This window comes from Hippoglossus stenolepis, chromosome 4, assembly GCF_022539355.2.
Source record: "Hippoglossus stenolepis isolate QCI-W04-F060 chromosome 4, HSTE1.2, whole genome shotgun sequence".
NCBI lineage: Eukaryota > Metazoa > Chordata > Actinopteri > Pleuronectiformes > Pleuronectidae > Hippoglossus > Hippoglossus stenolepis.
This window is the reverse complement of record NC_061486.1, coordinates 20,118,802-20,407,159: the sequence shown is the minus strand read 5'-3', so window position 1 is coordinate 20,407,159 and position 288,358 is coordinate 20,118,802. Positions and strand designations below refer to the sequence as shown.

The 288,358-nt window shown below is 40.6% G+C and overlaps 7 protein-coding genes and 1 long non-coding RNA gene across 17 annotated transcripts; 7 read left to right on the top strand and 1 right to left on the bottom strand.

Moving 5' to 3' along the window:
- Nucleotides 1-16,057: 16,057 nt before the first annotated feature.
- Nucleotides 16,058-40,186, top strand: LOC118106260 (ATP-binding cassette sub-family G member 4). Its single transcript, XM_035154665.2, has 15 exons — nt 16,058-16,185; nt 24,863-25,133; nt 29,279-29,396; nt 29,652-29,784; nt 29,979-30,029; nt 31,116-31,261; nt 32,341-32,464; nt 32,638-32,752; nt 32,846-32,988; nt 34,304-34,402; nt 34,572-34,740; nt 36,288-36,388; nt 37,394-37,552; nt 37,635-37,753; nt 38,941-40,186. Exons 2-15 carry the CDS (start codon nt 24,872-24,874, stop codon nt 39,164-39,166), a joined length of 1,965 nt encoding a protein of 654 aa, XP_035010556.1. The 5' UTR covers nt 16,058-16,185; nt 24,863-24,871; the 3' UTR covers nt 39,167-40,186.
- Nucleotides 40,187-42,938: 2,752 nt separating this feature from the next.
- Nucleotides 42,939-59,048, top strand: akap1b (A kinase (PRKA) anchor protein 1b). Of its 4 annotated transcripts, none has more exons than XM_035153825.2 (11): nt 42,939-43,226; nt 47,719-49,355; nt 52,977-53,101; nt 53,527-53,653; nt 53,814-53,941; nt 54,954-55,131; nt 55,732-55,882; nt 57,088-57,155; nt 57,346-57,419; nt 57,497-57,562; nt 58,608-59,048. In XM_035153825.2, exons 2-11 carry the CDS (start codon nt 47,744-47,746, stop codon nt 58,668-58,670), a joined length of 2,592 nt encoding a protein of 863 aa, XP_035009716.1. In that variant the 5' UTR covers nt 42,939-43,226; nt 47,719-47,743; the 3' UTR covers nt 58,671-59,048. The 4 variants fall into 4 exon arrangements, with proteins under 4 accessions (XP_035009716.1, XP_035009719.1, XP_035009718.1 ...); XM_035153828.2 differs by lacking the exon at nt 42,939-43,226 and adding an exon at nt 43,367-43,491; XM_035153827.2 differs by lacking the exon at nt 42,939-43,226 and adding an exon at nt 44,536-44,654.
- An 8,487-nt stretch (nt 59,049-67,535) lies between these two features.
- On the bottom strand, nt 67,536-85,309 carry cuedc1b (CUE domain containing 1b). Of its 2 annotated transcripts, none has more exons than XM_035154228.2 (11): nt 85,159-85,309; nt 76,946-77,624; nt 76,394-76,521; nt 75,574-75,700; nt 73,953-74,214; nt 72,181-72,246; nt 71,926-72,006; nt 71,545-71,635; nt 70,866-70,924; nt 70,489-70,558; nt 67,536-69,408 (listed from the first exon to the last, which is right to left on the bottom strand). In XM_035154228.2, coding segments are annotated over exons 2-11 (1,197 nt in total). In that variant the 5' UTR covers nt 77,258-77,624; nt 85,159-85,309; the 3' UTR covers nt 67,536-69,407. The 2 variants fall into 2 exon arrangements, with proteins under 2 accessions (XP_035010119.2, XP_047195538.1); XM_047339582.1 differs by having other exon boundaries at nt 73,953-74,211.
- Nucleotides 85,310-87,745: 2,436 nt separating this feature from the next.
- On the top strand, nt 87,746-103,636 carry wsb1 (WD repeat and SOCS box containing 1). Of its 2 annotated transcripts, XM_035154225.1 has the most exons (10): nt 87,746-87,879; nt 89,389-89,557; nt 90,347-90,403; nt 92,436-92,719; nt 94,394-94,525; nt 95,371-95,471; nt 97,725-97,897; nt 98,371-98,484; nt 99,585-99,692; nt 101,393-103,636. In XM_035154225.1, the coding sequence occupies exons 1-10, from the start codon at nt 87,840-87,842 to the stop codon at nt 101,553-101,555; spliced, it is 1,341 nt and encodes a 446-aa protein (XP_035010116.1). In that variant the 5' UTR covers nt 87,746-87,839; the 3' UTR covers nt 101,556-103,636. The 2 variants fall into 2 exon arrangements, with proteins under 2 accessions (XP_035010116.1, XP_035010117.1); XM_035154226.1 differs by lacking the exon at nt 90,347-90,403.
- Nucleotides 103,637-110,188: 6,552 nt separating this feature from the next.
- Nucleotides 110,189-146,931, top strand: LOC118106071 (kinase suppressor of Ras 1). 5 transcript variants are annotated; one of them, XM_035154229.2, is made up of 20 exons: nt 110,189-110,462; nt 117,158-117,298; nt 133,886-134,033; nt 135,152-135,470; nt 135,964-136,127; nt 136,213-136,279; nt 138,340-138,423; nt 138,515-138,576; nt 138,833-138,945; nt 139,096-139,270; nt 140,335-140,395; nt 140,992-141,046; nt 141,985-142,218; nt 142,297-142,493; nt 142,682-142,778; nt 143,620-143,753; nt 143,850-143,981; nt 144,167-144,302; nt 144,421-144,554; nt 145,220-146,931. In XM_035154229.2, exons 2-20 carry the CDS (start codon nt 117,176-117,178, stop codon nt 145,305-145,307), a joined length of 2,523 nt encoding a protein of 840 aa, XP_035010120.1. In that variant the 5' UTR covers nt 110,189-110,462; nt 117,158-117,175; the 3' UTR covers nt 145,308-146,931. The 5 variants fall into 5 exon arrangements, with proteins under 5 accessions (XP_035010120.1, XP_047195524.1, XP_035010123.1 ...); XM_047339568.1 differs by having other exon boundaries at nt 145,045-146,931; XM_035154232.2 differs by lacking the exon at nt 110,189-110,462 and adding an exon at nt 120,915-121,049 and having other exon boundaries at nt 117,160-117,298.
- On the top strand, nt 136,286-137,923 carry LOC118106072. The gene is made up of 2 exons (XR_004695177.2): nt 136,286-136,777; nt 136,899-137,923. It is a non-coding gene; the product is annotated as an uncharacterized LOC118106072 (long non-coding RNA).
- A 2,645-nt stretch (nt 146,932-149,576) lies between the features above and the next one.
- Nucleotides 149,577-157,678, top strand: LOC118106481 (galectin-9). The gene is made up of 8 exons (XM_035155067.2): nt 149,577-149,880; nt 151,504-151,592; nt 152,436-152,640; nt 154,111-154,230; nt 154,332-154,475; nt 154,713-154,795; nt 156,685-156,841; nt 157,023-157,678. Exons 1-8 carry the CDS (start codon nt 149,848-149,850, stop codon nt 157,164-157,166), a joined length of 975 nt encoding a protein of 324 aa, XP_035010958.1. The 5' UTR covers nt 149,577-149,847; the 3' UTR covers nt 157,167-157,678.
- A 1,307-nt stretch (nt 157,679-158,985) lies between these two features.
- myo18ab (myosin XVIIIAb) lies at nt 158,986-283,357 on the top strand. Its single transcript, XM_035155062.2, is given in 45 exon segments — nt 158,986-159,326; nt 161,044-162,173; nt 194,984-195,071; nt 196,334-196,440; nt 197,767-197,943; nt 198,741-198,951; nt 199,817-199,959; nt 200,185-200,285; nt 200,974-201,037; nt 201,400-201,544; nt 204,038-204,049; nt 206,592-206,762; nt 207,229-207,319; nt 209,090-209,282; nt 210,082-210,168; nt 216,016-216,157; nt 216,270-216,429; nt 217,948-218,082; nt 218,084-218,132; nt 218,493-218,700; nt 219,572-219,681; nt 227,465-227,530; nt 231,967-232,095; nt 240,745-240,888; nt 241,259-241,348; nt 241,612-241,731; nt 246,707-246,818; nt 247,351-247,478; nt 247,678-247,832; nt 248,205-248,328; nt 250,146-250,253; nt 250,436-250,528; nt 253,171-253,281; nt 254,503-254,607; nt 255,035-255,181; nt 256,720-256,833; nt 263,439-263,555; nt 265,403-265,486; nt 267,507-267,644; nt 271,027-271,212; nt 271,401-271,540; nt 273,217-273,261; nt 278,947-279,069; nt 280,582-282,096; nt 283,300-283,357. Coding segments are annotated over 43 exon segments (7,497 nt in total). The 5' UTR covers nt 158,986-159,326; nt 161,044-161,156; the 3' UTR covers nt 282,089-282,096; nt 283,300-283,357.
- Nucleotides 283,358-288,358: the final 5,001 nt, after the last annotated feature.

Below are 288,358 nucleotides of genomic sequence, written 5' to 3'. Positions count from 1 at the left end.
CACACACACACACACACACACACACACACAGTCTCTTCTCAATTAAATGACTAATCGTTTGGTCTAAGTAATGTAAAGAAACTGGTCCGAAATGACATCTTGAAGTTACTTGCTTTGCCAGATCAACAGTCCAAAACCCAAAGATATATTTTGTATCCTTTATTATGATGTAAATGCTTCATTTAAGAGAACGGAACAAGCAGGTGTTTGTCATTTTAACTTAAAACACTTAAAAGTAAAGCAACCAATAAATCCATTAACTAAACCTTGCAACTCTAGTGGGGATTATCAATTAGATTTTTGTTGTTATATAAACTGGCTGTGGCGCCTCTATTAGCAGCTAAATGCTAAATGGACATTATACTGTTTCTTATCACAGGCTTGCAAGCTGTTCTGTAGCCGTCTAAACATAAATCTACGTAAAGTGATCTCAGACTTGTAGACAACACTGTGCTATTTTTCTTATCAGCCTGGGTGAAGTTATTCGTCCGAGCCGTCGTGACCTACCTGCTCAGTTGCAAGTCGTCTAGCAGGAGGTTCTGGAGGCTTCTGAATTCCTCTGGCTGAACCAGGACCGCAGCTCTGAGCAGCAAAACCACATCAGCTCCACTTTTATAGTCTGGATCCTGCAGCAGACCGAGAATTGAGTGAATAGATTTCCAAGACAAAACCCACACTTCAATCGATCCGACCTTGAAAAAAAGAAATACATTGTCATCGATGATGCTCTTTGTAGGAGAGTGATTCACATGCAAACAGCCGACATCAATGGGTGCTCTATTAAGAGACACTCCTGTCATTACACGGAGAAGGTTATCAGACCATTTGGACTCAGCACTGCAGTCGATAACATGAGAAAGTATAACTGGAGTTATTTGATGTTGGTATTGAGGATTAAAGTAAGATATGGATATTCTCCTGACAACATTTTTTTTTTTTAGATCAGACTATTAGCTACATGCCCACAAGATAATATTGGGTTCCCTGCGCTTTATTGTTGAGAGGTTCCACTTTCTTTAAGGCCAATATGATAATTCAAATGTATTGAGGCCTATTGAGCTTTCTGAACAGGCACATGGTCGACAGTTTAAATGTATAGCTGCTTCCATGCTGAGAAAAGAAAAAAGGGGCCTGAGTTATCTCCAGAGATACTGTCAATGATAATAAGTGATCAATCACAAATTAGTATTAAAGCTCTAAAAGAAGAGCACTATTATGTAGCAATGATTCACCCCTCTTCAATAATTGCTTTGGATTTTTTTATAGGGAACCAAAATCCTCCTGTTTGTTTTCTGTGACCCCATAAATTAGATCTAAGGAGGCTCTGGAGTGTCCCAGCATGAGTTCTGAGCAAAGTTCACATATTTGCTCCCTTTGACTTATGGATCAGTGCATGTTAATAAATACATGTGAGCCACACTTTGTAGAGCTGTTGCCTAAATTTCATCATGCCAATGACCATAATGTAGACAGTTTAACTAAATAACAGACATACCTATAGTCACGGCTGGTAAAAGACCTGAGCCTTATGTCAATAGGCCCTACAGCCCTAATACATGGGAGCCCATGTCCTCTACGAAAAGTATCAGAAATGCATCCGAGGATCCTGGTTATTATTATTTTTTCCATTTATTTATTTTTACCTAAGTCATTGAAACACTAACAAAAACCTTACTCTAACCATTTTCTAACTTGTCTTGAGCTCTTTACTTACATCCACCTTTAATTTAAATATAGGGGTTGTTTTATTCCTCTAGGGGTCATAATAATTATATTAGAGCCAAAGGAGGAAGTCAGGTGTATATCAGAAAATAATTGGAGACTTTTTAAAGACTTGTTGAATCAACTTTACAGTGGCCCATTGAAAGATTTACTTGTGTGTTACTCTCGGGTTAAATCCGAGTAAAAGCAGGTGACACTTCACAGGGGAGAAAACGACAGGAGACCAGCTTCCGCTGCTAGGATCGCATTATCTCCTGTCAAGTGCGGAGATACATGTTGCCCACGCACCAACAGCGATCGTTTGCTCATGCACATGCAGCCAGATACTCTTGGAAGGATGAGTTTTGGAAACTAATTTGCTTTGTTATTTTTGCCTACAGTAAGAGACAGGGCTGGGCAATATGGCCAAAAAATTGTATCAAGATAAACATTTTTAATATCAGTCAATATTGATAATTATCACAATAAATGTTATTGCATTATTCATTTTAAAGACTCATTTTTGCTCCTCATTGAAGGTTGTAGTTTTAAACTCTTCTTTATAGCCAGAGAATGACAAACAGCAAAACATTTAACAAATGTGAGTTAGAGCATTAAAACCAATAATGCATTAAACCTCCTCACTTTGCTTACACAACAATATATCAATGTATATTGGACTAATGTTATATTGCTTATGATTACATTTTATTGCATCAACTATTGTTATTGTTTTATTGCCCATCACTCGAAACAAGCAAACAAAACGCCTGAGCAAATAACAGGAAATAGCAAAAACCTATCCACTGATATCAACAGATTATATTTTTGTTAGGTGAAGAGCTTTTAAATTCTGTGACTTTTACAATGTTTAAAATATAACACTCACCACTTCACATTCACCACTGTCCAGCTCCAGCTGCTGTGGGTCAACAAGGTTACCACATCCTGGCTTTTCTCAGTACATGTTATGGTTTCAGTCTCCTTATTTAACTTAATGAGCTCCTCAGGGAACAGCCAATGAGAAGAGACCAATTAGATGTTCGATGGCAGCACACAGGTTTTCTGCTCAGCCTGTGTCTTGTACTCTGAAGCAGGAGTTGCAGTTATCGACGTAGCTTTATGTTTAACTTCAAGTTTTCAGTCCTACGAAGCTGGTTTACTTTCCGGAGTAAATCACCATGGTTACTTGCTAAGCATTAACCTGCTCCAGATAACAGATCAATACCTGTCAACGACCAATCAGATGACTGGAAAACCCGAGTCATCGAGCTACAGGATCCTGACAGGGACAAAAGAGGTTGGTCTGTAGCAAAGTGAGAAATAATGTCAGCAGATATTTAATAGATGAGTGAAATCTTTCATAGAGAGCTTCTAATGAACAGCGGGACAGTTTATCACACTGATAAATACATCACATTGGCGGCTGTGGCTGAGGGGTAGAGCTCCAACCTGAAGGTCGGCAGTTCGATCCCCAGTCTTCCCCATCTGCATGCCGAAGTGTCCTTGGGTGCTGAAGATGCTGAACCCTGAATTGCCCCTCATAGAACAACAAAGTGCTGCTAATAGATGCACTGTATGAATGTGTGTGTGAATGGGTGAATGTAAAACTGTTCTGTAAAGAGCTTTGAGTGCTCATCAAGACTAGAAAAGCGCTATATAAATACAAAACCATTTACTGAGGTCATCACAGTTCAACTACTTCTCTTCTCTCTGCTTTGGCAACAGAAACAGTCTGACATCACTTCAAATAAAAAATGTATCTGCATCCAACATGTTCAGAATAGTTTGTATATGATCAGACAATAAACTGAAGTACTCAGTTACAGCCTTAATATAATTCCTCTGCTTATTTACAGGTTTTTTTTAGCCTGATACTTTAAAGAAATTAATATCTACTTATTCTTTTCATTTTTTTGTCATTATTTACATTTCACTCGTTGAATTTCACTTTTGGATGTTGTTATTACAAACTCTACAGGCAGGTATCAGCAGATTATCAGGACAGTTGATGTTAGGTTAAATGAAGCTGAATAATGAATTTTCCTTCACAGGTTATATGACCTGATCTGAGGAAGATTAATGGACACTATGTTGTGTATATCCTGTTTGCAGATAAAGCTAAGCCCAGTTTTGTTATAGTCGAAAGTGAAGTTAGGGTGTTGAGTGTAAAGAGACTAATTGAGGGCGTGAGAAGCAGATGTTTCAAAAATAAGAAATATAATTTTTTTTATATTCATTTGGTTGCCTTGCCACATTTGCCAATTATTTAAGCAGCGTGGAAATGGCAGTTACAGCTGTCTGCCTAGTTTTGTTGAACAATGACATTGATTCTTTTTTTATGTTTTGCATTATGTCTTTTTAAAACTACATAATCCCACAGGTGTACAGCAATACAGATTCATTCCAGTCGTTAAGTCTTTTTGCAGAAAACTTACAAATCTGGCAACTTTGAATTGATCTTGGAGCAACAACGTGTGAAGCTAAAACACATTTGCATTTACATTACATTTGCAAGGACATGCCCGCACTTGGCTGCTTATCTATTTATTTTGTGTGTGTGTGTGTGTGTGGGGGCAACTTGCATGCTACCAAAGTATAAAGTTGTGCTGCACATATGAAATGCCATTCACCTCCATTGCATTAAAAGAGAGACATTTCAAGAGTTGTTGTCAGTAGATAGACTTCTGAAACATAATGGACATCATACATTCCAAAGACTGAGAGCTGTCTCCTTGTCACTAATGTTGACAACAGTTCATTCTCTTTTAATTACAATCAATTACAACTCATGTAAGGATCCTTTATTCAGATGTTTTTGTCACTCAACAGTCAATACTAATCATACATGAACGTTGTTTACTTGTCCACCTATGAAATACACACATATACAGACAACTCCAACGCTGGCTCTGATCCTGTGTTGATGCACATTAGTTGCTGAATCTTCACCACTTTGTAAAGTTCAGAATGATTTTCTCGTTTTTCTTGGGAATGTAACACCCAATGCCTACAAACAAGATCCATTTGGTGTATTATTAATCTGATTCATAATGACATTGACTGATCAACTGATATTTTAATAGTGGACTTACCAACATCAGGTCTTATGATTGTGCCATTTGGAATAATGACCAATAACTCCCAGTATGTGTGGTCTTTTTTAATTCCAGCCACACCATTCACACTCTCCAGGAATGGGCCAAAGTTTGGATCCTGTGTGTAGGAAAACCTGCAGGACCAAACACAAGAACAAATTACATCCACTAAGAAAGTTTCCGTGAAATGAGCAAGTGCGTGGGTAACCACGGATGCATCTGATACTGACTCTGACCTTCAAATGTTACTAATTAGCTTTTATCAGGTTCAAATTATCTTCTCAATTCTCAACCAGCTAAGTAGGTTCTTGGAACACAGACAGTCGAGAACATCAAGCTTAGATTAAGATCAAACTGAGCATGTCCAGAAGTATTTCAATCATCAAGGGTAAGCTGACAGAATTAGCGATTATACATTGTCAGCAAGAGAATTCTAGCAGTCTCTGAGAAGCCAGTGAAGAGCTCAGGTTGGTGGAGCAAGGAGAGCAGCACAGGAAGGACCCCGAAAGTGGGCGGTAGAGCACTGAAAGAACCACAGTTGAACCTCTGGTGCAATCTGGGCTCCTACCACCTCTAATGTGTCCACCAACCCTATGTTAAACTCCAATTTCAAAGATGGAGAAACTAGAGACATTGATCAGATCATACATATGCTTGTTCTTCCCAGGTGCCTCAGAAGCCTGGTGCTCTATGGTAGAAAGTCCTTAAGTGACCCATAATGCAGTCTCTTTGAGGATTGAAAGTGCGACTAATAGAGGCCAGCTGATCTTGTGGTGGCCCAAGTTTTCCAAGAAATAGACTCCTGCTGAGGCAACGAGGCTTGCAAAGGCTGAGCTAAAACACAGATACATTTTGTGCTGGGTGCAGTAAGGTAGGAGCAGTACAGTACAGTACAGTACATCAGCATGGAACAAATCCATTTAGTCTCAGAAACGCAAGCCCTGAGGTAAGAAGAGGACAATGAAGAAGTGGAGAAAAAGAAGATCTCCTGCAAAGACCCAGCTGCCATCTCCCAAGACTCTCAGCCAGTGATACAGAGATTACCTCAAATGCCCTCTTTGCCTGACCTCAGCAACTCTATGAACGTGAAATAGTTCATTTTCATCTGCATGAACTGAACTGAACTAGTTCATTTTAAGTGTGAACTGGCACAACACTGAGTATAACTATATATAACTTTATAACTTTATAAGTTGTGCTATCAAATATGTTTTGCGGCTCCAGACGAATTGTATTCGGTGGAAGCTAAAACAGAAGCGGTTTGTCTGTAGTCTAACTTAGTTTGTAATGAATCTGGTTAAAAAAACTTTGCCACCACTTGACCAACCCATCTAATCTAGACAGTGTCTATATCTCAGGTTTAAGGGAGATCCAACATAACCGATCAGAATGAATGAAACAGTTTCAAGTTGTAGGCTCACTCTCAGATGACAGAGGTTGTTATGATCTTACTTAAAGTCTGTGTTGGAGTTCATGAGTCGATTCAGTGCACCCAGTAGAATCCCTCTGGGAGCCACAGAGGTGGTGTAGTCCAGCTGAGGGGCGCCTAGTAAAGAGTTTCTCACCTGCACGTCAATGGGAACTGAATCCTTATCTGAATGACAGATGAAAAACAACAGGAGAAACTGTTAAAAGGATTTCTTGATATTCAATCTTCATAACAATCATTTGAAATAACATGTTCGAATTTTACAGCATACATGCAGTCAGAGTCCCAGGATGCAGCAGCAGCAGCAACAGCAGTGCTGCAGAATGGAGAGCAGGCTTCACCATCATCAAGGCTGTTGTGTCGTGGACGGAGCTGACTGAAAGCTGTCACAAACAGTCACTGTGTTTTATTCCCTCATCACTGTTTACATACTGACGTGGGCTGAAGTGTTTTCCTGATAATGTTTTGTAATTTTTTCTCAAATGTCACCTTGAGGTGATGTTATGAAATAATGTTTGCACTGGTAAATTCTGGTAACTGTACAATGAACAATGACTTGTAAATAAATTTTGCTGTCAAGGTGAGTTTACTAACTTACTCACTACTCACCTCACTAGACTGGCATTCTCTAAAGGCGTACTTATAACACATAAATGAAGCAACAACATTTTAATCATTAAAAGTCAAATTAATTAAAATGTTTATTTTGGATATCACATTAAAATGCTGTGGATATTAAATATCAACAATAAAGCAAACATAATATAATACTATATAATAATAACTGAACTTAACTGAACTATATACATTGGACATACATAAAAGTGTTAAATCTCTAGGCTGGGTCCAAACTACTGAACACGTGTGAAGATGTTCCCTCATTTTCTCATGCATTGACAGCTTTACCATGCTGGTATAGCAGAAAGGTTCAATGTTGTTCAACATATTACAAAGGCCAAAAGCAGATTTCTATCACATTTCAGTGTGTCGGGTCATTATTGCCATAATCTAAATGTCATAATTTGACATCGTATCCATTAGTACTTTGTTTTTGCTTTTTTTTCCTGAAGCTTTCAGGGGAAATCATGACCCTGCTTCACACCACACAGCTACATTCATCTGTACCACTGCAGCGCCATTTTACCAAGAAGGCTGGAATGGCATTTTGAAAATAGCTAATTTGAGCATTTTGTTTTTCTTTGTGAATGTGACAGATTATAAATCATGTGAACGGCTGAATTTAATTGGTTGTAACTGAGCCTTCCAGTGTCAGACTGTGAAGCATTTACCTATATTAGCTTAGCTTAGCCTTACTGCCCATTCTTAATAAAGGCTTTGGGTTTGCATAGTTATTAAAATCACATGTTAACTTTTTTTTGTATGTTACTCTTATTTACCTATTTATACCGTGGCCGAGCTCAACGCACTGCAACAAAACACATGCAAATAGAAATAAACACATGCATGTATAAATGTATTTATTTTCATTTTAGTAATTTAAATGTTTTGGGGTTTTTTTGTGATAGAAACACAGATATACAGTGCCTTGCATAAGTATTCACCCCCCTTGGACTTTTCTACATTTTGTCATGGTATAACCACAGATTAAAATTTATTTCATTGTGATTTTATGTAATGGACCAACACAAAATAGTCCATCATTTGGAAGTGGGGGGGAAATATTACATGGATTTCAAAATGATTTACAAATACAAATCTGAAAAGTGTTGAGTGCATATGTATTCACCCCCTTTACTGTGAAACCCCTAACAAAGATCTGGTGCGACCAATTGCCTTCACAAGTCACATTTGCAAGTCACATAATTAGTAAATAGGGTCCAACTGTTTGCAATTTGATCTCAGTATAAATACACCTGTTCTGTGAAGGCCTCGGAGTTTATTAGAGATCATTACTGAACAAACAGCATTGTGAAGACCCTCAATGCAAAACGCTATGTGTGGCGGAAACCCAACACTGCCCATCACCCTGAGCACACCATCCCAACAGTGAAACATGGTGGTGGTAGCATAATGCTGTGGGGGTGCTTCTCTTCAGCAGGTACAGGGAAACTGGTCAGAATTGAGGGAAAGATAGATGGAGCCAAATACAGGGCAATCCTTGAAGAAAATCTGATGCAGTCTGCAAAAGACTTGAGACCGGGGCGGAGGTTCATCTTCCAGCAGGATAATGACCCTAAACATACAGCCAGAGCTACAATGGAATGGTTTAGATCAAAGCATGTTAATGTCTTAAAATGGCCCAGTCAAAGCTCAGACCTAAATCCAATTGAAAATCTATGGCAAGACTTGAAAATTGCTGTTCACAGACGGTCTCCATCCAATCTGACTGAGCTTCAGCTTTTTTGCCAAGAAGAATGGACAAACATTTCCATCTCTAGATGTGCAAAGCTGCTAGAGACATACCCCAAAAGACTTGCAGCTGTAATTGCAGCGAAAGGGGGTTCTACCAAGTATTGACTCAGGGGGGGGTGAATACTTATGCATCCAAGTGAGGAATGTGAAGCGGAGAGACGAATATATATGTTTAAAAAACAACAGAAAAAAACAAAAATACATAAATAATATTAATGATAATAATAGAATAAAAATGAAAAAAGATGAATAAGTAAATACACACATACACCCTATAATAAACCTGAATATACCCTATAATATAGCATAATATAATATATAATAATAGGTGTTATAATATATAGTATAATAAAATACATCATAATATTTAATATGCATCTCTTCAGCGATGAGGTGGGGCACCTGACCAGGCGAGCGGCGAGGTGACCCTCGCCATGCCGACACCAGAGCCCCGCGTCTCCCTACCTGGGCGAACAGGCAGAGCACATGGACACACATACCTTAAATTGAAAGGGATAATATTACTAAGCGAGAGAAAACAGAAACCATGTTTATGGGTATGTTCATGTTTATAGGTGTGTGTGTGAGTGTGTGTGCATGTCTATCTATAGTTGTGAGGGTGTGTTAATTTGCAGTGCGTTGAGTTCTCTCAGCCACCGTATATATATATTTCAATTTGAGTAATTTAAATGTATTTTTAATGTGGCAATACAAGTTTCCTCTGGTCTCTTGTCAGGTGGTGAGGGTGGCTCGCTAAGTGCTACAGTTGATGTGTTTGAAAATGTCCTTTGAGCCGCAGTTCTTCCTCAGGACAGACTGGACTCTACTGTGACTCGATATCAAAAACTTGGGCTTACAGTTTTTCTCGATTGCTTAAGCACGATTTTGAAAACAGGGCCCGGTTTTTCAAAACACTACACACAATTAGCAGAACACCTCAGATCCTTTGCCAAATGAAACACTCTTGTAAAAACTATACACTAATTTATAAAAAAACATATTTTGCTACCATATGAAACACACACGTTTCATATGACTTAATTCTGTTTGAACCAGTTACACACTGCTGTTGCTAACCTAAAACACTTTTAGCAATTCTACTTCTCAGTGATTAGAGTACTATAAGTGAAGTACACAGAGAAAGTGCAAATATACAATAAATTCACCAAACACTACACAAGACCAAGGCTGCAGACTGATGAAAATATAATTTATTTCTCTCCAAATACCCAAATCAGTCAACATGTCAACATGGAGAATCACAACAAAACATGTCCCAGTTTTCATGCTACTACACTAGTGTGCATAACACTGTAAGCTCAGCAAATATCAGACAAACAGAAAATTCTATATCCAGTACAGGTTACAGTGACAGATGCCACTGTATACCTGCTAAGATTTGGCTGAACTCTTAGTCCATCCTCCCTCAGCGTCAATCCGTGGTTCACGACATGGTCAACTAGTGTTGCACGAATTTCATTTGATAAATTTGGTCCTCTTCTTCTTTGAGCACGTTCTCCTCCTGCTTCATGTCTTCCTCTTCCTCTTCCTCTTCCTCTTCCTCTACCTCTACCTCGGCCTCTACCTCTTCCTCCTTCTCCTCCTCCGTGGATTCCCCCTTTCACCCTCACTCTTCTTCTTCTTCTGACTCCTTCCAGTTTGGTTGAAGACAGGTGAACTCACCTGCTGCATTTGTATAGTGCTTAAACCTGATTGGTGTGTCTACAATTAAGCAATCATGTATTTGCGCACCTGATGGCTGTGTTGAACCAATTGGCTCATAGGGGGTAATTTGACAGTCAGTGCTTTGGAATTGCAAGGAAGTGACATCATGAAATACTTCTGTGTCTAATGTATACAAGTGTGTTTAGTGTTTTGCAAATCACTGTGTGTATTGTTTTGCAAAAAGTGTGAAGCTGACATTGTGCTTATAGTGGTGCAAATCTGGGTCCATGTTTTGCTCCTTGAGTGTAAGGTTTTGATAATTGTGTAATACTTTTGATTTTAGTGTTTATGCAATCGAAAAAAACTAATAGATGAGTGGAATCTTTCATAGAGAGCTTCTAATGAACAGGGGGAGAGTTTATCACAGTGTATAAATACATCACAACTGGTATAGCTTCATTTTAATTCAACAAAGACTTGTTGATTACCGACATAATAGCTGAGAGTGTTGATGTTTGTCATATTACAGATCCCAATAGCATGAGGAGAAATAAAAACTAATATGAGAAATTATCCACACACAATATTTCCATTATAAATGAACATTTCAGTCAGACTGCCTCACTTCTCTCTGCTTTGGCAACAGAAACAGTTCAGAATAGTTTGTATATGATCAGACAATAAACTGAAATACTCAGTTACAACCTTAATATAGTTTTTTTAGCCTTATACTTTAAAGAAATTAATATCTACTTATTCTTCTCATTTTTTTGTTATTATTTACATTTCACTTGTTGAATGTCACTTTTGGATGTTGTTATTACAAGCTCTACAGGCAGGTATCAGCATTTCTTCTTATATGTTAATAAGAGCTTTATTCATGGTTCTGATGATGTCGCTTAAGGACTCTGCCTGATCTGCATGACCATGCTTGTAACTGGATAAGAAAACCCAGAGTTAACTGAGACAGTTAATAACCAGCTTTGTAGTACAGATTATCAGGACGGTTGATGTTAGGTTAAATGAAGCTCAATAATGAATTTTCCTTCACAGGTTATGACCTGATCTGAGGAAGATTAATGGACCCTATTTTGTGTATATCAGCTGTCTCCTTGTCACTAATGTTGACAACAGTTCATTCTCTTTTAATTACAATCAATTACAACTCATGTAAGGATCCTTTATTCAGATGTTTTTGTCACTCAACAGTCAATACTAATCATACATGAACGTTGTTTACTTGTCCACCTATGAAATACACACATATACAGACAACTCCAACGCTGGCTCTGATCCCGTGTTGATGCACATTAGTTGCTGAATCTTCACCAACTTGTAAAGTTCAGAAGGATTTTCTCATTTATGCTGGGAATGTAACACCCAATGCCTACAAACAAGATCCATTTGGTGTATTATTAATCTGATTCATAATGACATTGACTGATGAATTGATATTTTAATAGTTGACTTACCAACATCAGGTCTTATGATTGTGCCATTTGGAATAATGACCAATAACTCCCAGTATGTGTGGTCTTTTTTACTTCCAGCCACACCATTCACACTCTCCAGGAATGGGCCATAATTTGGATCCTGTGTGTAGGAAAACCTGCAGGACCAAACACAAGAACAAATTACATCCACTAAGAAAGTTTCCGTGAAATGAGCAAGTGCGTGGGTAACCACGGATGCATCTGATACTGACTCTGACCTTCAAATGTTACTAATTAGGTTTTATCAGGTTCAAATTATCTTCTCAATTCTCAACCAGCTAAGTAGGTTCTTGGAACACAGACAGTCGAGAACATCGAGCTTAGATTAAGATCAAACTGAGCATGTCCAGAAGTATTTCAATCATCAAGGGTAAGCTGACAGAATTAGCGATTATACATTGTCAGCAAGAGAATTCTAGCAGTCTCTGAGAAGCCAGTGAAGAGCTCAGGTTGGTGGAGCAAGGAGAGCAGCACAGGAAGGACCCCGAAAGTGGGCGGTAGAGCACTGAAAGAACCACAGTTGAACATCTGGTGCAATCTGGGCTCCTACCACCTCTAATGTGTCCACCAACCCTATGTTAAACTCCAATTTCAAAGATGGAGAAACTAGAGACATTGATCAGATCATACATATGCTTGTTCTTCCCAGGTGCCTCAGAAGCCTGGTGCTCTATGGTAAAAAGTCCTTAAGTGACCCATAATGCAGTCTCTTTGAGGATTGCAAGTGCGACTAACAGAGGCCAGCTGATCTTGTGGTGGCCCAAGTTTTCCAAGAAATAGACTCCTGCTGAGGCAACCAGGCTTGCAAAGGCTGAGCTAAAACACAGATACATTTTGTGCTGGGTGCAGTAAGGTAGGAGCAGTACAGTACAGTACAGTACAGTACAGTACAGTACATCAGCAACTCTATGAACGTGAAATAGTTCATTTTCATCTGCATGAACTGAACTTCGAACTAGTTCATTTTAAGTGTGAACTGGCACAACACTGAGTATAACTATATATAAAACTTTATAAGTTGTGCTATCAAATATGTTTTGCGGCTCCAGACGAATTGTATTTGGTGGAAGAGGGGGCAAAATGGCTCTTTTGATAGTAAAGGTTGCCGACCCCTGGGTTAAACTAATAGTGAGTTGTTATGGAGAAGCTAAAACAGAAGCTGTTTGTCTGTAGTCTAACTTAGTTTGTCATGAATCTGGTTAAAAAAACGTTGCCACCACTTGACCAACCCATCTAATCTAGACAGTGTCTATATCTCAGGCTTAAGGGAGATCCAACATAACCGATCATAATTCAAGTTGTAGGCTCACTCTCAGATGACAGAGGTTGTTATGATCTTACTTAAAGTTTGCGCTGGAGTTCATGAGTCGATTCAGTGCACCCAGTAGAATCCCTCTGGGAGCCACAGAAGTGTTGTAGTTCAGCTGAGAGGTGCCTAGTAAAGAGTTTGTCACCTGCACGCCAATGGGAACTGAATTATTATCTGAAAGACAGATGAAAAACAACAGGAGAAACTGTTAAAAGGATTTCTTGATATTCAATCTTCATAACAATCATTTGAAATAGCATGTTCGAATTTTACAGCATACATGCAGTCAGAGTCCCAGGATGCAGCAGCAGCAGCAACAGCAGTGCTGCAGAATGGAGAGCAGGCTTCACCATCATCAAGGCTGTTGTGTCGTGGACGGAGCTGACTGAAAGCTGTCACAAACAGTCACTGTGTTTTATTCCCTCATCACTGTTTACATACTGACGTGGGCTGAAGTGTTTTCCCGAAAATGTTTTGCAATGTTTTCTCAAATGTCACCTTGAGGTGATGTTATGAAATACTGGTCAATTCTGGTAACTGTACAATGAACAATGACTTGCAAATAAATTGTACTGTCAAGGTGAGTTTACTAACTTACTCACTACTCACCTCACTAGACTGGCATTCTCTAAAGGCGTACTTATGCACAGATGCATGAAATAATTTTGTGAATGAATTTGAACACATGGATATTAAATATCAACAAGAAAGCAAACATAATATAATACTATATAATAATAACTGAACTTGTAATAATATAGAATTAAAATAATGGTCAGACCACTGACCGCTAAGTTCCAAATTTGCAAACTGTACCACTAAAGACACTTCTTCAACACTGTGAAATGAAATGAAAGCATTTCTGCAAGTTCCACTGTGATCAAAATGATTTCATTTAGCTTCACTTCTTTTTGGTGCTCTGGTTCTGCTCTGGAGGTTATACATACATGCATATATACATTGGACATACATAAAAGTGTTACATTTCTAGGCTGGGTCCTAACTACTGAACACGTGTGAAGATGTTCCCTCATTTTCTCATGCATTGACAGTCTTACCATGCTGGTATAGCAGAAAGATTCAATGTTGTTCAACATATTAAAAAGGCCGAAAGCAGATTTCTACCTGCCTTCTAGTGTCAGACTGTGAAGCATTTACCAATCTTAGCTTAGCTTAGCCTTACTGCCCATTCTTAACAAAGGCTTTGGGTTTGCATAGTTTAAAATCACATGTTTACTTTTTTTTGTATGTTACTCTTATTTCTCAAGCTGTGGTCTGAAGTGAGAAATGTGAAGCGGAGAGACGAATATATATGTTACAAAAACAACGAAAACAAAAATAAATAAATAATAATAATGATAATAATAGAATAAAAATGAAAAAAAATGATTAAGTAAATACATACATACACCCTATAATAAACCTGAACATAAACATGTTTATGTTTATAGGTGTGTGTTTGAGTTCTCTCGGCCACCGTATATTTATTTCCATTTGCAACACAAGTTTCCTCTGGTCTCTTGTCAGGTGGTGAGAGTGGCTCGCTAAGTGCTACAGTTGATGTGTTTGAAAATGTCCTTTGAGCCGCAGTTCTTCCTCAGGACAGACTGGACTCTACTGTGACTCGGTATCAAAAACTTGGGATGAGATGGGCCAGGGTTCTCTCATTAGAATGCAAACTTTATTAGAAGCAGAGGAGTGATAGAAATAGAAACATAACAAGTGTTAACATTGGTGTTTCTTTGGAGACAGCTCATGGAGAGTGAAGGAATGAAGTTTGATGCTTTGAAGTGACTTGTCATAACAAGCTGATACACTGAATATGTGTCTTGAAGTTCTTTGCTTAGTAAACAGAACCTTTTTTAAAATCATCTTTACATCCCCATCCTATGACCCAGTCACTGTGTGTATGTGTGTGTGTGTGTGTGTGTGTGTGTGTGTGTGTGTGTGTGTGTGTGTGTGTGTGTGTGTGTGTGTGTGTGTGTGTGTGTGTGTGTGTTTGACACCAGGTGTGTACACTGGAAAATGTCTCCCCTGGAAAATGTCTCCCCTTGTCAAATGTCAGAGATGACAGACAAGGGGGGTCTATTGTATGTATTTGTATATTCTCAAGTCAGAACTTGTCAGCCTCACGTTTCCCGGTGCACTCAGACTCTGAGATATGCACTTCTTGTGGTGGCTTGTTGGTCAATTGTCCCATCCACAAAAACTCTGAGGAATTTAACAGTGTCTCCAACTTCCGCAGGATGTTTCCCAACAAGGTTTCCATATGAAACTTCCATTCAAGTTGTAAGACAGTTATATGGTGTATTTTATTGTAAATTTTGTATTACATTTGAATTATTAATTAAATGTTGAGCCATTTACCACCCATAGGACAAGATAACAAACAATGTCAGTGTGATGGTATGCTAACAAACAAAACATCAAACCAAACATAAAAATCCAGGTCAACTAGGTTTCACTGGAAATGTCAACTACACATAGTGTTTTTTTGCCATAGATAGAATTTACACAACTTGCACAAAAAAAAAACAATAAACAAATGAAGACCATGCAATATGGCTGAAAGATGTGGACTAGGGTTTAGACAGCTGTCTTGCCCATTCTTTTCCTTGTTTTATTTTTGTATGTATATTTGTCCATTACACTGAATCAACCAATACTTTGAATAAATACAATTTTACTGAAACTAGAAACTTATTTAGCAGCTGTTAGGACTCTATTGGGATAACGACTATCCATTTTGGCCTAGGTTTAAAATGTGGGAAAAAAGTCCCTCAGTGTGGAATTGTGGGTTACATAAACATAAGCCTACACCTGTCACCCATGATGAAGATTAGAAAAGCAGAAATCCACATTTCTACGAAACAGAGGAGTCATGTCTCCCGCCCATGTGACCCAGTCCTGACAGGAGGGTCCGCACAGTGGTTCAGTGTCCTTTCTCAATCCGTCCTGCAGCACTCCAGCCCACCCACCCCCCTCCTGCACTGATCCGCCCTCTAGGCTCTGTGCTGTGGGGCGTGCAGCGATGCTGTAGATGCTGCAGAAGACTGGAACGGAGGATAACATCAGTCACAGAGGAGGACATCAACACTTTACTGGACAGCAGCTCATGTAAGCTCTTAATGTTTTTCCTGAGAAGCGTTACTGTGATTTTCTTATATTTCCCTTTGAACAAGCTTGCAAAGTACCTACCTGCAACAAATAGTGAATTTTAATCCATTAAATCAAAGTAGAGTGCTTCAGTACAGCTAAAAAATTGATTAGAATACATTTAATGTTGTTTTTTATATTTAGCAAAGTCTTTCAAATGTAGCTAAAAATTAATGTTTTCATTAGGATATGGGGATATTTATTATTAACTTAAAAATTACATTTTAAATGACAACACAGGCATCAATCTCCTTAGTTTGTGAAGTTGTGTTATGATGCAGAGAAAGAAGCCTGATGATTTTCATGATTTTTGCGAATTGAAATGATTGAACCAGAGTCATTGTCCATCAAATCCCCTAATTGTAAAATTAAAGAAGTGGTATCATCATCTTTTGTTTCAAAGACAAATTAACTGGTTTATTTATTTGACCATTTGTTCTTTTGTGCCTCTTTATATTCAGCTGCTCAAAATTGATTTAAACTCTTCTAACTCTAACTATTAATTTGATTCACTGTGTTGTGGCATTAATTCATAGCTGAGCACATCAAAATATGAATGGCCCTTCAAGAGTAAAAAACTACCCCAGAACAACTGAACTATTTTTCAATAAGATAATATTTACTCTGTAATGGCATAGTGTTAGTGGTTGAGTCCTTCTCTTTATTTATCCATTTACTACTGATAAAATGTTTATCAGCAGAGAAACACAGGTAAGAATACATATGTTAACTAAGTAAACTATACATTTTCTGAAGAGATCTACATGTGCTCACCGTGGAGGTTTAGCAGTTGATGTTGAAGTTGGAATGGAGGTTGAAATACAAATTCTGAAGCAAAATGGAAGTGCTGACAGAAGCTTAGAAGTCTAAGCACTGAATGAAATGGAAATGTCGATATAAGTGTAAATATTGACTAAAGAGCTGAAATGACTTAAAGCTTCACAAAATGTTGGAACACTGAAAGGAGTCAAAATGCCAGTTTAAGTGATGCATTGAAATGAAAGTGTTTAAGTGCAAGTCCTGAAAGAAATTGTTGCAGTTAATGTACTATAAAGAGAATATTATATATTGCTTGTAGTTTACACAAATTTCACAACCAATCTCATAAGATTACAACTACCATTTAAGAGTAAAAGAAAAGAAAAGAAAACTTTTATTTCAGATCATCTATTATCATCTATTATTTATGATGATCACCAACATGATACTCGCAGTTTACGCTTCTCTTTATTGATCGCTGATGAGCTGTTGTTCTGCCGACACTGTGAACATGAGAGAATGCCACACACACAAAGTGTTGCAGTGGCTCATGGAGTCTGTGCATGTTGTAGCTCTGACAAGGTTTTTTTCTGTTCAGTGAATTGGTTCTCACCCATACTGAGTCATGGGAGACCAGTACTGTTGACCTACTGGCCTGATCTTAATAGCCTTATGCTCAGTCTTCTGGTGTTGTGTAAGAGCCGCCAGTCTGACTCTCAGGCTTGATGTCCACTTGCAGAACAGTCCAAGCATAAGGTGCCATTTTGTCAGCTGCTAGGTGAGAATCCAGCTGACGCAACACAGTAAAAATGTTGCAGTGCATACAGCAGTTAGACAAGACTCCAAGCAGTGTGTGATTCGTCTTTCAGCGTGTTTACAGGTACCCATTTCATCTACCTGCAGCCTATACAATCTTGTTCATGTACAGCTCAGTGGACTGGGTCTCATCATATTGTTCGTCTCTAGGTTTGGCTTGGAAAGCTAAATTGGACCATAAGAGTTTCTAATGACAGCAGCTGAACTAATTTATGTAATATATTATTGTTCCTAAAGCGGGTGTGTAGTCTGCAACCACAGGGAATTAAACAGTCCATTCTAAACCTGCCTGTTTGGAATGGACTATTCCATTCTAAACAGTGGTAAGGCTGGTGTGGCTTTCTTTCTGAAACTGTAAAAGTCAATCCACTGAACTTTAAAGCCCCCTCTGCTGCACCAAGAGCTGTTTGCCTGTTTATTCAAAGTTCAGTGACGTTTGACCCAGTTATCCTCCCATTTTACGGAAAATACCCAAACCTGTACTTACTAAACAAATTAAGGTTTTTGTTCCATGGAGGTGCTATTATTTTTCTTTTTGTCTTTTTGTTCACTAGTCACAAGTTTTCAATCATACACTTATGTCAATAATAATTAGTTGTGAACAAATTTTATTAAAAATTAAAGACATTTTTGAAGATATTAGTTTTCCCGGAAAGAAAAGGTGGGAGGGGACATCAGATGAATATGATATAAGACAACATTTATAATTCTTCTTCAGCTCAGTGACATGATTCACCAAAGAATAGTGACTTTGAGACATCCTGAAGACAGAAAAACTTTACTCAAAGCATGGAAGACTTTAATCTTTTTTTTTTCTCCCTTTATTCTCTTTTATCGTGAAATTTAATTCAAATAACAACAATAAAGAAAGATTATGACAGAATATTTGAAAAAAATAGTATATATATTTTACCTGATTGTGAGAAATAACTTTGTTCTTTCCTTGCACTTTCTAAGGCTATGATCTATGGACTCGAGTGGTTGACATGTCCCTTAAAGAGTCACCCAGCATGGATACAAAAAATTATCAATTAATGATCAGAAATTCAACCTTACATGAAGTAAATTTACTGAAATCAATCAAACAAGCACATAGAAATGATGACTGTTGGAGTCAAAGAAATCCTGTGGGCCCCGTGCCAGCAGCATATTATGACCCACAATCACATTGTATTCTTAAGCAACCTCCAGCAACCAGAGTAATTATGGCAGGCACTAAAGAGGAGGTCAGGTGATTTAATGGAAAGAGTGACAAAGTTCACATTTGGGGGAGGTGGAGCTTGTTGGATGGATGCACAAAACACAAGAGACCCCAGTTTGTTTTTCATTCCAAACCAGTAGTCACTGTCCCACAGTTCCACAGCCTTAACTACGCCTTAACTACGTGGTTATGGAGCTCAAGCATGGCTCTGGAAGTAAAGATCCCTTCATTTTATGAATAGAGATTTTAGTTATCAGCCATACTGTTGTAACCATTCATGGTAGACTTACCACAAACTACAAGATGATGAAACAATGTTAGATGCTCCTGTAGAAGCCACAGGTTTGTATGATGTCAACTTCCTTTAAAGAAAAACATGTTTTATTCTCAATGTCAAGGAGATGTACTACACAACCCAGAAACCTCAGGGGTAATAGAGACGTCACCAATTGGTGGATCTCGCTGTTGCCATGCTGGCTATGATCGGATCCTTACGTGTTTGTTGCTCAAAATCAAATGTTTTATGGTTATGATTCATCTAGTAGCCGTGAGACCTGCTTTCTGGCTCAAAGCAGTTTTTATAAAGATTTTCTGAAACGTCAATGGAGAAATTTTATGGGAAATTTTGTTGGAACCTGAGCCGTTTTAGAAGAGGCAGACGCTCTGTTATTGGAACCATGATGAACCTCAAGGAAGTACCTGTTCAAGACCAAACCTCAATTTTACCCTCAACTAAAATAGTCTGTGCTTAAACCTTACCATTTTATAGCACTCTCCACCACTATCTTCAAAATAACAAGGGAATATCTTTTGGATAAATGGTGTTCATTCCTCCAGTAAAGATCCAGATACTTGTATTATCAATGCCGAGGTGCATTGAAGCTGTGCTAGCAGCACAATTAGAAGCAGAACCAGCACCAAACGGTTGTGTTTTCATCCTATTCTCCATGAGGATGAGGAAAAATCGGTACCTGGCCACCAGACAGAGCAAACTTACCCTTTGTCCTCTCCTGTAACTTTCAACTGGTGGAACATGTTTAGTTAAGTTAGCTGATTATCAAACTGCTATTTGCCTTTTGATATGAAGCACAGTGGGATCAGTTTTATCGCAATCCATGCGTGTCAAGCACCAATCCAGATCCCATATCATGTGACCAACATATAAGCATGCAGAGCAAACTCTGTTTTTAAGGGAAAGAAGAAGAAAGAAACTTTTTCCTTGGGCTTCTTTCCTGGAACTGTTTGCACTTCTCCAAATCGAGAATATATGCACAGCAGAGCCATGGTGATTTCTCAGCATTCCCTGGATCTGATGTTGGCTCCCTAACTCTCTCAGGCGAGTCTATAGATGTTACGCTGGTGGGGAAGATATTGCCTTTTATTCTCGTTATGGTTTTCCATAACTCCCTAAGTTTGAATGGCAACTTTGAAAGAATGGCTCCTATGTTTACAGGCATTTTCAGTTCCTGCCTGCTCTGGAGCTAAACCACCAATTTTTCTGCTTTTTTTTCACTAGTCACACTATTTGGTTTACTAGTAGCTGGCACACCAGCCACGGTGTTTAAAGTTATGTCAGATGTCAGATGCCCAGTGTCTCCACAATAGAAAGTCTGTCCTTAGTTCACTACAAAAAAGCAACCAATGCAAAGGCTATACATAAATCCTGCCCGTTTGGCAATCAAAGCAGTGGATTAATGATCAATAATGTGTGCACACAAATTTAAATTGCCATTAAAAAATGTAGCGCTAATCGTAATATAACCATTGTACAACAAGTGATTACAACAAGTGTAATCCAGTGATACAATTCTCCAAAGCTGCATTTAACATAAGAAATGCGGCTCCTGTTACACCCATGTCTGAAGACATCCTCCAAACCGTAATCAAGAACTTCTGGCAGCTCCTTGATCTCTATCACAACTCATTACATCTCTTTCACATCCAAAACATCCAAAACACGTCAAGTAAAAAAAAAAAGATCCAACGCTACAGGGCAGTTGTATGAGATGTCTGACTGGAGTTGACACATTTGCCCACTTTGCTTTCACCATATATGTTGTGTGTTCCATTCCATAAAGAATCAGACCGCTCTTCGGTTTGCAAAGTTATCATCACCAAGTCATCTTGGTGAGTAAAGTCCATTTCCAAATAATTTACAAAAGAGCCACACATCCAACAGTTGCACAACCATCAAAGTAAGGCGGTCAAACAACCCTTAAATACCTGATGACAACAAGGGACTTTCTTCTTTGTGAAGAAACATCACATCATTGTCTCATAGCTGCTACATACACACTGAGACAATATTCCTAGTCTGTACCTCTCAAGCTTCGAGCTGTCCAGAGTGAACCTCTCGCCAAATGTCATCTGGGATTGGCTCCAGCTCCCCCTGTGATCTTCAAGGCACAAGTGTTATATTTGTAAGGATGAATGGATGGATCCCTCATGTGAGATACAGTAGACTAAGTGCTGCCTGCACTGGGTTTTGTTGCCAAGTTTTTGTCATTTCTCAAGTCTACTCTGACAGACACCTAATCTTCACTAATTACATTACATTACATATCATTTAGCTGATGCTTTTATCCAAAGCGACTTACAATAAGTGCATTCAACCATGTGGGTACGAACCCAGAACAGTAAGAATCATGTAAGTACAATTTGCTTCAAAAAAGCCAAACCCCAACCAAGTGCTACGTGTAAGTGCCATATACAAGTGCAACTAAATTTAATAATTAATTTTTTCATCAAATATGAACACCAGAGTTGACGATGGTTATTAGACATCATCTTCTTAACCAAGTTGTAGTCGGAAGAGATGTGTTTTTAGTCTGGGGCGGAAGATGTGTAGACTTTCTGCTGTCCTGATGTCAATGGGGAGCTCATTCCACCATTTAGGAGCCAGGACAGCAAGCAGTCGGGAGTTTGTTGAGTGGCTAGCTCGCAGTGAGGGAGCAGCAAGCTGATTGGCCGATGCAGAGCGCAGTGGACGGGCTGGGGTGTAAGGTTTAACCATGTCCTGGGTGTAGACTGGACCCGATCCGTTCGCAGTACGGTATGCAACTAGTGTCTTGAAGCGGTTACGGGCAGCCACCAAACCCGAGCTTCATTGTTTGATTCCACTGTTACAAGTTGTGCAGTAAGGCTTTGCATGAAATTTTGTCTATTCCTCCACGTTGTTGTTTCTTTTTTGTTGACAGATAATTACATGTTGACGCAGTTCTCAGACTTTTTTTCTGTACATGAATGTAGTGGTTGGCAGAGGCAAAGAAGTACAGGTAAATTATTCTATTTTACATCATAGAGAGATCTATGGTACACAAGATCTTCAGAGTAGACTTTTGTTCAATTCAGTTGAATCAGACAAGTGACATGATTTTTCTTATCGTTTTGATGTCACATTAAGCTGCATGTACCTGAGCACTTTATTTGAGTCTAATGGGTCTTTAATCAAGCTGTATTTGGGGCATCAAGTTTTAAAGTCAGATACAAGTATAACAGTGGTGCTGTAGATAATCTGAAGTGGTATGATCCCAGTTCACTGAGTTCTCTACCTCCTCCATGGACCTCCCTTCTCCTCCAGAACACAACAGTTGACTCGTGACATTTTGGCAGACATAGCATGTCTCTTCTTTTTCCTTCCTCCTTCTTAGGAGCACACTTAGACATCCTCAAAAGAGTTTCCTCTGGCTTCTCACTCAATGATAGCAGTGAAATGTGTCTGCATGGATGTGTAATCTGAAAGGCGAGTGACGGAGCAGGCATTTCCCATACAATAACTTGGCTTCGTCCTTGGTAGTGTACCTCAGTCTGCCTCAGGTTTTTTCCCAAACTGGAAACTCTAGCCCCCTCCTGCTCCAAGCAGATCAAGGGTAGAAAAGAAAGTTGATTTTAATCCCCAAGGAGATTATGAACCCCATGAGTGATTAAATGAGACTTCTGTCTCAAAAAGGACAAATTACTGTACCACCTCAGACTTGGGAACCATTTTTACAGTGGTCAGCGCAGAACAAAGTAGATTAAACGTATCTCCATTTCAGTGATCATTAATCACCCTGCGATCACAGGGAGGATTGCATATTTCTGCTGCTTAGAGTTCTGCCAGGACAATGGTCATGGATTTTGTCTGACGGTGGTCATACCTAAGCTATCTTTTCCCAGGAAACATATATAAATCTCCAATGAGGCTGGACTGAAAATGCACTATTACTAATGTTTTGTGACTTGTACATTTTCCAGTAATCTTTGACATTCAATCTTCAAACCGACTCACTGACTAAGTAAGTAGGTGGCTTTCCATCCACCTGTTTTAAGGAATTTGTCTTTTTTTACAAATAGTGGAAATGAGGAAAACTAGAAAAAAAAAAGCTAAAAGAAACCTGGATCCACAGCCTAATCAGATCTGATTAATGTTTCTTATTCCATACTCCACCAAGTTTCATGAAAATTGAGTCAGTGGTTTTTGCATAATCCTGTCAAACAGACAATGAAAACATAAACTCCTTGTCAGAGGTAAATATTCCCTATAAAGTGCAAATAGTCTGACTGAATTCCCCAAAAAATGCAATATCAATGTTCTTTATTGGTTTGACTTTCATATTTCACATCATATCCTGGCAACTAAAGTAGAAAACTTCAACTTAAATATGTCCATGTTTTAAGGCAGAATAGTCAATGCTGACATAAAGTTGGAGATAGGATGCAATCTGTGGTCTTTGCTGCTTAATGCTTTGCTGTATCTCTTCCTTAATACCTTTTACTGCAGTATACGAACATAACTGTACTTATTGTATAGGTTTCTACCTTTAAGCCACCACCTAGTGGGGATGGAAGAGACATTCACTCCACTGAAATTCAACTGATTCTATGGTTTGCATGCTAGTTCAGTTATTTATGACAGTACCTTGAAAAGCACTTCCACCCACTATCACATTCACTCATGATCTGCAGTCACTGTGTGAGCTGTCAACAATGTACTGAAAAGGGGGGGCACATACAACAATTTACATATATGAAATGTTCCTCTTTTGTTTTTGGTATTAAGTTAGTCTGCTGACTGACTCAGGTGCCCTGGGGGTAGTTGTTGAGGATTTTTTACCTCTACATGCCACTGTATATTATGTATATTACACATTATATCTGTACAGGAGAATAGTGTAATTTCACAGATACTCCCTTCTCCCTTGTCCCCAAGCAGTGCCCAAGGTCAAGTTATAGATAAAGACCCAACCAACAGAACATTGTAGTGTCTACGCTTATGGACTTTCATATCTAACTCAGATGCAGGCACCAACTTCAACTCTTTTGCATATATCACCAGTGGCAAGACGTAAGGACACAATGTGATTTAGGAATGCATACTTCAGGCTTAACTATCCAATAGGATGCGAACACCTACATGTAACATAGAGAGTGACAGCAATTCTAGCCATTCATGGAGGCTCTGCTGTTGGAATGGGTGACGCAAGTAGAGGGAGATATATGGGGATGCTGTGTGAGACATCTTCAGACTTGGGGGTGAAAATTGCTCATGTTACTCTGTCAGCGTTTGTATATTGTTCCACCTTCTGGTCTCCTTGATGCATCAAGTCTACATTAAAATCTTCTGCATAAGACTTTGGCTGCTGCCTGAGTTCTCCTTTCACCAGCTTTCAGAAAACTTCCATAACAGTAGGTTGTTGCAGTATGGACAGATAGTTTTTATTGAATGACTTAAAAAAATGCTAACAAGGCAAGAAATCCCCAGCTGCAGCTGTAAAATTATATATTCCAACAGATTATTTGACATGACTGACCTCCTTTCTTTCTTTGATTTTTCTCTTTGTACCTCCTCTACTTTTCTCTTACCCCACTATACACAAACAGAGTGCAGGTATGGACAATAAGGCATTGGAACCGGATTCTGTGAGTATCCCCATGGAGGAGGCCATTATTTGTAACAGAGACGGCCAACCTCCGGCCCAGCTTCAACCTCAGCAGCAGCAGGAGCCGTCCATGTTGACCCACCTGAAGAAGGTTGAAAACGATATCACTGAAGCCCAACGTTTCTCCCACCTACCCAAACGCTCAGCGGTGGACCTGGAGTTCAATGACCTCTCCTACACCATCCAAGAGGGACCATGCTGGAGGAGGAGAGGTATCACACATCTACTATCGTGTCTATTTCAATCAGTTTGTGAATGGGTAAGGGTAGTGAGCTGTACAGTATAACTACCGTAAAGGTACTTACAACTAGAGACCATCCTGAGATAGGGTCACATCAGTAATGCCTGTGTCAACATGTCACCTTGGTTCTGGTACGTTTTACAGTACGTACCTTAGTACACCAAGGCTCAGACAACACCGTTCTTCTTTTTTTATTTGTGAAATGGTGAAAACAGAAAGTGACATACAAGATAGATAAGATACGCAGATATATGTACATAATGAAAAGACATACAGGCATAACATGATGCAGTGTATGATAATGTAGTGATGAAATAATGTTTTTTGGAGTAGAGATGAAATAGGGTGTGTGTGTTTGTGTGCGTGTGTGTGTGTGTGTGTATGTGTGTGTGTGTGTGCCAGCGATGTCTGCATGAGTCCATGGTACAGGTCCATGTTTAGTTGGTTTGGACAAGCTGTGGTCTGAAGTGACGAATGCGGAGCTGACAGAGTCGAAAGGATTTGGTGTTTGTATTGTGGTAGTAATAAATATATGAGGGCATTTTATATATGTTACCAAAACAATGAAAAAATATTAATAAAATTAAATTTATAAATAAATACATACATACATACATACATACACCCTATAATATACCTAAATAAACCCTATCATATAGTATAATAAAATATATTATGTAATAAAAACCATCACAATAATTAATATGCATCTCTTCAACGGTGAGGGCGTGGCACCTGACCAGGCGACCAGCGAGGTGAGCGAGGCCCCCCCCCCTGCACAGTTTTGACGCTATCGCAGTAACAAAATCCACAGACAGACAGACATTCTGCTGTTTTTCAGACATGAACTGAAGAAGATGGGTCGGAGTTTCTGCAGAGTTTGCCTTTTAGACATGAACAACGCAGCAGGAGATTCTCTACTCAGACGCATTCAAAACAACAAAGAAATCTCATAATGTATAAATTCTGCTGCAGAGATCACATATTTTTGTTTACAGCCCATCGACACCGGTGTACGTGTTTTGTATTTTTCCTCCCTCTTCTCCCCTCATCCAGGGTTAATTATATATATATATTTTTTTTTTATTGTTTCATTTTGTGTATGTTGCTTGTTACAAACCTCATCAACACTCTCACTCACTCGCTCGCTCGCAGTGAATTCTCTGTAGGATCTCCTGCTCTGTTCGCACATCGGATCATTCAAACATTATCCAAAGTTTTTACTTGGGGGCTGGCTGGAGATACTCCAGAGAAAGTCCGGAGCCTCTCAGTCAGACAGTTTGTGTTCTCACATCTCCCTCTGGAGATTACCCGGAGATTATCCGGAGTTCAGTGCATGTGTGGAAGCAGCTATATAAACACTTACTACGCAAACCACCTCTGGGTTAGATTCTGCTATATTTGGTGTCTTCATAAATAATGCCAGCAGTAATAACACCTTCAAATGTGTGAATGAAATCTTGGAATAAAAATGAGCAAGACATCAAAATAACATTAGTTAATTTCATTTCTACCCTATTTTTATAACACCAAATAACAACATTCATTATCTAAAGGCACTATACATAGTTACATTAAGTGTTACTAAAAGAATGACACGAATGAGGTACACATTGCAGCCAAGGATCTTAAAAGGCACAGTTTGTTAATAGCGGTCAAGGAGGGATAGGTGGGTGACTTGGATGGATAAAATATAATACTTGTGCTTTGATATAACAAAACATCAAATAAATAAAAGTAAACAAGTTCATTATTATTCTCACTTATACTATTAATCCATCCACAAACCTAATGAGGAGGATAGTTTTCAGTTTTCTTTCAATATGAGGCAATACAAAACAACCTGTTAATATTTAAACAAATCCATGAAAGATTAACCAAACATTTATATTCAATCTCGTGTTATTGTTTGTTCTACACTCTAAGTGGAATGAAAAGGAACTGACAGACCCGGGTTTTTAAAACTTCCAGGGAGTGATTCATCAGGAGTGACAGTCCGCACGGAGTTGGGTGCAGTGGTTCAAAGTCAAACAGAATACAACAAAACAAGAGTAAACCCCTGGTCCTTATCACTAACATGATGATTAAATCATGTCAACTTAATACAAAATGTATTTGTTTTCGGCCAAAGCGCAAGAAGAGTGCTTATCAATTGGAAAATCATAAATAAGCTAATTAAAGAGAAAGCCGGTATTCAAGCCAAGAACCTTCTTGTGAGGCAACAGTGCTAACCACCGCACCACCATGCTTGTTTGAGCTAGTCAACATTGTTCAAGGTTCAAGCATTTTGATTACCAATTCAATATACATGTAGAAGTGGAGTGCTTTTCATAGTCAAGTTGAGACGGGTTGGAGATGCAGTGTGTGCAATCTGTTGAGATTCCTCACAGAGGACGTCCTGATGCTCCAGTACCTCCAGCTGGATGGTAGCAGGGTCAAGAGGCTGTGGCTGGCGTGGGTCAGGTCGTTCATAATCTGAGGCATTGCATGTGCACCATGCTTCATGGAAGGCGCTGCTGTGCTTTCTTGTGATGTCATGAGTGACGTCCAGGAGAGGTTGTCTCGCATCCCAGGAAACTTTGGGCTGCTCACTATGTTCACAACAGTGCTATTGTTGTTCAGCAGCTGTTAGCAAGCAGGTCAAGGGGTTGACAATTATTTCCTTCTTTTTGTTGTATGTTTTATACCATGCTGCTAGGACCACCTCTTCTCTATAGCCGGTTTCATAGTTGTTGCTGATGGGGCCCATCTCTGATTGTGTCTTTACAAAGCTTGATGGCACAGTGCAGTTGTGTGCCAGCAGTTTTTAAAGGTGACATTAACTGTTTTATCCTTTAAGAGACTATTGTTAAAATCTACCTATCTGTATGTCTGTCTGTATGTGGAACACATATCTTGTGAACCATATTTCAAATCAACCTCACACTTGGCACGTGTATTCTTGGTGGTCATTGTCAGTGCAGTGTCAAGTTTGGTGTGATTTTGGCCATGCCATATGTTATCAAAGGTAGGTAATCAAAATTGAGAATTGAGAATTCTCTTCAAAACAAAAGTACAACATTTGTTTTGTGGCTGCATTGCTTTACATCGAGTTAAATGAATACAATTAAAAAGCTTTTATTTTGTAAAGTTGTGAACGTGATTGTGCTGGTTGCTTAACAGACCCCTGTAATAGCCGACATGCAATGTAAGACATTTTTTTAAAGTAAATCAGTCAAACTTACATAAACCACACACATGAACAGTAATAAAGCATATTCAGATTTATTTCATGAGAAACATTGACTATAAAAATCTTCATTACAGACAAACTAGGTTGAACACAAAGTTTTGTAACTTCACTCTGCACGATAGACTGTTTATTAAAAGCTCTGCACACAACATCCAGCACACAAACAATAATTAGTGACAGTATAGTGTAGAACTGTTTGAGGAGCACTTATTCATTAACACAGAACAATAGAACAGTCCATTCCAAACAAGCAGTTACAGTGTGAGTAACAGTTTGCACTTTGAGAGATGCTACATCCACACTATGACGCATGTGATATGTGTGTTTGTTAACATGTGATCTTTACCTTTTAACACAGATGAATGTTATTAATGGCTAAATTATGAAATTATTTTATCTTGACAATTAAAAGAGTGTTGCAGGCCAGCAAAATGATGAAGATATTGATAATGCCACTGTAAAATCAAAATGTCAGATCTGTTGAGCATATGTGTTTATTTTGTTGGCATATGTGTAGTATAGCTATATAAATGTGTTTCTTAACGTTTTTGACAGATTTTGCCCAGTTGTAATAGAGATGTGTATCTCAGTCCCTCAATGCTGCATACCAAGTTTGGTCAAAGTTTAGAGTTTCTATTCATTTTACAGTTTGCATTAGGCTTACTTGGATCCCATGCTCTGACTTGACCTTGGTTCTCCCCTACCCCCACTCAACTTGCCAAGTTAAATCTAAATTGGATTAAAACTGCCTGAGTTATCACTGTTTATTTTATTGTAACTCTGATTACAAAGACCTGCCTACTGCCGCATAGCGCAGGTGTAATAATTTGCTATTTTCTGTCCTGTTGTTGTTAAATGTCAACCAGCGTCCTCTTTGTTTTTAGGGTTCAAAGCCCTACTGAAGTGCCTGTCTGGAAGGTTCTGCAGTAGGGAGCTGATCGGTATCATGGGGCCCTCAGGGGCCGGGAAGTCCACCTTAATGAACATTTTGGCTGGATATAGGTGAGAGAGCAAAAATTGCCCTATACAGCTATAGTAAAAGTAATCTTGTCCTTATCTGAGACAAAGCCATTACTGCTGCAAACAGCCAAAAGCAGGTTAACAATACAATGAGAAGAATTCTGTTATCATCAGGCATCCATGGAACAAACATCAGGTTTTAACACAATGAGCCCATGTAGTCCTGCCTTCAGTCCATTCAATGTAGCCAACTGATAAGTTCATTATTTGTGTGTATGTGTCCTTCCTGCTAACCAGGGAGACGGGGATGAAGGGTCAGATCATGGTAAATGGTAAACCCAGGGACCTGAGGAAATTCAGGAAAATGTCCTGCTACATCATGCAGGAGGACATGCTGCTGCCACATCTCACTGTACGGGAGGCCATGATGGTGAGCTGATACAGTACTGACAGGCCCATAGCAATAATATTATTCTTTCTGAACTCGTCATGAAACAGATGATCGTTAGTGTGTTGAGGTGCTGCAGGAATGGGTTGAGTCTTAAGGCTGAAACCTCCTGCTGGTGCTTTACTGAGAATACCTGTTGCTTTACACAATTGTGACTGTATTTGTCTTTATTGCAGGTTTCGGCCAACTTGAAGCTGAATGAAACTATAGATGTGAAAAAAGCACTGGTGAGCTAAATAAATGACATCTCCTTACTTCACAGACATGGACAAAAAATGGTTAACAATAATTCTTCCCTTTGAACAGTAAATCATGAGAAACAACAAGCGCATTGTGACACAATCACAGTTAATCACAGTTAATATGGAGGAATGCCCACTTTCTGTTGACAGTAAGGTCACACCTGCATTTGTCAAACATCTGTCACTGCTCTTTGAATATCACCGGCATTCAAAAAAAGATGTTTCGATCCAAAACAAATATTTAATTCAGCTGATGTGGTCAAAAACATTTGTCAGGCTCAACCTGGCAATGGCAGTTTGTGTACATTTTGATTTTTTTTATTAAATGACCACTAACCATTTGCCGACAAGGTAAAAATGTTCTAATAAGAATGAATGAGTTTCTCTGACACATGAGTAAATATCAATACAACAGGTCCAGACAGTGTTTCAGATTAATTACCTCCACTGTGGCAGCCACCATGATCTGATTTCTTCCACCACAATTGATCCAAAGTTTTTTTACACTTCTCATAATAATATAAAACATCACTCAGTATTGTTGAGCTGCAGCTTCATTGTAAGGCTGTGCTACATTTCGTCTGTCACAGTCGGACTTACCATCGGCAGCACCATGAGAAATCTCTCCTCTTGGTGGTACAGTGGGCCGTCAACACATCCATAAAGTTTTTTACCTTCCTCTGCAGTCAGGCAGAACTCAACATAACTTTGCGCTTTAGCTGTGTGGGTTCCCACAACAACCACTCTGGTACACATGAGAGTGAACTGTGTGTACGTTAAGTTGACAATCACAATGATCCATCCTCATAAAAAGGCCTGTACCTCAGTCCTCAGCATTGCACACAGCTTGTCTACTGGTGTTTATTCAGAAACAGCAACATGTCCACATGATGTAAGATTAGGTTGGTGACCATCTGTTAACTGTGATACCTGCAGAGGAGAATTTCTGCTCAGATGGTTGTTAGGTTTTTAACTGTTTAACTATGTATTTTAATAAATGTTAAAAGAGAAAGTTCATCCAACTGACAGATCGTGAAACCCCATTCTGTCCTTCCTACTCTTCCTGTTCAGGTGAATGAGATTCTGACTGCCTTAGGGCTCCTCGACTGTGCTCACACTCGCACCAGCTCGCTGTCAGGAGGTCAGTGTAAACGCCTGGCCATCGCCCTTGAGCTGGTCAACAATCCTCCAGTCATGTTCTTTGATGAGCCCACAAGGTGAGTCAGACACTAGTGTCCTACATAGGACTTACTTCATTTTATCTGTGGAAGATGTGTAACAAGTTGAATTGTATTGTTGAAAATGCCACATACAGTAGATTTGAAAGTGGCCACGTGTTGGCCATTAACAGGTTCATAATGTTAATTTGAGGTTTTTCTAGAATAGGTTTACAGTTTATCTGTATATAAAGATAAACAAATGACTGCTTCCCCAAAGTGAAGCCAAATTATCTCGATTGCCACCTGGTGGCTGACTGCAGAATAGGTCATAAATCCAGCTTCCTCCATGTTAACTAAAACGTCAAAGTGCACATCAAATCAATTATTCTCAAAGATGGTTTCTGTTATTTTTGGTCGTTCTTATCATACTGATCAAGTGCTCATTTTTCAGACAGGTTTTGATTAATTATTTGATGCTTTCAAAACAGAGTGAAACATTATGATGGACAGCTGAGACCATCCCCTGATCAGTACTGCTCAGCTTTCTTATCCAGGATATTTTGGCTTCATTTCTGGATAGTGGGAGGAAGTGGAGACATGTCATTTATCTTTAAATATAGTCTGTGGTTTCCATTCAGAACTGATGAGCTTATTCGATTTCTGGAGTCAAAGGTCGTCTCTGTGACCTTGTGAAAAATCCATCTTCAATGCATCATTTCTGGAACTTGAGGGAACCCCCTACAAATTTAGCACAGACATTTACATGAATTCAAGGATGAACTGATAACATTATGAAGGTCATAGGTCAAGGTCATTGGTGGCATTTTATATCCACAAGTTCAAAAATCTATTTGATTGTGACATTATAATTTTTTTCAAAAACAGTCTTCTGGTTTAGCGCCATTAGTTTAAAAGATAAAATTATTTTTTCAATGCAACTTGACAGTTTAGTTGGAAATTGTTTTCATTTGAAAAATTTTATTCTGTAATTCTACTAAATTCTGACTCACAGGTTGTGAACCCTTCGCTGAATTAAACATGAAAACAATTTCTAATGATAGCTTGGACTTACTTAAATTACTTCCCAGCTGCTCATTAAAGGTGTCACTTCTGTTTGTTTGTCTCTCTCTCTTCAGTGGCTTAGACAGTGCATCGTGCTATCAGGTGGTCTCACTAATGCGTTCTCTGGCGCTGGGAGGACGGACCATCATCTGCACCATCCACCAACCTAGTGCCAAACTGTTTGAGATGTTTGACAAGGTATGCCTCTGACAATAAAGGAGGAAATTAGGAAATGTTTTCAACATCCAGATGCTATTTATCATATGAGAAGCTGTGGTAATAATTTACACAGGCATTTTCTGTTTAAAGAAAGGTCCCAGTTTTTGAAAAGTTTTGTATTTGTTGCATTAAACAATCTTGTCCCTCCACAGCTTTACATTCTCAGTCAGGGACAGTGTATCTACAAAGGCTCAGTCCCTTACCTCATCCCCTATTTGAAGAGTCTGGGCCTTTACTGTCCCACCTACCACAATCCTGCAGACTTCAGTATGTTCACTCCACATTTATACATGTATTTGCTGAGGACGATTTCACATCATGCATTATGTTAATTTCTTTCTGCTTTTGTCTCTGCTTCAGTTATTGAAATTGCATCAGGAGAGTATGGAGACTTGAACCCTGTGTTGTTTGAGGCAGTCCAAGGTGGAATGTGTGCACTAGAGGAGAAGAAGAACCAGTGTGGTACCAATGGGACGTCAGTCTGTGCCACAAAGTACCCTATGGTGCGTAGTAGACAATGTGCTGTTAAACTGCAGTCAAGGCTGAATTATCACCTAAGAGAAAGAAGGTGCTATCCTGGAGCTACTGACCTACAGTGGCCCCACAGTTTCATTGTATGGTAATTATTTGGTGGTGATTCAATAAATTGCTAAATTGTTTGGTGATATACACCAACAAAGCACAATCTTATATAATGGGAATGGTAGATTGCTACAATAACAGCAGTTAACTACCTTGGCAGATGGTATGGCCTTCACTTCATAACCTTGAACTTCACTAACGGAGAACAAGGGGTTGGACACCAACAAATCATTAATTTCCAAATTTTTGTTGGTACAAACACACAGAGGTGGCGAGAAGGTTCCGGGTTAGGCCAGGATCTTTCTGTGTGCAGTTTGAATGTTTTCCCCGTGACTTTGTGGGTTTTCTTCGGGTATTCCAGCTTCCTCCCACATGCTGATTGGAATTAGGTTAATTGGAGACTCTAAATTAATTGTAGGTGTGAATGTGAGAGTGACTGGTTGTTTGTCTCTGTATGTTGGCCCTGCAACCGGCCCAGGGTGTACGGCGCCTCCTGCCCAATGTCAGCTGGGATTGGCTCCAGCCCCCCACGTCCCTCAGACTTTAAGCAGTATACATAAAGTATTGATGGATGGATTGTTAAACACACAGTGATTATTCCCCATCAGCTTGGCTGCAAGTTACAAGTTTTGTGTAACCATGTTCAATGTTCAAATAAAAAAAACAAGAAGAAGTACCTCATGTCCTGATCTTCATGAGTAGCCATGTCTGAGCTGGACAAAGACCAACGTCTTTCCTGTGAGCATACATTGATCCATCTGGACAGACAGAAGATTAGGTCTAGTGAGGTTAGCCTTAGTCTACCCCCGATACTACCGCAAAAGCCATGCCTCAGGATCCTCTCACGCCAATCCTCTGCTTGATCGTCCTCCAGGTTGGTGCTGTAGCCTTAACAGCAGTATCTGGCCTTGCAAAGCGTAGCAAACCTAGGCTCAGTACTTTGATGCACAAAACATGGTCTTTTGAACAGGCAAGAAATATGCTGCTACATCTGTACAATCTGCCATGATAACCAATCAGGTTTGTCGGTATCAAAGTATTTAGACCTATCCCCCACCCCAAACGAACTGACAAAAACTGCTGATTATAACCAAGGTATATGATTGTTACATCATCTGGGAGAGCATCGGGTAGGTGGATAATCCAGCCTTGATTGTAGTATGCTGTGGTGTACTGCATTTTCATGAAGTGTTGTATAATCACTGTTATAATATTACCTGTTTCTATTTTCCACAGAATGCTGGACACATAGAGAGCCATACTTTTTCCACAAGCACACTAACACAGTTCTGTATCCTCTTCAAGAGAACCCTCATAACAATATGTCGAGACCAGGTAGGTGACATCTTTAAAAACTATTGCACACATATGCATGTTTACTAGTTCAAAATGTGTAACTGTGTCAGATACAGTGATCTTACAATCAAGTGAAAACTACCAGGCAGTTTAACCCTCCGAGTCTGTGATTGTTATCTATTTTACTCTGCATTTGATCTGTTGCCAGGTTTTGACCCACCTCAGACTGATGTCCCACATCGCCATAGGTGTGTTAATAGGCTTGCTCTATCTGAACATTGGCAATGATGCCAGCAAGGTCTTTAACAACACTGGGTTCCTCTTCTTCTCCATGCTTTTCCTCATGTTTGGTGCGCTCATGCCAACCGTGTTAACCTGTGAGTATGATCTAGGGGTGGGAATTGACTCATATTTACAGTGGCAGGATGGTACCCCTGGTCAAATGTTATGTTACTGTGTAATAGTTGAGTCAGTAGAAAATTAACTGATTTCTAATAGGCATAAAATTTATAAAATATTATTTTCAGCATATTAAGCAAGAATGGTGTATTACATTCTTTTGTACAATGTCAGAGTAAAACAAGTACCAAACTAAAGTTTGGACACGTTGTAATGCTTTATGATTATTCTGACTCCTCATACCTTGCTCCTACAATCGGCCCCCATGTGCTCTTCCAAGCAGCTATTGAAACCCTGAAAATTAAAATAACTGATGCACAAAGCCAGTGAAGGCAAGAAGAAGATGACAAGGTGTTTCCAGATGGCTGTTTCCTCAAATCATAAAGTAATTAGGAAATGGCAGTTTAAAGTTATGATGGAGGTGAAGTTGAGATCTGGAAGAGCAAGAAGGACTGCTGATTGCTAGACAGGCAAATTAATAAACTGCCAGACCTTCAGGAAGATTTAGTAGATCTGCAGGGGTAGTGCACTGTTCTATCTGCACAAATATGACGTTTGTTGAAGAGTCGTCAAAGGAAAACCTCTTCTTTGTCATCAACACAAATTCATCATCAGAAAGTCTTGTGGACTGAGAAGGAAAATTTCATGAATTTAGGACTCCTCTCCAACTCTTCGGTCAGTCATAGGAACATTTCACTGGTAGAGGGAAGAATGGATTCAAGTAAATAACAGACAATTCTGGAAGTAAACATCACACCATCTGTGAAAGAATAAAAGTGAAGATGAAAAAAAGTATTGCTTCTTCAACAGGATAATGATACTAAAGACAACTCATAATCCACAACAGACAACCTCAAGAGGGAAAAGATGAAGGTTTTGCCATGCCCCACACGGCCCCTTAATCTAAACATCATCAAAAATCTGAGGATAAATGGATTGACTTTATTTATAAAGCGCTTTTCTAGTCTTATCAACCACTCAAAGTTCTTTACAGTACAAGTCACAGTCACCCATTCAGACAAACATTCATACAGCGCTTTTATATGCTCTGCTCAATTACTCACCATTCATACACTGCCACACAGCTGTCAAGGTTCAGTATCTTGACCAAGGACACTTAACGCAGTATAAAGGGAGCCAGGGATAAAACCACCAAGCTTCTGTGGATGGCCCACTCTACCTCCTGAGCCACAGTTGCCCTGCTTGACCTCAAAGGAGCAATACATGCATGTCAGCCCCAGAATCTTGAGCAGGGATGGATGTGAGAAAATTCCACAAATAAGAATTGAAAGAATCTTTACTGCTACAAAAAGCTGTTTGTCAAAAGCACTGACCATGCAAGGTGCCCAAACCTAAGTTTCAGGATGTTTTCTTCATTTGTTATTTTGAAACTCTTATGGATGAAAACAGAATAGAAATGTGAGATGTTTAACTTCAAGCCTTTTGGAAATTAGTTGACTTTCAAAATCTTAAATATTGTGTCATTAACAGATGAATGTAAATGTTTCAATACACCATTTGTCAGTTCCTCTGGAGATGTCTGTGTTCCTGAGGGAGCATCTTAACTACTGGTACAGCCTGAAAGCCTATTACCTTGCCAAGACCATGGCTGATATCCCATTTCAGGTGAGCTGGCAGTGTTGGTTTTGGAGGGTTGGGCTGGGTCATTCTGCCAAACCACACACAGCAAAATACCACTACGTAGTTCACCACTGCACTCTAGTGTTTGTTGAAGGTACTATCTGTTTTTTTGCAATGCACAGCTCGCATCTCTGCTAGATTTAATCTCTTACCACATTTACACCTGATGGTAAAATAAGTATTGGTGATCAAATTGTAATTGAATTGAGCTTGACCACATGAGAGTACAGGTGTACATACACCCAAGTTGAGGATAGAGTGTGATCAGATCAGCCAAACCAACCCTGGAGGTGGTCAGGGGCACATTTGACCACAATGAACACAGACGTAGATGCAATTGCACTATCAATCAAAATAAAACAACTCTGTGGTGAGTTGTTTGTGATTCAGCTGAGAATCAAACTCACTATGTGTTTTGTTGTGACACCAGCTTCACTTCAGTTTCCAGGGCCATCAAAATACCCCACTAACATCCGTTAACGTCTGGCTCTTTCTTCAGTAGGAGAGACAGTCAGCATTAATTCTAATGGCTCTGCAGTAGACACAGGCATCCATTATTTTTGCCACTTTTTCTGTGCTGTGACGTCTTTCAGGAACACTGTAATAACATCTGTCACCTGAAACCAGAAACGCCACAGTTTCACCTTATTTTTATACATTGCGGTCCACCTACAGCACAACACAGCTATGCTAACAATGCTAGCGGTCATACTAGCCGCAGTGCAGGCCTGCTGAGTGGGTTGCTGCACTGGTTTTTAAACACGCATTTAGCAACCGACGTTTGTCATTCTTTTTACCGGTCCACACAGCAGCTAGCATCTCACACTCAGGAAGACAAACGCTGCTACTGGCAATGTGACAGGAGTCCATCACCTTTCTTCAGTGGGTTCACCTGTGTTTAAAACCTGTGCTAGTTTTTGTGTACACATAAAGATATTGAGATGAACTATTCTTCCACTAAATAAAAGGTTAACCAAAGTGTTATTTTAGGTTATCTGCCCCATCATGTACTGCAGCATAGTGTACTGGATGACGGAACAGCCCCCTGAGGCCACCCGCTACCTACTCTTCCTAGCCCTGTCCACCTGTACGGCCCTGGTAGCCCAATCCCTCGGCCTGCTGGTTGGGGCCGCTTCCAGCTCACTACAGGTACTGCTGGTTTGCATTGTTACAAATGGGTTTTCTTGGCATGCAATACACATCTAAAACAGATAATGCTCTCTGCATCCAGGTAGCCACATTTGTTGGACCTGTCACAGCTATCCCAGTGCTGCTTTTCTCCGGATTCTTTGTGAACTTTGACACAATCCCCAAGTATCTGCAGTGGAGCTCCTATGTGTCTTATGTCAGGTGGGTAACTCTGTAACTCAGCAAAAAGTTTTGTATTTTCAATTCACAATCACAACTATTGCAAACGGTTTACATGTGCGGCTGAAGTGTGAAATAAAAGATCACCTAATAATTAATGACTAAATAACAATTTAATGTGTTTTGGTTTGTTAGCAGTGGGGCATTAAATGAGGAGATGCAGGTCACTAAGTCAATCTAGATCAAACTATATTTTTCAGTAATCCCTATTTATTACAACATGGCACTTTTTTCAGAAATGAAGTTGTTTCTTTTAGATCTGTGGATACAGCAACTTCAAAAGAAGTCAAATGGGTCAAGAAACATAGCAATAGATATGGAAACTGATTTTTAACAAATGTCTAGGTTGGCCCAGCATACTAAATTATTTATACAAACTGTCCATCGTGAACATCCCTCACAGTTTGTAGACCAAATGAGTCATTCAGCTTGAACCATAGTGCTGTATACTTACTGCAGTTTTGCACACACCTTTTCTGTGTATTTCAGGGATTATTTAAAATTTGACTCCCAATGAAGTAATCTAAATAGTGTGACTCAACTGTTGGCCTGTTCACATACTGTAACAAACCAAAATTTAATAACCTGAAACCTTTTCCAACCACTGCACACATATGTATAAAATAGATATTTGTGATCATGGTCCCTCAGAGGTTGATTTTTGAGTAGTTCTGCAACACTCCTATTAACACAGATTGCAGTCCATAAAAGCTTTGTCAAGAGATAGTTCATGAATTTTAATACATTTTTCCATGGCTATTCATGGTCCCTAGATGATCTGCTGTATCTGAATGTGACCTTTTTTTGAATCATCCGGCTAAGCAGTCCAATTCAGAGTCAGACAAGTTCATGGTATCAATATGATGAACACTCTGCATTTTAGACACATGTCAAATTTCTAACCTAATAACAAGATTGCCTTAAAATTTACTAACACACTCCCAAGAGAATTAACCCCACTGATTTTATTCACCTCATGGACTACTCTTCTTACTATGCTAAGGACAATCTTTATATTTTGAACCTAATTTTTGATAATCTTCTCTCACTAACCAAGTCAGCCCTTTGTCATGTGTTTACATTTTTTATGATATTTTGACTAAGAATCAAGAGACGATGCACATTTGCAATTATGAATTGGCCTCAATGGTTGTATCTCATACCCACAGGTATGGCTTTGAAGGAGTGATCCTGTCTATCTATGGGATGAACCGCTCAGAACTGGAGTGTCCCGGGAAGGTGTGTAAATTCCAACAGCCTGAGGAGGTTCTGCAGTTACTGGATGTGGAAGACGCAAAGCTCTACATAGATTTCATCGTCCTAGGCCTTTTCTTCGTCATCCTACGACTGGCCACCTACGTTGTCCTCCGCTACAAGATCAAGTCTGAGCGATAGGTTTTTAAAATCGAATGCCTCTCCCTGATGTCGTTGCAGACCTGATCTTTATCTATGCACAAAAAAACAACCTCTGTCATGTGGGAATTTCATTTAATTTTACACATTGCTGCAAACAGGACAGGAAATAAATTCTGACTGACCTGTTTTACCTCAGACATCAGAACTTCTGCACACACAGCCAGACCAGTCACGAGGAGGGCAGATATACTGCAGCCTCATACTGGACATTTCATATTCCTGTCAGAAAGAAATGTTTTCTCAACAAGGCAGATGTGCTAATACAGCGTTTACATTCCTACAAACAACCTGATGACACACTGGAGAACAGGTCGCATGTGTTGCGCCTGAAAGAGTGAAAATGAATTACAAGTTTCCAGCTTAATCATGGTGTCATTATAACTGCACACTGGATGAGAGCAGTATTTTTGAGTTAGTTTTTTTTCTTTTTCTCATCTTATGATTGAATATGGAGTCCTAAACCATTTATTTCCTGTGTATCAATGTAATCATTTGAGCTAGATTGTTTTTAACATGTTGATAGTTGTAAATTAAGCTCTGTTATGATTGCTTACCAATATTTGGCGTTTTTATACTGATCCTATAATACAATCTAAAATCTTACAAATCATAGTTGGAAGAAAATTGTTCAGCCTTAATGATTTTATACTGAGCTGTATTTTCTTAAGTATTATATGCATATGCAATATCAACGTTTTTAAGCAAAATAGCTGAATTACTCACTTTAATCGCTGTTCATTTGTTTCCTCACTACACCCAGTAATGTCACATGGACACAGCAGGCTCATGCTGTGATGTTTGGTGCTATCTGAAGTTTCATGTTTTATCCGAATTAAACTTTTTCAATGTGCTGTTTGAGGGTTAAGACTTGGTTTTAGAGTTAGGGTTAGAATGAGTTTTAGCTTAGGGTTCGGCATTTAGTTTGGATGGTTAAGGTCAGGGTAAGGGGCTAGGGAATTAATTATGTCAATAAGTTCCCTCACTAAGATAGAAGTACAAACGTGTAGACAATGTCACGTATGAAGAATGCAGCAGATTGTCGGGTTCAGATATGTTCACAACAACGGGGACATTTTTGAAACATACAGACGAGTAGTAGAGCATATACAGGAGGCAGGACATAATGTATAAAGTCTCTTGCGTCCCTGCAAGAATTTCAGCATTGGTCCTTATCGCCTAATGCTCTCGAATCTTGTTGTCTCTTGAAGTCGGTGTCTTCTATGGCTCCTCTTTTTCATCCAGAACTATTTGTATTATTCCAGTTTAGCATCACATGTTAGAAACACAACCACTTGCTCACTGTGATGTTTTTTTCAGAAATGTTCCTGTTGTATCCTCATGTGGGCTCAAAAAGATAGGCGTGTCAACCGAGACAGTCCAACAGTGTTCAGACCCTTCAACATCTCAGGGCAAATCTCCTCTCACCCAGGTGCCTTACCACTGCTACCTCAGTGGGATATGAATGAGGGCTTCCTCTGAGTTCCACGTCTTTCATGAAAGGGCATTATCCATTGGTCAGTCACTTGGGTTGATACCACGTAAACTAATGAACCACCTTACACTTGAACATGATGCCTATTATGGACAACTCATTGTGTAGCACAGAAGTCTGAAAACAAAGCATGATTTGGGTTCAAATATGGCCGACTGTTCCTCCCAAACACATCCCATCTGAAATCTGTCTATGACCGATCCAGAGACTCCAAGAAGGATGGATATTCTGAACATGTGTTTCTTTGAATAAGTCTGACATGAAAGCAAGTAACACTCTGACACTATCACTAATCTTTTTTTAGCCTCCACTCTCGGTCACTCCTCTCTCACCACCACGCACCAGCACGCACACTGGTTCTTGTTTGCAAATGTTCGCTGTTTTTCACTGTTACTAATAAACTTGTTTTCGCACTAGCTGGTATTGTTTGATTCTTTCTCTTATATTATAAGGGGTCAAAGAAGGAGTCTGTTCACGTACACAAGCAGAAATTGACCTTCAGGAAATACATGAAAAGCTGCTTCATTGATATTTCATTATGGGATTAATCCTGGAGTGGTGGGTATGTGACCACACTTTACACTTAAAGCTGCAGATCAAAGCATGTTTGCCATGTAGATAGGAGGTTTTGTTTTCATCTGGATGTGTTAGTTTGTCTGTTATGGGTAAACATTTTCAAGTTTCAATAGCGTCTTTGATCCTACATTACAATTTCTCAAAATGCTACAGAATCCCAACATTTGTGAGGGTCAGCCCTGTGAGGGACAGGGAGGTACAGTCATCACCTATGAACTGTGAAGGATCCATTTCCCTGCAAACCTGCACAGGATGAGTTTTTAAAACACTGTGTAGATGGGAAGACTATCTTGCTTGGCTAATAGTAATAGATCTTGACCAAGGCTTGCTGTAGGTTGTGTACTGGGAGCTTCTGTGTACGTTCAAAGCTGTGGTTGATGGATATGTTCTTTGGTAACTTTTGGAAGGAACTTTTTGGAGGAACTTTTCACACAACAAACTGAAAAACATCATCCAGTACTTTCCTCTTACCTCCTGTAAGTACCAGGGAACAAGATCTTATTTTTGTTCAACATGATCCAAACCTTTGAGCTGATGATAATCAGCTTGTTCATGTCGTCATCATGACACACCATGCTGTAAAGGACTCTGTAAAGCCATTTTCAGACATGACCTGCTCTGTATTTGCTTCAGTCCACATATCAGGGAGTACATTTGAATGTCTTACAGCCACCAGCCACTGACAATCTCCTCTGCTGCTAGTTCAACTTGTGGAATCTTGAGAAGATCCAAAATCATCTAATTCCCTGATAAAGAGGTGCATTGACCCATCAATATTATGTGAAGGTAATTGACAAATTGTTTTGGTAAATAAATAAATACATGGCTGTCTCTAATTGATTTCTATTTTTTCCAACTACATGGGAATGTGGACATTTAACTAGCAAACTACAACTGCAGAATATGATTTACTGCAATGTCATCAACATAACTCTGCAAACAATATCTAGTTCGTTGGGTGCGCTCTTTGGCTCAATTTCATGGGGTAATGGGTTCCTGGACGAGCATTTAGCCCAATTCCAATCATTGTTATCTGTCATTCCATATTGTGGGAAAGCATATAAACCAAATATAAGCCCACTGGGAAAGAGCCCGGTCTGCCAGATTCACCACTGACAATATTTGACATATTTGTGTCATACTTGTTTTAACTTATCATCAGATTAAAATCATAATACAAATCCTCTTTGATGTAAGATGTTCGCAAATACATTTTAAGTTTTGCATTATCTCTATCTGTGTGCACGTGTGTGTAAATAAATGAGAAACAGTAAGATATTGAGATCAGTTGTCTTTTACATTCATTTTCCTGTAGGCTTTAATTAGAGTTGACGTCACCCTTGTGATATGGCGCTTCATAAATATAATTGAACTGAATTTAATAAATAAAATAAAGAATTTTAATTATTTTGGTCTGGTTGCACAGTAAGTGGAAATCATCTCTTATAGACTGATCAGATATGAGAAGAACTTCAAACTGGATCTTTACTAATGTTTTCTTTGGTTATTTTTTTACGAGATGATGATTGAGAAATGACATTTATCTCCCTGCACATTTCACCTTGTGCTGTTACTGCACGTTTTATGTGGATCTGACGCCAGTTCGGGTTCAGATTTGCGCCATGATGACACGGGGAGCCAGGAGGGTGCTAATCATAGACTGTGCATAAAGGGGAGCTTATTCGGACATGACACCTTCATGCTGAGCTGCCATCAAAGTCATGCAAATGCGTGTCTGACATAGTAGCCTTCTACTCTACTGCATTCGCAGTTAACGCGAGACCACGGACGAGTAGAACGCCCAAGTATCGCGAGCTTTCACCAGCTGTTGGGTCTGTTTTTTTTTTTAAGAGTGATGCTAGTCGGTCAACACGTGGGGAGGAGAGACTGACTTTCCAAGAGGACACATTAGACAAAGACAAACTATCAGTAGAGCTCTCACCGTGGCGGCGCCGTGGAACCTAAAATACTGTAAGTAAACCCAAACACTGCGGAGAGGAGAGGGCGCGTTTAGCAGCTAAGGTGGAGGAGCGTGCTAGTCAGTAGCATCTGCATCATGTCCACACCGTGCGACTTAGTTCAAATCCTCGCACGGAGGTGTCACACACGCACATCGTGAGAAAACACCGGTTGACTGACACCGTCCCCGGGTCTCCGCGAGCTGTCTGCAGTGACCGGTGCCGCTGGAGGGGCGCAGTAGTCCCATGTCATTGAAACGACTAGCCTACACATCTCTGTAAGTTCACAGGCAGCGCACTCGTGCTAGCCTCTGTCCCGGTTGTGTAAGTGAAATCCCCCTGATTCCCTCTCTCCTGTCGTCGCTGTGCTCGGACTGACGACGGGGTCGTGTGGCCTGGATAGTGACAAACGCGTCTCGGCATAATGTCCCCGGCTCTCATTCAGCCCAGGCCGGCTAGCAGGCTAACCCAGGAGGTCTGAGGCCCAGGCAGAGCAGGAGCTTCTCCTCGGCTCAAAATGTCCTTTAACCCTTGCGCCAGTGTGACACTTGCCCTCGGTGGTGCGTTAGGGTGCGTGTAAAGCTGCGTTATGCAATGGCTGCGTGTAGTGGCCCAGCGCTGTGGCCAGTGTGGTGAATGGAAGTCCCGAGGTCGGGTCAAACACGAGGCTTTAACCGTGTTACCGGCCGACGCTCATGGTCACCGGGCCAAAACATAATGCAGTGTGGGGAATGTGCGTTTAGCCGCCCCCTCGTTTTAATGCGTGTTTATAGTGATCGGAGACGTGTTTTTAGGATTTATAACCAAAATGCTGGTTAGCCGGCTAACTTGAGTGATACCTGCTACCCTGCACTGCGGCCTCCCAACCAGCCATGCTTTATTCCCAGCAGTGGAACGCTAGCGTCAGGTCACAGCCTTCTAGCCCGAATCACACCAGACTCCCTGTGGATATCTGTCATTTAACACTTGACCCGGCTGGTGGCAGATTGTTGTGGGTTTTATCCCTCGTTCCAAGTTCCTCCTGAGGATATTTAGAGTTCCCCGATTTAATTCGGCTTCAATGTCAGGGGCACACGTTTCTATGAATTGTTTCTATGAAAAAGGTTAGTTTCTTTAGGACACAGGCAAGCTAAGGTGCAGAAAGACACGTCCAGGGTCTTGTTTTTTATTTCGTAGTCTTCCTGCACGGAGACGTCAGAGTGTAAGAAGTTAACGTGCAGCTACACGCTGTCGCACGGACCGGCTAGCTAGTGCCGTTAGCCGATGTTGTTATGGAGCGGACGCACACGGGAATGATAGTATTGCGCTACGCGGCGCTGCACGACGCCAGTGGGATTATGTATTACGTTCATTGTGTGTATTATGAGCACGTAGCTCGTGTGACATTAGCGAAGTCGCTGCCGGACGTCGGGTCGTCTAATGGACAACGAGGGCGGCGGAGGTGCGGTTTCTCGACGCCTTTTCTGCGGCAGTGATGTGCTTTCTCTGGTCTTATGGTTGTCCGTCGGCTAAACAGCAGGATTAGCATGTAGCTAACGTCAACGCGACTGTAGCGGTGCAGCCACTGTTGCCTTCTTGTGACCCGTCAATGTGAGCTGATTTAATATTATTATTATTATTCCACACAGGGGACGTGTTGAGGAACCACCCTGCATTTCAACCTGCAGGCAGTTTCCACATTAATGTTAATGTCGCCCTCAAGAATTGGGCTTGTGTTTGAAAACCACACTCCTCCATGAGCAAACAGTGACTGAAGAACAGCACAGTGGAGTTTCCCCATGTCGGCGGCGCAGTGTCCGGCCTTGTGTCAGATGTTACTAACCCGGGATTGACCTTTTTCTGATATCGTAAGCTCAAAGGTCATGTTGCGTGACTGGGAGCGAACCTGTGCTGAGTGAGCGCAGAACAATGGGTCTGATAAGAGCAAGTATGTCGATCACAAAGGATCAGCAGAAGTGTAGTGTGTAACAGTGTCATGTCGTTATTGGGTGATTCGGGTGGTAGTATGGACACTAGACTGTACCCACTGTGCAAGCTGCTTAGGTGGCTTGTGCTGGGCTTGTTGGAAGTTTCCAACATGTGAATGCAGCCTGACCACTCCCCTATCCAAGCCACCAAGGTCACAGAGCTGGATCTTGGCTGGAAGGTCAGGGAAAGCACCGGGGAATACCAGTCCGTCCTGTAAGGAGCGCTGTGGATTTGTTTGACTGCCCGTAACTTGTAATATAACCTTGTTCAAGGTGAATGTAGTGTGGGCCACCATTTCATAGGCACATGCACAGATCAGCCACAACATAACAAGGTTAGATGTGGCTGAATGTTGTGTCAGTGTTTATTTATCTGTTTGATTGTGTGTTTATATATTTACTTTACACACGCGCGCACACAGTGGCATTCAAAAAAGTTCATTATTTTATGCATGTTTCCCGTTCTAGTTTAGGTGCCCATATGGTGACATTTTAATTGTTGATCACTCACATTTTTGCAATTTTATTACTATAATAATTACATTTTTAGCTTTATCATGAAAATATATTTTACAAACTCTGGAGCACTCCCTGTTCAGGCCCAAATCATTTGTTGATGAGCAAACTCCTAAAAAATAATTTTGATTCCTTATGTAGTGTGCAAAAGTTGAAGGGTAAACGCTTGTCTACTCTACATAAAAGCTGCCTCAGTTTAGTAGTTGTACGTGCTAATATCAAAGCTTTTCATTTTATGCTTTGTGTATATATACCTATAAACTTACCTAAGATAAACCAACAAACCACAAAGGTGCCACATGCTGTAACCAACTGTGGTTAGAGGTTAGGATGTAAATGTCTTTTCATGAATTAGGAATTGTGTGTTCAGTTACATCGTGTACCTTCATGATATGTTGGAGGTTTGGAGTTAACCCAGTCTCAAGTGGCTGTTGCTTCCAGCTCTTCAGCTCACCAGTTCATTGGGGATTCTTGTCATATGATCCCTTAGAAACTGAACTGGCTGCTTATTCTTAGCCAGGAAGAACCAGGTGCATATCTTACACACTCTTTATTTCCTAGATGTGGGTATATTGTTGGAGCTCATGGACTGTCCGTCTTACTTTTCTGCTTGCTATGGAGACTGCAGTCCTTTTGATGAGTCTTGTTTAATTTATTTCCATCAGATTGAAAGAATTCTTAATATTGATCTACATAATTGCTGTTACACATCATGTCTATATTGTTAATGCTTTTTCTGTGGGATCGACCTGAAGCCGCGGAGCAACAGTTTTCTAAATTCACCTGTTGATGCGTTCAGGGATACTTTGACATTTAACAGCAGCATTTGTATTACAACAACTTACCAAATCCACTCAGACACTTTACAGATGCTTGTGCTATTTGTATTTCAAACAATGGATCTAATTGGCAAAGGGCCTCTTGCTGATTTTGACTTTTTGTATGTCTGCACAGCCTTAACTGTTAAACTTTGAACGCCCATGATTACAGGAGCTTTGACCAAAATAACAGAGAATAAATAATAACATGTGATTGACCTATTTCAGCCTGAAATACACGACTGATGATTTCTGTTTCACCTAATGATCACATGTCTTCCAGTGCTTGTATTCAATGTGCCTATTTTTCACCGGTTGAATTTACTTGCTAAGAGACAGACAGCTGCAAAACCCTATTTTATCAATGCTCATCTTAGTGCATTACTAAACAAAGTGTCCAACGACCAGTAGTCACTGACGGAATTTTGCCCAATCTTTACAATTCATATTTAATGTAGAGAATATGTAATATAAATGTTTTTCACAACATTATAGCATGTCATTAATGTAGTTATTTCATTTCCTTTACCTGACAGATGCACACAGCTTTCATTTCCTAGTTCCGGAACTACAACCCCCAAAAAAGGCTTTTTTTGTTACTTGATATTGAAAATATAGAAACAGGAACTCTGCCTTTCCTCTGCAGGGGGCTGGCAGTTGATTATGTGGACCAAGTGTCAGTGCCAGCAGCCATAGAGGTCAAAAGTCCAGCACCCTCTGTCTCGCTCTCGCTCTCGCTCTCTGTCTCGTTCTGTCTGTCTCATTCTGTCTGTGACCGAGAGAAAATTTGAAAGTTGTAGAACACGATCAGACATTATTTGGGCCAATTCTCAGTATTTAGGATTGGGATCGGACATCTCCACTCCTAGGTATCCTGTTGTTATAGAAGCCTACCTAAGACTCTCAATCCTGCTGTGAATGCCATAACCCCAAGGTTGGATCATAACATTGTCATGCCCTCAGCAGTTACACATAGATGTATCGTTTTCAAGAGGATCGCAGCAGATTTTATTGATATGAAACTGATTTTTAGTCTTTTGTTGATTGACTAGGGGATATATCTTATTGCCCAGTGTACATCCATTAAAAGACTAAATTAAAGGGTAAAATGAAGTTAAATCCTTAAATCGTGCCGTTTTGCCAGAACTGCTATGAATTGCATTCAGTCAACTAATACTAATCCGTCTGTCTTTGCTACTTTCAGGTGTAGCTGCTAGTGTCCTGAGGAAATGCCGCTGAGGTTTCGCTCTGTTGTACCCTACACGCTTCCTGGAGTACTCGCACTTATCGGCTGGTGGTGGTACATCTCGCGGAAGAAAGAGCGCCTCATCAGTCATGGCAGCCCAGAGGAGGCTCCGACTGACACAGGCCTTCGAACATCTCCAGCAGAGGGTAGCAATGGTTTGATTGAAAAAGGCACTGTATCCCCCACAAATGACACAGAATGCCCAACCCACAGACCTCCAAAGGTCACTGACAAGAAAAGCGATCCTGAGAACATTTCCTTAATCCATGTCCTGGACAGCAAAGCAGCACCTTTACCAGAACTAAGTTCTGAAGAAGCTGCATCTCTTCTTGGCAGAATAAGGGGCGAGGAAGTCCATAATGCCTGTGTCTTGACGCAACCAGCTTTTGGCAAAGGCGACAGCCTGCAGGTGTCTTGGAAAGACCATAAAGACCCAGAGAAAAGCTCATCACTTGGTTTGGTAACAGAGTTGGAGATACACCAGCTCAATGATCCAGCCTCTGCTCCCGAAGCCTCGGTAGAAGAGGTGGTCTTGCCTTGCCGGTCTAATGAAGTCACCAGCTGCCCCCCCACAACAGCCTACCTGTCTGACGCAGAGAGGCCTGAGCCAGAGGGAGAAGTTGCAAAGTATCACAGCACTATTAATGCCCAAGATGAGATCATTGTTTGTGCAGTCACCCCAGCCAAAGTGCAGAGAGCGATCCGATCAGAAGCTGACACTCTAGAGACGCCCCCATCGGCGCAGGATTTTCATCAACATATTCTAACGAGCACACCTGCAGACACGGATCCGACCTCCATAGCCTCGACCATTGCACAAGACTCCATCACCTCATCAGTGACCCTAGGGGACATCCAAATACACAGCAGCAGTGAAGAGGAGCAGGATCTGGAGCGTCTGGCAGCTGGACTCATATGTGGGGTCATTTCGGCAGCCACCCAGGAGGTCCTTGGGGTTAACAGGTGCCAGGTCACAGACAACAGCAAGCCCAGCAGCAGCAGCACACCACTGGCTAGCGGCAGACAACGCTCTCAACAGGAGCCAATCACAACTACACAGCAGCACCACCATCTACTGACAAGCTCCTCGCAGATCAGCTGTGAGTCTCGAGAGGCAACAGAGAAAGAACAGCCAGGAATGACTAATGGATGCTCCTCAGCTCCCGTATGGGAGACCGCTGAGATCAGGCAAAGGGTTCATCAGACAAACACTCAGACAGGCCACTGGCCAACACCATCGCAGGAAGAAGCACAGAGTGTGCCACTGCTAAACACGCAACTGAAAAGTGATGAAGTAGCCGTGCTGGCCGAGGACTCAGCCTGCAGCACATGCCACTCTGAGGATGGCATCAGCAGCGAGGACCTTCAGAACAGCATGTTCGATAACCAAATGGATGTAATCCAAATTACAGACTTGTCAGCAAGAGAAGCCACACAGCCTCGGTCGCTGGTTGAGACTGCCACAGACGCAACAGTTTTGGACGTAACTGAAGAAAACTCTGTGGATGCTGCATGTGAAATAAAGAGACTCAACGGAATGGGCCTGAGGAATGGAGCTCATGGGGCATGTGAGGTGGAGACGGACCAGTCGGGAGGTGAGACATCAATCTGTTTATTCTGGGCATTGGTGTAAGCAGTGTTGCTAAATCCTGATACTGTGACGGTCTGAGGCCAATAGTGATATTGTAGAGTTTCAAAATCTGATAGATGCATCAACTGAGAGTAACATTGTAGATATTTACACTTAACACTCAAACTGACTTTTGTTGCTGAGGATGGTACAAACTGTAAACAGGAAGCTAACCATTATTTCTCAGACTTTGTGTGTACTCTATTTTATTCACATCAGACGACAAATGAAAAAAAATGTTTTGGAATTACCAGGTAAATAGACTCAAGTATGCTGTTGAAGGAGTTTAGTGTGGTGCAGCTTCTGTGCAGGTGATTTGGACTGTTGCTGGCTGGAGTAGCAATTTATAAATATATGTATTGAAGGAATAACATCAGTCATTATGTTTAGCATTTATGTTAATTAAAATCTGTATCTGTAGATGAGAACCACCCTGGTGCATCAGTAACTACTAATCTAATAAAACATAACAAATACTGCAACATCCACATACACTCAAATCAGTCTGCTTTCAATAAAGAGGGTGAAATGGTAAGAGGTAACCTAGACTACAATTCCTGCTGTTTTCTGTTTTGAAGTTGTCTGGGATTTTCTTCCCAAACTTGATAAGTTCTCAGCCAATCACAGTGGAGACATTCACCACCTGTCTTTCAACAACTCTTCATCTATTTATTGGAGATTTTTTCAAAGCAGTTGCCCAAGTCGTAGGTTGATAACCCTACTTAGCCCTATGAGACTGTGATTTGAGAATATGAGCTATACAAATAAGATTTGATACTGATAAGAAAAAAAACAGAAACTGCACAATACTATACAGTATTGCAATCACAACATCTTTTTCCCTTTTTAATCATCTTGTCTGTGTGGGGATCCACCAGTGCACTGCTGATACATGACACACTCACAAGTAGATGTAAACATTGAATGATATAGAATTGAACAGAATAGATCAAATCTATTGTCAGTTATCCCCAAGCTATTTGAGTCAGTATCACACCAATAGACCACATCAGTGTTGGATCGGTGCATCCCTAACTCCCCTTGTGACAATGTCAGTGACATCCTCCAGGAACCATCATCAGTCTTCAACTGGCCCAGCCTTTTCGATCTCCCCAGCTCCCTTTCATAAAAAGGTCTGGTACCATCCACTAAGTGAACCCCCAATTCAAACTTGTTTTAATTACACTTCTAAATGTACTTTCTGAGCCAACGTCAAAGACTGCAGCACAGGTCTAATTCTTGACTGCATCGCCTTGCTGGTCCAGTGGCTTCAATCAATCCAACATCTAGGGCAGTCAGTTTTTCCAAAAATCAAGTTCGAACAGATTTCACATGACACACAATCTGTTGAATATAGTCAGACGAGGTTGAACACTTGACGTGGCTCCGCGTGTCTGTGTTGCCTCCTCAGCTGCTGCTAACAGGTGAGCCCACTGATGTTATAAGGCAGTTGCGTGGTACAAAGACACAGTCTCACCTTTGATAATAACTTTACCACTTACATTGTAGAACCCAAAATGCTTCCACATGCTGCTTCTCAGATGCTCTGGTGTCATGGTTGTCCGCTAAGGACGGCTTTGCTTGCTAGCCTCCACTTTCATAGCAAAACAACCTAACATTACTGACTTATTTTACTGATCGGTCAAGTGGGTATGCAATAGATCAAGCTGAATGTGAAAGCCCTCTGCTGGATCTGAAGACAAACTACTTCACGCGGTCTGATGCGCTTCGAGATTGTATATTATGAATTTGAATTGGCCATTACAGGTTGAATACAAACATTTCCCAACAAGTTGAATGAATGGCAGAATTAAAAGTGACAGCTCTAACATCTACACCATGACCCTTTCTCCACCATGGTATGGCAACTCCATAGGACCCGTCATGTCTGAGAACATAGTTCCCTATGGTATTCCCTTCCAGCCAGCTGGTATGACGTTACTGTGGAATTTGATCTGCCCAAGCTCAGAATACTCCTCAAACAGCTTGATGGTCTCCTCCTCCCTGAGGCCTTCAGGGAGCAGTTTGTCTCGGGTCAGACCTACACTCCCATTTTCCTGAAATGCCCACATGACCATAATCGTCCCCTTCTGCTTGGCAGGGATGACATTCAATACTTAATTAGTTCAGTAGTATCCAATACTTCATGTTATTGTGGTGGAACGCTTTTATTGTGAAGCAGTGATAATGATGTTTGTGTCTTTGTCTTTTCGTAGAAGGACATGAGTGAGCACTTTGACTGGAGATCTGAGAGGAAAAAACGGATTACCTATTAAATGCAACCAGGCTGCTTGTGATGTAAAATCCAACGTAAATACTCATCTTTCCACCAGCACACTAATGCCTCTCAAAAAATTAATTTAAATGCAGGGTTGAAGAATATTCATCTTCGAGCTATATACAGCCCATTACAAAAAGCCTCTCAGAAATACAAAGAAATGTCTCCTGATGGGGATTGTAGACAATATCGTGAAATAGAGTTACATGTGCTCCAAGGTCGTGCCTTTGGGCTTCATGTCTGTAAGGTCACAGTCAGGGTGAAAGAAACCTATTTAGCTGTTTTGTATCATTGCTGGAATCATGGTGACTCGAGAAAATAAAACAAGGTACAGACTTTCCAAAAGAAATGGAAAAAACATTTATTTTGTTGAAGTAAAAAAAAAACTAGCCAGTGGGCCTAGTTTGCAGCAAAGTGCTCGCTGTGATGAAAAAGACTGATTCAAGTGTCGTTCCAGCTTGAAACATGCAGCTAAACTGGATGAGTTACAAGTCACTTGAATAAAGTAAATACTCTTCAGCAGAGTTTGAGTGGACAGCAAGTCCGCACTGACAGAGACAATGTTGTGCAGGCAAGTTTTGCAGTGTACGAGCTTAAAGCTAAGAAGCTGAAACCTCATTCACCTTGTTTCCACTGAGTCAAATTGTGTGTGGTGGGCAAACACTGTATTTTCCTCCTGTGCAAAAACAAAGGTCTGCTATGACATCTGAATATGCTGGTGACTTTGCGAAAGCCCTTCAGGCATTTGGCGAGACGTTTTACTTTGAAAAGTAAACAAAAGGATCTGAATATGTTTGTTGAGCTGTTTAATGTTGATGTGCCTGAAAACCTACAACACAAAATCCCTGAGCTGAAAAGCAACGACAAGTTCAAAGCTCAGGACAACTCTTCTTAAGTTCTGTAAACAGTTTTTATGTCCCAAGGATTTCCCCATTCTGACATGTGCTCTGAAGTTTGCAAGTGTTTTAGACAACCCGCTGCTTTGACTCCATTCTACACAAAACTGACTGACACTTAAAAATCACTGATGTTAACTTAGAAAACCAGCCAGTTCCAGCCATCACATAAAAGAGGCTAGAATGATGTACTCTATGTATCCCGAAATGCATGAGGCCTATGGTCCTCCAAGGATGTTTCACTTGGCGCTTAGTAGGAAAACGGTTAGCCACTTTTGGTCGGAAGGCTGGGTGTCGGCAACAAATAGGGTAGGGTGTAATGTGCACCTGAACTATTGACATTGTTGTGAATTTGAATATCGCTGGTAAAGGTGCTGGTTACTGATTATTGTTTGTGTGTGTGTGTATCCAGGCTCTGATGTGAATAGTATGGACTCAATGGACAGTGGCTGCACTATGGGTACTGGGGAAAGCCAGAGCAACCACGCTGCCCCCTCGAGCTCTGAGCTCATCATCTGGGAGATCGAGGTGCCAAAGGTGAGTCAGGACAACTGACAGGATTAAAAAGAACATACCTCTTCATTGTGACATGATCTCTTTACACCAAACACACAAGCTCACTTCCTCTTTCCCAGCGTTTGTGCAACGGTTTAACCATATATGCTGACTCTTAATAAAATTGACTGGGAAGAAAAAGTTTTCCAATATTTTGAAATATAATAATCATATAATTGCAGACTGAGAATTCACTGAAAAGATCAGGCTATTTTTAAGAAATGTATTGTCTCAAGACTAAACTTACTAGATGCTAATAATTTAATTTTGGGGAATAAGTTTGTTTTCTATTAAGAAGAGTCTGTATTGTGGCTTGGCTCTTGGTGTTTGTTACGTTCTTGTTGTTTTGTATTAATGAATGGTCCTTTCGACGTGTCACATTTCACCTGCGTGTCTTCCTGCACCAGCAACTTGTCGGGCGGTTAATCGGCAAGCAGGGAAGATTCGTGAGTTTCATCAAGCAAAACTCTGGTGCAAAGATCTACATCTCCACCCTGCCTTACACCCAGGACTTCCAGATCTGTCACATAGAGGGTGAGTGAGGCCGACCACGTCTTCACTTCAACTCATGTCGTCTGATGTGAAGGGGTTGGGATGGCAGGAAACCAGATTGTCAGTGGGAGAAAAACAGCAGATCATGTCACAGAAACTTGTTTTGGACTGCACCTAAACTAACTGTGGTCTCTCTCTGCAGGTACGCAGCAGCAGGTGGACAAAGCCCTGTCATTGATTGGGAAGAAGTTCAAAGATCTGGATTTAACAAACCTATATGCCCCTCCAGTGCCCCAACTCGCATTGCCATCACTTCCTATGACCTCCTGGGTAAGGATGGGCTCTGTGCCTCCACTTGTATACAACTCCTGAAAATCCTTTAATTTTGTAATATTAATCCAAAGGGGAGGGGCAGGCTGGGTTGGAGTACAGACACATGTTTGCACCTTCTTGTTTCTGTAAAGAGAAGTTTCAATAGTTTTGTTTTAATGCAGAATGAACAGGGATGGGAAATGTCTACTAGCGGGAAGTGTTTGTCAAAAAATAAAAGTTTATCAATTTACTCATTTAGTCCTGGTTGTGTGGAAGTAACACGACAAAGACATTAAGCAGTTCAGTGGCCTCACCTTGAGTCACAGTTGGTGACCGGTGCCATTTTGGATTCATTTTTAGTTTGGTAAAATACACAGATTCGTTAAGCTGCACAGCCAACAAATCTTTCCCATTCCCTTTTGCCTCTCTCTCAGACATCATAGTGCAGTGACAAAATATGTTGTTAAAGTCCAGTCAACCCAGTAGAATATCTGTGGTTTATATACAGTACTGGTTGAAATAACCGTATTCATAATTTTAGTAACCAAACAAGCTACCTAGAAGTACAGAATGGAAAGATCTAGATTCAGAACCTGTACAAATCTTTCGGACCCCATCCTGTCACAGTAGAACGACAAAACACCACAAGTGTTTCCTCTGGTCACTGGTGAGAAAATATAATGCAGCAGAAAATCCAGTTAAAAGACACAAACATGCTGCACATACACGTAGGTTTGTTCTCATGTCAGACAGGACTTTACAACACTGGAACATGAATTCATCAATAGTTATTTTCTTCTACATCCCTGTCTTTGCAAAGTAAATATTAAAATTTGCATAATTCAAGCTATAACCTACAAGGTGTTTTATCTTGAATGTTTATTCATTGGCTGCTGCTTTGCATTTCAGGATAAGATTACAATTAATTTTATTCAAGTGTGGTTTTAGTCAAATGAAATGTACTTTAGATGGTAATTGTCCTAATTTACTGGTGCAGTAACAGTTGCTGACTTGTCATTTGTCCTCTCAGCTCCTGCTCCCCAGTGGAGTGACCGTTGAAGTGATAGTGGTGAACATCGTGTCAGCCGGCCACATCTTTGTCCAGCAGCACACACACCCCACCTACCACGCCCTGCGAAGCCTCGACCAGCAGATGTTCCTCTGCTACTCCCAGCCCGGCACCCCGGCCCTGCCCTCACCTGCTGAAGGTAACCATGGTCACATGGTGGGATCAGAGCACACTGATAATGTTTCTGCCCTTTCAGTCATTCTCTTCTCTTGTAAATCTTTGACACCATAAGCAGCTTGAACTGCATCTTCAAAAATCACAAAAATCCCCATGTTAAATTGGTGAGAATAAAAAGCCTTGGTTAAGGACCGTGGACTTTCTTTTCTCAGCAAATTAGAAAGAAGCAAAATTGTTTTTGAATCAAGTTGTATTTAAAGAGATGTCTCTCCTGGCAGATGTATGGACAGTGTGAATGTGATGTGAATAAGGTCAAAGTAGATTTTAAATTAATATATATTAGAAGTGTGAAGAAGGGTCACACACATTGTAACCAGTTGCGTGTCTCTTGTCGTCTTACATGAAACTCAAGGCAGTTTAAGTGTGCATAAGCTTTATTGGATAAAGCAAATCCTGCTTCAAGATTATCTATTACTTTTATAAATTTGACTTTGTAAATGTTTAGTTTGTATTATAGTCAGCACTTGAACACAAAAAGAGTTGCCATGACCACAGGGCATGACTCAGTGTGGTTTCACTGTGACCTACAGCATCAATAATCGTCTGTTTGTGTGTCTTCCAGTCGGTGTGATCTGTGCAGCTCCGGCGGTGGAAGGGGCCTGGTGGAGAGCTCAGGTCATCACCTTCTATAAAGAAACCAATGAGGTGGAGATTAGATATGTGGATTACGGAGGCTACGACCGAGTGAAGATCGACTCACTACGACAAATAAGGTGAGTGCCACTGTATTAAAACCATTTATAAAGATGGACGACATGACTGCTCCCCAAAAGTGAAGCCAAAACCTCTTGAATGAACCCTGGTGGCTGGCTGCAGTATAAGTCATAAACCCTGTGTCCTCCATGTTGGTGGATGGAACGTGCACAAAACTAAAGTTAAAATAAACGTTAAAAACTATATTTTTTTCAAAGATGGTCCCTGTCATTTTAGGTAGTTCTTATCACACTGCTGTATGTTGAAGTGTTTATTTTTTTGGGTTGGTTTTAATTACTTATTTAATGCTATAAAAAGTGGGGTGAAATGTCAGTGATTGACAGTTGAGACAGACCAGCTCCATCCCATGATCGCTACTACTTGGACTCCAAATGACGTCATTGGTGTGATATTGCACTGTTCATATCTGGGATATTTCGGCTTCATTTCTGGATGGTAGGAGGAAGTTGAGATGTGTTGTTACACTCAAAACTTTAAAATTGAAAAAGGTTTCTTACAAACATAATCCAAGGACTTCTCTGGACTTCACAATCCAGATTCAACGCCAGAACTGTAATGAAAACAAATGTAGGGCAAATAGTGGTGGAACGATATGCCAGTAACCTGTCATGCTCAGCGTGAATGTTAGTATAAAAGGTTCCCGTGGCGGCTACTAAGAGGGGGCAGTGGGTAAGTTCACAGTCCAGACTGTTTGGAGGCGGAGAGAGTCGAGCAGCATCATAGCCTGGTGGATAAAGCTGTTTCTCAGTGTGGTGCATCAGCATCTGGTATCTTCTCCCAGAGGGCAGGAGACTGAAGAGGCTATGACAGGGATGAGTGGGGTCACTGAGTGGGGTCGCTCACTCTGCTGGTAGTGTTGTGGGCTGGGCGTGTGATGGAAATATCCTAGAGGGAGGAAGGTAGGGAGCAGTGACCTGTGCAGCCTCATTTATCTGCCATGTAGGGTAAGATAGACTCTAGAGGGGGCTATTCTTTTTGTTCTGGAAGTCCTACACCAAAGAGGAGGTATAAGCTCTGTGTACGTGTGAAATAACAGAAATTAATTTGTAAACTATCATCTGTGTTTTAATATTACTCACTGACAATATAGAAGGTTTCAGACATTTCTTAAAGCTACACTTTTTTTTAAAACTTTTCCCAGTATTTTTTAGATTAAATATGCTTCTAACATGTGATTTTCCTTTTCCCTCTTCTTATTTTCCAGGTCTGATTTTGTAACACTACCATTTCAAGGTGCAGAAGTGCTGCTCGACAACATCGCCCCGATTCCAGGTACAACCTTGTTTGTGTTTAGACATTTTAGAACTTACAGAACCAACACCAGTTTGACAGTCGAAGTGTCAGTTCTTTCAGTGTTGTCTTAATTTAATTTGTCTCAATTCCAAGTCTGAACTAATCCGTGTGCAGATATAGTTAGGTTGGAACTGATGTGTTGTGACATATGTGAAATGTGTTTCATCAGGAGAGGATCGTTTTTCACCAGAGGCGACATCGGCGTTGGAGGAGATGACCAGAGGAGTGGCGCTGCTTGCACAGGTGAGACCACCTCCATCACTGAAGCACTGCACAGAGTCAGCACTCATCTCTAACCTTTCATTTGTCTTTCTGTGAAGGTATCGAACTATGACAACAACACAGGCCTCCCACTGGTCCACCTGTGGAACATGGTCGGAGAGGAGGTATGAATACTACTTAAAATAACTTCTTTGTTGCATGTCTCTCAGGGCTCCAAACTAAATTTTTCATTTATGTGCATCCAAAATTTTTCACTGTGCCTTTTGGCAAAAATACACATAATAAACCTCTGGCCTGGCTGTGTGCGTCTCGTGTTGTTATTAATACGTGTCTCCTAAACTCTAGAGCGAATCAAACAAACACAAAGTAAACTTCAGCACTGTTTAGATCCTGATAACTTGTGATTAGTGTTGGTGTTTATAGTTAAAGTGTAAAGTGAGCACAGGTCAGCAGTAGTGTGGAGAGAGGACATGGTACAAATCAACCGCCGCTTCTACTCTGATCATAAAACGGGGTGCTTATCGTTAGACGCCCCAGCGCGACCAGGGGAAAATTGTCGCACTTCACAAATCTTTGGTCGCACTCTGGAGCCCTGTCTCTATATCTTTTATCTTATATTTATCTGCTGTATTCCCTCCCTGTCCACACCATTAATCTCCATCACTACAGTAAAATTTACAGTAAGAAAACTATTTTCTCTTTAAATTCCTTTTACTTCTAAATTATTTTCTTTGGTGTTAAGCTGCAATCAGTTAAACTCAATATTTCCTGCTCAGTCATTTCTCATTTAAAAAACGTACTCAAAGTTCATAATATAAATTTCTGGACCCAATTATCTGGACATATTCTGGTGTTTGCCTTTTACATTGAGAGCGCAGTAGGAGATTGTCCTGGTCAGACGCATTCATAACAACAAGAACATTTCTGGATCCTTCATGCAAGCGGTGGAGCCAGGGTAGAGCACACAGGAGGCGGAACATGATCCTGTGTAAACTAGTGTTATTGTTAACAGCACATCAACACTGGCGCTTTACCCTCTAACATACAGCTCCTCTATAAAATTTCAGGAAAAAGTGCACGTGTCAAGCCAGCGTCTGTCTTCAATGTGAATTAAATTTTGAATATCATTCATGGCAGTTTAACAGCATTCAAAAGAGCAGCAATGTTGAGACGACTGAAAAGAATTAATGACTTTTTGTCTCTTTCCAGGTGATTTCAGTGAACCGTACCCTGGCAGAGAGAGGCCTGGGTTCTTGGGTGGATGGATTTTGAACTCCTAACATGCTCTGACCTCGACACCTCCACCTGCCCCCCCCTTTCTCTCGTGGTCAGCAGTCTGGGATCCTGACCCGTGCTCCCAGCACCACCACTGGATCTAAGAAGATTGTTCTTCCTGTCTTTCTTTCATCTTTTTTGTTTTTGTTTTTTTTGTTGTGGTTGTCCTCGTTACCCTCCCTCATTCCTTTTGAAAAGAAAATTAAAAGATTGTTTGCAGGCATAATCTACGAGACCCAAGCACTGCTTCAAAATGAGACAACCTCCCCCTCTTGTACTTGTACAAAAAGAACTTAAAGAAGGAAAGGAAGAGGTACTTGGGAATTTTTTTAAAGAAAATCTATATTATAATTAAATAAAGGTGCAGCAAATATTTTTTTTCCTCCCCATCCTACCTTCATTTTTGCTCTGGGCCTTTGCACTTTGACTGTGGATCATCATGCTGTGTGGAAGGACAGGCGCCTCCATCAGACTATGTAGAGTGAGTTTCACTGACACATCGGCTAGAGTCGCCTGTAGGGCTTAACTTTTCAAACTTGACTCAGCAGATGTTGTGGGAGAGAGTCGCCTGGATAGAATGTGGGGGGCAGAGAAACTGAGACTGTTGACCCTGGTGGAGCACAGAGCACCCAGCTGGTCTGTTCAGCCCTGTGGCCTCATGAGACATGGACTTCTCTGGGGTCTCCCTCCAGAGCTGCAGCACCTCCAGCTCGTATAGAAGAGCGAGCTGGCTGCCTCTGCTCTACGATTCTCCACCAACTTTCACTGCGTTACAGAAGAATCAGGAATTTCAAGCACCCAGACAAGCCGTTGAATAGCTTTTCACAGTGGAACTTGGAAAGTTGGGCAATAGTTCTCAAAGTCATTATTTCCAAGGTGCATTTTTCTAACGGCCTGTTAAAGGTGACCTACAGCTGATACACTGCTTTGTGTTGGGCCTGTTTTACATTTGTTCTCTTTTTAAACACTGACTTTACTGTAAACACTTAGAATATTGTAGTGGCTCTAAGTCCTTACATTGAGTGTCCCTAAAGTCCTGAGACCTGATGATATACACTCACTGAGCACTTTATTAGGAACACCTGCCTATTCACGCAGCGATTTGTGGCAGCAGAACAATACATAAAGTCATGGAGACACAGGTCAGAAGCTTCAGTTAAAGATTCAGTGTGTAGAATTTAGTGACATCTAGTGGTGAAGGTGCATTTTGCAGCTGAATATCCCTCACCTCATCCTCCCCTCCAAAACATGAAAGAGAACCTGTGGTAGTTTGGACGACTGTAAAAAAACATGGCGGCCTCCGTAGAGCGGACCTGCTCCTGATGTACATATAAAGTATTTAAATATAAATGGCCCATTCTGAAGTCAAGAAAATAAACATTTGTAAAATTTTGATGAACAAACACTTGTAAAAACATCACTAGGATTATTGTATATTCAATTTCTGCCAATAGATCCCTTTCACCTAAATCCTACACACTGAACCTTTTAATGTTCACAGAGTGAATTTAAAAAAAACAGATCTCTGGGATTGTTGGGGCCAGATCTGCTGGTTTCCTCAGATTCTCAGTTTCTTGTGTCCGAATGGAGCAAAACAATATCCAGTGAACAGCAGCTCTGTATTTTATAAGAGAGGTCAGAGGAGAATGGTCAGACTGATTGGAGCTAACAGATAATATAACTGCTGCAGTGACTCTGATGACCACTCTTAACTGGTGAGGAGAAAAGAGACTGCATCCAAGTGCAGCTGACAGATCTGCAGAGAGGAACTACCCAGTGTGAGGGCACGGTCACACACATGAATGTTTCAGTGGTGAACCTTCGCTTCCTGTTCACGTCCAATCTGTGTGAGCAAAGAGGTGATTTACTGAATTACTTCCTCTAGCGAGGCAGATTGCAGCATGGCTTCCTTTGGTCAACTTTGACCCGCGATATGTGTGACCGTGCCATCTGTGTGGTGTTCCCAGTGAAGTGCTCAGTGAATTTATATACAGTACATTAGTCCACAAGATATTTCTATGGAGATAAAAAACACAATCTGAATAATGTTGCACTCCCATTCAAAATTTAGCAGATGTTCAGCAAATTACTTCACGTCCCCAGGTTTAATCCTAATTCCAAAGAAATTGGACTGTCAGCTGGTTGCAGCATTAATACATTATATGAGTGATTAATGTGACGTAATGGCAGACTGCTGCTATTACTGTGACTTCAATGAGGGACCCATGAAAAAGGAAATGTCACTGCTGTAACCCTAACCCACTGTAGACCTGCTGCGTCATTTGGCACATTTTAAACTTATCAATGGTCTACACTGACAGTTTTCATCAGGCTGATGCCTGTGTTCACATGCAGAGCAGAGCCTTGTTCTTCACATGTGGACAACAGTTAACTTTATTTTTCAATTCTTCATAGCATCACGTCCTCACGCCCAAACCTGAGGAATGCTGAGCTGGTGTAATGAAGCGTTATCATTATTGATCCTGGCTAGAAAGTATCATAAAGCTGATCTTCAGCTGACTCTTAACTCTGGGTGTTCCACTCCCGCTGTCAGCGTGTTCATGTGGAAGTTCATCATCAGAGACATTGGCTTCTTGAGGTGAATGTTTTTAATTTGAACAAAATGCAACAGGAGAAAAAATTATTGAAATATTCAAATTACAGCTATGAATTTGTTTTTGCCTTTCAACATAAAGAGCAATCATCTCTTTTTCTCTCCCTCTGAAGATGGAACAACATTCTCGGATGTTACACATGAGAATTTAACAGTAATCTGTCTGACCTAAAGGATGCTCTTGTGATTTAATGGGAGCTAATTAAGAGCATGTGGATTTATTTGTCTAATAATAGACAGTGAGTAGGAAAGGCCTTGACTGCTGTCCAATTCAGGCAGAACAAGTAATTATAAATATCTGTGCAGCATGTGGTAACATGGTAATATATCCCAGTTAACTGTGAGCCAGATTTGTGATGCACAAAAATGTGAATAACAATTTGAGATGAAAAAATTAGGATCAAACCAAGTCTGCTGATTGAGAAACAGGATCATTTCAGTTGGTTGACATCTTGTTGGCGGGAATTTGACAAAACAGACTTGGGGGTTATTGTTCACAGATTAGTTACCAGGTTAAAGATCTAGGAAACTCAACATATGTTAAGATGAAGAACAAGTTAAAACATTAAGAGGGAGTTGATGAGGATCTTGACGTGCTGATGCTGCTCACTGAACCTCTGGATTAGTTTATCCACATGTGAAGAACAGTGTCCTGCTGCGCTGGGAGCATTTTACCACTGGTTTTAACTTCTATCTCTTCATCTGTCTTTTCACCATTGTAGACAATTTGTTTATTTTTGTCAGACATGTTTATTCAGTGTCATGAAGTCCGACCTTCCCTGTGTTTGCACATATATATTAACTATAGACTCAGCCAGAAGTGGCTGAGTGAAGAAGGGATTCGTTTCCACCTTATGACTCTAATTCTAAATAACGTTGAATCTACATATTTCATAGTTTTAATGAGGTTTTTCAGTGGAAACAAAGTCCATGTTATTCTAGCAATAAGGCAGCTTTATTTGGACTATTTGAAGGACAGAATGTGGGGTACGGGGGGGTTTAACTGTTTAAATATCTGACACTAATGTCTAGGAAGATAACCGCTGTCAACGGTAACACACTGTAGGTAAACAACACTTGTTCAGTTCAATAATTTATCTCAGGAATGGTTAATAGGGTGATGAAATCAACATGCACGAGGGCAGCTGATGGTGGATTGTGCTTGAAAACATTGGATGGTGACGTGCAGTAAGTGGGTCGTCAGTGTGCGTGACCTCCTGACGAAGGTCATCACACGTCGGTGCTTGGATCGGAGCAGTAGCCATATTGTCTGTCCCTGGCCTGTGTGCATCCTTCCTGTTTCACATGAACTCTGCTCCTCTCTCTCTCTCCTTTTTTTAAACAACTGTTTAAAGTAACCCCTCAGCCACCCCGCTGCTGCCCCCTGCTGCCCATAGACCCTGTAGACTAGTGTTAATTTCTTTGTAAATAAGATATTGGACTGTACTTTTCTATAACACTGGAGAGAACAAGCTATAAAGGGAACATTTTTTTCGTTTGGTCTGCTCTAGTTCATCCCCCCCCCCCCCCTCTCACTCACTGTTCTCACACCGTGGGACTGATTTGTAAGTGTTTGCACAGCTAGACAAGTCATCATTTGATTATTTAAATGGATGTTAAGCTGTCGTTGCCTAAAAGCATTTAACATGTACAGATCATTTTTTTGGCTAGGCTCATCTTTAAGTTTGATTTGCTGATTGTACAGATCTATTAGGGAGAAAAAAATAAAAGTTATTGAAAGTGTGTTTTGGCATTTTCTTTTTTCGTGTCATCATTGGTGATGTGTGATGAGAACATTTCTACAACAGATTGAAATGGATTTACAAAACAAGAGGATACATGTCAAGATATGGCTGATTTTTGTTACATATATTATACACAACATATACACATATACACATATACATAACGTGATGGAGCTGCAAAAAACCCTTGAAGGGGCTTGATCACGGTGCTCTCCAATAGAACTGCTAGTGGGTCATCTACCTGATAATTCCACAAACGTCTGTCTGTAGCTCCTATATCCCACACACCGTTCATTTCATCGGCTCCGCACTTGGTACTTGTATTTTTAAGAGCCCAAGGATATGCATTATTGAATTCGTTGCGATTTATAGACCCAATGCTTTCAATATTAATACAAATTTAACAAATGAAAACAAAAGATGACCAGAGTTCTGACAGTGTGTCAGTCTGTGGACCAAGTTGTATCTTATTTTACGTCCTTGGATAAACTACAGCAGTGATCCGCAACTGGGGGCCCATGGGCCATAACTGGTCGACCAGATCCAGAGACAGACAGTCACGGGTGTCGCAGGTGCTGATCTCCATGGCAACAGCATTCATAGAATCACTTCCCCTTTTGCTACGACATTTGTTGCTGCAGTTCTTCATATCGAGCTGAATAACAGCTTTTATTTTGAAAAGTTGTGAGCTTGGTTCTGAAGATTGTGTCGATTGCTTAACAGACATCAGAAATGGAAATGTAACATAACATATGAAAACAATTATAGGAGTTAAGTAAATAATTCAAACTTAAATATAGGTGTAATAAAAGTTTTATTTTATGAAAAACATTGACTACAAAAATCGCAATTGCAGATAAACCAGGTAGGATGAACAAAGTTTTCTAACTTCACTCTGCACACAAACAATCAGTCAGTACTGTTTGAGGAGGACTCACCAATGACAAGGAATAAATCTGAAAGTTTAGAAAGGACATTGCACTAGTTTAAACAAAAAACAAGAAATCTACACACCGACAGATACAAGCCTGTACTAAAAATAAGTAATAACAGTTGGGATGACTTGATTTGTAAGTATAGTTTACAAGGAGAACCCATAAGGAAAACATAGCAAAAAGGAGAACTGCCTTAAGAGTGTGTGTGAATTCATGACTTGTGACAAAAGGTTTTGCTTTATAGAAAAAATTTTAATGGTTAATATATTTACAAATATACAGTAATTCATAAAGAAAAGACACGAGGTACAGCACGAGTAAGAAATGACTAAGAAATCTTCGTGTAAGAAAACTTCTGTGTAAATCAAAATGTAAAAACACAACAATCACTAACAACCATAACGTGAGTGTGAGGAGAAACAAACCTGTGTGACGTTAAACCTGCAGCACAGCGTCTGCACAGTGATGTGTTTTCTGTTGATATGACACATTCTCACACTGTGATGAGGCTTCACAGTCATGACACACAGCACTGCACCTGCACAACACATGAGCAGCAGCACACAAGTCAGCCACCAATGACTGACTGAGCCAATCAGAATTCAGACTACAGAGAAAATCCACCCAAATGACTTCTACAGGCACTTCACCTCAAACTGTTATTAGTGTGAGGAGTGTGCCGGTGGCAAAATGTTAAGCATTTCATTATTTGTTATTCAACAGAAAGTTTTAGAGATATTAAATTAACTCTAAATCAAAACATTACATTGATTTCAGCTGAAAACTACATTTTCAAAAACTTTTAATATAATATAAAATATATTTTTCCCACATTGCTTTAACTGATGATGGCTAGTTTCTTTATTTTTATTTTTTATATGTATAACAGTCCCACCCACACAGTGGCGGTATGGAGTCTGACTCTTTCTAACTCAACCGGATGAACTGGTCAGTCAGAGGTTTCACTGGGATTCAGGTCTCATTTCATTTTTTGGCTGCGCACTGATTATCATGTCTTTAAAGTTAGTCTGTTAACTAGGATGACTCTTAGTAGAGCGCATACCTGCACCAACAGTGAAATTCAATCAAGCAGAACCAAATTCCACACACTCATAAATATCCTAAAAGATCCATGAATTATTCCCTGGGATAACTGTGAAAAAGTTCTACCTCATACTTTTAAAGAAGGGGAAAAAAAATACTGGATGTGCCCCCTGGTTCAGATCTGTGAGTTCTTCCCTGATCCAAACCACAGGCTACCACCAAGTGTGGTGGTAATGCATTCAGTTGTCTCTGTGTAAACTCAAACTTAAACAGACAGGGGGTGAAAACATAACTTCCTTGTTGGAGGTAATTAAACACAAACTGAAACTGTGATTGTAAATGACAAGCACCCACATCAGTGAACGTAAATTTCAAATGTATTTTATGATCACAGCTTTAGATTCAATTATTGATCAATATTCTTTATCTTTGTATTCAATTTTAGTCCTTTCTGACGCGTTGTGTTATGAAAAACTTTCATAAGGAGGGAATTCATGTTCCAAACACCAGCGTGTTTCAGTGTGAAGCACAACGTGGTTTGTGTTGGGTTGTTCTTAGCGGATTTTCCCTTTAGTGCTCTGTCACATGTGGACATCTTTGAAATCATGCTCTGTGTATTGGAAGACTAATCATTTAGTGAGTAACTTTTAAACAGAAATCCAAAATGGGATGTGACTGATGAGAAGAGGAAGCAACTTGAACTTATTTCTCAAACTCTTTTGCATCATCTTATGTAAAAAGTAATCCTGGTCTCCTTTGTGTTACACTCTGACTAAACAGTCTAAATGATGCTTTAAGTTTACATGAATAACCTGAATGGCAGATTTGTGCTTGTCAGGTGTGTCAAACTAATCAAAGTGGAGCAGAATAACTGGGGCGAGTGGGGGTGTCCTGAGAGGAGAACACATCAACAGCTTCCCCACAACAAATATATAGCCTCAAACAGCTCAGCTCACAGACGACTATCAGATCCTAAAAGAGCCTCAAACACTGTTCTTCTCCACAAAGTGTTACAGACCGTGGATATGTGAGTGTATGTGGTGATATTGTGTACATGTGGAGTCAAAAGTGACAGAGTGAGGGAGTGCGTGTGAAGCAAAAGCAACCCATCCCCTCAGCCTTCTTAAGGCATCGTGCTGTTGTCGGGTTGCCTCATTAAACCCATTTTAAATGGTTATTTTCATATTGAGATTAAAGCCAGTGTTTCGCCTCTGTATCCCAGCACTGTGGAGGCCTCTGCCCATGCAGCTGCGGAACAGAGGAAACCAGGCAGGACTTGCAGGATGATGGAGGGAGAGGAGTCTACTGGTGTTTGTTGGTGATGCAGCAGTTTGAAATGTGAAGTGTTGAGGCTACAGTAGCTTTATAGCTTCTGCTCAGATTCACCCAAATGCTGCAAAACTAATACTAATAATGTCAATGATCCCCAGACTTTAGACCGTTGTTGACTGCAATATCCAAGCATTGAAAATTACATTTTATAGTAATGTTATTTTCTCTGTTGAGCCTATGAAAATGAAATCGGAAGCCATTGGCAGTTTATAAAAACGACTGTAATTCTGCTGTATTTTTGATAAACATCTTGAATGAAAGCTGAAAGTCTAAACTTCATTCATGGCTACATTTCAAATCCATAAATGTGTCAGCGCAAAGAAACGACACATCCAGCACACACAGAGCAACACAAAGGTTCATTTGAGGTCGTGCTTATGACACTGACACCTGATAATCAGTAAGGATTTGTGGCTTCTTCTACCATCAGACTGCTGAAAGAGATGGGAAACCACTGCTGGGCTCCACAGCAGACCATCAGATCAGCCTCAGAGGCGACTGACAGGAGCAGCCAGTGGATTCGGCTCAAGTGGAATGGCCCATACTGGGCTCAGTGGGAAACCGAACCCCTGTCAGCGGTCTCCTGTTCTCTGGAACTTTGCAGATTTCAGGGACAATTGAACACAAGCTGAGGACGGATCACCCAATAACACAATGTGACACTACTGACCATGTGTCCCGTTGTCCACAGCCTAAGCCAGACCAAGACACACACCCTCCCCACATAACTCTGAGAACCCCCCACCTGTCAATCCTCAACCACCCTCGACAACAAGGTGAATTTAATAGCTCAACGCCTATTCGCACAAGGGAGAGTTTTTACCATCACATCCTGTGTTTTTGATTTTTGCTCAGTTTTGGTCTCCACCTCAGAAAGACATTGGACATTTTGGCTGAAAATGAGCCATTATGTTACCGAGCTAGTTGCTATTTGGTGCTCCACAGGAAGTGTTTTATCAGAGCGGCCTGTTGCTCCAAAGAAACAATAACTGCACTGCAGAGTAGGTGATTGGTCCAGTGGTTCCCACATTTTCACATCATCATGATCCGCGGTTCATATAAAAGTATTCATAAATGGAGCTTACAGTAAATGGTCTAAAACATGCATTTACACTGAAATGGTCCATTGACTGGTTCCTTACATAAAAACACTGCCCAACATTCAAACTTTGCTCATCACTGAATCAGCAAATAGTTTGTTAAATACTTTTAATCAAAGGGGAAAGAGAACGTTCACATAACTGAGAATAATAATCCAAAAGTGATGAGAAAAAAAAGTTTTATGTACAAAAGGGAGAAAGTTAATTCCTCTAATTTGTCTATATCTGAAATCCAAACAGTTTCCCAAGAAATCTTTGCAATGCAATTCTACTACACACATTTAAGCTTAGTGTTCCTCTCCCGGCATCCTCTGTTCACACAGGCTACATCAGTCTGGTACTACTTCTCTAAACCATGCTAGTTTCACATCTACACATACAAATGAAATGCACAGCAGAACGGTGAGGATGAAAACCTCAAAAGCAATTTTTTTTGTTTTCATTTTGCCCAACTTCAGTCTCCAACTTCAGTGTCATCCTCCCAAACACACATGTGACCATCCCAATTCTCTGACGTGACTTGCTGGGAGAGGACAGGGACGACCTGAGATACAGCAAAGAGCTCAGAATGATAACTTGGATTTCCTCAACTTCTTGCAAAAACTATTTAACGTAAGAGTTGTGGAAACTTGGTAGATTATCAGCAAAGTTCCTCTGGAGGTGGCATGAGAGAAAACATTAAGCAAACCAACAGGGCAGGACCCTGAAAATACAAGGGCTTATGGGTAGGAGGAGGTAGATGTTGACATCTGGTAGCCACTCGTCAGCATTTGCTCAGCATTGGATTTTTTTTTTTTTGCTATTATTTTCAAACTTTTTATGTGGATCGCTGTTTCTGCTAAGCTACAAGAGACAGGGGTCACCATGGGCCGTGTAGGGGTGATGGCACCCAAACCGACCAGCAGGGGTCACTGGTGCAGTGACTGAGAATCCTCACTGTTGTTCCTGTCCTGTAAACTCATCAGACACTGGCTTCTGGTAAACATTTCTAATTTGTCCCTTCTGCTTTTCTGCCATTAAACCAGACATGCTCAGTTTTACTGTCATTAAAGTTGTGTTGTTGTTGTGTAGGGATGTGACACCCACTCTGACGACATCGGCTGGGCTGACTCTGACATTTAGAATACCTCTCTCGGTACAAACGACACCAGCTTGTTTGCTGGTTTTAAAGTGTCATGCTGTTTGCCATTTGAAAGCGTGACACCCAGGGCTGCCACCCATGTTTAATGTTCTTACCACATATCTCATCACAGCTTTTACCTGTGCTGCTACAATAGACTGGTCTGCACTTTGACAAACAAACCAAACCAGTCTTTCTTTAAAAGGAGCACCGTCTTTTAACCGTGATCATGGCCATGGACGAGTGTTGACATCGGGTGAGCTACATCACGAGCGGCCACAATATTCTGACAGTAAAGAATTTCAGTTACATAACCCCTGACGTTGAGAAACAGCAAAATATCACAATCTGGATAAGAAAACATGGTAAAAAAGAGCTCTACATGGTTGAGTGTATATAAAGGGGAATGTTCACACTTTGGATTTGAAATGCCCAGCCTGAGGGACCCCGGTCACAGACATATATTCTGCTACTGAACACAACAGGAGAAGTAACAAAGGTTCACAAGGTGTGTGTTTCCTCTCAAGGAACTAAAGGAAGCCGTTAACAAATACTGGTGAGGACTAATGCTTTTTCCTTTACATTTAAACTATATATCAACAAAGTGTTATAATACAGATAAGATAAGACGTTTATAGACAGTCAGCCCAGTGCTGGGAACAGCCCATTTCTGCTCCCTGGGAAAAGGAAGGGAAGGGGGCTCAACTCATTGCTGAGCCTTGTATTGGCTGGTCTGGGTGGGGGTGGGGGTGGGCAGGTGGAGACTGGAAGAGCTGCCAGGCCACCACCCATGGGTCATGTTGCTTTCTCCATGGTAACCCTGACATGGTGCAGCACGGGAGGATCTGAAAGGCAGAGCAGAGTCGGGATGAATACAACTGGGACTGACAGACAACACAGGGATTGTGTGGTGACTTTTGTCTTTTTTAACAAAGCTACAAAAATGTGATTGTTCACAACAAAACCATGACACGGACACATACGCAATCCCAATTTTTTTTGTCCCTATTTGTTATGAAAGATATTACGTATGAAGTATCAATAAATAAACAAGTATTATAGTATATATGTAATATATTCTGTTTTTCTACATTTTTTTCTAGATTTATATCTCTTCATTTATTTAATTATATATTTATTTGTTTGTTCATTACATACAAACATACTTATGTCATTTATAACCCTTCATAAACTGATACCTGTGTGATGTTAATACCACAGATAAATTCTCCTGGTTCTCAGGAGTATTCACTTTCACTTTTCACTACACCCAAATAAATATAAAGTTGGTGCCTATGATAAAGGTATTAATGAATAGCCCATAAAAGATCATGGGCCCTACTGTATATTTCTTTTCTTTTTTTAAAAGGGATGTTGCATGCTGTTAGGTAAAGTTTAACTTTATCTGAACCAATATGAAAAGCCCATTAAGCATTAACTTTTTAGGCAATGACGCTTTCCTGTGTGTAAAGTTGTAGCACCTGCAGATCACCATGTGGACCAGCTCAACTACTCCAACTGAAAACTATTGATGATATTGATTAATATATATAAAACTCAATATATTATGAATAATATATGTATTGAACTTTTAACTCCTCTGTGTCTCTGTACTCTACGGCACATTTCCTTACGTTTTGGTACAGCTGCATTGTGATAGTCATTCTGTTATTCTATTACACTCACATGACAATCACATTAATTACTCTGATACTGAAGAAAAACAACCAAGTCTGATGATAAAAAATTACATCTGATCAACAGCTTTTTTAAATCATTTTCTAAACAGATTTGTGATGAAACCAAACTGTGAACTCTGTTGACTTTAGAACAGTTTGTATAATATCTGTGTGGTGTTGGGTGAGATGGTGAGTTGTATCAGTATATGAATATCTGTATTGAGGAACCCTCGAGGAGCATCTTACCATGATATTGGCTCATTACGTTGTTCAGTCTCTTCCTGAGTGTTTGCCTTCCTCGGCTGACCATCCTCCTCTGGACACAAACACAAACACTGAATTAGAAGATCACCTTCAACAAATGTTAATTTAGATTCGTTGAAGATATTCACAACAGCAGGTAAACATGAACATCGGGGGAAAACAGGTGGAAAATATGTCATCTTGAATACTTTGTAATGTTTTATGCTCCATTTGCTCTCTCTTGCTTTGAGTGCTTCTCATTTAACGTCAAGCAGTTGAACTTAAGTTAAAATCTTATGTATTAGAATTGAAGCGTAGCTAGCTGGTTAGGGATGTATAGAAGGAAAACGCGATGCAGGGGGTGTGACGTCGCTTCTTACCACAGGGGTTTCCCTCCACATTGTCCAGGAGATTGGCTGTAGAGTTGGCTGTGCCCAGTCTGACAGGAGCTTAGTTAAGAACACCAAGGTCTCAGCGATGTGGACAAACAGATAAGTTATAGAGGCTGATCCATGACTGGTGTTTGCTCTTTGTATATAATGGAATTTCACTTGTTAGCTGTCATTGAGGACAAGAATTTACAAAGTCAGATGTTACTGCTGAATGAATTGTTGTTATTAAAAAGGTCCAGTGTGTAAGATTTAGGTGAAAGGGATCCAGTGGCAGACATTTTATATAAAATAATCCTAGTGATGTTTCACAAGTGCTTAAATTGTAATTGAATAGTTTTCGTTACCCTAGAATGGCCCATTTGTATTTAAATACTTTATATTTAGATCAGGAGCGGGTCCTCTCTACGGAGGCCGCCATGTTTTCTACAGTAGCCCAAACTGGACAATCTAAACACCTTTTGAGGGTGGGGTGAAGGGCATTCAGCTGCAACATGACACTTCACCACTAGATGTCACTAAATTCTACACACTGAACCTTTAAAGCAGAATTAAATCATTTCCTTCTCTTTAAGGGGCATTTGATTGTTGTAAGTAAATACGATTCGACTTTATAATTAAAAATTTTAAATTCTCCAGATAATGAGAGCAAGTTTTGACCAAAGGATACGAATGGTGCTTCAGAAGCCTTCTTTTTGACTTTCTCCTCTTTGTCTTCTCTGAGAACGTCCTGGCAATTTCAAACAGCTTCTTTCTCGTTGCTGGAGGTGAAAAAGAATTTTAGGTAATTAACTGCACCAGACAATGACCATGACCATTTGGATGTTTGTATCTTATCTGTAACAGTAAGGATTATGGCCTTTGTCGACTGTTAATAAAATGAAAAATCATGTGTTCTCTGCTGCACCAAAAATTTACCAAGCTGTGATTCCAAAAACTGGTACATACCGAAATATACTTTGTTTACAGTTACACATCTACCTTAAAAGGTTAATGCAGCGCTTTGTGGAATACTACTAATAATAGTATTACTGTCAATCGTGAGACTTACATTTGCCCATGAGTTTGAGTTTGTCTCTGAAGAGAGCGTCATCTGAGATGGCCTCCATGGAAGCTGCAGAGTACTGTTCTCCTGCACGCACACATATATTTAGTATTTATAGTGTGATTCCAGCATCAACAAATAGCACAGTGAGACACACACACACACACACACACACACACACAGACCAGTGCTCAGTAGAAGTCAGAGAGCAGAAATATCGCAAATAGCTTTGGCAGAAGAAGCCTGATGAGTGATATCTACCTGTGGAACTCTCCATGCTAGATGAATGACTGGACTTTGATTTCTTTGATTCATACTTCAAGCGATCTAAAAACAGAGAGCAGATGTTGTTGATGTGAGGAAGACGTGACGAACAAGATGTGATGATTTCAGGTAGAATGATAGAAATTCCCAAAACGTCTAAACCACCACATCAATTCATCTTGACGAGTATCTGATGAGGAGGGGAAACAGTTTAAAGCTTTGTTGCACCAGAGCAGCCGCAACAAACCTTTTGACCAATCACCAATCTGGTATTAAAAAGCTGGTCTTAACAAGGCCTAAATTTCTGAAGTATTAATTGATTGTATTTGTGCTGCTTACAACATTTCACTGTAAACTGTCTTTCCTCAAAAATGGTGTTAAATCAGTTAGGAGCAAAATATTTGGTTCATCACCATGTGAAGAACAAGGCCCGTTGATAAAAGACACTAAAGATCTTTGGAAGACGAAAGATCCATACAAGACGACGGGCCTGTGGACAAATAAATGTCTTGAGCTTTAACTCAATTTTTCAAATCTGAGCTAGGAGACATTTATTTGCAGAGAATAAAGTCAGAGTTGAACTTTCATCTCATAATTGTCCTTTTTTTTATTGTACGTGAATAATGACATTTAGGAACTTAGAACTCAGAAGTTCGTCCTTTATTATAAAAAAAATACATAATTAAGGAACAACTGGAGCTTTAAGTTTAGTCTACTCAAACAATGGAAGCAAGTGCCTTGATCACACAACACGTTCACTCCCATTTCATCATATACACTGCGTACCCCTTCAGTGTAGGGCTGCAGCAGTAAATCTGATTCATGCTGTACCATGGTATAAAATCAATGGTTATCATACCATCTGATTTTTACTGGTATTGAACTGAATGGAAAATCTCACTGTACATATTCAACAGCATGTCAACACACACAGCAGAGATAATGACCTGTGACAGCATTCTCTGAATTCTTACCAACAGACCAATCAATTGATCGATTCATGGAGAAAATAATCAGCAGATTAATCGATAATGAAACTAATTATTAGCTGCAGTTGCGTACAAAACAGTAAAATCCAGCTTTATTAGATCGATGTTTGAGTAATAATCTACGAAGATATATCACATGGGACATTTATCTGCATTGAGTACTTTTACTCTCAATACCAAACTACATTTTCATGATAATAATACTTACATACTTTTACTTTTCTTGCAGCAGTCATTTTTGGTACGTTTACTTTAGTAGAAGGATGGCAGTACTTATCACTGGTGCTAATATGCAAATTAACACTCTGTAGTATTATAACATGTTATGTTAAATATCTGTTTATTATTATTAATTTTCTTAAATCTTTAGGGTTCAGTCTGAATGTTATGACTTGGGAGTGAGACTGCGTTGGATCTTAAGATGAGTGCAGACAAATGCAGAAATAACACAACAAACAGCAGCAGCAAGAAACCAAAACTATGAATACTGCTTAACATGAAGGAATTCAATTGTGAATGGCACATATTTGTTTTTATCGTCTGGATTTTTCAGTTTAAACTAGATTGGCACTCAGTGGAGTGCATACTTCCGCCAAGACCCAACAGTCACCTTATGAAACCACATTTAAATTCACTCGATCCAGGTTTTTTATTAGGATCTGCACCAAATTGGATTCACAACATCAAATGTGTATGTTTTTATATTCTCCGCATCATTTCCAGTGACACCCAAACAATACTATGAGCAGGATTCCTCTGTGGAATGAGTCACGGTCATACCTCTCTCCAAGGCGATGAGGAACTCGCGGTTGCGCTGCAGCTCTTTCATAAACTCCTCGTTCTGGAGGAAGAGGGCGATACGCTCGTCTTCCAGGTACTGCTTCAGTTTCTTGTCTTGCTCGGAGCCGCCCGTTGTCACTCCTGCACCTCCAGTGGTCCCTGCAGCTCCGGATCGAGAGCTAGACTGGGCTGTCCACTGGCTTATTGGAGAAACTGAGGAGGTTGACGATGAAGGCTGGGATGCACTGCTCTGAGAGCTCTGCTGGAATCAAGACAGCATAGGTCATTGGTAATAAAAATCTATTCATGTGCTTAGATGAGAGATCACTTGACGAGGTTGTTCAGTATAATCTCTGGCATCTTGAAATACAGCGGCCTGTGCTACTGCTGCTGTCAACACTATACTAACAATCTTCTACTGCCATTCACCAACAGCAGTTTACTTTAACTAACCCTGGTGATACTCATTTATAAACATGAGTGGCATACAAACTGGACTACTACTACTACTACTACTACTACTACTACTCTTAGTGCTCTATGGGGATTGCTCAACATTTTGGAATATACCAACTATTCCCTTTCTCTCTGAGAGTTAGATGAGATGATGAATATCCATCTAATTTGTGTGTGTTAAGTCAGGATCATAGAGTTCAGACTGGACACACAGGCAAACAGTTGCGATGGACAGTTGACGACTGAAAAACGTAGCCTGGTCGGATGAATGTGGATTTCTGCTGAGTCACAATCTGGAGTCAACAGCATAAATCCATGGAGCCAACCTGCCTTGGTGGTGTGATGCTGTGAGGAATGTTTTCTTGACTCACTTAATATCAATCAATCATCAGTTGAATGTCACAGTTTAGCTGGGGATTGTTGCTGACCATGTTCATCTCTTTATGGCTACAGTTTATCATCTTCTAATGGATACTTCCAGCAGGATAATGATTCTTGCCTCACAGTAAAAGTCTCAAACTGGTGACAGTGAGTTCAGTGAACTTCAGTGACCTCCTCAGTCAACAGAAGTGAATCCAATAGAACCTTTGTGATGTGGTAGAACGGGAGATTGTCAACATGAATGTGCAGCTGATCAATCTGCAGAAATGATGTGATGCATGTCAACATGAAGCAGAATCTCAGGAAAGCTTCAACCAATGACACAAAGAACTGAGGCTGTTGGATTGATCAGTGAATAATAGACATAACACTGAAACCATTGAGTCCTGCAGCAAAACAGAGATCTTAGCGAAACTTTTAGAAGACACTGCACCAGAGGAAATGAGGAGCAGTAATGAAGCAGGTCATATAGGCATAAACCATCAGGCAAACTGACAGCCAGGCTGCTCAACAGAACACGACTTTACCTATTCATAGAGGCCTGGGCCTGGAGGAGAACAGAAATATTACAGTCTGTTACTCATGTACACTCCAGTCAAGCTCAGTCATTTAATAGGTTTATTTCATATATGATTAAATAGGCCATGACTGTTTTAAATCTTTATGCAGCGCTCATCACTATGTTTCTACATCACTGTTTGATGCCACACTGATAAACACACAAACGTCATTTTTGATGAAAAGAAAGAAACCAATTTAAAATCTGTATGCTAACAGTTTTTACCTTTATACTGTTCAGCTGCTGCGGCAAAATACGTAGAAAATCATCCGGGAGGTTTCCGAGCATAGGAGGGTTCCAGTTCCGGTAGCTTCTGACCTGCTGGTGACCGGGAGGTGGCTGGGCTTCAAATCTAAGAGTCACAGAACAGAATAGTAATTCTACCAACAGCTTTAGGCTCACTACTATTATTTACAGACCAGAGTGACACCAGAGACACAAAAAGAATCGTAAACTCCTGTTCGTAGATGGATTGATTCCCTGACATTTCACCTAGCACCATCATCAGGTCAGACAGTCACATGGTCTCATATTTAATGACGAATACATGCAAAACTAACGATGTTCCCCTCAGCCTCGGTTGAACCTTTTTCTTTAATGCTAATTTAATTCATTTCAGCGTGTTAGCATTTTCACTGGGATCACGCTGATGTTGTGATGTCAAGCGTTGATTATCAGATAAGTGTGTTGTCTACATTGTCATGAATAAATGAATCATGTAATAGAATGCACTGAGTTCAAATGAACAGTGATCAGTGTGGCTACATACTGAAAGGTTTTTCTAATACCAACAATATTGAACAATGCAGAGACGCAACTCTGATATGAAAGAAATGTGTTCATTTTGAATCATCCGTCAATTAATCTCTTCTAGAATCAAGTAAGGGTTTAAAGTCTAAAGTGTCTAAAGTATGTAAAACTACACCAGTAGAGCACATTAACCTTTACCCACCTACAAAGCAGGTTTCTAAAGTAGCTCCTAATCTGATAATTACAATATCAAGGCTTCAGCTTCTTCTGAGGATGTGTCCAGTCCCTTACTCACCTTGGTGGGGGTGTTGGTGGGGTCTCTGGATATTTCCTGTCATAAATGTGCATGTCATACGTTGGTGGAGAGTAGACTGGAGGCGGTTCCTCATCAGAACTATCAGGTTCTAGTGTTCGCTCCAGAATCTAGAAACAAACACAATATGAGCTTTGTTCCCTTAAAATGTTTTACCCTTTACCCTCAAACTAGAGTCAGTTTAGACCAGAGGGAAATGTAACATGCCACATTTAGCCTTCTCTGTGCATGTGGATTTTTGTCACTGTGGGGCACCAATCAAAATTTGAAATGACTAAATACACATTTGTGGTTTCAACTATTATTCAAAAAATATTTTGGGGGAAAAAGATGGGAATAAATAGTCTGTTGTGTGCAAGTATTTCAAATGTTCATTTTCTGCATCGTCATGAACTTTGCATCCCCAATTGACCCTAATTGTAATCAATGAAACAAAAGAAGAAGTATCAACGTTGTTGATAATGAAAGCCCATCAGGCTGGGCTCGCTTTGGATACCTAACTGGTGTTGGTGCCCTTGCTCCTTTTTCACTGACCTCTGGTGGGATACTGTCATCTGAATCTGAACTGTCATCTGAGCCCTGTCCGTCAATGCTCATCTGGAGCAGCTGGTCGATGGTGGCGTCCACAGCGCCGTTGTTGGAGCGCAGCACGCACTCAATCACCTCATAGTCCATAGTGGGGAACATGGTCTTGAAGTCCTCCATGGCCTGGTTGAACTCCAGGCGTCGGACCTGCCGGTTGGGTCTGCTGTTGTTGAGCTGACCCTGTCCGCTGCCGCCCCCGCCCCCACTTCCGTTGCTCCTAGAGCCTCCATTGCTGCTGCTGCGTCTGAATAGGCTGGTCATCCTCAGGGCCTGGCTGTCTCACGTGCCGCCAACCTACTGACAGGGTGGCTCTACTTTTCTGTCACCACCACCACAAGAACTACGGCCCCTTCAGTCTCACTTGCTTTTCGTTTTCTTCCCCACTCAGTTTCTCATTCTTACACAAACACGGCAAAACATCTGATGGGAGCTCAGAAAAACTGGAGTTGTCCCGCCCAGTGCTACTTGTTACTCTGCAGCATCCAGCATGACTGACTGTGCTATAGGGTGTGCAGGGACTGTAACAGTCAGGGGGCGACAGAAATGAAAAGTCCAAGGTTCTGTCACCAGGTAAAGGTTAGAGTCAAAATCCACCCAGGAACATGCATAGCTACATCACAGTGGTCACCTACAGAGAAAGGACAGACAAAGTATTAGTTACTAACACTTAGTTCTAAAATGGAATTACACCACTGTAAGTCCTATTCAAAATGTGCCTATGGGTAGGGGCTAAGTGCTTGGCATGTGGTAATCCAGCAGAGACACACAACGATTACCTTTCACTGGATCATACCGAGCGTACAGAGGTGCGGAGCCCTGAGGCCACAGGTTTAGAAATCTGCCTGCAGTTTAAATTGATAATCTGTGCACTGGAGGTGAAGCCTGATTATACTTAAGGTGGTTTGCTAACTGTATGTGGCTTTTGCAGAAAGTGACCTTCACAGAACGTGGAACAGAATTGTAAATTGGTCAAGTCAATGTCACTGGCATGTACTATTGTTGCCCGTGGAGAAGGGGGATTTTGAAAATGCTGACACACAGATAGCAGAAGGACACTGCCACATGAAATATGCAGCTATAATTAAACTAAGAACTACATTTTTTCTCTTTTAACCACAATCTTCCCAAATCAAACACAGTCATGCTGCCTAATGTTCATCCATGCTTTTCATAGGTGTTCAACTTTGAACTATTTTAATTTTCTTCATCAGGAAAACATCAGAGGTTTTATCTGGGTTCGGCCACAAAATGATTGTGTGTGTGCAGGTATTAGTGTGTATTTGACACCATGCCATGGCCAACGATACCTTCCCAACATCCTCATATTAATCTCAAAACATGCTATATTTAGCACACAATCCAGGACTCGGAGTCCTCAGAGGGGGCGTGTGTTTCTGTACAGGTGTATGGGAGACAGCTGCTTTCTGCTTGCTCTTAAAATCAGAGTGGTCTATCCTTACTGGTACCAGAACTGATGAAGTAATCTCAGCTGTGGACTGCACTTGTCTGCACTCGTTACATGATGGTGGTCTGGATTTACACTTGCATCTTATCAACAATGTTTCACAGCTCTACACTGAGCCTCAGATGTCACCGACCGCAGTGTGGGATCAAATCGACTTCCCACATCACCTGTTGCCCAACATATGTCCTTCTGTAATTCTGTTGATCCAATGACATCACTGATGTTGGACAGTGACCCACTGCTTCAGCTGGCCGCTTAGCTGGCTAACTGACAGGCATAATATCACAGCAATGATAGGTAATGATAAAAAAAAGCTTAGTTAACTATCTATTTACCAATTAAAAGGGTAAGTAATACTTCTATGGTTGTATTTTACACATTATTGGTATGTAGGAAATGATCAAAGCACAAAATAAGAATGAAGTCCTAAGACGTAGAGATATGTCAGACTGTAGCAGCTTGAAATGTTCAGCCTGTACTGTAAAACATTGGTATGACTGATTTTGGGACTACTAATAGAGATCCTGTCAGGAGACTCTGCCACACCTGTTATACCTTTGCTGTTTGGTGAAAACATTTGTGATGCCAACTGGCGATTCACCAAGTCCCTCCCCCAAACACCAACTGTCCAGATATAACTCAGCACCCATGTGTAGACATGGCAGGCCTGGCAAACTATGGGTGCTTGAAGATTCAGTAATAGCAATATCAATAGAGCAATAAAGGCCCAATGAAATGAAAAATTCATGCCACAAATTTTTAATCTGTGTCTTAAACTGCACTCTAACCCACACAGACCCAAAGCAGCGTTTCCCATTCATTACCTAGACTGTGGCGACTCACCTCTTATTAGTCTCGCCACAATTTCATAATGATCTGAAACTTGAACACTTCTAGAGTTGCGGTCTGAACTCAACTTTTCAAGTGGTAGCTCAGGCACCAGCCAATCTCATTACGTTTAAACAAAAACTCAAGTGCCAGAGGTATCAAATGAAATTATGTTTCTGCAAAGTCAGGTCCTGTCTGTCATCAAATGAGCCTGGAGAGAGGAGTCAGAGGCAGCTGGGGAACCTGGTTTGTTCCTCTGGTTGTGGAGTCTAATTACTGTGTGCAGCACCGCTTCGACAGCGAGCATGGCACATTAGCACAAAGCTAGCTATGGTGTGTGATTTATTGTTATTAGTTGTTGTCGTTATGACGAATGCGAAAGCACCAAGCGTCAGGCACACCCACTGTCAAGGGTTAGAGGAACACATACATGTGAGTATTCAGTAAAAGAATGTGGCCACATGTCCCAGACCACCTCCAAATATGGTCTGAGTGATAAGCTTTCACATCCTCAATGAGACCACATTGAGGGACCGCCAACTCAGCTGATCCTCTGACCCTCTACACTTTCAAAAGGAAGCAAAAACATGCTTTCACTTCTCAGTGTTTCCCATACACTGATTTATTTGTGGCCACTGCCACAATATCAACACTGTACTACTCATATTGATTTTCTACTTTTTATCCAAATGGGTAAAATCTTACTATAAAGCTGTTTGCGGCACATTGATTCACTCAGCCCATCCTGGCTCTGCTCTCTCTCCTTCTAACGCAGACACAACTGCGCGCACACACACGCACGCAAAATGTTGAAACTGTCTTTTGTTCCTTAGATTGCAAATTTAAAGCTGCTGAGCATCAAGCTCAGAGGAGCCATGATTATTAATGTGTCTCCTCTTCACCATCATGAATGTGACCAATGGATATGAAGGGAAATCGACATTGAACCTGATGACACAGCAGCACATGCACAGGAGTCATCTGGCCCATAGAACACGGTGCTCTGTGTGGCTTTGTTTGACTGTACAGATATAACATTATTCTAGGTGTCTATGACTAAATTACTATCAGTGTTTCCCGTACTACTGCCTTGGGAGTAGCTTGCCCAATGGGTACCCCTCCCCATGAAACCAAAGATTATTTCAATAAAAAAAGACAACTGCACTTTTAGCTCAGTCAGAGTTTCCAGTTTTACTGTCAATTACAGTCATGTGTCTCTCCTCTGCTTTCTGTTGAACTGCGAGTGCGAGTGCGAGTGCGAGTGCGAGAGACTGTCTTTGCTCCTCCACACACACAGACTGTACTGAGACAGGGTGACGACTCATGATGTTAAGTGCAATAAAAGCTTTCCAACAAGTGTTATAAATCCCTCTAAAACCAAAGATGGACAGACATCGACTCCAAATGTCTAAAAGTCTGCCCAAAATATCAGTGTTTTTCTAAACACATGTAATCTGATGACAGTGGTGAGGATTCTAGCAGTCGCTGCTCATTTTGACAGGGAAGATAGTAGCAGCTCTCCTGCTGTTATAGCTGCCCCCCCCCCCACGACAATCACAGGAGGACTTTGGCTCTGGTATGAACATCCGTCTTGAGAGAGCCAATCCGAGTGGTTAAGAGAGAGAGAGGAGTTAGGAGGGGCTGAATGAATCTTGTGCAGTTCTGCTGTTAAGATATTGTGGGGGTGGCCACAAACAAATCATCATATGGTCACTGAGAAACGTAAAAATACACGGCGTGGGTCCCAGACCAACTCCGAATGTGGTTTGAGTGATCGGATCACTCAGGACGGATGTTAATACCAGGTCTGAACAGGGTCTCTAAGAGGAAAGACTCCACCTGGCTCTATCAGACTGATATTGGTAAGATTATGTGAAATTAAGAAATTAAAATGTTTTAGGTAATACATTTTGTGTTTAACATGACAAAAAAGAGCAAAACTCAGCTTCAGATGGGTTGGTGGGTAGCTTATTCTATCCTTCAAGTTTTAATCATCATCTTTATATATCATCTAAAATTCAGGGAAACAAGGCAGATTTCTTATTATGCAATAATAATAATAAGACTTAAGTATATAACAAGAGATCTGTGAAAAACAAATCAGGAGACATTTTAATGCCAGATGTGAACAGACAAACTAAACACTGTCCACTTGTGATGGGATCTGTCAGGACTGAAGTTAATACCGGGTCTGAACAGGGCCGCTGAATGTCTCACTGATGCACCACAGAGGCATCGGCAGAGCAACATCACAGCAGTGGGATCGTTCGCACCTTGTTAATGATCCACTTAAAGCAGGAGGCACAGCACCCTGACAGAAAGGTGGCATATGTGACAAAAAACTGTTGCACCTTTACTCTGCCTCACAGTTCATGTGTAAAAAAAGTATGAACCCAGAATGTTGTCATTGGATCATCTCATTTACATGTATAACTTCATGTAGAGGCTTTTCTCAACAAGTGGTAAATCTACTTTCTGGGACAGGGAGGGCTTAGCACATTTTACCCATCTGCATGACATCAGTACATTCAAATTCATAAAAAAACACATTATTCCTTGGTTGAAGGTCTTTCTTGTCCCTGCAGGCCTCTCAAGCAGCACTTCCTCTCAGGCTGTATGCTATTCCCAGTGAGCACCACCAATCAAATGACTCTGTTTAAAGAGAAATCTGCGCAGTCTGAGAGGAGGAGCTGCCTGAGGGGCCCGAATCAGGGAAACAGTTCACCTCCCAATTTCTCCTGATAAAATATCCCTGCATTTGTAAAAGTGAAATATGCATTATTACACACAGGGCTTAGGCTAATTTAGTTAGATATGGAAATTATGGTGTTTAAGAGGGACTATTATTAACCATCACTTGTACTCAATGCTTTGCACTACATTTGCATTAGTCTCATTTAGAAACACACATTGGAGGGTGAGTAAAGCCGTGTGTCCTTGAATGCCCACATCCGGTCCTGACCTCCATGAGGCCCTAAGTAAAATACTGCCAAGGCGCCATCCTACCTGACCCTTGAGCCAAGTTAACCATTTGCCACTGCCACACAGTCACACCTGACACCCCAGTGCTCCCACCACTATCATTCCTGTATCACAGTTTCCACCATCTGTCGGTAGTTAGACCAAGTCAGTACAGAATGAGGTATCAACCAACAACATTCTTTGAATAGAATATTTGCTATACAATCTTAACTTTAGTGAATATTAACATTAACATAAATATAAAATACTGAGCTCTGGCAGCTACTGGCATCTCTTCTACTTACAAATAAATACAATTATCATTTTAACAGTATAATGTTTTAAATTAAATATAAATTTTTAGTATAATAGTAAAACAAATTTGTTCTGCTTCTCTTTTTTAGTTTTTCTATAATCTGTTGGCAGATTGTGTCTATTTAAAAAAAAAAAACACTGGTATTTTGGGCTGACTTTCTATGTCTGCCCCTCTTTGGTTTTATGGGGATTTAAAACATGTATTGCACATAACGAGTTGTCAGCCTGTCTCTGTACAGTCTATGTGTGTGTTTGTGTGTGCGTGGAGGAAAGCAGCAGAGAGAGAAACATGACTGTAAATTATGGCAAAACACTGTAGAGATTTTTACTGAAATGAATCAAGCATTAATCATAAATTAGGTAATAAAATATTAAATATTTTGAATATTTTGCCTCTGGGTTTTTCCTCCACGGGCTGGTCACAGACACACATTCACATGATAATTTGTATCCGTACACACTATTGGCTTTAATTAACACCTCATCAATTTAAAAAGTTTCTAATATATCAATATTGTGTTTGCTACTTGTTTCCAGTGTCGCTAACTTGGGAGGGAAAACAACCTCTGCAACTGTATCACTACTGTTTTCCGTTAATCTGTTGAGAGCTGACTGACCATGAGCCTGACAACCAGTATCAAACTGTCATTTCATGTTATTTAGCCTGACATCACATTTCAATGGTGACTGTTGTCCTTTAAGTGGACAGCAATCTGTAGTTTGTGATACTGTGCCAATGTCATATCAACTCACATGGAAGCTGCTGTACTGATTAAGAGGAGCAATCGTGTTACATTTCAAAATAAGAGTTATTTCTAGTATCTGCCTCAAAAATCCTCTTTTATAATAATAATTATAAACTGTATTTCAATAGCATAGGTTTACAAAGTGACAGACATAAAACTAAAACTAAAAAATACATAATATAATTATAATTCATTAGCAATACAGCAAAAGTCCAAGAAATAAGGCCAATATATGTTGATATAATACTTACATTGTGTAAACAGTGAGGAGATATAATATGTAATTGATCGATTTTTAAAAAGTTGAAACACAACCTTCACTCAGGAGCAAATATCTGTCTGTAAACTGGAAAGAAATACCTATGTGACATTTATTGTGATAATTATCAATAGCGAGTGACATTTTTATTTAGATATAATTTTGGGCCATATCGCCAAGTCCTGAGGGCTGGGAGGTCTGCTAGGCAGGGTGGCACAAGGCCATTCAGTATTTTAAAAACAAAGAAAAACATCTGCAAAATCAAATTCTAAAAACCACAGGTAACCAGGGCAATGAGGCAAGAATGGGTGTGATGTGCTCATTTTCTCGAGTTCTTGTAAGAACCCTATAGCTGCTGAGGTTTAAATAAGTTGATTTCTGGCGGAGCCTTGTAAATAATGAGTTACAGTAATCTAGAGCTCAAACTCTGTACGTAAAGGACCCTCCAACTGACACAAAAAACACACAGACCCCATGTCATGTGTGGAATTCTGGATGAAAATAGTCATTTTGATACCAATAGGTGAAATTATAGTAAAGATAAAGGACACTTTGAGAAGCACTGGTGTAGAAAAGGCTGGAGAGAAAAGCTTGAATGATGGTTTTGAGCAGAAATGAATGATCTGGACAATATTCCTGATTTGACTTAAAGCAAATTTGATAAGAATGTAGGAATCTCCAGGGAACGTCAGATAACAATACAAGCATTAATTCCACGTGTTCCTCAAAATGTCCACCTCAAACTTGATAGCTGCACAGCAACTGCTTTTTTAAATCATATTCATCCATCATATTTTTATGGCTGCTGTTGCTAAACTAAAGTTGTCCTCGGTGTCCTCCCCCACCGCCAGTGCTTTGTATCAGTCTCCATCACAGTGGCCAGCAGGGTGTATTTTAAGGTGAGGGTATTTTGGGAGGAACAGCTGACGAAAGGAGCAGATTTAAAGAGAGAAGGGGGGGAGGGAATAACTTTGTATGTTTCCATAACCCGGCTCACATGAACATATGGTTTTTATGAAGTGAAGCTAACCTGACACTGCACAGCTCCTCTCGCTGCTAACGGGCTAACGGTACTTTACAAGCTATTCGCCAGATCCCAGCTCTCGCGTTCTGCTCCACTTCATCTTCATGTGTCACCTCAGCCGTGTTGTTGTTTTTTTTGTTTTTTTTTACTGGAACTGGACTTGACAGTAGCTACTATTAGCAGCGGCCTTTAGTGAGAGCAGGCTTAGCAGCGACCTGTTAGCAGCCCCGGGCAGCTCTCGCTCACTAATCACTAGCAGACACCGAGCCGCTCCACACAGGGATTCACCCACAAGGCCTCGAGCACAGATTCGACCCAACATCAGCTCCGCGTAAACACGTCCACCCACCTCCACGCACTGGATGTGACCGAGTGGGCTCGTCTTCCCACCGCTGACAACAAAACCCCCACCGCGGACCCCTCGGTCGTGTTGTTGTTTTGCAAAGTGAAGCGCTGGACTGCACCGGTGTGTTTATATCAAAAGGTCCGACCCGGTCCGGCGGCTGTGTGTGCTGCTGGGTTCGGTGCCTGGAAATGGCGTGTGTGAACGGCGGTGCTACTCACTGTCAGCGGCACGGACGCGGAGATCCTCGGTTCGCTCCGGAGGCGACAGGAAGCGGAGCCGAGCAGCAGGACGGGGGGTGTTAGCATCGTAACGGGAACCAGCAGGAGAGCGTCTGTCCCTCCTCCCCCCCGCACTCACCAGCACTAACACAACACAGCGCCGGATGTGCCAGCTCACACACAACACACGGTCCCCTTCAACATAAAAGACACGTGCATGGTGCGCGATGGGTCATATTTCGATAAAGACTAAAGTGCATTTATACACGTGGATGATTAGGAAAACATAGAACTGTTCTCAAATTAATGCATTTAATATATTTCTTACATTGTTAGATGTTTTCCTCTGTTAATGACTAATGTAAATGCGGGTTTTGTTATGTTCACTACTGCACACGTTTTGAAGACACGTTTACGCATTTATTTTGAAGGGCGAGATATCATAGTTCCTATGTCACTTTATGCATCTTGTTTTTCTGCACCTTTGGGGAACTAGGTTGTTCAAACGGTAGCAGATGAATGAAGACAAGGCAAACAGTGTCACGCGCTCAAAAAGATTGCAGCTTGGCACATGTCATAACTCGCTCAAAACAAACTGATAAACACTCAACTTGTAACTTTCTTTTGCTGGGTGATGGTGAGAAGGGTGAAAAGATTCAATTCATATTATTACATTTTCAGTGTTAAATAACGACTTTTAGGTATTATTCGGTCAGGGTGGTTACAAAAAGAGAGAGACTATCTTCAGGAGTTGTTTGTTGGACTTGCTTGTGTTTCTTGAAGCCATTTCACCTCTCATCCAAGAGGCGTTTCAGTTCTAACTGACTATTGGGGGGGTTTCATGTATTCAACTTCTGCGGCTCATCACTATCAGGTGGCCTATGGCACCATATCAGCCACCTATACAATGCTGTCCCTAGTTCTCTACCCAGACAGCTTAATACACACACACACACACACACACACACACACACACCAGTAGTCTCTGTACACATGTAGAACTCCTGCAGATACCATGACCTAGAATCATCAGAGAAAGAGGGACACTGCTACTGCATTCGAAATTTCCATGAAGTTAAATCCAATATTTTCGAACATAACCAACAAAAACTGGACATTATAAGCTTCAGTAAGGTAGAATTTATCACATAAACTGGATAGGAACCTTCCATGAAAGGGTATGCTGAGCCTGATCCAGATGGAAAAAACAGTGTTATGATGACGGTGAATGTGAATTCAAAACCTCCTTTGTTGCTGAGCTTGACACCTTGGTAAGAAAAACATACTGGAAATCAGTGCCAGGACTGTGGAGAGATTACATGTCTTTCCTTCTATTGACACCTCTGTTTGTCACTCACTGAGAAGGGAAATCAATATACAATGCTTATACAAAGGGACTTTTCAGCCTGCAGCAATAAGACAAATCTGGTGCATACAGAATCTCTGTCAGGAAGTGGAAACCAGTGCAAATTGTCAACAATCGTCAGTCACAGCCTCCTTCTGTCAGCCAGGTCACCTGACCACATTCAGCCGGATCTATGGTCACATTTTCTTGTGGCTGTGTGATTGCAAATAGAGCCTGGGCCACATATGAAGGCCTACTGTTCTGCTGCAGTTTCACCATGAATGAAGGGTATTATTATCTGTCATTGCCCTACACTACCGACTTGTCTGTGTCCAACAGAAGTAGGGGAATTATTATTATCCAGTTTATGCCGCAGGAGGAAGTGAAGACGGCAGGCAATGAGACCAGTTTTACATTAAGCGTGTTTTTAGATAGCAAATTGATTTAATTTGCAGTGACAAATACAGTTTTAAAAACACTGCTATATTTAATGTCACCGTTGTGTTTTAGAAAAAAAAAATCACTGTATCATTCATCATTCACTAGACTTGGCCCATGTCATCATAACTCCTTTAAAACCAGATTTTATTGCTTACCAAAATGTTTGATAAAATAAAAAACAAATGTCAAGTGATACGGTTTTATAATTTGTTATTAGCTATCAAATATTTGCGTTGGCTGAAAAACTCAGGCAGCAGTATTGTGAGTATGCACTACAACACAATTTCAACTAAAATGATAACAGCAACAAACATTTGTGGGGATTTGTCACTTGTAAAGTTTTAGGTTTATCGTTGGATTGAAGTGTTGAAATGCTCCGCCAGCTGGTGGCAGTAATGCACCGTTTTGTTGTTTGTTGTCAAAATAAAGAAAAAAATGATGAAAAAAAACAAAACAACAACGGGGGGAGGTGTTTTAATAGTATTACCATGGCAACTGTGCTGACGTAGAGGGGGCAATCCCTCCCACTGTGTTATGGTCACCTCCTCCTCTATTTTCAGTCAGAAGCCATTTGTTTCCCCCGTGATCGTCCTCACGCCTCCAAACCAAACAGTGTCACTGGGATTCTGAACCGTGAGAGTGTCAACACCGAGCAGCTGAGCGGCAGATTCCAACAGGAAACTGCAATAAAGTCTTCTGTGGAGGGAGTAGCGGCTAAATAAACGACGACTGTAGTTTCCATCCGGGACGTCGCGCTCGGCGGAGGAATTCGGCCGGATTTCGCAGACATCGGAAGAGGAGAAACCACCGTCTCAATCCGCCCCGGTTGATTATTTCCTCCCGATTATCTTTGTTTTCTCGGCCGTGCTTGGATTTTTCTCCTGCGCTCATTTAGATGGCAAGCTTTCCAGACTCTGTAAACGAAAAAGAAATAGGTAAGTAGGCGCGCTGCGTGTGGGTTGTGCCTGAGGTAGTCCCGGGAGGAGCGTGGCAGCGCTCACGTCACACGGTTTACACGTTAGCACGTCTCCAACGGTCTAATAGGAAGTATGTTGTTATTTTAACGAGCTGAAACACGTTAGCCCAACACGTCAGCTAGCTTAAAGTGTCTCTCAGTACAGTACACAGTGTTGGGCGGAAGTGGTTAAGCTGCTATCATATCTATACAATAAAGTGTAGCTAACCTATATTATATTATTATTGTTTTACATCATGTTTAGTGTACGTTGAGAACACTTACGCCCGTTCAGGACTCTAAACACTGCGTAGGAGACGCTCCGGAGCAGCGGCCACTGTTCACCGAGCCTCGGGGGCGACTTGAGATCCGTATTTATGTCTGAAGCGGAATGTGGGTTAAATGCAGGTCTAGCGCCGTCCTGGTTGAATCAAACTATGAACTCCAGCCGGCATAAAACATTCTAGTCTGGACTATCGGTTCATTTTGTGCAACTCTTCGTGCTTTTTCATGCATTGATGTTGATAAATGCTGTTTGCTGTGGCGGGGCTGCCGATGCAGACGGAGCTTCCCTCCCCCACACACCAGCAGCAGATGATTCATATCCTCCCCGAGCACAAACACCGAGGCGTACGTGCGTGTGTGCACGATCACCGTGCTTCTTCGTCAGTGTAGTATTTGAACACATCGTTTTTCCTTTTTTTTGTCAGAATGTGTAACTTTAGCCAGTTGCAGAACCACAAACTTTGATTTGTATGTAACTCTAAGTCAACCTCATGGGGTTTTATATTTACCTTCACACTAGTGTGCTTACAAAGATAAGTCGACTCATTCTTCCCCAGTTTTTACATTTACCTATCCCTCTGCAGAATGCATGGTTTGGGTGTATTACTCTTTATTAAACTGTTATAAGCAATGAAATAACGTGTTGTTTAAAAAATGGTTCAAATTTGGATTTTCTTTTTTAAATGTGTCAAAGTAACCTGGTCATATTTTCCCCCCTGGTGATAACATCTGCTTCCTGTATTTTATGTACAGTTGTGAAATTGTAGGCATTAGTCCATCAGTTGAGTTTCCGTAAACTATAAGAATTAAAAGGGAAGTGTTCTCAGATCTGACGGCCTCATACTACTGGGCTCTGGGAAGTTTAATGTCTATTCATTCAGAGCTCAAACATGGATAAAGCATGTGAAGTATATATATTTGATTATTATTCCTTCAAAAATCTTGCACACTATCGTTTCAATCAATTATATTACAGCACATTTAACTTATTTATCTTGTTGTCATCGTGTATCTAGCTCCCCACCCACTGTTTCTGTACAAATGATTTGGTTAACACTTAAGCCAATCAGATGCCTGCATCAGAGTGAGGATGTTACTTTTGGATGATTGGAATTCCTGTGGGTGGGCCTGAGTAAACAGAGCGGCTATAAAGAGTTAATAAGTGATCCTATAGCTGAAGTAACCTTGTTGTTCTTTTTTCCAGGTAAGGCTAAGTTCATCGCTGAACTCCTGGTGCCTGTTGCTCCCTTCGACCAGAAGTCTGGGCGTGAGGCTTGGACAGTAGCCTTTGCACCCAATGGTTCCTACCTCGCTTGGTCTCAGGGGCGTCGGATTGTCAGGCTCATTCCCTGGGCAAAATGCCTGAAGAGCTTGTAAGTGTTGATACTTGGTTGCACTCAGTCACTACAACTGCCTTAACAAGGCAACCATGTTTATTCCAATACAGAAACAATAATAACAGTAAAACAGAGATCATTAAATGTTCTAGGACAGTATTTACTGTAAACAAAAAATACTTCTTAACCATCCAAATGTGTGAGCAAACTTTGTAAAGATATCAGAAAACCTTTGTCTTGATCACAAGCATGCATGAGGTTTTATTCATAATTTGTGAAAACAAGAGAAGCCCTCGTAATCCAGGGGTTAAAATGGACCATGAGCTGCAAGGTTCCTTGAATTCCAGCATGTTACTCGTGTTGACTGTTATTCCCCATCTCTCTCCCCGGACCTCCTGTCATATTTCTACCGTTGACATGGTAGTAAAGGCATATAATGCACCGAAAATAGTTCACCCATAACCTAGTTTCACCTGTTTTTAACCCATTTTCACGAGTCATTGCTTCTTAAAATCTGGAACGCCATGCTATCTATCGAGCAGCAACGTGTTGGCTTGTTTGTTTTAGTGTTGACAAGCAGAGGCATAACAAGGAGTCCTATTGGTATGAGACCTCTGTATAAACGGTTTGTTAAAAACTACAGTGACCAGCTGTTTCAGAAAATCACTATGCTTTATAGCATATACTGTATTTGTGAGACATTTTTAAAGGTACACTATGCAAAATTTGTCGTTTGCTGTTTGTAAAAGCACCATTCAAATAGGCTTGGAACGCAGTCAATCCAATAAATATAATGAAAAAAAACGTTTTTTGATTGTTTTGCAGCGGTTACGTTCTAGAGTACGAAGAAAAAGCTGCACTTCAGCACAACCCTGCGGGAAGGTGCCGTTTTTCTGGATTTTCTGTGAATGTAGCTGGCGTGCACACTTCTTCCTGTTTGCTGTGGCACCTGCTCTGTATGTTTTTGTTTTGCTCAGCCAGCCCTCGCCCAAACAGACATGCAGACCTATGTTTCATGTCACAGGCCGTCAGAAATGCTGATGTAACCTGATCACTCCTTTGGAGTCCCTTCCGTGTGCTCCATGCCCTGTTATTGGCTGGAGGACTCACACCCACTGCCCAAAGGTTGCTGCTTAGAAATGTCACAAACACAGCAAAATAACATACCGGTAGAGGGCAGGGAGTCTGCAGATAAATACACCCCCACACACTTCTAATGGGTTATTAGTGATGGCGAAGAGTGATCGTTTTTGTATGGGTAAATTAATGGTTTATTTCCTAAGTAGGAACCAATGGGCTTGGAGCTGAGAGCCACAGACAAGGAGTAGTGAAGTCAAGCATTATAGACCTACAAACTAATACGATGTTTGATTTTTCATATATATATATATATATATATGTGTGTAGATAGAGAGAGAGTTTTTTGGGCATTAAGATTAATCTAGAATAACATTGACACACTCTCACAGAGCCACTGAACAAAAGCCGACTTTATGGCTTCTGTTTAACTTGTAGTGACAAAAGGCATTTACAAGCTAAATCCAGCCCGTTGCATTTGAGTTCGTTGCGACATTCACACAGACTAACTCCACTTCGTCAAACTCAAGGGTACTCGTCTGCAGTTTAGTGATAAATCACTAGAATTATGTAAAGCAGCAAATTCACCTGAGATTAACATGCACCTGAATTCCATGTCATTGGTTTAATGCCACTTGTTGACCTGTTGTTCTAGAAATATGTTCACACACATTACCCACACTTTGATAAAGCATACTTTCATGTGTGCATATTAGAAAGGACAAATCTAATATTAGTCTGAATACATGTTCACTTTATTTTGTGCCTGCCAACATTTCCAAATCAAAAAGATATGGAAAAAATAAAGATTTGTTGAAATACAGAAATCATGAGTGGAGAGGAGCAGGAGTATGATTCCACTGGCTGCTTTGCAGTACAATTTTATTGCTACAAATTGAGTTACGTTTTATCTTTTGTGGCTGTTAAGGCAGCGGAAAGCCCAGGAAAGCCCCAAATCCTTAGTTGTACTGCTTTATATAACATCATGTTATAATTTGCTCTCTCGTTGAATGTTAACAGATGAGAATATATATATTTTTTTGTGGCTAATCTATGTGCCAGTAGAACTTTCCAGCAGCTTATTTGTCCCCAGAATCCCACCTAATGCAGGAATGAACACAAAGAGCTGCTCCACAGTGCCAAGGACACGTGGCTTGCTTTATCACCTCTCTTTCTGCTAAACAGGCTCTTTTTCCAGTCAATCAGGCCTTGTGACTCTCATATTGAAATTGTTTGTAGAACAAGTACTTTTTGTTCCCAAACAGCATGCTGGTTAGCGGCTTCTTTCCCGCAGTGCACCAAAAACAAAATACCAAACATTGCAGCTGTTAAACCACATTTAAGATTTAAGCATAGTCGAGCTGTGAGGACATGGATTTTTACTCCAGCTACACAGCAGGGGATAGCCAGACTGCTGTGGTCCTGCTTGTAGCTCAGCGCCAACCTGCAAATGTCTTCCACACACTGTGCCAGTTAGGCTCAATTGCAAATGGTCAGTCATGGCTGAGAAAACCAACACAGGCCCAGGGAGAACATGCCATCTCTTCATAGAAAGTCCCAACAAGCCAGCTGGTTCAAACTCAGAATCTCCTTGCTGTGAGGCAACAGCGCCGTGTCATGTTTGTTCACTCACTGCTGATACAAACCAAACTGTTCCCACTGTTGCTTCTTCACATTCAAACTCCCCTTTGAAGATATTAAAAATGAAATGTGCAATACACACTTAGTCATTGGAACTTAACTGGCGCTGCTACACCTGAACAAAAGCAGGCCTAATTAACCAAATATGCCCACTGACCACCTCTTGTATATTTTTCTCCACTCTCTGTTGTCACAGTTCAGCTAGCCAGTCTGGAGTGGACACCAATGCCTCGAGCCCGCGGCGTTTATCCTGTCAGAGCAGTGACGGAGGCCAGCTCATCCCAGCGTCCGGTGAGCCATGCGAGCACACCATCGACTGCGGTGACATTGTCTGGGGCATGGCTTTCGGTTCCTCTGTGCCAGAGAAGCAGAGTCGCTGTGTAAACATCGAGTGGCACCGCTTCAAGTTCGGCCAGGACCAGCTGCTACTGGCAACAGGCCTCAACAATGGTCGCATCAAGATCTGGGATGTTTACACTGGTGAGAACACATTATAGTTATTAGAAGTAGTTAAGCCTTAACTACCTCTTCTCCTTCATCTGTTGAAAATCAGACTGTGATTAATTAAATTGAGAAAACCTTAATTCTCTGTCAGCTCATACAGTAGCCCATTATCACTGCCCTTCAACACTTTGCCTGGAAATGCAATGATTAAATACAGTTCTTCTTTGCTGTAATCTATCTACATATATTGTATATTGGTGGAATAGGTTTTCAATTTTTTGGGCGTTTTCACTTGTTTCAGATTGTGATAAATTCAAGTCAACCAAAATGCATCTCTGTAACCTACTTGTGTGTGTGTGTGTGTGTGTGTGTTCAATCCACTTATTGGTCAGCTACACTTCATTGGCTTTGTTGCATCCCGGAATGCAACTCACGCCTTTTTATCAGCTTCTCCACATTTCTGCCTAGTACAAGAATGAGGTTTGCATTTGAAAACTAGAGAAAACACGTACCTCTGCCAAAGCTAACACTCTATCTCGCCATGTTAAAATAATGAAAACAAAATTCTGTATCAGCTCATGCACCTGGATTTCCTCCAAAATGTAACAAGTTCTTCATTTGCTCATGCACCACTCCTCAACAAGATTTCATGGAAAGTAGGTCAGTTTCTCCCTCCTCCTTTGTGGAGGTAACACAATGAAAAACAAAGTTGTGGAGAACAGAAACCAGTAGTAACATTATGATAAGCACACTGTGAGTAGATATGAAGGGAATCTCATCATTAGTAGGTTTAGTGAAAACAGGTTTCCACCAGAGCAGTCACTTTTTATTTTAAAATTAAACTTTCATTCAAACAGGGGGAAATGATTATTTGAACCACCTTTTGCACCAAGGCCTTACCTATCTTTAAACTCGAGTAAAAACTAAATGTGGAGGAGGATACAAGCAAGCAAAGTGTGATTGAAGAATAAAGCATCTGAGGAGCAGTGTGTGGATTTATTTATAACACAGAACAAATTTATAAATAAAGATAAAGCTGCTTTTTAATGTATGAAAAGCAACTGCCATACTCTATAGCCAGAACAATTCTGATCTCACCTGCTTATCTGCCACCAAAGTGAGGCAGGGGAGGCACCAGAAATGAGTGGATCAACTCTGGAGCCTCGTTGAAACCCCTACTGTTCACCACACTGATAGTCAGGACTCTTTCCAGAAGCTCTTTAAAGGCCATTACCAATAACTCAGCGTGATTCATATACACAGTAATGTGCTCGAACACATGCTATCACATGATATCGCTCCAGTGTAGGCACAGTGTTGTACTCAGAGTTGATCCTGGGATTATGTTTTATGTGTTCAGTAGACATAAAAGTTGTGTTTGTCATTGCACTCGTGCTCTTTGAGAATGTATCTGTATTTTCAGTGGTATGAGAAGACTTTAATCAAAGATCAGGTGGTTTCATTTGTGTTTTTTTGCCTTTTAGTTTTCTCTTGACCTCAGAATTGGAAGATTTGAGGGTTTTTTCTGTCAACAATATATTCCAGATATTTTCATTCCAGTGGGTCTCTGTATAGACTAGACCTGCTGTACATGAGAACTGCTCTGAATAATTGGTTCTATATAAATCAAATGGACTTAAAATGACTTGTAGTTGCAGTGAGAGATAAGTTCTTCACTAATCCTCTGTTTGTTGTAATGGCTTGTTGCAGGAAAACTGTTGCTGAATCTGATGGACCATACTGATGTAGTGCGAGACTTGACCTTTGCTCCTGATGGCAGCCTCATGCTGGTCTCTGCATCCAGAGATAAGACCCTGCGTGTATGGGACCTCAAAGATGATGGTATGAAGATGACCTGTCCTTGTAGAAACCTTTTATATTCATCATTCTCAGCTGTAATGATACAGGGCCAGGCTTTAAATGCAGAGAACAGTCCAGCTAATGCCCAATCTATTTCAGTATGTAAATGTCTGTGGAGAAATCAAGTGACACACAGATACTGTGGGAGACCTTCATCTGCTGTATGGTCTGTGTGAACACACTTCATACCTTAATCTCTTCCATTAATTGTTAACAAGTAAGTTAAAATTAGTTAAATGCTGCTTTTTTTTTTTCTTACTGTCAAAAGGTTTAATGAATAGACCAAAACCAACACTTCTTACTAAGTAACAGTAAATGTATATTAATCTGCTGCTAAAAAATATTTACAACAAATACATTTCCTCTTATCTAAACAAATTTTATAGACCACAAGAAAATGTGGAAATGAAAAATAGAATAAATCAAAACTCTGACTTATTTGCGAAGGTTTCCTTCATTTAAGTATAATCAGAATTATGTTAATAAGAAACTTAATTTATATTGCACCTTTTTTAAAAACAGTTACAAGGTGCTTTACAAGTTAAAGATGAAAGATTTAAGGCAAACAATATTAAACTATTAAAAGCAAATTGAAAATCACAGCATTGGGGCACAGCTGCAAAAATAAAATGTGTTACAGATGAGAAAAGAGTTAAAACAAGATCAAATAAAACTTTGTTCAATTATTAAAATAGTCGGTAGGTTCAATAATAAAGGTGCACACCACATTTCTACAGCATCAAAAGAATGATCCATTATGTGTGGTTTGTGACAGCTATGTAGCTTTGAGAGTAAAAGACGTTGTGCACTGCTTCATTGTCTTGCAGGTAACATGGCAAAGGTTTTGCGGGGGCATCAGAGCTGGGTGTACTGCAGCGCCTTCACCCCAGACTCCTCCATCTTGTGCTCAGTTGGCGCCGGCAAAGCAGTACGTATACTAGTTCCTTTTTATTTACTTCAATGGGTTTTCTAGCTAATCTTGTTTGCAGTTGCTTGTGTTCAGTTATGCTTGATCAACCTACAAGTTAAAACACTCCTCATCTGCCCTGTCCTCCCATTCCCACCACAGAACAAACTGTGCTTGGTGTCTTTATAAGTTGAGCTAACTGCACCTAGATTCTGTTTGGTTTTTGTTTGCATTGGGGGAAAAAAAGGATTTTGGTGTTCAGAAGTTTGCATGCAGAGCAGACCACTGTTTTCACTATTGCTATTTACCATACATACATTATAGCCCTTAAGGCCTATATGTTTCTGGATAATGATTCTACAGGCTGGCCACCATTCATTCACCTTATCTACAGTGTTGCAGCTCTACATTTACATAGTGGTAATGGTAGACATAGTGGTAGCTTTGATAGGTTTTGTGTGTCCCTACAGTGTGTGTCTTGCTCTCCCTGTCACAGGTGGGGGCAGAGCTCAGTGTGTGATTGGTTTTGAAAGGACCGCCGCGCTGACATTTTGAGCAGCCGGTGTAAACCGGGGACGCACAGTGCGCAATGCCCAAAGGCCTGGCCAGGGGCAGCCTGGCACCTGACCAGCAAGGTCACTCTGTACGTAGGTGCTGCTCCGTGTCTGTCTTCCTCTGCTGTTGCAGTTCCTTTGTTTATTTTATTAATTTCAGTTGAAAACTCTCATTAAACTGGTGCTTAAATTATCCCCTCTATTCCACCTCAATCCCCACCTCTCCCCCAAACCTTCCTTCACACTCCCCCCACCTCATCTTTAAATAGCACCATCAACCATCTGCACATACTAGATTCTCTTCTGTTATGAGGATTTCTGTTACTGTCACTTTAAATGTTTCCTTTGTGACATTGTACTGCTGTCAGTGGCAAGTTAGATAAAACAGTTCAGCCACAAGAGTTTAACAACCAACCTGCCAGCTCCCCCCTTTGTTACGCAGCACTCACACAAATACGCGTTGCTTTAATGCTTGATGGTTACCATGTCTAATACTTGGTGCCGGTGCATTCGCCATAATAACCACAGCCAATCAGTTTCCCACTTGGGACACAACATGATCCATGCAGTGCTAAAGGGAAGCACATTGGAAATGAACTCAACTCTACAACCAGATGAGCACACAGCAGGCTCACTTTCTCTCCAGGATCTTTCTGTTGCTTGATGTCAGGCAGGAGCTTTATTTGCATCCATTTGGTTTGATTGGCTGATGCCTGCTCTGCATCTTGAAAAGTTGAGCTTTTCTTAACTTCTACCCCAAACAACTCAATGTGAAGCTGTGCAACCACAGTGTAGTTTGGCACCGCATTCTGTCACCACATTCAAACTGAGTGAGCAGGGTTTCCAAAGCGGTCGTGTGAGTGCTCCGTAGGTGTTAGCCAGCAGCTGCCATTGCTTTCTAAATGTTGTCTGCAGGTTTCATTTAACTGTTAATATAAAGAAATAATTATGAAACCAGTTCTTTGTGCCTTTGCAGAGCACTTGTGCCCACACATGTCAGCTTTTCCCTTGAAACTTCTTTAAGAACAAATCTAAAAAAAAACAGCTGATAAATGTGGTAACTTGTCTATCGACAGGAATTCAAGAGGAAAAATATGTTAATACTAAAATTCAGACCATGGCTGACTGTTAAAAGCAAAAGTCTTCCAGAGATTATCCCCTTTCTCCCAGTCTGTGTGTGTATGAATGTGTGCACTTTGCCAGAGGTATCAACCCTTTGGCCATAAAATATTCTTTTCTCTTGCAGTATCTGTCTCTCTTCCTAGGCTTCTGCCGGAGGTGCGAGCCTCTTGTAAACACTGAACTAAAACTCTGAAAGGGGAAACCAGTGGAGTAAAATTATGTTACCATAAGTTACTGCTTGTTTTATTTTCTCTTTGTCTAGAATCTTTTTTTTACATAATAGAAGTGTTTATTTAGTATGTTTAATAACACTTAAGTGTTGATGTAGTTTAATGTTGGATTACTAATAATAATTGTCAGTGTAGGTGAAGTGCTGCATCTTGACGTAACATGTGCTCTTGTTTGTTTGGTCTTTCTTAATGTTACAAAGCTTTCACATGACACTGAGCACCTTAATTTAATTCTGTTTTGATTCCTGTTGCATAATTTAATTTCTAAATATTTTATGTGAGGATAGTAATACTAACTCTAACATAGCTCACCTGTACTGTTTCCATATCATTCCATAGGCTATAACAGTCCCCTCTTCACATTGCAGGTGTTTCTATGGAACATGGATAAGTACACGTTGATCCGGAAGCTGGAGGGGCACCACAATGACGTGGTGTCCTGTGACTTTTCACCAGATGGGGCACTGTTGGCCACTGCCTCTCATGACACCAGGGTCATTGTATGGGACCACCACAAGGGCACCATCCTGCTGGAACTTGGGTAAGACAAAGGCAGAAGGTGTCATAACCATACAAATCCATTTACCAGTTATTAGAACTTCAGCATCTTTACTTAAAGTCTGTTTAAAAAGCTTGAAATACCTTTCAGGCCGAAATATTGTTTATTTTTTATATTTTTATAGTTTGTTCTGTTAGGTCACATGAGTCACAAGGGGAATTTGGAGGATAATGGTAAATGCTAAAACTGTGTAAATTGGGTCATAAAGTTGATGTATTGTCCATTAAACAGCAATAAACAGTAATTGTCTATCATTGCTAACATTAGCTGCTGGTCATACAACAAATAATGCTTTAATTAATTGAGCTGTACTGAATGGAACAAGTTCACTGCTTCATTTCAACTGAATAAAAGTTTGCGTTTCATTCATCAAGTCATACACACATTGACACATCGACTTTTTTTTTTTTTACATATGTCACTGTTATTGAACCCTTACTCTCATCCTTCTCCAGCCATCTCTTCCCTCCTCCATCACCCATTTTTGCTGGAGGGTCAAATGACCGCTGGGTTCGCAGCGTGAGCTTCTGTCCTGACGGTCGCCACATCGCCAGTATCACCGATGACAGGTAAGACACTAACATACATCTCAGTGTCCACTTCTGTGTTTCATTGACTTTAGTGGTGGATCTCTGAGTTGACTTTTAATACCTTTCCTTATCACTTTTATAGCAACTTTTACGTTTAAAATGAAATGGTTAGCATGTCAGTACTTTCAATATAAAACCTCAAAATTCATTATCATTTTACGATGCCTCAGTGTGAAGACTACTGTTGGCCTCTATGGGGTCCAAAAGCAGGGCTATTTCAGCAGGCGCAGATAATCAAGAACAAACCTCTATATTTCAAAGCATTGAACTCCTGAAAGGTGACTTAAGTATAAGCCCTGACAAACCCATGTGTTCATCCGAGTTCCTCTCATGAGGATGTTTGTTCACTGAAGCTGTTTTTTTCCACAAGCCTATTAGTGCACGCGGACAGATAATGTAAACAGCAGAGCGCAGCAGAAAAGTTCCACTGTTTGCTGCAGCTTGTTTTTAAGTCCTGCTGGAGTCATGAGTCTTAATGGGGCTGGAGAGCACAGAGCTCCTGTATGTCGGTCTGTGTTGACGGGTCACATGCCTGTCACAGGGTAGCTACTAATCACTCTGGCCACTGGCTGGCCAAGCGTTGAACTGGTTGTGGAAAATATGTCAATTAAAGCAGCAGCAGGAAGCTCCACGTAATGGTGGCTGTGGGGGAAAACAGAGAGTGCAGCTTTCCTACTGAAGTTTTTTAGAGAAACACAGCCAGTTATAACGGATTGATCAGCAGTGTAATGTATTTATTTTACATTCTGCAAAGATGCAGTATACTGTAAGTCATGCGAATGATTAGAAAAGTGACTTTGTGTTCCCTCCACAGAAAGATAAACATGTATTTCTATGGAATTTAAGATGTGCTTAGAGGAAATGTATCTTTTAATCTGAGTGTTGTTTTTTTATCAGTAGATAGCTCAAAATAAGGGGGCTGCTGCGTGCAGACAGAAAGCAAAGCAAAGTTTTCACTTCTCCACGTATACAGCATTATAATAGTCTAGACAGACATGAATGTAAACTGCTACTTGGCTGGTTGGCGGACGCGTACAACCACATGACTGTAACTCTAGTTTTCTGTGTTTGTGGCACAGACTGGTTCGTTTCTGGAGCATCGAGGAAAGGGCACCTCAGGCCATCGCGCCTCTCACTAATGGCCTCTGCTGTGCCTTCTCTCCTGAAGGAAGTGTCCTTTCGGCTGGGTAAGACACCGACACATGTTCAGACACACACTATCCTAAACACACAGCTCACATTACAGAACATCAGCCACACCTTATTGACTTTTACCTTTTTGATAAAGGAGCCAAAGGAGCCATGTTTTATCTCAGCTCATGGTGCCAATTTGCAGGACATGCACATTCTGAGATAGATTTAGTTTAGTTGGAAAATTTCCACGGAACTCCCTGTGTGCTTGTAATGCACTCTCGCAGTCTTAATGAGGAGGATCTGAGATACAATTATATAATAAAACTGAGAACAACCCAGTGCAATAATGTTAAATGATTCACTGTGTCATCTGATAGGATAGTATTATTTAGAACATTTTAATGATTTTTGATCTCATGTATAATTACAAAAAACAGGTTAGATAGACTTGATTGAAAATAGAGGTCACAAAGTACAACCTGAATCAAAAACAAGTCAGTTTACCTGTGATCACTGACAAAAAATTGATTACATTATATATAAGATAATACGGGACCTGTGATCAGCTCAGCTTTCTCAGTTTTGGCCTGGGTTGTGTCTAATGCAACATGACTCCACATGGTGAGTAATAGACGTAAACGTCAAAGATTTGAGGAGGGTACACAAGCATTATAGACAGAACACAGGCTGAGACACAGCTGAAGCAGAGGTTGGGATGTACAGGAGGAAACATGCTGCCAAAATCAGAGAACTGTGATGGTCCTGGTAAAATGACACCACACACAGTTCACTATTTACACAACCTTGCACTGAAAAACAGAGGAGTGAGTGTTTTTGCACCGGCAGGGGGATTATCTGTTTCAGTAAACGATTAGAACGTGACCGACACTGTATGAACCTCCTCTACCTCTACAGACAATGTCCAAGAAGAAATCAGAAAAAATGGTGTGATAAAAGCTTGTCAAAGAACATTGAAAAAGGCCTGATGCAGGTGAATTCTGAGAGCAAAATGAGGTAGTCTGGATCAGATAAGGTCTGCACAGTGCTGACAGTATAACATGCAGGAAGGAGTGAGCTGATATGGTGGTTCACAAGCACAAAGGTGTGTGTATATACTGTAGATAACACTATAAATACAAGTTTGTAAACTCGAAACTGATTGTAAAGAGTTTTGGCAGGGCAATATATCACACTTTTTAACTGTATTACTGGAAATGTGATGACTACAACCTGTCCAAGTGTGTCCCCTGAGTTGAATTCTATAAAGCACCTCTGGAGTTGAGGGATACAAAATATACAAAACAAACAATGGTCTCACTAATGGAGGGTGTTACTGTCCAACCAGCAGCTGGTTCTTTAATATTGACCTGTCATAGTTTAGACTAAATTTTTTGAGTCTAAAAGAATACAGTTTTTCCACCTCTTACCTGGCAAACAATTCTCTATCCTCTCTGACCTAATTACCTCCAAACTCCCACACACACCAGTGGAGCCACTACCATGATCCCCCCTCCCCCCTCCCCCCTAGCCCACTCAGTCCACTGAGGGCCGCCCTTCACCCTCCACGCTTTTAGTCCTCCATGGCAACGGCATGTGTGTCTTATATTCAGCCATCAGATTTGATTTGTGTGTGTTAATGAACAATCGGCTGTTCTTGATCACAGAGGATCATACTCCCTCTTCAGGTAACTGAACCAGTTCAGAGCTGGTATTATGGGATATTTCGTCACCATTCTGTTTTCTGTTGTTGCAGGACTCATGATGGAAGCGTGCACTTCTGGGAGTCTCCTCGTAGCATTGCCAGTCTGCAGCACATCTGCAGGATGGCTCTCCGCCGGGTGATGACCACCCAGCAGGTGGAGACCCTGGCCATTCCGACTCCGCTCTGCGACTACCTGACGTACAAAGTCATCTAACCCCCACCCACCACCCCAGCACCAGCTGACCCAACTGCACATGCCGCAGCAGGGATATGCTGAAAAACCAATGAATTCCGACACAAACAGTTTTCCATAGAACCTTGTTGAACTAATGGATGTGATCAGGACAGGTGGGAAAGGATACAACACTTTTGAAACCCTAGAGACACATCCTCAACTCAACCCCACACCAAATCCACTCACAGCTGAATATAGTTTTGTGTCGTACATATTTATTTTTGTAAATGGTTTTTTAAAAATATACGTGTGCTGGGGTCATCACACCATCCGTACCTGTAAGGTTAAGTTATTTCTAAGGCCATCATAGCAGTGTGGTACCTGTAAGTGTTCAGCTCCTCTGACTCTACCAAGTTCTCATAACGCATCATCAGTTTCCTCTGTCCTGAAATAGCTGTTGCACTTAAAGTGAGAAGCTTTGCAGTGGTGCTTGCTCTTACTGTCAGGTCTCCTGTTGGCGAGTGGGTGAGCTAAAGGGAAGAGAAACACTGGGTGTTTAACGGATGCAGGGTTTTGAAAGTTGATTCTCATTATCTGAAGTGATCATCGGTTATCGTTATCTCTTAAGATTTAAATATTTGTCTGAGACAGTATTTACACCATCGTGGCAGTTATCACTGAAACCTAGATTTCTAATGTGACTAAGCAGTAGTTCTTTATATCCTATACAGTTTTAGCATTTGCCAGATGTATCAGCCATTAATGACTCATTTCTGCATTTTGGCCACATCGGAAACTGGCAGGGTCAGAATTCTTGATCTGGGTAAGGATATTTCCATTTATGTGGACTGCGGTGACTGTGGTGGTAATGCACCGAGAAAGGAATGTATTCACCGTGTTTGTCAGGCCTATCGGATGCACACGTGGTGACAAAGGCTGAATGTAAACAGACAAAAACTCCACAGGGTACATTTAGAATCCTGCACTCATAATATTTACCACCAAACCAACAATCGGCTCAACCCTGACATGATGCAGGTGCAGCTCACCCACGGTGTCACCCAAAAAACAGAAAACACTTCCCAAACTGGCAACAGAATGCTTGAATTTACTCTCCTGCCCTGTGGGGCAGTAAAAAACCTTGGTTGAGGATTTCACACTAAAGCTGAGCACCTCTGATGCTTAAGTGCTATATATAGTTGAGCTTGTAAAAAACCCTGTATACAAATTTCCATGTGATATGTATGTATGTATGTATGTATATACAAAATTGTATCATGTCCATATACAAATCAGTTTTTTCACTTTATTTTGTCATTTAGTTATTCTGTTGAATATTTGTATTTTTGTATTTTGTTCTCCTTTTAAATGTGAAATGTCAGCAAAACTACACGTCTTACAGCCCATCAGGGTGTTACTACATTGCGTTGCTTACATTACCCTTTTGTGCATGTCACTTTTAGACTGGTGGTCACATTGTTATTGGACCCTGTCACATTTTCTTTTCTATATGCAGAAAAACCCTGAAAGTATTCAATAGCAACCAACCAATCAGCTGCCAGCCGCGGCCATCTGCTGTTAAATACCTTCATGGTCGCTGAAATATATGCACAGGATCATTTGCAATGACTTTTATTTGTATTTTTTTTAAGATGCAGCATTTTTGGTATGTTTGATTTTTTTTCAGTTTGTGTGTCAGTGAGCGGAGGTGGGAAGAAGGGAAAGTGAGCGCTAACCGTGGCCTCTCTGTGTTTCTGTAGGATGGTGGCTACTGAACAGCTGTCAATCATTCTTGGCAATAAGTTCTCTGACAGCGACTGCTAAAGCCAAAGGTTCCTTTTCAGATAGTGTGTATGTGTGTGTGTGTAAATGGTTGTTTTTATAATTTCCGGCTGAGGGTGTCTCTCAGAGGGTGCTTGGTTATAAAGCTTAAGAGGGGTGTACATGGTAAGAGTTTGTATAACTGCAAACATTGTGATTGGAAAAACACAGTTCTGCCTCAGTGAGATGTACTATGAAGGGGTAAATATATCATATATATATATGAATGTATTTAGGTCCTGCATTTTTTGGGGTGTGTGTGTGTGTGTAGTTTCAATAAAGGCCTTTCGACAAAACAATGGTGGTGGTTTATTTCATTGAGTGTCTGCACAAAATATCAGAAACATTTGAACATAATAAGCAACAAATGAAGCTCAGCGTAAATGCAGTCAGGAAGACTTTGCCCCCATTCAATCAATCTCAAATCTCTCACTCTCTCTACACTTAGTGTGACTCACTTTTGAAACCAGCTGGAAGAGCACAGACACAAGTGTTCAAACTTTGGAACAGTAAATATTAGTTTACTTCATTGTGTCCATGTAGTTATGGTCTGACTCATAATTGGGCTCCAGGGGATTCAAGCATTCAGAAACACCCTGATATCATGTTTCAGTTACTCAGAACTCAGTGGAGTCTCATGATCATAACTCATACCACGTCGCCCAGTTTTTATACAATATATTATTGTGTGCATTACATAATGGGTAAAGAGATGGAGTGGAACACTGAAAGTCAATATTAACATCGTCTTATTTAGCCTGTTTGACTTTGGTAATAGGAATAAGGCACAGCAGTTGGAAACAACATTGAATGATTTCAAATGCGTATCTCACTAATCCTTCATCTTATCAGCTTCATAGTTGGCACGTCTGTCTTAGTGGCCCAGGAAAGTGCAGTGTCATTTGGTGTGCGATTTGGACTCTTTGTATGTTCAATATTAATAAAAAAATATTATAAACAGGTTACCAGGGCTTTGTAGCAGTCAATGCAGAGATTATTTTGATAATTTTTATTTCACCATATCGGACTGAGACACTGACACAAACACACAGCCCAAGTTCTGATCTTTGTTTTGAAAGTAAAAGCACAACGTTCGTTTTGTTTCTGCAATGCTTCATATTGAGCTGAATTACAGAGTTCTTATTCAGAAGATTGTCAATTATTAAACAGACCTCAGAATATATATATATATATAAACTACACATGTGAACAGTAATATAGAAAATTCAGTTTCATTTTATGAAAAACATTGACTCTAAAATCATCCCAATGAGTCAAACGACCTCAGTCTGCCCACAAAACACATGAGACCAATGTGATGTGAACCATCCATCAAACTCCCTGTAAGACACAGCAAACGAGCCAAGCCTGAAATAGTGAAACATTACTGGGATCAGACTCAGATTGTGGATTGAGTGGAAGAGAAGGATGGTTTGTTTATGTATAGTCGTATGGCATCAGCATACCAAGAGAGTTTATGGCAATACGACTGTGTTTCAATATCATACAAAATGTTGAGGTGGTGTTTTCGGGTGGATGCTTTATGCTACATAGTCTCTGCATGTTTTGCTCTGCGAATGTTTCCCTTTAATGACTCCAGTCTGCTCACCCTGTGAGTGAGAGAGAGATGGATTCTGGACAATAACGAGTTCTTGCTTGATTTAATTATAAAAAGAGAGAGACATAGTCCAGAGTATGTGCCTGGTTTACTAAACACTACTTATAAACTGTTCAGCCTTTTTGTGTGTATATTACTTACACATCCTGAACTGAGATTGGACATTTTCACTTTAACACCATTTTACAGAACTGATAGACAAGAGATGGACTTGATCTGGACAGCTCCATAATATAGAGAATCAGTTAATGATGAAAAATAAGTTTGTCAGTCCAAATTTTAATTACTTCCTACCCCCTAAAAACAGTCTGCTCAAAGCTATTAGATTACTAGCTGTGGTTCTAGAGATGTCTGTCTGTCAGCCCACCACTTTAGTCCAGAGCAGGGGCAGGACAGACCCCTTCAGGCAGAAGAGGAGGCAGTGAGCTGCTCTTCCTCAGTCACTGAATAGTATTACAATAGTGTTTGTACTAAGAGGTATTGCCAAAGTATGACTGTTAATTCATGGTTTATTATTTGAATAATACTAACATATATATATAGTATTCCTCTAGTACTGCATGTCTCCTGGGATATAGGGGTGGTACAGTTTTGTAACTTTATTATTTATAATACTGTGTCATTTTTAAATATTCTTAATGCAAATTCTCGGCTGAATTTGCTCTTTGTGGCACACCCATTATTATCTTAGCATCTCGACTCAGATTATTTGAGGCAGATGGCAGGAATCGGAAAACTACTGTGCAGTGATCCTCCTGTCAGCTGAATGGAATTTACCAAAACTTTACAGGCTGCTGATGTAGAAACATCAGACCGCTCCACGGAATGTGGAAGGGTCTGTTTACATGAAATATGTGGTTTGCTGAGACTAAAGAAGATATTTTAAAAGCTCAGCATCTGTTTTCAGAGATCATTACAGTGTTTCTCCCAATAACTCACTGACCTTACTGAGAACTAAGCTACACACTAGAGCTCATGAACAACACATGCACACTCACAGCAACATTAATTGTATGTCACCTTTTGTAAAACTCTTAGTGCCTTACAAAGGAGTGACAAGCTGATAATAAGACAGTAAACACTTTGAGACTAACGCATATGAGAAATAAGTTTATGAAAATGCATGAACTAAACAATGAGAACGTTTCAACAACAAATATAATAGATAAGAAGACACAGACACGAGAGAGGGGCGACCAAGGTGCAGACCATGACAGAAAAATAACATAAGATCACACATCTGTTATATCTGTTGTAAATTCACCCAAGGAAAGGAGAAGATGAGGAATACAAATGTTTATTCCAACATGCAGACTAGAATAACTGCAGGGATGTGGTGTGGATGGAGCATAATGGAGGAAACTGATGTTCGTGTCCTCTTTCCAACCAGTGACCTTTGTTTTGGGGCTCATTCAAATATTCAGTAGAGAAGCTATTCTGGGTTGTTATTGAAAGTCTGAGACCTTTGTGTAATCGTCTGCTGTCTGGCTTAGTTTGATCGAGAATAAAACTGATTTATACTGTAACAAATGAGGCCATTTGATTGTCTCTATGGAAGAAAATGATCCGTCTATGTTGACATAGAACTAATGGTATTCTGACAATGCAGAGATAGGAGGGTTTCTTTATCAAATCAAATTAATATGTCAATCAATTCAGTTAGATTGAATATGAAAACCAAACATGTGGTTTACAGACACAGTATGTAGGCTGTGGCAGTCAAACAGGAAATTAATTTCAGTTACATATTAAGAATGGGATTCTAATATTTATTCATATGATTTTTACATATACATATTTTCATGTCCAGTGTGAATAAAAAAGTTTCATTTTCAAAAAAAATATTAATAAGTATTTAATGTGCTACATACGTGTCTGTGCCCAGAGACTCCCTGGTCTCATTATCTGTCTGTGCCCTCTCAATGTGTGTGTGTGTTTATGAAATTCATTTTCAATTCAAGTTCATTTCCTAACTCACAACAGACTAACATGTCACCACTCTACTTCTTGTGTTTCATCACAACACTATAATAATATTGAGATATATTGTCGTGTTTCACTGCACTTTGCTCAAAGTTGGTACCACACACAAAATGATCTGGTTTCTTTTCTGATATACCTTATTGCTGTATCATCATCATGTGGTTCAATGAGGACCTGAAACTCAGTGAAGACAATTTTGTAACAAACACAGGAAGTGAGTAATTGCTGTGTTATGGGCTCTCGAGGACAGAATGGTGGGGCAGTCAGCAGGCAGAAAAAAACCGCAGGCTTCAGTCCTTCATTTACTGTTGATTCCAGTTATTTTGTTTGGTCTTAGTCCCTTAATCATTTTTTTAAGCAAAAAATTTCAGAAATATCAACATTTAACATGTGGCAAACCATTTATTTTTTCCAAATGGATCAGAGGGCATCTGAGGTATGGAAGTGAAACCCTCTGCTGCAGCGGGGGAATGTATTACGTGTCAGGCTGCACACAGAATCCTTAACAATGCCAGAGTTCTGCTTCCTCCCTGGCAAGAACAGCCACTTTATCAGGCTCATCCCAATGTCACCAAACACATGACTGTCTGATGGAATTAAATAACCAGAGAAAAGTGTTGTTCATCAAAAGGTCATAAGGCTTTAACCTCGTGACAAACGCCGAAGTTAGTTCTGTCTCTGACTAACACAATTAGTCATTTTATAGTCAACTGTTGTATGCTCTTTTTGTGTTGTGTGTGTGGGGTTAGGGCATTTCCTCACAACAACAAAGACAGAAAATGTGTTTGTGTGCAATTGTATGTGTGTGTGTGTGTGTGTGTGTGTGTGTGTGTGTGTGTGTGTGTGTGTGTGTGTGTGTGTGTGTGTGTGTGTGTGTGCATACCATGCAGAATAGCCTACAGGCTGCAGCAAAACACTATCTAACAGAAGTATCTAGAACAAATTGCCGAGCAAACACGTCACCAGGTGTTTATCAGGATTAAGCTGATAACCATAACTAATATAAATATGATTCATTTAGAAGAGAAAACACTGCTATCATGTTGAAGTAGCCTGAATAAACTGGACCTATTCAGCTAACGTGCAAACGTGTAAAGTGGAATGATGGGACTTCTCCTTTAAGAACAGTGGGGAAAACCACCACAGATAAAGATTCATGTCTAAACAGGTTGGTGTTGAAAGTGTCCAACTCTCTGTTTGGAAAGAGAGTGATTCCACATTTAGTTTAGTCAGTAGTTTGGTCATCTATCTATCTATCTATCTATCTATCTATCTATCTATCTATCTATCTATCTATCTATCTATCTATCTATCTATCGAGCTACATTAAAAATAACTATAAGCCTCCTTTTCCACACTGAAATATATCCTTCATGTTACAGAGCTCACCAGATCATTTACACAGGTATAAAGTTATTATCATTATTTTGCTACAAACATCCAGGGCACTTTCACAGGGTTCAGTGTGCTCTCATCCACATGTCAGTGATTCATGGGTCAGTATTTTTCTCCCTGCGGCCTCTGATCAAACTGCCTCTTATTTTAACTTATTTTCTAACATAATGTATAATAAATGTCCTGAGTCAATATATTTTATAAAGATAATCTTTTAGACTGTCACTGAGTGTCAATGTGGGATTTTTTCAGTTAACACTGTGTAATATCCCTTTATGTTTTGACCCCATCTTGTGGTAGGAAAACAGTTTTAATCATTGTAGTTCATATTCTATTCACATTCTCCACACTCCTGAATAAAGTTGTGTTCCGTCAAATTATCTCAAACTAATGAAAATACAGTTGGGAATACAAAACCCTACTCATCAATATTTGTCATTAACTTCGATATTTATTGATTCATTGAACCGTTGAACAGCATTTTCTGGAAATGTCTCTAAATGTTGTATCTGTACCTTCTCTGAAAACAGAAGTCTCTCACCCTTTTAAACAAGTTCAAAGCAGCTATCGTGCTCTTATTGTGTGAAGCGTCCTAAGTTGCTGAACTGCACAAACCTCTTACGAAGTTTCTTTTGTACCATGTGACACTTCATCCACCCAGTAGCACTATGACATCATACCTCCAACACCCACTGTCTGTGCTTTCTGCCCCACTTCACTTGGCAAAGTGCATCATCAGGTACAAGGTAACAGACTGAAGATAACAGCATGAAGCACTGCATTCAGGAAGTCAGGCTCGGCCCCACCACAGCAGATGGCTGACATCAGATCTTTACTGTACAGCTCATGGGCACTTCAGCAGTGTGAGGGTTTAACTGCTGGTTCACTGCTTCTTCATCTGGTTCTTCACTGACAGAACTCTGACAGCAGATGGCAGTGTACTCTAATTTATCTCCAAGACAAGGCGAACCTTCCACTGGAACCCGGAAAAGCTTTTCTATAAGACAAGTTCCTGTTGTTTAATGACACAATTTTATATCAACAAAAGCCTTTTCTTTGTCAGTTGAAAAACACGCTGGAAAACGGCATGCAATGCAAAGTAATGCATCTGAAAGTAACTCAGCAACAAAGTAATTTAAAGTAATCTGTCAGGTCAGTTGAGCCTTTTTATAATAATTCTCTATCTGTATCATTTATCAGTCCTCTGTGAACATCTCCTCTTTGTGTTGGGTCTAAAATATTCAGCAGGGGCGTTGCAGCAAGGTGGGCAAAGCAGGGCCCCCAAGCTGAAACAGCCCCCCCGAGATCATGGATCTGGAATAGGCTAGATGATTAGGGCCATGTGAAAAAATGTTTTGGAAAATTAAATGGAATTCTGACCTAAATCTCAGAAGTTAGATATTATTCAAAAAGTCTGACCGTAAACTTCCGGGAATAAAAGTCAGATATTTCAATAATTTCCCAATTTGGGATCAATAAAGTACATCTACCCATCTAGATTGTAGAGAATACATTCAGAATTCTATTGTTTTTACTTTCTCTCTATTGTTCTTAATGGAAGATGATTATGTTTGTCCTTATTCTTGTTGAGGGTTAAGACAGAAGATGTTGAGTTATTTGTGATTCGTGAATATGGGCTATACAAATAAAATTTGATTGATCTTTCTTTGTTTCTTTCTTTATTCTTGTCTTTCCTTCTTTCTTTCGAGGTGTCCTTTTAAATAAACTGTGCTGTATAAATAAACCGACTTCCTTTACCAATGTCTTATTTTAATGTGAAGGTCACAACAGGAAACTTGTGCTGGGGCCTTGTTATGTCCGGTGGCTTAGTGAAGTAGCATCTTGACGATGGAGGCAGAAACACGGAAACAAGCTCAGGCAGACAGACCATGCGTGGTTTCAGAGGAAGCGCTGGTGCGCGGCAGTTTGTGGCGCCGCCGTGGAGGAGCGGAGAGACGAGCGGCCGGAGGAGACAGACACAGGCCGGTCCACAGCACCGCTGAGCCGGGAGCAGCAGAGGAGGCTCCGCGTCAGTGCCAACTCATCCAGGAGCTGGTGGACATCAGTCTCACAGGACCAGGTGCACCACAACCAACCAGCACAGCCAGCAGGAGTGACGCACGTTACTGGTACAACACCAGCACCTCTCACACCCATCACATTCTGTGACCTTGTTAGGAATTTTCACTGTACTGTTTGCTCAAACTATGATATAAGTTAGATTTTTGGATCGTTGTTATTCAAGTAAGATTCCATGTGGTGCTGGTAACCCTTACAATGGTTAGGATTCATTGAATATTTGAAATGAGTTCAGTTGAGTAAAAAATTAGATGTATCTTTCAGATGATACTGAAATGTGTACAAATCTATAGGCCTTTTTACAGAGCACATTTTGACACAGCAGAAAAAGCCCAGTCACAAACCGGAATGGCTCACAGCACATATCTTCACTAAGGCCCAACAGTTTCCTTAAATTCAAGCAAGCTGCACCAAATTTCTCACTATCAGTTCCCTAATGTGTGTGTTTGACTCCATCAAGATCTATGAATAGTTCACGGTGAAAAAAACCAAAAATGTTTCTCGCAATGTTAAACCGCATCTTTCAACCGCGTTTTGTAGGAATCCCTTCAGCTGCTTTTGTATCATCGTGCTTACAAACCAACCAACAAAGAAATGGACAGGGGGGAAAACATGACCTCATTGGTGGAAGTAACTAACTATGTGGGAGGTCAAGTCCTGTTAACACAAGTAGACTGTCACATGTCTTTGACCAATAGACATCAGTACTTTGTATCTCCCCTGGTGATGTGTCCTCGCAGCGTCACTGCAGCCTTCTTCAGCTCTTGCTTGCTAATGGGTCCCTGACTTCAGTTTGGTCTTCACCAAATAAAATGTAGGTCAGTCAGTTGGAGATCTGGTGATTGTAAGGAATATTATTCCCCCTTCTTACCTTGACAAGCTTTCAGCCATATGATGAGATTGATTGTCCTACTGAATGATAGATTATTATCCAATGACTTGATGCATTTGGCTAAATCTTGGCTCACAGAGTGCTCCTGGACATCTTTCATTCATTCTTATATATTTGTCAGTAGAAAAAAATGTCAATGCAAGTTTACCATATCCACTGGCAGCCATACATGTTTGAGTCCTAGCAGAACCAGCACCATGACAGAGGAAGTGTTGGCTTTGGGTCATGAGCTAATGCTCAGTTGTCCATAGAACTGTGTTCCAGAACTCTACCAGTTTCTATTTGTGTGTTGATGTGAACCCGCAGCCGGGCCTTTCTGTTTATGACAGTTCACATCTTGTGGTGAAACCTGAGGTGAATCTCATGAAGTCTTGATTGTTGACAAGATACCATGTGCGATCACCTACATCCTGGAGAGAGTTCTTGACTTGGTGTGCAGTCATAAAGGGTTTCTTGTCACAGTGGAAATTAGTTCCTGGGTTATCCACAGTGTACAGTCTACAAGGTGATTCAACATTTTCTAGTTGCTTGCTAACTTGGCAAAACACAAGCCTTTTATATTGATCTTATAGATGTTTGTGTATTTCAAGCTAAGCTTAAAAAAACCCACCTCAATCTAACTCTTCTATGCATGGACTCAAATTTAAATGAAACACAGCTGCCCAGGAAACGTATCGTAGCCCAGTGTCAAATTTATTTTTCACACTTGTACTTTGGTTACTATGTGTTTTAAAACATGTTGTGTCTCTCTCACAGTTCTTTCTATATTGATGTGAACCTGATAAGAAAGAGAGTTTTGAAACAGGTCTGTTATTATGGAGAGTGGAGGGGTCAAGGAGCTGTTTATAATTGCTAGAATGACAGGAGCAAGAGTAAGCAAAGTCTCCTTCAGTAGTCTGGTGGGAAACACGGGCAAGTAGATGGCTTCATGTTTTTTCACCATATCATTGAGTTCAGGTAGAGTCACTGGAGAAAAAGAGCTGAGGGATGGCATGCAAACTGGTATTGGGTCAGGGGCAGGCAGGCTATGGGTTTTGCTGCTGTTTGATGAATGTTTCATGGTCCAGTCAAGTGTTTTATAGAGCACTGTAGAGTTTTGGAAATAGCGGAAAAACATGAGTCAATAATGTTCAGTCACTACATCGATGCAGAGTCGTCCACCTCTGTGCAGCAGCCCAAACACACCTGGATTTAGCAGCGTGACGCTGTCGACACAGGCTGCTGATGTAGGCTAGTTTTTCAGATTGATGAATGTCGCCTCAGCCGATTCACATATAATCAAACCAGTTTAAGCTCCTACACCAGATCAGTTAAAACTTATCTATTGATTTGCGACTACAACTTTTGATGGTTGTGTGTATCCTCTCACAGTACTTGGTTAACCTTGGTGAAAGAATGGAACTGGGTTTAATACAAGTTTGTAGTGACTTGAAACACAATGTGTGAAGCAGCATTTTAAATGCGTTGAACTGCAAACACAATCTTAAGCTTAACCAAAGTGCTGGTGTTGCCATAACCAGACAGGAACCTGGATGCAAACCTCAGACTCGGCCCTCACAGACGTGCACTTTGTTTGCCAGCAGTCCACCTGGAACAACTCTCTGATTAATACATAATCACCATCACATAAATGGGAAAATGGTTTAGGACTATAAGATTTTATAGGGGACATGCTCTGGCAGGCCCAAGAACTTCTAGCCTTATCAGAATGACAAGCTGTGTAAGTGACACTCATCACTGTTTATAGACAGTGACCAAATACACGTCATATATTTTCCATGATTCTTGTCATTGTTAAGTTGCTAAGCAGTAAGATGAATCATTCTGCTCTTTTCTGAAGTTCACACACTGTTTGAACCCTCCCACAGGATTGGTCTGGTTTGTTTGGTTCAGTGAGAATCAGAGTGGTGATTGTGTTTTCAGTTTTTATGTCTTGTAGCAGTGACATCATAGATCTGTCAGATTGGCAGGTTTTCCTTTTTGACAGATTTTCAATCTGATTGTGTGTGTTCTGGTTTTTGTTAGCTCTTTAGGACATTTTCCAGCATAAACACTGACCAGTAGACTACATGGGGACTTAAGCCCAGTCCTAACGTCTGAGGTCCTGGTTAAGTTATATGAGTCAGATGTGAATTGTAGTTAGGTTAAGGTCAGGGTTAAGCATGGATTGGTCATGGTTAAGGTTTTGGTTAGGTTGTCACAATAAATGGATGTCCTAATAAGGATAGCTGCATAAACCTGTGTGTGAGTATCAGAGTGGTTTTCAGATTTTATGTTGTCCAAAAGGTCTCGTAGCAGTAACATCATAGATCTGTGTGTGTTCCTGTACTCATACATTTGTGAGGACCATTTTAGTTATAGACCCTACAAAGTGAGGACATTTTTGGAAAGTGAGGACTTTTTGGCCGGTCCTCACTTTTTCAAAGGGCTGATTGAGTGTTAAGACTAGGGTTAAGAGGGGTCAGGTTACAATTAGGTTAGGGTTAGGCATTTAGTTGTGATGGTTAAGGTTAGGATAAGGGGCTGAGAATGCTTCATTTTAATGAGTGTCCTCACAACTATAGAGAGACGGGCATGTGTGTGTCTGTGCTTGTGTGCGTGCTTGTGTGTGAGTGTGGCTGAGGAGTGGCCGTAGCTGCCTACTCTCTCGGGGGTTTAGAGGAGCACAGATGTGTTGTTGGGTACATCTGTGGCGAGAGACAGAATCTAGCTGTGGTTCCCTCCCACGCATTCTGAGCATGTCTTGTTTGGCAAAAACATTGGATGACGTGAGAGAGTGGGAGGAGAAGACGAGAAGTATGTTAATGTACGTGGTGAAATGGATGTGTGTACCATTCATGTGTGGTTTAGAGGTTTAAAAATTATCCTTTTTATTTCCCTGTTTTCTTTTGAGTGTATGTATGTATGTATGTATGTATGTATGTATGTATGTATGTATGTATGTATGTATGTATGTATGTATGTATGTATGTATGTATGTATGTATGTATGTATGTATGTATGTATGTATGTATGTATATGGACGTTGTTTGCAGAGCTTTTTTATTTTTATTATTAACAGTCTATGGTGCAGATTGAAGTTAGAAAACCTTGTGTTCATCCTACCTGGTTTATCTGTAATGAAGATTTTAAAGTCAATGCTTTTCATGAAAGGAAACCTTCATGTGTGTGGTTTATATATAAGTTTGATAAGATTTACTGAACTGCTGTTATTTTTTCATACATTGCATGTTGGCTATTTCAAAGTCTCTTAATCAATCAACACAATCTTCAGGTCCAAGTTCACAACTTCTCAAAATGAAACATTTGTTGTGACAGAGATCAGCACCTCATGTGTCTGTGTCTCAGTCCAATGTGCTGCAATACAAAAAATCTAATTATCAAAATGATCTGGTGAAGTTGGCTGTGGTTTGTTACCGACCAATGCTGTAGTTAAGTTGTGTTTAAACATGTGTCTCATAAACTCTACAGCGACTCAAACAAACACTAAGTAAACATCAGTCCTGTACGTGTGATCAGTGATGGTGTTTCTTGTTAACGTGTAAAGTGAGCGCAGGTCAGTGGGAGTGAGGAGGAAACAGACTCCGACAGAGACTCTGACACAGACCGGACCTTTAATGAGTGTCTGTCTGATCCTGAAGCAGCGCTAGTTGTAATTATGCAGCGGCAGGACATCACTAAAACAATGAACGTGGCCGAAAAAACATGAATCGATTATGTTCTGTCTCTGCATCAGTGCAGAGTCGTCCACGCCTGCATCGCGATGCATCGCAGAATCAAGACATTTCCACACCTATGGTGCAGCTTTATGCGTCTTTGCTTGCTGAGTTCCCAACTCTGTGTTCTGATGCAGCTCTGTGCAATCACTGACTAAGATTCTGCTCTTTCCCTTAATGAATCAGAAACATTGGCAGTGTATGCAAAGTGTTCATGACAGTTAGGAAAGCCCCGTGTGGTTTCCCCAACTGCCTGCTGTTGTCTTCTCTCACCCCCTCCCCTCTTTCCTCTGTAATTTTTTTTCTGACCTTTTTTCAAGTCGCTTTTGTTTTTACTCTTTTAATCTTTAGAAATTATTTTGCAGAGAAGCTGGCCCTTGTACCGTCATTTTCTGATCCCCCAATTTGCTTGTATCATGTGAAAAAACAGTATGTCCACATTTATTAGATGGATTGGCACAAAATTTGGCTTTGAAGTGGAAAAGAAAATAATTTGCCATCTGCCATTTGACAGCGCTGTCGCCGAATATTTCATCGTTTGATCTTTGTAATTTGGGAGATTTGCTGCATTTCTTTGTCCTATGTGATAATAAATGGAATATCTCTTGTCCAACGTTTGGGCTGTTGCTTCAGCCAAAATAATCCCAGCTGAAAGTGAATGAGAGCACAGTGGACAGGTCGCCAGTGTATCACAGGGCCAACATATAGAGACATTCAACCATTCAAATTCACACCCATGGTCAATTTAGAGTCTCCAATCAACCTAAACCCAATTTGAATGTCTTCGGACTGTGGGAGGAAGCAAGAGTACTTGGAGAAAACCCACACAGACACGGGGAGAACATGCAAACTCCACACAGACAGACCCCGGCCAAACCAGGAACCTTCTGACTGTGAGGCAACATGCTATCCAACAATATCTCTGCTTTTGTCTCGGGATCAAACACTATAGACATGAGAGATGAGATTACCCACTGAAAAGCAGGTGTGTGTGTGTGTGTGTGTGTGTGTGTGTGTGTGTGTGTGTGTGTGTGTGTGTGTGTGTGTGTGTGTGTGTGTGTGTGTGTGTGTGTGTGTGTGTGTGTGTGTGTGTGTGTGTGTGTGTGTGTGTGTGAGTGTGATACCCGCTTATCTGTGTGTATTTAATCAGCTATCCCAACCCGTACTTACCCAGTCATTGTGTCGGTGGATGAGAGAAGGAGACCTGACCGTAGCTGTATCAGAAATGTGATGCTGTTTACACTCTATGCAACATGTGAACCCTGTGGCACATGTAATGTAGTTGCAGTCATCATGTAACCGAGCCGAGCGAGATCCCGACAGCGATACACGCTGAAGAAGTGCCGGCTCATCACTGTCGTATGGGTCCAGTTGTTGTTCAGTGCAAACTAACACCCTCCAGTTTTCATCCATGGGGCTGTACATCAGGCCACTCAAACACAAGGGACCGATAATTTGGTTGCAGGCAGGCTACTTTCCATCACAGTTTTTCCACAAGATGGGACATTTGCAGTTTGTATCCACATAGTATAGGCACTCTACATGTCAAAAATGGAGGGCGCTGAAAGAGCTCTTTAGCTTGCATATAATTGCATATCAATTGCATATAATTCTAGCTAAGTTTAAAGTGATGGTCCATTCATAATCTTATAAGCAGTGTAAGTCTATGAAGTTTAAAACAAGCTCTTAATGTAGTTTCACACTTATCGTCACAGTTTGTTTGAAGGTTTAACAGCAGACGTCTGGTCTGGACCATCAGGGGCATTTCCTCAAACTGAATCAAGTGTCATTTCTCAGGCTTGACAAACAATCACTTTGTCCCATTTATAGTTGATGAAACGAAAAGCTCAGCTTAATTACTTGACTAATTTAACTTGACCAGTGTCATAGATTAAGACCTGAGGAATTAGGGGGACTTAAAAAGACATAGACAAATTAATAAAATGACATGTTTTAAAGCGTTTAAGTTTTCTTTAAAAAAAAAAAACACAGATAAATATGTACTACATGCAATGTTGGAGAATATGTTTAGTATGTAACAATAATAAAAAGATGTGTCTGTCAAAATACCTGTTGGTTGATGAACCTTCCACTACGCCTCAGTAAGAAGTGTGTGGTGTGATGGCGTCCCCTACAGGTGAAGCTGACCGAGTACATGTGGACACAGCTGCTGTGGAAGCAGAGGGTACCAGAACGGGAGAGACCTGAAGCTCTGACTCGATACCTGAGACTGGAGACCTGGCTCCTCACCGCTGACCTCTCACCCCAGTTTATACAGGTACTGTGTGTCTCCTAGTGCTCAATATGAATCTATGTTTTGAGGGAGCAGTGGAGTAGAAGCTCTGTACATTCATTGAAAGGTGTTTACCCATGGAGAGGCTTGTAGGTGATGAGTGTAGCAGTCTGTACTCTCTAATGGATGAACCTGGGACAACACAATTACTACAGTTGTATTGCTCCTGTAAGTATTCTAGCAGCTGCAAGTTGTAGAAACTAAAATCTGAAGAGTGCAAGACCTGAGAGGAGAGCCTGTTAACAGGGGTCAGATAAATGCAGGTTGTGTGACTGGAATGCGAGGTGGAAAAAGTTCTGATGTATTGAAAGTTTGAGGAGAGTCAGAGGTGACACCTTAATTTAACTGACTGGAATAAGTGCACTGATGTCGAAGTCTGAGAGTTCATCAATTCTATTCCCTTATTATATCTACCTCTGTGTGTCACAGCTCCTCAAACACTGATTAGAGTGGATATATTCAATAAAATATTCAAATCACTTTATTGAAAATGATTGTAGCAATTACATGCTCAAAATGACATTTGGTGCAATGTATTATAAGCTGAACAGCAGAGCTGAACAGGGTACTTGCTTGGTGTTTTCTTTATAACATGTGAGGACAGATGCTGATGACTTCACTGTGTGAACACGTTTCAACATGAACGTCACTGCATTGTCCATATATAGCGTTATAACCTGCTCACTGCAAAAAAACATGTGGAAACACATTTAGATACTTCCACTGGATCTTAACGGGGCCATTTAGGAAAACACTTACTACTCCTCATACCAGAGGTTCTATCAAAATGTATCTTGATTTTTAATGTCCAGGGCCATGTAGGGAGACTTCCAGTGCCTTGTTACGACACAAAACCCAGGAAGCTCAATCGAGTCACTCAAGCATGACGTTTCTGACTTAGAGGAACCATAACAAAACGCACAAGTGTTTTTTTCCCAGAGTTTTTGGGTTGGTAGACATGCCAGATACCCACATTAACGTCTAGAAGCACTAACAAAGTGGAATTTGCATGCTATGTCCCCTTTAATAAAAAGCTTTGATTTAAAGAATACAAATAATAATTGATATATGGGTGCACAAAACTTGGTTTATCATACCCTCAATGTCTCTCTCTTTTAGGAATTTTTCACTTTTTCCAATTCTAGTGCTCAAATGGAAAATCATTTTAATGGCATTTGGAAACATGTTTGTCTTCTATTGTTTGACAAGGCCAGGAGCAATAAGTGTCTAGATATTGAACATTGCATTCCAGATACAAAATGAAACAATATCAAAGGTTGAAAAATATGAAAACATGGGATTTGAACAGAAATATTTTTACAGGCCTTCATTTTTGGACTCATTCATGATATAGACGAGGTTTGACGAAAATACAAACCGGCGCTGCAGTAACTTGATCTGATGTAACATTAAAGTGCCCCAGTTGTAGAGGTAATGAAAACTCCAGCTAAATGATGAGGCTTCATTTTCATGTAAAAGTTCATCAGTGTGATAAGCTTCATCTGTCATATCACAGGCTGGGGAATGTCAACCCTCTGAAAGAAAATACAATAAAATCAAAGTAGCTTGAACTGGATAGATCAGATACTTTTTATCTTTATTCTAACAATTTGTAGTTTTAGAATATTCTTCCTTGGGATAGATCAGCAGTCCCATCTTTTTGTTTCCCCCCCCCATCATCAGATTTTTGAATTTGTGTGGTCCTGGTTCCAGTTACCTCTTCCCTGACTGATGCCAACGTTATATCCACACAGATAACTGAAACATTAACAACAGACTGGTAAATGATTCTACTTTACTATTTACATGATAATTTGTGTATCAAATGCCCTAAATCCTACTACCAGCCAGTGAAAATGGTTTGAACCCAATCTATGTACAAATATACTGTACAATAAGTATGGGATAATACCAAATAATTCCCTAAGTTATACAATATACAATACTTGGAGAGTATTATGCTATTTATACCATGGCTGTATGCCAACAAATTACAATATCAAAAATATATACACAACGTCCAGCACACAAACAATAAAAAGTGATAGTATATTGTAGAACTGTTTGAGGAGGACTCACTAACAAGGACTAATTCTGAAGTAGCTCCAGAGCATCAACACAGGACAAGAGAACACAACATTCAGAACAGGTTTAGAACAGGCACAGGAAATGTTGAACACATATGCTGAGAACTAAGAAAGACAACAATGTACGCAGAGAAAGGATGATTTACATAAAGATCATTTAGCAGAATGCACAGCACACTATAAAATCTGATCACCGGCCCTAGCTCAATAGTAGTCTATATAGTTGCATGGCAGCTCAAACGTTTTCATTGTCTGACTCAGAAAACTTAAAAGAGAATGTCTGAAAACATAGTTGGCATTTCTTTGACTTTTTGTCTGAACAAAGAAGTTCAGATGTCATCTGTTGTGTAAGAGCTGCCGGCATCTGAAAGGGTTCTCTCTAGTGTGTACTATTTTTTATTTAGCATTAAGCGTGCAGGTAAAAACATGGGAACATCTAGCATCTAAGCGTACAGGGACTGGAAGTAAGAAAATTGGGCTCATGCTGCATCTAGCTGTTATTTTCATTTTCACTTAATCTGTTGATTATTATTATTGATTTATTTGATGAATCGTTCAGACTATAAATTATTACAAAATACTGTGAAATGATGCCTTCAGTTTGAAAGTCTTCAGTCTGCTTGTTTTGTCTGACAAACCATGAAGACACTCACATTATGTATGGCAATAAAGGAAGATTCTTGCTCATGTTTATGAAGCTTGAGCCGAAGAATATTTGGCATTTCTGCTTGAATAATGACTAAAGTAATTCATTTATTATTAAAGAAGTTGCAAAGCAGTTTTTTCAATTGACCAACCAGTTAATGGACTAATCATAGCAGCTTTACTTGTCCCCCACTGTTTCACACGGTCAGGTTGACAGCCATGTCATTATAACATGATCGTAACAAAGAAAACCCTTTTAAGACTTGATTTTATTCATCCAGATGTGTCACTGCTGCCCACTCATAACTTCCATCTAGTAGTATACAGTCTGACATCGTTGACAGTATTTTACAGTGTTAATATAACCCTTGCTCCAGTTCTACAGTCGCTGTTAACCAGTAGTATTGACCTTTTTAAATCTTGGTGCCATCTTGTACTGAAAACACATCACACAGCTTGTTGATCACCACCTTGGATAAGTTCAAATTCAGTGAATTCTTTCCCTGTTGTAACGAGGTCTGGTGATTATGCGCTGCAGTGCGTTGGTTGGACAAAGTCCTGCAATGTTTTGAAAAGCACCAGCCCGACTGCTCTGCGTGATGAGCACTCACCCAAACTAGAATGTGTTGAGTCAGCTGCACTGCAATCCTCTGTCCCTCCCCAGTGTGCTATTTATACACACCCAAACCAGCCTTTGCACATACCAACACACACACACACACACACAGACACACACACACACTAATGTTGTGTGATCCACACAGAGCTCGGTAGACTTGATAGCTCCTTGTAAACAATAGTGCACACAAACCCTGGAGGGAGGGTTGGAGCTGTGCCTCAGGGTGACTCAGTTTTTTTCCCTGACACAGTGTTGAGGAGGAAGCAACAGGTGGGCTCAGAGGCACAGAGCAGCAGAGTGCAGGAGACACTCAGGCTGACCGTCAGCCCTCATGGGAGCAGCTGGACTTTACCAAACCTCACAGGATCACATGTAGGACACTGAGGTAGGACCACAAGTAAACCTTAAATTCAACTTTGAGAGTTAGTCGTGTTCTACGATCTCATACTCAGTTGCATGCAGGTTGTTTTAGTGCCGCTGCCTATGGAACATCTGGCCAAGGACAACAGACAGAGTGAAATCTTCCCTCTGGCTAAATCCAACACGTTTAGTAATGATTCTTAATGTGCGGTTGTCCAAATGATTAAATAGATGAAAGGAGGAAACTGTTTGTAAGAAAACATTTAAAGATTTAGCCATTTACTATATGTTCTCCAAACATTTTTTTTCTTAATTGTTGGTGAAAGAAGTTTTCAGGTATTTTTGTATAAGTGTTTCCCACAAAAAACACTTGATTATTAGAAAAGATCTTAAGGTCATACTTGTATCTTAAATAAAAGGCAGTCCTTTTTACAGTGTTACACTCTATATTGGATCATCATTAATGTGTTTGTGTATAAGCCGCATTTTAATGTTGGATTTGGTAGAGGTGGAACAAATAATAACTACATTATATACTGTTATGTGGTTAAATTGATAATAGTGTGTCATAATTTACAAAATCACTGAATCTGTTGTATGTAAAATCTGTATTAACTGAATTATTGTCAAGGCATCGGATAGTAAATGCTGTAGAATATAGCAGGAGTGCATGTTAGCATTTTATGCTACGTACAAAGTAACATAAAATGCTAATATTCAGATAAAGTATTAGCGTAGAATTGTCCTTGGCCCCACAAAACCGGTCCACCAATCATGTATTGGCTCATATTTGAACCAAATGGAGCTTAGAGTCGCTGTATGTGAAGTTCTTGCTTCTGTTAACCGTTGGTATCAGCTGTTTACGCACCTATCTAGCAGAAATGTTGAGGTCAGCATCAAACTTCACCCACTTTAACCTCCTGCCTTCAGCTGTGCAAAGCAACACCAATGTTACTTCACTTCTAAGTTAGCATGCTAACCAGCTAGCCCCGGCCACGCTGGTCTGTCTCGTAACGTACCGACAGGAAGTTACTGTCGTGTCCAATGCCGTCCATTGAAATGGACACTTGGTTTAAAGGGTTAAGTTTAATATTTAATTATGGCTTCAGTTGTCATGTCTGACAGAACCGATATGCTTCTGTTTGAAACAATCCAGCTGTCCACACGCTGCCTCATGCTTTACTTTACGCTACAAGCAAATGAATGCGACCCAAAGCGTATTTTCATGCTGTAAGTCTTACATCTTCCATTTGATTAGTTTACCTACAGTGATTGTGTGCTGGGCCCTACGCACAGTAGTCATGTTAGTCACATAGCATTGAAAGCTACCATTTGCTCCTACTAATATTAGCCACCGTAAGTTAGTGCTCGTACCAGACCAAGAGCTGGGCAAAGGTGCAAATTATTTTTCATGAATTCAACTATAAGAAAAAACTCACAGTGTGTTTTTCCACTTCAAGTCATATTTTCTTATGTTTTACGCTTAAAACTGTGTGTTTTGGGCTCTGAACGCTGCCAAAACATGTGATACAATCAATATACTCAGTATAATGTCTGAAGATCTCTGTAGACCACTGACGCAGTTGCTGCTGCTCTGCTGCCGTGTTTTCGCACAACAACTCCTCAACTCAACAGAATGCAGTTCCCCGTTTCTAGTAAAGCTGGTTTGTCATGTCAACACTGTAATATAACCTTTCCTAATTTGTGCTCAGTTGATGAATAAAATGAACCACGGTATTGTTCATGTGTCACTGGTGTTAGTTTCACTGGTTCAGGTTGGAGCCTGCACACTCTGCAGCCCTGACCCATACGAGTGGTTATGCTGTGGACTGTGGCGCGCGCTTCACCCTGAGTCAGGCTGCAGGAATGTTTGGTCACTGAGCAGAAGAAGATTATAATAGGTGACACAGGGTGCTGTCAGCTTTCGTTGACCACATCTGCGTAGGCTCTATTTGTTAGCAGCTATAAATGTGTGTGACTTTTCAGCTCAGTTAAATGCATCGTGTGGGTACGTTTCGTATTTGCATTGCTTGTGTGGGGACCCTGTGATGGAAGTCTTTTAGTCAACGTCAACTTATCAGGAAATTTATTGAAAATGAGGAAAATGTTTGCGAGCACAACCTCTTTTCTAGCTTCTATCTTCTTCTATCTAAGCTATTAAAACATTTGTCAGGGAGCAACGAGTGTGTAAGCAGTATGCTGTTGTCTAAACCCTTTAGATTTGTAAGGTGTAATGGACTTTGTTGCCTCTAGAGGTCAGAAGCAGGGTCATTTGTATGTGTATGTTCTGAACTTTCAAATTATTATTACCCAGTTTTCTCTTTCTACCTCTTCTGTACAATATGAATAAGGATTCAGGAGATAAGAAAGCAGTCAATTGGGTGTTGATTTTTATTTTCATAAAATTCATATTTGCATATCCGTGGTTTGCATGTGCCTTCCTGTCGTGCATTACTGTGGGAGAGGTGAGCAATGCCCTAAGGGACGGAGCTGGGATCAGACATGTTCCCACAATATTAACATGACATCAGAAGGTCATAATAACGTGTGATTGACGGTTATGATGGTGGCTGGAGGCTGTTCCTCTGCATAATGGCATGTAATAAGATCATGCAGTGTTTTGATGAACTACATGAGGGAAATTGTGTGTCAGGTGCTGCACAGTGTGTTTTAATGGTAATCCAAACAAAACAAGAAATCTGATAATGTCACCTCTGGCTTGTGGAAAATCTGTAGGGGCACTTTTCATTGTTTCATCAAACAAGTTATTGTATGTTGCAGCCCAAATTCATATGATAATACAGAAGAATCAGTGCTCAAATCTATGTTTAAACGAAATAAAAGCAGCAAACCTAACCCTCAACTTGTGTGCATGTGTTCAAGAAAGGACGAAAGAAACTTCACTATTTGAGTCTCCTCTGAAGCTTATGCATCCAAAAAGTTTCCATATATCTCAGCAACTCATCCCTATCTCTGTGCTGACTCAGCACCTTGTTTCACTACAATAGGAAGAAATGGAAAATCTTACTTGTCATATTTCTTAGTTTTACTGCTTTGAGATACAAGTTCCCCTTTTTTGATCTCACTAAAGCAGTGAAAAACCCATGGACACAATCTAATAGACACAACCATTCATACACAGCATCATTCTGAGTCCTTTCCTCATACCCCTTGTATGAAGGAATTCATCCTGGCAATAACAGTAGGTTACAGTCAGCAGCTGTAGAAATGGAAAGTCACTGAGGAGCCAGAAAAGCGATTGGTTTGTATAAATGTTTCTCATTGCCAGGATGGCTTTAAATGGTTTAAGATGAAAAAGATAATATTGTTTGCTTCATTGCAACAATTACTTAAATAATCAATTAGTCGATTGCCAGAAAATCAATGGCCACCTGTTCTAAAAAACTATAAATAATTTAAATCAAATATTCAAGCAAATGAACAAGAACTATTACGTTTATGTCGCTGCCACCCTGAACATCTCTCGCTGAACTTAACTCAAAAAGAATAATAAAGCCTTGCTTAATAAACTATATGAAAAAAACAAATGATCAAATATATTTATCTCGGGCTGCTTTATATTGAGTGTGTATATCCGCAGCAATGTATAATAATGTATTTCCTAACTCGAAACATCTACCTTCTAATTTCACATCAGTCTCTGTGGGTGTGTGGGCATGTGTGTGGGCCGTCCATCTTATCGACTTCACACTGGTCAAGGGAAATGGCCCAGGGAAGTACAGTGCGAACTTTGGTGCGATTTGGAGAAGTGATACATTCAACATTAATACAAATTGAATAAACAGATGACCAGCACTCTAGGAGTCAGTGGGGGTGGGGCAGTGTGCTAACGGTCACCATATTGGACACAGACATTCACTGGTTCTCATCTCCATCTTGGCAGGAACATTCATAGAATTGTGACCTCTTTGGCAAGTTGTCTTCAAAGTAAAAGCACAATGTTCATTTTGTTGCGGTAATGCTTTATATCCAGCTGAAAAGTTGTGAACTTGAGTCTGAGGATTGTGTTGGTTGCGTAAAGGACCTCTGAAAAAGCGGACCTGCAATTTATGAAAAAAAAACACCAGTTCATTAAATCATTAAAACTTATATATAAACCACACACGTGAACAGTAATACAGTAAATTCAGTTTTATCTTATGAAAAACATTGACTATACAATGCAGCCTGGTAGGATGAACACACAGTTTCTGGAACTTCACTCTGCACCATAGACAATTGTATGAATTGTTGTTTTCTTTACCCTAGAATGGGCATTTTATATTTAATACTTCATATTTCCATCGGGAGCAGTTCCTCTCTACGGAGGCCGCCATGTTTTTATGACAGGCTGCGACATGTTCTCTTTCATGTTTGAAAGGGGAGGGTGAGGTGAGGGCTATTCAGCTGCAACATGCAATTTCACCAATAGATGTCACTAAATTCTACACACTGAACCTTTAACCGATTATTTCATATTTATATAACAGAGTGGGGAAAACGTAGGATACATGGTGCAGTTGCCTCTCTGTTCAGTTTAGAGTGAGACCGATCAGACACTGTGCACCTGCTGTGGATCAGTCTCTTCAGTCTTTCCCTAAAACAATGTTGTCCCAGGCTGTCGACCTTACATATCAGCTTTTACTGTCAAACAGAAGATTCAGAGTCCCACAGACACCCTGACCCATTCCAAAGTATTGCGTACATAATACTCATTTAAAAACAAATCAAAGGGAGAGGCACTCACTATCAGTTCCCACAGACATTTAGAGAGCAGCTCACTAAACAAACCTCACACCCAGCTGTTAAACCCAAGATGTAACTAAAATAAGATCCCAAAGTAAATGAACCCGCTCTTTCCCAGAGGGAGCATGGCGCCCCACGGTCGGTCGCCACTGGCCGCCTGAAGCCCAGCATTGACATGTCAGGAAGTCTGACTGGAATCACTATCTTGAAAGACCTGCTGAGAGAGAGAGAGGGAGAGGGAGAGGAGAGGGGAGGGGATAAGAAAGAGGGAGGGAGGAAACAAAACAGGGAGTGTGATAACGGCACTGGGAAGATCTGTTGGCTTTCTGACAGTGTGTTTCCCTGCAGCTTGCTGCGCTCATGGATTATTCTGTGACAGAGCCTGAATTATGAGAGCAGGGGCCTCTGTGTCGAGTAGATACTGTCAACCACATGGTAACGTACAATCCCAAACCTCTATGTACTGTGTCTGTCTGCCAGCTTAGGGTGTGTAGCGTGTGATCAGAGCGTCAGGAAAGGTGTTTCCTTCACTTCCTCATTGCTGCTGTCTCAGGCACTTACAATATCTGTGTGTGTGTGTGTGTGTGTGTGTGTGTGTGTGTGTGTGTGTGTGTGTGTGTGTGTGTGTGTGTGTGTGTGTGTGTGTGTGTGTGTGTGTGTGTGTGTGTGTGTGTGTGTGTGTGTGTGTTTGTCATCTGTTTGTTCAGCTGTTTGTGTCGTGTGTGTATCAGTGGTGCCAGTGGTGAGCTTCTGGACAGCTTTGTATTTGCATGTGAGGTGGAGACGTACAGTATATCCAAAACCCGCATGCCTGTTAATGTGGACTCTAACCCGATCATTCATTGTGTGTGCTTTACTGTTTGTTTCTTTCGATTTGTGTTAGAAACCACTTATTAGTGTCAGAGGAGGGCTCAGTGTTTTGGTTGAGGCTGTTTTCAGTGGGACTTACCTTCATGGTGTAAAAAGAAGTCTTCTCCTCCTATCATTTCTGTTGCAGTCAGTGTCCTAACTTGCTGTCGAAGCTTCTCCCTCTTTCCTTCATTTCATTTTTGGGCTTTAGTCCACTTTCAGCCCAGGCAGCTCAGGCATGCCCAGGCACTTCCCAGGTATTGGTATGCCTCAACCGCGCAACGTGTGAAGCTTTTTATTTTTTTAAAGAGGCAGAGTTAACTGGAAATTATAATTGTATCAAGAAAATCAAATCTGGTTTACTGTATATCAATAAGAAGCTGTTAAAAATGAGTTTCCACTCATCTGGACTTGATGGAACATGTTGACTCAGGGCTGGGATTATACACTTATCTCCCAGTTTGATATTGTCATGGGACTTTTGTACCAGTTTGATGTGTATTGTGATTTTACAACTATTGCTGTTATGTTGTAATTTAGTTAAATTTAAACCAACCCATGAGGTAAAAGTTGAATTATACACTTTTAGAGACCATGCATGCCATGAGTCATATTTCCAAATACATATCACTCATCAGTCAGTCAGATTTATTTCAGCAGCATCATTGAGCCATTGTCACTTTAGGTCAGTGGGTCATGAGCCAATACAGAAGTCCTGTTAGTTAAATAAAGTGCTGTTATAATGAAATAAATGTAATTGGAACCACTGTGCTTTTATTCTGAAGCACCCAGCTCGTGTCAGGCACATGTTCATGGAGCTGCTGTGAAGTTGGAACTTCTGGTCAGCAGCCGGTCGGTCAACAACATATGTATACATGCACTACATGCATGCACACATGTTGCTATGGTATCACACCCACCGCAGCTCCCGTCAAGACAGTCACCTAACCAACAGAAGTCATTATTACATTATTACATGTAGCTATCGGTACAGTCACATGCAGGTGAATTTTATGAATGCAATACTTATACTTTATAGCAGTTACACTGTGCCTGGTATTTGTGAAAGGAAAATGTCTGGAGTAAAAATTCTGTCACAAAATTATATTGTTGCACACCCTTGAGTTAATATAAGGAAATCCTTAGTGGGTACATCTGGCTTATTCCTGCGTATCATGTTCCAGGGTTGTCACCAGCCTCGACAGCAATCCTTGTATTGTTTTTCATTTAGTCTCTTCTACTCTTCTTCTGTCTCTCTACTAATTGCGGAGTACCCCTGTAATAATGCACTAATTAGCCTACTTTGTATAATGTAGTACAGAATTACTGTATTGAATGATTACTGATTACTCATATTATAATATAGTAATGACTACTGAGTGGGTTAGAATGTAGGTTGTACATAAAGATGGACAACATGACAGCTCCCTAATAGTGAAGCAACGTTTTCTCAAATGCCCCCTAGTGGCTGGCTGCAGTACAGGTCATAAACTGCACCTTCCCAACATTAGCAGACAGGATACGGACCAAAATCAAACTACACGTCCTATATATTTTCTCTCAAAGATGGTGTCTGTCACTTTAGGTAATTGTTTAGGTCAAGTTTCATATCTCATTAATGTCTGTTCAAGTGCAAAGTTTGGTTTTAAATAGTTATTTGATGCTCAAAAAACAGGGTGAAATGTCGGGATTGACAGCTGAGACTGACTCACGATTGGTCGAGTGTCTACATCGGCAGGACCTTGCTACCTGATTGCTACTGCACAGACTCTGACTCTAAATGTGTTTCTACAACACTCAAGATCTAAAACATTTATGATGAACAAATGCTAGCTTGTAGAGTATGAATGTGAAACACTTGGCTGGAAATGCAGGTTTAGAGTGGATGTAGTATTCAGCTTTAGCACAAAGTGGCTGATAGTTCACACTTTGACTCATCCACCAATACACTTCAGTCTTCCTCTTGACCTAAGGAGCTAAACCATTAAATAGATTTTGGAAGTGCATAAAACATCTATCTCCTCTGTACACGTATGTATTGATGCACCTGATTTTAAAATTCTAATCCAAACAGGCCTCAATGGATTACATAATTATCTCCACCATGGAGGTTATGTTTACATTGCTGTCTGTCTGTCCTGTCTGTCAGCAAGATTATGAACCGATTCCAGAAGATATTATTGAGGGGTGTGGCATGACCCAGGGAGGAACCCAATCAATTTTCTTTAACATGGCGAGATTGAGGGATAGCCTTTGGTGGAGGTATGCGTTCTCCAGGCGTCCTTCTAGTTGCCTCCTCAAAAATGCACAAACTAAAAGTAATAATTATCTTGTTATTATAGTGTGTCAGTCAACAGACCGATGTACGGAATAGTTTACTTCGTGTCTTATGGCACAACGGTGAATTTACTTACTGTTAGCACCTTTCAATTACAAAGGGCTACAGTTTATATAGAGTTTAAAGTTGTTAAAGCTCCTTCAGAAGCAGAAAATTGATTAAATTAGAGCAGCCACAGGTTCACTACACAGGATTTGTTGGTTGCTGTAAACACACCAGTCAAAGTCAATGAGAACCCTGGTCCATGGCTTTATGTTTTCTGTTTGTCAATCTGACTCATTCTCAGGAACGTGATTTCTCATGAACACCTTGAGGGAATTTCATTTACTTCACCTCAAGGGTTTGATTCGATTTTGGTGGTGAAAGTCAATGTGATCTCAACAATCTCAGCTGTCAATCTTTGAGAAAAATATAATTTGATGTGTACTTTGACATTTGAGGAGAAGCCAGAGTTTGTGACTTGTACTGCAGCCAGCCTCCAGGTGGTGATCAAGAGGCTTTGGCTTCACAGTTGGGGAGCCGTCATGCCGTCCATCTTTATATACAGTCTGGCAGAGGGTGTCATTTTTATTTGCAGCCCCCGCCTATCAGTAAGAGTGGCTGTTGTGAGTAAACATTTAGCAATTTTTTTTTTTATTAAATAAATAAAAAACTTAATGTGTAACCCTAACCCTAAAATTTAAAATTCAATCAAATTCAAACTAAAACATGTGGAATAATGTTTTGTTGACTATATATATCCATCTATATCTATATATGTGTGTGAGTATACATTTATGGTATCTGGATATTTAGACTCTAATGTTGATTTAATTGGGGAAAACCTCAAATTCAGAGACAACATTGTCTCCCAGATAAATCACATAGTTCACATATCCCAGCCTGTCCCTGTCGCTTACCATGGACACTGGACACAATGTAGGAGGCAGCCAGTTGCCAGGATATTAAGCCATTGAGCCAATTCGTTTCCCTATTCTTTTCATTAAACACACACACACACGCACACCAGACACAGAAGGTTGAGAAAACACATTCCAGTAAATTAGAAGCAGTGAAGAGTAAACTTGTCTTCACAGTTTGCCAGCCAATTCTGGGAATCAGGCTCGGATCAAGTCAGAAGTCAAAGATGTTTTTTCTTTACTAAACAAAATCTAAATCGGGGCCGTGTTCCTTTAAATCTAGTTCAATTCCAAACAGATAAATCCAAAAGGTTCAAATACCTTTTTTCTGTGTCAGATAAGTCACATGTTAGAATGTCCTCCCTTCTCCACTCACATTATCTCTGTTGAAGCTTGTCCTGTGACATACAAGGAAATAGTTTGACATCTCAATCTCAATCCTCACCTGCGCCACATTTTAGACCCGTTATGTCTTGTTTTAAATATAAACAGACTTTATTTCTGAATAAAAACATGGCATTCAGCAGAAACCTTTAATTCACTTTCTATTTTATTATGTTAAAAAGCAGAGAAGGATAATTGTGACTTGTGCAAATGTTTGTGCACTAATTCAGCTCTTATTGCTTCTTCTTTCTCCAAACACACCTGTAGTAAGTGTGGTCAAAAAGTTTGGTCTTACCTTCATCTGTCCTGGGCACTTGTTTCCAAAATAACTCTGACACATGCAGATGTTTCTTTGCAGACTTGAGGCGTTTTGTGAAGAGGTCAGAGGTAAAGTTCCCTTTGTATCAACGCTGCAACAATGCACCACAGCTCCTGGCTCAGATAAACCCTCCTGCAGCTCCTTCACAGTCACGGCTTTGCCTTTTTACAGGAAGACTTACAGTTTTAACTGAAAGTTTTGCCCCTTGTTCTCCTTAATGGCAATTTCTTAACGACCATTAAGTGGAAATGTCAAAAACTGACATTTGAAACCTTTCATAACTTTGCTCCGCTTCATCTGGCTGCATTTTTTAAATCCTCAGTCAGTTGAGACCACAAGATCTGAATTGTCATCAGCTGATTCCTAAAGAGAATTCTTGACCTTAGTGGAAGCAGGTTTGTAGAGCAGGCAAATGTTTGGCAAAATTAATTCATTAACATTCATAATATTAATTAAACTGAATTTTTCTGAACAATAATAATGCGTTCTCAACAACAGATAACTGATTAACTTTGCTTCAGCGTTTCACATTAACTTTGCTCCAGTAGCTGCAACAAGCGGGTACAAGAACATGAGCTGTGGGCCTGAGTGACTCTCCCCTCAGCCCTGTCGACTTCAAAGCACTGGTTAGCATCATAGCCTGGCTAATATTAGCCGTTAGCAGGCCAACCAGAAGCAGGACAGGGCCACGTCTTCTTCCACTCCAGTTGGACAGTTCTACTTAGTCTGGGTGGATGGTCAGTGAGCAACTTGCTCAATAGTTGGTCAACACAGGTGTAGATACAGGGTCCGAATTTGTGCTTGATCGTATCTCAGACAGCATCGAATGTAAAACTGTGAAAGTGAAGGGGATAAAATTAGGAATTAGAAAAGTGAGGATGTCTTAGTTTGTTGATTTAACTATGATGTTAGTCAACTTTATAAGATAAAATGTTGGTCTTGTGTGGTGACAGCACTCTAGCACAGTAAAGACATTTTCAGACATGAACTGATGTCCACACCCAAGTGTCCAAACATTTTCCAGAGTTTGCCTTTCATATATACGAAGCAGTGCAGGAGATTATCTGGGTGATACATGTTAACTACAGGAAACTCTGGGTGGAGAATGCAGGCGGCAGGATATGACGTGAAAATGATGCTGCAGAAATGACGTGTTTTTGTTTGCAGCACATCCGTATCAGTGTTGGCCCTTATCGTCTAAAGCTCTTGAATCGCGTTGCCTTTCCAAGTTGACATGTTTGTCTGTGTCATTTTTGGTGTTGTACCACAACATCCTTGTCATAGCTCTCTCTCTCTCTCTCTCTCTCTCTCTCTCTCTCTCTCTCTCTCTCTCTCTCTCTGTCTGTCTGTCTCTCTGTCTGTCTGTCTGTCTGTCTGTCTCTGTGTGTGTGTGTGTGTGTGTGTGTGTGTGTGTGTGTGTGTGTGTGTGTGTGTGTGTGTGTACTATCACCAAACATACACAAATGCCAAAAAATAACAAGGGACATAAACCTGCCCTAAAACCTATGTTTTGAGTGACACCTACCACTCAAATGTATCTTAAAGAGATGTAGAGAAACGAGTGTGGACACATTTTCTACGTGTATTGATTGTTAGATGTAGCTGTGAACTAGCTACACTGGTCGCTATAGTTTTTTCTGTTCCAGCTGTCTGGCAGATGCCTGCTGGTGCTCCTCATCCTCAGCGTTTTCACATGACTGATCGTACGATCAGCAGATTCACTTGCATCATCTTGGTCAAAGTATTCGTCCCGTCAGGTGCACGAGAACCATGTCGCTGATGTCAAGTTGTCGATCTATATGTTTAAATAATAATAAATAAATTGTATTTTGGTGTCAAGCAGAGAAGGGATGAGTGGTGTCTTGTTGGCCCACATTGATGTATCCAGTTTTATTTGTACCATAACTTCATATCTCATCATCATATCTCAAGGCAGTTTACAAAGAAAGGTTGAGACATTTTAGAGAAAATTATAGACACAACCTACATTTCCCACAAGGAACAAGCACATTGGTGACTGGAGTGAAAAAAAACAATTTTAACTGGAAGAAACCTCTAGAACCTGTCGAGGCAGTGTGGACGGCCATCTGCCTCGACAGGTTGGGGTGAGCGGAGAAAAAATGGGGGCGAGAGGAGAGGTGGGTGGAAAAGAGAGGAGAGGGAGACCAGGAACAGCTGTTTAATTGTTTAAACTGGTTGTTATAATGAAAATGATAGTGATATTTATAGATGTGGCACCAATATTAGTTTTAGTTTTTTTATAATCATAATAAAACTAATGATAATAATAGTCAGGACCTGGACCCTGCAGCTCTGGAGTCAGAGATACCTGCAGAGAGAGGGAGGGAGAGAGAACAAGCTACAGGACACTATACTATACTGTTCGCTACTTGCATCCCATGCAGAGACAAGAAACACACATAAAGTCAAAATGAGCAAATATTCTGTCAAATTGATACATACTTGGTTCTTACAGATACATGCATCTCATGGATTGATGCTCACTGAGTAAGGTTATGTAAACGTATTGAAGTCTACGATCTGTCTACAATCACTGAGGGGTCCGACCAACGCTTTACTCACAATACAGAGATTAGTAGACGTTAAAATGCTTCTGAATTACTAATAAACCCTGTCATTCATTGTTGTTGTCTTCCCAGCATCGTTGTGTGGTGCTTTACTCTGCATGGTTGTGGAACATATTATACATGTGGTGGTTTTACACTGGGAAGCTACAATACCTTGTCATGATGTGAGCTAAGTGACAGCTTCCATGCTCATCTACCAGCGGCTCACTCACAGCCAACACTGTGCTGACGTTCTCTTCAGTCTGGGTCTCATGAAAAGCAGGTGTTGTTGTTGCTTCATGCACATGATCCATACTGTGTGTCAGACATGTATAGTGTGTAGGGCTCACACCTACTACAGGGATTGTGTCTTATTTTCTGCTCTGTGAGTTTGTATCTTTCAGCATAGAAGGTGAAAGGAGTGGAACTGGGGAAAAGCCTCTTACAGTTTAGTGTCAGAGTTCCAGTTCCACTTCCATGATGATTGTTGAGGCTTCAATTATATATCAGACTCTGTGGCAGTTTGCTGAACTATAACAAACACTGGTAAATGCTGTGTTTCCTGTGTGTGTGACGTTGCCCCCATGGTTCTTCAGACGGTTTGTAACAACTTGAATACATATGATCGTGACGGATGCATTGACAGATCACCACCTGCGTAGAGGATATTTATCCTCACAAGCAAAGAGGAGAAGCACATACACGTGTGTCTCACCCTTTAAAGTCAGTGTTAAACATTTCCTCCTTGTCCTCGTGCAGGCTGCAGCACGGAAGCTCTCGTTGGACGGTTTGCTGCAGATGTCCAGCTCTGAGCTGCAGGACACAATGAGACGCCTGGGCTCCAACTCGGAGGATCGTTCTCGCCTCACTGCTGCCCTCTCCTGTCTGAAGAGTGCCGATGAAACAGGTGTGCAGAGAACACTGGCCTTCAAAAGTGTATAAAAATAAATAAGGTCGATTTACTCATTACGTTTAATCTTATTTTTGATGGATTAATATTTGATATATTCATCGGCCATACAGGTTTTATGTTTATCATATTTAGAAATTGTTTTTTTTTATTCAAACAAGGGTTTTAACATTTAAAGCAGGATTATCATCAACCCACCATAGCAACTATCGTCACCTAAAAGCCTCTCATTTTTACTCTGTGCCATTTGTAGTTATTTAATTAATTGAAAATATATAAAAAGATATTTGCTCCACTTAAGTACACATCAACAAAGGTTTTCCTCCATAATATCCCCTTTAACTGTCTCAGCTCAAGGTTCAACTAATATTGTCTCCCGGAGCTTTCAACTGAATCAAATGGCCTCACAAGCCGTCTCAGTCCCTCCTGTCCATACTGGCACATCAAGACATCCCTCCTTAAGGTGGTTACAATGTAAAGTGACGGGTAGTGAAATCCAGTCCACAAAGGGACCCCCAGCAGCTTCATTTGACCATGCAAAGGCAATTTCTGCATAGGTCTGTGCACTTCTTGACTTGGAAATTGTTGATTTCAGATTAATCTGTAATGATAAAGGATCTGAAGTCTTTATTAATATGTGGAATGTTTTTATTAGCAGCTTTTCTTCGAAGTGATTAGTCTGAAATTTGCAAGGTTTCCTTACTTAATCTCTGAAAGCAAACTCTGTGGATTTAGTTTTCTTCTGCTTTCAAACATGGCCTTCTAGACAGTAAGTGTTTTTCTATAGTTGAAAAAAAATAATTAGCTTCCTTACTTTGGGTGGGTGGTGGATCTCACTGATTTCTCCCAATGCAGTGGAAGACCCAGATTTCATAAGGTCTTTTAGTATGCAATACATATTATACTGTAGAGTGTATGTGATGTTGTTTTAAATCACTTGTCAAGAAAGTAGTGAAACACAGTACAACAGTTGCAGTGAAAGAGCGTGAGCTGTGAACTGGATTCAATTTTAAATGGAATTATTGCAGATATATTTGAATTCACAATTTGACAGATATTAACATAACCTTTTTCCCTGTTGTTGCTTATATGTGGCCTTCCCTCTTTGACTCCAGGATGCGACCAAAGGTCTGACTCCGACTCGGCCCCGCAACCTACTGGTCCCCGCGGCCACTCCATCTCCATATCAGTGGCACCTTGTTCAGACAATCAGAGACCATACGTGTCACCTGACGAAACACCCGATGTCTTCACCCTGGACCCAAGCACCCCTCCGGCCACCCAAACGTCAAAGACGCGCACCGCCAGGGCCTCCCACACGTCACCGCTACCTTCCCGAAAGCTGCTGCAGCTCCTCCCCCTCATCGCACTGGCGAGAAGCAGGTGTCAAGAGTCGCAGCTGGCCAATCGCATCGAGGAACCTGCCTCACACAAGTGGGTTTTTATACTACTAATACTACAGTCATGTCTTTATGACAGATATCTTAACAGGCAGATTTCCACGTAACATGGGTTTTCTCTGGCTTCCTCCCACTGTCAGAGACATGTAGACTGGGGTTAGGTGACTCTAAAGTTACTGTTGGTGTGAATATGAGAGTGAATGGCTGATTGTGTCTATATGTTGGCCCTGCGATGCACTGGTGACCGGGTGTAGCCCACCTCTCACCCAATGTCAGCTGGGATTGGCTACAGCTCCCCCTGCGGCCCTTAAAGGATAAGAAGTGTAGATAATAGATGGATAGATGTCATTAAGTGGTTCTTAACTGAAGGAAGACAAATCATACAACCTATTACACCAATGTTCACATTTTACTACTGACATGTAGTCAGTGATTTGCATTGCACAGTTGACTTGTGTCACAGAGATAAAGTGGACTGCAGTATCTGAGACCCTGCATTAAGTGCCAGTTGCTCTCTGTCTCTGCAGGACCTGTAAGAGGAACAAAGTGCTGGCCGCCCTTCACATCAACGGCTCTGGGAACAATCCTGAGGATCCGGCGCTGCGCTCGCCGCTGCTGTCTGCCCGGACACCCGGCCCTGTCCCCGCCTCAGCCCCATACATGATGCCAGCCGTCCCCACCCTGCTGGACAGTGAGTTAAGAGACTGGTGCTGGATAATTCTGTGATTCTGTTTCATTTTCACACGTTTGCTGTTGTGTTTTTCTGCTCCTCGCAGATGTGACCATGCACAGAAGTTCCCCTCAGACAATGAGGAGAGACATTGGCCTGGCCATAACACACAGGTCAGTCACCATCGCCTCAACAGGCCGCCTGCCTTGTCTGGAGTAAAGAAAGTGATAGTTACTGTACATAATGCTGAGGACACTGTGATTGATGTGTCCATTGATTTTTTTGTGAGTGTGGGCTGTGTGTGACAGAATGTAAGACTGAATGTAAAGATGGACGACACGTCTCCACTTCCTCCCACTATGCAGAAATGGATCGAGGTCCCATTGATACAGGCACGCGACCAAGTGCGAGTTGGTCACAGGTGTCAATCATGATGTTTCATCTCTTTTTTACAGCATCAAATAACTCACCTGAATAGAATAGATAGAACATACATGACTGTGATAAGAATTACCTAAAATAACAGAAACCATCTATGACCTTTTAATTTGGTCCATGTCCTATACTGCAGCCAGCCACCAGATGGCGAACAAGAGGCTTTGGCTTCACTTTTGGGGAGCGGTCATGACATCAATCTTTATATACAGTCCATGGTGTGAAAGGTGACAGAGGTCAGGAGACTGAACAGGTTGAGGAGGACTAACTATGACATTTAAGTGTAAAATCCTTACAGATGCAAAACAGCCATTTTTCTTCACTAGTCTCTGTGATGTGTTTGGGATGAACCCACAGGGACTAATTAGCTGTCTGTTGGATGGTTGTACAAACAAACTGGCCCACAAACTGTTTTGGAATGTCCTGCTATCGTTGCTGTGGTTTCCTGTGAACTCCCTGCGACAGTCGACGTGGGGCAGACAGCGTGACTCGCTGAGCCCTCGCTCTGAGCCCTCTGGTATGAACCTCTGTGGAGTACGGTCATCCGTGTTGTTAGAACGCAGGAATGTGAACATTGCAGAGCGCTCGGTCTAACCCAATGTTTATTTTACCAGACTGTGAAGGTTTTAATATGAATCTTGCCTCTGCATCCAGCTGTGTGACATAGCTGCGTTATGAAAAGGATTTGGTTGCATTTTGAGGCCAGCTTTTTTTACAAACCCCCATTCTAGGGTAAAGAAAATATAATGCTATATTTATATTCAATTTCTGCCAATAGATCACTTTCACCTAAATCTTACACACTGGAGCTCTAATTAATTGTTTTGGCCACTGAAATTATCATTACCATTTAAGTTGATATTGTGAACGTGGCAGTTATTAATAAAGCCCCTGTAATGATCAACATTAATTCCAGACGTTAACATCGTCTCACAGCATCACTACTAAACTGAGGGTCAGATTTTAAAGTGATTTTCAGATTCAGTCTGCATACATTTTTATTTCCAGACTCATATGAGTTCACCACTGACCACTGACATGTAAGCAGTTCATCTTTGAGTCCAAATGACCAGAATAACTGGTCAAGCATTTGAAGTTCTAGTCAGTTCATCGATGTGTCCAAGTGAACAAGTGTATATGAAAGGACTCCATGGAGGTGTCCCGGAGATATCCAGTTCACAAGGGAAAGAAATCACTCTGTGAGCTCAAAGTGACCTTGACCTTTGACCTTTGAGCTTTTACCACCAAAATCTAAATAGTTTATCTTTGAGTCAAACTGAATATTGGTACCAAATTTGTAGACATTCCCTCAAGGCATTCTTAAGATATAATGTTAACAAGAATAAGATGGAAAGACGGACAAATTATAAACACAATTCGTCCCGCCAACTCAAATAAATGAACCAGGCAAGAAATCAAACTCAAGGAATTAGCACTGATTTCACTAGATATCACATTAAAAAAATACTAAAATCAATCAACCATAAAGCAATAAGAATATCAGGGGTACAAGTATTGTTCTGTTACTGTAGCAATGAATAAATGCTGGAATCAGACAAATCAAACTAAATCCAGTCTGTCACTACTCACCAAATCATTAGCATTGTATGTAAAATCATTACTTTGATCGGTCATTCACAACAGCCTCAGGGGCATAATTATAAGGCCTAAAACACAAGGGTAGGTTGAGTTCAGGTTTTACTCCTTAACTCTTGTTTGTCATGTGTATAAATCCTCATCACGTGTTAGAGGACAGTGTCTTTATGATGGCTTTTCATTGGTCTTCTGTCCTTTGTAGGTTTTCAACCAAGTCTTGGCTCTCCCAGATGTGCCAAGTGTGTCACAGGAGCATGATGTTTGGTGTCAAGTGCAAGCACTGCAAGTAAGAGACCTTAAATAGGACCCCCCATGTGTGATCATAATACTGCATGTTACGGTGTCATCAGTGCACGTCATCATCCATGTGTTCACAGGTTAAAGTGCCACAACAAATGCACCAAAGATGCTCCCTCATGTCGGATATCATTTCTCACATGTAAGCAACATCATCATCTCTTTTTTTTTTTCATTCACTTTACCGTTTTCTTCCATTTTTAATTCAGTTGTGTTGTGTTGCTGTGTTTTACCATAACATCTCAAGTTAGTCAGTCGTGTCTGTGGACTAATCATTAGTCTGTAACCAGTCAGTGATTTGTATGTGTTATGCTCTTGAGTGTCTATGTGACATTATTGAACACATTCAACACATTTGCTGATGTAAAATCACGTTAATGCTTTAATCTGACTTGTAGTGCCAAGGATGCGCAGGGCAGAATCCGTGCCATCAGACATCAATAATCGCATCGATCTCATAGCGGAGATCCCACTGCAGTGGGGCACTTTACCAAAGGCATTAACCAAAAGGGTAAGAAGAGTTTTTACTACATTTATATGCTTTTAAATCTGCTCAGGCCTCAAGATGCTTGTTCAGGTAAAGATTAGAAATATAGAGCAGAGATGAGGTGAGTGCATTGAAAACATACTGTGTGTGTGGTGTGTGTGTGTGCGTTGACAGGAGCCACCCCCCAATTTAAACCAGTTGGATTCCAGCAGTAACCCATCGTCAGCCACCTCCTCCACACCTTCCTCCCCAGCACATTTCCAGCAGAGTAACAACCCGAGTGTCAGCACCACCCCTCCACACAACGCCTCACCGCGGGGCTCCTGCGACAACCGCTTCCACTTCCCAGGTGAGCGTGGTTGCCGTGTCACTGGTGTCCCTCACGTACACTGAGGCCTTGTGTCATGGCAGCAGGGTTCACTGTTCAGAGCAGTGTGTTTACCCTGTCTGTAAGTCTTGAACAGGTTAAACCGGGAGATTCAAACATCTCACTTTATAACGCAGTACAGTTTATCAGCCTATAGAATAACCATAAAGATGAACCAACACCTCTGAAACCGACCATTAGATCCTCTGTAAAACTATAATGATTGCCTTTAGCCAGGCCGACGTGATAAACTGACAACTCTACATGTTTTATTCTCTAAAATATTGCCTGTCATTAAAGTAGCCCCCATATTTGGTTTTGTGCTGTGGTGCTTATGCTCTTTGTTAAAAAAAAAAAGACACATACGAAGTTTGAAAGGCAAATGTAGGATAAGTTTCATGTAGAGACTGACACAGCAGATGTAAAAATGTGAGCTGAAAACAAAGCGGTATGAGGTTCGGACCTTTGGACTTTTCAGTTTAACCAACATAATAAATGTGAACAGTGTCTCTGACCACGATCGGGACCCACGGACCATTATTTAGACCAAAAGAGGTGGTGTTGGTCCAGAACAACCTGAACCAAGGTTCAGTTCATTTGCAGTGTGACATATTTTTTTTTCTTCTGACTTTCAGAACAATTGCATGAAGTTGAGACAGCATTCAAGAGATAATAAAGACAAATGAGATGCTTTGTTAGTTCTGAAGGAGAGAGACATGTGCAGCAAGGGATTTGTAAGTGGAAACCCTAACGACCAAAAATCCATCCCTCTTGATAGCTCGTTAATTGTGACATTCTCTCTCATTCAATATGTCAACAGGACATTAATATGTGAGAATAGATTGATTGATTTTTCTTTTGACTTGAGAAACGAACTTAATATGTAATTTGCTCATTGGTGTCCACACTAGTATGCTGTATCTTTAGTTTGAAATTCATTCACAAAGTAAAACAGTAAAGTATTAACAATAAGCAGCATTTGTAAAATGATGAGCATTACTCTTGTATTAGTGCAGTGTTCTGAAGCTCTGTGTGTTTTCCAACAGATGTCTCTGCTTCCACACATGCTCCTGCTTCTCTCCATTCTGGCAGCTGCCATGAGTCTGGGTAAGAGACACTGATACAGACACTCAGTAAAACACTTCCATCCACTCCATACTACACGTGCCACACTGAACCAAAGTCAAAGGTCATTTAGAAATGGTCTTCATTACACAGTCTGTCCACTAGATGGCACTGAAAGGTTTGTTTTTACCCTGTGAAATGGCCTGTCTCTCAGACACGATACTATAATCGTCCATGTCTTTACGGATCATACTCATCAAACATTCACAGTGCTGGTGAAAAAACCTTGGATTTGATAATTAGTCCAACATCATTTGGCAAACACACAAAACGAAAACTTCTGTGCACCACAGTAAAACTCGCTTAACGCAAATCAACATTTTATAATTCTAAATTCTCTCTTACGTCATTAGCCTTTTTTTTTACCTACACTGTAATTAGTTGACCCATGTATTTAATATATGATATTACAGGAGTATTACAGTGATCTGTGTGTTATTCGTTAAAATAGATTGTGTTTGTTTTAAATTGTAACTCATATGAATATCTGACCATATTTAAGTCCTTCTGGTGTGTAAGTAATCCCACTGCAAATATAATGATTTTGTCAGCTGCTAATTCTTCTGATTTTCTTTCAGAGTGTCTCAGGGGGGCGTCACTGAGACTCAGCGACCAGCCACAGAACAGGAAAGGGTGTGTATCAACAAAAAGAAAATGTGAAAAACATTATTTGCTTGGCTGCTTTGTTTCACAAATCGTTATGTGCCACTGACTGTCCTGTCAGCGCTCTGTAGTGAAGCACTCTGGACAAGCTCAGGTGGTCTCGGTCAGGATCCACCTGAACCATGGTTCAGTTCAATTGCACTAAACTTATTTGTTTTGATAGTTCCGACTTTCGGACCAGTTGCAGGAAGTTTAGACAGCATTGAACAATAGAAGAAGAAAACGAAGACACACAGGATTGATTATAATCTTTGCCTCTGTTTGAGCTATTTACGGTTTACTGTAGTGTTTAGTTTTTTGTTTTGTTTAACACGTTAGATTATGCCTTTAGAAATATTATTTTAGTTAGTTTTGGTGGTTTATGCTTTTGTTTTGAAGGTGCTGGGCACCAGGTAGTTATATATTTACATGGGTAGGTGGGCATAGGCAGCCAGGCACCGGAAGGGGTTCATGGTTTTCTACCAGGGCAAGAGAGACAGTAGACGCCATTACTTTCTGTTTGTTAATTTGCTGGAGAAATGGAGAAATAAACCACACACAACGTGAGGCCTGCCTAGACAATTGACTTTTTATACCCTGCATAAGAGTCACTCCTCAGGTGCCTCTGTGGCTGTTTGGCTTTTCTTTCTAATCAAGTTTGAGGACAAATTGCTACTACAGGCTCTGAAGACGTTCATTTCACTGGTAGTAAAACCATAATGATATTGCAGTGGCAACGATAAGGAATATCATTCGAAGTCTCCATTCATACTTTTTTCACCTGTCTACAAACCAATCAGTGTATAGGTAGACGCAGCCCCAGACTAAGTGACGACAGGATGTAAATAGGTCTTGTTTCAATGGGAAACCAAAACTGAAGACGCCCTAAAAGTCTGTGTTCATTCCCCTAATTCTGCCGTGTGTCTCAGGAGGAGGAGGCTGAGGATGAGGAAGCAGCTGACCGGGGCAGCAGTAACAACAACTATCCCAATGAGGAGGGGGATGAGGACGGACTCGAGGACCTGCCGTCTGCCATATGTCGTCGTGGGACCGCTGGCCGCTGGAGGGGCCAAATCTCTCGTAAAGCCAGCCAGAACAGCATCTACCTGCAGGAGTGGGACATCCCATATGAGCAGCTGCAGCTGGGAGAGCTTATTGGCAAGGTAAAGATGGAGATGCTATACATTATCAACATTTGGCTCCAACACAGCTGACACATTTGACTTAATGTGACTGAACAGGGTCGCTGGGGGAAGGTGCACAAGGGTCGCTGGCACGGTGAGGTGGCCATTCGCCTCCTGGAGGTTGACGGAAACAACGAGGATCACCTGAAGCTCTTCAAGAAGGAGGTGATGAACTACAGGCAGACCAGGCACGAGAATGTGGTCCTGTTCATGGGCGCCTGCATGGCTCCGCCCCACCTCGCCATCATCACCAGGTGCAGCCGCATGACTCATCAGATCAGAAATCAAATAGAAATCCACTCTGCTGTTTCCCCCTAATTTCCAGTACAGTTCCAGTCACACATGTATGTTTGTGCCACGGGATGTTTTTATGTATTATCATGTGTGATGTGGAGTATTGAACTCACTTTTACTGACAGGGCTCCTTGTGTTCTGTCTGCAGTTTCTGTAAAGGGTTCACTCTCTACTCTGTTGTGAGGGAAAGAGGTCACATGCTGGACATCAATAAAACCAGACAGATTGCACAGGAGATCGTGAAGGTGAGCAACACTCCAGCTGCTGTCAGACTGTGTGAGATGGATTAAATCAACCCAAAAACAACAGATGCATGTCACACGTGATCATTTGAAGAAACTCAATATTACATAACAATGTGCATTAAAGCCTGATACCATCAGATGTTTTTTAGTGTAGAGATTTATCATGGATGGCATTCCCAGTATGTTGTCTGATAACAAGACATAGATGTAAAGAGATAAATGAGGTTGTTTAGAATTCAATGGCTCCTGTCCTTTCTCCTTTGAGTTCCTACTGACCTGTTTAGGACTTGGAAACAGGGCATTGTGGTAAAAAGCTTCTCAAACAGTCAGTAGAGTATATGTATATGTTAAAGAGCACTTTGTAGGTCAATGTGTTCTTTTTCTAATCAACCCTTAAATATCAATATCAAGAATCCAGTATGGTCAAATGTTAATTATTGGTTATATTGAAAAAAATGTATGTCGTAATTTTATGTTACTATTATATTATATTATTTAAATATTATGAGAGTAAAGAAAAATGAAGGGAGATACGCAGCAAGGTGAACCCTTTCCTTCTGGATCCAAAATCTTGCAATGTTTCTTGCAGTCGACCACAACATAACATTTCCGCCTCCCCAATGAGGCCATTTCCTTCTTTCATCGGAGTAGACACAGTGTCTTTCACATTCACTTTCTCTCTCTGATACCTATGATAACGTGGCGCTGATAAGTGAAATGATGAAGTATGTTGTTATTTGTTTAACTACGTGATATCAATAAAGAGGTCTTTCCTCCTAAGCTACGACTCATCATCCTCATAAGAAATATGTTGTGTTAAGGAAATCCCTCTCTTCTACAGGGAATGGGTTATCTTCATGCTAAAGGCATCATCCACAAGGACCTGAAGTCTAAGAACGTCTTCTATGACACCAACAAGGTTGTCATCACAGACTTCGGCCTGTTTGGGATGTCTGGCGTGGTACAGGAAGGCAGGTAGGAGTCAAGCAAAGGAATATTACAAATACTTCTGGATCAGTTGCTATCTTCATAACTGCGTGTACTGAGTGTGTGTTCACGTGTGTGTTTTAGAAGGAAGAACGTGTTGAGGATACCCCAGGGCTGGATCTACTACCTGGCTCCAGAGATTGTTCGGCAGATGAGCCCAGAGGTGGAGGAGGACCAGCTGCCTTTCTCCAAAGCTGCAGATGTTTATGCATTTGGGTACGGACTGATGTTGATAACACTTAAACTTGTATCCCTCAGTGTATGTTCACATTTTCTGAAAGCTGTATTTCCCTGTGTCTCCTAAATTTGATGTAACATCTAGTGAAGGAGAATCTGGTTCATGAGGTGGTTTCACAGTCGCCAAATTTCCCGATCTGACTTTTACGTTGTGTCTTGTTCAGCACAATCTGGTACGAGCTGCAGGCCGGAGACTGGCCAATCACCAACCAACCCGTGGAGGCTAAAATCTGGCTGGTGGGCAGCAATGAGGGCATGAAGAAGGTGCTGGCAGAAGCCAACCTGGGCAAGGAGGTCACGGTGGGTCTGCTGACATGATGGAGTAACTGCTGACTTGATTGCTAGTAAATGGCCTATGTTTAAAGCATCCTGGTTCATACTGTTTCATGTATTAATCCTCTGTATTCCACCCCAACAGGAGATCCTGTCCGCCTGCTGGTCCCCTGAGGCAGACGACAGGCCCACCTTCATCCAGCTGGCAGACATGCTGGAGAAACTTCCCAAACTGAACCGCAGACTGTCTCACCCCGGACACTTCTGGAAGGCAAATGAGTATGTATCATAGAAAGAATGTGTATTCCTGATCCAGGGTAAACCTGCCTACAACACTGATCGCACCAACATTGAAAAGGGGAATCTACTTCATTTTATTTAGTAATAAATCTATTATTAAAATCCACATTTTCCTGTCATGAAAGCTTAAAAAACGAAAGCATGAAGACAGAGGTGGGTTCAGGTAAAAGTACCAATACGTGATAAATCAAATGGAAATGTTGTAAATAGGATTTTGTAAAGAAATGTGAATATTATGAAGCTATCCTGCTGAGTATCAAGTACTATAAAAGATCGTCTCTAATCTGACTGCTGTTTTGTATTTTGGGGAAATTGTCATATTCTTTATATCCCAGATGGCATTTTAGTTGCTGCTCTCTACATGTCCTTTCTCTTTTTTTAACAGACACTGTAATTGTGTTTCTCACAGTCTGAAGTAACTCTCTTTCTTACGTTTCTGAGAATCACTTCTCCTTGTTTCTCCCCTCTGTCACTTCCTCTTGGGGGCCGACTGATCCACCTGCCTGCTCCTGCTGTGCCTGATCTCCGCGGTCTCACTTGGAACCTGCTTTTCCTCCTCCGTCTACGCCTGTCTGTCTATTCGCTCGCTTGTTTTCCAACACTCCTGATTTCTGTCTCTTCACTCCGTTCATCTCCTGGTGAAGGTCGTGGGATCGTCATCACTGTCTGAGAGATCACTGCCATCAGGGCCTGCATGCACACTGTCCATACATGTACAAATACAGCAGCTGAGAGGCAATGGTGCTCTTTAAAACTGACACTGGATTTGAGCAAATACTGACTAAATTATTAGGATTTTTTGATTCATGTTATATTTATTCTGCCCACATTGTCGTCATGCAAGGGGAGCGTCACATGACAGAGACCCGCCCAAAGCATCTTTTGGCTAATTTTTGATACACTAAGTTGTCAAGTATAATATACATTAGCCACAGAGCCTGCCATCATTTGACGAGGCTCAATTGACACACACCAAAGTCGCCATGAAGCCAGAACAATCAGTTGAGATACAGGAGCAAGAATGTGCTGATCCAGGGAGTGTTGTCAAATAGCTGATTTCCTGAAGAGGTTCTATAGATCATAGGATCGAGGTTACATGCAATAAAAACTGGTACATTTTAATTGTCATTTCTAGTGTAGAGGCATCTTAAGGTTGTCTTAGTCAGGTACAGGCCACGAGCATCAGTTACCACATCTAAATGAGCTGCTGTATTTATACATGCAAAACATGGGAAATGCTGGCTGAACAACTCTAGTCTCTTGCTGTGGCTGACTGCATATTGGCACCATGGCAGAAACGTTTGGCTCAATTCCTTGTTTTGACGAGATCCTTTCACATTATGAAATTATATTTTTCATGTTGTTATTAGATATTTTCTTGTTATTTGCAGATACTGATTCATTCAGTTTTTACAAGAAAGCTCTCTTTATTAAAGCTCTAGAAAAATCACATGCTGCAATGACTTCCCTCGTGAACTGTTTTTTCATTACAAGAAAGTTTTGTGATGTAAGAAGATAAAGGGATGATGTTTTTATTTCCACAAAACTTCCTCGCGAAACGAGACATTTATTGAACAAAGAGGAAAGAGGTTTTCTGCACAAAGGCTCTTGCTGCTTCACCTAGTAATACAGAGACTCGAGTTAGTGATATATATATATATACTAGTTTCAACATGAGAGACACATAATGGAGACGTTCAAACTGACATGACGTGATGTCGAGAGGATTGTGGTTTAGAAACTTTTCCATTTTTTTGTCCTGAACACCTTTCTACCGCTGTACAGAAAACAGATGTTAAGACTTTGTTAGCACACTAAAAGATTCAGTGGGTCAGAGTGACACCCCCCACAATGAGATTTATTTAGAGCTGCAGATGAAACTGTCGTATTTGTTCAGTCCACATTCGAAGCCGGACAGCAGCAAAATGCTGAGAATAATGGTTTTGTTAAATACAAAAGAGATGTGTGAAATTGCCACAGGTGTGTGTGTGTGTGTGTATTTCTTGTGTTTTTCTGTATCACTCAAGCGAACAAAGTGTGTGGTTTCATACACTCACTGATTGTGTCTGAATGTTTTTGGGCTTCACAAATGCAGTGGAAGCCAGTCAAACATAATATAGCATTAACCGAATGCATATATGTATATAAAGAGCTAGAGGTTGTATTTAATATACAGTGCTGATGTTTGATTCGTTATTGGTACTTCTTTCATATTTATATGATTTGAGACACTGTAAACTGTTGACAGTTGATTGGTGTTTGTTTTTCTCGGGATGGGGTGGGAGAATTTTTGTACAGGATTTGTTGAAGTTTCTGTTCTGAACTGCTGTAAACATTAAAACTGATCTCCAAAGATTCTCTGTGCGGCTTTTTTGTACTTTCATATTTCTGAAATGATCGCAACTCATCACAATAAGACCTGCATGTGCAGTCCTCATGGATGCAACAGCATACCATAAGAGCAAGTTCTAAAAATCATTTGTACATCAAAGTCTGACCCAGTCCAATTTAAATCAAGACCAAAAACATCAGACTAAAATGGGCATTTAAAAGTTTACGTGTCAAAATATGATTTAAAAAAAAGAAGGAAAGATTACATTAACATTCTCAATTTGAAAAGAATGCCAAAGAGAAGAGATCCTAAATGTAAAATGTATTTGATGTGTACTACAATTTGGTCTCAGTCCTACCCACACACATGGAGGAGGAAGGAGTAATGGCCTTTACTGCAGCCAGCTACCAGGGGCCTATACCGCCTGAACCACTGATACCATTCTTGGCTGTGAGCTCGCACCTGATTTCACTACTGAGTTTTTAAACACATATAACCTCCCTGCCTCCTAATTCAGACTGAAGACTAAAAAGCGGAATAGAAGCTAAATAGCGGAAGCATTTCACACTTAAAGTGCCCCCCACCCACACACACACACACACACACTGTTAGTAGCCACAGTTAAACACCGTTATATTTCATAGCTGCTATCTCTGTCAGGCACATGACTGGTCATTCATCAACTTGTGTAATAAAACCGCTGTAGCTTTCATTTCCTAGAAATCCGTACAGGTACTGACCTGTCCAGCAGCTCTATGGTATAAATAAATAAATTATTACATATTTAATTATGTCATAATTACAAAAATGACATGCAACAATAATATATATATGGTTAATAGAGGAGATAGATGGATGGATGGACGAATGGATGGATGTTAATGATACGGAATCGTAATGTATTGCTTGTCTTGTGATGTCTCAAAGGATAAACATTACCCATCACTATGTTTCTGGTTATTTGAAATGCAAATCATTGTACAGCAAATTGACAATAGTTGAGCTTATTAGGGTTTAGTCTGTAAAAATAACATTATATACCAGTTTTTTTAAAGATGGTTCCTGTTTATATGTGATAATTTGTAGTAACGTAATTAATTTTGACATATTTTTTTTGCAGTGTAAGTAACGAACATAAAATATTAAAGGGGACATAGCATGCCCATTTTACCACAAGTTGATATGGTTCCTTGGGGTCTTAATGAAATGTCTGTAACATACTTTGGTCAAAATACCACAAGGATCATATAAAACAGCACCCTTTTTACCCTGTATAAAACAGCCCTCCACAGAGCGACCTGTTTTGACTGCCTGTTCCTTTAAATGCTAATGAGCCAGCTCCCCTCCCCCTCTCCCCCATGATTTTAAACGATATAAATTACATATTTTATATGATATAAATTATCAAATATGCATCCCATACTTTGTATTCCCTTGTTGTCCTGGAGTTTTAATTTTCCCAATCACATAATTAAATGTCCCCTCTGCCCATCCACTACAAGCACACAAGCAGACAGAGAGAGAAAGAGAGGTGGGGGGCTATGAAGACCATCATTTACCCCGAACCCCGACATTCAACGGGTACAACAACAAGCGGAGAAAGCAGAATCGCGGGCTGACCTTATATGTACAGTCTATGGGGCTGACCAGCGGAGAAATGCTCGCCCCGGTGAACAGCCAGGCGGCTGCGTGCTGGAGAACGGCGCTGCGCTGCCTCGCAGCGGCACTTCCCCGCCCGTGTAAACCCGGCGGAACTACTGTAACCCGGCGGAACTACTGTAACCCGCGGAACTACTGTAACCCGGCATACAGTAGAGCTGAACACTGCGGAAGTCTTCCACACAGCTGGCAGTGTGGAAGACCGCCGCAGGGCAGCGCAGCGCCGCTTTCCAGCGCAGCCGCCTGGCTGTTCACACGGGACGAGCATTTCTCCGCTGGTCAGCCCCATAGACTGATATATAAGGTCAGCCCGCGATTCTGCTTTCTCCGCTTGTTGTTGTTGTACCGTTGAATGTCGGGGTCGGGGTTACAGTAGTGCTGAACACTGCGGAAGTCTTCCACACTGCTGCTGTGTGGCGCTGACACAAATTCCAGCTCACGCACGGGAGAGCGAGCGGTCGCTCCCGAGCAGCTGCTGCAGCCTCCCAGTCCCAACGATCCAGACAAATGCCACATGTGAGTGAATCGCGGGCTGACCAGCGGAGAAATGCTCGTCCCGTGTGAACAGCCCGGCTGCGTGCTTGGGAACGGCGCTGCGCTGCCTCGCAGCCTCCGGTGTAAACCCGGAAGTAACGAGTGTGGGGGGACGGGACGGGACGGGGGGGGGCCAAGACCATGTAGGGAGACTTCCAGTGTATTGTTACGACACAATACCCAGGAAGCGCAATCGAGTCGCTCAAGCATGACGTTTCTGACTTAGAGGAACTATAACAAAACGCGCGAGTGTTTTTTCCCCAGAGTTTTTGGGTTGGTAGACATGCCAGATACCCACATTAACCTGTAGAAGCACTAACAAAGTGGAATTTGCATGCTATGTCCCCTTTAAATATAATGTGTGTGTGTGTGTGTTAAGTGTGTGTGTGTGTGTGGGGGGGGGTCATTTAGCCGCTGGTGTCAATTTGAAACACAATTGGTATGAATATACTCATAGAGAAACTACTATTTTAGGGCATACGAAGTTGGAGTGCAGGAAGTGAAAGCACAGTGAGATAACTGCTTTAACTAAAGTAAGGAAATGCACATGTGGCAAAGATCGTGGAGGATGAACAGGAAGCATCTGCCAAAGGAGTGTTCTGTGTACATACTGCACTGGTAGATCGTACGCACACGCGCACACACACTGAAGTGGAATCGAAACCTAAATAAAACTGACCTGCAGTAGTAAAGTCTCCATTTTTCAGCAGCAGACTTCAACAAACCTGCGCAGCTCAGATTCGGACAATGGCTTTCAACCAGCAACCTTTTTGTAACCCAGTAAGTGATCCAAACGTTTTTAAAATGCATTCTTCTTAAATACATTGATAAGACGATGTGATTACCGTTCGACGGAGTAGGCGGAAGTAACAGTCCACCTGAGCTCGGTTGGGAATTTCGACAATTTGTGATTTTCCTCCCAGAACTGGAAAAAAATCGAGGAGCACATTTAAATGTCAGAGATCTTTTGTGAGTCAGTAAAATGTGTGGTTACGTTCAGCTCACTTATTTCAGGACACGAATAAACACACGAACAGAAGAAGTGAATTGCAAACAGATTCTGAACAACCCTGAAACCAGAGGGAGATTCTCCTGGTCTGAAGGACCAAGGGTTCATGTTCATGTTTAATGAAGACTGCTGACCTCTGGATTCTGGCTCAGTGCTGGAGCCCTGTTTGAACTGTGCACGCTCTAACGTGCACCAGTGGTCATGTGCTCAAACTGTAATGTCCCTTATTATGGACGTTTGATCAAATAAGTCAAACCTTTTTGGATTTCCACTCAACACATTAATACGTAAAATGAAATGTAAGATCATATATTTATTTTTAAAGACATTTTAAGGTGAAATCCGTTTCATTGTGGCACTCATAACTTGCTCCTATTAAATATGATCTTTTAAAAAATCCTCAATAGGTGACAAATAATGTTCACCTCACTCTTGTTCTTGGTGACACCCACTGTCTGTATGTGAAGTTTTAAATGATTTGTTTAGAAAAGAATTTGAAAGAATCTGAAAGTGAAAGTAGGCTCAATATTCAAAACTTGCTCCTATTGACTAATTATAAATTAAAAAAAATTCCCTAATAGGTGACAAAGATATTTCACCTCGCTCTTATTCAGGGTGTCCTTCACTGTCTGGATCTCAAGTTTCAAGTCATTTTACTGCAAAAATATTGGCTATATATACTGCTGTTGGTGAAACTGTGAAGGGGGCACTACGATGCCATTTTGCCACGACCATATGCGGTATAGGAAGTAAATGTTTGCCATTTCCGATGTGTGTGATGAGTTTCGTGACTTTTCGAGCATGTCTACTCCCCTGAAAATGTGATAAATTGTAGAAAACTATATCACCTAAACCAAACAACATTCATAACCTATTATCTACCACGTCTTCTGACCAAATTTCAGCTGGATGTGGTCAAACTGAGGAATACATTTCTTGTTGCCACTAAAATAACAAATAACAATATTTAACTTGCTATAAAGAATAAAACTGCATTTTATGGTCTCAACTGTCCATAGCTGAATATTGTACGATTTTGTACGAAGTTTGTGTGCGTTTTAGAGTTAAATGTGCTAAAACAGGTGTAAAATATTGTTGTCCTTTATGATAGGATTATATAGACTTTCCTTCAGCAACATAAACTCTGATTGATTTCCAGAGTCCGTGCATCATCAGCACACGACTATCTTGAGGCAGCCGAAATTGGCCAATAAAAACATGGTCAAGGAGCAAGCTCACCTGATACTTGTATCAGGTGCGGTGGCCTGTGTTCTGCTGTTAAATAAACAAAAGTGTATTTGAACACATCCTAAATGCACTTGCTTCATGCGCAGTTCATGTTAGCAGTTATAATGAAAAGCAGCTATTTACATGTCGCGTCCTGTTCTTTCTAGAAAATCCCCTTTACTGGATTAATCCATGGGGGTCTGCAGGAGGGGAAGTTGATCACCATCAGTGGACGAGTCCTGCCTGGATCTGGCAGGTCAGGCTGCTCTTTTTTTCATTTCAGCTTGTCTATAAATTTGTCTTTTTGTAAAATGTATTTTTTGTACATGTCCTCTCTTTATTTTTGTTTGTAAAAATTATACGTATGTGATTGTAAATTAGATGCATCTTGTAATCCCAAGAAGGGAGGAGCCATATGCATTGGAATGACACAGAAATAGAAATATACTGTATATAGTCTATAGGCCTATGTGTTTATTCATATTATTTTGGTTTTCTGATCTTACCAAGAGGCTCTTGCAGTGACTAGCACAGTCAACTCACAGCAAGAAGGTTCTTGGTTCGAATCCCAGTTCAGCCATGTTTGCATGTTCTCTCTGGGCACTAGGTTAAATGGAGACTCTAAATGTGAGAATGAATGGTTGTTTGTCTCTGTATGTTTGCCCATCTCTCACCCTATGTCAGCTGGGATTAGATCCAGGGACCCTTACAGGATAAATTGTGTAGTTAATGGATGGAATAAATGGATCATTTATTAAGTTCGGTAAATTGCTAATGTATGAAATCAACCTCAGACTTTTGTGTTGACACTATGTAGTTCAAATTGATCCATAGCATCATTTGTATTCAAAACTCCCCAATGAACCTGACGATTATTTGCTACCATTCATTAATATTATGGAATTGATGTTTAGTTTATGTTTGTATGTCTTTTTCTGTAGCTTCAATTTTCTGTAGCTTCAATTTCACTCCAGATATCTCAAGGAAGAAAAAAGCTACAAAGCTATATTATGGCAAGTCTCATAAACGATGTCAGGCTCTTACACACCATTAAATGACTTTTCACATGATGAAATGATTGACCTCTCTTTTTCTTTAGGTTCCATTTGAATTTACAGTGTGGCTCCAGCCCCGGAGCGGACATTGCTCTCCATTTCAACCCCCGGTATGACGGTGACTCTTGTGTGGTTAGCAACACTCTCCAAAATGGCAGCTGGGGTGCTGAAGAGAGGAAGACCAACTCCATGCTCCCTGCTGGCTCTGCCTTCAGCCTGCTCATCACAGTCGGCCGTGATTCCTACCAGGTCTGTCGAGACAACATTGTTGACTGTCTGAAAATTATCTACTCCGTTTTGTCGGAGTAATGTTCCGGCAAATGTTAACAATTCTAGAAATGTAATTCGAGTTACTACATTATATTCAAACCCTCATGTCTTTAAAATTATATTTGTGTGTCTTTGTGAGAGCACAGAATTCGACTATTATTTTCTTTGCCTGTACGTTGAAGAAAATATATTTTGTACAGAAGTTATTGTCATCCATCCATTATCTGATGCGTTTATACTTGTGAGGGTCGTTGGGAGAGCTGGAGCCAATCCCAGTTTACATTACCCTGGACAGATTGCCAGTGTATCACAGGGCCAACAAACAACCATTCAGTGTCACATTCACACATATACGGTCAATTTAGAGTCTCCAATCAAGCTAACCCAGTCTACATGTCTCAGGACTGTGGGACAAGCCGGAGAAAACCCATGCAGACATAATGAGAAGATGCAAACTCCACACAGAAAGACCCCATTTGAACTGGGATTCGAACCGGTAACCTTCTTGCTATGAGGCGACAGTACTGTCTAATAATTTCAGCCATCCATCAATTGTCTGCAGTTGGGGTCATGAGGTCAGCAATATAAGCAAAGTAGTTCAAACATCCTTCTTCTCAACTTTTCCAAGCTGGGGTATTGAGACGAGTTCCCAGGCCAGATGAGATGTATAATCTCCAGTTGGTTGTGGGTCGACCGGTTGGACATGCTCAGAAGACATTCTTATAAGATGCCTAAACCGCAGGTTGATTTTGACATTCATGTGGTGTCATAATAATCGAAAATTGACTGGGAAAATTCACATGAATGCCACCTCAAGTCGGAACAAGTCTGTGAAAATATTGCATCACTTTCTACCAATTTACATCATTTTACAATCAGCCTTAAATTTGAGCTTTTAATGTCACCTGCATACTCTATGTCCACCTCTCACAAATACCTAGCACCACTTTTTAGCCCATAGAGACATTTTTATGATTACATGCCTACATTTTAAATAAAAACAACAGAGAGCGGGAAAATAGACAATGTCAGGAAATGCTCTGAAACATGAGCTAAGTACAAAATAAAACTGCAAGTAATAAACTCAAAATTCAAACAGGGAAAAAAAATCAAAAATCAAACGCAAGGAAGACAACAAGGCTAAAGTCCATAAAACACAACCACACTAACAGAAGATCCACAAAGAAAGAAATCCAAAGTCCATAACAAAACAGAGGCTTCAGACAGGGGCAGGATCATGACACAAATCTGATAAACCCCCGCCATAATTCGGCCTAAGGTGTAATGGTACCAGGAACACTTATGGAAACACCATATAGAGTCATTAAACTGGCATTTAAAACACCTTTTTCAGGTTGTTATTTTTAAAAGATTATCTGCATGGTAATGGTTTTTTCTACAATGAATGTAAATGAGAAAAAGTTGAATTTTAAATTTGTTATTTTCCAGCTGCAGATCAACGGCAGGCACTTTAGTGACTACAAGCATCGCATTCCATTTTATCCAGTGGACACCATCTCAGTAGGCGGGAATGTGACTATATCCTCCATCGCCTTCCAGAACTCTGTGGTGAGGATGTTAGTAACAGTAAGACACTGAGGCAGTCTCTGTGTTTCATGTACTATCAATGAATAGTGAATGTGATTTAAGTGGTTTTCTTTTATGTGTAGTTTCCTGGACACGTGGCCTTTCCTGCTCAGGCTGCTTTCCCTTCATTTCCGGCATTTCCAGCTCAGCCTGCCTTCCCTGCCTTCCCTTCATTTCCAGCTCAGCCTGGATTCTTCTCGCAGCCAGCCTTTCCTCCTGCAATGCCTGTGAGTATCAGACACGGTACAGTTGGAGATTCACAGACATTTAGGACACCCACAACATTTTGATCCAAGTTAAAGGGTCATTTCACATAAATTGCAAGAAAAAGAAAAACACACGTATCACTTACTTCCAGCTTTACGTACAGAAGCTACTATATGTAGAACTTTTTTTTATTTGTGTTCCAATACATTATGATTAAAACTGAATGAATAATTGATTCTGATTTCATCTCTGTACAGACTGTTCCATACAGGAGCGCCATCAAATTCAAACCTGGCAGGTCCATCACCATCCAGGGGACCCCTCACCCCGGAGCTTCAAGGTTCGACTCCATTATCAGCTGTATCACTTTTAAGCCAAAAACTTTTACACCCAGAGTTGTTGAGAAAATGAAGAATAGAATTAAACCCTGGAAAATAAACACAATATAAAGCAGACTAATATATAATAAATATAGATATTTGTACAGATTTAAATGTATTTTGCTTCAAACTAGTTTGATCATACATTGAGCCTCAGGCTTAAGATGATCATTCATGTCTGCAATATTGCCAGACAAAACTGAACTGTATTAAACAACTAAAATCATCAAAGTATTCATGGTTCAGGGAGTATACTGTTAAGTTGATGTTTTTGTCTGCGTTTAAACGCCTGCACCCCATTAGAATCCTTCCAGCAGATGTTTAATGACAGAGTTACCTGTTTGATGTGGGAGTGAATCTAGTGTATAGTATATGAAATAATCCCATATTCAACTAGCCTCTGTGCTGATAATAATGGTTTGTGAAAAGCCTGAAGTCTTAATTAAACAAGTCATGCTAATACCTTAAAAGCAATTTGTAGCCTAATTCCGTTTAAAAATCCTAATTTCATCTAATTACATATCTTAATAGCAGAGAAGAACCAGTGAAGCCAATGACTGTATAATCCTAGGAGTAATTCTATTACATTCAATAAACCACAGGGAAGTATATATTTTTTTGCAAAGAGGCTACGTGGAATAGAAAAAGATTATTTCCCTAGAGTTTCCGGGTCTCTGTGAATTTCTTGTCACACATGAGGTGTTGTAGTTTTTCCTTCAGTTGCGGTAGAAAAGATGACACTGTATTTGAAGAGAGAGAGAGAGAGAGAGAGAGAGAGAGAGAGAGAGAGAGAGAGAGAGAGAGAGAGAGAGAGAGAGAGACGTCAGCAGGAGAAGCAGCAAGGCAAAGGGCACTGTCCTTGAGGAGCCGAATGAATCAATGAGCTGTTGCAGATCTGTTATGAAGAAATATTGATCCCATTTTTAAAAAAAATCATTATGTGTTGATCAGTTTTGATATTGTGGCATTGACCACAAAGAAATCAACATATGGTCACTGAGAAGAGTACAAATATTTTAAATTCATTGTGAAACTGTCGCAGGTCAGAGACATCCTCTGAGTAGGCGGTCCTTCGTCTGTGGCCCAGGACACATTTGCTTTTACACAGCTAAAAGAATTTGGCCACGTGTGTCACAGACCACCTTCCAATGTGATCTGAGTGATCGGATGTCAAGAAGCATTGAGGACACATTTGGGTGCATTCAGACCTGAACTTAGAGCTGACCACTTGTGATCTGATCACTCAGGACAGATGATAACTTCTCTATATTGGCGTCACCTGATGGTAATATTGGTTACCACACTGAGGTCCAATTAATTACAGATGAAGTACCAATCTCTAGAGTTATACAGTATTTAATGACGTTGCTGTCTTAGCTGGTATGTGAAGGAGTCTAACTCAGGAATGAGTTATTCTGTGTGTTCAGTTCATAAACACAACACACAACATAAAAATAAAATAATACTTACAAAATACATTCAAATTTCACATATTCGTCTCAGTCCATTCTGGAATCAATCAGCATGTCAGCTTTATGCAGTTATGAAACCTTTGGATGATTTTGACATCAGTCATATCAGGTTACACTACAATGTATACAACTTTATTAATCCAGAAGGCCTTTTGATTTAGTGACAAGTAAAAGATGGTGCAGACATGCACTGACAAAATACTAGAAAGAAAGAAATGAAAATGAAATAGTCCACATGGCAGTTAGGCATTTAGGAGTGAGTGTGTTCTGATTCATGTGCCAAGCTATAGATGTCTTGTTCACCAGGCAGTTGGCGTCTATAGGGAGCGTCAAGAGCAATAATGTCTCATGTTGGGCCTTCCTCTGTGTCCTCTCAGGTTCCATGTGAATCTCAACTATAACTTCGGCATAGCTCTGCATTACAATCCACGTTTCAGTGAGAACATTGTGGTTCGAAACACCAAGCAGGGGGAGAACTGGGGCAGCGAGGAGCGTGATGGAGGGATGCCCTTCCAGCGGGGACAGCCTTTCACGGTAAGGCTGCTCACTCTGACCAGGTGGAGATACAGTGTCCCTGATAATAGGCCCACATCTTCTTCCATATCACCTTGTTGTATGTCTATCACTCAACCTGGTCTACTTCTTCTTCTCTACAAAACATTGTGCATAGACCCCCCCCCAAATGCGTATGCAAAATGCCCTTTTTGTCTTTCAGTTGACCATCTGCTGTGAGAATCAGTGCTTCAGGATCCTGGTCAACGGGGGCCAGGCACACACCTGCAGGCACCTATTGCCTGCGTCCAAAATTTCCTCTCTGGAGATTGACGGGGACATCAGTCTGACCTCTGTGACGGTGTAGATCTCTGGCTGGCATCTCACACCACAAAACCACAAGTTATGCATTTATCACTGACTTCATGCTAATTGATGAAGATTTTATTGCATATGGAATTTATTGCATTATGGCTTGTTTACCCTCTGCGTCTTTATAATATAAATAGTCATACACTGAATATTTCCTCAACTGTTTACTCAAGTGTAAAAAGACTCAAAGCAGTTCACCAACAGTTTGAGTCATACTTCCGTAGGCTGGAGTTTGTCCATTGTTATAGTCTGCGATGTAGGTGAGTGGTGATCGAGGCAGGAAGTTGAGAAAAAGTCTCTGCACCAAAAGCAGCAACATTGCAACACACAAAAAAATCCCCAAGTTATTCCATCGTTTACTGGAATCAGGCTGAATACAGCTAAGGAAGTGGGCCTGTGACGGAAAATGTGAAGCATAAAGAAAAATATTAACCCACTGTTGTGTCTTAACTGCTCAATCATGCATGCTTTGTGAAACTAAAGAAATTAAAGTTAAATATAAAAGCAGGTGTTATGTTGTGATAATTTGTCTTTCCTCCTGTAACATGATAAAAGGTAACGCAACGACTAGTTAAGTAGATTTTAAAAAGGATATAGACACAATCAGCAAATACCAATATTTTACACTTTAACAACATTATAAGAAATATGTATATATTTTGTCTGTCGACTTATGAAGACAGCAAATGTACCGCAGCCTGAAGGAAAGCCGTTTACTTTTCAATATGAGATAAATTCTCTCTAAAGAGGTTAAAGTTTAACAAGTTCCTTTGCTATTGACTAAGTTTATCAGCAAACAAGAAAGAAATAGCTGCCTCATAACTGCACCATTTGCTTTTGGAGTAGAATTAAGATAAAGTAAGGCACCTCAATCTCTACACCTTGAAGATGAAGATTTGTAACTGGGATGCTGAACGCTTCTCTGGGACACTGATGAATAAACAACAGTTTTCAATGCCACCTAGAGGAACAGCTACAAACAACATTCTGATGTCCATTGACAGCCAGACAAAGACTGGGCCATGTATAAAATGCTAATTATTACTGAAGACAAACATAAGCAATTAATATGAATACAATTACAAGAAAAAAGATGACAAAATAGAATTCAAGGTAAACTGATTTTAAGCTAGAAATGTTCTATGTAGTCAGAGATAACAGACAAAAAACAACTAATTTTGTCTGGTTTGTCTGTCTGTCCTATTCTCATGAATAACTATAGTATGCATGTGTGAATGTATGTATATATATATATATATATATATATATATATATATATATATGAACCTACCTCTTTGTGTCACATTTTTATATTTATTTTCTTGTTGAATATTTTTAATTAAGAAAAGAATACAGCCTATAGAAACTATCTGACTGTTCCAGCTCTCTCACACACACACACACACACACACACACACACACCTCTCTATAGTTGTGAGGGTAACTTGACATAATGCATTCCCTAGCCCCTTGACCTAACCTCAACCATCACAACTAACCCTAACCCTTACCCTGACCTAATTCTTATCCTAACCCTAAAACCAAGTCTTAACCCTCAAAAAGCCAATTTATTTTGTGAGGACCAGCCAAAATATCCTCACAATCATGGTAATGAACCAGAATTGGCCCTCATAACTATAGGTAGACATGCGCTCACACACACACACACACACAGTTGCCCCCAGGTCACCCTCCCAGGAGTGTTGCGGCAGGCAGGCTGTACCTCCGCGGTGTGTCCAGCAGGGGTCGCCGGTTGAGCGGCCTCGGCTGCAGGACGTGGAGCAGCAGCTCTGATCCAGTCTGCGGCTTCTGTTCCCAGAGCTGCGCCCATTAACCAGCGGTGCTCCATTTGCTGTCCCGCAGAACAGTGAGTATTTCCCTCCTGCTGTAGAGTCACAGGACACGTTTTGTCTGGAGAGAGGAGGCCTGGGACTGACGGGACACACGGGCTGGGTTTTCCCCTGGATACCTGACGCCTTCCAGGGTTTGTTCCACCAAAAGAATGAGGGCAAAGCACTGAGGCTGTGACTGGAGCCAATTAGGCTAGTTAGCTAGCTGCGGTGCTGCTCACTGGGAAGTTCAACAGACAACCTCTCGGCTGACGCCGGCGTGTGCTTGTGGAGCTCGTTTCTTCCACTAGCAGCGGGATAAAAAGGTAAATATTAGTAATGAGCGGTAGGTCGCGTCACCCCCACACACACCAAACAGTAGCCCAGCTAGCTAACGTAGCCGAACAGCTACACCTTCCAGCCCTGTCATGCTTTTTGTCCCCCGACTTGAGGCTGAGTGCGGGGCTGCTTCGTCTGGACCGGGGCTGCCAGGTGTTAGTGTCGGTTTAACCTGTGAGGAGCTTCCAGGAGCTTCCAGGAGCTTCCAGGAGCTTTCAGGAGCTGCCCTGGAGGCTGTTTAAACGTGTCCTCGCTGGGGTTATGGCAGACAGGAGGCTCATGTTGACACAAAGCTGTGCTGTCACCACGGCCCTGCAGACTGGAGCTGAGCTTCTGGGAAACTTCATGATGTTTCCACTTGTTTTGTGCACTCTCCACTGGCCAGCACCTTATTTCTGTAAACTTACATGGATGACTGAGTCAACACAGTCGTTTTGTCTCATCTACTGGATCAGAATCAGGTTTATTTGCCATGTATGTGTACACGTACTGGGTGTACTTACACTGATGGACATACAATTAACCATAGGCTACGAGAAACTAGCAAAATACACACAACTACTATGTGCAAATAGAGTTAAACTGTACAAGACAGTAGTGCAACGGGGAACAAGATGTGTAAGGGTGGAGAAAAAACATTGAGTTACTCTGCGGATATGGTGGAATTGTGACCAGAGGGCAAAAGTGCAGAGATGCTCAAACAACGTGTTTCACTCTGTTCTCATGATCTGTGTTGATGTTGTTGTTTTATAAAGTCAAGCACCTTTCTTTTCTGTGTCCGTTCATCAGTGAGTGAGCAGCTCAGACTCATGACAGGCACAAATTAACCACTCATTACAGCTGAATGACATGGCTGGGAACACAGTGTGCCTTCCTCATGGGAGAGAAACATGCCCAGTGTCTCTGATGGTTTCATTAAAGTAACAAACTGTTGCTTGTCAGGGTTTCCAGATCCAAACAAGGAAAACAATACAGCCTATAGGAAATACCTGACTGTTCCAGCTGAGTAATTCGTTACTGATTTAAAATGTTATCGTTACTAAATAAACCAAATAAAAGTTGATTTAAATGGTTGTAAATATATTCTTAAATCACTAAAGGTCAGCTTCAAATGGGGCAGGTTGAGGCGGTCGTCCTATAAGCAGAAGGTTGGCAGTTGGATCCCTGACTCCCCCATTCCCAGTGCCGAATTGTCCTTGGGCAAGATACTCAAGATTCAAGAGTTTATTGTCATATGCACAACGATAACATTAGGCAGTCGCTTGCAATGAAATGCTTGGGTCACAGGCTCTCTTATAACAATGCTCAATCAAAATTTAAAATAAAATATACATATCTAAAATATATATATACACCTAAAGAAAAAAGAAAAACAATAGTGCAAGTGTGTGCAATAGTGCAAATATGCAATAGTGCAAATATGCTAAGGTGCAGAGTTATGACAGATTGGAGGAGTTTAAAAGTCTTATGGCCTGGGGCATGAAACTGTCTCTGAGCCTGGTGGTACTGTCTCTGAGCCTGGTGGTACTGAGCCCCAAATTGCCCCTGATGGCTGTACTGGTAGTGTGTGAATGATGGAGACAGTGCTGCACATAGATGCACTGTATGAATGTGTGTGTGAATGGCAAAACTTAACTGTAAAGTGCTTTGAGTAATCATCATAACTAGTTTGACCCAGTTTTCTCTCCTTTTCTCTCTCCCCAGGGGATTTGTCCCTGTTGGTCACAACCAAACCACCTGCCTGGTGAATTGGACCTCCAGCTCTGTAGGGAAAATAGAGCCACGTTAGACGGAAACGCAGCATTTGATTTTTCACCATGTTTAATCTAATGAAAAAGGATAAGGAGAGGGAAGGGAGTAGGAAGGAGAAGAAAGATAAAAAGGAGAGGATGTCTCCAGCAGAGCTGCGCAGCCTGGAAGAGATGAGCATGAGGCGGGGTTTCTTCAACCTGAAGAGGGAGGCTAAGCGTGAGTCCAAGACCAAACTGGAGATCTCCAACCCCATTCCCATCAAAGTGGCCAGCAGCCATGAGCTCACCCTCACTGACATTGAATCGGACGGCCTGAGCAACCGAAGCAGCATGATTCTGGATGACCAGCTCAGCGCTGCCAGCTCCACTGATGACCTGAAGGGTGAGGGTGGAGGACAGGACGGACACCGCAGCTCAGTACACGAGCGTGTCGCTCACTTCGGTTCAATTGCCAAGCAGAACTCCTCGCAGGTGGGTCAAATGATGAAGCGCTTCTCCTTTTCCCAAAGGAGCAAAGAGGAGAGCCCTTCAGAGAGCTCCACCCCTTCAGGCCAGAACTCTGCTGCCCCATCTCCGCATGTGGAGAGCAAAGTTTTCAGCATGCTCCGCAAGCACAGCCTCAAGCAGCAGCCTGAACTACCAGTCACCAAAAAAGTGAGCATCCCTGAGGTGGTCGACAAGACCTTCCCTGCACAGCTGCAGCTGCCGGCTGTGGTCGCACCCAGTGCGCCAGAAATACGTGAGCTGGAGCTCCAACGCCGCAACACGGGCGACTTTGGATTTTCTCTGCGTCGCACGACTATGCTGGACCGCAGGCTCGATGGAGGAGTGTACAGGCGTGTGGTCCATTTTGCAGAGCCTGGCGCCGGCACTAAGGATCTGGCTCTGGGGTTGGTGCCTGGTGACAGGCTGGTGGAGATAAATGGAAAGAACGTGGAGAACAAGAGCCGGGACGAGATAGTGGAGATGATCCGTCAATCCGGGGACACGGTGAGGCTGAAGGTGCAGCCAATCCTGGAGCTGAGTGAGCTGAGCCGCTGCTGGTTGAGGAACACCGAGGGGCTTCGCAGGGAGGCCAGACATGTAAGCATCTCGTCCACTTACTACAGTGTTGCACTGTTTTCACATCTCGGTTGTCAGGTTATTATCTTCCAGTGTTTTCTTGCATTTTTTAAGATCCCAGTGTGAGAGTTTCTTTCTTGACAGGCACATTAACTGCAGCAGATGAACAACAGTTTCCCCTATTCTCTGTGTTTTGGTCCTGCTCTATTGACGAGCTATTACTGGGGCATCATTTGTAATCGTTGGATCATGGTGTGGGAGGTGATGCTTGAGGGATGCTATGGTTACTTCAATGAGTTTGGAGTCTTGCCTTGACTCTTGGCATATGTTAGCATATGTTAAAATTGTGCTTTTCCTCACTGAGCTTTTTCTTTCACTATTACTGTAAATTCAGTGACAAGTTTCCAGTCAACACATATTTTTTGGCACTCAATGGGTTTGTTTTATTTCCCTTAGTAGTGTCCAGGTCTCCTTCACTTGTGTATTCTCCTTGTACCTTATTCCCTTTCATAAAATGCTCAAGCAGGGAAGATGTAAGGAAAGAGGACACATGCTTTTTGAGACAGGAGATGTCCCTTCCTGTGAACCGTCATCTAATGCGACATCCGATTCTCTCGACAGAAGCAGTTGTATCGCAGCCTCGTTAGTTACCGTCGGCATAAAACTAATGGTGAAGCTTCATACGTTCATGAAACGGCATATTTTTGAAAACCATGTGTTCTCTCTTTAGACTGTGCGCAGATCAGTCCAAACACAGTGTGGGATTGGACTTGAGAGCTCAAACACTGAACACATAAAACATTTCTAATTCATTGAACATTTATTTCAAAACTGATTCATAATCAGTTTGTAAATTCATGATTGATCTTTTTTTCACATTTTTTTATAAAACTGCTGCGATTTTGTTTTGGTTTCAGATCAGCTGTTGTGTCTAATCACTCATTTTATACTTAAGAGGGATGTCTGGCCAGTAAAAGTCTTATTGGAAGTGTGGTCTTGTGGATCCACACTCGTGCAAGTGCTCAGTGTTAGAAGCTCTTCTCAACAGTCGGATTTACTGCAACACCAGCAGAGCAATGTCTCAGATTCCTCCAGTTGTTTGTGTTTTGCTTCAAAGAATTTTCTTTCTATGAAGTTTTTTTTAACTGCTGTTTTACACTGTTTCGATATCACTATATGTATCTAATATGTCTGATCAGGATGTGGGAAATCATGGTGCTTGCTGGTGTAAGAGTGAGATTTTGGAGCCTATTTTAGGACTCTGATACAGAGCTCAGTATCCTATTCTTCTATTTTTTGCAGTGATCAACAATGGTGCACTGCTGTGAATCACCCACACACATTTTCTTTTACACTAAAAAGCCCTGTCTCTTTCAAACAGTGTTCATTTTCTGTTTCAGTTTCCATTGTACTTTGTTGTATTTTCCTTTTATGTTGAAGAACCAACTTTTTGTATTATTGTTTCCATTGCGATTTGTTTCATGTGGAAATTGAAAATGTACATATTTATTTCTGTGCACTTACAGTATTTGAGTTCATTCAGTGTTTTTTATCAGCTAGTGGTTTACAGAGGAGTTTGCTTTCAAGCTTGATAAAAATGGATATAGATACAGGAATTAGCATCATTGTTACCTCACAGCAGGAGAGTCCTAGGTTCTGGCCTTTGCCGGGGAATCTCTAAGTGGATTTCCTGCCCCAGTATAAAGACATTCAGGTTATGTAGGTGACCCGGTGGTAAGATATATTCAGTATGTACAGGTCGTCTGTAGGATGTGGGTGGGTTGAGATGATGAATGGATGAATTCATTAATTGTGTATAATCCAACAACTTCTATCCATAAAGCATGTTTAGCCCACATCATGTGGCTTAGATGTCCTGCTTGTGTTGTTAAATCTACATTTAACTTCTTTTAAGCGTTTTGGCTCAACACAAATGTGTTTAACATCTGGAAGACAAATAAAGTAGAGAATTGATTTGCATCTGGCAGGTGTAGAAGTAGAGCATTTACATTTGCACAGCATTTACTCTATCAGCACAACAAACCGCTGTTTTCATTCTGTCAAGTTGCTGTTTTTTTATGAGCTACTGTCGATTAAAACCGAACATTCCTTAATGGACATATCCCTTGCTTCTCTGATAGGCCCTTACTGTGAAAATCTGCGTTGATTTTATGCAAACCTCTCAATAGTTAATAAACAATATGTTTATTAATCTTATTCTCTGTGAGGATATACTGCTGTCGCGTTTCATATCATTCAATGACTATCTTTGGCTTTTGGTTTGAGACGTCACTGAATTTTCTTTACAAAAAGCAGAGTAATTTAGTATGTCAGTCAAATCTGTGTTCAGTTTGCAGATGTCCTGCATTAGGCGTAGCTTAGTGTCCTCCAGTAGGCTCAATGTCTTGATCATGGCCTGTTTGGCAGCGTCAGAGGGCTTTCTTTGTGTGCCTCCATTGGCTTTGGTTCAAGGGTCCTTGTGACACAGTCGGACTGAAAGGAGCTCTAACCCCCCCTCCTCCCTTTCCACCACAATTGAATTCATCTGCTCTGGGAGGCAGGGAGTGACTCTATGTAGCCCATGTTGTCCTTTTCCTGACGTGAGACAGAAGCAGCAAACGGCTGTAGAAGCTCATGCTCCACAGTGGCTGTTTGTTGGAAAACTCCCACTCTACTTGTGTCATGTGACAAGCTGCTCTAATGATATCCATTGAGGGAACAGGAAGTGCACACCAGAGCATTGTTTATGTGTATAGGACACAAGCAAACACGCTTGCATTTAGACATTACATTGACTTGCATTCATTTCATGGAAACTAATGCTGTTTCTCAAATCAGACAGTCTGTCAGTACACGCACATGTAGTATACACAGTGTACACAGTATACTCACTGGCGTAGTGCGTGGATTTCCACAGGATGCTTTTTCTCAAATGAACGTGCATTCAGTAGAAATCAATATTTTACTTTTAATTATGCCATCAAGGCAGAGCAAGGAGGACACATCATCTGTACTGGTGGTGACTTATTCTCGCATTGTTTGAAAAAACGCTAGTGGTCCCTCCCCTTCCACTGCGTAGTCAAGATGGTGACCACTGAGGTGTCCATCATTTAAACTCTACTTTTGACTGCTTTGAGTGCAACATCAGTACAAGTACTAGTGCATAGTGTACTTTGTCCTTCCTTATGCAATTAAAGTAGCATGTGTGAGTATAGAATTACACAAATTGAGACCCAGCATGAAATTCAATTATCCATAACTTACACTTACTTACTTCACTTCCTACCCCTAAAATGGAATAATTTTCATTATGGGAACTTACATTTTGTCCCCACAAGGAAGGTCAGCCCAAATAATGTGTGCGAACAGATTTACGGTTCACCCGTGTGTAATACCTTGACCACACGTACACACTTCCCATACTTAAACATCATGAGCCTATCTCTGCACTTGATTTGTGTGTGTGTTAAACAGCAGGCCTGTCTGTGTCTCTTTGTCCACTTTAACAGATGTCACCAGCTTGACTGCTGGTTCAAATAAAGGCGAGCCTACAGAAAGGCCATTATTCAGTCCTGACAAAAGGTTTAAACAGGACACTGTATCTGCCAAGTCACATAACTTCCAACACAAGCTTCTCTACATTCTCTGTGAATTACGTTTACCAAAATGTTGCTTAAACATGTATCTGACACACATCAGTTGTCATGTGCTACTTGATCTAGATTCAATGAGACTCTTGCCGTAAAGGCCATCAGCCTGAGAGGCGAATCATTCTGTTGAGAGTTATTAAAGCAACAAAAACATGAAATAGACGGTGGTGACAACTTTGATGATGTACTGCTGCTAGCAGTGTCCGTCTCTTAAGCTGAAAGTCACCTGTTATTGCTAAAAACACCACTTTATGATCTATATATTTATTTTGATTCAACATATGCAGCATCACTCCAACCCTGTAGTTTAATTTTAGATGGTTCCCAGAGTAACATTGCTGTGACAGTCAAAATGATGATTTATGAAGTAGCTCATGGACCATTCCAATCATGGGTTACAGCTAATGGTTTTTATGATGCAATGATGAACTGATCATTTTCTTGATTGTTCAATGAAATACAAAAAATGCCCATCACTATTTCTCAGAGCTAAAACCCATATCACACCTCTTACTTTGTGAAGACGGTGTCATTGTACCTCACACGTTTTAATAAAACAACATATACTAGAATTGTGTTTGACAGAGCAGTGTTGTGGCTGTTCCCAGCAAACTGCAGCAGTTGAAATGATTTAGCATTGTGTCAGTCCATCTAAAGCTGGTGCCATGCGTCCTCCACACAAACAAGAACAACACATTAAGATTCAATCAAGATTATGAAGCAGACAGACAGGATGCAGCCACTCTTGTAGCGATGACCAATACGGGACAGGATGTTCTAAAAACAGCCCAGTTGAGAAGTGTTAGGAAAGCAGGAGACATGTTCACCCTGTACCAACAAATAAGACAATCACTTACTCATGTTGATTTAAGGCCAGTTCTGCAGTTAAGTCAACTCATTTCACTGATCTGGACAATTTCTTAACATTTAGTTTGTGTTGATTAATCTGAGTATTTACTGAGTGAACTGATAGGACTACTTCAATATGAGAAGAATCTAGTCAGAAAATAGTCAATAGTCAGACAAATTGACAAACATAGAGGATAGAGAACAGGGTAATTTCAAAAAGGAGGAGGATCAAATACAACAAGGAGCTTGTTTGCTAAATGGGTGCTACTTCTGTCACTTGAATGTGGTTTAGGTTTGAAAAGTCTAACATGGATCACAAAACTGTAATTTGTAAATAATCCCGCAGACTGGCTCCCACAACACATTAATCATCATTAACCTCTTTTATCACCTACGTAAGCATTAGAAACAGTCAGAGAGTCTACAGATCCAAGAGCAGACATTTGAAGAGTGCACAGAAGTAACCTATGTGCAAGGAGAAGGACAAAGTCTACAGCCCTGCACATTTGTGCAGCAACAGTATCTGAGTGTAGTCCAACAGTATTTAGCAAACCTGCACGTGAGCAGGGATGATCTGAGATAGAGAGCAGGGTTTTGAAGGAAAGTCTGAGCAGGAAATGAAGAAATGATGCTCTCAAAATGAAAGAACATTCAGTTGAATCAAAATAGGAAAGATACTCGTCTATCCACACCGGTGTACCCTCAATAGTACCTGGTAATGTACAGAGTAATTATCGTTATTTTGACCCACTCAAGAGGCAATTTTATCTTGCTTCCTTTTTTGTTTAGACGTGCTTCCCATACAGAAACAATTTCCTCAGACATCTACCCGTGTGTCTGTGTGTCAGTGGTATACCTGGATATTCAATGGAAGGCCCAGCTAGGTGAATGCAATGGTGAGGGTAGTATGGACAAAATATTTTCAAGCCCAGTAAACTTGTTGGACATGGAAATGGTGAATTAAGATGTAGTACGATGGGAATTCCATAACAAGTTGGAATATGTACTGTATGCATATCTGAAGCTCCTTGTGGGCCATAGCTTTATCTATTCTACCAACCACTCTCCGAACAACTCTGCTTACTGAGATGATAAACGGTGTGCAAACGGTTAAGCACACTTATTAGCTTGTAAATCTGCTTGATTCGTAAACTTTAGCATATCTTTAAACTATCTGACACTTGAATGTAGATTGAAGAGGCTTGGAGGGAAATTATAGAGGCTAGAGTGTGTGTGTGAGAGAGAGAGAGAGAGAGGTTAACATAGTAATAAGCCATCTTCACTTGTCCTAACAGGCTGACTGGGAACAGCGGGAAGTAGGCCTCTCCCTTTAGGTCTCACTTTGGTATTTGTGGAATCTGCTTTGGAACAAATAGACCACTTCCTGACCCTCTCCCCCTGGGATTCTCTTATGGAGGAAGAGGAATGAAGTTCTGAGGCTGAGGGCTAATGGAGGAGGAGAGAGAACTTGATGTCTGTGAATGTGGTTGATAATGCTTTTTTTTCTAAAAGTTGTTGGTTCCTATACAATGGCCTTAAAGTATTAAGACTCTTGACTCTTAACTCTTGATCTCGTGTTGTAGATTGAATTTTAAATGGATCAAATAAAGGTCTTTGAGAACAATAGGAAAAAAGATAATCTGGTCTGATGAAAAAAATGAACTCAGTTATGTTTGGTGAACACAAGGCAATGCTCATCTGCTGGCTTACACAATCCCTACCGTGACCCATGCTGGTGGCAAGTTACATCATGCATTGTGGGCGTTTTTTAATTGGGGGAGGGAGACTGGTTAAAATTGAAGTAAGAATAAATCCAACCAAATACAGAGAGGTCCTTGAAGAAAACCTTTTCTCAAGTTCACATGGCTGGAGGGGCAATGTTTAACCTTTTGGATTGAAAATCACCTGAAGCAAACCGCCAAGAAAACCCTGGAGGGGCTTCAAGACAAGTCTCTGACTGTTGATTGGTTCAGCCTAAGCCCAGACTTTAACCCCATAGAACATCTCCGGAGAGACCTAAAGATGACGTTCACAGAGATTTCAAATACAATCTGATGGAGCTTGAGAGGATTTGTCAGGAAGAATGGCTTCTACTGCAGTAATTCATTTGTGCAAAGTTTGTAGATTATATACTACACACTTTAACTGCTTCAAAGGCGGCTTCTACACAGTACTGAAGCAAGGGTCTAAACACTCATTAATGAAATATTTCAGTTATCAAACTACACATGAATGCATCGGTGTTTGCATGTGATGGAGGTAATTCCCATAATCATAAACAGCAGCAGTCCGTACAATCAGTCCAGCAGAATTTCTTGTCAGCAAACCCCCTCACTACTTACACTATACTTTATGAAAATAGCCACACTTGTCTGAAGAGCATAAAATGTCTATCTGTTGGTGAAGCCGCATCGTGTTCCTGCATAATCTCTTATGTAGTGGTTGTGATTTCAGTGATATAACCTCTGGATTCTTTGTTTTTATTCGCATCTCCTGGGCATCAGGCTGAGAGAGCTATTTCTGTATGCCATGATTATTTACATAACCACATACTTCAAATAAAAACATACTTTTCTGCAAAATCTGGCCAGAAATGTCTCGAATCCTGAACTGTGATATTCATGATTCGGTTTACAGTAGAATACTACTACAAAATTGATCAGTGTGTCTTGCCTTTGTTTTGGTTTAGCATATTTGCGTTATAAATGAGAAGAACTGGTTTTAATGCTGGTGCGTTGCGGCTGAACCGAACAGACGCTTTTAGGTTCCTCTCATTCCTCAGTGCTTCCTGTAACCCTTAGTGTGCGAGAGTTCATAGAGCAGTCACATCTGGACGAGGCAAGAGACAAGAATGCTGCATGACGAGTGACACATCACTGGTGACACACGCACAACACACAATAGATAGTTGGAATTACATCTATGCAGAAACAAGTTCCTAAGTTAGTCAGAACACTTTATGAAACTCAGAGCAGATGTCTAAAATATCTCACTTTAATCTCTTTCACACAGCCACACAAAATCTGAAATGATATTGGACATTTAAATATTTAACAATATTCATGAATAGCATAATGTTCCCTTTTGAGGAAAGGGAAGGATGCTCCCTTCAGGTTGTGGGTGAGTTACTGCCTTCAGTGACGGAGTTTGAGTACGTCTGCATATTTTCAACGAATAGTTCAAAATGTAGTGTTGGATTAGTGTTTGACAGGCAGATTATTGCAGTATCAGCAGTAATGTGGGCATCATAACAGACCGTTGTGGTGAGAGTAGGAGCTGAGCCCAAAGTCAAAGCTTTCAATTTACTAATCTTTCTACATACCAACCATCACCTATGGTCATGAGCTTTGGATAGACTGACAGAATGAAATCATCAATTTTGCACAGTGAAAACCGTTGACTGGATCCCAGTCCGTTGGGCTGGTCGGCCCGCCCCTGCTGCAAAAAGAAATCCTAGGGGAAAACACTGAGATGCGTAGCAAAGCACATTGTGATTACATCTTCATTAGATGTGCAGATAAGTGGATGACTATTCACAAATTAATCCCTATGATTGGTGAGACATTGTGTAGGACTAATTAGTGACCCGTCACTCTGTTGTGCCTGTCAAAGGATTATGTGCATGTGCTGCCTCTGATTTACCAAACAAGAAGGTTAACCCTACACTGATAGGCTCTTAATCCTCTTTACTAGTTTTTCACTGCTGACTTGCGCTTATACAACTGCACAGAACCAAGTAGCTAGATCACGGTCTTCCACCACATGTTACAGTGAATTAGAAAGAGCTGGCCCTCTTACTGGAAGCTAATTCTCATGCCTTCCAGTGACAGGGATTAACTGGTTCTGGGGGGGTATGGTTAAATGAAGCAGGAGAGGCACTTGGTTTAACAGAGACTTTGCTTCTTCTGATGAGTAGTAAGAGATGAGTTATGAAACATGTAAAAATGCATCTTTCATTAGGGGATTTTCTTTGGCTAAACACACAGCTGTAAAAGGTTTTAGGGACTTTAATGTTTAGATTATTTATCACACAATACGATCCGGGAGGTGAATATTTGTTGACAAAATATACACTCATCAAGCACTTTATTAGGATTATGTATCGACTAATTCCAGAAATCTCTTTCTTTCTATATGTGAAAGGTATATCTCGAGAACCGTTTATTTGACCTGCTTTGCACTTAGCATGTGTATTGTTAAGGACATAAGGAAGTACATACAGTATGTTTTTGGTACAGTAGAAACAAGGAACAGAAAACATAAATCTGATATTATATTTATTTTTATTCAACCCTGGTTAACTATGGCTGTCTTTCTTACCTAAGTCATTTTTACACTAACAAAATAACAAAATAAACCCTCTCATAAAATAAATACATACAAAATTATGTAAATTAACCCAAACCGAAAGGCCGTACTGCATTATCGGTTCGGATACATGTACCGTTACACCCCTAGAAGTGAAGTTTCTAATTTGGTGTGATTTGGACACGTGATACGTTTAAGGTTGATAACATTTTAGTAAACAAGTTACCAGCACTCTGGAGCAGCGGCCAGGGACTCATCAGAGTGACTTTGTCGATCACGACAACTAAGTGGTATATAACAACGAGTGCGTTCAGGGCAACAACTGATTCTCTGATGTGGGGTTCTGCGTACGGAGTCTAGCTTCACCGAGCTTAGAATGAACAGCTCTGCAGCAGCGGTGGCATGGCTTTAAGTTCTGTGGGTGCTTCAGCCAGTTTGCACTTGCTCAGTTATTGCAGGTCACTCTTACAGTTTCAGGAAGAGAAACTGCAACCAGCATTACCACTGGCTAAGTAAACAGAACAAGGTTTACTCATACTAAGTAGCTCCTCTTTCTCAATTCTTGGTGTCATTGATTCCACAACATGTTGGAAACTTCCTCTAAGATTTTGAGCTCCACATTCATGCTGTCAATCTCCTGTTTTACCACATTACGAAGTTACTACTGCATTCACATCTTGTGACTGAGAAGGTCACTGAAGTTCACTGAACTCACTGTCATGTTTATGAAATCATGTTTATGTTCATGCTTCAGCAGTGTTGATGAGTGTGTGCCACAATCCTCCTTTTGGGTCGGAAGTGTCATTCCGACAAGTGATTTAAAGTTCACTGAAGCTCCTGTGCACCAATCGTTGTCAATGCCAATGCATGCCATGTTCATTGGTCATATGTGACAGATCCACATTAAATACAGTTTTTGTTTAGGCATTGTCTGTGTAGAAAACTCAGCGTTTCTGCTGTTAGTTACATCTACCATAGACACAAAGGGCTGCCACAGTAATCCCTGGCCCCATGTTATCGTTCATAAAATGTTGTGTGTAAAGGAGAGCTTGAAGGGTGGATTAGCACTCAGTACAGGCAGATACTCAAAGCATTGGAATTGGTAGGTTTTTGGAGAGAAAAGTCAGATTTCCTAATGATTTTTGCCCCTTTCTTAACCTTGAAGTATATTGTTAATGTTACGTGAGTGCTTAAATCAAGACTGCATTCCTCACAAACCCAGATACCCTCTTTTCCCTTTCAGAATGTGTAAACCAAGTGGCTGAGATATAGATGCCAGTGTTGCAATGGCACAGTCACCGTTTCTCTGTCTTGCTTAGATGCCACAGCTTGTTCAGACTCTCTGTGCTGGCGGCTACTGCTGACTGAAAACTGCTCTGTCAGCAAACCCTCCCCTTCCACACAGAGCACAATGACTTAGCAGTACAGTTAAAACACGCTGCCTCAATAGAAGCACCTGGCTGTTTCCATAGTACCTGACTGTTCGTTGTTCTTGTCTTATATGCAGCAGGATTTATCAATTAAAACTAATTTTGAGGAAAGTGAATTTGTCATATCTTTCCAAGTCATAGACACCTTGTCTACACTACTGTAGATATATTTTTTAATTATATTTAGTCTTTTTTGTTTTTTCTTTGTTTTTTATCTCTGTCCACATGACCATAATTTTCCAAAATATCTCCAACCAAACAAAAACACAAAAAACAGCTCCTAAAACTCAAACAAGAATGTCTGTAGGTTTCTACATCAATCTACATCAACGATCTGCCAAATACCAGAAGAACACTGTGGTCCAAGGATCCAAATGTGGTGCAATAATGCAAAATTTTGCTGCAAGACCCAGCAGTGCTGACAAAATGTAGAGAAACCATTATATAGCCGTCATTGTTGTTGTTTCCGGTGCATGCTCAATAAACAGGGCATGCGCAAAGTAAGCTATGATTTAATTGTTTCCCAAACGCTCCATTCTACACGTACACATCTATACACAAAGGTTTTTGAAAATCTTCACTTGAGAGGCTGTCTGTAAAAATGTACGTTATATGGATTTAAAAATGCTGGGGCCAGATTCAGTTGTTAAACTTATCTTTGGAAAGACCAGCATTTTCACACATTGGCACATAAATAAAACTCTGTTAGTGCTGGTTTTACTGAAACTGATACCATATGGCATGCCTTCTTTGACTTTATGGAATTCCTTTGGGACACAGGCAGTTACTCTTTCCTCTGTGATAATTACAGGCCTACTGTGAGCCTGCAAACATCACAAATACAAATAAAGCAGGGAGTAGATCAGTGGCGGTTTCAGTGGGTGCAGTTTATCACATTAAATACTGATGATGGAAGGCAGGAGAGCATCTGACCCTTTACCAAACATTGTTTATGGTAGAAATAAGCTCTTAGTACAGCTACCCAGACCAGTGTATCTTCTCTACCCAAACCATGACCGTCTGTATGTTGTGTAGTTCTTCCATTTGCTGTGTCCAGGATATGCCAAACCCTTTCTGCATGACCACTCCACAACCAAGCAGCGTAGAGGGTACAGGAACTACCATGTGCACTCCTCCCCTCTGAACTTTAGGGATGAAGTTCTCACTGTTTACGCCCGGAGCTGAATTGAGGAGGAAATTGCAGTGGAGGAGCATGTGCATTCAGTCTACACTTAAGGAGGGAGGGGTGGCCATTGGAAAGTCGTCATTCTCCCAACTAATCCACTTCTGAGTCTTATTCTGGTTTTGATCATGTTTGACATATGGGACTCTGTTAGTAAACCCAGTGGCGTGGTGCAGTAAAGCCCAGCACTTTGGTGCCAGACATTTGGAGATTCAGATATTCTGCCAAGAGCGGATGATGTCTCTTTTATAAGTCAAGTTCACTTTTCTGGACTTGTTGACGTATAACATTGTGTGATTTAATTACTCATCAGTTGGTATGTTCATCATTAACGGTTTTACCGTTAACTGACAATAAGAATCTTGACCCTTCATCATGTGGACATGTTGCTATTTCTGAATAAAAACCAGTAAACAAGCTGTCCTCTGTGCTGAGGGCTTAAGTAGACAGGCCTGTTTATAAGGTTTAATTTGTATCATGGTCCACTGAACATACACACAGTACACAGAGCCACTGCATGGCTGTTGTGTGAATGTGCGATTTTATGACAAGGTCTGTGTGCCTGCAATCTCCAGTCCGACTATGACAGAGGGGTTGATCTGTAAGAGAGAAACAGTTTATCGTGAGGCAACAGTTCATAACACTAACTTATTATCTTATATATTATCATTAGAAGTGTAAGAAAAATTCAGATTCTTATGAAACTGAGGCGGAACAAATTGGACTATAGCAACTGCCACAGTCTACATAATTAACATGAAATAATGAGTATAGCTGCAGGTCTGTTTTATTCTGTTTTACTCTGTTCACAGCAGCTGCAGGTGTATGATGATTGTTTATGCTGCTATTTGCACTTATAAAAGTTAACTAGTCATAAACATATGTTGAATTAGTATAAAACACCACATTTTAACTTATATCTTGTCGGTTAATGGATGATAAATGAGCAGCACTAATGGTGAGAGAATTCAAAATGTACCTACCTAGTCATCACAATGATTCCATACAGTTGCGATCTTCCCTCAATTACCACAGTAGTACCACAAAACAATCTAATTTAAAATTTCATATATTATTTTGAATAATTTTGCAAATAGTAAAATTTTCGTAGATTTCACTTTTTTTACCTACAAAGAATGCTAATAGTTTGAGGGCTGGAGTCATAATTGTGATCCTGGTAAGGATCCAAAAATGTATCAGCATTTTTAAGATAACACCTGAACTATCTCCATCATATTTTTCATCATGGCCACACGTTTGCCTTTTTTTAAATTAAAAAAGCACAACTCTGGATGGATTTTGTCAGTCAGAACCATGCTTGCTGTTGTACACTATAATAGACAATACTTAACATTCGAGAACTGTTATTTTGCAAAATCCCTCAAGGGATAATTCCTCTAGTCATAATTTTGTTGCATGTGCAAGCCATAAGCTTAACACAGCAAATCTCTTGATATTTTAGACCAACTGCTCACTCACAGTAGGGTGATGAATTTAACTTGGCTAGCAAGCTAGTTAAGTCCCAACCCAATGAACTGCTTTGATCTCTCTGCAGGTGGGTTCTTTTGTTTGAAACCCCCCCTGCTAAAGTTAATCAAAGCTCTAAATGTAGAGGCAGGTTATGTCCCAGCCTTACACAGTCACTTACTCAGCACTCGGCTTGAAGGCCACACTCCAGCACATGTCCAGCACCACTTGGCATATCGACTTTTCAGTTTCCATTTTGGCAAACAGGACAGTGAATGGCTCAGAGTTTTATCAACTATCAGTCCAGCTGACCTAAGCCCTGGGGCTTCTGACAGCTAGAGAGAACAGAATGCGCACTAGGCTCTTCGTTTACAACAGTATCGCATCACTGCTGTATGTGGGTGTGTACATAACTGTAACCCATGGCTTTGGAATAATTAACAGATGAATTAATTACCCCTCATTGCAAAATACCATCCTGAATGAGTCCAAGTGTAAGAACGCGGATAATGTTCAATGACTCACAACTTGAAATGCATTTTTTTCAAAATGGGTATTCTAACTGGACCAACACAAAACCCAGTATCCCATCTTTTAAATGTCACATAGTTGTTTACTCTGTCTATAAAGCACTGAACAGTGCACAGTATGTTCTTGCATGGTGTAACCTTTCGGACAGTTGTTTCCACAGTAGAAGTGGGACTGTCGGCATTGTATTGATAGATGGTACTGTATGTCTGTTCGTCACTCCACTAATCTGATCCAGGAAGAATACTGTAACATATCCACATCTGCTGTTGATGGTTCGGGCCAAAATGCACCATAATGGACTTCAGGACAATTTGGTCCTTATTAGCTGTGTCCAAAATCACCCACTCATTTACTAAGCCCTACTTTACCATATAGTGACTTCTATATAGAGGAGTTGTTTATTTTACACTCGGTATCAATACTTTTAGGGGAAAAAACAGTGAATGACGATCTCTAAATGTAGAAATAAAGTGGTTAGCCTCAATTTGTGCTGTGATGCATTTTCATTTTTACGACAGGTCGGACTGTTCCTGCTGCCCTCTCTCCACTCGTCTCTCTGCCGTGAGCGCAATGCATGATGATATATATTGCTCGGTTATTGACCATTGGTCGCACACTACTTTTCACGATGTGTTGTCGGGATCAATGAGTGCACTATATAGGGTGTGACATTTTTCACCAAACATCTGGACAGCACTACATAATGGTATCGGACACAGCCATAAACATTAAACTAAGTGGTAAACATAACACAAAATCACCTACTAAACACCCACATCTTAGTATAGTTATTTAAGCTAGTGTTTCTGCATGTCTGAGTATGCAAGGGTCTGCTAGAGTCCAAGCTATATAAATCATCATCAGCTAGGCTTTAGGAGAGGCTGTTAAGTTGTCTGTACACGCCCCAATTGTTAGTCGGTGTGACCTTTGCGTTATAATTGCCCATTCACTCCTCTAAGTGGGCACCGGCAATGTCCACAGCTGTCCAAATGGTTGTCTCCAAGTCAGTACAATTAAGGCTAAGTCATGTATTCTTCTATAAAATCTGTTGGACCTAAGATGGTTAGATGATTGATTTGAGGTTGGAGAGTTTGGAACGTAAAAAACTGCTTTTCCATGTACAGGAGGGTTACATCTTTAGCTCATATATTTCTACTCCAACAATTAAGTTTTGCACTGGAACTAATAAGGGATGCCAAGATATCCTGTTTTTTAAACCCAAGTATGAGTCAAGTGGAACCTAGCCCTTTTACTACACACTTCAATAGCGTCCTTTGTCAGCCCAAACTGACATAATCAGAGCTCTTTTCTCAGCCTTGAAAAGAGCTCCTCCAGAGCCTGTTATTGTGAAAAATATTTCCCCATTCAAACACATCTCTGAAGTGATCTTGAATGAAAACCGAAGAACAGCAGCAAAGGAAGGTAGAACACTCCAGTGTCATTAAAGCTAAGTAATAGTTTGAAAGCATGTAAGTATCCTCTGAAATACTGGGTGATGGGCTGACTTTTTACTCACACCGGAAGCATACCCTGTCTTTAAGAAACTGTACCTGGTTGGCTACTGTGACGCATTAATCACCAATACAGTCAATCCAGCGACACATACTTTCAGCCACTGTCATGAGGGGTTTAAGTCGATGACTAGAGATCTCATTGTCTCTGTTTGGTTTTTGAACCCGTCACTGTTCACTCTGCCTCGCCCTTTGGCCTGGCATGTGGGGTCAGAGAAGCTGCATTCTGTGCAGTCGTGTAGAAAGCATCGTCCATGTTTTGTTCTGCCCATGCACTCCACAGAGATTACTGCAGTCAGGCTGATAGATGTTCAGTCTGGAACATGTTGTAAGATCACATCTTCTGTCGTCTTCATTGTTCTTATCGAGTGGATCTAAATGCTAACATATTTGTCGCCTCTCTGTCGCCTTATTGAATAACTTCATGTGGGATTTATCTTCAAATTTGAACAAGTGTACAATCTTGAGCACCTACAATTGTCCGCATAGAACTTAATTTTTTTTCTGTATGCAACTGTTTTGAACAGTTGCATACTTTGAACTTCATTACAACACCATATTACAGGCTGTACATGTCTTGTGATAAATTCCACCAAAAACTAATTTTCCCCTCAAAACTACTGATTGTTACATTGTTCAGCTCTAAGATGAGAGGAGTGTCTGAAAATGTTTTCCTAATATGACCCCCGTCCCCCTCAGATTACTCTTGTGACCCCTTGGAGGGTCGTCACAGTTGTGAGGAATTTTCTAATCAAACCTTCCCCCACGTTGACTGACCGCTGTTGCTCTGACATGTACACGACTGAATAAACAGATACATTGTTAAATTCACATAACTGTCCTGGACATTCATGAGCGCCACCACCCTTCATTCACCTTCATTCCTGGACAGATCTCAGTGTTGCTGTACTGAGGATGTCACGTCATTTTAATCGTGACATTAGTGCTCTGTCCGTGCATTTCCTAGAAAACCAGCAGTTCTCCCCAGCCCAGTTAGAAATAAATGATAAAATGTGATCCCAACACATGAAAACAATTCTGACACTAGCTTGAAAAAAATATGATACGTTCTTTTTTGTCTGTGGAGGACATGATCTGGGCTTAGTGGGCTGCTTGTCCATAATTGTCCTGTGGACAAGTGAGGTCCCTAAGAAAGGCCAGTGATCATGATTGCGAGCTCAATCTGACATTTCTTATAATTTATTTTTAATCCTGTTTGTTTCCAATGCTTTTATCTCAAGGATATCTCTCATGTGAGTTTTAGTGGTGTCCTGACAAGTCTGTCTGTTAAGCGGCTTTCTTTAGCTCTGCCTCAGTCTTTAAGACTGTGTGTGTGTGTGTTTTATCAGTGATATCTTAAACTCTGCTTTATGTTTGGAGTGTTAACATTAACAGCTAGGATTTAGAGCCATCAGATGCGCTTGTGGAGCCTACACCTCCCAGGGATCGCAGATGTGTGTGTGTGTGTGAGTGAAGTTATCTTTCTGACAAAGACATCACACACTCTGTTTGACCTACATCTGCCTCCCTGCAACACAACTGACACACGAAAGAGCTCAGACTAAGACACACATACACAGAGACACACACACAGAGCATAGCAGCTCTCGTTTGTCTGTTTCAGCTGGAAGTGCATAAACAGTGATTTGACTCTAGCTCATTAAGGCTAATGTTACCTGCTGATCGGGCAAACCTGAACTGCTGACTCGCTGGTTCAGTCACTGTTAAGATCATGAAGTTGTCTGAGAAAAGTTGACTTAAATGCAGTTAAGTAACAACATCTGAGAGAGGGCCACACACACTCTGCCTGTCCTCCCTCCATACTAGCTTTGTGTGATGCAATTAATCTTACAGTCTTCTCTTTTTGCCCTGTATGAACTACATCAGAGGTTAAGTTACATTAGATGTTCTTTTGAATACTTTTGATTACTCATATTTTGTACAAACAGAATTGTTGAGTAAAAGATGTTATTGGAGTTAAGCAACATGTTTACGCCACTGTTGATCTCACATAACCATACGGAGGTGAGTAACCCCCCTCTCCGCTTACACAGAAAGCTGAGCAGGCCTGTATCAGTTTCATCTGAGAGTATCCAGTACAGTCGTGTTTAGTCTAGTTCAGGACAAAGACTGGAGGCAGAATGAAGCTGCTAGTTGAAAAAAAAAAAAAAATCATACTCACATTTACGAATCTAAAGGATTTACTCTGTGAATCTTTCTCATTTGTGGTACATAGAATCATACATGTAAAACCAACATGCTGTGGTTTTAGGAACAGATATTTCTGGAGTCATTTGTTTGATCACCAGCCTACTGGGTGTGGTGACTGCAGGCGCAACATCTCTGCCATCCCTCCTGGTGCATGAGTGTGTCAGGTTTGACTTGAGTCGGAAGTGAGGCTTGGACTGCTTTGACTCGTAAACAGCCGCTGGTGTTGATGATGAATAATATTTAATGCTATGGCATTTCAGGTATTCATGGGGGTGGGGTGTGTGTCACAAGCAAGTGCTCATTTAATTCTCCTGCTGAGCTTAAATGAGTTTGTGTTTGTTGAGCTGCACTGATGTCCCGATCAAAACCCTTGAGAAACCATCATATAGAGTGAGGGTGGGGGTGTGTATCTTACTGTGACAGTTCACTGCGTCCTTCACAAACATCAGTCCTGACAGCATGGAAGTGGAAATGAAATCATGGACTGATGGATTGACTTTGTGTATTCGTCTGTTTGTGTTTGTGTGTTTGTGTGTTTGTGTGTTTGTGTGCGTACGGGGGTGATTTGGCACTGACACTGTCACCATCTGTTGACATCAGAGAGAGAACATTAGAGTAGATTCCTCTTGGTGCATTGGTGGAATATCACATGCCATTGAAGGAAAGTACATTTTAATTCTGACATCAGTGTCTATGGGTCTGTGGCCTGTTGTGGAACAGTTTATCTGTAAACAAAGACTCTGTGCTGGAATTAGTCACATATTGGCAGGAGGAAGTGAAGCTACAGTGGAAAGCCACTGCCAGTGATAAAGCCTGTAGTAAAATGAGGTTTAGGGTGTGGACATTTGCTTAAATTCATTACACACAAGGAATAAACATGTGAGTTTCGATTTGTTCTCTGTTTTAGGACTTTATAAAAGAAATGGTTTGTATTTTACTCTTGGAATTGCTAATTTAATAAACAAAAAAAGAAAATAAAGGCGGCCAAAAAAAACAAGTCAATTCACAATTCGCCTGGACTTCAGCGATCACACACAGTCAAAGAAAACAAAGTGTTTTAGAAATGGAAAAAGAAGGTACGCTTTGGGAAGGTTTAACACATCCAGGTAAAGTACTGAGAGATATTAACCTGCAGGTGAATCAGTGATAAGGTGCACTGACTCACATTAATATAGTTTCCTGGTAATAGAAATTTAATAGGTTTCCTGAATTTAAACCCATAGGTGAAACACTTTGTTGTCCCAAACAATGTGTTTACAGACCTTTTCCTGGGATGCACTACTGTGCACGTTGCCCATCTGTAGTTTTGTTAATGGTTAAGAGGCGACATTAACACTCATGACTATTGTGAGTAACTAATGTCACTATATTACGTAACTCACATCACACACAGGCTACACACAGGACGAACTCTTCATCCCCCTCAAAAAAGTGCTAATAAGTTATTTTTAAAATCTATTTTCCTCATCAATACAGCTGATGCTTCCTCAGGTTGACCCTACTGTTTATTCATTATGATGGTAGTGTGTAGCCTGTAACTCGTGCTCTAATAATGCTTCTGTTATTATTACACAGGCTTCAGGCCTCTGTCATCACTGGTCTACTGGATAGTTAAGCTCAATAATCACGTTTCACTCCCCCATTAGCAGCACAGAGTCACGTTCTGCACATGTGCATTGCAAAAAAACAAGAAATTAGAGAGAGGATTTTTTTTGGTTAATTTCGCCGTTTGCGATGAAATTGGTAGATTTTTCTTTTTCATTCCCAGATTGAACGAACACAGTCCCTTTCTGTCTGTATCTTGCTGACTCATGTTTTCTGGAGAATAGGGAGAGACTGAACACACAACACATCTCCGCCCTTTACACCTTAAATGCTTTATCCTTTACAGCAGCGTTTACTCTAATAACCTATGTTTATGAAGCCGTTCTGTTGTTGAATGACTTGGAGATAAGGCTAATAGGGTATTTGCTCGTACACGTGACACGCCTTACCATACATAACACTAGTACCCCCAAGCACGCACACGCACACACACACACACACACACACACACACACACACACACACACACACACACACACACACACACACACACACACACACACACACACACACACACACACACACACACACACACACACACACACACACACACACACACACTCTCTCCATTCATTTCATAGCACACTTTGTTTGCACTTTACCTCTGTCACCTACAGGCATTCACTCCTTAGAAAACCATGGCAGCCGCTGCGAAATAATGGGGGCTTTGTATGGCTCCAAAAGCATGTGCAGCTTTTCCTGGTCCTCTGGCTCCACCTAGAGGTCGCAGAGCAGACGTGGTGGGAAATGAACAGAGCTGCATCAGATCACTAGCCGGCTGATCTGCTGATAGTCTAATGTGGGGATAGGGTGTTACACTCATTACTAATCCGAGTATGTTAATGTTTCCTTCTAATGCTGAGAGAGGAAGTCGATTTTTTGACACACAAAGCACAGCCTTGACTCAGTATTATTGCAGGTGAAAAGCTTTTCTATCCGTGTGATATCTATGGAGCCTGTTCTTGTTATGTCTTGGTTTGCTGTACACTACATGAAGTTTGGTTGTTGCAATTGGAAACGTGAACCTTTTGATGTGTCTGTTTGACACAGTCACCAGGTGCAGCTCCTTGTTCTGAGCGTTGTGTAGCTCCGTAACAATTCTTTTCTTTTCCTGGAGACATTTGGGAAAAATTCAGTGTGAATAGATTCTAGAGGCGTGTGTCTCTTGTGTTTGATTGAGTCAGATCCTTAAGCTTTAGCATAATCTTAAATGTTATTTACAATGAACCATAACTGAATGAGTTTACGTTCAGTGGGCACAGTGAAAAGCCACTGGTTTAGTTAAAAAAAGCCTTAAAAATCAATTAAATTAATCAGTCTCCACTTCATAAATACATAAGGATGTATTTATATTTAGTTGCATCCTCCATGGATTTAACTTGTGATGGTTTATCTTTGCAACAATAAACCTGAGAAAAGATTTCAGCAAGATTTCCAAAGACAGGGCGAGTTCTGCTGTTCATTGATGCAAGAACCTGAAATTATTTTTCAGTTAAATGACTTTTTAGCTCTTATCTGTAATCAATCTGTTCACCAATGAGAGAATATACTTGACTTAGAGATTTTCATTGAATTTTAAAAATAAATGACTTTTATCAGAAGTGGTTTGGTTTGAGAGGCAGCATCAGGAGAAAGAAAACGTTGAGCCGTTTCTCATTCAGTCTGTGTTAAACTTCCGGGCAACATGTTCACACTTTGCTTCTGCTTTTCAATGTGCTGCCTCCTTCCTCCTCTGCTACACAGTAGTTTCACACAGGAAGACAATGCTGCTCAAAACACACACAAAGGTTTATATATACACGGTTATAGTCCTGTTTATTTACTGAAACCGGTTAGGGAGAGCAGAGAGGATTTGAGTTGCAGCTCTATACTGTAACGTGGGTTTAAACTGCAGAGCAATGATTGGACAAAGTGTAAAGGTATGTTACTCATAACTCTTGTTTCTGCAAATGTCCTTGAACAAGCTAAGCTCAAAATTGGCGATAACTTATATATGTAATCATCATTTTTTTTTTTTTAGGATAAAATAATAATGAGCTTCTGGAATCTCTTCTTGTTTTTGAACATTGAAAGTTTGATGCGTCTTTTGACAATAGCTGTGGACCTAGCTAACAAGGCTGTTATAAATCTGACTGACAGAACATCATAATCATCTAAACAAACTGTAATAGTGCAGCCAGTTAATGCGGATTGTTGCAATGACGGTTTGAATTTGCCGCACTATTGGCAACCAAGATGAATTCAATGTTATGCAGCCCTAACCCATAGTATGTCAAATTTAAACTGTCATTGATGTGAGCATGGCGGTAGAAAATTTGCTTGCTAACAGGTTTTTGCATTCACCATTTATTCACTCCAAACAGCCAATATTCTGTTGACACAAACATTAGCTGTAGCCACTCTAGGTAGCGAAATTCCACTTTGTGTTGTTTTCCTGCAGCTTTCATATTCATATGTTCACAAATAAAGTCATGTATAAACAGGTAGGTTAGTCTTCACCTTATTTACCGTAGTCAGGGCAAATTCTCTTCATGTACAACTCTCCAATGACTTTATATGACATTACCTCTACTGTTTGGTCTGAAAACGCCTGTAGTCTTGTTCCTTTTGTCATTTTATAGATTCAAACAAGTCATTTACTGTAGTTTACCCAAACGTAGCATCATTTCTGTAGCAAAACAAACAGTATGTGAGAACTGTGTCACATTAGCACATCGGGTACCTGAATGCATCATAATGTCAGCTTCAAAGCCCTATTTATTAGTACTGATGACCTACAAGATCAGCTGTTTCACACAGCATGTTCCCAATCACATTTACACAACCGTAGCTGCGTTTGCTTACACACACGCACGCACACACACACACACACGTGCACACCCTGAGGGCAGCTGAAAAGACAGCAACTGCAGGAGCATGTGTTGAACATTGCGGCTGCTTCTTGGAGTGCGGAGCTGGCGGGGGGGGGGGGCTGATGGCAGACCTGTCCTGGACAGACAGCAGAGGCTCCTATTTTTACCCACGCTCATATCACAACAGCTGTCCCCACATCTCTTGTCTGTCCCCTGTCAGGAATAGCCAGCCCATAAGAGGCCTCCCACTCTGCTCAGCTCTGCCGGTTCACTCTGCTCTTTGTGTCTCTAGCCGCTTGCTCAGGTCTCCTCAACTTGGATAGTTTCTAATTTGATTGGTGACGTCTGGGGGATACAGGAGTTGTGGAATAACCTCACTTACAGGTAGTACGATTGAAACTTTTTGTGAAAATTAGGGTCTTTAGTGGAACATTTCAGACAACCAAGGGGCCTTGAGGCTCCACAGCCCGTGGCACTATTTTTAGAATAGAGTTGGCTAAGGAGAGGGGGGCAGCTTGAGAAGTTTTCCAACTGAAAATCACATTTTACAATTGGAGCTTTTGTGCTGTTGAGACAATTACCCTCTTAAGAAGTAGATTTGAGTGGAATGTAAATGTTGTTGGTTTAATGAGGTGGTTTTGGATACATGTGCAGTGGGAGCTCACCTGTGTTTGAACTGTGGCACTTTCACTCTTTCATGTTGTGTGACTGCATGGAAGTTGTTTGCTGTTGTTTGTTAGTATGACATTGAAATGTAAGATTTTAGACTCTCTATATTTACATCTGTTACCAGGCAATTACTCAGTATTATTATTTATGGACTTTATGGACCAAATTGTATGATTCTACAAATTTCCATCAATTACATTTATGATTTATGATCAGTTGAATTGCTTATGGAATTCTTCAAACATCTGTCAATAGCAGAAACTATCTTAATAATAGTTTTTCCAATAATTTAGACATATTGCTTTTGTTCCTATTATTATTCAGAAAAATACAATTCACCAAAGTCTTTAATTTACATTATTTAAAGCCTGTTGTGCCACTTAACACCTGGAAGCTTATGTGATGTAGGAGTCCACTTCCACATCTACGCTTTACATACATGGAATTAAAGACTAAAGTTTGACTCACTTTATGTGATGACAACAACCCCCCCTCCCCTAATAATTCCAGATGCAAATGAGACATAGCACTTTTTTCTGAGATCACTTCTGAGCCTCCTGAGTAAACAGTCAAACCCCGATCAGAGTTGTTATTTAAGTTTTTATGTCAGTCTCCATAAATGAGGAACCCAGCAATGAATTTCTTCAGCAAATATATGACATATTAACATTTCTTACATGCCAATTCACACTGAAGTTATACCATTAGATGATCTTTATATCGGTGAGTCATGGGAGTTTTTGATTTGCATGTTACTGATATAACAGATTTGCAGCACACTCCAGCAGACCTTTTGATACCAGGAATCAAAAGGGATTCCTCTTGGGATGTTGTCAGTCAATTTAAATCCTGGGCAGTCAGATTTTTGGCCTTCCTGTAAGTGGCTTTAGCATCTTACACTACTGTTTATGTCTGTGGTTAATTTGAGTTTGAATCAATTAAAACTAATAAGAAGAACTAGGTCAAGCACGTTTGTTTAGCTTCTTTGTACAGTTTAGCATTACAAACTAGATCTCTGTGATGTGTGACCAAAGCACCAGTCTATGTGGCTCATAGTTGCCTTGCTGGCCTCTCTCTCTCTCTGAAGGAGTAATGTGGCCCACAGCCCTATGGTACCACTATCTAATCCAAAAATAATCCTGTTAGTCAGTGTGCTAATTCAGTGACCAATGATGAAGCCCAGGTCAGGCTTGTGGCCTCATTTATAACCATTGTGTATGGGATGCATCAGTTGACAGATTCTGAATCGTCACCTTTCCTGCCAATATGTACCTTTAATGTCCCAAGTTCTTCTCATCTCGACAACATTAACTGAAGTCATCATCATCTTTTGTTTTTTATAGGACAGGAGAACTGTGTTTGTAGCTTTCTCCTAAAATCATCTAATACTCTGAAGGTTTTGCCAACTTCAGAGAACAGTCCAAGTAAGAACTTAGACTGTTCACATCAATCATATGGAATCAAATCTGTAAAGTGCTTATTTAGTTGAAAGCATTTAACAGTGATAGCTTTAACCAAATAAAGCCTCTGAACCTGAAACACTGGCTGCCTCTCCAGTTCAAAGGTTGGTTATGTGTTTGCACTTTTCCATTGGAGGGGGAAGGGAAGCTGTCATCAGCTTCATTTTGTGTGGGTTACATTGTGCCAAGGCTGAGTAGAGGTTTAATGCAAGTTTAGCATGACCATGATTTAATAATGAAGATGAAGAGAAATGAACGAGATAATGATCATGACATTTTCTCTATAAACAGTTGACATTTATTCTGTACATTTTTGTCATGGGATGATGATGATGATGATGTGCATTTGGCATTATGATCTTGCTTCAAAAAATAACAGTCAAGATCAAGCTCACTAGTTTGAATGTTTTGTTGTTGAACATTCAAAAAGGTTTGCAAGAGTGTTGCTCACTGTTGCGTGCGGTTGGATCATAATCTTTGATTTCTTTTTGCAAGGTTTGGATTTTGCGTTGGTTGCTTTTGCAGTCTGTGTTTTCATTTCTCTAAACCCATACTTTCCAAATCTCCTGTTCATCCTCTGCTTTTTCTAGATCCTAGATTCACTGCTTTGCCATCATCCTGTGGCTCAGTCTACGTAGAAGGTTCTATGCTCATCTGAAGATCCTAATTCATTTGTCCCTCTATTCTCGCCACTCTTCCTCTCCTAGCTTCCCTCCTCGTGCTGTCATCTCATCAATCACAGCCCATGACAGCAGATCAGCCAAAATGGCATTCTCATCTCGCTTTTCCTTCTGGGAGCAAAAGGGAAGTCTCATTTGGACATTTCATAAAGCACTTTTTAACCTGCATGGTTTTACAGCGTTTTACACTGGGTCCTAACATGTGTGACCTTTGTGTGTATCACACTCAAGAATTTGATGCCTTCTTACTGACATGTTTATATTAAGAGTAAATACTAGAGGTGGAAAGACTGATGGAAAATTGCATCCAGGTAAAAGTAATGTTACTAACCCTGATTAACATTTTTTGTATAATATCAGTACCACTGTACCACAGCAAGATGTTAAGACTTGAAGTGTATCTCTACAGAGGGGAACTTTTCAGCCTGTTCATACAATTGACTATGAATTACAAATACAGTATCCACCTTGCTGTAGCCTTATTATAATTTATTTTAAAAGAGGGATAAAGATCAGAAATAAAATGACTAGTAATAATTTAAAAAGGACATCACAGCAGGTATCAATTGAATTTATGTAGTAATATTAAGCTGCAAAAATTAAATAGTCTGCACAAACAGCCCCAAGCTTAGTAGAAGGTTGTTGTCATAGGTCATCTCTGCCCATCAGCATATTATGACCCATTAGGTTTTATGTTAGGCGACCTCCAGAATCACCAGCCGCTTCCACGCTTGCATGGTTTATTATGACTTTATCATGTAGCTTTTATTTTTGCAAACTGTAGATGTACCTATAATACTTGAGATAGGAAGAATAACATACAAATAATTATGGTTTATTTTATAGATCACCTTTCAAATTGCTTCACAAAGAGGACAAATAAAAAGAACACAAAACATCAAAGACAACAAGCAAGATAATACATTAGCAACTAAAATTACAGACAGCAAATATAATACAAAATCTAAAATCAAGGATAACATTTAAAATATAACATTTAAAATAAATTGTAAAGAGTAAAGGATGAAATATACAATAATAACTCAAAACAATCAAGTAAATGCCACTAAGTGACTGATATTTAAACATATTAAAATTAGAACCAACTGTACACACCAAAAAACTGACTTTGCTACTGTAATGAGACAAAATGTAACTTGTTTCTTCCACCCCTGGTAGTTCCCCATTTGCTGTTATTTTAAACCACCTACGCCTAAGCACTTTTACTTGACACTTTTCCAATGCATTTCAAATGCAGTGAGTGCATACATTTTTGGTTATTCGAATCGTTTTTGTCTAACAGAACAGATTTACACTGCAAAATTATCTATTTTATGCAGACGGCTCACAGGAACGTTGCATGTTTTGAGGCTTGCACGGTTGTGTGATGGACAACAGCTTTATACAATATCAAAGGTTTGATCTAGTTTCTTTTTTCATCGACACGTTTAGATCAAAGTCGAGAACACACCAGAAAGTGTAAGTAAATATGATCCTTTACAGTTTTCATTAGGGTACTTATATTTCCTGGTCAAACAAAAACAGTCATGTCTGAATTAAGACATGACTGTAGCCCCCTTAGTCACACATGGAGGGGTATGGTAACCATAGGAATTGTGTGTGCGTATAAGAATACCCTCTGTATTTAGTGGTGGTTTTTATAGTCCTGGTTTTAAAGTTTTATGTCACATTTGCAGTCAAATACTTGGCATTCTGTTATCAGCATACCCATAAAGGTTTTCCCTGAAATTTGTTATTGAAGAAGTGAAAAAGTTCAAACAATGGTCATCTGAATTTATTGATAAAGGTAAATTGCAGTCTATTGTCTAGAGGTGCATCAAAGTTAGACACAATGACTTCACTTTTGTTCTTTTTGGCACATAGACATGATGCTCGGATTGTCATTCATTTCTCATGTCCTTATACTTCCTCTTTTTGCTCTCTATGAGTAGTCAGACAGTGATGGGCTGCCCACCCGGGCCAAATCAGTGCCAGCTCTAGACCCTGGAAGGGGGTTATTCGGGGCAAAAAGTCCCCCACCATTTTCCTCTACGGAGTCAGTGGGCCGGGTCAGGAGTCCCTCCCCCCCTAAATTCAGGACACCTGTTAAAGTGCCAGAACGCCTTGAGTCGCCATTAAGGACGGGAGAGCAGTTAAGGAGCCTTGAAACACCACAAGCTTCTCTAAACACAGAGCCAGCTATGAACAGTGAGCGAGAGCAAAATGGAATAATGGGCAAAAGCGTGGTCAATGGTTCAGCCAACAGTAACATTAAACATCCAGGAACCAGCACTAACCAGATGGATGAAACAGATGACCAAGGTCTGACACGCAAGAAAGTAGTAAAGGTTGTTCGTCGTGTTGTCAGGAAGGCCCTGCCCACAGAGGAGGATGAGACCCCTCGGCCAACACAACCATCAGATAAATCTCTGCAGGCCATTAAGCCGGCTGCTGAGCCAGTGAAAGCAGCACCAGCTGCAGCGTCTAAGGCCCCCATGATGTCAAGGTTCTCTTTTAAACATGATGTTATCAAAATGGAGGATAAGGAGGACATCTCTCGAGGTCTGACAAATCTCATGGTCAGAGGCAGAACAAGGGAGCCTCGCCCACGAGTACGCAATGATGAACGACCAGAAAGAATAGAGTTAGAGAGGAAAAGTGAGAAGAAGGGAGAACAAGTTGAGCAAGTAGAAAAAAGGGACGACCACAAAGAGGATGGAACTACAATAAAGCAACAGGAAGTCAATCACAAACTCACAAGCTCTGGTCCAGTTACACAGAGGGTCAAATCTCCTGCGGTTGCTGTAAACCCAACCAGCATGGCTTCTATGGGATCACCTGCAGCATCTTCCATATTGCCTCATTCCAGACCATCTCTCTCACCAGTTGCTGGCTTGACCCCATCTTCCAAGTCTTTACCCTCGTCTCGATCCCCTGGCGTCACACCTGAACCTAAATCCACCACTACAAATCCTCCTCGACCTACCACCTCAGTCGTCCAAAAAGCCACCTCCCTTTCTCCTTCATCACGCTTTATCCCAGCCCCGAAACCCTCTCAACTTGCATCCCGCGTGAATCCTTCTCCTCCCTGTCCCAATACTGTCCCACTGTCTCCCCCTCCAAGAGTCACTCCCATTCAGCAACCTGCTGTCAGTCAACAAGAGGTACAGTACAGTGTCCATACTTCGCATGTCTGGTCAACATTTCAGACGTTCATGTGGAAATTGCATGGCCATTTGAAATGCATGTTTGAAGTAAAAGAGCACTGTGGTGTTTGTTTGCAGTGCCCACACGTGTGTAACCTCAGTGTGGTGCGGTTCTACAGTCACTTGATAGCCACTGTACGCAAGCTGTGGAGCATGAAATAACATGAAATATTAATCACTTTAACAATAATGAGGGCAAAGTTAACTGAGATAATTTTCTTTTGAGCCACTGGCTCTGGCAGGGACCAAGGATGGTGATGTCAGTCGCTTCAATTGCTGTCCATCTGTTCATTTTCCCAGCACTTTGGGCTAGAACAAGAAAGGGTTTTAGCATCAATGAGTGTTGTGTGTTGAAAGTTGATAAGCCATGCCCAGCGATAAAGGGCATGAGACTGTGTAGCCACTACTGTGTATTATTCTGTTAAATTATAGGTCGATAATCAGTCAAATAAAGCAAAAATATGAGCCAGGCCATGGTCTAAATGGTAAATAAAGATGTAGGTTGGGATCTCAGTTTTACCCACTTGCTAACTTAGAACGAGAGCAAGTTTACTAGACTACCATGGAATATGGTTTAAATATTGGTGGTTTTCTTTATAACTTTGGTAGCTCCCTTTAGCTTTTTTGTGTTGCCACAATCTCCTCTCACTATTATTGTAACGTAAAGGCTAGAACATTATGAACAATTTGAATGACTCCATAACTTGTATTTCAAAACCTCAGGATGAATGACTTTTTTTTGGTGTTTGACACATTTTGTCATGGGGCTTTAAACTTTTGGTCTTTTTGTTTTGGTTGTTTGATTTTGAGCTAAACACAAACGTTTTTCACAGAGGTTTTTTGTTTATTTATAAGAGATTACAGAGATTTTTGTGGTTTCAAAGCAAAAGCCAAGAACAGGCACATGGCCCTTCTCTCCAGGAACTTTACAGATCGTGAACATGGATACAGAAAAAACGTTGCAAACGTCACTAGGTATTAGTCTACTCCAGAACAGAGAATCCACTGTTAGATTCTCAAATTACTGTGTTGAATTTGAAATGAAAGATGGTGTAGATTCCAAATCCATAAGACATTTGTCATTTTTAATTCTGTTTGCAGGACAGATATTGAGTTTTTAGATATGCTCTATGTTTCACTTACTGCCATGAACACTATAGTTGCAGTGGGACTGGGGTTTAGCCCTGGGGGATTGGCCTAAGAATATTACATTGATTTAACTCAGTGAAAGTTATACTGGCTCTGTGTGTTTTCTTCTCACTTGCTTGGCTTGATTTAATATTTCACTCTTAACCAGACAATGGTGTTATATAGTGTGTGGAATTTATAGATTATTTTGTTTGTGCATGCTGTTTGAAGCACGGTTGTGCATTTATTTGCTTTACAGTGTTTTCACGTTGGATTCCATATTAATTCAAACTGTTACCGTCATGACGCTGACACAAGTGTGTGTTTGTCTGTGTGCAGACTTGGTTACTTGTAATACACAAGTTTAAACGGTTGTGGCTGACAGGGTGTTAGACTTGTAATAGGAATTCATCAAATATTCGTATATATTTTGTAAATGTGTGTTGTCATAGGCTTTGCTTCTTCTGTACCAGTAGGCTTAGTTTCAATGTGTTGCTTGCTGCTTTGACTCGTAGGAGACACCGCTCAGTCCCACCGAGGAGGCTCAGAGACGCCTGATGAGGATCTTCAATGCCCCTGTAAATCCCCCTGCTGTCCATCTGCATGTTGTTGATGTCCTCTCTCTGGTGTCATGTGTGTCTTTTTCTGTCATGTCAACAACTCTTTTTGCTTAACATGCTTATTGCTTGTTGGTGTTTGCGAATAGAGGCACATAGCAGAGAGAACTAGTCCCAGGGTGTCTGTTGCCATCCTGACTGAGGCAACTGTTGGTCTGTCGGTTGTGACTCATGACGGTGTGAAATTGTATCCTCTCTGCTGGTGTCCTGGCTTCAAAGCTTGAGCCCTTATTAGCGTAACTCTGATTCTGTGTTTCCCACACTTGTTATACTTACCTATTTTTTTTAACTTACCTGCTGGCCCTAGCTGCTGTCACAGTTTAATCAGTTTCCCAGTTAAACATTTTGGACTCTTTATTTTTGCTGATTGGAAAATTTGATACCCACACCATGGATTTTCCAATCATGTTTATTGGTGCCATCTGAGTCCTTTAATTTTGAGTATCAACCAATACTTTGGCAAGAGTTCAATTAGATACTTTTATTTAATTAAATGTTGATTAAATATACTGTGTGACGCATTAAAAACTAATCTCACACCTCTATTTCATCATTCTATTGAAGGTCTAGTTTCAAAACTATTGTGTCATGAGCTGCGTTTTGACCAAAAGCACCTTTAGGACCTAAAAGGTTAGACTAGGGAGGATAAGGCAAATTAGCCTGCTGACATATAAACAACTGAAAACTATGACATGCTGTTCCACTCCAGTCAATCAGGTGATGGCAATGCAGAAAACTAAACAACAATTATAAATGACCTCAAGTGATCAGCTTTTGTTTTATGAGAGAAGAGGTATCAGCTGTAGCAAACACACAAACCTGGCTCGCCATCAAGTTACTCATGAGATGAACATTAATTGGCAACAGGTGATATGTTTTTTGGCGGAAGCAACGCCCTGCACAGCCTAAACTTGACTGATACCTGAATGTTTTATACACAGAATGAAAGGAGGGAAGGATACCAGTCAGTTACGTGAATCAGAGCTCAGTTGAATTCAGAACCGTGCTGTTTCAATTATGAACACAGCAACGCCCCACAGAGTCTGAGTTCATTCAAAGTTTATATCTGGCTGTGTATGAAAGTGACGCATATTAACAGCTGAATGTATTTACGGCTCTTATTATGTGTAATTGAGCTTTCTAAAATCGCAGTTGATCTCATTCATTTTTATACCCAGAGGCTTGTAACACATTTGACTTGGCCGCCAAAGAAGCTCTGTTTCTCTTTTGTGTTGAAGTTTAAACCAGGGGTTGAGTCAATTGTCAGGAATAACATGACACGTGAACATGACTTTTACTTCTGCAGTCCAAATGTTGGCCTGAACTGACTAAATAGATCAGATAGGCCTGTGCAATTCTGACTGGGTTACAAGCCTTATGCTTAACATCACTTATCGTCACAACCTGAACACCCTCTACCAAGCAAATGGAATTTTAGTCCACCTGTTTTAATATTTACCTATATGAGTTTGATATTAAAGCTCTGGTCTTCAGCTTGAAAGCACATTGTGTTTCTAATATTTTTTTTGCAGTCACCCCCTCATAGTTACTTATTTTAAAGCAATTTTCACTTTTCCGTTGCTCGGTCTCATGACCATGCTTTTGTTGCCATGCACTACATTTTATTCATGCAAATTTCCATGTTGACCTTGTCCTGTGCCTCCCCCTCGCTCTCTTTCCCTCTCTCCACACCGTACTCACTCTGCATTTGCTGGCTGCCATCGTCTCTGTGGCTGCTCTGTGGCTAAGCTGGAGCCAGCAGCAGTCAATGTTTCGTCCTCTGTCCAAGCCCCGGCCCCTGCCGCCCTGCAGCCTCAGGGTTCCCTCCAGGTATAGCAGCCCCCATGCCTTCCTCCGGTGCCCTCGGCTGGAATTTGTACTTATGTTGCTTGCTGTAGTGAAAGGCCCAGAAACCCTGTAACTTTCTTCCTGTTTTCAAACCGGAACATGAACTCATTCATGTTAAGGGTAGCTGATAGCTTTCTCGAAAGTGTGAATTATTCAAAAGCGTCTTGACAGATCATTCCTTGTAGTGTTGTCATTGTGAGCTGCAGATTGTAACTTGTGAACATACTTATTTCCTGACACATTAGGCTGATAGACTCTTGTGCTGTTATATCTGTGATTGTTGTGTAGCTAATTATTATGGTTAAGGTGCTCTCACTGCTCTGTTTTGTGACATGATGGGTTCATGGCTGACTCTGACATCCATTTTATTCCATCAATCTTTTTGCATTTTAGCAATGACACTGTACATCTTTCAAAGCAGATCTACGATGATATTTGCCTCATGCTTGTAGTTTGAACTGGATTTCCCTCCCAAAAATATATCGACCCTTTGTCATATGCAGCGACACAATGTAGAGTTTTTCATATTATCTTATCTATTTGTCTGTGTGTGCGCCTGTTGCTCATATATAACTGTGACCTTTGACCTCCTCATGCTGGCCAAATCAACAGGGTTCAGTGGAAGAGGATCCTGTGGCCCTTCTTCAGGCATCTCATGCTGCAGCGCAGCAACCTCAGGTCTGGCCTGCACTGTGCCTGAGTGTGATTCACCAACAGCTCGTCCCACATTCACCAGTGTTCACTTTGGAGTGTTGTGCTGTGTTGTGCTCTCTCCCTCTGCTTGTGAAGTTGTGTGTGTGTGTCTTGTTTACTTTTCCCTAATCTTTGAGAAATGTACTGCAAGTATTCATCAATAGATAAGACTTAATTTGGTCCTTGGTTTACATAAAAAAATATCCTAATTTTATTTTATTAATTTCCTTATTTATAATATGCATTTGTATTGCATTTCTTCTAGTTTTCTTGTTTTTCTGTTGTTCACCAGGTTTGCTTTTAAACCCATTAACTGTATATAAAGGTGGACGATGTGTCTTCACTACCTCCCACTGTGCAAAATTGAAGCCTAAATATCCCAGACACAGATGGCGCCATTCCTGAGTTATTTTTACTGCAGAGTCTGCAGTACTGATCGTGGTGTAGAAGTGCTTCATTGAGGTCCAGCTGATTCACACGCTTGACCAATCCACAGTCACCTAAACACTTAAACATACATCAGTGTGATAAGATCTATCTAAAATTACCGAAACCATCTTTGGGAAACATGTATTTGACATGTACCTTGACTTATTTGTTTGGTTCATGTCCCGTCTGCTAACATAGCAGAGGCGACCAGATGCCAGGAAGTGATCAAGATGATTTGGCTTCACTTTTGGGGAGCTGTCATGTCGTCCATCCTTAGATACGTTTATGATTAAACCCCTTTCACACACCCCTGAAGCTTGTTACATTGACGTGTTTCTGGTTTTCACACTTGACAAGCTGTCCCTTCATGACCTTTCAGCATGTGCTGGTACATAATATAAAATGGAAAAGTTGGCGATTTCCGAAAGTCCTAATGTGACTGAGTGCTGTGAATTTCATGAGTGTGAATCCACTCATTTTCTCTCTGTCCTTTCTGTCCACCAGGTGAAGACAGAGGAGCAGATCGCAGCGGAGCAGGCCTGGTATGGATCAGAGAAAGTCTGGCTTGTCCACAAAGATGGCTTCACCCTGGGTGAGATGAGACTCAACCTTTTATTTGTATAGTGTGATCTCCATCTTCAACGTGCCACTATAGGAAATACATTTTTTTTAAAAAAATTTGGTGGCCATTTAAAAAAAAAAAAAGCAAACATAACCTCCCCCTGCTAACTAGTACTTTCAATTTAACATTCTTACTGAAAAGATGTCATGATAACATCTGGTTAACGTTGAGAAGGTCAGTTTGAACCCAAACCAACAAATTTTGTTGGGTAAACTTAACTGTTACTAAAAAAAAATATACTGAAGATGACAAGTCAGTAACTCTAAAAATATGTTGATATCAACTTTTGATTTCACACAGGGATTAAACTCTGGTTTCCTCCATGAAAGTCCTGTGTTGACCCATTTATCCACCACAACCTTTTCCGCTTGTAGACATTGTCTCACTTCATTTGACCTTATCTTACCTTCTTAAAGGGATAGTTCACCCCAAAAGGAAAATGCACTCATTATCTACTCACTACTAAACACTTTTGGAGTTTCAGGGGTAAACAGTGTTGCAGCCAAAGTGTAAGTCGCTTTGGATAAAAGCGTCAGCTAAAGGATATGTAAAGTAATATGTAATGTAAAAGTAAATGTTGACTGATTCTTCAAATGTCAAAAAACAACATGAAAAAAATATAAAATGCCTCCATACTGCTCCTGTGGTGTAATCAAGGTGTCTGTGAGCCCTGACATTCAAGTTCGACAATAAACAAGGTCATTTACATCATGTTTTAGGCCTAAATGTCTGCTGTGAAACATGGTGTAAATGATGCCGTTTCCAGTCAAATTTGAATGCCTGGGCTTATAGACACTTGGATGACACCACAGGAGCAGTATGGAGGCATTTTCTGTTATTTTTTTCTGTTGTTTTTAACGTTTGAAGAATTAGTCACCAGTTACTTCAATTGTATTGGCTTGGGCTGCTACACTGTTTACCCCAGAGACTCCAAAAGTGTTTTGTGGACTCAAGGACTTCACCCACTCCTCCATCGGCATAGTAGTATGTAAATAATGAATGAATTTTCATTTGGCGTTTATGAAGTGAAGCTTTGAAACGATGTGCACTTTCCTGTACACATTTTTTTTTTACAAAATGTCACCTGGTGGAAATGGAAGCCATTGTTTTCATACAGGTCTAAATAACTGAATAACTGAATATGTGCTTATTCTTACGCTGGTGAGAGTACAGTAGCAAAGCATTTCACTAGGCTAACAGCTGTCAGTGTTTCCTGTCTTTTCTCCGCACAGCCACTGTGGTTAAGACAGAGGATGGTTCCCTGCCAGAGGGCAAGGTGAAAATCAAACTGGAGCACGATGGGACACTACTGGATGTGGACGAAGACGACATTGAAAAGGTGAGTGGGAGATGACTGCAAACGGTCAAAGAAGGTGCACCAGGATGAATCTGTTCAGATTGAGTGGATCATATGAACTTGAATTTGATGACAACTGTTCATGACCCGTACCAACTGATTGCTTTTTGTAGTGTCACATTTTCCAAAATACTTTATAAACTTTATAAACAGCAGTGTTTCATGAATGATATTTTAAAGAAAGAATCAGATGTCATCATGTATGTACAGCATATTACTGTTTCAATTGCAGTATATCACAGTGTTGTGATGCAGATATCTCGTTATTTGTTCTGGTGAATAGTTTTTGTCATTGTTACATTTACATTTGGCATTCATAAGTCATCCCACAGTCAAGTCAGATATTCATTCCAAAATAAAACTGAATCAAGTGTTAGTTTATTTTATTTATCCAGCAGCTACCATGGACAATTAAGAGATAGATCCAGATCTAGCCTGAAGCTAATGGGCATCAGTAGGGCCACAGAGGACACTGACAGCCATCCGGAATGATGGGAAAGGTTTGGGAGAGTTCAGGAAGCTTGGCAGGCGGCAGTTGCCAACTGTTGACATTTGCTCACTTGGCTGCAGCTCTTTTCCCACTCAGATGTTTCTCAAACCTCTGAAGATATGTTAACCGGACCAAAACAGCCTTTGTTATTCATGCCGATGCCAAGATTTTGACAGTTATACTCTAAACATCACCAAGAGGACAAAAAGGTGTCAAAGTCATTTGGTTGATGATTTAATGATTTCACTGACCCCCCTGTTTAATGGTCTATCCAGATATCTGCAGAATCACTGTCAGTATGGAGGAAAGAAAAGGGGAGACAGGCGAGAGGAAGGAGTCTTTGTTTACACCCATAAGATAAAAATTACAGGCGTGCAAAATGCTGCTCTTCTTTTGGAGATCTCTTATGCAGACCCAAATCAACATTGTGCATTCTGTATTCCTCTTAGAACTAAAGTGTACTCAAAGCCTTCTCTGTCTTTTTCTAATTTTATATTAATAAACAATAACATCAGTGGTTACACTAGCAGTTAATGGAATATATGAAGCATAATTTTGATTTAGTAGTTGCAGAGTTAGTGTGGGTGGAGGTGTGGTGTTTTCCTAGTGGGACTCCACCTGCTTGACCCTAAAGTGCTTGAACCCAGACATAGTTATGGCCCTGGATAATTTTACAGCACCACTTGACCTTAGAACTTAGACTAACACCTGTTTACACTATTAGTCCAAGGGTTTCCCCTGATCAGGTTAAATATTCTGTATCAGGTTACCCATCTATGCCATCATTGTTATACATCTCTCTCCCCCTCCATTTGCAGGCCAACCCTCCATCATATGACCGATCAGAGGACCTGGCTTCACTGCTCTATCTGAATGAATCCAGTGTGATGCACTGTCTGAGGCAGCGCTATGGAGGGAATCTGATTCACACCTATGCCGGAACCAACATGGTGGTCATCAACCCCCTCAGCACACCCTCCATGTACTCTGAGAAGGTAAGTTTAAGACTGATGGCTGGAGCCTACTGCAGCATCCTGTTTTTATGCCCATGATTTAACTGATTTCACCCTTTTGGGTTCCCAAGAAGAAGAACTGCTAAAGCAGAAATAATCACGTTGAACATAGTCTTGGGTAGAAGAGATATTATTGAAATATTGAATACATTTCTGAATGTGTTTATCCTATTAGGACCCAAGACGCAGAATTAAAGACACACTCTAAAACCTAAGCATTGTTTGAAAATAACCTCCAAAACCTGATGGTTTTCTGAGGAGCTGACAGAATTGTCAACATTTACAAAACTTAACCTTCTCAGAAAGCAGATAGAGACATGAAATAAAAAATATTCAATAGCTTAGGTAAACTTCATGGTTGTTTTCATCTATGAAACACTGCTGTAATCTGCTTCCATATCGCTCTACTTGTTTAGTTTGTCAGTCATTGTCTGAAATGCTACTTTTTTGATGTTATCTTAAAGGGCAACTGCAACAGTCCACGAAATGTCCACGAAATAATTTATTTCACAAACAAAAAGGAAAAATTTTTATTCTGGGCCTAAACTAATAGTCTGAAATCCAAAAGCACCAGCTTCCAGATCTATTTTTTGTTATTTATGTTTTATTTTCTCATGTTTTATTCTTATGACCTCAGTGATTACTGTAGGTTTCTGAGTGCAAATCTCTTCTCTCAGTGCTCTAACACACCTCATTCCAATAACTGTCAATGTCCTTCTCTTGTGCTCCTCCCCTGCTGCATGTTTCTTCCTCCTCCACCTTTGTTCCTCCCTCATAAGGTGATGCACATGTTCAAAGGCTGTCGGCGCGATGACTCGGCTCCTCACATCTACTCTGTGGCTCAGTCGGCCTACCGCAACCTGCTCACTACTCGGCAGGATCAGTCGATCGTGCTGCTGGGCAAATCTGGCAGCGGCAAGACCACCAACTGTCAGCACCTGCTGCAATATCTGGTCTCCATCGCTGGCAGCACGGGCAAAATCTTCTCTGGTGAGCCTGCGACTGCATATAATGCAGATTACGTGAATTTTAATAACGTTGTGCTGTATATGCTGCATATGGCAATGGGGACTGATGTTAAATGTCTAATCTCTGAATATAATATGGTCTTAACTTTTCTAAACTTTCATTTAAAAGTACATATGCATTTCAAATTTGCAGGTAAAACTAATAAAATCAATAATAAATCCTCATTGCACTGGAAAACTAGCAGTGCATATCTATACATCTGAGGTTGAAGGAGGAGGTACTTCTATAACTATGAAAACATGGCCTAAGTTCAAACAAACAGGAATCAGTCTTTAATGCATCCCTCTCTTCAGTTTCATTGTCAGTGCTGAAGACAAGCGGTAAATGTGTTGGAGAGATTCAGGCTGAGACAATAACAAACCCCCCTGACAACAATGAAGACATCAGTATTTAATTCATACTTTTTACAGTTTTTGGCTGAGTTTCAGCCACTAAATCTCAGATGGAATAAACACTTTTTAGATGATACTGAACCTGTGTCGGAACAAGATGTTGTAGAAACAACTGCTTCAAGCACAGCAGTTAATTTCCACCTGCACCCACAGTAAGACAGAGTGCTTTATAAATCCAACAGGGAAATTGCAGTGTTGCAGGAGCCACTTCACATAAATCACAGTCAGCACTAAAAGTGTATGTGTGTTTCACACAGTAAAGCCAAACTTTTCTTTTCTATGGTAGGGAAGAATTGATTAACATGTTTGACGTCTTTTGGGATGATCATGAAAGCATTTAGATGTTACATGTGTAAACTTTAGTGTTGATGCTAGAGAGACACTGCAACTCTTCAAAAGTGTTATTTATATATTTATTTTATTTTGTAACACAGCTGAGAAGTGGCAGGCAGTCTACACCATCCTGGAGGCTTTTGGCAACAGCTCCACGTCTATGAACACTAATGCCAGCCACTTCTCCCATGTTGTGTCCCTCGACTTCGACCAGGCTGGGCAGGTGGCCTCTGCTTCCATCCAGGTTAAACACACACTCACACTTCTTCCTTCAGTTACTTCACTCCTCACATACAACACTTACTGTTTATCCATAGCTTCAATAAACTCAAACAATCCAAAGTCTTTACAAGATGAGGGTTTGCAGACTGAAACAGTCCAGACACTGAAATCCTCTCACACTACCACTCAGCTTACTGAGTATATCCACAGCAGCACTCTGTGACTCCTGTTGTCTCCTCCTGTTTAGACGATGCTGCTGGAGAAACTGAGGGTGAGCAGACGACCTGAGGGAGAGTCCACCTTCAACATCTTTTACTACATGATGGCCGGAGCTGACAGCAGCCTCAGGTGACTAATTGATAATTCTTCAATTACAGAAAAAATGGCAGTGAGATTATTATAGTTTGGTTTGAGTGTCACAACCAATCTGGTATTTTGAGGGATTTTTTTCCGAGATGTATTTGATAATTGGCTGTGTCTGAAATTACACCCTCACCTGTCAGTTAACTTTTTACTATTTAATAAACACACAGTTTACTGTAATGAGTAGCGTCAGATATTGGACTGAGATGTGGGACTTTTCAGTCATTATTATCCTGTGTTGTAAGTGAAAGGAAGAGACATGATTAACTTTTGTTGTAAACATATTTAATAGCAGAATTTAAGTGCAGGGCACTAGGTAGTAAATAGGGACAGACATGGCTGTAATGTACCTGTACTCTGTGCCGTTTTATTTTACTCAGCTGGTCAGTATGACCTTTTTTTTACCATCAAGTCTAAAAAATCAGTCTATAAGAATGTTGATACAGGTCTTCTGATACTGGTTTTCTCTTGTTATGGTTCATTATGTCTGAATAAGAAATCATTTTCGTTTCGTCTTTATATTCTCTGATAGTCAGCATTTTACCGACACACTTCTGTTCAGCTCAAAAGCAGGTTACCAAACAAACGACAGAAAACGTGACATCTTTCTGCTAAGCAAGATACTCTTTTGTTGACATTCTCCCTGATCCCATGATTTCACCACTCTCATCAGAACGGAGCTGCACTTTAACCATCTGGCTGAGAACAGTGCTTTTGGGATCATACCACAGTCTAAGGTAACAAGAGACAGTTTCACTGAAATTAAAGTCAATCATTTCATATTTTCCGTATGTTTTTTTTTTTCTGAGTCCTGTGTTATAACCCAACCAATGCCTATATTCATGTTTGAGCTGGTAGTCATTTTGTTCACATGAATATAAACAACCCTAACCCCATAATACAAATATATTTTATTTTGATAAGTTTCCCTTAATTTTAACAGCTGCGATTAAACTGATCAAAAACCTTTACAGTTGAAAGATACATTTTACTGATCTCTGCCTGAGAAATTACAGAATAGTGACACTATGATTGACTGACTGACTGACTGACTGACTGACAGATCTGATGTAATGTGATCTGATGTGATCTTCCTCAGCCTGAGGACAAGCAGCGAGCCTCGCAGCAGTTCACCAAGCTGCAGGCGGCCATGAAAGTACTGGGCATCTCTGGTGACGAGCAGAAAGCCCTTTGGCTCATCCTTGGGGCCATTTACCACTTGGGAGCTGCAGGAGCCACTAAAGGTAGGAGCCCCCAACTGACTGACTGAAAATACTTCCATTTCTGGACTATTGTCTGATGACTTATACTGTACTGGTCGGCACATGATGAGAACATAGACAATACAATGGTGCATGTGTTTGCTTGTACAACACATAGGTGTAAACAAGAGTTGTAGAGGGATTTTAGAATGTGAGAGGTTAGAAGAATTAAGTAGAATTAAGTAGTTCAGTAGAAAAAGGAGACCACGAAATCCAGAACATATCCAGAAAGAAACCCAAACATTATTTTACAGATATTTAGATGATTTAAAAATGAACTAAAGGAATTCATATCTTTAACAAAATACACGTCTTTCTCCATGACATCCCAAAATCAGTGTAAAAGCTCACCGACTGAACTGGTCAGTAGGGTCAGTGTAACTTGACGAGTATGATCTCATTTACTGTATCACATCTATTTTCACTAAATGACCCAGTGTGATGGTGTTTTTTATGGAAGAGAAATGGAAAATCAGATGTCATCAATACATGGGTCACTCTGACTGTGTCACCAACAACCAGACTACATTTCACACCTAATGGACAAGATACAATCTGCATAGAACAATGGAATCAACAGTAAACGTTGCCTTCATGTGCTCCTCCTAAGACTGTACTTTCACGGTTTCAGGGATTGAAAATACGACTTGGCACATTTTCCTCTACTATATTTAGGCGGAGACCACAACTTATTTTCACCGTGTCTGAGCACTTGGTTTATCCACTTTAACCAGCAACTTGTTTCTCTGTGCTGCCAACCATGTTTTACGAACTTTACCTCATTACTTAACATCAAATTACTACAAACTGTATAGATGTAAACCCAACTCCATATCACACAGCAGTGGAGTTTACTTTAATATCAAGACTGCCACTAGGTGTCAGTCTTGATATTTGAATACACACTTTGTGGACATGTTGACTGCAATACCATCCAGGACAATAGGATTATAAAATGCTGTTTAAACAGATTTTTTTAGATTGCACTTGTCAACATAAAAGGACAAATTAGAAAATCTTTTCTCCCTCTAGTGGTAATGAACCATGCAGATAGTTGTGGCTTTATTTGTCCAGTTAATGATGCATCTGTCAAAGACTTCTTAGAAGTCTCTCCACCAGGCTGCAGTGATCTGCTCCCATCCAGCCACAGCAGCACTGGTGAGGTCCATCATTTCTTCTTTAGTCAGCGTTCCGGTGTTGCTGGAGAGGTTGAGGCTGAACTTCAGTGCACACCCATCAAGTTCTTCCACACAAGTCTGGCATTACCAGTTTTAAAGACCTTGCTTCATGCACAGGAGTATTGTCATTAAGAAACAGATAAAGGCCTTTGAAGGGCCAAAAACTGACCCAGACTGAAGAAGACACAGAAATGCGTGGACAGGGCTGTCCGTATACTTCTGGCCATATCATGTATCTACATGGTAAGATTAAAATAGAGGAAGTTAATTTAAGCCCTGAACAATTATTTTTGCTTTTGCAAAATCATTAATTGGTTTATAAATCATAACAGTAGAAAGCAGATGAATGTAACTCTAAGCAACACTTACAGACACAGATCTGTATGTGTTAATGCGATTCCTGTCTACATGACTGACATTGACAATGACATCCTCAAATTGTGACAGAATCCATCTTGTGTCTTTACCTTGTCCTTGGTATCATGAGCTTCTTTAACAGTTTTCAAAGCTTTATTCTGGATGCTGGAAATAGCAGTTGACATATCTGCCTCAACCGGTCAAGGAAATTGTTTAACTGAGGTGTTGAGCCACTGAGATCCTGATTCATCTGGTCACACAGTCACATCAGTTAGTAGATGATGGCCTAAACTACCACACACATAAGTACGATGGCGTCTGTATGAAGGGTGTGTGGGCTGTTCGCTCCTCTCCCCAGTAAAATGAATATTTCATTACTGTATATTTATTTTCCTAATGTTAGGTGAAGTGGTGGCCCACCTGTACAATAAACCACTTCAGGAATCCACAACATGAAACTAGCCACATTGATGGATTTTATTAATATTCGCCAAGGGTTTGTACCTTTCCAAGTGGAATAAACAACTTGTCCAAGATCAGATATGGAGATTTCCCCCCTGTGTTAACATGGTAACAGTAACAAAAACAAAACATCTTGTAGCTTGAATATTTAAACGGTGTCTGATATTTGGAATCTCCTGAGTCTGCACTGGCTGTTCCTGCACGTATGAGAATGTGCTTTCAGTTGAGTTAATCGTCTTTTTGGGGGGGAAATGCTTCAAGGACGCGTGCCAGAGTATCTTTTAACATCCACTGGTACTGACATGTCTAACCTCTCAGCTCACTCTTCCAAAGCATGATGTGTGGTTTTTGGTCAGTGTTGTTTAATACTAATGTTTATGCATTCCTGTACCTTTGAATTGATGAATTCATGAACGGTGTTATCTCTAACCCCCTCTCTTTACTTGCATGTTTGCATGCTGTGCCCTATCAAACACAGACGGAGATGAAGGTAAAAGAAAAAAATAACACATGTCGTTGATAGTTTTTCATCTAAAGACTTTACTTCAGAGCCTCTCTTGTTTGCTTTTTCTGTCTTAATGTCCTTCCAGGCCTTAAAGGTTCAGTGTGTAGAATTTTGTGACATAAAGTGGTGAAGTAGCATGTGGCAGCTGAACACCCCTCACCTCCCCCTCCCCTTTCAAACATGAAAGAGAACCAGTGGTAACCTTCAGTTTTTATAAAAACTCAAAAGGTGTTTAGTTTGTCCAGTCTGGGCTACTACAAGAAACATGGCGGCCTCCATAGAAAGGACCCCCCCCTTATGTAAATATACAGTCCTTCAATATAAAGGGCCCATTCTAGGGTAAATAAAACAACAATTTGTATAATTTAGATGAAACACACTTGTGAAAACATCACTTGGATTATTTTATATAAAATTTCTGTCAATAGATCCCTTTCACCTACATCTTACACACTGGACCTTTAAGTCATTAGCGTAGTTATTGTTCATGCCTCTCCTCGCCCTCTCTTCCCCTCCTCAGTGTTTGCCTCAAGACAGTTCTTCATGTCTCGCCACTTTCTGTGTTAGTGAGCTGAAAATCACAGGGATCAGAACTTTGCTGCCCCTTTAAACGCCTCTCTCTGATTCCTCTGCATGTCGCCCACATGTCACCATGCAACACATTCTCAAAAGCAAAAAAGTAGAGTAAAGCTTCTTCATTTTCACTTCTGGTTAGTGTTTTGGACTTACTACCAAAGAACTTGTATCTGCCAGTTTACCCCATGTTCCCCCTTGAAGTTTCTGTTGGAAGGGGCTCTTGTTAATTCTCAGGCTCCGTGACTTAAGTCTTATATTGGCTGGCTGTGCAGCCTTTCATGTCGCCAGGGTTCGCTCAAATACAAGGGCTTTGAATTGCCTCCAGACCAAAATGAGATGCTCTCCTCATACAGGTAAACAGAGACAGAGTCAGGATATGATCAGCAGTGATTGGCCGTCTAAATCTGAATAGTTAGTTCAGCTTTCAGTGCATTTTCCAACCTAAACTCTCAAAACACCACTATATGTGTATGGTTTTTGATTTTCAACTGCCTACACAGCAAACATACATTGCTCTTTAATGGCTGCAAGCATGTTTTTTAAATGCACAGCAGAGCTCAATCAGCAACAACAGGGAGTAAAAGACCTTTTTTAGAGGAGCTTCACAACAAAGTGCAACAGAGTTTAACACGCAAAGTACAGGATGTGTTTAATGTTACCTGAAGGAACCCTGGGGCTCATGATTATGATGGACATGATAAAGGTTAATCAATTCCGTGCTTACTGCAACATGTCCTTACATAATATAATATTAGAATAATAGAGCACGCAGTGTTAGTTACTTGTGTACTCCTTAAAAAAATGAAATATATGTTTTAATGTATTGGTATACATTTTCAACTGTTACGTTCCACAGATCAGTACCATCTAGGGCTGAGCGATTTACTGAGACATGATTTTTTTGAATTGACAAGATTTTAAATACAAACTCACAAAATCAGGCCTGTCAGAAAAAGAAATGCACTCACTGAGCACATTATTAGGAACACCATACTAATACTGGGTAGCTCCTGTCTTTGCTCTCAAACAGCCTCAGTCATTGATTCCAAAAAGATGTTGGAAAGTTTCCACTTAGATTCTGCTGCATGTTGACATGCATCACATCATCTCTGCAGATTTGTCAGCTGCACATTCATGCTGTCAATCTCCTGTTCTACCACATCACAAAGGTTCTACTGGATTCACATCTGGTGACTGAGGAGGTCACTGAAGTTCACTGAACTCACTGTCACGTTCATAAAACCAGTTTGAAACTTTAACTTTGTGACCAGGAGCATTATCCTGCTGGAAGAATCCAATAAAACAAGTAGAAACTGACACTTCATTGGATCAGCAGGTTCACATTTACCCAAACCAGTCTATCTGACACCAACAACCATGTCACAGTCAAAGTCACTGAGGTCATATTGTCTTTCCAATCTGATGTTTGATGTGGACATCCTGACCTGCATCTGCATGACTTCATTACCTGCACTGCGGCCATATGATTGACTGATTGTATTATTAAATTCCTGATAAAGTGCTCAGTGAGTATAACTGTTCTAAAGAAGACAAAACTTACCTGAATCTGTCAGTTTTCACACAAACCTCCCAGCTTCCTGCCTTCAGCTCCCGTCAGCAACCGAGAGAAAATATCTCTTTTGGATACACACCGCACAGACCTGCCATGAGAAATTCTTATCTGGATTAAAGGCTAAGACTGTGGTCGATACTCTATTTGTACTTTTACAGTGTGTTTTCAGTTTGTGTTAGCCATAGCTCAGAAAAAGCAAAAGCATCGTGCAGCTTGACAGAAACCACACACACATTTTCTTAGAGCATGGATCTCTGTTTAAGCATGAACCTTTTTACACCATTCATCCTCCACCCTCTTCATGTCATCTGCATTATCTTTCCTCCTCGATACATATTGTCTTGTATTTGATACATGTTTTTTGTACTCTTTTTTTAGCGGGACGTAGGCAGTTTGCTCGTCATGAATGGGCCCAGAAAGCTGCCTACCTGCTGGGCTGCACTTTGGAGGAGCTCTCCTCTTCGATCTTTAAGCACCAGGCCAAAGGGCTGCAGCATTCCACGTCATTCAGAGGAGCACAGGACGAGGGTGGCCAAGGCGACAGCTCAGGTACAAACCCAACTGCAGCGTCTTTCATCTCATGTGTTCGATCATGTGCACACTGATGTTGGCTGTTCACTAAAAAAAAGAAGTGGTCAGCTATACCTTCCCTACCCCCTAATATGATGGACATGCTATTTACTATACTGTAGAAAAATACCTTATTGATAGTTGTGGAATATATTGTCTAATATTCTAATTTAAATCTGGAAAATATCCAAAATGTGACCATATATTTTAAGCCAACTTTTGATACGTTTTTCTACTTTTCTGTGCTCTAAACACAATTTGAATAGTGGTTGTTTTTCATGTTTACTTCTAATGTTTGAAATGCTTTCACTGTTAAACCCTTTCCTGTGTTTTGCTTGAAAAGAGTTGACATATAACCTGGATGGCTGGTTTACAGTCTCTCAGCACTAGTTTGTAGAATACAGCTTCTTAAAACGCGTCTCTTCACCTCCCCTCTGTCTCTCAGGCTCTAAGGTCACAGCTCTGGAGTGTTTGGAGGCCATGGCATCAGGACTCTACTCTGAGCTCTTCACTCTTGTCATCTCCCTCATAAACAGGTTAGATCTCACAATATTATACCTCAAATATTTTACTTTATTTTACTTTTAATTTTATAGGAAGTAGAAGAAGTATTCACAATATAGTTATTAGATATGAGAAAGCTTCAGACCCCAAGTCTGATTCATAACTACTTACTACTCTCCTCATATTTTCTTTTTCTCTTCTTCACTTCCTTTTCAGTTTTAGCTTCAACCCTCTGTTCTTTCCTTCTTTTTTCCTCTCCTCCTTTTTATCCACTCATTGTTTCATTCTTACCGGTTTTTTTCCCCTTAACAGTCCAACTTTTCCCAGCGCTCACTCCAACTCCCTGCTGTGTACTCCACTTTGGCATTATGGCTTACTTAGTGCAGATTGATGGGTAAAATTGTGATTTTAACCATTTAAAATTACATTTACAACAGCTGTGTAAAGGGTCTGAATACTCTCTGAAAGCCGTGTAACTCAAACTTGATGATTGTTTAGCTCCAGCTTTCAAATGGCACTGAAGCAAATGGACACCTCCTCTACTTTTGTGCATATCAGCTAATTCCACTGCCACACTTCACATGACACTTAAAGTGCCACATCATCTCCTGTCAATGTTTACACTGAACTCCCTTTACTGCTTCTCTTTGTTTCTTTCATCCCTTTTTAAAAGTTAAAGCACTTTGAAACACTTTTCATGTTGTAAACACTTTGGCTTACATTACTTTACTCCCACCTTTTTTGTGATCCATCCATTAGTCAAAGCAATTTCAAACCACATTTATAATGTTGTAAAACCAATGAAATAAGAATATTTCTCTTCTCAGTTAACAGTATGCACAGTGCTGCTCTTGTACTGTGGCACACATACACAGTCTGCAGATTCATAGTGTTGTTTAAATGTTCCTTTCAGGAGTACCTTTTGTTCAGATGCATTTGGTTTGCAACAATTAGTTGTGGCATTGTTACATCGGAGGCTGTGAAATCAATGTGCTGCTTCACTTCTTTCTAGTTCATTTCGTTTTACTGCGCCTTTGTCTCGACAGCCTCTGCAGCAGCTCTTTTAGAAAACCCTGCACACACGGTGTTACTCACAGATGTCAGATCTAATCGCGAGGGTTTCACATTTATCTTTCTATACTTTCCACACTTTACATTAGTGTAATGCTTCTAGTGCCACTGGCTGCTGGCCACTGCTACACAACCTCACTTAACATTATGTATGGCTCATGTTTTTTAATGTCTGCAGGGACTTTTTTTTTCTTTTCCTCTGTTCACCTTAAAAATCATCCAAATATAAACCTTTGCAAACAACTGCATTTGAGTATTGATCTTTACAGTTTACGCACCCTATAGGAATTTATACCAAATATTATTATTCATTTATACTGATAACATAGTCAGTGCCCAAATACAAGTGAATCACTCACAAATATAAAAACCAGACAGACAATGAAACTAACATGGTTAAATTAAAATAAATTACAGAACCTCTGATTTGGTCAAGAAACTGCTGCAATTTCTTTGCATAAAAACAATTCAAACATTAGCATAACAAAGTATCTCATAAAAGGTGTTAAGAGTTTTTTTATAAGCTGGTACTATGCACACAACCGTTCTTTTATGCTGTCTACCTGTTGTATATTGATTTTCTTTAAAAAATATTCAGAATGAGGATTTGTTAAGCCAGAAACTGATTTTGTCTCTGTTGTACATAAGAATGTTATATCTTTGGGTTTTAAACAGACAATCTGCTGCTTTCCAGTGTCTAAGCTACATCATGATCCATTTCTGTCCCTCAGAGCTCTGAAGTCCAGCCAGCACTCTCTGTGCTCGCTGCTGATCGTGGACACTCCGGGTTTCCAGAATCCTCGCCTTGCTCAACAGCAGCGAGGCGCCACATTCGAGGAGCTCTGTCATAACTACACCCAGGAGAGGCTGCAGACCCTGTTCCACGAACGCACCTTCGTCCAGGAGCTAGAGAGATACAAGGAGGTGCTGCGTGGCAGACAGAGCACAGTATTAGACAGTGGCCCAGAGAGAACATAGACACTAAAACATTAGCTTTTTTATTTCCTCAGATTGTCTGTGTTGATAGAAAATCCACTTAATTAAACATAGCCTTACTTCTTAAATGCTTATTTCATTCAAATAACAAGTTTTTTACTCACCTTACCGAGAGAATCAGGTTTACTTGGTCAGGTTGAATATGCCCACCTCCATTAAAGTGGAGGCTAATCGAAATTCATTTGGCCTAAAAGAAAAAAGACCACTGCCAATGTTGGAAGCAGTTCCAATTAAAACTGTTCACATCGAGGTATTGTTATTATGCTGGATTCTATTCACCTCCACTGTTTTGCCTGGAAGCTGAAAGGTCAGAGACAGTTATGAATAATATAACGATAGGTAACTGAGAAAATGTGTAAACACAGATTATGTTTATATAAACAGTAAAGCAGCATGGCCTGCATATATACAATATAAACAGAAACTCTTTCACTTTCAGAGGTTGGTCTCAGAAACCTCCATCCTTTCCACTTAACTTACCATAATTGAATCATATTATTCAAAGACAAATTAACTCAATTATACTTGTATGCATAATCAAATGAGAAATATTATAGAAACATTGCACTAATTACAAATACTTACACAACCCAATCTACAATCTAGTAATGGCTAATACCATAATTGCAGTGAATAGCTCCACTTGTGATTTATTGATTGAATCATCTTCTGCTGGTTAATTTGCTGTAGATCACTAACCTGAGCCTTTATCCCCTCCTGCATCTAGGAAAACATAGAACTTGCTTTAGATGACATAGAGTGCAGTACCTCACGGTCTGTAGCAGCTATTGACCAAGCCTCATCCCAAGCTCTGGTAAGCACAAGAAACCTCACCTACACTGTCTATGTTCCATGCATCTGTGCATGTGATGCTGTTGTGTTCTGCTCCTACCTGGAGCCCCTCATGAGAAATGAGCGGTCGTCACAACAGCACATCTTAACTTTGTGTTTGTGTCTGGTAAAACGCTGAGGCTGCTCCCGTTCAGATTCAAGGGTCGTTAGTTTGAGCCTGAGTTTTAATCTTAGTCAGAGAGACATTAATGCAAATCAGGTCGTAGTGTAAACGTGCTCTACAAAATATGACAGAGCCAGCAAATTGCCCCATTCATCACCCCTGGCAAGAGCAAATAACTGTAGCTTAGGGCTAATCTAGCAGAGCTGGTATCACTGAGCACTAAAGCCATCTGATCTGAGAGCCGGGAACGAAAACTTCTGCTTTGTGCTCATTTGACTTGGGATGACACTGATGCATTGTCCAGAGGTAAGTTGCATTTAGTTAAGATGTATTGGTAAACAAGGAGCAGTGTCTATTTTTAAATCCTGTAACTTGACTTTCCCTGGCAACAGACTTATTGTTATTTCATCCGATTCATGTTTCCATCTTTTATCTACCATATATCCATGTACAATCCACACCCTGATCAATCAGTTTGGCCTAAGCTGTTGTCAACGTAGTATTATTGATTAAAAACGGTTATGAAAGTTGGTACCAGAAAAGAGACGTGTTATACAGAGGATTCAGTTGATTTAATTAGAGACCATACATATTTGCATATTGGAGGATACAGTCTATCAGGAAGAAAGGTTATTTTTGGAAGGGGGGGGGGGCAGTATTTCATGAAAAATATTCCATCGTGGCCTCTGTACAGTTCTATGACCTAAAGAAAAGGAAATGCATCCAGTATTCCAATTAAAATGCAAAGAAAACCAAATCTGTGTTTGAATTTACACTATAGATATTAATGTGAAAATATAAGTTCTCCAACTTTTATATGTCCAGTACTCTAATTATCTGACAATGTCAAAAATGCCTAAAAATATTTTACATGTTCCAATTTTGATTGAAATATTTCAGATGTTTTGCCAACAAACACACAAACAACCCACATCAAAAACATAAACTCATTTGAAAGGCAGTAATTGACAATATTGGAAAGAAAGAGTTTCATCAAATTGAAATCTCATGATGTATGATAATATTTAAATAATAGGGTGATAATCAACATCTTTTTAATTTCTGTTTTGTTTTAATTTGTTGTACTCAATTCTAATTTTAAACCTAAAGTAAGAACTAAAATTGATTGGACAGAAATAATTTGACTGGATTTTAATGAAAATGAAGTAGAGAGACTTTCAATGGTCATTGTTACTTTGGTCAATTTCAAAATGGTTTGGGATAATCTAACCGTAGGCTTCATGCATGACTAAAAATGTTCATTCTAAATCAGTTAGAGTCTACAACACGGATTGAATTGATCTTTGAAGTAGATGGAATAAATAAGCTTTTTAACAAGCCCTCCATTCTCTAAAGCGATGATCTAATTTGCATTAGTTTCTCTTGCTTGTCCCAAATGAAGTGTTATTCTTATTTATCAGCCACATATTGGTTGTTTACAACCCATAACATTTTGTCAAATTAAATCTTTACCCTTAGAGACAAAGCAGACATTGATTATCATGCTGTTCCAGGCCTGTTGCCTCCATCCACTTAGTTTGTCTCTTCGTGATTGTGGCTAATTTTTTTTGTAATTTGCTCCATTTCTTTTTGGATTTCCTCCTACTCCATCAGTATTAATTGGAATTGAGTTTGAGTTGTTTCATTCTTGTTGGCTTGAAAAGGTCTCTCTGCTCTCTGCTCATCGGCTTCTTACAGCAAAGCCCAGGCATGCCAGTTATTAGAAGTACACGTGTGTGTGGCACCAGGCCTTTGGCGAAAATGTGCAGCACTGTAGTCACTATGTGGCATCAACATATGCCTTATTTCAAATTACAGTTTTTCTCAGGAAATGATCTCAATGTAAATAATCAAACATATATATGGTGTTGAGATTCTCATGAAGTGATGTGTAAATATTCATGGTGTCCAGGGGAGGAAACCTACAGACTTTGAGGATCATCTGATCTTTCCTACAATACAACTAGCAAAGTTTCCACTTGTACTGTCAAATATCTCCACATATACTGGATGGATTGACTCAACATTTTCTGCACATATTTTTCCCAGATGGTTTGTCCAAATGACCATTCCAGTGCCATTGTTAGATTCCTCACTCTGAGCTGTATCGCTGTTTCACCCTTAGAATGTGGTAATAACTTTTCTGATCCCTCACCCTTTAACGTAGTGCCATCATTTAATCAAACTTTCTTTTTTTCTTTAACTTGGATCTATTATCAAGACTAATAATCTACCATTCAGGGTCATTTTCAGCTTTACTTTGTGTTTAGCACTAATTAGATTCCCTAAACCTATTTAAAAGTAGTAATAGTTTTTGTGACTAAATCTAAACATTCCCTAAGGATAGTGCTTCCAGTTTCAGAAATGTTCACATGGATGACTTTTAAAAGTCTTGGAAGGCAATGACAATGTTTGTCGTTCTGTTGATAGAAGCGACAGATCAGAAAATGCTCACTCAAAGGCCTCATATTTTGATTTAGTTGTGGAGACCTTGACTGCAAAGGATTAACCAGAAATGTTGTGAAAGAAAAGGAACAAACAAAATACCCTTGAACATGCAATCACACTTTAATTTGCTTGATAATAAATGATGCATACAACAAAGCTAAATCCCCAGCTTGTCATTTCTGATCAAACCTATAAACAAGCTTATTGAGAATACACTCTGGAAAGATGTAAAATTACATAGTGACTGCCAGTTTCAGCAGCACATCTCTTCTTGACTGAAAGACCCTGAGAGTCTGTTAACTTTCAATCTAATCAAACGGTGCCTGTTTGCAGAGGTCCCTCCTCTTTATTTAGACAGTCTGATCTTGGCCAAGCACACGATTTGAAGTATCGCAATGTACAAATCACAGCAGAGGAAGCCACGGAGCAGGATTCAGATATTTGTGTTGACAAGAAGAGCAGCAGTTGTGGCATTAATCTGCAGTTTATGAGTTCGTGTCAGGGCTCGCCGAAGGGCTGTTTCCAACCATCCAAAGATCATTTATCAGTTTGCTGGTTTTATTGCAAGATTATTACATTTACTCTTTGCTAAAGACCTCCACATTTTTCAGGGATCAGATTGAGTTTTTACAGGAGGTGTTGTCATATTTCAAGCAATGTTTAATCCACTTGGTTATAAGACTTTTTTTATATCAAAAACCTGCCTGACTATATTTTCTACTAGAATAGCACTCAGTAGAGCGCATACCTCCGCACACAGTCACAATAGTCCCAACAGTACAACCAAGATGCAACCAATTGTCATTTGTAGATATTAGTCCCCTTTATATGGATCTTAACATAATCTTATGTATCTCACAGTGTTAAAGAAAGTAAAAAAAATAAAAAATTCTTGGATCTGCCCCAAAATTGAATGGGTTCTTCCCTGACCCATACTGCATCCCTCCACCTGGTTTTGCTGCCATCTGTCCAGTAGTTTTGGCCTAACCTTGCTAACTAACAAATAAAAGGACCGGGGTGAAAATGCAACGTCTTCGGCTGAGGTAGAAATAGAGACCAGAGTCCTGGTTTGAATTAAACATGAAGATAATTAGACCTGATCTAAATAATATACTAGAACCAAATCAGCCATTGCAAATTCAGTTGAAAATAACTTCACCCCAGTCAGACTTTATTCTCGGCTACTAGGAATCCAACAAAAGAGAAGTGGGGAACTTGTGTCTTATTAACTCCAGGTGCTGATTTGGAAGCACGTATTGAAAGTAGTAAGAAAAAAACCATGGCAGGCATTCTTCCAGGATAATTCATGAGACAGTTGTGCCTTTCTGCAGAATCTTTATTGTGCACTCTTCCAGTAGAATACTTGCTCATGAAATGACTATTTCATCGATCAGTAAAGAAAGAAGTGTTGCAATATCAATGCACCCCTGTTGATGGCTGCTTACTGCAAATATTTCAGCTCTGGCCAATTACTGTGAGCCTGTGTGAGTGTGTCGACTCACTCAGCTCTGATGTGGTGACTTGTTGTGCGAATAACAATGTTAGAGTAATAACGAGGAAAGTTATTGAAGCTAGAAAGTTAGAATCCTTGGCTGTGGTTCGTTCTATGCCAGTTTTTGTCCATTTATTTAAATCTGCCTGGTGTTAAATAAAGTGAATAAGGTAAACATGTTTTCATAAGATAAAAAAGGGAGACAAAAAAGAGGTTTCTGCACAGAATGTGTTCACTCTTCTCCCTGAAGCACCATTCATATTCATGCGTTGATTACTTCCTCACAGAAATTACATTATACCAAATATTTTCTATTCAGCGATCCACCCGTCACTGTTAGCGATCATGGCCCTGTAACACATGGAGTAGATTTAGCATGTATAAACCCACAGTGTCACCAGATGGCGCTTTAACACATCTATTTTCAAGAGCCCAGATTTTAGCACTTCCAATAAAAGCAAGTGGGCCTCCTTCCTGGAAACAAATGACTCCCCACAGTCAACACCAGCTCGGAAGAAAACATGTAAAAAGAGAAAAGATTATTTCATACTCTGTAAACAAAAAGAAAGAAGAGGAAAATATAAATTTCAACTACATGAAATCAGAAATAATGAAATCAATTCCATATCCAATAAGAAACTTCCACTACAACAATACATCTGGTATTTACAAAAAAAAAGAAGTAACAATCTCAATCATAAGAACTCAGCAGGGATGCCCACACACTCCCCTGAAGAGATAAATACACATTTTCCAATGTTTCTATGCCAGCTTGTATTTATCAGAAAATTACCCAAGTGAGGAAGACATCAACTCATTTCTCAGCAGTATTGATTTACCACAGCTCAGCGACTAACAAGCCAATATAGACTCACCACTAACACAGGAAGAACCTTCCGATGCTCTCAACCTAACGCCTGAAACAAATCACCAGGACCTGATCGTTCCCCTGCTGAGTTCTATACGTCCTTTTAAAGCCTAACAAAGATCCAATCTTTCCATCGAGTCCTTTGTCTTGATTCTCTCATCAACATGGATATAAAATTCATGAGTGACGCCCTTGTCCACACGATAGAAAAAGTCACCACATCCATAATTCATTCATTTAATCAAAGGTAGACACTCACTCAGAAGTTATCTAATGAAACACACTGTTAGTTATCACCAGACAACATCATAACCACCTTCGACACAGAAAAGCTTTTGGAGAACCTGGAGTTTCTCTTAATCACATCAGAAAGATTTGACTTTGGGGAATAACTAATCAGATCCGTTAATATTTGTCAGATCCTGATAGTGTTTTGTCCACAGTTACAATTATGAAGAGTTTTGAATTTGCTGCAGCTTTGACTGACTGACTTCTCCAGCACCGACAACAATTACTCGCTTCAGGTGTAGGCAATCATGTCGTGAGTAGAAAGCCTCCATAACATGCTGTCAGAGGACTTTATCATGCACAAAGTTAAAGTGTTTAAAATGTTTCCTCTGACAAAATTAGGTATTATAGCTTTGAGTGAAATTGCATATCCCAAAAACTAATCCTAGGACCAGAATAACCCGTATCAGCCTGATCAGCTCTAAAACATCAGGGCTACATGAGTCTGGAAAGATGTCAAGCTATAGCTGGTCAGGCTCTTACTGTACAGTGTGTGCCCAATGTGAAAGGTGCATGTTATTTATGTTTTGAATAAACCTGTCCCATCAAGGTCAAAGTGATTGTAAAAGAAAAGATTGGTGACATTAGTGACTGTCCACATCCATCACAGGTTCGCACTCTGGCCAGGAAGGACGAGGCTCGGGGACTTCTGTGGCTGATGGAGGAGGAGGCTGTTCAGCCTGGAGGTTCAGAGGAAACGATGCTGGAGAGACTGTTCAGCTACTACGGCTCTGCACAGGGAGAAAACAAAGGTGAGCGCTCAACCCATCATCAGCGGTTTACTGGAGAGTTGCAGGAATAACAAACAGCAATGTTCCTGATGTCACTGGAGGGAATTTTTAAAATCTTCTCTGTGTGCTGCAGGAGCTAGTCTGCTGTTGCGAGGAGAGAAGCCCCACCTCTTTCTGCTTGGTCACAGCCACGGGACGAACTGGGTGGAGTACAATGCTCAGGGTTGGTTGAGCCATGCCAAGCACAACCCTGCTGCCCAAAACGCTGCCACACTGCTGCAGGACTCCCAGAAGTATGTGCAACACAGTATTACACACAGAGCTTTCAGTTTATTAGGGCAGTGTTCGTGGTGATAAGTAAACAGTGCTTTGTCAAACTGTTTCCAGTACTGCGGTGTCGCTTTTTGTTTGATTCGACCAGTTATTTGGCTGATTCTTAACTTAAAGAGAAAAACAAAACTTTTTGTCTGCACCGGATGACTTTCCTGGGCCAAGCCTCCAACATTGAGTCCCTGTCAACCGATCAACCTTCATTACAAAATATGAGGGTGGAAATCACACAAACTGACAAGCGAGAGTAATGAAATTTCCTGTGGACTGAAAAGCTTAGTGATAAATCAGGAGCGGTTCAAAAGCATAGCTTAGAATGAACAACATGTCCAACCTTGAGGTGGATGGTCTACAACAGCAGAGACCACATCAGGTTCAACTCCTGTCAGCTAGGAACAGAAATGTGAGGCTGCCGTGACTCACTGACACTGGACAGTTGAGGACTGAAAAAACCCATCTGGTCTGATGAATCTGGATTTTTGCTGAGAATGCAGATGGTAGAGTCACAATCTAGAGTCAACGGCATGAATCCATGGAGCCACCTCGCTTTCAGTCAACAGTCCAGGCTGCTGCTGTTGATGGGATGATTTAGGAAAGGTTTTCTTCTCAATCGTTGGGCCTCTCAGTTCCATTCAATTATAGTTTGAATGCCACAGCCTTATCAAGTTACTACTTTCACAAATGTCTGTCTGTCTTTCTGTCTATGTCCCAGGGAAGTACAGTGACGTGTTTGGTGCTATTGGGACATGTGATACGTTCGATAATAATAGAAATTGAATAAATATAGTGCTATGTAGCAGTCAGTGTGCCTTCAGTCTGTGGAGTGAGTTAAACACGTCTTCTTCTATGTCCTTGGTTAATCTACATCAGTGGTCAGCAACTGGTTCAAGCCACGGGTCAAAATTGCCACTACAAAAGTTTGCTGCAATGCTTTATATCGAGCTGAATTAATCTTTTATTTGTAAAAATGTTTGAGGAGGACTCACTAATAACAAGGAATAATTCTGAAATAGCTCCAGGAGTTTAACACTGGACAAGAGAAACGTCCAGGCAGGTTTAGAAAGTTGACTGTACCAGTAAACTAAAAGAGAAAATTACCAGAAGTACCCATGAATATCAAACTAGATTCCATGTGTGTAATTTGCATGTAGAATTCTTTCATTTTACAGATTAATTGCTTGATTCCTCATATTTCACCAAGCAACTGGTCATCTGATGATATTTGTCTGATTTCAGTGGGTATCTCAGAAATCAATCTTTGAGACACTGAAGCTGCAGAATTAATTTTTTTCATATTATCATTACAAATTATTCCAAACATTCAGGTTAAGAACAAGCAATTGTTGTCAATTTCCCATCTTCTCATGGTTACTGCCAGCATGATAATGTCAGAAAGCAAAAGTCATTTCAACCTGGTTTGATGGGTATGAAAATGAGTGCAGCTGTGAGTATAAAGACAATTCATCCTCTTGCCACCACAGGAAGAATATCAGTGGGCTGTTTATGGGCCGGGCCAGCGGGGCCACCGTGTTGTCGGGCTCCATAGCTGGTCTGGAAGGCAGCTCTCAGCTCGCCCTGCGACGGGCCACCAGCATGAGGAAAACCTTCACCACAGGTGGCCGCCGTCAAGAAGAAGAGCCTGTGTATCCAGGTCAAACTCCAAGTGGTAAGTAGATGAAACAGTCTTTTCATCATCCAGTTCTCAGGCTCACACAGGTGTGTGTGTGTGTGTGTGTGTGTGTGTGTGTGTGTGTGTGTGTGTGTGTGTGTGTGTGTGTGTGTGTGTGTGTGTGTGTGTGTGTGTGTGTGTGTGTGTGTGTGTGTGTGTGTGTGTGTGTGTGTGTGTGTGTGTGTGCCTGTACAAAAACACTGCTTGACAGTTTCCTCACATAGAGCTTGTTGGCATCATGTAATTCCCAGCTTACTTCTCTACCCATCTTAAACATGACTTGAGATCTAATCAGTAGTTTCACTTACTGACAACAAGCCGAAGCTGATGTCACAGTCATGTCCTTTCTGTTTTTAGGACGCTCTGATTGACATGGTTCGTCGCTCCAGGGTTCACTTTGTCCACTGCCTGCTGCCCAAAGCAGAGGCAGTGGGAGGAGGAGGTGAGCCTCGTGTGACACACGGTGAGAGCCCTGACTCGGGCCTTATGACTCTGGATGTCGGCCTCCTGAGAGCTCAGCTCCGAGGGTCAAAGCTACTGGATGCACTGCGCATCTATAGGCAAGGTAAGAAGGACTACTTTATCTCTTTATTGGTAAATTATATAAGGATGGTCTTCCTTGTGTTAGAATAGTGATTATTTTCTGAAGAGTACTGCTCTGTGACTCTTGTAACATGTGGAGTTCCACAAGGGTCAATACTTGATCCTATTTTATTCAGTTTGTATCTGCTGCCTGTTTGCCATATCATAAGCCATATCAACAGTATCTGACCACAGTAATGTTATTTCTTATTGAGTCCTGAAAACCTTAATAATTTGAAGTGTTAACTGCTGCTCAAAGATCGGATGCCCCTCTTTATATTCTAAAATGTATTTCTTGATTTTAGCTATTCTGTCAGATACAAAAGTTACTTTTTCAAATGTTCCAGTTCACCCAAGTTAAACCTGCTTTCAAATGTTTCCATGATTCATTTGTCTGTCTGATGATGTCAGTATGAACCTACACTATCTTCTTTTCATGCCCAAATGATTTTTAAGCCAGTGATGAAATTAACTTCCAGAGATACAGAATTTGACAGGGCCCCAATAACCTTTAACAGCTTGCTGTCCAATTATTTTCTGTCTTCATTCAAAGGTTATTTAGGTCCTTTAACGCTTTGTCCCTCAATAAAAATCTCTTCCCATTGGCTTTGTTACTGTTCGTACCTCTCTAAAAGCTTGAGAAACCCTTGTGACCTCCAACATTTCAACCTGTCAAACCTTCCTCACTTTGCCTCTTTGCTCCTAAGACTGTTGAAGTAACTTTTAAATTTGGGTAGTTTTTCTTCTGAAAATAAAAGTTGACCTTTGACACACACTTGACTCTCTTCTAACCTTGGTGTTTGTTTTTTTGTTGTTATACTCTAATCTCTGTTCTGCTCCATGCCTGTCTCTAGGGTACCCAGACCACATGGTGTTCTCTGAGTTCCGCAGGCGCTTTGATGTCCTGGCACCACATCTGACCAAGAGGCACGGCCGCAACTACATTGTCACAGATGAGAAGAGGGTGAGTGTTTGGAAGGTTTAACCTGATACTTACGAGTGCTGTTGTGTGTGGCTGGACAGTGACTTCTGTTGTGATGGAAACTGCTCTCTGAGGGGCTCCCCACAGTCAGATCTTTAAAATGAATGTGCGGTCCCTCAACCTTATCTATGGCCCTTGGCCTAAAGCCCTTTGTTTTCCACTGAAGGCATTGTCCTCGGAATTAATTTGGTGCTCAACAGAGTTTTTTTTGAGCAGCAGGATCATAGACTGTGTATAAAGATGGACGGCATGTCTTCACTTGCCACTTTACAAAAGTGAACCCAAAACATCCTGGGTACAGGTGCTGCCATCTTGTGCTGGTGACTTTGTTTGGGGCAGAGTCTGTGTAGTAGTGATTGTGGAGTGGAGCCACAGTATTGAGGTCCTGCCTCAGCTGTCAATCATGATGTTTCACCTTGTTTTTATAGCATCATAACCAAACTTATCAGAAACATTAACAGGTAAACATACAGCAGTGTGATTAAGAACTACCTAAAATGACAATTACTTGTACTTTGACTTTTTAGTTTTGTCTATGTCCAATCTGCTAACATGGAGAAGGCAGGGTTTATGAACTATAAGAGAAATATTGACAATAAAACAAATATTAAAGATGATCCTCCTCCCTTACCCTATTATGACCTTTACTGTGCAAATATTTAAGCAGGAACAATTGAATGAGGCTGCTTTGCCATGAATAGTTTCTTATTGTATCTTAACTTCATACAAAGTGCAGCAAACCAGTATTTGGTGTCGCTTCAAAACTCCAAATCTCAGAGGTAGACTTGGGCAGGCATTTTGTTGTTGTTGCCGCCTCAGTTGCTTCTTACTCTTCATTCAATCCTAGACTGACTCTATGATCAGATCAGGGCTCTGTGGGGGCCAGACCATCTGTTGCAGGACTCTTTGTTGTTCCTGTCCCTGAAGATAGTTCTTTATAACAGGCACTATGTGTGGTGTCATTGTCCTGCTGCACCTCCCTGATGCCAGTGCATGATGAATACGAAATGTATCAACTAAAGTTCCCTACAAAGTTTGCACGGTAGTTTACATCCAGTTAATAGTGGCCTCTTTTGTACTCTCTATATGACCCATTCATCTCGTAATCTCACTATCTATTTTATCTACAGTTGTTCTGGATGATATTATCTCATTGAGAAAAACCTACATCTAACTAACATGCAATATTTGACAACTACCAAATAAATGTTTGCCTTTTATTTTTAAATTATTGATGCTTTATGTGTTATTCTAACCAATTTCAAATAGCTGAGAAGTCTGACTCCCATTTAAATTTGTTTAATCCAATATGTTCATTTTCTGTTTATACATTGGAGTAATGCAACCAATTGTTAAAAATTCTAATAAATAAAAAAACAATAAAAACAACTAAATATACAGTGGCAAGAAAAAAGAAAGTCAGTCCTTTGGGATGAATTGAATTTATGCATTACTGAATTATTGTTTTGTTTGGATGAAAATCTATGAGAAACTCCAAGTTAATGACATCAACAAAAGTTAACTGGAGTCAAGAGTTAGCAAACCAATGAAATATTAAGGTTGAATTTTTTCTTTGACTTTTAAAAGAAGTCAAGTGTTCAGAGTTTGTATTCACCAGAAGCATCTGCTGAAGTGAATCATGCTTCACAAAAATGAGATCTCATAAGTCTTGCTGAATTGTTAAGTTTGCATAAAGCTGGAAAAGGGTTGCAGAGTAATATGAAAGAGTTTAGATAATCATCATTCACAGCTGGATTGATTGTCTATAAATGGAGATAACTCAGTGCTTTGGCTACTCTCCCCACAAGCGGGTGTCCAGATGACTGAATGTAATGAAGTACAAAGGAAGTAGAGAGTTACAGCTGAAACAAATCACTGGAGTCATTTAACACCACTGTTCATATTCAAATCGTTGAACAGCAAGGGGCCCGTATCGCCGCCCGACCAAGGTAACATCACAAAGTGAGGTTTGTCAAAGATCACCTTGAAACCCAACAGAGCTCATGGGGGAAATGTTTTGTGGATTGTTGAAACTAAGGTTGAATTGTTCAGGAAGAAAACACAGCACAGATGGCACTGCATGCAAACATGAAAGCATAGCACTGTTCCAGTTGAGTACAGAGGAGATGGCATCATGATGTAGCCCAGAGTTGTAGTCAAGGCACTAAAGATGGAGTCCGAGTTAAGTTTTGATTCCCCAGTGTGTGACGTCCCCATTACCAGATTCAGAGTCATCATGGTTGAATTTATTGTAAAATTGGTTGAAGCATAGGGCACGATTCAGGCCGCCTCTTTTGGCATCATAGCATTAACTGTTAGTGACGGTGTGAACGTGAATCTGCTTGCAAGCTGGTGAACTATGGGATATTTTCTTCTCTTTATGTAAGAGCGTGGTCTTTCAGTTTGAGGGCAGAACTTTTTTGTAATTCTTTCACTCAATACCCAGCACTCGCACTCAAACAGCAATCGAAAGAGCAGTGGAGACAAATGCAAGAGCAGACGTGTCACATGCGCACATAGAAGCAGCGTAAGCTCGAGGAGGAGAGCTGTCCAATCAACAAAACTTCGAGTGCAAGCTCTCGCAGAGCAAATCTAAGCACATGCAGAGCTTATTTGAGTGTGACCACAGGGTTTTGAGTGAAAGCATTACGCAGTCTAAACGTGAAATCATTAAGTCCTGCTTTCACACTGATAGACCACACTCTTAAATAATGAGATGGAAAAAACCCATAGTGAACACACATTCCTGCCTTTGCATAAAATTGAATAATGTTACAGTCAATATCTTTCACCAAATTATTATGGCCTATTACGAAGAACAAAAATCCATGTTGTTCTTCTGTCCAAGTCCTGAAAATCAGTACTTGAGTACCACAACAGTGATGGAGCCACCATGAATTCCTAACTTACTCAAGTTATCTTACAGGACAATGACCCTAAATTTACCTAATTTACCACAGAATAACCTCATACAAAGAAAATGCACATGTCAAGGTTGGTCCAGTCAGAGCTCAGACATTCACCCAAAAGAGATGCTCTGGAATGAGCTCAGTTAAACATTCCCACCAGATCCAGAATTCCTCCTGAATGTGTTGCCGGTCTGATCCACAGCAAAAAGAAGCAAGTTTTTTATTGCCAAAAGAGGTTTGATCGGTCATGTGATCGTTTACTTTTTCCACCAGCCCTTTAAATGTTTATTGGTTGTGTTAAATGAAGAGACACATGATAATAGCTCATTGTTTGTCTGTGATTGTGACTTAGTTGAAGATCACATCACATTTTATGACCAATTAATGCAAACCAGAAAACCAGGTCATTCCTATGGGTTCACACACTTTTTCTTGCCCTGTCAGCAAAAACACATACATTACTGTGAATTGTATTTTAAAACAAGTACAGATCTGATGAGAATCCTCCCACAGTGTTGTTCTAATATTAATTTTCCCAAAGACTGAGGTTCACAGTACTTTAAAGCACTGGCTGAGAGAGGTTTTTATGGGGTTTCCTTGTTGAAAAAAGATCAGTATAATTGATATGTTTCTGTAATATGTTTGGAGATAGTTTTCTTTTTCTTGTGATTGAAGTTACATTCAGGCTAGTTTAAAACCAAATGAAAATGTACATGGTGCACATCATGACCTACAGCCTCTCAGTTTCTGTAACAGTAAGTCTGCCTCTCCTGACTGCACTACAGTATATGTGTTTGCCCAGCAGATGTGAATTATCAACACTGTGTATATTGAACTTAGCTTCAAAGGCATAGAAAGTATTGCTTCATAATCTCCCCGCCAGCTAGTACATGTAATGAAAACTTTGAGATGAGTGGTACAGCAAAACTTCTCAGAGAATGTGTTGCAGTGAAAAGTTCATCCGTGGCCACCTTTTCTTTGCTAACAAGCTTGTGAAGCGCAGCCACACATTAGACCAGTTTCTCCAGAGGAAAATCCATTTCCCACAACATTGTGTGGCTTTGTAGGACATCAACTGAGCTGCTTTGAGTTGTGTGACTTTTTTTTATTTTGTTGCTCTCTTGTGAGAATGTTCGGTCACCCTGGTCAGAGCCTGAAAGAAGTTCAATGTTTATTTTTAAATGAGCAGGTACTAGTACAGGTTTTTTACTGTTTGTTACAAACAGCGGACTAAAGGGGTGTGATGCTTCAATCTCAAAGGGTTGGAGATGGATGAGATATCCTTAAAGCCTCATTCTAATCCTTACATAGAAATGCTTTCTGAAACAAAGCTGTTTGAAAACAAAGAATTTGTCCACACAGTTTGAGGAAAACAGAATATTTCTCAATGGTTATCAGCTATTTGTTAATGGTAGTTTCGAATAATCACTAAATATTGTGTCATCGACTGGGCCTATTCCTTTAACATGCTGCAGAGTCATGAATACAATTTGTTTTTAAAGAAGTCATTAAGTGTGTGAAACATAATGAGCTTCAGTTATGACAGTTTTATTGTTGAGGTTAATGATGAATCTATGGAAATGGAACTAAATTGATAATTGTCAGTTGAATTAAATTTCCCGAAAGATCTTAAAAATCAGCAGCACTGTATCCTTGCAATAATGAGCAAATTATTCTCATCAAACCGAAAGAGGCTCAGCTGTTTTCTTTATTCTTTATTTATTTCACACCAAGATCAGCTTTACCTAACTTATAAAAATGATGTTATCCATGGCTGTCGAGGGGCTCTGTCAAGAAAGACCCTGATGACATTGTCAGAGTCTCAATCTAAATACATTATTTAAAGGAAAACCTGCGTGACAAACAGAAAGTGAGAAGTTTGATAGTTGGCTGTTAAGCATGCAGGCAGGGTCTGATGCATGCAAGTGAGCTGCATTGTTGGGGAGTAAGGTCAGAATACGGTTCCCTCTGCTGTGCCAGTGTTGATCACTCCAAATTTCTGCAGGTGTAAGTGCCTCCTAAAATAAAATAAAATCTCAAACCTATTTACTTATCAAAACTAGAGTGGAGCACAAACCTCTTCCAGTCCCATTAAATCAAGCTGCACTCATAGACATCAGTTCCCTAAATGTGCCTGATTTTCTTTCATCTAGATCTATTCATTATTCCCAAAGAAAATGTTGAAAGACACCCAATGTCGCAATGTTAAAGAAAGCAACAAAAACAATCCTGGCCCCATACCACATATTTCCACCAGTTGTTTGTGTAGTCTTGCTTACAAAATAAGCTCGGTGGGGGTAATAATTGGTTGAATATTGAAGCTATAACATCTGGATATTCAGTATATCACTTTTAGTCCTCCACGTTGGAATCCCTCGGTGTGAACAGAATCACTTCATTTCACCTCTCCTCCTGCTCTCCTCTCTCCACCGTCCTCATCCTGCTCCAAGTGCGCTCTTGTGTGTAATTAATTATGATTGTGCAGGCTGGCAGCATACGGCTACTGTACTGATTAATTACCAGCACCGGGAAGAGCTCTTTCTTTCCCACTCTCTCGCTCTCTCTCTCCCTCTCTCTCTCTCTCTCTCTCTCCCTCTCTCTCCCCCTTCTCACTCTCTCGTCTCTTTCCACGTACTTCCTTGTCTCATTATCTTCCCATTCCTTTTGTACATGCATCAGAACAGTTTAGGAACATCCCCGAGCATGTGATTAATGTCTTCTCCACATTCTGTTCAGGCAGTATATAGCAGCTTTGCACAGAGGGCGCGATTAGCTCTTATGAGTGGGAGGTGGGGGCTGGTACAGGCAAAGCATCTCCACATTAAGGCTGTGCAAGAAAATTCCTCCTCATAAATATAGAGAATGTTTTTTTTCCCTGTAAAGACAAAACTGATTGGCTGCCTATTTGTGTATGTCAGTTAAATGTGGAATATGAAAGGACTATCTACGTACTGTCAACAGAGGTGATAAAAGTGGATTAATCAGGCAGATAAGTGAAAAACAAGCTCACGGCCAATTGGTGGCAAAGAAAGAAAGTCAAGAATGAAAAGACGAGAGGGGTTGGTCTGAGACAGTGTATAATTGGAGGAACAATTTGAAAGAATTGATCTTCAGAAAAAGAGAAATGGGAAAGACAATATAAGCCGTTTGACAGCACATATTTTGAAAGGTGCCGTTGTTCCCGATAAACATTAACATTCTGTTCCAGTTATTCATTTCATTATGTACACCATTATTTACCCACTGTTACTTGTTAAGTGTCTGTGCTGTGACCTATTTTTTTTTCTCAGTATTTCTGTTGCGAACAACCCAGTTGTGTCAGTTCCTCTTAATACAGCGTGATGTAGCCCTGATATCAGCAGCCAGATTATAGAGATATCTCAATATGACCCCCAGCTTTTTGGAGATTTGTCACAACCAATTTACAGGAGACAATTAAAAACAGTGACCAAGATATTCCGACTTTTAACCATAGTATCGTTCAAACCCCAAAAAGCTGAATCCTTCATCTCCAATAATGCAACTAGAGATTGCCTTTTGTAAGATACATATTCAAACTCCATAGCCCGATTTGCGAGGAATTAAGTCTTAATATTACATCATCGTAAATAAAAGGGTGAGATTGGTTGAAGATTTTGGATCCAGAGAGTGGAAAGTGCTTCTTATGTCCTAAACATTTTTTTTCTCGTAATATTACAACTTTATTTTCATAATGTTACTTCTTTATTCTCTCCACTTAAAGGTTGTTTTCCTGTTAAGTGGCCCTAATACTACTTTGTATAAAGGTACTGACTTTTTAAGCAGATGGAGTATACTCTTAATTTCTTCTGTGACTCATTGAACCATCTCCTTCTTCATAAAATCCTACCTACTGAACCTTTTAACATGTTTCAAAGTAGGTAAACCCTTTGGACATTTATTTTTACAATCTTGAAGAGTCATCATTGATCATATGGAACCTCGTTTTGATTACTGATCCCTTGTTACTGTTGGGTGTATTTCGCTTGCAGGATTGAAATTGTGTGTCCATGCACACGTTTTTTTTTTGACAAGGTGCGTTTACAAACTAGTTGTGATACAGAAAACAACAACAGCTTAGACTCTTTGTCCCCCAAAGAATGCTGCCTCCAGTGGTCGGTGCTCATATTCATATGAATGGACTTGAATTAGAAAAACACAATTGCTTTGTGTCACAAAATATTCAAATTTTAGTATCATGGCCACAAGACCAACTCCACATTTCAGACTTGCTACTGCTGCAAAAATAGAAATTCAACACTTTCCTCTTGTGGAATATAGTAACTAAGGGATTTGAGGCTTCATCTTTCCCTCTTTTGGCAAATAATATAAATATTGTCACTGACTACCAGATATTGAAATTGTCAGTCACTAATGCCAGTATAAGCCTCGAAAACCTCAGAGTTCAGCCGCAGCGACTGAGCAGTGTGCGGTTTGTCTTCTAAAGGTTTGGTTGACACATCGGACGAATCCTAAGAGAGAAGGGACCTGAGAAGCTTCTCTGTATGACTTGTTTTGTGCTTTCAGCTTCCTCGAGGCAGTTCGAGGGGAAGTGTGTGTGTGTGTGTGTGTGTGTGTGTGTGTGTGTGTGTGTGTGTGTGTGTGTGTGTGTGTGTGTGTGTGTGTGTGTGTGTGTGTGTGTGTGTGTGTGTGTGTGTGTGTGTGTGTGTGTGTGTGTAAGCTGGTGCTCAGGGAGAATGGTATTTGTTGCTATGGCACCAAGCTATCGTCCTTTGGGCAACCAGGCTATGTGATCATGCAGAAGTCCAAGGGCCCAGAACAAACCGGGCTTGTTTTTGTTTATCTGTCGACTGAATGTTTGTTTTGCTGGTTTCCAGGCAGGGCAGGAGTTGCTGGAGTCCTTGGAGCTTGAGAAGAGCAGCTACCACATGGGGCTGAGCCGGGTGAGTGGAGTCACATACACAACACATGCATCACACTGTTATACACACAAGGGCTGTTTCCACAATATCGTAACTCAAATCATGACCACACCTTCACTAACCTCAACTACAGACAGGAGCCTTTAGATGAAACAGGCAGAGATTAGAGAGAGTGATTTATAATGATTTATTCCAATCATGCTTGCTGTGTTTATCTTTATGTTCCATGTTAAGATTCTATCTTTCCTTGCAGCCTTTTAATGTGAAATGATTCAGTTAATTTGACAGTAGCTTAACAACGCTCAATCAACAGCAAAGTAGAAGCAGTTGTGAAACAATAAGTGTATAAGTACAACATATAATTGAAAGCCTTCCAGTGGCTCAAAGAAAACAACATCTCACGTTCGTGGTGGGGTAGGCTTTTAATTTGAAAGCAGAGCAGGAAGCAGTGACTTAATACTGGATTACAAACTGACAACGGATAATAACAAAAGATAGCCTCAATGGTGAGTATGACACATTCATACTCAATGTCAAAACACAGAAAACATAACCTGTTGTTCTGATGTTATGACTCTCAGACAGTCGCCAGTTCATTGCAGGAAACTCTGAAAACTGACATAAAACGGAGCGTTTGAAAACTGACATAAAACGCTCCAAACTTCATATCATGTCAGCTTTGGCAGCTCATCCTGAGGAGAGAGTCTTTGGCTGTCGCGTCTTTTCCCTGTTCCCTTCAAGGAACATCTCGCCTTCAAGTCCCGTTGTCTTTTCACTCAGTGACACTCTCAGTTCCACAGATAATTAAAAAGTGTTCCTTTCACCTACCTTTCAAGCAGAAGGCGTGGCGGGTATCAAGAAATCAATGTTGTTTTGTTCCTACGCAGTGACAACTCTTCACACTTCCGTTCTCACCTTCAGTGGTCCTGGTGCGATTTGTTTTTGATCTTTCTCATTTCGTGGGCAGGGGCTGATCTTTGTGGCTCTCTGTGTCTGCGACCCCTGCCAAGCTGCAGACAGACACTGCCAAACTCCAACTCTTTGAGATTAAGGAAAAAACCCTCGGCTAATCACGAGGAAATAGACAGGCTGATGGCTGTGTTAATTAGATCTGTGAATGTCTGTGGAATAAAGAACACTGTGCGCCTTTAGCTGTCATTATGAGAAGTTTCCTGGCACGTAGGGAGTTTAACCTTGTCTATGTGCTGGTGTGGCACACTAAAATAGGTCCGCTAATTTTCCCAAGTTCAGATAACGTTTCAAGTCAGAACTTTCTCGTTCTCTGTTGTTCATGTTAGTGATGTTTGTTGTGTTATCAGACAAACAAGATACACAGAGGTCCAACCAACCCACATAGAAGGACAATGTGTCACCAACCCACACACTGTGCTGCTTATTCTATTTGTAAAACCATAATTATACCTATGTACATTATGCAGTGTGAGAATCATTTAGCTAAAAATGGATAAATACATATAGTTTATACCAAAACTAGTGTAGTATAGAATTCAATAGGGTGAAAACATTAAGTGTTGTTAAAATTCACACCATACAATTCAAGCTATATCCAACTAGTTATATGGTAAACTTTCAGTAAAAAAAATGCACAGCAGGATTAGTTGAGATAGTAAACATATCACATGCTACTGGTTAAGTATCATAGGTCTGTCAGAAACAGTTAAGCAGCCATAAACAACTGAACCCAGTTTACGCAGCGATTGGTCAGGTGGTCAAAAGTAAGCAGCGTTTTAACTTCTCTTTTAAGAATAGTGCAGCACCGTGGATGATCTTTACAACGAATTGTCCACACCTGTGTGCTAAAATTTGCATTTGTACTCAATTTACTTTACACTGCAAAGAGAGATCAAAGGAAGAAGCTGGTTTGGTCCAGATTTTTACTTTGTAGTCAAATGTAAGGACAATTTTGTGAACTACAATTGTGAATTTCAGACACAGTGAAACCTTAGCTCCTATCCAATCTGTTGCTGCTTCAAACCCATCCCCTGCATTTTCCAGTGGTGCAACCTGTGACAAAAAGAGGCAAATTCTGTTATTTCATAGTGCAAACAAAGCTTTATTTGTCATGCTCCTTAATCTTAGTACCTAGCTTGGACTCAAGGTATGACTACAACAGGTGTAGCAATGAGCTCAGAAGCTTCATGTTGAAGCAGCAGTTACAGTTTTCAGGAAAACATCCAGCGGAATACATGACATTGGAACAACCAACCCTTTCAGTTGTTGTTATACCTTTGTTTTATTGTCGGGGTGATTATCAGCCAACATTAAAGTGTCACCCATAACATATGAAATGTGCACCACCTCTCTCTGCCAAAATGTCCCTGTGCTTCGCTGCCAACTTGTATGTGGCTCTCTGCCTGGAATCATTTAAACCGTCCCTGCAATGACAAATGAGTCTCCAAGGAGCACAGCAGTTCAGCTCAGATGTGTCCTCTCCTCCCAGGCCAGCTTGACATCATCTGCCCACGGCAGCATTTCCCATGGGATGAGAATTTATTTCTGCTGGTGGAATCATACTGGTTGAGGAAGGGAAATAAAAGATATTAGTGTACTGTTTATAGCTCAGTCATTATACATTTTATTCAACAGAACATCTTACGCATCATTACTAGGCCAGGGTATCATTTGAAATTTTCTTTTTTCCTACAATTTAACTAAATAAATAAATTAACAGCAAATATTGTGCTTATATACAAGAATAAAACAAAATACAAATAAAAATGAATTTCAGAAGCAAATAAAATAACAAAAATCAGTGCCAGTGTTCTTAGATGGCCTAAGCTACCCTGTCCTTTTTCATTAACCATGTGAATTCCTGTTGTCCTGGACATAAATGCAATAAAACATGGAGTGGATGAGGTTCAAGATTGCTTCTCATTTAAACTTATCAAGATTTAGAATTGATACTTATTCAAAAAATCATAAACAGTAATTGCTTTATTTTGCAGTTCCTACATGGCAGCATCATCCTCCTCTCTGGAAAAACATTAATGGTAGAAATGCTCAAAGCAGAGCCAGGCTCACTTCACTTCCTGATGTTGTGTTCCTCCTCATCCAGGGTTTTTAACAGCAACATTGTTAGTGGGCCACTTAACTGATTTACCAAACGCCTCAGTAATGTTAGCCACCGAGGCTATGACAGAAGTACATGTAAAAAGAATAACACTGGTGGACTCCCTGACCAGCAGAAACCCTTTTACCAACAATGTGGAAGGGGTTTTGTTGAGGTTTGCACACCTTATTTTGAACTGTTTGATAAATAGATTCAGAACCTGTAAATTCAGCTCTCAGCCTAATATAGCCCGCTATAGCCGGCTTAGGATGCAGAATATCGTTCTCTGAGGCAACATTGCAAACAACTACATGATCTGACTGATCCCATTTAATTTCCAATTTGTGCATTTGAAATACCTAATATTTGGGAGGTCTAAGTGAAAGTCTGCTTCTCAAAACACTTACAGGCTAGGTAAATATTTACTGCACAACAAATCATTTTTGTATAGAGGTGAAGTCACAAGGTCCACATGACATCTAAACAACAATCTTAATTCCAGGCCATATCCCAAGTCGTACTTCCCCCTTTGCTCTGCCAGTTTTAAAAATTAAGAGTCAGAGTAAGGAACACTCACATCCTCTGAAGGACAAAGCATCACACAAACTCTGCTTAATGAATCTAGCGCTGCCAGCTAATTCAGGGGCTGAGGAGCTGAGGTGTCTGTCTCCAGACACAAATTATGTAGAAGGGGTTGGAGGTATAATGACGTAGGTTTTTACAGGGGGCTCGGTGTCAGCCCATCTCCACATGAAATTGTTCCTCATTTGTATTCAGGAACTAGCACTGCTGCCCAAATCATCAGCAAAAGAGATGAAAGACGGCAAAACCTTTTAGACGCGACTTAAATATAAAGCGGCCTCACAAAACAGGGCCTGAAAGAGGTGCTTGACACCAACCCACACAAAAGTTGTGATTTATAAAAACCAACTTGTGCCCATCTATACTGAAACTCTGAGCCAGTCTGAGCCATGCTGAGAACATTTTAGAGATGGGGGAAATTGGCAGCATAGATGGTGAGGTGGGAAATTGTTTTAAGACAAAAAGTTGACATGAAATGTGTGGGAGTCATCATGTGAGCACGCGGCGCAGGATATAGGGCTGATCCACATGCAAACAATTCCAGGTTAAGCATGATTTTTAAAGTGAAAACACCAAAGATGGTAGTTATATAACCTGATCATTTTGGCATGGAGCTTTGGAGATGTTTTAAAATAGTCACTCTTTCAAGGATTTCAGGCAGGTTAAAAATCCTCCTAAATCCTAGTACTCAAGATGTGATGCATGGTACAGTCAAGTCTTTGTTTAGCTCAACAGAGGATGTTTTACCTTACTGACAAATGTTTTTCAGTTTCATGTTATCTGAACCTGTCTTCTCCACCTACAGGTCTTCTTCAGAGCAGGGATTCTATCCAAGCTAGAGGAGCAGCGGGATGTTAAGACCAGGAGGAACATCTCTCTGTTCCAGGCTGCCTGCAGGGGATACTTGGCCAGACAGGCCTTCAAGAAGAGGAAGGTAAGACTGTCGCACACAGTGGGTAGGATCCCATCAACATATCTGAAGAGTATTTCCTTTTCTGTCTTTCATTGTACATTATAGCAACCTCACTGTTACTGCATGTTAAAAATACTTTTTTGACAATTGAACCAATTTCAAACATTAGAAAAGTGTGTTATGTGGTGGTAAATGTCATGAATATTAGGGGAAACATCAGATACACAGACACACAGTACCGAACACAACCTCAATCTACACAAAAAACAAAACAATGGGCTTTATAAAGCTTGTGTTCACTGGAGTAATGTCTATTCAAAACTGTGTTTGTCATTTTTTGTGTAACTTTTGTGTGTAATTTGTGAGGCTGCCTCATAAACTATTCAAAAAATTTGAATAGCCCTTACTGGCGTTCCCCCAGCTTTCTCCACTACATAGATAAGGTAATTAACAGTATTCATTGTCTCATGATATCTCTGTAATGCTAGGAGGTAAGACAGAGTTGCAGCTGTTGTGGCATTTGGACTTAAAGTTCTTAATTAACTGGGGATACCAGATAAAAATACCAGATAAATCTTAAGAGAGCACAAAGCTGGCAGTAGTAAAATGATTTCCTCTGAGATGAACGTCTGCTACTTCTTCATTTCCTTGTCACCTCCACCTGCCCCCAGGTTCTCCTACCAGCTTTAGAATCACATAAAATCGGAGCTTCAGATCTCAGCTCCCCAGTGATCAGCTGTCAATCTGCCACAGCAGGCCTGAATGAATGGACGGAGAGCTGCCAGTCTGCTGCTTCTCTCTAGAGGCAGTTCACCACAGTGCCTGTGTCTTCTTTACTGCATCTGTGCAGTTGTGTGCAAACGCTTGCTCACCCCTGGGCAAATTTCATACTAAGTATTCAAAGAAAAAATAATACTCCTGCAGCAGGCATACACTGGAATATTAGCATTTTTCAACTGTTAATGAACTTTTATTTCATGAACTTATGGGGGAAATCTGAAAAGAGTTGTTGCATATGCAAGAGTTTGCCCCTTCTACTCATTAAGAACTTAATTAACTCATACAGCCTTAAGTGACACATTTGGATGTGTGAGGCAGGTCAGGAACAGTCATTAAAATTTGTCAGCTGATAAAAATTCCAGAGCTGATAATTCAAACCTTGTGGAAACACACTGCAAGCCTGGACACCTCCAGGCAACTGACTGATGAAGCTAACTGATCCCTACAAAGTAGGGGGTGGCTGTAAAAAGACATGAAAGCTCTTCCAGCTTGAAATTTTCCACTGTCTGAAATGTCAAGGGGAACTGTAGAGGTCAAAACAAACCAAACAAACTTCAGTTGAATCTGCAAGTCTGCTGGGCAGAAAAGACAAAGCCCCATGTGACTGCAAAGGACCTGCAGGAGGGTGGATCTGACACAGGTGTGGTGGTGCACTTTGTTCTCAATGGAAGAATCATCAGAAGGAAACTTTACCTCAGACCTCATCGCAATTGTCAACATCTGCAAAGCAACATCTGGATAAGTCAGTGTTGGACAGATGAAGTTAAGATTGAGCTCTTAGGCCAACATTACCCAAGGTGTGTTCAGATATTAATGCCAATCAGGGCGTAAATTAAGCAACATTTGATGAAAATACAAATGTGTGTGGCACAGGAAAACATTGAACAGAAGGAAGAATGGATTCTGGATTCAAAATGCCCTGCGGTCAGCAAAGAAACTGAAAAAGGGCTGAACAATTATATAAAGTTATACTTCAGAATCCACCATGACCTAACTACAATATATACAATACTAACTACAATATGGAATACAAGCTGGAGCTTTCCAGTCCCCCCCTGACTTGATCATTACTGAAAATCTGTGGGTAGATCTTAAACATGCTGTGTGTGCAGGACAGCTGGCTCCAAAAAGGGTTTTCAAACTGTCTGCCAAAAACCACAGACTTATTAGGGCACACAACCCTTTGCTTATGCTACAATTTTTGTTAATTTGACCCAAAGTGTGACAAGAAAACATTTGCAACAACATTCTATTTAGACGAGATCTACAGAGGGGACATGTAATTACACGATCTGGCTACTTTGGCTGGGGTCATTCCCAAGCTTTGATAATGATTAGTCTACACCGCTTCTGATTCTTAGGGCCTAGCATGCACCAAGTTCATGCTATATTTTAAAGGCTCAATTATGCTACCTTTACGTTCTAAAAGAGATGCATCGGTTTCAAATGATGTAACCATCACTGCCTATGTGTCACACATTGGCATTATTGTTCAGCAACGCATCTACGCAGCGCAGAGTCGACAGTTTCTGACAACAACAAACATGGCAATAGTGGAGGAGGTTTTGATCATGTACCTCTGAAGAGTTCGTCCCTGTAGTTTGTGACCAACTCACAAAGCCTCTCCTCCATTGCTGGAGGTGTCCTGCGGTCGTCTCGCTTGACGGATTGACTACACTGCCCCCGACAATTTCTGGTGGTACTGCCCTGTTTCATCTGTTTCAACTGTATCCCTAGGCTTTCAGAAGATGTACACAATTACGGACAGAATGAAGGCAGAGTACAGACAAATGGTTCAGTCCGTTACTGAATACCTATCCAACATTGAGCATAGATGTGCTTAAAGGGATAGTTCCCCGAAAAATGAAAATTCACTCATTATCCACTCACCACTATGCCGATGAAGGGGTGGGTGAAGTGTTTGAGTCCACAAAACACTTGTGGAGTCCCAATTGAGACCTCTTCTTCCGACGTAATAAAACAACGGAAAAAACATAACATGCCTCCATACTGCTCGTGCGGTGTCATCCAAGTGTCCGCGAGGCAGGACATTCATATTCGACTTGAAACCAGGTCATTTCATTTACACAGCTTCATCTGCATAATTGTGAGTGGATAATGAGTGGATTTTCATTTTTTGGTGAACTGTCCCTTTAAGAGTCCCACTCTGTTTTGCACAGCCATCTGGACTCACCAGCAGGAGTCACTAGTGCAACGACAAGGACGTAATCCCTCACTGGCTTCTGATTTAAAATCAAGGTTAGCACTTTGTGATGCAGGAAGTGGGCCTGCCTTCACTGATCCCTGGTGGTGGGCACATGCTTTTTGTCATTGTTGATGTGTTTACTAAAGACCATCGTGGTATTTCAGCTTTATTGGATGGTTCACAGTGAAATGAAAATGAGTTCAAACCCCAAGGAGAGGCATTTACATTGTAGCCAAATGAGCTTTTTGGATGCTTTACAAGTTACCCTTGTAGACGACTTTGCAATTTTCTTCTTTCTACACACTGTGTTTGTGTGCCTGTGTGCCTGTGTGTGTTAGTGTTGTTTCACCAGAGTGAACCTGACAAGTGGAAAACACAGCTGCCGTGCGCTGACTGCCTCTTAAAGATGCCAGTGGGGATCTGTTGACTTTCTTTGTGTGTGTAACTTTACAGAAGTTTTGATGTTACTTGTGGAAGTTTTCTGTTGTGAATACACAGTTCATCCAGTGCACAGTTCGTGTGCGTGTGCGTGTGCGTGTGCGTGTGCGTGTGTGTGTGTGTGTGTGTGTGTGTGTGTGTGTGTGTGTGTGTGTGTGTGTGTGTGTGTGTGTGTGTGTGCTTGCACGCATGCACACGCTTTAGGTCCCTGTCCTGCTCTCATTATCATTTCAGTTTGTTCTTTCTTTCACTGGGCTCAGGCCTGCCAACTAAAATTACTTTTCAAGGGCATTTGGGTTTCACTTAACTACTAGGTTTCCCCTGCAGGACTCAGTCTGAGCCTCATCTCTTGGGGTAAATAGTAATCTCTTGTAATTGATGTCACTTGTAATTTGGTTTATTTCTCTGTTACCACTGAAAGCAACTAGTTGCTAATGTTGTTAGAACAATATGTTTAATCTGTTAACTTATTTGAGATAAGCAAGATGACATCACTTTAACATCACATGGGTTATTTAAAGACCCTAAGAAATGGATGACAGTGTGTTAACTGATTTGGTATATGTATGTGTTTCTGGTAAATACACAAAGCTATGGAGGGAACTGGCATGGATATTATGGGCGTTTACTTGAGTATTAGGTCACATGGAGTATATCAGCCAATATTTCAAAAGTATGAGACCACATTAATATCTAACATAAATACAGAAAAAAATTATTAGATTCTGAAACATTTAAAACTGGTATTTCATGTAAAACGAAGAACTATTTAAGATTCTACAATAGCGCTTGGTCAGTCCTGGCATTTTAGGTACAATTTGGGTGATTGTCTATCTTACCTCCTTTAAATGTTCTGATTGATTTGAGTCGCAGGGCAAAGAGCACTGGGGACAGCTCTACAATGAAGCAACTGTGAAAATCATAAATTTATATTTTATCTTACTAAAATTGTGTTTGGAACTGTGGTGGGACAAATTAGACATCACTTAGATCAGATATCAGTGTCCTCTGAATTCCCCTTTGTGTTTTATTGGAAATTTCCAATCCAGTGTAGCAAAATGGGACATACACAGTGGGAACACATTGGTTGTGCAGTGCAGACATATCGTAAGAATAGAGCCGTCTTAGTATATCTGCATTCACGAAATGTCCCTGTGTACCTCATCATGTTTTTTTCATTTGACTAATGCTGTGAAGACAGGAGCCTGGCAGCTAAATATACGTTCATCCTAATATTTCTGTATGCCAGATATTGTCTGTAATGTCTGGACTTTTTTAGTCTGAATTGCTTTGCCAAAACAGCAGCTGATAATAGCACTTTCTTGACTCTTTGCCAAATCACGATTTCTTCTTCAAAGTTGATCTGTATGAATCTACCCTATTGTTGTTAGGGTGAGGGTTTGTCACATTTGGACTTATAAAACGTTGGTATAGAGATGGATGATATTATAGCTTCCAAAAGTGAAGCAAAAATGCTGGCTAGCTGCAGTATAGGTTATAAACCCCACTCCCTACAAGTTCGCAGATGAGATCTGGATTAAACTAAAGCTGTTTTCAGACATGAACTTTTCTTTTTACATATGAAGAAAGCAGCAATTCTCCAGAGAGAATCAATGTCAGATGCATTCACAACAACAGGATAATGTCTGAAGTGTTCAGGTGAAGAGTGGCGCCTTGGTAGAGCTTGCAGGAGACGGGACGTAATAAAAAAATCCTGCTGTTGAAATCGCATGTTTTTGTTTAAAGCACATCAACACCGGTATTGTCCCTTATCAACAAAAGCTTGCGAATCTCATTGTTTCCAATTTGGCATCCGCTTCAGCAATGTATGGCACATCTTTTTACATTCTGAGATATTTGTTTTCTATTTGCGTGCGGTGTGTGTTAGAATGTCCTCATCATCCCACTCGGTTGCGGTGAATTTTCCGGACATTATCCTGCTGTATTCCCACACTGGCTCACTCTGACATTCTCTGGAATTTACATTAGACGATCTGCAATTTTTTTACTCGAGGGCTGGCAGGAAAAAGCTCAAGAGGAAAGTCTGAAGCAACTGATTCGGACATTTGGGTTCTCAGCTATTACCCCGACGGATAATTTCAGGACAGTATTCAGAGTTCAGTGCTGAATGTCTGAAAGCAGCTTAATAATGACTAATAGGTTTGGTAGATGTATTGGTTGGGCTGCAATGCTCTGGCTCCACGATCACTATTGCGACGGCTCTGAAATGACCAGTGCAAGATGAAGCTCACAGGTCTGGGATTTGGCTTAAATTTATACTGTGGAAGTAAAGATGTGTGGTCCATTTTTTTAAACAATAACTGGGCTTAAAGATTAAAACTTTAATTTGTTAAACAGTTACTGGACTTAAAGATTAAAACTTTAATTTATTTTCTGCTGACTCTTACTTTTGTCGAAATAAACGACCATATAGAGAGGTCGTTTTAAATAAGCTTGGGCCATCTTTTTATCACCACAACACAAAGTCAATTAGTTTGTTCCTCCATCTAGTCTATTTGCCTGCTCTAGGGAACCACCCCCCATTCCTTTCCAAGCCCCCCCCCCTGCCAGGGGGAGCAGTGTTCAAAGCACTCCAGGAAATAAATGAGAAGGAGAATGAAAAAAAAAAAAGTGGAGTAAAGCTTGGAGAAAGAGAGACTGTGCCTCGCCATGCGGGAATAGACAAATAGAAAGAGATCTGCCGGCTGCTTTGAGGCCCTGCAGTCTCTCTCTCTCTCCTCTCTCTCTGTCTCTTTGTTCTCATGGGGGAACAGTTGAGAGTGGAGGAGCCTGGGGGATTCCACCGAAAGCCATTCAACATTGAATCTAATTAAATAGTTTCCCTAAGACAGAAACCAGTAACCAGGTTACCACACTGCGTGGAAACACGTTCTCCAATTACCTGAGTAACCTGGATTTTTCAGGCATGTAAATACACTCACTGAGAGAATGGCAATAATCTTTCAGGATGGTGTGCCAGACACCAGGTGCTAGATGTACAGAACATCATTTTTCTTAAGGAGCAGCAGAAATAGGCTTCGGACTGTCCTGCTGTGAATATTTGTAGTACTATTTCTATCTTACCTCATTGTACGAACCTATGACAGCCTGTCAAACCTCTTCTTTTGTTAGATGTTGCTGACAAATAGTTGAATATTATAATTGCAACTGCTTTTTGACAAGATTATTTATCAAGGGGGGAAAATGAGACTGAACCAACCTAAAATTAGATTAAAGTCTTTCTTGAGGTGTTTTGCTGAGTGGTAGCTTGAAGGGAGAATGTTTTTGTCCAGGTAAGGACAAGTGCGGTAATCAGACATGAACATTTTTTTAAGTGTTCGGATGACAATTAGAGTGAAATGGGCCAGAAGCAGCTGCTCTTCAAGGCTCCTGATTGGTCCTTAAGCCCTGCCACACTGCTGCGGCACAGACCTTCTCCCTACCCTCAGTCATCTCTGTGCTTTAAAACCACTCACTGGTCCACATGCTCGAGTTCCCTTATCCAGCTCTGATAACTGGGTCATTCCTAATCAACTAAACCTGGAAATGGACACGGACCTTTTCAGTTACACGTTTTTTTTGGGGGGGGGGAATTCTGTAGAACTGTCGCTGATTTCTACAATCAGGATTTCCCAGTCATGCTAGGCTTGACTGTAGAGAACAATCTGTCCCTGTTGTGTGTTATGAATGGCTTTCCAGATTACCTGCAGTTAGAGAAAATGTCTCTTAATGCCTGTTCTACACGCTGCCAGCGTATCATTGATGGTTTGATTTGTGCTTGAAACATGAACAGCCTGTCTGACAAACGACCATCATTCAAACCTCAAGTGCATAGATGCAAAAGTGAAGGATACAACTGATGAATTTGATTCATGTATGATCATAAAGAACTGGTGACCGCTGAGGAATCCTCTCTTTGTTCATGTTATTGGGCGTCTCTCATTTTAAAGTAAATTGAGACATGTTATTTGCTATTATTTTGGAGGAGCAGCATATAAACCTGGACAAACAGTGAGGTCGGACTGTCAACCCGCTTATAAATAAAACAAGCAAAAGATATTCAAAAATGCAAATGTAAAAAATGTGTCTATAATAAATCCACTTACCTCCACTTACTTATCAGAGTCGGGAACTGTGCATGGAAAAAAACTTTCTTAAATAATTAATTTCTCTGCCATATACAATGTCAGCCAATACATTGTGGTCTGAGAAGCTGCTTTCACTTGTCCTAATACCTCTCCTGGTGGTGATTTAAAGACACCATTAAGCTCCACTAATGGGTATAAAGAAAAGGTCCCACCACAGTCTGTCATCACGACTTCTTCAACAGTCTGGCCATCTTAAGTTATGCTTCCTTGTTCACGTCACTGCAGAAAGCCCATTGGAGGTCCCACCCAAACTTTCTGTTTTAATAGGAAGTTGATCCGTGTAAAGAATCAAACCATTTCACTGACCTTTTTTTTGTAAGATTTAGTATTACTTTTGCTTGTGATTCATGGTTTATAACAGGGAGGATATACAATAATTGCATGAGTCTGCCCCTGCACATCTGTGAAGCGCTAATATCCTGGACCTCACTATAAAACACTGTAGAAATTGTACATTATTTTTCATTAGAAAGACATGAAGGTTAATGTGCATTCTTTGGACATGCTCACAATGACTTGACTAATGGAGAATATTAAAGATTGCTGCAAAACATTCTCATTAGTCCCAGCCAATTTACTGCAGTTACACCACATTGGGATAATTTCCCTTTTCGCACGGCAAACAGCTGTGGCTCAGTGTCTTATTGTCTTCTGTGCAGTGCAGGCTGTGCACCATGCTGACGTGGTGGAGAGGGAGCTGGAAACTGAGAGCTTTGAAAGAAAGACAGTTCATTTGTGTTGTGGAGCTTGTGTATCCACCCTAAATTTGAGAGATGGATGAAGGAAGTTCTGAAAATCATACACTTCACGAAGGACATATTACAAATAGCTTTTCACAATACGTCAGACACTTTCTTTTTCAATATTAGTTTAGTTTACTTATTGACCTGAATCACATTTTCTCATTTGAGGCGAAGTCAAATAACAAATATTCTGTCAGTGTCTGATATCACTATCACTAATATCACTTCTATAGACACATCAGCACTTGGGGAAACCAGCAGTGTTGGTTTGATAACAGTTACTCACACAGTTTTCAATTCTGTGTTCTTCCTCTGCCTAATATTGGTGTGCGTGTGTCTGTGTTTGTGTTGACAGATCCAGTATTTGGCCATCCGCTGCATCCAGAAGAACATAAAGAAGAATCGTGGTGTGAAACACTGGCCATGGTGGAAGCTCTTCACCACCGTCAGACCTCTGATAGAGGTGCAGCTCACTGAGGAACAGATCCGCGGGAAGGACGTACGTATTCACACACACATCACACATCATTGACGTTATATTTTTCCTTGCTCCTTACCCTACCGTTAACCATCACAATGCCCACCCCAACCCTAAAACCAACTTTGGGTTTGAACATTTGGGTCCCTACAAGTATTGTGGGCCACGAAGGTAGTAAAACAAAACAATGCACACACACGCATTCTATTGTGAAAAATGTGAGAGAGATTTCAGAGGTAATGGTAAGATAGGCAACACCCTCTACAATAAGTACACCTCTACAATACCCTTATGTATACAATTACCTTATATGTTGATTGGCTCACTTTATCTGCTGTGCCCTGACAAACATGCATGCCTGGCTGTACTGTTTGTGTGTGTTCACCCTCAGGAAGAGATCCAGCAGCTGAAGCAGAAGCTGGAGAAGGTGGAGAAAGAGAGAAATGAGCTGAGACTCAACAGTGACCGCCTTGAGAGCCGGGTAAACACAGAAGCACACAGAAGTGTACACAGAAGATCATTTAGCTCATGCCCGAGAATAATGTTTGAATTTTGAGAGTAAAGTAAAGATTCCCCAAAAAATGCATTGAATAAAAATATGTCATTTTTTAATTTATTTATTCTCTTTAAAAGGGACCATGTACAATTAACAACATTTGCTATAAACAAATGAAAATAAATACAACATTTTCAAATGAATACTAATAAAATGTACTTTCTGCGTGTGTGTGTGTGTTGCATCAGATCACAGAGCTGTCGTCAGAGCTGGCTGATGAGCGGAACACCGGGGAGTCTGCCTCCCAGCTGCTGGAGACTGAAACTTCTGAGAGACTGCGTCTGGAGAGGGACACGAAGGACCTGCAGGTAGAGACACAAACACGCACATTCTTACACACACACACACACACACACACACACACACACACACACACACACACACACACACACACACACACACACACACACACACACACACACACACACACACACACACACACACACACACACACACACACACACACCTCTCGCCTGGTGCATGGTGGAGTTTCAGTTTTGCCAAGGGGCATTTCAATCTAGTTTCCCTTGCAATCACAACCACAGACCCTCAGAAGGCAATCAACACTCGGGTTGCCATACTGGTATGATGTATCGAGCATTAAGACCGAGGGCTTGAGTTTTTATATTCCTGTTGGAGTTCAACTCCAATAAAATAAGAGGTTTGACTCTTAAATGGGTGTTATGTCTCCACCCACTCAGATGCAGGGTCCTCTTGAGTATGAACATAATGTGGGACAACTGTGTGGCCATATGATGATAACAGAAAATGTACAGATATGACCGAAACTGGCCACACCTCTGTTACAGTTATTAACCACAGCCCTTTGACATCAACAAACCACATAAAATATATAATATGTGAACCCTGTAATTACTGTTTTTTTCTGAACTGATTGAATTTTCTTGCCTAATATTGATGTGGAATGAATGCGGCTCCATTTAAAGTGCCCTAATAATAGCAAACTTTGTAATCTTGTCACCAAATTAGGTTCATAAAGTCCATGATGGATGGATTCTTGTGAAACATATTTAAACTCTACATATTTAAATTTGATGATTAATGAAAGCAGTTCTACCAAAGGACTGGTTTGTTTTCATTAAGACCTAAGACGTGTGTGTTATTGTGAGGTGCAGTGCTCACATTGCATTTTTTGTCAACAGACAAAGACAGACAAACTTTGGCAGCGTCAGTCAAGGTGTCAGAGGACCCAAAACAATTAGAAGATATTAATACAGCTGCCATCAGGGCAGGAAGCCAAAGCAGTTCATTTCTAATATGAGAGGAAGCAAAAGGACATAACAGTCATGGAGATATTGAATTATTTCCCCCTTCTTGGTTTTCCTGGCTTGTGTTTCCGTGCTGAGTGGGAGATAGCGGGAGCTGGATGAAAATAGACCCACAATAAAATTACACACAGCTGCCAAAAAAAAAAAGATGTCCACATGATTTGAACAACTCAGACTGATGATGCCTTCAATAAGCTTCAGCTGAACTTAAACAATGTATGGACATGTTGGTGCCCCCCATCTTTTACAGTGTAGTCACTCTATTAAGGGGTAACTTCAAAACCATTATGTAAAAGATAAATGATTACAGCAACCATTAACTCTTTCAATGGAGTTTATACCTGACATGTAAATTTAGTGATGAGATGAGCATGAAAAAAATCATATATAATCTACCAAAAACTCTGATCAGCAACTGTTGCACTAACAACTCCAACAGTTACAGACACTTAATGACCTTCATGAATACATGGACACAGCCTGTTTCCAATCTTTACCCTGTTTTACATGGCATTCTTGTCTCTTGCTCTCTCTACCCCCTACATCTACACACAAACACACACACTTTGACAGCTGTAATTTTTGAATCATATTGTCGGCCCATTTCTCCACCACTATCCTCCCCCTGCTCTTTTGTTCCATTTAGTTCCCTATTTGACATCTTTGACATGATTTTTTCTCTATTTTCATTTTGAGGGCATTGGAATAGATTCTTCCACTGACTGCTTGAATAGTCATACACAGGGGCAGCCTGCATGTGGTCTGCCTTATAGAAATGAGTGATCGATTTGTCCTTTTCCTCTGTTTGTCTGAGAGAGAGGCACAACAGGGCCATCTGGGTATTTAACACAGAGGAAAATCCATGGCAAGCTGAACTGGAATGGACCTGTGTTTTGTTTATTTGCATTCATATTAATGCTGGGACACAGGTTGTTGTCACTTTGATACCACATTGGATGTGGCCATCACAGTGTATGGTGTATGGATCATGATCTTTTTGCACCGCAGGTCTACAGCTGCCAGCTGCCCCGTCTGCATGTTCAAAATGATAGCAGAACATTTAGATAGTACATGCCAAAGCTGTTTTATCCACATGTAGAGTCAGATAGCAACTTGAAATGCTTATTCCATCGAGGTGGTGCAGCCGAGTCTAACAGGTTTCCAGACATCTGGAAGGTTAAGCCAAGGTTCCTCCCAGTCCCTCCTTTTAGACCACAGTGTTTGAGACAGCACCTGTGCTGTATGGCAAATGGCACCAAGAGGTTGGTCTGGTACTGGTATAACTTTAGTAGCACCTTCCCTGGTGGGATGGGATGTAATATACTCCTACTGCTGATCAGTTTTTTCTAGAGCTACTCTATGAAAACCTTTGAAGGTGGAAGCTTCCACGTCTTGCAGAGCTTGTAAGATTATATGTCTCACGTGTGTGAGGACAAGTGTACTTCCAGCAGTTATACCCATCTATGATCCACTTGGATGAGATCCACTGTTGTTGGTGTTCTTCAGTGCTGGTAGTACGTGTGAGATAATGCTTGTTACTGTCACAGAACATACGCTGTACATCTTATGAATTTGTCTGTGTGGGCATGGTGAAACTGGTTCTCACTGCCGGGAGGATTTCTGTTTTGGTAGCAATGTACTAACTGACCGGATTTCACAACAATCTTTGAGAAACAGAGGCTTTCACTTTAGGTGAGGTACGGACAGCTGCAGTCTCATTTTGTCCCAGCCAGTGTGGCTGGCCATACTGTAGCTGTATAGCCCGTATCACTTCTCAGTATGGGTATGGATGATGGTAACAGGTCTGACTGAGTGAGGTTCTCGAAGGTTAGCCACAACCAGTTTAAGGTTCGCTTGGATAGTATATTTTGTTGGTCCATACAATAGGAAAGGAACTAAAGTGAAGCCTAGTGAGTTACTAGTGAGCTATTTGCAGGCACTGCTAGTGCTGGAACACCCACTGAAGGAGTGAAGATTAGTGTTTGAGATGGTGTTGCAGCTGCATGGTGGGGGGGGTTACATTGCTTAATGAACCACAAGCAGAGACATGTTCCTTCTGTGAATGTCGTCCTGTAGCATAGCTTATGAAACACTGTAGAGTATTGATGGGCAAAAACTGGAGCAGTCACTGGCTGCTGGACTTGAGATAGTGAAGTCTGGCCAAGATCAGCATAGAAGTGAGTGTCCAATGGGTTGTAATGTTGCAGTTTTGGGCTAATCATTGGAGACTGATAGAGGTGAGCCAAAGGCCTATGGCAGTGCTGGATCTACTGACACAAAACCACATTTACATAATGAGAGGCTAGAGAATGGTCTCTCCCTGATCCACTATCCCTCTCTCTTTCAATCTTTGAGGTGCAGATTCATATTTTGGCCCTAATGACTGACCACTGGTTTTAATGCTGTATCACTGAGGCTTGTTGTAAGCTTGTCTCTTTCAATATGAGGCTCTTTGCCACAAGACTGGTTTGCCTGGTTCAGGCGCAAGATTCACCTCGAGTCTACTGATAATCCTCATGGACTTCTTATTCAATGAAAAAATACTTAATATGCTCCAACAGCTCTTCCCTCAGCACCTGTCTTTTCTCATACTGAGCAATTTTGCATGTAAGCTGCTTTGTCATCTGATAACATTATCTGAAGAAGCCAATTATTCCGGCTTTCTTTTAACCCTATTAGACTCGTTGGATAAATAGTATTGAACTTCTTTATTTTCCTTTGAGCTTGTTCATATTACAGTTATTTAGCTGCACCATGGATCTGCCGTCCTGAAGGAAAGAGCTTTTGGGACCATCACTCCCTATAGGTTGATTTATTTTTAGATTCCTATAAAAGCTTTGGTGTGCCACAGAAAGCTTCAAATAATGTTACGGAGAACTGTGTTACTATATCACAAGTTTAACAAAACTCCAGTTGTTTTAAAAACATGTGTTGATCATAAAAACATAAGTCCTTTATTTAAAGAAAAGTCTTTAGAAGACTCAAAAAGACTTTGATTTTTATAAAACCTCTCACAAAACAGGGTTAACAAATGGAATTAAAATCAAGAGTCAAGTCTGAGATGGAAACGATTCAAACCTGTCACATTACGACTACAGGTAAATTCAACTGTCTTGAATGCTCTTCAAGCCAAAGTAATATCACCAGTGATTGAGTCAAAGGAATCTACTAATGATAAAAAAGATCTCAAGAAAACGTTAGGAGGTTACTCACTGACAAATTGAACTTGGATCATCTCAGGACGGATAAAGCTGGCAAGCTGTCTACCCCTTCAAGCAAACCAAGGCCTAATATTGTGAGATTTCTTTTGTTTTAAGGACAAACTTGCAAAAAAATATAAAGAAAAAAGATCAGCCATCCTCTTCACTGACGGAAGTGAACCCAACAGTCACTCTTAACAGAGCTTAAGAAGATTTCTTCAGAGGAGTGAGAATCTGCTGGAAGGATAACTATCTCAGCAGTACTCCATCAATCAGGCCTTTATGGCAGAGTTGTTAGAGAAGAGCCAATTTTGAGTCTAGAGTTTATCGTAGCCTGCTTGGAGTTTTACCAAATGATATTTAAAGGACCCTGAGAGCACGAGGAAAAGGTTTCCCTGAGGCAAAGTATAAGGGTCTGGACGTGTTTGTGAATGTGAGATGTGAGTTTTTGATTTATAACAATTTGTCCTCATGGATTGGATTTAGACTAATGGGCAAGCATTTCAATTCAATCAGTGTAAAATACAACACAAAGGTAAGTGGGACTCAAGAGACTGAGCAAAGAACATAAACGCTAAGGCTTTAAAAATTCAAATGTATAAAAATTCAAGCCCTTTGAAGGCCTGATATGCAATAAAATTGTTCAACATTTCCTACACCTGCCTAAACTACTTGACTACCATACATTTTCTTGGGGTCCAAAGCATTAAAACCTGAACATTTCTTGGTTAATCTATTTAAAAATATTTGTTCACATTGTAATTGAAACCGCTTCTTCTTCTGTTATCCATCAGACCAAGTTTGACAGCGTGACGAAACAGATGGAGTCGATGGAGATGGAGGTGATGGAGGCTCGACTCATCAGGGCTTCTGAGCTCAACGGAGAGATGGATGATGACGACACAGGTCAGACACACACACCCTTCCTCTGGTCGTTATATCCCTGCCTCTGCTAATTAGTTTATTATACATTGATTTAAATTTTCCTACAGATGCAGTGCATGATTGTTCAGTTGAAGTTTATATTTATTCATTAAATGTCACTTTTAAAGCGGCAAGAAATAGCCTAATAGGATTTGTAGTTTACATAGGCCCACTGTGGATTGTGAGTTATTTTTATGTATAAAATCGTTTTTAAAACATTTATTTTTCACAAATTGCACCATCAGTACATATCTTGAGCCATAATTCTGAAGCTCTTCTTCTCCCTTCCTTTGCACTGACTAATCAGCAAATTATGCTGTGTCATGTAATGTAGACTTTAGAGTAAGTTACAACTCAGATTAGTATGAATTGATTGTCTCTTACAGAAATATTTTTACAAAAAAAATGTCTGTGTTGAAAATGCTTGTTGAAAATGCTTGATTATTGCAATCAATCATATTGAGATATGAACCAAAGGAAGCTGAAGCAGACTGTGAACATGCTGATGTGACAGGAGGAGAATGGAGGTTGAAGTATGAGCGAGCCATCAGAGAGATTGAGTTCACCAAGAAGCGACTGCAGCAGGAGTTTGACGACAAGCTGGAGGTGGAGCAGCAGAACAAGCGGCAGCTGGAGAGGAGGGTGTGTGGACACACTGATACACAACTTCTATTTTAAATGCATTATTCAATCATCCTATCACAACTCCAAACTACTGGCAACAATGCCACTTTTTTCTTTTTATCTGAGTTAATAATCGATTGGCCTGACTGTGTTCAGACTTTCACAGCTCCCAGATCACCTTCATTTTTCTTTTGTGTGTGTCTGTGTGATTGTGCAGATCAGCGACCTGCAGGCTGACAACGAGGAGTCCCAGCGAAACGTCCAGCAGCTGAAGAAAAAGACCCAGCGACTGACGGCTGAACTGCAGGACACCAAACTTCACCTGGAGGGCCAGCAGAGCCGCAACCACGACCTGGAGAAGAAGCAGAGAAAGTCAGTGCACACACACAGTCATATGTGACGGCTCACAATTGTAATGCTTTGTTCGGACGTATTCCCACGGACTGAGCGGGGTCTAGCTGTGTTGCTATAGTAACAATAATGGTACAGACAAGACTGCAGGTCATTTGTTGTACTGCTTAACTGTGTGCGTGCGTGCATGCGTGTTTGTCAAGGGACATGCTCTTTAGCTGCACGTTGCTGTATGTTGGCTAATGTGCTATGTTGATACACACCTTTTTCTCACTTTTGAATTCTCCTTCTCAAATCATCTCTCATCAGATTGGCAGTAGTTGTGTATCATTAGAGTGTTTAGACAGTGTTATTCAGCGCAGTATGGGACCATGGGTATTGGTTTGTTTGCAGGTTCGACAGCGAGCTGAGTGGAGCCCAGGAGGAGGTGCAGAGGGAGAAGACCCTGAGGGAGAAACTGGCCCGAGAAAAAGACATGCTGACAGGAGAGGTGTTCAGCCTCCGACAGCAACTAGAGGTCTGTGTCTGTGTGTGTCCAGCTTGTGTCACCAAACTTAGATAGAATATTTTGAGGTAGGGATTTTCCTCTGTGTGGTGTCAAGTTTTATTTTCATGCCTGGCGAAACCTAATGTGATACCACTCTTAGATTTTTAATACCAACTGAATTCACAGTAGAGGCTCCAGAAATAATGCCTGTATTTTGTCACAGCCTATAAGGTGTGAACACACTTTCTAGTCACTCTGCTCTGACTAGAAATTAAACTATAATGTTGCTCTATCATTCAGATGCTCATCTTATAATAATGTTCTGAATCCAGTTAGCCACAAATTATACTTTTTTATCTTTACAGCTATAAAATGCTTTCTAATTGGAGAGTTGTTTCTTTTTGTTACACTGGGAGAATTTTTTAAGCGTGCTACAGATTGGACATTTACAAATTGTAGAATCTGGCCAGGATGTGTGAAGAGAAGCAGCAAGCTCATGTGTGAGAAGATGGAAGCTGTCGGACCTGAAAAATACTTATAAATCTCATCAAACTTTAAGATAGTTCATTCACATTTAGTTTTATTACGCCAACAAGTATCCATTTAATAAATCAGAAGTCAAATCTCACACTGTCTGCTTCAGCATATTTATATCATATTATCTAACCAGCTTTATGCCTAAATAATTAACTCAATAGAGACACAAGCCACATTTTCTTTGCCCCATATTGTTTGCTTAACCTGTTTGACACGTCCTCTGTGTCTCTGCTATGCCACTGCCACTCCAATGTCACAGAGTCGACTGGAGAGTGTTTTAATTTGACATGACAAATACTAGCGGGAATCATGTTGTAACACCCGGTCGAGGCGAGAGAGAGGGAGCAGGGAGAAAGGAAAACCCTGAAAAACGGTTGAAGAAACAGGATGAGAGTGCCTCCATCCATAGAACAACTGTGAACTAACGTAATCAACACTAATCAGTACTCTGTGTGGGACATATTAGGTAATAATCAGTTGCATTATCTGTGATAGAGTAGCTGTTATCCATATTAGCTGTAATATATAGCAGCTTTCTATGTTAAACATGAGGTAAGCAGGTAACAAGCACATTGTTTTGAAATATGTGATTAAAAGCACAAGCGTCAAAGTTCACAACAAACATGAGAAGATTCAAGACTTTATTTATCATGTGCACAACAATGAAATGCTTGGGTCACAGCATTAGAAAGAAACAGTCGGGTGCACACACACTGAGGTTCCTGGGCTGACTTCCATCCGATGACCTTGTAGTCGCAGGGTGCTTTCCGCTCTGCTTATTCTTCCCGTCCTCGCTCCTCTGACCCTGAAATTGATCAAGATCCCCTGTCATCTTTGGAGAGAGGAGGCGTTTGATGTGTGAAATTTTGTGAAGACAGAATTCAATTTGAAACCTGTTAAAAATGGTTTGGACTATATTCAAAATGGAAAATCACAGTCTGAGACCTTAATTTGGCCAAAAGATGCAAAATAATCTAAAAATTGAGGGGAAAGGAACTTACCCTCTAAGAGAAATATAAAAAATACAATGAATTCAGCTGAGGTGGCAATACAATACACAACATTAAAATAAGAATAAGAGCTACTGATGGTAAACCTGCAAACTTGTGTGTGTGTGTGTGTGTGTGTGTGTGTGTGTGTGTGTGTGTGTGTGTGTGTGTGTGTGTGTGTGTGTGTGTGTGTGTGTGTGTGTGTGTGTGTGTGTGTGTGTGTGTGTGTGTGTGTGTGTGTGTTTTCCTGCTCCTTGTTCACACTGTAATCTCCTGACATTCCCTTCCTGTCTGCTCCAACTGTAACCATCTGTCCTGCAGGACAAGGACCTGGAGGTGTGTGCAGTCAACCTGAAAGTGGACCAGCTGGAGGCCGAGCTGCAGGACCTCAATTCCCAGGAATCCAAAGATGAGGCATCACTGTCCAAGGTCTTCTTCCTTTCTTCTTCTTCTTTTCTTTGTTTTCATGATGATTATTTGTGTTATAGTCGTATTACTACTGTATCCATCCATCCATTAGATATACTGCTTATCATTGGAGGGTTGCGGGGGGGCTGGACCCAATCTACTGCTTCAATTTATTTATTATTATTTATATATTTATTATTCAGGTAAAGAAGCAGCTTCGTGACATGGAGGCCAAGGTGAAGGACCAGGAGGAGGAGCTAGATGAGCAGGCCGGCTCCATCCAGATGTTAGAACAGGTACAGACAAAGCACTGTGCTCTGATAACAGAAACGCTGCATTTGTTGATCAAAGTTGCCTTTTTACACATCCATTAAAAAAAACATAAGCATTACTCAATCTCCCCCCAGATTTGTTTGGGTCTTCATCAGCTCCTATGAAAAATATCTGTCTCATCAGCTGCTAATATGAGAAAATCAAATCAAAACAATTAGCTAGAAGAAGCTAAAATGCACCACAGAATTGAGAGTAACTGTGGCGTTGATTTTTTTGTCTGATGGTTTGTCCACTATGTGTCACACTTGTGATCTTGCCATTTGTTTCATGTTATTATAAAAAACATTGATTATTGCAGCTTTATAGTCATCATTTTATAATAATAATATATCAAATGACAGTGTTAAAAATCTGAAAGGGGTCAGTTTGAGCTTTAGCTCATTCTTGTCTCATCTGATGAGAGCTGAGAGTCGGGCATTCAGTAGCTAAACAGCCAGATATTTCCCTCAGGAGAAGGGAAACTTTAGTAGTATCGCTTAAAAAGGTTATGACATGTTGATGCAGAGTTTACTGCTTGTGTCTTCTAACCCTACATGGCCCTAAAATATCTAATTGTGGGTTTGAAGGACTAGTTTACCCCAAAATTATATCTTAATTATGACGACATCATATTCAACACACAGCCAGTGCAGTTTTCTCTCAGGCAGTAATAAAATGTCCCTTACTGCTGGAGACTCAAGTATTACATCACTGTACTGATGAATATTTTACTTGTTTACTTGTGTTTCAAGTTCAAGTTGTATTTACTGCACTTTACAACTTTTCAACAACTGACAGAAACTTGTTTACAGCTAAAATCCCTGTAGGTAAAATACAATGCAAATAAATAAACAACAGGTTTGTCCACTTGACAAATACACAACACTAATATTGATCCTATGAAGTTAGATAGTGGGATGCTACTAATACTGTAGACTACTGATAAGTTACATTAATACATATACAGGCTTTGAGTAATATTTTTAATATATTGAGGAAATTTGCTTTGCATGCTTTATCTTTGTGACAGTTAAATGAGAAGATTGATAGCACCAATGACAGGAGGGGTGGAAAAAACATCTGTTGCATTTTTTAGGATTTACCTCAGTAATTGTCAACACTTATACTGATATTATACATTTACATATGTACCCTTACGTATATGTTATGTATACATATACTTATATGCCCCCTGCGGAGACATTAAACCTCACTGCGGTAATTCTAGTTTTCTGTATTTTGAATTATCATAATTATTACTATTATTTCTTCTATTTTTGCTTACATGCAACTGAAAGACCGACAGGCAGACATAAACAATAATATCGACTCAGACAGACATTCACAGTTGTATGTGTTCATGCCCCTGCCTGCATCCCAGCTAACACTTTGTACGGCAAGAGTGCAGCTGGTGTCAGGATGTGTTTAGCCTTGCTCAGTGTTAAGTCTGGATGCAGGAAATAACATTAAATAACATCTAGTCCGTCTCCGTCCAAAGTTCAAAAGTAAGCTTTAAAAAAAAAAGCTCCATAGTTACCATGTATCCTCCTTGTTTACAAACAGAAATGTAAACATGATTTGTCTTTGTCATTTCTGTTTGTGTAATGATTCAAAAACAAGATGCAACCTGTTAGTTAGAGAGCAACCAGGCTATCTGTTTTTCCACATGCTTCTGGTCTTTGTGCTAAGCTAGGCTAAGCACATCCTTTTCAACCCGTCTCCACAGACCTGAGATTGATTTCCATCCTTTCACTCTTATAATAAATGATGTGAATGCTGAAGGAATCTTTTAAGCATTCCGTGGGTGACATGTTAGAAAGTACCAGAATTTGTTGACAGAAATTCACCAGAAAAGACACTTGAAGAGCAGCACCGTGTCTCAGGAGGGTTGGACCGAGCTGTGCATGCTACTATCTTTGATGCAATCAAAGATACCAGATATCTTCATAGAGACTTACACATAGCAGCCATTGGGAGTTAATTACATTGGCCCCTGACTGTCTCTGATATCAGAGGAGCTACAAACATCAGTCGATATCCTACTGACTGCATGCAGAGCTGGGTCATCCACAGCTCGCCAATGGGAGCTGTAGGTGAGAGAAACTAAATGTAGTTTGTCAGAGATGTGTTGGACATATTCTCAAAAAACATGGAGTTCAAACCCTGGCTCCCTTCCCCCCCATTCAACTGAGCGTGAAGTGGATGTGAACGCCTGATTGTTGGTGACAGAAATGGTCACACACAGGAACCAGTCCAGCATCGGAAAGATGGAACTTAAGTCAGACATCAGCTCTTATTCCAAACAGCAGCAGTGAAGTTTGCCTAGTCTTATGGAATAGTCTCAGAGCTGAGCAGTTTTCAGTTGGCAACCAAAGGGGTTGTTTCACTTTCCTCGTAAAGTGCTTCACATCCAGCTGCCAATTATTATGACAACGCATTGACCTCCCCGGTTTTTCAGAAGAATTGTTCCTTTTCTGGCTGATGTTAATTCTGACACTTCTTTTGCAAGAAATGAGAATGTAATTTGGCAAATGTAGAGACTTTCTGAAAATGTCTGTTCAACCCTGGTTGTTCTTTCCACCCATTAGTCATCGCACAGCGTTTAAAACCTGTTTTTCTTTAAAAGGCCAAGCTGCGTCTGGAGATGGAGATGGAGCGCTTGCGCCAAACCCATTCCAAGGATATCGAGAGCAAAGACGATGAGGTGGAGGAGATCAGACAGTCATGCAACAAGAAGGTAAAGTTTATTTCAGATTTTAATACACTTAATACTGTAAAATGTGTGCTGCTGTGCAGAGAGAGAGAAACACTGAGAAAACAAACAGCTAGGAAGAGAAACCATTATAAAGTTGTTGCTGTCTGACATTTAATAGCTCACTAATGTCCTGATCATTATCGACTCAAGCAACCACTCAAACAGGAAGTCTCACCAGGGGTGGATTAAAAAAAAGAATGATCACCACCAGAGTGGGTCAAGCTCCAATATCTCTACAGTAATGTATATATATTCTAGTTTTAGGATTTAACCAAAAAATTATTTCATGACTTAATTTGGTCTTTTTTTAGTCAGTCTTTAATCTTATTGTTGAATCATCATCTTGCACAAGGGCGGAGTGTTACATTAAGCCATATTTTAGACATGAACTCCTGCGAATGTTCGCACAATTGGGTCTGGACTTTCTCCGGAGTTTCTCTTTTACACATGAACTACACAGCAGGAGATTCTTCGCAGAAATCTCCGGAGCGTTCAGAGGGGGGTTGGTGAAGCAGACAGAGGCAGATAAATTCAGTAAAACATACTTTTCCACACCCCTACTTCCATCAATAGAACAGCACGATCATATCATACTCAACACACTGCTGCTCCCACTTTCTGTTCTTTTACAGGAATATGTTTTTTCTTCACTTATACAGTATCACCAGTATTCACAGTTTTTGCCACTTTGCTTGTTGGCCTCTGTAGCTTTGTTCAGCGATTGGTGCTGTTTTGGATTGATTTGCTTTGTGCTGACAACTCATCACTGGCTTCCACAATCCAGCCCTCATTAGCCCACATATAATAAGGTTATTTCTATGATGACACAAGCTGGGAATACTGGACATCTCGACATGCTGTCAACCAGTGACATTTACACAGTGGTTTATTTATTACTGATCTCTGATAGATTTCTTCTGAATAAACAATTGGGGGTAAATGCAAACACAAGCTTCCGTAGACTGGACAGTGTTAGAACGGATACATTTTTAGAAACAATAAGATATTTGTTTTCAATATCTCACAAACCTGCTAGATACTTTTCCTCTTCATGTGACAGTAATCATAATAATTGATCATTGTCATAGGTCAGCAGTTTAGTGTGCACTATGTATGTTCTTGTATGTGATCAGATAAAAGACAGATAAGGTTACTAATTTCTGTGTGTGCATGTGTTTTGTATGCTTGTGTGTGTGTGTTTAGCTGAAGCAAATGGAGGTACAGCTTGAGGAAGAGTACGATGAGAAGCAAAAGGTCCTGAAAGAGAAGAGAGAGCTGGAGTCAAAGCTTCTATCCGCAAAGGACAAGGTAACTACACCAAACACAATGTGATGGATCCCAGTCCTGTTGAATCTTTATACACAGTCTATGTTTGGAACCAGAACAGAATCCAGGTCTCACACTCATTTTAGAGTGTGGCATTATCATCGTGCTAGCCTGCATCTCTCTGATTAAAAGGTAAACGTTTGATACCAAAACATTTTAACAATATAGCAAATTGTGAATGTTGGGTCTGCATATGGTGCAGGTATATCATCTATGAGTGCATAGCTTTAAATTAATAGTTTATGTAGAGGTGGTATATTAGCCTTCCATCTATACAGTAAAACTAACTGAAAGGTATACACTATATATACAATATGTATATATATGCTTCTGAATGGTAAAATGAGTCCATGTCCTATTCACATTTTATCAGTGGAGTTGTTGAAGCTCAGCTGTACCTGTTTTCCAGGTGAGAAGTGGAGACATAGAGACTGAGAAGCGTTTGAGGAAGGACCTGAAAAGAACCAAGGCTCTTCTGGCTGATGCCCAGATCATGTTGGACCACATAAAGAACAATGCACCAAGCAAGAGGGAGATCGCCCAGCTCAAGAATCAGGTAAAGCCATGACAATACCAGTTTATGTGCAACCTAATACAACCGCTGTCGGTCACATGCTCGAGATTTCTTTTCAAATTACAACTCCAAACTTGACTTGACTACAATTCTATGAATTCGAGATGACTGCCCGAGTCAGTCATTTCAAATAAAATTAAAACAGTCTGTTGTATATGATACAAATGGTTCGAGATCATTAGTACCCAAACTTTTAACTTTTGATTCTTTATAACAAGACAACAACGATGTTGGGGATTTTGAAAATGGCATTAAAGAGTAAAAAGAGATAAAAAGTCCTGATTTCAGAGAAGCAGAGAGGATATAGATAAGGGAAATAAAGGACCTGCTGAAGCCAAAGAATGGGGGAAAAAAATAACAAATGGCATTTCAGCTGTGGGTCACACTGTCACTAAAAGAAGGGAGAAATGGCTCGATATGAAAAAGGCTTTAAACACAGCATTATTGTACTAAAAATAATCTGACATGCTGGGACATGCTGTATGACGTTTGTTGTTTGAGCGCCTCTCTCTTGTCTGGGGGTTGACTGGATGAACCACGAGGCCGAGTTTAAAAATAACATCATTCACCATGAAAAAATTGAAGATTGCAGCAAGTTCTCCCGAATCACTCGTGGGCAGCACTTAAGAACAAATCGGTTTGTTTGAAGGGTTCTTGCATGAGGCTCAACTGTGCAATATTCACTGTGCTATATTCATCTGTCTGTGCAATATCAACGGTTCATGTGCAATCCATTCACTGTACATATTCTCACACTGCATATATTTCTTCCTGTCTTTACACTATATTTTCTAGTTTATAACATTTATACGTTTCTATATTTCTATATATTTTTTATATTCCTTACACTTAAGTACTGCATGCTACTTATTACTTGCTGCTGTAATACTGCACATTTTGCCATTGTCGGACCAATAAAGGACTTCTTATCTTATCATATCTTATCTTATCTTATCTTATCCCGTCTAAATCAGAAGTGACAATATCAGAGAAGCTAGTTCAGTAAACGTCTTTGAAAGAAAAACATTTCTCTTTACTTCAGCCTTCACCCACACTCTTGCGGTTTTATATTTTTTATCACTTTCTTTCTTCTGTTTAAATTTTTGTTTTTCATTTAATTGTATTTTTTTTAAATTTTTTATTTCCTTTTCTTTTAAATGTCATTTTAACATGTTTTTATATTACCTTAAATCTGTTCTTTTACATGATTTACATTTGCCACCAACACACCTGATTTATTTTGTTCTAGAGCATACGGTAGTGTCAGGTCTATTGATCACACTTGACCGACTTATGAAATTACATCAAACTCTCCTATACCTCCCAATGGAGACCTCACAGTTTGAAATTGGCCAGTGAACAGTATAACTGTGCTTTCTTTGAAAAACGCAAACAATCACCATTGAATTTAACAACATAAATTAGGACTAGAATATATAATTTAACTGCCTGTATAATTAACTTCCAAATGTACATTTGCTGTAAAGATGCACTTTCCTCGATTTTTCTGTCCATTCCAGCTGGAGGAGTCTGAGTTCACCTGTGCATCCGCAGTTAAAGCTCGTAAGTCCATGGAGGTGGAGATTGAAGACCTACACGTCCAGATGGAGGACATCTCCAAAATGAAGCAGGCGGTGAGTACAGCGCTCTGCTTTTCAACCTCTCATTCTTGACAAGCTGCCTGGTGTGACTCACCCACGGATGGCAGTTTTGATCAAGTTTATGGTTAAGTTTACTGCATGTCGTTGTTAAATAGGAGGAAGAAGCTAAAGCTGTCATGGCTTTTGGAAATGATCATCAGTGGTGTTCACGTAGGTTGGGTTTTTTAAGGCTTTTATAAGGCTCTGCCATCTGTGGTGGCAGGAGGGCGGCAGTAGATATGTCAAAGCGGCGCCTTCAGCCGGAGATAAAGGGTTAGAGGACACATCTGTTCACTCACAGCTCATCCTCCTACTCCCACTGTTCCTCATTTTCTGGGAGAGGGTGAGGTGGGGGGTTGGGGTATCTTTCTTATTTCCCTGCAAAAATATAACATTTTACTACATCTACATCTTTTTTCTTTACATCTGTAGTTTTTACTTTTCTTTGTCTATTCTTCTTATTTTATTGTCTCCTTGTCTGTTTTGACCTTTACATTTTCCGTCCTTTTGACTTGACTTTTTTTTTACTTCATGCTCTGTTCCCATGGCAATCTGCTTCCACGTGTTGGTCAAACAGCCTTTTTCCTTCTTAACTCTTTCTTTTTCCTGCTATTCATTTACCCTCAATCATACTCTCTGTATCACTGAGGTTAAATCTCTGTGTTTTCACTCCTCCCTGTTGCATCCTTCCACCAAGTTTCATGGTAATCGGGCTAATCGATTTTTGCATAATCTTGCTTACAAACAACCAACCATCCAAACCAACATACAAGTGGTCACAGGTGATAACAAAACCATAGTTATTGTCAAGTTGACTTTTTTTCAAAGATAATACTGTTTTAAACTGTATTTAAGTAATGAAGTAATAATGTAATATTTAAATGAAATATTATTTACATTTTACTCATTTTCTGTCTGCTGTACTCCTTTTCTCTCCCTCTGCGTTTTCCACTCAGAGTTAATTGTAATGAATGAAACAGCAAATTCACATTAGCTCCATGAGCCTGTTTGAAAACTCCATCTGACTTTTTTAATATTTCTCTCTGACTCGCCTCCAAATCAGAGCCCCTTTCAATGTGCATCTGATTGCTGCATATATGACATAATCCATTAAATCAACACTGTGCAATTATGTACAAAAAATATGCAATATGCAAATGTTCTCCATGTGATGCTTACGCTTTTCAAAAAAGTGTGTCTCTTTGCTATTGAAAGGCAACCACTGAATCATCTGTCTTCAGTATTATTATGTAGTTATGAAGAAAACTCACAGATCTATACATCCCATTCAAATATATTAGCTAAAGGTGGAGGGCACTTGCTGTGGCTCATGGTTCAACGCTTATGTTAGGATAAGCGGGGAAAGTTTGACAATCTGCTGTCAGTCTCCACAATTTGTCCAGCTTGTCTTGGGGAGATGACAGTGCGCTAACAGTATCTCAAGACAGTTAACCATTAGTAGAGTTTACATTAATGAAAGCAACAACACAAAGTAATGAACTAATTTGCCTCTGAGCCTGCCTACTTTTCTGTTCAGAGCATTGTACCTGCGCTTGTTAAAGTTTGGCCCTGGCTCACTGGACCTCTCAACTGGAATACATCTGAAAACAAAAGAGGGGTAACCATTCCCTTTATTTTTTGGAATATTACATTTTTTTTGACCCGACAATGAAAACCCAGACTGCCTGTGTTCAGAATATATCCTCCCCAGTGGCAAGGAGAAAAACAACAACCCTGATCTTCCATATAAATCACCCAGAGGTTTGGAGAATGTTGTCTTTACCTATACTAGCACACCTTTAAAGACAGAATCGGTCATGGTGGTAGAGTGACCATCTGTCAGGATGAGAGACTGGACACTGAGACCACTATGTTGACCCTAGTTTATCATAAAAATCAAAGAAACACTGCTCTGGGGAATCCACACCAGTCTCAGCTTGTTTGATAGAATGTTTCACTGGCTGAAAGCAGAAGTGGACAGAAAGCACTGACCCAATAGACACAGAGGAGAGGGAACAAGAGGAGGAGAGAGAACCACCAAGAAAGACAGACCCTGACTCTCAATGCCACTTCCTACCCCTGACCTTGTCCCTCAGCCTTGGGTTGAGATGACCCATCCCCTTCGCACACAGCCACTCTCCCAAACACAGACTTCCCTGGACTGACCCTTCCTCTATACACCGTCATTCTCTGTACCAGCCACGCCAGTACCACAGGTGGTGCTACTGATTGGTTCAATTGGAGCTATATGGAGCCTAGTGTCCCCCCACCGTTGCAACGACCTCAGCGAGACTCCCTCCCCTGATCTTCTACCATTTAGAGGCTCACTGAGCAAATTGTCTGTTTTATATTATCTAAAAGAGCACAAATTTGTCTGCTGTCTGGCAAAAATGATGTGTGAAGAGTGAAAGTTGTGGCTGTGAGGACGAGTTAAACTTAAATATTTCAGACAGCTCACTCACCCGAGCTTCTGAACACTCCGTTCATTTATTTTCATCAAGAAAAATTGCAGAGAAAACATTGACTAAACCAGACATTACGAGAAATATTGCAGAGAAACAAAGTTATCGTCTGGTTGAGCTGCACGTACTGACATTCAAATAAAGTTCCAATGTTGTGGGACTAGTTAGTTGCAAAGAAAAACAATAAAGATCAAATGTTTGTCCCTAGACAAACTCATAGTGGGATTACTAGCACCAATGACTTAGACAGGCAACTCAAAGCACTTTATCTTTCAAGTGAACGATCTTGAGGAAAATGTTAGTTTGTCTGAAAGGCGTGTGAATTTCTGATGAAGTCTATGATATTAATAGCTGAGATTGTTGGTAGAGGGACAGCACAGCTCATCACTTTTAATTAGCTTCATCTTTCATGACTAATTTACCAACAGTTTTACAGCAGCATGCAACACCGTCCCTGACACCCCAAAGGAACTTGAGGCTTCACAACTAGTATACAATGACAATTCTCAAGTATCAGATGTTTGTTGCAAAACCAAGCTGACCTAAAAGGGATATGGGCCATGGATGACCTCATCTCTGTATTTATATTTGGCTTCAATACTCAGTTACTTGTTTCTTTAAATTACCTTGTACTTAAAATACTGTATTATCAATATCTCCATTAGCACATACTTCTTTAAAGTGACAGCTGAGACTTTCATCTCACTGTACTTATTCTTGACCTGTTTTGACCTTTTATTATTCTAGTGCTCTTGTGTTTGACTATCTATCTATCTATCTATCTATCTATCTATCTATCTATCTATCTATCTATCAATCTATCTATCTATCAACAAAATGACGATCGATCGTCATTTTGTTTTTATATCAGGTTGTGTAGGGAGAGGTTTTGACAAGTATTTCACTATAGAAAAAAGAACAGACTCTGAAAAGCAAATGCAATTAAATTGTTTTCACAGAACGGGTGGTCCCTTATGTAGAATAAACCTCTAGCAGAGATAAGAAGAAGGTGTCACCTGCTGTTTGTTTTAAGAAGATGTCTTTGAGGATGACCTCTGCAGCACACATCCAGCCTGCTGGGAAAGTAAACGGCTGTTAGAATTGATGATAGAAATAGTTATTGCATAAACTGAGGATTTTCTTTGTATGATTCACCACTGGCCACGTCAGCAAAGACAATATCACGCAAATAGCATTTCTTTCAGATTGTCAACAATCTTTGGCGTTCTTCCACCATTCTCCTGGCATAATTGCAGTGTTTTGAGAAAATTGTCTCGCATGTTTTTGAAAGCTTCATTTTTCCACTGAGGGCCGCAGCAGTCTGAGAGGAAAACTCAGATTGCACTGACAGCCTATTGTTAAATGTGTTAAATGACAGTTTGATGCTGCCGACTGGAACGTTTTTTATGTGTGTGTTTTTTCCAAGCATCCATCACAATATCTTTCCCCACCGCACAAAGCTGGAGCTGGGTTCATAGCTTTTATCAGCACTCAGTGAGGCTAAGGGTGGATTTAAAAAAGGAAAGTGAGATGTACAAATGAATCTGCCCCAGATCGCACACGGATATTTTTAGTTACTGAAGTAAATGTCACAGCAGTGGGTGGTATTAATACAAATAAATGCAAAATAACTTATCTACCTTTGTAATCCAAATCCATATAATCAAGCTGTCCTTCGATTCTGTGATTTTGGTTTATTCTACATCTTGTTTGGACTCTTTCTTAATGGGATGGATGCCAAAGTGTGAGCTCTGCCTGTCTCTGACTCCTCTCGTTTATCAACTGTGTGCAAATAGATTCATTAGCCTTTTCACACAGTCACATTACTCATCATTTATTAATCCATTGCCCTGCACCACCAGCCTCCCTCCTTCTCTCTTTTATATATTATCCCTGTCATTACTGAAATAGAATTACTCCAGCACAGTCCCTCCCCTTCGACTGAAGGTAAGAGGCAGTCACTGCTAGTTCTTAGCCTCTAATTGGATCTGGGTTATGACTGGGACCCTAAGTAACCTCTGTTGGGCCCTGTGATTGTTGAAGAGCTAATAAGGGCTCTCCTGAGAGAAAACCCTTTGCTGTGCATGGAGTGGCACACCCACAAACTCAAAGCTTCATTTCAGACCGTGACCATTTAGTCACACTATACAACTAGAAATGGCTGAGAAATTAAAGGAAAAAACTGAAACTGAGAGGAGAAACAGGATGACACTGCCCCCATTCATGCAGCATGAGGATTAAATTAAAAGGTTTACCGAATATGAAAGTGATGTAACTCATAAGCTATGGCCGTTACAGTCAGCTGATCTCAACCTAGATAATCACCTACGGGAGAGTTTGGTCCTATGTGTTGGACAGCTCTCTTACGACCGTCATTAAAACACCACATGAGGGATTATCTTTCGGAGGTTGTGCTCAGTCTGGCAGCACACGGTGTCCCAGCATCTTACTAATAGCTCTTTTATACCAAAACCTGCAGGTATATGCAGGTTATTTAAACCCAGGTAAACCCACTAAGTAACGATTTTCTTCTTTTTCATTGCCAGTAGAGGAGTTTGCCTCTCTGTTTTTTCCTGGTTCACCCGTTCACCCCGGTTTCTCCTTTCCATTAGTGCCAATCGTATAGCCGATTAAAAACCTGTGTCTATCGGCCAGATGACCTGGGATTGAATGTCGATTAAATCCATTCCAACTGTAGACAAAATTCAGTGTTAGTTTTCTATTTTCAACAGTAGAAAAGGGGCTCATACTTTATGATGGTTTTTCTCTAAATTTTATCACCCAGTGTATTAATGGTGGTGATGCAAGGAAAATGTATAGCTAGCCGCACAAATTTTCATGTATCACTTTTCCCTCTGCTTAAAAATATAAATATACCCATTCCATCAGACACACATGATCCAGCCAAGAGACAAACATTGCTGAAACACTTTTTGTGTAGTTTTGTCTGTGACACAAAAATGTGTATAAGTGCCATTTTTCACATCATCATGGCTGCCTCCCACTAAAATGAATATAGCAGTAGAGTAATATAATATAATTAGCGTTACCTTTCGTTTTTTTTTTGCAGCAGATATTTTCCACCTCTGTGCATTCTTTTGCGGTTGGACCGAAACCCAGTATTATGCCGTCTGCGGGAATGTCATGCAGATAAATTACACAATGACCATGTTACTTACCAATCTGAAACATCCTGCTCTAGTCTTGTAGTACATTTTCGGGACTACCGGCTCCTCTTGCTGCCACTATTAGCCATTGTTGTTTATCGATGTGCATCTACCAGCCTGTACCCGACTTCCTGACACTTTCGATCTGTGCTGGAAGCAGTTGACCAGTTGCAAGAGACTGTACCTGCTGGCAAAGCAGAGCAGACTGGGCTTTGTAGTAACGGGGGCATGAGCTGAATCTGAGGGTTTGAGCTGAGAGTTCCAGCTGCTGCGAAGGAAGAGTTTGAACGAACTAATGTGTTTTCTTAACATTGAAGCCTGCAAACCTTTTCAAGTAGTCCCCCAAATAACAATTATGAACCCAAAAAACAAGCTTAATAGGTCCCCTCTAATTTATTTAATTGTATTTATGTGCTGTTGATCAGTGAGTTTGCGACCACATGTAGACTAACTATATCAGCTATGACTCTAAGTTTTGGTCATGCATCATTGTAAATCAGAGTCACCTGCAGCACAGTTTTTTGTTTTTTGTTTAGGGCTACAGCTTGTGACAAGCAGGTCTTCTTTTCTATTCTGATAAATTATATTGTTTGTTTCTCTAGCTGACAGGTAGATGCCGGACTGCAAATAATGCACTGAGTTGTGAATAATGCACACACCTTAGCACATTTTATTTAAACTACCTTCTTTATAGTGTTGTGTTCTACTAAAACTTATTAACTCATAATAATCAGATGTTATTATGCACAATCATAGACTTACATGTATAACAAAGATCGTGCGACGTGTTTTTCGGTTACAATATACATTTTATTATAAAAACAAAAAAACAATTCTTCCTATTCAATCATAATTGCTCTTTATTACAAAAATAGTCAACTAATAGTGCAAAATTCTATGTCTGCACGGTGACATCACAGCTTGGTCTGTCTGTTTACTCGCCTAATTTGTTTTGCTCTGCGTTGTTCAGCTGGAGGAGCAGCTGAGTCGTGTTCAGAGGGAGAAGAATGACTTACAGTCCAGAATGGAGGAGGACCAGGAGGACCTGAACGAGCTGATGAAGAAACACAAGGCTGCTGTGTCACAGGTCTGCTTTTCTCCTCTGTCACTTTCATATACACTGAGCTACTGGAATAATTAAAACCTGAAAATTACAATTGCTTAGTAATACTTCCATTTCCTTTCTAAGATTTATTCTTTTAATGAGTCATTTATAATTTTACTTAATTAATTTTACTAAATGGAAATAGAGAAATTACTTTTGATGATTATAAAAAGCTTTTTAAATGTAACTTTTTCTTGCTCTTTTTTCTAACTGTTCTGCCTCTTTTATTCCATCTCTAAACTGAGTTGTGCAGAGTCTCCATTTCACAGATAGAGGAGATACAATTTTATTAAATTCAACCCAAAGAGCAGCAACAGAACTGGCTGTCTTTTATATAGTCATGTGGTTGGAGCCCTGACTGTTAAAACTACTACTTTATCTTGGCATGTCGGTGACGCACTGGTTTATAACTGCTAGGAAGAGAAGTAATTAATTTGCCCTGACCACCATAACACAGATTAACACTTAAAGGTTCAGTATGTAGAATTTAGTGACTTCTAGTGGCGAAGTAGCATGTTGCAGCTGAATACCCCTCACCTTAGCCTCCCCTTCCAAACTTGAAAGAGAGCCTGTGGTAGTCTTCAGTTGTTAAAAACTCAAAAGGTGTTTAGTTTATCCAGTTTGGACTACTGTAAAAAACATGGCAGCCTCCGTAGAGAGGACCCACTCCCAATGTAAATATAAAGTATTTAAATATAAAGGGCTCATTCTAAAGAATATTTCTCTAAAAAGGAAACATTGCCCTTTGGACACGAGTACATCCTCTGCGTGTGTGACAAGCCATTAAACTGTTAACCCACACATATGACTATCTTGATAATGCTATCTTAAAGTAACAGTGAAATACTGTTCCACTGATTTTAGACCAGGTTTTTGATAACTGTGTCAGTCTGAAAATAGCAAAGACACGTGCGTCACTCTTTGTGCCAAGTGTGAGATTAGTCCCTCAAACATAATCATCTGTCATATAACAGATAGGTGACACTGTCTGGCTGTTGTATGCTTTTTCATGCCAAACAAAACATTTACCCAGAATATCAGCAAGCTGATCCGTCAAGATGCACAACACCTGCACACACAGTCTAGCCTGCATGCTCTATCCCATCAAGACTTAAAGCAATCCAAAGTTAATATATAAAAGTAAAAATCCCAGGATCAACCTTCACTTTGAATTGTTTGAACATCGCCTATCCCTGCCCAATGAGCTCCACTTGTGTAAGGCGATGGTATTTGGTGAGTTCCGAGTGCCTGCCCTCCTCCCATTAGTATTAATGTAGCTGAATGCGCACATGAGCAGCAAGTGGAAATGAAAGTGCAGTAAAAGTGCTTTCTTTCCATCCCTGATGGCTGATGAGTGATCTCCCTCACTGGCTCCAAATGAATCCATCCTTTCTGTCTAAATTGAAGCAGCTGAATTCCCGCTGGGACCGGCTGTAGCAGCGTGCTTCATCTACTGTGAAAAAAAGCACTTGTCTCAAATATTTCACTCAGGTCACATTGAAATCAGATTTATTGATTTGCTTTCACTAGACTAAAAAAAATCTTTCCAGCAGATTTATTTGTCTAGGTAATGTTATTGTGATGTCACCGTGTTTTACTGGATCTACTTTGTATGTTTTATAGTTTGGTTTTGATGGATGTCTTCAAGTTTTAAGCTGTGTGCATAGTCTGCCTACTGCATAACTGATAGCATACTGTAAAAGTGAAATTCTCATTACCCTCCACCATCAGATAGAATAAAAGAGAAAAAAATGTTTGATGTCCACTTACGGTATCATGCTGCTTCCTGACTTATCTTTTTTTCCCCCTGTGTTGTTTCTTGACTACAGTCAGCCCAGAACCTGGGTCAGATCAGTGATCTACAGGCCCAGTTGGAGGACGCCCTCAAGGAGAAGCAGGAGGTTCAGGAGAAGGTAGGTGCCAGCGTTTTGCTCCTACATACAGCTGATAGTGCCATGCAGAGAAAGGAAGACTTTCACTGTTTTAGTCTCTTAAATATGAGGCTCTGTGGAAGTTGAGTTTTGTTATGGATTTTCTGCAGATTCTTTTTTAACTAGTGCAGTGCCCATTCTAGACCTGCCTGTTTGGAATCGACTGTTCTCTTGTCCTGTGTTAAAGGGATCGTTCACAATTGAAGTAAATGGCGACCACTGCTTCAAATGGAAAAAAATAACAGAAAAAAAATAGAAAATGCCTCCATACTGCTCCCCTCTCATCAGCTAGTGGCTGCTAACTCCTGCTTAACATCTACTGTTAGTTGGTAACTTAAATTGTGCAGGAGACCCTCAAACGTACAAGGGTTAGTCACCATCTAGTCCTATGTTCTAAAAACAAAACCATTGTTAGTGTCTCATACACTGCATGTCCGCTATTTCATAGGTCTGCTAAGCAATCGACACAATCTTCACACCCAAGTTCACAACGCATCAAAAATAAAAGTTATGTGATTCAGATCAATATAAAGCCTTGCTGTAACAAAACTAACTTTGGGCTTTTACTGTGAAGACAAATTACTAAAGAGGAAGTGATTTTATGAATGTTGTTGCCATGACAGAGATCAGCACCAGTGACACCCATGAATGTCTGTCAGTCCCATATGGTGAAATAAATTTAATCAAAGTATGAAAATGATCTGGTGGCGATTTTGACCTTCGGTTGCTAAAGTTTATCCAAAGATGTAGACATGACACATTGAACTCAGTCCCTGAAGGCACATCAGTTGTTATTGCCTGCAGAGCTTGAATTGGGAATTGTTAATGTTGCACCCTGAGAACTTTTTTGAGTTTTCTTTGTTGCAGTTTCCACTGAAGAGCCTCATTTACAAACTTGCATGAATGTGCAGCACCGCCTCAGCCCGTTTTCCTTATCCTAAGAAAAACAAATACAAACCCTTGATGTAATTGATGTGTCATTCAAGCAGAGCGGGCACTGAAAATATGAGACAAAGATGGCCAACTTGGTTTCCCGACTCAGACAAGCAATAAAGCTGAACATGCTAGTTCTGTCATCCTTTTAATGGCTGCTGCAGAATGAGTATTTTTCTCGGTCAGACACAGCTGTATTTGACAAATCAAACCCAGCCAAGAGGAGAGGGAGCGCCCAAGGGATATTTTGTCTTAGAATGACCCATGCCCACAATACCATCTGAGACCTGAGAGTTTCAGAGCACTTATCTCCAAAGAAGAAGGGACAATCATTCAAAGTCTCTAAAGCTAAAGAGACAACAACCTGTCATATTATTTTGAAATGTTAATATCACAGGTTTTTCCCAGTAAATTATCTGAATCCATCACAAGGATGGGTTACCATTTTAATACTTCTAATGCCTGTTCTGATATAACCAATACCAATCAAACTTTAAATTATACCTTTCTTAGAATATAAAACCTTAAACTGAGTTTACATGCTGAGCCTTGTTTATTTAATGAGGACACAAGAAGAAAAGGGCTAAATACAGTGGTGGAGTTGGGATGTGGTAGGCTTTGCAAAAAGACTGGAAGTGGAACGGGATCCGCCCCTTAATCCGCATCGACATCTAAGTTTAATTGTTTCCTCCGGGGCCCAGATCCCATTCCTCTACCAAATTAGGTCTGCTAACAAAATGAACCAACAAACTTACAAACCAAAACTTGGTTACTTTGATGAAAACATAACCTCCCGGCGGAGGTAAAAATGCACCTACCCAATTTAAAACACACTAATTGACAAGTTGTATCTCATTTGGCTAATCCAAAGTTTCAAAGCACCAAATATTCAAACTACTTTAAATTCTCCTTTTGCTTGTATGCCCCAAGAGGCTAAAGGTGTCTAATTCAAGCAAAAACAGCAGGGGTAAAGGCTTATTTACCTCTCAGAACATCAGCTACTGTAGTGATTGCTTTAAATGTAATCCTAAAAACCACGAATATTAACATGTGTATTTGTATGTCGTAGATGCAAGCTCTGCAAAGCCAGCTGGAGTTCCAGGAGCAGTCCATGGTGGAGAAATCCCTCGTCAGCCGGCAGGAGGCCAAGATCCGTGAGCTGGAGACCAAGCTGGAGTTTGAGAAGACCCAGGTCAAACGCCTGGAGGTGAGATCTAAAAACAGGTGTCAAGGAGTGCTGGTCTTGGTAGGTGTGTTGGAGAGGATATGGAGGACATGACAGATTGGTGGTACGAGGTTAAAATGTGCCGCCTAGGTCAGAGACTGGCTTGGGAAACAGGAGAAAGTCAGGGTGAACTTAACACATGTAACCATTTCTGCTTAACTTTTTCCTCTAGCTTGTCTTACTTTCGTTTGACAATACTATTTGTTATTCTGTCATTTTTAAATAACTTCCAGATTTTAATACATTTTGCAGGTTCAGTTTAGTAATCACTTGCCATGCAATGTGCTCACCAATACATGTTTCCTCTGCTCCTTGGTCTCCAACCCCAAGATTTCATATTTGGGGTGAATTGTTAAGAGTTTGGATAATAAACACCAGGGTTAGACTCATTCTCCCTTTTGTTTTGCTTTTCATGGTTTCTCAACAGCAATAAAACTGCAGTGAGTGAATATTTCAGGTTGCCTGAGTAGTGTAACTTATCAAAGCTAGAGGTAGCAGTGCTCAATCAATACAGCTTTGAGGAGGCAGACTTACAACACCCACTCAGTATGTGAAATGTGGACAGGTTGGCTAATGCAGGAGCCAACTCACTGGAAAAGTGTTTCTGCTGGCATTGATGCGAAAACCGAATACACATTCCCTGCAGATTTAAGCCTCATGCAGGAGTCATCTGTTTTAACACTGCTGAAGAATAACACGTAGGTGAAGAAAGTCTGCTGCAGCACGTTATTGCATTATTGATACAAATAAGCTCATCAATAGTTAACTTCTGTCTTCTGACTGGGTTCTGTGGTACACTCATGACCATTCTCACTGAACTACAGCAGGTTATTGTTCATATTATTTCTGGGTTTACCTGGAATGTATGGATTTTTATCTGCTACCGTATTGGAGTTTGAGCTTTGGATTTGTTGATGCAGACTTTTGAGCACCATGATATTAAAGATATTGCTATATGCAGAATTTTTTGTCATGCTTGGGACAAGACTTAAGACCTATCATTCTAAGTATGTCAGATCAGGTCTAAAATGAAATATGTCTCAACAAATATCACCTAGATTGCTATAACATTTGCTGACTTTGTTGATCTCCTGACTTTTTCTCAAGGGCCACTTGCAGGGTTAGGGTAAGCAAGTAGTGTTCTTGCCCACATTTTTGGTAGACCTCAGCAAAAAAACAGTTGATCCTCTTTTGCATGTAAAACCTTGTAGTCATTTTTTTGTGGAGCTCTCTCTGCTCGCGTTCCCATTGTGGTAACAGACGGAAATAAAAGATGACATAATTATTTTTTTCATGCAGGGCTAAAGACAGTCAGAGCATGTCCAAAGATGGTAATCAGCTTGTCTTTGTAATCATGTTAACATGCCTATGTTAACGTTTAGTGAGCTATGGCTGCAGCCTTATTCCAAGGTGTGAAAAATGTTAAATCAACCCAGTTAATATGCATGATTGCAATGATGTTCATTGTATAGACAGTATTCATGTATTTCTATTTTCATCTGACAATCACGGGATAGAGCCCATAGGGTTTCTGCAACCCAACCTAAAGTGCAGTGTTGTAATAACCAATAGAAATAATGGCCAAAACCAAATAATTAAGATCCAATTTGTAATAATCCATAATTATCCTTTAATGGCAACATTAACACCAAATTTATTTTCTACAGAAACTGCTCGTCTGCTCTTGGGAGCCTTCAGGCAGATTTTGTCCCAAACAGATGTAAATCAGTCTCTATGTCTGGAATCTGGTGTAGCTTCTGCTTAGTTTGATTTTCTTTGAACATACTGAACTATTAGTTATATTCCTGCCAGTTTATTTTCCTGCGTATCACATATCATTGTGGCTGTCCAAAAGTCTTTTCATATAAGTAGAGTAATACATATGTAGTATTTTATTAGGTATATCATGTAATTATTCAATCAATTATAATATATCAGTGGAATATATCAAATCATGGTTGTTAAAATCAGAGGTGTCAGCTCATGTTCAGATCAAATATCAGAGTGGAGAAATAATGTGATCCCAGTGAGTCAGTGTCTGTGAAGTGTTTGGTGGTGGCTGGTTTGTGTCTTTCTGAACCTGTTGATCTCCTGAGATGTTTACCTACAACTCTATTGTTTTAACTCAGAATTGAACCCCCCAAATTTTTTTTAAAATACTTGAGGTGAATGATCTGCAGCAGAGATCATGTCAAGTTCCATTCCTGTCAGTCAAGAAAGGAAATGAGAGGCTGCAGTGACAAAGTTTTGTCGTAAATGTACAGATGAATCTGGATTTCTGCTCAGGCTGCAGATGGTAGTCACAATCTGGAGTCAACAACATGAATCAATGGAGCCAACCTGGCTTGTCCAGGCTGCTGGTGGTGGTCAAATTTGGGGAGTTTACACACTTTGGGCCTTAATACCAATCAGTTAATCAATCAAGGTTTGAATATCACAGTCTCTGTTACTGACCATGTTTATCTCTCTATAGCCTCAGTTTACCATCTACTAATGGCTTCTTCCTGCAGGATAATGCTCCAAGTCACTAAGTTAATGTCTCAAACTGGTATATGAACATTATACAAAATGTATATGAACATATACATTTTGTATAATGTTTGTGATGTGGTAGGAGAGGAGTTTGGAAGCATGACTGTGCAGCTGATAGATCTACAGAAATGATGTGATACAGGAGATGAATTTCAGAGAAAATTTTCCAAAATCTCGAGACACGATTCCCATCTGTTGTGATGTGGACGAGCAAGTGAAAAAAACATCAGAATGTTTTAATGTTCCTCCCTGTTCTGTGCATCAGAGAGTGCAAGCTCACCCTGCCTTGTCATGCACTTACCCCACTTGTTTAAGATATGAACCTTTGACTTTAGACCAGAATAGTAGCTAGGTGCAAGCTAGATTGGCTGAATCAGTTACTCTGACAGGTAATCAATATCACTCTATTATCACTATAGGGTTAAATGCTATAATACAGCACTTTTCTAGTGTTTCTATTCAAGTCCATTTACACACAAATTATACAATGTTTCACTTCTCTATCATACATAAATCCAATTCACAATTTGGGGGTCAGTGACATAAGGACTGGATGAGTCGGGCCACCAACTTTCCATTAATGGGACAGACCAATCTACCTCCTGAGCAACAGCCGCTCAATTCATGAGTCTAAATAAAAAATATAACGGTGATCAAATCACAAAAGTATTCATTCTTGTTGAGGAAATGATTTAAAGTTGCTCATTTAGTTCACTCTCTCACTCTATGTTTGCCCTGAGCTGGTTTTAGTATAGTGTTCTCACTTTCCTCAGTGAGTGTATATGGTATCAGTCTGACTGTATCATTAAATCTTCTCTTTATTGTCTTGCAGAGCCTCGTGGCTCGTCTCAAGGAGAACATGGAGAAGCTGATGGAGGAACGAGATCAACGCAGCAGCAGCGAGATTCGAGAGAAGGAACAGAACAAACGTATGCAGAGACAGATCCGCGACACCAAAGAGGAGATGGGCGAACTGGCCAAAAAGGAAGCCGAGGCTAGCCGCAAGAAACATGAGCTGGTAACGATGTGATGCCACTAATGAGACAACTTGCTCACAGTTTGAACAATGAGCGAGCAGTACTTTCAGATACACCCAGCGTTTTAAGAGTGGACTCTGTGGTATCCATCAACAGTAAATCAGCACCATTGAACTGTGTAACCTTTTGTAAAAGTGAAAAGTTCCTCCTGTCTTTGTCTCATTAACAGGAAATGGACATTGAGAGCCTAGAAGCTGCTAATCAGAGCCTGCAGGCAGACCTCAAGCTGGCCTTCAAAAGGATTGGTGACCTCCAGGCCGCCATCGAGGATGAGATGGAGAGTGAGGACAATGAAGACCTCATTAACAGGTACAAAAAGTAATCTTCTAGGTTTGGACGTTTTGAATAACCAGAAGTTTGACGATGTAATATGAACTGTAGTATAAACATCCAAAGACAGTTTCCCAAGGAATATTTCAGTCACTAAGTGCACATCATTACCATGTGTGGAGCCCAGTCTTCCCTGGGTCATCGAATGGCACCAGTATGTTGTAGTACTAAAACTCTCTTGTTCTACACGAGGCAAGGTCATTGTGTTAAGTGAAGGCTAAAGGTAACTGTGGTCTGTACTTGACTAGAATACTAATTATTATGTTATCTTGACCAGAATACACAAAAGTTTAAACTGAAATCAGACTCAAAAATATAATCTTGAATCAAGGTTCACTTGCTCCATTCTCAAGTATTTACCCACTTGTCACAGTCTTCATCATCAGTTTGGTGAGTTGTTGTCATCATGACAGTTGGAAGCTTTAGAAAAAAATGGGTAGTGGACTTAAAATTGGTGCTCCCCAGGTCAAGAATGAATTCATACTCGCCTGAATATTTTAGTCTGGATATTGTTCTTACCTTTCAGTTCTATGTGTTATCCACTGTTTCTGAAAGGATGTATGACTGCCCTACTTTTCATGTGACTCGATCTTTGCTTTAAAAGTGGCGGGACAGAAACAATGTCAACATGTTTGTATACCATAAATTGATGGATTTGTTTCAAATTTCAGGCATTTTGCTATTATGTACAGCAGAACCATGCTGATATTATATATATATCTATATATATATAGATATATATATGTGTGTGTATGTCATATGACCTGACTTTATCTTGTGCACTCACTCTAATCTGTAAAGACATCCATTGTAACTATTCCTAATTCAGCCATCACAGGTTGCCCCGGTGAAATAGTTACATATGTCGTGTTATTTCTTTTAGTTTCTGAATGAGATAAGAAGAGTGAGATAAGAAGAGTGAGATGAGAATGGTGACATCGGCCTTATGTCTGTACATAGAACAGAGCCTGGTGATCAGCAGCCAGGCACACTGAGTTCCTGGAGTCTTGCCGTCACAGTGAGGTTGCCTGCTTTCATCATGTCTGCACAGAGAGCAAAACCTCAGCCTGTTCTCAACCCACGCTGTAGCCGTAGATTTCCCTCAGAAGCGCTCGGCAGAATCCTAACTGTTGTTAGTCAAGAAATCGGTGCTTTGCTTGGCAAACCGATGTCCTGACTTGGGCTCTCTGCTCAACATAGATAGACTCAATGTGTGTGTCACCTGAAATAGTCAGGAGTTATCCCAGCAAATGTCTTAGTCTGACTGTATTATTCACAGTAAAATGTCCTGTCCTTTCTCAAGGCCTCTTATAAGAAAATGTAGTCACTCTCTGAGCCTCACAATGGTCCCACAGAGTGAGCGTTGTTGTCTGTAAGGTGTTTTTCTCTGCTCTGTATGCACGGCACAAGATAAGGATGAGATGGCATGCTGAGTCAATATGCGAGGCGCACAATACGGTTAGTTTGGCAAAGAGAAGTACAACCCTGTCATCACAGCGTCTGCCATTACATCCATTGTTATTCAGATATTTCTAAGCATCCTTGACGTTTTTGTTTTTTACCTGATTCTTACTTCATGGTTTCCTTTTGTTTTGTCTTTTGTTTTTCTGTTTTCTTTTCTTTTCTCTCCCTCCACCCATCATCACTACGACCAGTTTGCAAGACATGGTGACAAAGTATCAGAAAAGGAAGAACAGAACGTGAGGAACTTGAACTCCTGATGATTCCTTTCATCACTGGAAATGATGCAGCTTTCTACAGTCTTTGAACATTTAGTCGAGAAGTTGATAGTGGAGAGAGAAAACCCACAGCTTTTCTCTGGGTTTAGTTTCAGTCCAGTAAGTCCATCACCTCTGGCTGTCACACCATAGAAAAGACAGAAGAGCTGATATTTCAAGGAGAAATTCCCTCTGACTTAAAAGATGAAAAAGATATTTGGAATACATCTGGCTTCCCCTGCCGCTTTTGTTGTTTCTGGATTTCTCTGATTCCTGTGATAATTCTAAACTATTATCTGGCCCTCTGAATCAAAGAATGATGGCTCAGTTTCAGATCCAATATGTTCAACAGATCAAATAGGGAGAAATGTCTCATAGAAGAGGCAGAGATACCGTAAATCTGATAGGGATTACTTAATGTGTGAAGACTATAGAATAATGCATCATCAACAGTGCACGGAGATTCCCCCATAACCCCAGTTTACTGCACTCTTCACTGCATGCCCTCACATGCTGAGCTGCATGAACGCCACTGACAATATGTTACTTAAGCCCCAGCATGAAACCAAACTCCCTCAGATTCACTGTACGGTTAACCACTCACCGAAGCAGGTTTGAGGTCTCCCTCGCAGTTCTCCATTATGTGGCCAAGGGGCTTATCCAGCTGTGTTTGCTGCCTTGCCGAGGGTGTCATGTCGGACTCTGCTGTTGTTGTGTTTGAACAGCACCCAACCTGTCAGCCTCTCACTCCCTGGGCGCTCTTAATTTTTCATTGCCCCGCTCTAGGGCTTGATGTGACAGGGGCTCGGGGTGACTGCCCTCCTGACAGCAGTAAAGGAGGGTGTGTTCCACATCTATCTTTGACTCGCAGTCACTCAATAATGCAGAATCCTCAATGTCTAACAAAGAGCTGTCTTGCTCACCAGGCAAGTAGCACACATGTAGGGTTAACCTCTGGCTCCAGTCTGTGTTTCGTTTTCTGATGGTGTAAATCTGAAATATAAGGCACACTTAAATACTTTACTAAATAAAGTTAGCTGTAGCTGAGTAACTTGTAGAAATGCTGATTTCAGGTAAAGTATTAACTTTTATATTCCTTTTTTTTTACACTAATTATTATTACAGAGATAATTATTGATGTAAACAGGGTAATCCTCAGGTGAGTATCAAACTAGAGAGCTGTATTTGACTTAAGTCCCGTATCTACGAAATATACCAACTCACAGAATCATATCTTGAAGTGACAACTCTCATTTCCATCATGGTGTTGAGAAAATACATATGTTTAAATTAAAAAAAATTAAATCCAACATCTCACTTATATTTAATCAGCTTATCTCATAAAAATTCACTTAAACTCTAGTCCTCCTTGTTTTTGGTGATGCCAACTGTCATGGTCCTAATATCTCTGCCAATAAAGCATTGCTTTTAAATCGTAGTTACCAGGGTTACTTTTTCTCTAATGCTACTGCCGGCTTAGCTGTCAATCAAACTTGTGCTCAACCTGCCCACTCAGAGGCTTGTAGAATGAAGGAATATGTCTTTCTCTCTCTCTACCTCCCCCGTATTTTTAATCCATCCATCCATTTCATTTTTGTTTGCTTATCGAGGACAGGTTCAGTGACAGTGACAGCAGTACTGTTTTCCTGTTCCTCCTGGGGGATCCTCAGACTTGCCAGATGTGATATGTAATCTTTCCAGTAGGCTCTGTGTCTACCTTTAGGGTTTCCTACCAGTTGGGCGTCCTTGAAGATTCTCCAATTAAAGGAGACATCCTGATCAGAAGGAACGGATTTAAAACTCCAATGCATGACTGTATTTTTAAACAACCAACTCAGATCTTCTACATTTAGAAACAATCTGCAGTAAGAGAGAGCAGCACATAGTCCCCCTGCCTGTAATACAACATCTGAAAATCACTTTGTCCTCTTTGGTATCTGGTTTGGCAAATATATTATTATTTTAATATGTGCAATATATATTGTGCTGACTTCACCGGTCACTGCAGTGGGAGTTTTGCAGCACTGATAAACAATGTAACCTAAGCGTGTGACACTGTGCTCCCCTGATTGTCTTGGAGAGGATGCATATGTCTGTGCTCCAAAGCCACAGGGACTCCACTGGGCCGACAGTTTCATATATCGGATGCATAAACAGTGGTGTCTCTAAGACCCAGAGACACAGAGGAATGAAGCCGAGTAGAACAGAGCAGGACGATCCATAGACGCTAATGATGAATGTAATAGTGTGTAACAGAGATGTACAACCAATTGCGGCAGAATGTCACAGACAATTAATGTCTCCTCAGCCCTGTGTTTGTTTGCTTCCCCAAGGCTCCCAGCAGGGCTTAGCTAATGGTATGGTGGCCGAGGATATAAATTTTAGATGACACCATGTATGAAGGTGCTCAATTACATAGAGCCCACCATTGTGGTCTTGGCCATAGACCAGATTGGTGTCTCTGTACTCGGAATGTGTTATGGCAGTCTTAGAGAGGAAATACAGTTTTTCAGCTGCAACATTTACTCACTCGTGACTGCAATGTTTCGGCAATATGAGAAAACTAAAACCTAGTGGAAGTATGTTTTGTTTGACTATTTTTAGACAAACTTTTAATTTGCATGTGAAAGAAATCTGCTTAAACTTCTTTGATTAAAACCTAAATATTGCAAAAAAGTTTACACATGTTGACTCCTTCCAAAAGGAGAATGCTACTGCAACCACAGAATTATTTTCACACCTTGAAAAATATATCAATCAAAAACATAAATTCCATCTTGAGTGGAAATAATTTTTGTGTCTTCTTGAATATATTTCCAGAAAGATAGTTTATTTTGAGCTTGTGGAAACATAACTATTGTGATTAACGGAATGGATACATACTGCAACAATTTATTTAAAGATTGTATAATTAACAAAAAAGACAGCTTCAGATATGTCTTGGGTCTAATCTGATGCTATATTCACAATACACTACACTACACACACTGGCCTAATAACCTGAGTAGTTTGAGAAGCCCAAACCTGCCTGCTATAACTTAAATCAATATTCTATTAATTTGCAAAGCCGGTATGCTTTGAATGACGCATAACGTTGTCCTGTATCCATATCAACATATCTGCAAAGTTGCAAAATGTTCACGTTGAACATAGCTAGGTTTGTGGTTAAGGTTAAATATTGAAAGTCAAAGCTGACTTGAGACACATGGTTAAGTACAAACTTTTCAACCGTAAACAATGTTTTTCTGAGTTTACTCGAAGTGTTTAAGTAGCCTAAACCTGAAATAAACTCTGATATCATAATCCTGTACTTGCAGCAACCATTCACACAATTTCTTTAGTACTGTAAAGTCCTCTTGTTGGTTTTAGGAAACTCAGAGGTGTCACTTTGGTTACAAGGTGAAGAACACAAAAGTACATGCATTTAATTATCTGCTTTTCTAAAGGCACAAGGAACAATATTTAGTTAATACAAATGTCAGGGAAAACAAGTTGACTCACGGAAACTTGATCAACACAGATCTTACACCACTTTACCCTGAAAAGGGTCAGATAAGAAGCCATGTCTGGATTTTAGGATCTGCGACCTGACATTTGAGCGTCCAATCCTTATGGCTGAAGTTCAGCCTATTTTCTGACAAATCTGCAGTGACAGGGACACTTGGCTGCACTGTTATCATTACAGTAGACAGCAGCAAATCCCCAGATTGTCTAATAGCCGAGGCATTTTCTGCAAAGTTAATTATAGCTTAATAATCCATTGCTCTCCTCCTTGGCCCCATCCTCTGCCCTCGTCTTTGGCGTGAATGCACTCTAGCATTACCACCCAAGGTAATTGTATTCCATAAACGCCAGCAGGCCTTGAATTTGGATCTTGCTGGGCAAGCCAGTTTGGAATCTCTCCTTTGAAATCTGGGGAGATTTGTCTCTGACTGCTAATGATTTTAATTATTGGTGGTACTGCACCATTTTGACCTTTACAAGAAAAGACAGTTTTTCCCTCTCTCTTCCTCGACAATATGGGAGGCTTTCTGAAACAGATGCAGATGAAAACAGAGATGTTGAGCCACCCCTCTGATGTCTCAGTAGGACTATTAAGCTGTAACAACTTAATTTCACAGCGCCACACAAGCACTGGGCTCTGACGGCACTTAATGAGAGTTGCGCTCTTTTCATCCGTGTCAAATTTTATGACAAGCCCTCTGTTTTACTCTGTGGCTTGCAGTTGCTTTTGAACGTGTAATGATAATTGAGAGGAAGAATTGTGCAGTGCCCAGCTGTGTCCCAAATCATTCTGTCAAGAGCTGAAATTATGTGTGTGTGTGTGTGTGTGTGTGTGTGTGTGTGTGTGTGTGTGTGTGTGTGTGTGTGTGTGTGTGTGTGTGTGTGTGTGTGTGTGTGTGTGTGTGTGTGTGTGTGTGTGCGCGCGGTCTTGTACAGCTATCTTTGTGAGGACATTTTGGGAAAGTGAGGACATTTTGGCCGGTCCTCAATTTGTGACCCACCTTTAATGGACTGTTTGGGGGTTAAGACTTGGTTTTAGGGTTAGAATTAGGTTTGGGTTAGGGTTAGGCATTTAGTTTGGATGATTAGGGGCTAGGCAATGCATTAGTGCCCTCACTAAGATAGAAGTACAAACATGAGTGTGTGTAGCTGTGCAATTTTTTTCAACGCAGGTGTGTGTTGTTTCATCGTCCATGCCATCTTATCATTGGCTATAGTTTATTTCGTAGAGCTAGGAACACAAGTACATGAACATTGTCTCACCTAGTTTCACAACAGAGATTACATTATGTAAGTCTAACCTTTATCAGATCGATGCAGGCATGTTCATCTACTACACAATGAAAGACATTGTCTCTGTTTTAAAGTCCAGTATCCCTCTGATACACACACAGTTAACGGGACACACCTTTCACATGCCAAATCCCACATCATAAAAACAATTGTGCAATGTTCAGTGCGCTACAACTGCACTTTCTCTGAGTGAATTTGTTGCTCTGATAGATTTACAACCACTTATTAACTGAGGTAGTGCTGCTGTAACATTGTCTTTTATTATTCCAGTCTTCCTCCTTGTCAAAACATGGTGCCTGCATTACCCATAATTCAGATGTATAGCATCATTTCAGTTTAACCAAATCGCCACAACACTATTTTGAAGGTGAAGTTGTTACCTAGGCTGAACCATAATTCATATTCACTTTCCTCTCTACCTTTAAATGCATAGTTCAGATATCAAAGCAGAGTTGCTTCACTCCCAGATCAATAAATGTGGTGTGTAAAATGTTCATCATACATAACAGGCTAGTGATGGCCAAAAACTTTAAAAAGGCCAGGTGGTAAAAACATAGAAGTGGGTGTTAATATCTATACAGCCTGCTGTGGGCATGTTTGGGTGAGCTGACTGCATGTGCTGTATTTTATCCAGAATAAATGGCTCAATGACTAACACTTCATGCCTGGTCTTCTTTTTCTGACCCCACAGCCAGAGTTACAGCCAGAAATGTGCAGGAACTTTTCTCCTATAACACTAACATTTGATGTACCTTGTTCTCTCCTTCCTGAATAACCATGTCTGTCTTTTGGTCATTGATAACCTCCTTTCTCATCTTGTCTGCCCTTTGCTTTCTCTGACTTGTTTTTCTTTCTTTAACTGCTTACCAGTCCAGGGGATTCAGACACCGACTCTGAGGTGGAGGATCGTGTGGATGGGGTGAAGTCCTGGTTGTCCAAAAGCAAAGGTTCTGCCAAGAACCTCTCAGATGATGGCAGTCTCAAGAGCTCCAGGTCAGTACAAAGGCAGCTGCTATCAGCATCATTTCAGCACCTGATAGTGAGCAGTCTACCCAGACATTTGAATGCTTTAGAACTTTGGATGAAGTGGTTTACATGATCTGGCCCAGAGGAAATAAAGCAATGTGAGCAGGTTACTTGGCTGAAATGAGGGAACTGCTGTTGCTTAAATGTTTTTTTTCAAAGTGCTTTGTATTTTATTGTCACCCTCCCAGAGAAGAGGGTTTGTTTCTAAAAAACACACCACCTCAGTGGTAGATTTATCAACATGCCCAATGGCCAGCTGGCAACGTCTACCTGAGACACTCGCAGAGATTAATGGATGTGTCTGCAAGCTGACAGCTTGAATTGCCCCAGATTTGTCTCCTTACCAGAAGATTTAACTTCCCTCCCTCAGCTGAGCCACTGCCAACTTTAAAAACTTTTTAAATGTCTCTTAGCAGCAGGTCCCCGTAGGCATAAACTGAGTGATTTCATTGAGCTAGCCAACACTGCCCCTTGTAGTAGTAAGTTTCAGATTCAAATGACTTTAATTGCACAGGAGTAAGAGTACAAGTACATTTGAATTCTTGCCAACTTCTCTCAGTCATTTAACAAAGAACAGGCCAACAAAAGGGAGTAAAAAGGAATTTAAATATTTATCAAGTTTAATGTGTTACTTTAGTTTTCATAAGGGAATGTTGTTCAACCAAATTACACAAAATGATGTTTTTAAAGTCTTCTGCAGTGCTCACAGGAATACATTATTAAAGATCAGTGTTACATCACATAAAATGTAACTATAAAAGTTCTCCTTCTCTTCATATGAAAGCACCTGACCTTGGTTTATTACTAGAACACAATGGTAAGATTTAACTTCCCTAAACCTCAACCCTATCAGTCCGGCATACACAATAGAAACATAACTTCATAACTGTAATAAGTAGGACTTACTCTTTCTTCTTTTCAAACACTTTTAATCCTCTTTGTCAGTCTCTGTAGAATAGCTCTAGCTTTCGAGCAGCAGAAGTTTATTTCTTCTTTTCTGTCAAGTGCTACTTGTGGGGTTAAGGGACATTTTAATCAATCTGAATCTAGCAGAAAATAAATACGCAGTTTATTAAATTCAAGCCTTTCATTAAATGTTCTACGGTTTAGGTTTCAATAAATTCAAGCAACAACATTCAAAAGTAATCTTACATTTAGGGAACTAAAACTCATTTCTGCCAACATGCCATTCAAAATATTAATTAATTGTTTTGTCCTTTGTGGGCCATACTATTATTTTGGTTTCTATCTTTACATTGCAGTGCAGGAAAACCCATGTTAGTCCATAGTCAGTTTTCTCCAAATTTGCTTTTCTATACTCTATATTCAGCTTTTACATTTCTTCTCACTATTCTGTCTTTATGATTTCATTCATCTCTACTTCTCTTCCTCAACTCACCTCCACTTGACCCTATGTCTCATCATTTTCTCTCCCATTTTCTTCATTCCTTCGTCCTTTCCATTGTTGTTTCTTTCTAGATATGCTGTAAATTTAGACGCAAAAGAGTGGAAAGAGGGTAAGGAATGGAAAGAGATGAATAAGGAGGGCAAAGATGTAACACCGAGCAGGCCATTGTCCGTGATAAGTTCCCTTAGCTACAGAAAACGATCCAACCTGGATTCAATCGGAGGCAAAGAAAGTGCCCTCTTCAGTGCCCTCAAGGAGAATGCTGACCCAGAAGATTCACCGTCCTTCTCGAAGGCCAAACCCAAAACCTCGGATCTTCAAGATGACACCTACTCAGTTACCTCCAGGAGGAAGTCCCAGGTAGGGGATGACGTGAATGGCAGAGAATCAGTCATCTCCCAGGCCTATTCAGAGGCCAACAGCCGAGCCAGGAAAGGCATGGACAGTCGTTGGGGTGACTTTGACAAGGAATCGACCATTTCATTCCCTGCATCAAATCGGGCTTCCACACATCTTGGGTTAAGCCCCGAGAATGATGCCAAATCTACCATCAGCTTAGGTCTGTCAAGCCCACTTGGACGCGGTCGAAGCACCTCTCGCTTAGATGGGGGCAGAGGTGGTTACTCAGTGTATGGCAGCAGTCCCAGTAGCCCTTGCTTTAGCAGACGGTCTGGGGGTCGCAGCCCCGGAAGTGTTAGCCGAGCTGATTCTCGCATGTCACTGGCACGAAGCTGCCGCTTGAGTGAGTTTGATGTTGATATTGATGACAGTCGGAGTGTTGCCTTTACTGAGAAGTCAGCGTACAGTCCTATCTCGTCCACCGGGCGCAGTATGTCCATGCCACCACCACAAAGCAGATCATCAACTACTAATAATGATCCAGTTGATAATTTTGAAATCAAAACAGTCAGTCATCGCAATTACCTTGATCCCGACCTAGAGAAAGCCATCAATGAGGTGCTGAGTTTTAAGCCTATCAAATTCAAGCGCACAAGCTTGGAAGACTCAGAGGGTGAAGGGGAACAATCCAAGAATGATGAAGATGACAAAGAAAGAAAGAGCGTCAGTAATGGAGACACTTCTCGCGCCGCCAGCAGTCTTAGGCGCTCTGCATCTGCTGTGGACTGCATGAGACCGTCCCGCAGTGCCAGCAGCTGCAGCAGTCACCGTAGCAGCAAGAGCAAAGGCAAGAGTAAGAAAAAGAAGAGAAGCCACAGCTCCGAGTCTGAGAGCTCAGGAGACGGCCGTCATCATAGGAGCAGCTCCAAGAGAGGGTCCAAGAAGTCCAAGAAAAAGTCCAAGAAGCGGGATAAATCTTCGTCATCTTCGTCCTCTACATCCTCAGATTCTAAGTCAGACTCTGATTCAGATTCAAGCTCCGGAGCCTCAACCATTTCCTACCGAAGCTCCAGTAGTGTGAAGAGGGCCCCAGCTCGGAAGGCTTCCAGCCCAGAAAGAGAAGGAGATGATGGGCCACAGAGCGAGGGTCAGCCACTTAACAAAAAGGTTGATAAGAAGAGGAAGAAGAAGGTGGACAGCCTGATGATGAAGTACCTATACCGGCCGGACAGTGACTGAGGCAGGCAGTAGGTGCTTGCCTGATCCGGACCTAAGAGTGCTTTGACGCATGGTGTGATCTAATCAAAGACGTTTTCACCATTATCAATCATTTTCCTGAATGAGATCAGCCTTTCACAGTTCTGAACTTTGTGTGTTGTTTGGCATGCTCTCAATTTCTAATGTTTGCCACTACATGTTGTTAGTTTCAAGCCAAACAATGACCACAGTCTCTGTGGCTGACTGTGATTTAATACTGTTGAGGCTATTGGGTGCACTCAACGTGGATGTGCCCAGAATTACTCCCAAGATGTCACGTTGATTAATGGCCACAGAAGGTAAAAATAACAGTCAATTAAGAAAGGCCATAATATTTTTTTTCTTCCCTGCCCTATAACTTCAGGCATAATTAGACCCCAAGCATTGATTAACACACAGTAGCAAATTCATCCAAGATACACAGCCTTGAGTAATTAACCCACAGTTTTGTGTATTTAAACACATTGACTCTTTGATGGGTAATGACATTTGTTTAGTAAGTTATTCTGTATGTTTGTCTTATTCTTTAAGCTTATTCATTTGACAGCTGTTATATTTAAGAAGGGAAACTGTCACACCTTAGTAACATATAACTGAATGGTTTTGAATGCTACACATTGCATGAGGTTACTGAGATTTAGTTAGTTGATACAAACTAACCTCACAGCTTGCAACTGCAAATATAAAACAGATCCATTCCAAAATGTAAAACACAGTGTTGTATATAGTATAACAAATAGCAGCAAATACAGAGATGCTGCAAGTCGTCCCCAATGGAAGGGATGCATACAACACAACATACAACATTTCTTTATCAGTCCTGATATAGTACCACTATATATCATACATTTAATCAGTGTGTTTATTGCTGCCAGTAGTGGATGAAAGATGAGCTGCAGCAACACTACAGGTTAATACAGGAGTGTCATTCATACACAATCTAACAGTTTTGTCTTTTTTATGTTACATCTGCCCGATTTTGCCATTTTACTACTTGGTAGTTTTTTGATGACAAATTTATTAAATTCTGTTTTGGCACATATTTTTAATGCAACGCATGTGTGGTCAAAGTGCTGATTTTCACTTGTGTGTGTGTTTTTTACACTGAGTTGCACCGAGCTCTCTTCCCAATTTTTATTTTCGGCTGAAGTGTTTTGATAACATCAGTGTCTCTTTGTTCTTTCTTGCTCCAGCCCCCCTGGTCGAAGACGCTACTACTTCAGTAGATCTGATGAAGAGGAGGAAGAAGAAGAAAAAGAAGAGGGCGGGGCGGCCCAGGGCTCTTACCCCTCCCGATCCAGATATGGCAGCCAAATAAAAGACGATGACAGCGAGGACAGGCCTTATGAGACCACATCGTAGTCCTCACTGTCATCACCCACCGTAGAAAACGCACCCTCATTCCACTGTCACAGTTTGTCTTGCATGCGCAGTCGACCACAGTGTTGATCAGATGGTCGCAACCACATAACCTAAACACTCACAACCTTGCAAGAGAGCACGGACGCTGAAACGCTGTAGATGTTCATAACCCTCGGTCAGCTGAGGCAAATCCTCTCAGGGTTTGGTCAGAGCCTGACAAACCTCAGTCTTTCTGACTCATCGGTTCATCGGTCTAACCTCACTGCACACACTGCAGCTCTGGTATTAGCGACTCCACTCTGCTGGTTGCATGCAAGCAGCAGTTGCTTGGTTTGAGCAGCCATCCTGTTGAACTCCAGTCACGGTTGTTACTGACCCAAAGAACTTGAGGTTGCAATGATAATAGCTTCTTTCTCTCCCTCTCTTTGTCTCTGTCACTCTTCCTCTCTTCTTTAAATATAGTACACTACAACAATATAAATTGCCACTGTACAATGTATTGCCAAAAAGCCTTTGTTCCAAGTATGTGTGCACATTGTTTTTTTGTATTTCCACTTGATGCTGAAGTCTGGGAAAAGTTCCAGCTTTTTTTTCTTCTTCTTCTTCTTTCCTTTTTGGGATAAGTGCCATTTGACTTAAGTGGGCTCCTCTACAGCTGGCTTCTCTGCAGCTGTGGCGTTTCATGAGCTGCTGCACTGTACACTGAAGATGCTCTCATTATCATCTGCTTGTTTTTGGTTTGCCTGAAAAGTTTTCTGCCTTTTGCTGGCAAATAACCTCTTCCTCACAGGGGAAGAGGATTGCATCACTTACCGCTCCGTCACAGAAGCGTGGCAGAGATTCGTTTCCCTCCTGTTGAATCTTTTGTAATTGATGTTTTGACAGATTTGTTTTGCAGAGGACCGCTGTCAAGCAAATAATTTCCACGGGTTTTGAGCTTACCTCTGTGAAACGCCTTGTCTCGTTTTATTGTGACTTGATTTGACTACACACTTGCCGGAATTAGTGGAAGAGACTTTGTCCTTGTGCTTGTCGTTCACATGCTGTCTGTGTTTTAAGTTTGATGTGCTTTACTTCTCCAAAGGGAATTTATTTAACCTTGGGCACTAATCACTTGTCGGTTTAATACAAAAAACCCTGAGCGTATGGAATCCTCAGCCAGCATGATAAAAGAGCAGGCTGCGTTATTCTCTAATTTTATTATTCTTAACAAATCACAAGGAAAGACTATAACCAGTCATGTGTTTTCTCAACCTTCGGGAATAGTATGTGTAAGAAAATATCCTTTTTTTTCTGAGATTTCAACCACATTTCTCAGCATTCTGGTTTGGGTTTCCTCACAGTCCCACCTAACACAAATGAAATATTTATAGATGTATGTTTTCCATTACAGAAAGTTAATTAATTTCCTAAATTTACTTGCCACTATAGGTTTTTTTTTTTGGGGGGGGGGAACTGGGAACTTGCTAGTGCTCCACAGCGACTATATAAAGATGGACAACATGACAGCTACTCAGAAGTGAAGCCCCCTACTGGTTGCAGCACAGATAATAAACCATAATTTTTTTAACAGGTTTGGTTTTAATTAGTTATTGGATGTTATGAAAACTGGAGTAGACATCGTGATTGACAAGTGAGTTTGTTTTGTGATGGGTTGGGGGGTGTATCAGTGGGACTTTGTTACCATGGCTTACTGATGATGTCACCAGCGCAACATGGCATCGCCCATATACGAGATAATATGCCTTCATTTTCATACAGTGGGAGGAAGTGGAGACGTGTCATACAGTCACTGGTCAATAACAGCTCAGCCAGCCTGGTTATTAGTGGATATGAATTAGTCGTTCAAACTTTATATCTGTACACTAAACTGCAGTGCATGCTGCTGGATGCAACACAGCTAATAGGACTCTAACTTTCTTACAAAAATCCTTACAAATTGAAACCAACACATGTTCTAATTCATCTAAAATCACCACATCCTGTATTATGTTGGAGAATGAAGGAGTTTTTGTTAATTCACGTTGCCTCCACTGCAACATTGAAGTAAAAAAAAAACTCTCCTTGATTAATCTGTTTAATCTTGATTAATTACTTCTGAGGCAGATTGTTGTCACATTCAGTCTGAATATGTTACCAAAAGAACATTCCCCTGTTAACAGGTAGGGTGACGGTCAGAGTGACGGTGTAAATCACGTCCTGCTAATACACTGACAATATAGAACATTTAATTTTAATTTCCAACTAATTTTGAATAATGGACAGATCACCTGGGCCAAAGTCCGTGAAAACCTCTCCGCATGATCTGCCGTTGGTCAGATTGGTACAAATTTAAATGTCAAAGTTGAAAGTGAATCATGGAATCAGATGGGCTGATTGAAATGACTGCAGCTCTGTGTGGATTAATGTCTTTTCATGGGTTTTGATGATAATAAGAAAAAACGAGAATCTTACCAGCCTCCTTTAAAGCCTCGTCGGGTTCTTTAACCGTCACTTCATCAACTGGACAGAACGGCAGCCTGTATAACAAATACTGTGAAAACACTGTCAGCATCTTTGAGGCCTGTTTCCTGAAAAAAATAAAAATACAAAATAAGACCAGTGATGCCTCTAAATGGCCAGAAAAAAAGATCCTGCATTTTCACGTTAGCTTAAGTGTTACATCACACTCTTTGGTCAGCTGTTGGGGATCTACTCAGTAGCATTAAGATTTTGACTGAAAACCATTGCAAGTCCAGAAGAGCTTGACGTGACATTTGGGGGCTGGAGAAAAAAAGTGGGGTCTTCATTGTGGGAGAAATTGGTTCTTCATCTTTACTCTCTATGCAGTCAACAAGTGTGCAAATGTGTTTTTTTGATTGACCCTGATAGTGTCTGGCTTGAACAGGAAAAAGAACTCAAGAGCAGACATGATGTTGATGACTGCACACAGTATTTATATATAAATATGTGTATGATTCATGCTAGCTTCGAAAATACTTCATGTTTATTTTCATTATTGAACAAATTGACCACTTGGTATAAATTTTGCATTACAGTTTAATATATTGTAAATAAATGATGGTGATTGTTTTAGACTGGATTTGTGTGAGTCGCTGTGTTTGGCTGTCGTTTCTTCTCAACATCTCTGACATCACACACACACACACACATGATGTCTGACGCCTCCTTGTAATGTTCTCATCTGCTTTGAGAAGCGCCAGCAGCATTGACCCTGACAATGCTGTGCAGAAACATAAAACTAGATAATTTCATCTAATATCGTCTCCTATTGAGGAGAGAATAACTATTGTCCGCTGCAAAGCTGCGCTGTAAGAACTCATTCACATCTGTGTGGCCGACGGCAGCAGGACCTCTGTTGGAGAAGCTCAGTTCACATGAAGATGATTCAAAGTGTCAGAGGGATAAATGCAGGCTTTCATTTCTCAAGCAAACGTAAAACTCCTTTTACAAACAGACTCTCGGATTAACTCCTATGATGATAAATTCTGTGTCCTATAAAAGCCCATTGCTCTTGAAGCTTCTACCGAAGATGGCAGAGAAAGTTCTCTGAGCTCTTTTCACTGCAGATTTAAGTTGTATTACCTGTCAATCTGTCAGTCCGCTCACCACTTTGGTCCAGACTGACGTATCTCAAACATCAAATGGACTGACATAAAACACTTTGTAGTAAGAAGTTAATAATTTTCAGGGCAATGAAGTACTCTGATCCTTTAAGTAAAAGCACCAGTGAACTGTACTTGACTTCATGCAGTAGATTCTTTTTCCGGTACTTTTCACTTTTACTCATCTATTTATATCAGCAAATATCTGTATTTTTTACTCCACTACATTTACGATGCATTGTGTGACATGTTTAGATTGTTTCATCCAATCAGAGCGGGCAGGTGACATCAGACCCCGCCTCCTGCAGCATCAGCATCACTGGTGGTAAAGAGACATTTTAAATTGACTGTGCAGAGGCCAAGTCTCAGCCATAATGATATAGTAGACCATTGTATTAGGGAATAGGAAACACTCAGCCAGTACTTTAACTTCTAATACTATAACCCTTGTGTTGTCCCTGCTTCCCCCGGCTGTTGGCCCCCTCACATAGCCCACCCCATATTAGGACGCACACGTAGGGCAATAGACAAGTGAGCAGATGTATTAGTTACACCCGTTTTACAGTCCTTTTTCCTGGGGCATATCTGACACCTCTTCCTCTTACTCGCCCCGAGCGGGGCTGCTGCTTGGGCTATGGAGGAGGCCGGACACTCGGGTCGAGCGTCGTCGTCGTGGTCAAGAGGTCTCCTGCGGCGGCGGCTTTTACAGCCTTCACAACCGCGGCGGACCCGTCCGTGCGGGGGATGCGCTCCCTTCGTGCGATGAACGGAGTCACGAGAGCCTTTCCCAGCTGCCCTAGGAACACCCTCCGCTTGTTCCGCTTGCCCGGCATCCAGTCGGGGTTGATCTCTCTCCATATCACGAAGGCGTTGTAGGAAGAGATGTCGAGAATGTTGTGAAAGACGACCAGGGGCCAGCGCGCGGTCATCCTCCTGCAGCTGTACGTTCTGATCACCTTGTCTAGGTTGTCCACGCCACCTTTGTTGCGGTTGTAGTCCAGGACGATGACCGGTTTCCCGTCCTCGCGGTCGCTGACGTCGGCCTCGGCGTGCTCAGGAGCACCACGTTCCTGTTTTCTTTGGGATGTAGGACACCAGAGTGGCAGTGGGCGAGAATGCGAACTTGGATGAGAACACCTCTCTTCCCTTGACCGCGAGCAGCCCGGTCGGGAGCTCGGGCTTGTTCTTCCGAACCGACCACGGTGATCTTCCTCTCCAGGAGCTGCCGCGTGAGTTCGTAGGAGGTGAAGTAATTGTCGCACGTGACGTTACGACCGTGCAGTCC

Excerpts from the sequence above, each read along its gene's own strand:
- cuedc1b (XM_035154228.2), bottom strand. The coding sequence starts at position 77,257 with ATGACCAGCCTATTCAGACGCAGCAGCAGCAATGGAGGCTCTAGGAGC. Across the intron at positions 75,701-76,393 it reads CCACCAACACCCCCACCAAG|ATTTGAAGCCCAGCCACCTC; the intron begins GTGAGTAAGGGA and ends TGTGACTCTTAG. Across the intron at positions 70,559-70,865 it reads TGTGGAGGGAAACCCCTGTG|AGGAGGATGGTCAGCCGAGG; the intron begins GTAAGAAGCGAC and ends GTTTGTGTCCAG.
- LOC118106260 (XM_035154665.2), top strand. The coding sequence starts at position 24,872 with ATGGACAATAAGGCATTGGAACCGGATTCTGTGAGTATCCCCATGGAG. Across the intron at positions 29,397-29,651 it reads AACATTTTGGCTGGATATAG|GGAGACGGGGATGAAGGGTC; the intron begins GTGAGAGAGCAA and ends CCTGCTAACCAG. Across the intron at positions 37,553-37,634 it reads CCGCTTCCAGCTCACTACAG|GTAGCCACATTTGTTGGACC; the intron begins GTACTGCTGGTT and ends CTCTGCATCCAG.
- LOC118106071 (XM_035154229.2), top strand. The coding sequence starts at position 117,176 with ATGTGGACACAGCTGCTGTGGAAGCAGAGGGTACCAGAACGGGAGAGA. Across the intron at positions 141,047-141,984 it reads CAGCCACAGAACAGGAAAGG|GAGGAGGAGGCTGAGGATGA; the intron begins GTGTGTATCAAC and ends CGTGTGTCTCAG. Across the intron at positions 142,779-143,619 it reads TTGCACAGGAGATCGTGAAG|GGAATGGGTTATCTTCATGC; the intron begins GTGAGCAACACT and ends TCTCTTCTACAG.
- akap1b (XM_035153825.2), top strand. The coding sequence starts at position 47,744 with ATGCCGCTGAGGTTTCGCTCTGTTGTACCCTACACGCTTCCTGGAGTA. Across the intron at positions 55,132-55,731 it reads CCTGCCCTCACCTGCTGAAG|TCGGTGTGATCTGTGCAGCT; the intron begins GTAACCATGGTC and ends TGTGTCTTCCAG. Across the intron at positions 57,420-57,496 it reads GAGTGGCGCTGCTTGCACAG|GTATCGAACTATGACAACAA; the intron begins GTGAGACCACCT and ends CTTTCTGTGAAG.
- wsb1 (XM_035154225.1), top strand. The coding sequence starts at position 87,840 with ATGGCAAGCTTTCCAGACTCTGTAAACGAAAAAGAAATAG. Across the intron at positions 87,880-89,388 it reads TGTAAACGAAAAAGAAATAG|GTAAGGCTAAGTTCATCGCT; the intron begins GTAAGTAGGCGC and ends TCTTTTTTCCAG. Across the intron at positions 98,485-99,584 it reads GCCAGTATCACCGATGACAG|ACTGGTTCGTTTCTGGAGCA; the intron begins GTAAGACACTAA and ends TTTGTGGCACAG.
- LOC118106481 (XM_035155067.2), top strand. The coding sequence starts at position 149,848 with ATGGCTTTCAACCAGCAACCTTTTTGTAACCCA. Across the intron at positions 154,231-154,331 it reads TCGCCTTCCAGAACTCTGTG|TTTCCTGGACACGTGGCCTT; the intron begins GTGAGGATGTTA and ends TTTTATGTGTAG. Across the intron at positions 154,476-154,712 it reads CCTTTCCTCCTGCAATGCCT|ACTGTTCCATACAGGAGCGC; the intron begins GTGAGTATCAGA and ends ATCTCTGTACAG.